At 46.7% G+C, this 287,736-nt stretch overlaps 4 protein-coding genes across 8 annotated transcripts; 2 read left to right on the plus strand and 2 right to left on the minus strand.

Annotated features, from left to right (window-relative positions):
• The first annotated feature begins 8,187 nt into the window (after positions 1-8,187).
• Positions 8,188-21,211, plus strand: CHMP7 (charged multivesicular body protein 7). The gene is made up of 10 exons (XM_047091567.1): positions 8,188-8,520; positions 10,509-10,680; positions 16,434-16,619; positions 16,756-16,889; positions 17,765-17,813; positions 18,072-18,191; positions 18,478-18,576; positions 18,807-18,867; positions 19,355-19,534; positions 19,767-21,211. Exons 1-10 carry the CDS (start codon positions 8,222-8,224, stop codon positions 19,817-19,819), a joined length of 1,353 nt encoding a protein of 450 aa, XP_046947523.1. The 5' UTR covers positions 8,188-8,221; the 3' UTR covers positions 19,820-21,211.
• Positions 21,212-26,663: 5,452 nt separating this feature from the next.
• On the plus strand, positions 26,664-67,801 carry R3HCC1 (R3H domain and coiled-coil containing 1). Its single transcript, XM_047092320.1, has 9 exons — positions 26,664-26,780; positions 26,871-27,089; positions 60,474-60,601; positions 61,021-61,158; positions 61,826-62,420; positions 63,399-63,571; positions 64,992-65,062; positions 66,384-66,479; positions 67,481-67,801. The coding sequence occupies exons 1-9, from the start codon at positions 26,664-26,666 to the stop codon at positions 67,615-67,617; spliced, it is 1,674 nt and encodes a 557-aa protein (XP_046948276.1). The 3' UTR covers positions 67,618-67,801.
• A 1,803-nt stretch (positions 67,802-69,604) lies between these two features.
• LOXL2 (lysyl oxidase like 2) lies at positions 69,605-133,115 on the minus strand. Of its 2 annotated transcripts, none has more exons than XM_047091420.1 (13): positions 132,761-133,115; positions 126,329-126,504; positions 112,082-112,293; positions 105,297-105,519; positions 101,515-101,698; positions 94,885-95,036; positions 87,090-87,257; positions 84,834-84,996; positions 79,927-80,170; positions 73,722-73,837; positions 72,453-72,589; positions 70,496-70,607; positions 69,605-69,744 (listed from the first exon to the last, which is right to left on the minus strand). In XM_047091420.1, the coding sequence occupies exons 1-13, from the start codon at positions 133,113-133,115 to the stop codon at positions 69,665-69,667; spliced, it is 2,322 nt and encodes a 773-aa protein (XP_046947376.1). In that variant the 3' UTR covers positions 69,605-69,664. The 2 variants fall into 2 exon arrangements, with proteins under 2 accessions (XP_046947376.1, XP_046947375.1); XM_047091419.1 differs by having other exon boundaries at positions 101,515-101,716.
• Positions 133,116-195,646: 62,531 nt separating this feature from the next.
• On the minus strand, positions 195,647-232,316 carry ENTPD4 (ectonucleoside triphosphate diphosphohydrolase 4). 4 transcript variants are annotated; one of them, XM_047091396.1, is made up of 15 exons: positions 232,175-232,316; positions 229,073-229,194; positions 224,336-224,434; positions 222,687-222,884; positions 221,971-222,176; positions 219,290-219,440; positions 218,415-218,518; positions 209,608-209,667; positions 209,175-209,329; positions 207,333-207,499; positions 203,850-204,174; positions 201,772-201,857; positions 201,502-201,555; positions 200,737-200,898; positions 195,647-199,542 (listed from the first exon to the last, which is right to left on the minus strand). In XM_047091396.1, exons 3-15 carry the CDS (start codon positions 224,341-224,343, stop codon positions 199,320-199,322), a joined length of 1,899 nt encoding a protein of 632 aa, XP_046947352.1. In that variant the 5' UTR covers positions 224,344-224,434; positions 229,073-229,194; positions 232,175-232,316; the 3' UTR covers positions 195,647-199,319. The 4 variants fall into 4 exon arrangements, with proteins under 4 accessions (XP_046947352.1, XP_046947353.1, XP_046947355.1 ...); XM_047091397.1 differs by lacking the exon at positions 229,073-229,194; XM_047091399.1 differs by lacking the exon at positions 201,502-201,555 and having other exon boundaries at positions 209,199-209,329.
• Between the last annotated feature and the right edge of the window lie 55,420 nt (positions 232,317-287,736).

Consider the following 287,736-nt stretch of genomic DNA (forward strand, 5'->3'; position numbering starts at 1 on the left):
AAAGTGTGGGGATGGAGAAACATCAATCATGCAAATAGATGTCAAAAGAAAGCTGGAAAAACAATACTTATATTGGACAAAACAGACCTTAAAACAAAAAGACAATGGGAATGCAATCTGGTGCAGCCACTCTGGAAAACAGTATGGAGGTTCCTCAAAACTCTGAAAATAGAACTACCCTATGACCCAGCAATTGCACTACTAGGTATTTATCCAAGGGATACAGGTGTGCTGTTTCGAAGGGACACATGCACCCTAATGTGTATAGCAGCACTATCAACAATAGCCAAAGTATGGAAAGAGCCCAAATGTCCATCGGTGAATGAATGGATAAAGAAGATGTGGTGTGTATGTATATGTGTATACACACACACACACACACACACACACACAATGGAGTATTACTCGGCAATCAAAAAGAATGAAATCTTACCATTTGCAACTACGTGCATGGAACTAGAGGGTATTATGCTAAGTGAAATTAGTCAGTCAGAGAAAGACAAAAATCATATGACTTCACTCATATGAGGACTTTAAGAGACAAAACAGATGAGCATAAAGGAAGGGAAACAAAAAGAATATAAAAACAGGGAGGGGGACAAAACATAAGAGATTCATAAATATGGAGACCAAACAGAGGGTTATTGGAGGGAGTGTGGGAGTGGGTATGGGCTAAATGGGTAAAGGGCACTAAGAAATCTACTCCTGAAATCACTGTTGTACTATATGCTAACTAATTTGGATGTAAATTTTTAAAAAATTAAATTAAAAATTAAAATAAATAAATAAAACAAAGAGACAAAAAGGACAATATAATAATATCCAAATAAGCCACTAGTTAGTTTTGCCTCTGAGATATTCCATCCAAATGTCTATGCAGATGATAGTATATGTCTGGATATACTTCAGAACCATTGGAGTCCAACCTATGACATGTCTTCTAGTTTAACATCCATACAGTCGCTATTGGATGAACCCAATCCCAATAGTCCACCAAACAACTAGGCTGCTCACCTGTACCAGGAGAACAAACAGGAATATGAAAAACGTGTTTCTGCATGATTGTTGACCCGGGTGCAGCAAAAGAAGAGGCTGGTCAAAAGAAAAATATATAATAATGTGTTTGTCACCTTCCTATTCTTCAGTGTCATTACATTTACTTTATTAAAAGGAAAATAGTTGTTAAAAAGGGGGGAGGGGCAATCCAACAGGAAAATATAACAATCATAAATATTTTTGCACCCAACATAAAAGCATCCAAATACATAAAACAGTCAGTAACAAACATAAAGGAACTAATCAATAATAATACAACAATATTAGGGGACTTTAACACTCCACTTACATCAATGAACATATCATCTAAACAGAGAATCAACAAGGAAACAATGCCTTTGAATGACCCACTGGATTAGATGGACTTAACAGATATACTGAGAACATTCCATTCCCAAAGAGCAGAATACACATTATTTTCAAGTGCACATGGAACATTCTCAAGAATATATCACATATTAGGCCACAAAACAAGCCTCAACATATTCAAGAAGATAAAGGTCATACCACAATGTATGAAACTGGAAGTCAACCATAAGAAAAAAATATGGAAAGACCATAAATACATGAAAGTTAAATAAATGCTGCTAAACAACGAATGGGTCAACAGGGAAATATAAAAATAAATTAAAAAGTACATGGAAACAACTGAAAGTGAAAACACAATGGTCCAACAAAACATTTGGAATGCAGCAAAGGTGGTTCTAAGAGGGAAGTTTACAGCAATACAGGCCTACCTCGAGAAGCAAGAAAAATCTCAAATAAACAACCTAACCTTACACCTAAAGGAGCTACCAAAAGAACAACCAACAAAACCTAAAACAGCAGAAAGATTAGATCACAAATAAATGGTATAGAAACTAAAAACAAAACAAAACAAAACAAAAAACAAAAACAGAATAGATCAATGAAACCAGAAGCTGGTTCTTCAAAAACAATCAATAAATTTGATAAACTTCTAGCCAGACTTGTCAAGAAAAAAGAGAAAGGACTCAAATAGATAAAGTCACTAATGACAGAGGATAAATACAAAAATATAGAAATACAAATAATTATAAAAGAATATAAGAGAAAAACTATATGCCAACAAATTGAACAACCTGTAAGAAATGTATAAGTTTCTAGAAACATATAACCTACCAAAACGGAAACAGTAAGAAATAAAAAATTTGAACCAGCAAAAAAATTGAATCAGTAATCAAAAAGCTCCTGGGGTGGCCTGGGTGACTCAGTTGGTTAAGCATCCAACTTTGGCTCAGGTCATGATGATCTCATGGTTCATGGGTTTGAGCCCACATCAGGCTCCTGGGAGCTGCTTCAGATTCTGTCTCCCTCTCTCTCTGCCCATGCTCTGCTCATGCTCTGTCTCCTTCTGTCTCTCAAAGATAAATAAATAAATGTTAAAAAACAAACAAACAAACAAACAAACAAAAAAACCTCCTAACAAAAGTCCAGAGCCAGATTGCTTCACAGGTGAATTCTAACAAACATTCAAAGAAAAGTTAATACCTATTCTTCTCAAACTATTCCAAAAAATAAAAAAGGAAGGAAAACTTACAAATTCATTCTATGAGGTCAGCATTACCCTGATACCAAAACCAAATAAAGACACTACAAAAAATAAATAAATAAATAAATAAAAGAACTAAAGGCCAATATCTCTGATGGACACATATAGATGCAAAAATCCTCAACAAAATACTAGCAAAGCAAATCCAACAATACATTAAAAAAATCATTCACCACAATCAAGTGGAATTTATTCCTGGGTTGCAAGGGTGGTTCAATATTCAAAAATCATCAACGTGATACGTCACATCAATAAGAGAAAGGAAAAGAACCATATGATCATTACACAGACATAGAAAAAGCATTTGACAACGTACAACATCCATTCGTGGTAAAAACCTCAATGACTAGGTTTAGAGGTAATATACCTCAACATAATAAAGACTGTATATGAAAAACCCACAGCTAACATCATTCTCAGTGGGGAAAAACGGAGAGCTTTTCCTCTAAGGTCAGGAACAAGATAAGGGTTCCACTCTCACCACTTCTACTCAACAGAGTACTGGAAGTCCTAGCCACAGCAATCAGAAAACAAAAAGAAACAAAAGGCATCCAAATCAGTAACAAAGCAAAACTTCCACTACTTGCAGATGACGTGATACTATATATAGAAACCCCTAAAAAACCCATATATAGAATATAGATACTATATATAGAAACCACCAAAAAACTGCTAGAACTGATGAACAAATTCAGTAGTCACAAGATACAAAAATCAATGTACAGAAATCTTCTGTTGTATTTCTATACACTGAATAATGAAGCAGTGGAAAGAGAAACTAAGAAAACAATCCAATTTACAATTGCGCTAAAAAGAAGATACCTAGGAATAAACCTAATCAAAGAGGTATAAGACCTATACTCTGAGAACTATAAAACACTGAGGAAAGAAATTGAAGATGACACAAAGAAATGGAAAGACTTTCCATACTCATGGATTGGAAGGCTGTTAAAATGTCTATATTACCCAAAGCAATCTACACATTTAATGCAATCCCTATCAAAATACCAACAACATTTTTCACCGAACTAGAGCAAATAATCCTGAAATGTGTATGGAACCACAAAAGACCTCGAGTAGCCAAAGCAATCTTGAAAAAGAAAAGCAAAGCTTGGGGCACCTGGGTGGCTCAGTTGGTAAAGGATCCAACTCTTGATTTTGGCTCATGTCATAATTTCATGGTTCGGTTCATGGGATCGAACCCTGTGTTGCCCTGCACTGTGACTATTGGTGCACAGCCTGCTTGGGATCCTCTCTCTCTCTCTGCCCCTCACCCACTCGTTCTCCCTCTCTCTTTCTCTCTGTCTCTCTCTCTCTCTCAAAAATAAATAAATAAACTTAAAAATTTTTTAATAAATAAATAAATAAAATGGAAGAGTGGAAGAGAAGACAATGAGCTTAAAAAGGGATAAATTATTTGCAGCGAAATTGAACAATTTCACAAATGGTTACTAAGACATTCTAGAAGATTATAGTCATCAACAGGTAGATAGCAACAGTCTCCTGTGATTTGCATGCTTTGAAGAGAGAAGCAGGGGAGTTCCCACAGCTATAATTGCTCTAACCACTCTGTCTGAGCATGTTGGCAATTAAATTTAGAGGCATTTCAGCTCAAACTGGCTAAAAAACAAGTAAATCGTTCAAATAAATAAAAGGTTCAACTACTGTATTAGTACATTATATTTGGATAAATGTTATGATATAAAGGATAGATCTTGATGATATTATTTCTTCAAACTCATGATTTGATTACATTCATTCATTTATTCATTCAACAAACTGAGTCCTTAAGATGTGCACACACTGTGCTAGAAACAAACACAATTAAGAACAGTCCCTGCCAGCAAGGCACTTAACCCAGTTAGAGAGCCAGGCACATAAATGGCAACTTAGGAAAACAATGTGGGACATGGAATGATAGACAGGTACACAGGGTACAGAAAGATAAGAAAAGACACCCAATATAGTATGGAGCAGGAAGGAAGGAAGAGGAAAGAAAGAGACCAGGAAAGGCTTCTAGAACACAGTGGTACCTGAACAGAATATTAACAAGTCTAGCTACTCCTCCTATAAATCTCATAGATTATGAATAATGTATTTTCTATTCCTCTTTTAGCCAAGTTCTAAAGGCTGTGAATTCAAGAGATGAGAACTAGAAATAACTGGATAATGTAGGAAGACAGGCATATTTTCTACAGAAATAATGAGGCCTCCGCAAGCAAGCAGGAGAGGTAACATGTAGCTTTATAGAGGTGTTGCAGGGTTTAAAGCCTCTGCAACGTTTGTGCATTATAGCAGGAGTAAGGCTGCTTAGGCGTCTGATCAAAGACATATTGGGGCACCAGTAAATAAATACCACTGCCATGAGATGATATGGTGATGTTTCGGTGGCATTCTGTTCTTCAGACTTTCCAGGACTAAAGAGCTTCTGCAATCGCTCACATAGCTACAGCGGATATTACATTTAGAATCAGAAAGTGGGCGCTAGAAAAAAAGTCAAGATCAGCATGTAGAACCTTTAATTCACAGAGGAGGAATCTGCAAGGAAACCTGCATGCCTGAGGTCATTAGGCTACTACTGAGATGAGACCAGGATGCAGGTCTAGGTCATTTATTTATTCATTAAAAAAATTAAATGAAATTTAAGTGCCCAGGCTATTTGCTAGGTACAGAGTAAGAAACTTATACTCATCGATACGTCCCTACTCTCTCCCACCCAACCTCCTACCACAAATATCATACAGTTTCACTCAGAAATACTTTCGATGTCTTCAAAATATAAATACTTTTAATAAAACCTACATATCATTCCTTAATTTGCTAAATACCATCAAATATCCAGTTAATATTGGAAGTGCTAGTCATCAAAATGAGTTTTTATGATTATTTATGCAAATTGGATCCAAATTGGATAGAAAACATTGTACAATAAAAGTTTCTTTGTTATCATTATTTGTTGAGGAAATAAAGTCTTTAGCTAGTAGAATTCTCCAGTCTAGATTTTGCTGATTGTGACCTTAGTTTTCATTGAACATGTACCTCTACCTTCCAATTTTTTTTTTTTGTAACTTCCATAAACTAGTACTGAGATCTAGTAGCTTGATCACACTCAGGTTCAATTTTTTGACAAAAATACTTCACAGGTGGCTCTACGTACTTGCTATCATACTACCTCAGGAGGCATGTAATTAATGTCTGGTTGTCTTTCTGTGATGTTACGATTAATCAGCAGGTGTTGCCAGACTGATCCATCCATTCTAAAATTCCAAGGTGCTATGTTAGATAGATTGTTCAGACGAGGCCTTTCTGAGGAAGTGACTTTTAAGGTGTGACTTAAAAGATGAAAAGGAGCCAGTGTGCAGAGCAAAGGAGAGTGTAGCAGCTGGAGGCCCTGAGATGAGAAAGAGCTTGCCATATACCTAGTCACCCCCTCAGGATCGGCAGAGCTTTTCTTTCTATTCTCCATTACTTCCAGTAGCCCCCCAATCTCCAAAAGGTGGAAGCAGAGAACCCTTGGCTTATAGGTGTCAGGAACCCAGTGGCACTTTCAGGTACAGGTGGCCCCAGGTACGTAATGTTGCTCTCCTGAAAATGCTTAGGAGCAGGACTATTTTGACTTAGACTCAGAGACCTAGATGAGAAAACAACCTGGTTTCTCTCATGACACAAACCACCCAGCCATTTTACTGAGCATGATGGCACAGCAGAGATGTGGTTCTTAGGGTACAACTGGGCACTAAAGAGGTAAGGATAGATTTTAATCAGTAATACTATTACAATAGGGAAAGTGTCCAGTGCAAATTTTACTTACCTTCCTTATACAGAGGTGACTAGGCCTTTCAAAGGGAAAATAAGGGAATAGGCAAGAGAATGAGGGGGTCTCAGTAGAGTCAGGGCAGTGATAAGTTACAAAAAGCTAGAAAGGGAGATGATCCCTGTGAAACCCGCCAGGGTTTGCCAACTGACTTGTAGAAATTAGAGTAACCTTCCTCTTTCCACAGAAGCTGGGAGACAGGGTCAGACAGTCAAAATTTTTGACAACCTTGTGTTTTCTGAGGCAGCACTTTGAAGAGGGCTAGGGTTATCCTAGGGATATGGCCTTGAGCTGTTAGAAACTATGTTTGTTGAGGCCTTTGTAGGCCAAGGGTGACAGGCCTAGTCAAGAAGAGGGTTCAGAAGAACCCATCTAGAGTGTGGTCAGGGAGAGACTTCTTGTCAGTTGTTATAAATATCAAATGAGATATTGCCCTGAAAATGTTTGAAGAAATATAACACATCAATATCAGTTGACACCTTAATTCATACAACCAATCCTATCCCTTCCCCTCCTTCAAAATGCTTATTGAAATTCTTCCCTACAACTGTGTTCCAACTACTAAACATCCTGCCATTTGGTGATAACACCTATTCTATGTACTATGTGCTAGGTACTTTACCTACATCATAATATTTCCTTCAAACAGAAAAGTTAGGTACTTGACCAAGGTCACACGGCCAATGAGTGGCAGAGCCAAGAATCATACACAACTCCAGTGATTGTTACCCAGTTCCACTAAACAAGAAACTCCTTACATCTTTCAAACCGTTCAATTAAAAAGAAAATCTATATATTCTTAACACACTGGACATGTTCATTGCTCACAAGATTTTTTTGTAAGAATCTTATCATGCATGTGAGCTCTCATTCATTCCAACAAGATTCTGAGATATTAAACGGCAAGGGTCAAGCTGTGCACCTTCTAGTTTATGAAGTATTTCTTCAGCACCGCTATGTATCGTAGCACCATATTTAAGCCATTGTCCTGAGAGAACTAGGGAACGGGCTACAGAATAGTAAATGCTAACTGTACAGTCCAGGAAAGAGATCAACAACGAGTCAGGACAGTTGGGGAAGGTTTCAGGGAAGATTAGAATTGAGCTCCATCTTGAGGATCAGCAGGATATTGGCCCTGAGAAAGAAAAGAAGGGCACTCCAGGGCAGAAGGTGGGAAGCAAGAGTAATAGAAGCTCATATATATCTTTCAAAATCAGTATATACATCGTCACAGAGCTTGAGTGACCGACAATTGTGCATCCGCTGATATTACCGTAAAAGGAAGCTGTCTTGGAAGTTTAAGTGTCTGAAGTAGAAGCTGGTCGAGGAGCGGCGTACTGTGACTCACCAGCGATCCTGACGCCTCTGGCGCCCCTTAGCGGGACTCTACAGTCCCACTACCTCAAACCACAATTTAGATGCATAAGCATTAGCCTCTCTATAATGTTTCGCCAAACTCTATGATCAGTAGGGGGCGGGACGCGCACCTACCCGCCGCGCACGCGCGAAGCCCTTCTTTCCGCACAAAGACTGTGGGAGAAGGGGTCGGCGCAAGCGCTTTGAGCCTCTCAGAAAATAGGGTCATCATCACGCCTCCTGGCGCAGGGAGGGCAGAGAGACGCAGGCGCTTGAGAAGGCGCGGGACTTATTTCACGCTAGGGGTGGCGATGACGTAATGACAGAGGAGGAGGTAGTCAAGGAACGGAAGCCGGGAGGGAAGTAGGGCGGAAGGGGAACAGGGCCGGGGTTGTGTTCGGAGCCTTGGCGGGGCTGGGGTTCCGATGTGGTCCCCGGAGCGGGAGGCCGAGGCCCCAGCCGGGGGAGACCCGGCGGGCCTACTGCCCCCCGAGTGGGAGGAGGATGAGGAGCGCATGTCCTTTCTGTTCTCCGCCTTCAAAAGGAGTCGCGAGGTGAACAGCACCGACTGGGACAGCAAGATGGGCTTCTGGGCTCCGTTGGTGCTGAGCCACAGCCGCCGCCAGGGGGTGGTGCGCCTGCGTCTGCGGGACTTGCAGGAGGCCTTTCAGCGCAAGGGCAGTGTCCCGCTGGGGCTGGCCACCGTGCTGCAGGACCTACTACGGTGAGGGCGGGCCCGGGCAAGGGGGCGGGGGTGGCTCCCTGAGGGTACCGCGCCCATGCCGGGGTCTGGCCCGCAGAAGCAGGTCTGTGTGTGTTCAGTGGGCGAAGGAGGACGAGAAGGAGGCTGTGTTAGGGGTGTGGAGGGAGAGAGAGACGGGCATCTGGCAAATTGGGGGTCCAGGATAGTGCGATTAGATTAGATCCAGACGGTGGGAGGAGAAACCTACCTGGCAGAAGTGACAATGACTTGTCTGGAGTGGAATCCCGTTGTGTAGTTATTTTGTAGGGGCTTCCAAATTTGAATTACCCTGGACAGAAGGTCTATGAGATAGGATTTACTGAACTAAGGAAGGCAGGACTAAGAAGGCAGTCGTGGGGAAGAGGTCTGTGGGGGATCTTGCCAGCAGCCCCCAGCACAGGTCATGTGTCTGGCCTGTCTTGGCTTGTCCTTGGCACGGGCTGTTTGAAGCAGAGGACATAAAGGAGGTTGAGGGCTTCACCGAGTACCTTGTTGCTCTGAGAAGGGCCTGTAGGTGCTACCTGTGCGACAGGTGCAGGGTTTGGGAGATACCTGAGGCGATAGCATGGATATCTAAGGTACCTCACTTAATAGTATGCAGATACTTTGCATATCATCCCGTTTCATCTGACCTCCTCAGCAGTCCTGCAGGCGAGATGATAGAATTATCCTCAGCAGACAGAACAGGAGACTGAGACTGAGGTCGAGCGATTTACTCAGGTTTATACAGCTAGTTCGATGAAATGCCAGGACTGGACCCTTACTCTCCTGATTCTAAATCATTTGCACATCACATGGTACATATACTGAGAGCAGCCTGGCGAGCGTAGTACCTCCTTCAATGAATGAAGAAGAAAGTCAGTTTTGATGTTGCTTTGAGTTTTTGCACTTCCTGATTTATCTCCCCGGTACCTTTCCATTGGCTGACATTGGCGGGACGAGCCGTTTCTGAAACTTCTTTTTTCTGAGAAAGCGTACTGTGCAAAGTTTGAGTTCCTGCCTGAAGCAGGATACGGAGGAGAACATAGCTTAAGTTGGTGAGGGACAAGAACAGTCTGGACTTCTTTATTGCTGTAGGACCTGTCCCTGCCTCTTCCCATCCAGAGACCTTTAAGACCTTGATATCTTCTCTCCCGGCTACTGGCACTCTGCTGACGTTTCCTGGTGCTTGATGGGGTCTGGCATCCAGAGAATTTTTGAGGAAGATAACTCTCCATGGAAGCAGCATAACATAGTAATTAACAGCTTTGCTTGAGGGCCAAGCGTTCTGGGCTCACACCCTGGCTGTACCACTTGCTAAATTATGTACCCCTCTATTTAAAGCTTCAGTTTGACCAAGTATAAGATGGTGATGATATCTGTGGTTAGGTTTCTTATGAGGATTTGAAATCCTATTCCTTATGTAGCCCGTTAGCATAGTGATTGGCCCATGGTAAGGGCTCAGTAAATGTAGCTGCTTATTACCAGTACCATAGAATGCTTAGGTCGTATCTCCACCCTAGCTCAGGAATAGCAGAAAACCTTTTCTCTGAACATCTTTGTGTATTTCCTCATGTCTTGCATTGACAGTAATCCATTACTGTTACTGTCATTTTATCATATTGAACTTCATTTGTAAACGAAGGTCTCAACATAGGCCTCATAGCCTGCTGTGCCTCTGCAGCCTTAGTGGAGCACTTGCCCTTTGGAGCCAAATTATAGTTCAGAGTTGGCCTCTCTCACCTCGGTCCCTCCATTTTCTCATGAACTAAAATGCCAAGGATGACATCCATCTCACAGAGTCGTCAATGGTGCTGACAGCTGGAGCAGAAACAATGCTGCTCATAATAGCTGGCACGGAGTAGGTACCTGATAATGGTATTTATGATGGTGATGATCAGATTTCTCTCTCGGGGGAAGAGGGTAGGTGGGGACTGGAACGGGACATTGCATCAAGCCTACTACGTGTCCTTTTCTTTCTTTGCCTGCAGCCGGGGGGAGCTGCAGCGGGAGTCAGACTTCATGGCCAGTGTAGACAGCAGCTGGATCTCCTGGGGGGTTGGAGTCTTCCTGCTGAAGCCCCTCAAGTGGACTCTTTCCAACATGCTAGGGGACAATAAGGTTCCTGCTGAAGAGGTGCTCGTGGCTGTGGAGCTGCTGAAGGTGGGTGCTCAGAAGGGAGAGGTGATGACCGGATCCTCCACGTGCCTGTGTCTGTCCTTAGAAAAAGAGCATATCTTTTTTTACATGATGACAGAGTTGATAACTGACCTTTTGTAGCATTATTTAGTTGTTAGTTGGACTTGTGCATTTCAAGGGTGATACTCTGTCTAGGAATTGTCCATAACATACGGTTGATTATTTTCTGTATGCGTAGAAATTAGTGATAAGCTGAAGTGTAGAAAATTCTTTGCCTTCTGTAGTTTACTGGCAAGAGTTTCTCAGGATTCCTGAGGACGTTGTGACTTCAGCTTTGCCTTCCCTTAAATCAGCAAACCAAGTTCAGATTTCCTCTTCTGTGACTACACCCTTTCCCCTTCCAGCTTACCGATGGCCTTAGTGATGATCACTGAAGAGGCCACCAGGCCTGTGGTCCCTTCATGCCCTCTTGGTCGGTCAGCTTCCTCCTGGCCTGTCTTCCCTAGCCAGCCTACAGCACGCACCCAGCTTCTTGCGGCTCCCCCGGTCCACCCCAGAGACACCAGCACTTGCACTGCCTTAGACCAACCCCACAGTCTGCCATCCCTGCCAGACAGAATCACGCTGTCACCAAGACTGGGGTCCCCTTCACAGTCCCCAGCTCCAGGAGGGCCCTCACAGCCACTCTTCAGCCCAGTTTACTAGTCCTTTCCCAGCCCGCACTCACGTGCCTTCCATTCTCCCCTTCTGCGACTCTGCTGACAGTTCATTGAGAAGGTAGGATCTCCTGTCAGGCCTTCAGCTTTCTGTCCTACATCCAGTTTACGGTCTTCTGAGCCTTTCTTTCTCCCTAAGCTCAGAGGATGAAGTGTCCATCCTCTCTTCCACGTGTGCTCTTGAGTCTGTCCCTACCCTGCTGTCCCCTTGTCCCATTAGCTAGCCTCTTGATCTGTACATTCTGTCTCCTATCTCCCTCTTCTTCCCCAGCCTCGAAACCTGCTCAGGTTTTTCCGATCACAGAATGACTCCTGTGTGGGACCCGGCCGCTGCCTAGTTAGTGCTCTGTCTCTCTCCTTCTTGACCAAGCTTTGTTGTCACCACTTCCTCACCTTCCACACGCTCTTTAATGCAGTGCACACCACTCCACCGAAACCGACTGAACACTGGGTAGCAGAAGTATGCTGTAGACAGACAGTACTTACTTTTTTTTTTCTTTAATGTTTATTTATTTTGGGGAGACAGAGTGCAAGCGGGGGAGGGGCAGAGAGAGAGGGAGACACAGAATCCGAAGCCAGGTCCAGGCCCCGAGCTGTCAGCACAGAGCCCGACGCGGGGCATGAACTCAGGAACCGTGAGATCATGATCTCGGCCAAAGTAGGACGCCCAACCAACTGAACCATGCAGGCGCCCCGACAGCACTTACTTTTGAAACTCACAGACCAAGCCCAACCTCGGGACCCTTGCATAGTCCCGGAGGCTTCCACACAGCTGGGGCTAGCTCTCCATCTTCATCCCTTACCCCAAGAGAGGCTCTGATTTCTTGTCACCTTGACAGACTCCCAACCCTCTCTGCCTCAGACTGAGGTGGGGATCTCCAGAATTTGCCACCTCTCCTTGTCTCTCACCATTGGACCGAGCAGCATGCTTCAAAGGAAGGGCTCTTCCTCCTTTCCCACCCACATGGTTATCCTCCCACCTAGCGCCCTGACCTCCAGGACTTAGCCAAGGCCACGCAGAAACCACAGGATGGTTTGCGTGGTTCTGGGCCAAGCTCCATTCCTCTTTGCAGGCTCTTACCTCAAGTGTTTTCCAACTGGAGTAAAGGGAGGTAGACCCATTTACCCCCACAGATGTGGTTTAGGATTCATAGTCTTTTGAGAGCAAAGGCAGAAAAGGGGGCAGGAATGGAATAAATAACCTAGATCTTCCAAGAACCAACAGTACTTTTTAACCACAGTGCCGTTTAATCTTACTTAAGTAGAAAAATAAATCTAACTCCGCACCAACCTGGTTCTGTTAAGTCTATGCCCAGTTTACATCACTAAATAGAGCACTCAACACTTAAGCTCATTCCGTGACATATATGGTAACTTCACTGTCTTTTCCTGGGGTGGAATCTTGTGTTAATGTGTGAAACTGAAGGGTCTTAGTTGGATATTTTTTTTAAAACAAAGTCTACTTCTGAGGTAAATTGATTTTTCCCAAGTCTGGCCACAGAAAGCCAGTAACTTTTTATTTGATTTGATAAAAATAACCAAAAAGTAAAAATTGCCCATAAGTTTTGCTATTTAAAATAATTATGCAAGGAAATGAATGTTTCCTTTCTGTTCATCCCATTTCTGTCTCTTTGGGTACATTCCTTTCTGTTCATGTGGGCACACACATGGGTGTGTTTGTGTGTTCACATATTTTCTTACTGATCCTGTCTCACACTGTTACTTTCTCTCTTTTTAAAAAATTTTTTTAACATTTATGTATTTTTGAGGGAGAGAGAGAGAGACAGAGTGTGAGCAGGGGAGGGGCAGAGAGAGAGGGAGACACAAAATCTGAAGCAGGCTCCAGGATCTGAGCTGTCAGTACAGAGCCCAGTGTGGGGCTTGAACCCATGAATAATGAGATCATGACCTGAGCCAAAGTCGGACACTTAACCTATGGAGCCACCCAGGCGCCCCCACACCATTACTTTCTGTTTTATTTTGTTGTTAGCATTTAATGCTTTCTAAAAATGTTATTTACTTGTTTACTTGTTTATAATCTGTCTCTCCTACCAGATAGGAGATGTTCCATTGGCCCTGGAACTCTGGGAACGGTGCCTGCTACATAGTAGAGAGTCAATAAACATATGTTGAATAAATAAATGAACATGCCCATACGTACAAAAATATGTATGCACATACGCTCCATTTTTTTCCAGAAATAGAATCTTACTTTATTTATTGGTCTGCAGCCTGCCTTTTTTTTTTTCTTTACACTTATTAGTATAAGTATCTTTCCCTATATAATATAGATGTACTTCATTCCTTTGGATGGCTGCATAAAAATCTATAGAAGTGCCACAATTTATGCAATAGTTATGTCCACACAGATGGACATTTAAGTTATTCTAATTTCTCTGTTACAAAAAAAAAATACTTTGACAGCCTTGTGTGTACATCTATGTGCAGTACTTCCATTTTTATTTTTATGGATTAATTTCTAGAAATGCTTATGCACAGAAATTGCCAAATTACTTTTCAAAAGTTTGTGCTAATTCACACTTTGATTCAAGTGTTCAGTGTCCCCACATCCTTGCCAGCACTGGATAACATGAGTCTTTTACATTTTGCTGGTACGACAAATAAAAATGATATTTCCTAGTTCGGATTTGAGCATCGTTTCCCCTATCTGCTGGCCATTTATGTATCTCCTGTGCATTGCCTATTTATATCCTTTGCCTGTTTTTTATTGGATTGTTTGTCTTTTATATTTATAGGAGTTTTTTTATGTATTAGGAGTAGATATAATATAGTTAGCATTAAGGATGTAAACATTGTTTTCCAGTCTCTTGTTTGCTTTTCGTTTTTATTTATGATGTCTTTTACCATATAGAAGTTTCCATATTTCTATAGTCACATCTCTAAAATTTTCCTTTATGGTTGCTGAATTTCTGGTCTTGCTTACAAAGTCATCCTCTACTTCAAGGTTAATTAGATTAAAAAAAATTTTTTAATGTTTATTTATTTTTGAAGAAGAGAGAGACAGAGAGTGAGCAGGGTAGGAGTAGAGAGATAGGGAGACACAGAATCCAAGCAGGCTCCAGGCTCTGAGCTGTCAGCACAGAGCCTGATACGGGACTTGAACTCACAAACCATGAGATCATGACCTGAGCTGAAGTCGGACAGTCAACCAACTGAGCCACCCAGGCACCCCAAGGTTAAACTTCCTCAATTTAAATTTCAGTAATTTGGCATTTGTTTTTGTGTATCTGGTGAGGAAAAACTATTTTCTTCCAAGTGGATAGCCAGTTTTAACCTTTATTAATGTTGTTTACTGTTAATCTGTTGGTTGGATACCACACTGTTCTTACTACATAGCTTTATAGTAAGCATTATTATTTGACAGGGCAGGTAAACCAAATGAAAACTTTAGTTTCTATCTTATTAGACTCTTCTGCTGCCTTTGACACTATGGACTACTCGCTTGTTAAAATTTTCCATTTCTTTGATTTTGTTGTCATTACACTATGGGTTCTTGGTGGTGCTCTGGGTAGCTCTTATGAGTTCCTTCATCTCTTAAACATTGGTCTTCGTTCAGCTTATTACTTTGCTTTCTGAATTTCCTTGGGTAACTCATTTACACTTGGGATTTTAATTACCTTCTATATGCTTGAGGACCTTCAGAGTCCTTTCATATATGTTCTGTTCTGGTGTCTCCCTTGAGCTTCAGATTTGTACCCAATTATCTGCTGTATGTATCTTCTTGAATGTACCTCAAGCATCCAAAAAAACGTGTCCAAAATGGAATGTTTTGTCTTTCCTGTAAAATATGCTTTTCCTTCTGTGTTCTTGCTATTAGTTAGTTAATAGCATCACATCCACCTTGTTACTCATGCCAGAGCCCAGGAGTCATCCCAGACTCGTCTTTCTCCTTCCACCCCATGCCCAGGTACCATGGACTGCTTGTTTTATCTTCTGAATTCTTCTTGAACCCATCCCTTCTCTGTCCCTACTGGCATTGCCCTGTTCAGTCTCTCCTAGTCTCTTGCATAAATGGTCTCTCTGCCTCTAAGCCTACTTCCTATAACCCACCCTGTCCCACTTGTCAGCTAGATCTGTTACTCCAGCCTTGGTATTTCCCTTCCATGACTACCCACCATCTGCAGATAAAGGACAGCAAAGAATCTGCTGCACCTTCTGTAAGAGAGAAGTGCTTCTGCTCTCTCTCCCCTTCCTGTCCCCTCGCATAAACACCTTATTGACTCATACTCTATGCCATTGTTCATGACTGTCCCTCTTCCTAAGATGCTCTTCCCACCTACCTCACCTAGGGACTTACTCACCCTTCAGAATTCTGCTCAACAACCATTTTCTCCCCCAAGCAATCTCTGAACTCCTGGGTATTCCTTCCCTACATTTCATAGCACTTTGTGCCTAATTCAGTAAATATTGTTTGCAGAGGACTGAGAGTAATTTCCATGTAGGAGGAACACGGTGGCATTGTTTCTTGAAACTTCTATTTCTTAGGCTATTCACAAAAACCCTGTCCTACCTGGTTGTCACATACTTCTCTCTTGAGACGCATTATAGACTCAGTAATGCTCTTGTTTGTAGTGTCAGAAGTTGGCATAAAAATGGAAAGACCAGCATTGGAAGGGACTACAGATGCCATCTCATCCACCTTCTTCAGTTTGTGAGAGGGATGCTGAGGACCCGTGAGACTGCAGGGCCAGATAGGCAGGGCCTAAAACCAAGCCTCAGGTCTCGGTCATGGCCGCGCCAGCACACCACACTTCCTCCTCCTTCCCCTGCCTCTCGGGAGACACAGAAACATAAAGTCCCAAATGGATGTGCAAGGACAGAGATATCATGTACCTCGTTTCATCCATATACACCAAATTTCCTCCAGGGTTTAAAAAACACAAATCCTTTTTCCTTTTCCAAAGCTGCTACTTCAGGGAGGGCAGGACCAGCGCTCCCTGCTCTTGTCCTGCACGATCATGGTTTGGAAACATGGGGTCGGGACTCTCTGGGCTCCATGAGGAGTGGCCAGGCCCATAAGCACATTCGCCTTCCCTGCAGGAGAAGGCCGAGGAGGTGTATCGTCTGTATCAGAACTCCCCTCTCTCCTCCCACCCTGTGGTGGCCCTGTCCGAGCTGAGCACCCTGTGTGCAGGCTCCTGCCCGGATGAGAGGACCTTCTACTTGGTGTTGCTGCAGCTGCAGAAAGAGAAGAGAGTCACGGTTCTCGAGCAGAATGGGGAAAAGGTATGGAAGTCCAGTTGTTCATCCAGTGACTCCCCAATGGCTTATTAAGTGTATACTGACATGCCCACCAGCATTCCTGCCTGGGACTTCTCAGCATTCGTGGTAGGGGCCCTAGTAATTTGTCCCTGTCCCTCAGATTGTGAAGTTTGCCCGAGGGCCACATGCCAAGGTCTCTCCTGTCAACGACGTAGATGTTGGGGTATACCAGCTGATGCAGAGTGAACAGCTGCTCTCACGCAAAGTGGAGTCCTTATCCCAGGAAGCAGAGAGGTAACTACCCCTGATCTGAGCACCCTCCGACCCCCACCCCTGGCTGGCCCTCAGAGCCAGCAAAGCATTGGTGTCTGTGGGCTCTTTTTTTTTTTTTTTTTTTTTTTGAGAAAGGTTATTTATTATTTTTTTTACTAATTACAAAGTGCTAACTGCTCAATGCAGCAATTGTGCAAAATAGAATATCATAAAAGAGAAAAAATGAATTTTTATTCTTCCCCCAGAGATTACATCTGTTAGCATTATGTTTATGTACTTCCATGCTGGTATCCACTTAACCAGTGTTCGTTGAGCCAGGCCTTAACTTAGGGACTTGGAAATACAGTAGTGAACAAGACAGGTCTCTGCCTTCCAGGGTCTTTCTGAGGGATTCCTGCTCTTCCCCTTGGATGGCCATACAAGGCATCCCTGCTAAAGGCACATGAACACTTCTCCAAAAAGTAGGCTATATGGACATTGAATTAAAATGCTGTCTCCTTCTTACAGCAGGAGAAACCCAACATTATGGGACAACCAGGGACTGTGTCCAAGGTCATTGTTGGTATTAGGATTTGATTCCTTATCTCCTGGCTTCCGAAATGGGAATCTGTTGTTAAGGTGTCTGGTTGGCACATTCTCTCTCCCCGTGGGCTGAAACAGCCTATCCTTAGTCAGTTTGCCTTTCTTGCACGCATATGTTCAAGTTTATGTCTCAGCTTGCTGCAGGAGTGTGCCAGTGGGCTGTTGGGCATTATTTTTCTAGCCTTTGGGTGGAATGGATTTGATTTTCAGATTTGAAACTACCTTACCTAAGTGGGGCTCTTAGGGACTTTTCAGGACACTACCACCCCCATCCTATGCCATGGTCATCTTGATCTGTCCCCTGTGTTTCATAGGTGTAAAGAAGAAGCCCGCCGGGCATGCCGAGCAGGAAAGAAACAACTGGTGAGTTTTCTCTTTTCCCCTCCAGCTGTGTACCTGTGCCCCGGGCTGGCAGTGGGAGGTGGTGTCCCAGCGGTTCAGAGCGGAGCTTGGGTCTCGGGGGGAGGAGTCTGCAGGTGGTCTGGGTACCACAGCTTGTTTTACAAGTGAGAGAGGAGGAGGCCTGAGATGGTCTTATCATGTGGGAAAGCCTTCCTCTGGCCCTCTGGCCTGCCTAACTGACCCTGACCAAGTCTCCATGCTCCTACCTCCCCCGTCCAGGCACTGAGATCTCTCAAGGCCAAGCAACGGACAGAGAAGCGCATTGAAGCCCTTCATGCCAAGCTAGACACCGTTCAAGGCATCCTGGACCGGATCTATGCCTCCCAAACAGATCAGATGGTAGTCACTGCCCCTCTGCTCCAGTACCTGGGTGGTCTCTCCGGGATACGTTCCTCATTCCCTCCACTGTGGCTTTGATGTTTGGAGGAGGCCTGGGTTTTTTCAAGATATGGTTGGGATTTTGCTTCTCCTGTTGGAAAGTTTTGGCCTCGGTGAACATGGGAGGAATCAAGTGTGGATGTTTAAAACAAACAAACCCCCAAATTATCTTTTGGAGATTCAACACTATTGTATGTATTTTGCCCATTGTTCTTCATTTGCACTGATAACTTTGCTTTCTGTTTAGGTTTTCAATGCCTATCAGGCCGGGGTAGGAGCGCTAAAACTCTCCATGAAGGATGTCACAGTGGAGAAGGCAGAGAGCCTTGTGGATCAGATCCAAGAGGTACAGGAAGGGGCCAGGGAGGAAAATCACAGGAGGAAGTAACTGAGGGCAGGTGTGACTTTGCTATACTTCATCCTTTCCCAAACTTGACTCTTTACCTTGTGAATTTGAGGAAGATTTTTTGATTCTCAGATGGGGCAGCATTACTTGGTAACCCTGAACATTGAGACCAAAAGACAGACCTTCGAGATGCCGCTCAGTGTTCAAGGCCTTACGCTTTTCTCTTACAGCTGTGTGACACCCAGGATGAAGTTTCTCAGACTCTGGCGGGTGGGGTGACCAATGGCTTAGGTGAGTTGACATGACAGTTCTTTTCTTTCTTCCTTCCTAAGAGGCCTTCACTTGTTTGCGCTGTGATAGTTTTGATCACAGATCCACTTTTCCTGGTGCAGGCAGCACTCTCCTCTCTCTGGGGCTCCTTCGTGGCAGTAGTTAGAAGGAACTGTCATCCCCCTTGGTAGGCTATACTGTTGACCCCTCTGGACTGCAGTAATCTTGACTCATTAGACTTTCTGAATGGAAGATCCTTCTTCAAGGGCAAGGGAAAGCAGGGTCAGTTCTGTGGTGTTAGCAAAATATACCCTCTAGGTGACTTAGCTCTGTGTGTGGGAAGAATATTTGCTTGAAGGCACCCTCTTCCTCTTAACTCACAGGCTTTTTTTTGACCTACAAGGAGGCCTGGATGTTTTTGCAAAGCTGAGCTTAGTTTTGCCTTTACTCAATCCTTGACTCATCCTCCCTTGGCTTTATGTGTTCTCATGTCATCTTTTCTTTGCAGATTTTGACAGTGAGGAACTGGAGAAGGAATTGGACATCCTTCTTCAGGATACCACCAAAGAACATTTTGATCTGCCTGAAAACCCCCCTGAGACATTTTATACCAACAGTGTGCCTAACCCTAGGATCTCGGACGCTGAACTTGAAGCCGAACTTGAGAAACTGTCCTTATCAGAGGGAGGTAGGGAACTGTATTCCCAGGATTGCTGGTGGGCACAGGGCCCTCTGGCTGACGGTAGCCAGGCACGGGGTTGGTGAGTCGCAACCCAATTGCTCAATTTGCCAGGGTGCCAAACCCCATAAGGGAGTTGTGGGCTCATTATTTATATTAAGACTCAATCCTTTAAACACTGGGATGCTTTCACCTTAAAGATCCACCTGGCAGAGTATTCAGTCATTTCTTCTCCTTGCAGGTTTGGTCCCAAGCAGTAAATCTCCAAAAAGGCAATTGGAACCGACTCTCTAAAGCCATTCTAGGACCCTCAAGTGAAGGACCCTCATGTAAAAGAGAGACCAGGCTTGTGTGTGTGTACATAGTTATTTAAATGAGAAACTCTCAGAATTTGTTGGGAAGAGGAGGAAGGAAAACTACTCTGATTTATCTGGATGCTACCGCTTACTACAGGACAGATTGTAATTGCTGGAAGCGTGCTCCCAAGGCGTGCTCCCAGCTGGTGTCATGGACCTGCCTTCTCATCTTTATAGTGCCACAATTTATACAGTTCTGTGTTTGACCTGTCGTCTCTCATAGCCTGCAGTTCTTGCCATTGGCTCCGTTAGGTTTGTCTTCACCCACCAGCTTTGTTCCAGCCAATGAAGGTGAAAGAGTTGCAGCCTTGCCAAATCAAAATCAGTCCCTTCTCCCCGCCCCACTGTTTTCTCGAGGACTCTGTAAGGTTGGGTAAACAACGTGTTCCAGTCTCCCTCTGGTTTCCTTGGTATTGAGAAGAATGAGAATCTAATAGCTGCCACTTGGTGGAGAAACATACAGTGTGAAAGGTTGTTGTCCTGTGGGGTCACTGGCCAAATTCTCCAGGTGTTCAGAGAAAGAGGTCACCCCTGAGTGTCAGAATCATGACAGCTGGAGAGGGGGCTTGTGTAGTTGGTGGATGCTGCTGCCTCTTCCATCTTACGCAGAAGATCTGCTGACTGGAGAGTTATTCTTAGTCTTTTGAACTTGAGGGGGAGAAGCCCAGGTGACCGTAGGGCCCCAGGTGTCCAAACTCCATATGTTCTTTTAATGAGGCATAATCTTTGCCTTGCCCCCATCCTGGAGTAACTTCCACATAACTTACATGTGTGTGTCAGAACAAACCACACAACCACACGCCTCCCCTTCTTGAGCCTGGCACACAACCATGGGTTCTTGGTTTGAACTTCAGAAGCATTTCACTTTGTAGCCCACTGCTCAGGGCAGGGGATCTGAGCCAGGATGTGCAATAGAAACAGAAGATTGTGGTCTTCCGCCATGTCTGCTGTGTGCTTCCCCGGTCCTGCGCTATACCTGTCCTGCCTCCTGAAGTCCTGTCTTCCTACTTCCTTTGATGCATTGGGGAGGATGGTGCAGGGGGGCAGACAGGAAGGTCTGAATGTTCTGGCAACGGGGAGGAGAAAGGAGGACAGCCACGCTGCCACTCTGCTGCCACAGTACAAGTATTTCTGCCTGGAGCCCTTTGCCCTGTCCCTCCTCCCTGAGGTGCTGTAGAGCCAAGGGAATTTGCTCCAGGCCAGGGGCATGAATTCCTGTTCAGCATTTTCTCTCCTACTTGACCTTGGTAAACTGAAATGTTGGGGGTGAAGAGAAACAATCACTATTTTTTCTTTTTTATCTGGTAAATAATTAAAAGAAAAAATCCGAGTGCTTGTCCTTGTCTCTTTTTACATCGTATGACGTTTCTTGTGCTGTCACGCCTCCCTGCTCCCACTTCCAGCAGACGCACACGCTGCAGGCTGCAGGAGAATGTGCAGTAGCTGCCGTGTGAGCACCAAGTTGCCATAAGCTGGGCAGGAGGCCCGGCCGCTCTCACACGGATGCCCTTCTGGGGAAGAGGCATTGTTTGAATGGCCTGGGTTCAGGGCCTGTGCCATCATGTTAGCCATTATTTTCCATTGCCTGTTCTCTTCTAATGGCCCGATTCCTCTGCCTGTGTGATCGTACCATACTTTAGCCCTGTACCTGTTACGTGCCTGGTGTTTGCCACGGCCCTGGGGGACACAGGCTTTGAGGCCGAGTGCAGAGCTAGGAACAGGCTAGAAGGTCTACCACAGCACTGGGTTCACAGCTGTGGGTGAGTCAACACACCCAGAGCAGAAACGGCTTGGACAGAGAACACGGTAAAGATAAGGCCAAGTTCTCTGAGGGAGGCATGTCGTAGGGAACCGCCGGTCAAACTGAGTGAGCTGGACTCTGTGCCACTCGTCTTACCTGGTCTCATGTTACTCTTTCCCTCTCATGGGCCTGAGCTGCTGTGCTGGCAGAAATGACAAGATGTTGAGTCTGGGTTGGTTCAGAGTAAAAACAAGGAGCCACGGGCTGGCGGTGGCTGTGTTTCCACACGAGGTCCCTGTGGGGGCCCAAGTCTTGCATCAAGATTCTCTTGGAGGAATGGGCTTGGTTTATTAAGGGAACTGGTGAGTTTTCTTATATGTGGAGCTATGTCCGACCCAGATGAATCAGGCCAGACACCGCCCTGTTGAAAGTGGAGTACCCTTCAGGGTACAGATAAAGGGCTGAGGAAGTTCTCAGAATAAATTCTCCAAGTGGGTGGACTCAGGGACGGCTTCATTGAAGAGGGGACATTCAAGCTTTCATTTCCCTTGGATTTTTCTTGGGCGTTCAAAATCTTGTAAAGCAACCTAGGAGTGCTGAAACATCTACCCGTCATTCCGCTGAGATCAAGTTCAGAGAGAAAATATGAACCAGGTAGTGACTGGTCTGACAGAATTAGGAAACCTGGTTCCGGTTCTTGCCTCAGCCACAAACTAGTTGTATGGCTTTGGACACACGAGCCTCTCATTTCCCATCTGTAGGATAGAGCAGACAGACCAGATGGCTCCTGAAATTCTGATTGTCTCAGTCTCCCTGTGTGTGGTCTGCTTCTCCTTTCTCCTGCACACCTGCTGCCTGGTGACAGGAGTCTGAGCAGTGGGTGCCACAGTGAAGCCAAGCCTGGAGAAGTGACTAGACAGTTCTCAGTCACTGCCAGCTGGGCAACAGGGTTGCAGTGTGCAGAGTGAGAGCAGGTATGAGGAGAGGGGAAGAGTACACATTTGGGGAGGAGGGAGGAAGGGGGCGGGCACGGCCTCAGCCTCTCTTGGGCCTCCCTGAAAGGGGCTCTTAGCCTGCGCCCTGGGACCTGGGGGGGCTCTGAAGTCAGACTCCTACTGTGAGAGGCCTGACTTACCACTGCCTGCCTGAATGGCTGAGAGTCCAAGGTTGAGCAGCTCCTGCCCCCTGCCCTGCTCCCAGGAAGAGGTCACGATATCGTGGTTCCATCTGCTGGAAATGTCATCAAGGCAATCCAAAAAGAGAAAGAACAACAAAGCTGTAAGAAAGATGAGGCAACTGGGAAAGCTGTTGACTCACAAGGAATCCAACCAAAGCATGGCTCTGAGGTTTGTAGGTAAGCTTGGCAACCTTTCCTTTTAAAGTATTTGTTTTCCCCGCCAACGTCTCGTTTTTTATTCAAGTTGCAGCCACTCTTCGAGGAAAGCGTGGGTCCTTTTCTCCTCCTGCACAGATATGATATACAGTCACAGACACCTGGAACAGGAGAGCTGGAGGAGCCTCAACAGCTGTAGGCAAAGCCTCTGTTTTACAGATTAGGACACTGAAGCTTGGGTGACCTGCCCGAGGACACAGGGCTGGCAGGGGAATTTAGGTTGTTGACTTCCAATTCAGAATGCTCCCGGTTAGAACAGGCTACCCTTAAAAGCACACTTTCAAAAACCACATAACTCCAAAAGGACTTGCTGTGTTTGCTGGTTGGTGTGTATTAACACTTTGGGTTGGCAGAGGAGTGTCCTCCAGTTCTCAGTGCTACAATTACACAGACTACTATCGATGGAAAGTTGCCTCTCGAGAGATACTGGCTGGCCAGTTTCCAATTTTTAGGGAAGCCAAGGACAGTCTTCACATTGTTTCTCTGCTGATAGTGACCACAGAGGTAACTCTCCTGACTTATATCTTGTAGTCAGCACATCAAACTGTGCAGAAAACAAATCCCAAGCACTTTCCGAAGGAGCCAGACTTAGAATCCTTGTAAGATAGCCAATGCTGCAATTAGGTGACTGGGTACCCCCAAAAGTACAGTGTGAACTGCAGTGTAGATCTAACCTCAGCTAGTGGATTTTTATCCCTGTGAATGGTATAATGAATGTAGGTTGGCTTACTGGGTTAGCACATAGTGAGGTAGCCTAGGATAATAGAAACTTCTTTAAATTATACATGTTGAAAGAAAACTTAGCTATTCCAAAATATCATGCTGAAGTCCTTAACCCAGGAAAGCTAAAAATTAATCAACAGACTCAAAGGGTGTGTCTATTAGGTGTGAGCTAACAAATTAGTGGAGGGAAGAAGGACGTTTTAGACAGGTTCCATGCCCTCCAGGTAGTTAAAGAAGAGTATCTTAGTATAGGTACAGAGGAAGAGTGTCTTAGTTCAGATAATGCTACAACAACAACAACAACAACAACAAAACACAGGCTAGATGGCTTATAAACAACAGATATTATCACTTGCAGTTCTGGAAGCTGGAAGACCAAGATCAGAGTGCCTGCATGGTCTGGTTCTGGTGAGGGCCCTCGTCTGGTTGCAGATGGCCACCTTCTTTTATCCTCACTTGGTGGAAAGAGGGCAAAGGAACTGCCTGCTGTCTCTCTCACAAAGGCACTAATCCCATCCATGCAGGCTCCACCCTTATGACCTGATTACCTGCCAAAGTCTCCCCCTACTCCCCGACCTCATAGTACCAGTATACTGGGGGTTAGGATTCTGACATATGAGTTTTCAGGAAGACACAAACATTCAGTCCATAACAAAGAGAAATTCCAAGATGTTTGCATAATGAAGGATTAGTACTGCCCTAAGCATTTACAGAGCAGGGCTTGGATGGGTCAGGAACAGAACGCCCAATCTTAGACTCTAGCTCCTATTTTAATGCAACAACAGTAACAAAAAAGCAAAAGCTAACATTTATTGGGTACTTATGGTCTTCTGGATACTATGTATTACAGACTGGGTTCTCCAGAAGCAGACCTGGAAAAAGAGTTTGGGGTATCAAGGATCACCACCCATGAAGGGAAAAGAGAGGAAGAAGATTAAGGAGAGGAAGAAGTTAATCCACAATGCAGGCCCCCCAAAAGCCTTGGCCACTCTGGAAGGGAATTCCAGAATGAGTATTGCCCATTAGTGTCCCATGTCAGGCAGAAATGGCCAGGACTTCATCCATCATCACCCCTCTCCCTCAGTTATCAGATTCCTCTGGAAAGGGGCTGACCTCAGCTAGGGTGGCTCTCTGCAGCTGGGGCAGCCCCTGAAGGAGCTGACAGCTGGCTGGCTGATGGTTGACCACAGCTGGGCAGCAAACCTTGAAGGGAGGCCTGGGCAGTGCATCTCCATGACTACCACATTGTGCTAGGCTCTTTGGTTTGTTTTGTTTTCTAAAGCTCTTTTTTCTTTTCTTTTATTTCTTTTTTTCTTTTTATTTTTTTTGAGACAGAGAAACAGACAGACAGAGCATGAGCGGGGCAGGGGCAGAGAGAGAGGGAGACACAGAATCCAAAGCAGGCTCAAGGTTCTGAGCTGTCAGCACAGAGCCTGATGCGGGGCTCAAACTCACGAACTGTGAGATCATGACCTGAGCTGAAGTCAGACGCTTAACTGACTGAGCCACCCAGGCACCACTGTGCTAGGCTCTTTGAATGGATTTAATCTTCCAATGAGACGGGCAGTTATTTCACAAATGAGTTAATGGAGGCTTAGAAATGGTAAATAAATGGTCCAAAGTTAGCAGTGGATGATTGTAATATTGCGATTTATAAGAAGACATACATAGTTGGTCTTCATCCCTGTTTCTGGTGCAGAGATCCTAAAACCCTAGGAATTTCCTAACTGTTGAGAGCAATAAAGGGGTCTTAACCAACCCCCTTTCAGCCACACCTGAGTTTATGTTAATGAGATGACTTTTGGAAAGCACCTAAGGATGGGGGCTAGGTACCAGAAGGACCAAACTTGTGATTAGAGTGTTGAAACTTTCAGTCCTTACCCTGTCCTTCTACCTCCGGAGAAGGGGAGTGGACCTGATGACTGAATGCGATCACCAATGGCCAATGGTTTAATCAATCATGCCTATGTAATGAAAGCTCCACAAAACCCCAAAAGGATAGGATTTAGAGAGCTTCCAGGTTAGGGAACCAGAATGCTTCCACATGTCACCATGCTGGGCCCTAAACTCCACAAGGCTAGAAGCTACTCCGTTCAGGACCTTGCCCTGACTATGGATTTGTGTCCTTTAATATCCTTTGTAATAAACTGATAGTGTAGCGAGTCAAAGGGTTTCCTGAGTTCTGTGAGCTGCCCTAGCAAATTTATCAAATCCAAGATGGGTATCGTGGAAACTTCTGATTTATAGCCTGCTGGTGAGAAATACAGGTAGTTGAAGTGGGGCGGTGGATGGGGTGGTCACCCTTGCTGGACCGAGCTTTTAACCTGTGGAATCAGATACTACCTCCACCTATGCAGTGTCAGAATTGAGTTGAATTGTACAACACCCAGCTGGTGTCCATGAATTGCTGAATAGTGTGAGGAACCCTCCCCCAAGCCCCCACACAGTGGCATTGGGGGTAGAACCCGTTTTAATGATGGCTAGGTACATCTAATTTCTGCATTTTTCTTTTACCTTTCCTCTTTCTGTTCTTATGCCAGCTAGGGTGAAGGTTGGCTCTCACCCTGATCATTTTACCAATTTATGAAACTCAAACACATACAGTCTCCACTCTTGTAAGTTGACTGCAGCTTTTCAGGTTTCCTATGAATAAGTCCCTTTGATTAGGAGAGCACTGGAAGAGAAACTTCCAGAAACCAGAACTGAATTTGTTTTTGTTTTCTATTTACCATGAGCACTTACTAGAGCTTAGAAACGGGCCGGGGGGTGGCTTTTCAGGATGGATCCAAATCCAAGCTGTCTTTACCAGTTTCCAGGATTGGAAGCGAGGGGCAGGCATCATCCTGGCCATTAATGAGAGGACGACAGGGGCTGAGGTGAGAGTCCTTATAGCATAGTTCTAATTCGCCGCCAAATACTGCAGACATGGCTTTCAGGTGTCAGGCCCCTGCAGATGCCTCCTTCATCTCAGAAACACCACTGCAGCAAGAGTACATTTCTTCTGGTCCTTCCGGAGCCAGCGAGGGGCTGCGGAGGGGAAAAGTGACCCTTGAGAAGGAAAGGTTTCAGAGATACGGTTCGGAGATTTGTTGAGAGTGGGTGCTGCGGACCCCAGTTGCCTCCTTTGCGCAGGAGGCCCGGAGTGGGCGGGGCTCGGCGGGGGCGGGGCTCGGAGGGGCGGGCTCGGAGGGGCGGGGCTCGAGCTTCCTGAGAGCTGCAGTGCGCGCCGCTGGCCCTCGGGGAGATCCGGTTCTGGCTCCTACTAGCGCTTTTTCTGGGACTGTGTCTACGCAGGCTGGGAGAGGAGCTCCGGCCTCTGGGAGCAAAGGTCGGCGCCCCCGGGGGAAGGAGGTGAGAGGGACTACTGCGCTCCGGGAAAGCCGGCGGGTGGACGCCTGGCCGCAGGGCTTTAGAGCCGGGAGCGCGGGGTGCCGGGCGCGGAGAGCCGTCCGGCGATAAAGTCGGGGAAGGACGCCACGTCCGCTGTCTTACGGGATTTCTGCACCTCCTGGCTGGGTTTCTGCCTCTACGCGTCCCAGATAACACTTCTCTCTCCAGCCGGTTTCTTGCGCCCAGATCCTTCGTGTCTTCACCTCCGTCCACAGGCACAGACACTGGGCCCTTCCTTAGTCACTGTTTGTGGCCTGTCTGTCGCCCTTTTCCGACGCTGGGAGGAGCCCGGGAGCCACTGACTGAAACCTCCCCGCTAGCTTCACGGGATAAAGTCTGGGACATCCAATCTTTGCCCTATGCGGAGACCCGTCCCCTCCTCCAGTGGCGGGATCCTGCCCCTGGCACCTCTTCAGCGCCGGGAGAAAGACCCCCACAGGAAGCCAGGGGGCATTTGTCTGGTTTGGAAGGCTGGTGCCTCTATCCTGGCCTCACCACCTGACCCTTGTCCCAATTCAGCTCTGTTCCAGAGTCTCCAGAACTCGCAGCCATTAAGTCTTCAGGGTGGTGCCAGAGGTGACTGAGGTCCCCCTTCAGCAGAGGGTAGGGGCAGGGGTGAAGCAGGGGGGTGAAGAGGCCTCCTATGGCTCCTCATTGCTTTTATTGTGCTGAGAAATGTTCATTGTGTGTGCTGCCACCCTGAACTTTTGCTATCTGCGCTCCAAGGTCACCAATGTCCTTGTTTTCTGCCTGGTCATCTTGGACCTTATGGTGGTTTTGCTGGTGATGCTCTAGTGGCCATTGCTTTAGCCTGGCTGATGTCAATTCTTATCTCCTTCATCTCTATCTGGCTGCACTCTGGCATCAGCAGGTGGGGCAGGTGGCATAAGGTGGAACCTCGCCTATCCGTACAGAGCCCCCTATGTGGATGCAAAGATGCAACCCCAGCCTCAGATACACCTATGCAGTGGCCTCCTCGCTGGCCAGCTTCTATATCTCTGTGCTAGTTATCCAGGTCACCTATAGTCACACTTTCCACCTCACCTGTTGTTCTGTGCTGCAGCTGGTGAGTGCACCTGGCTGTAAGGGGGGGGGGGGCCCATGGGGCCCTTATCAGCACCTGTCCTGTTGCCCCCCCCCCCCCGCCCTGCTTGTTGGGGAGACACCTTCAGCATCTTTGGGTAGTGGGCTGGGCTAACTCAGCCCTCTCCTGTGGCATATGCATTTAACGGGGAGTCTCACTCCTGGGCTGTGGCTGCTGCCCCAGGTTCTCTCAGCTGTGGTGGAGATGGTCATCTTCAGTGATGAGCCGGTGTCCTAGTGCAGGGACATGCCCTACATGAAGGAGAGGGCTGCTGCTCCTCCCGTGGGGGCCCCCATTCTGTAACCAGATCCCCTGGTTCTAGAGGATGAGTTGACAGCGAGCCTGGAGGAGGGTCCTCAGTGAAGAGGGCATTGTTCCTGGAGAAGTTCACCTCCTGCACTCCCATATGCTCTGAGCAAAAGGCCGAAGCAGGATGTTATAAGGCGAGCCATGGAACCAGCATGTGGAGTCTGGGAGACCAAAAGCTGAGGAACCGAGAGGCTTAAGTTATGGTCACCTCTGCAGTGTCAGGGATGCCCTGTGGGTTCTACAGGGCGTTTTGGTATCATGTTTCTGGACTCTGAATCACAAGACTATCTCTGAGTTTTCCCTTTTGTTGCTGTAACCAGTTTTCATTATATGGCATCAAGGCAGTCCTCACTCCAGAGTCTTGCTGGACGAGGCATATAGCCCTTGATCAAAAATATCTTTTCCGATGTCTCCAGTCCTTGAAGGGAGTCAAAGTCTTTTGTGCCACAGCGAACGCATAAGCTTTATATGCAAATATTCTTTGGGGGCGGCAATGTACTGTGTTATATTTACACTACAGTGTAAATGACTAAAGACTGAGAAAGTGGACAGGATGACGTGAAGGAAAGGGTCTGGGCGTGTAAGCAGACAGGGCGGAGAAGCAAGTGAATTGAGACCCTGATAAAAAACTTTATAATTTGGCCGGGAGCTGGTTCTGCCTAACAGCCTCTTTCCTTCATTGCTGCAAACTGGGTTTACCACTGGGGATGGGTGGTAGTGATAGTGATGATAGTATTGGCGGTAATTGGTGGTAGTCGTAGGGGTATTGGTGGTGCCTGGTGGTGACAGTAATGACGGTGATGGTGGTAGTTGTGGTGGTGACAGTGGTGGTGGTGGTGACGGCGATAGGGATGGCGGTGGTGATAACGGTGATGATGTTAGTCGTAGTGGTGGTGGTGGTGGCAGTGGTGGTGATGATGATGGCAACGGTGGCAGGGGAAGGATAACTGGGTGGACCTAGGGGTAAAACCATCAGAGGGTAGGCTCGATAGTCAGAACGTTGTAAGTTAATGAACCTTTCAGGCCAGAGTTCCAAGGTGACGCTCAGAAGGGGAGTCACTTCCCTGTGAGTGAGAGACCCACAACAAACCAGGAACCTGGTGCCATGACTCATAGTCTGTTTGGGGCCATCTGGTCTAAAGGCAGCCCCAGTGTCCCAAGGTCTCTTCCTGGCCCGGGGGCATGGTTCCTTTGCAGCTGCTGGTATCCTCCCCCAACATGCACAGAGCTGCAGAAGTTAGTCTTGAAGCATACTTGGCTAAGCTGTAATTCTTGATTTGCTCAGTAGCATACAGTTTAGTTGGCCAACTAGTCCCTGGGGGTACTTATGGGAATGAGTCAATAAGCAGGTAAGAGAAGAGGACCGTGGAATATGGGGATGCCATAGCAGGAGGCATGCTGGCAGTGCTGGTAGGCTAAGAGGACCTGAAAGGTGGCTGGAGGTCACATTTCTGAGGCAAACGCTGTGTGTGGAGTAACTTTTCCCAGTGCCGGGCGGGGAGCAGGCTGAGGGCCCCCAGAGCCAGGTTCTGGGTGGACAGCTTGGGTCCGTGCTCAGCCAGGACCCATGGTCACTAAGTTAACATTATGACATCCTTCCCCTCCAACATAGGGTAGAGGTAGGGTAGGCAGGATGGAGTGGCCTCTTCTACTTTTGTCCAGAAATTGTTTTGGATGGCATGACCTAGTGACAGCAGCCAGACCTGTGATTTTGTGGCCTTGGACCCTGGGTCCATAGCCAGAGGTGGTCAGAAAAGGCTTTGATCTGGCTCTTTCATTCTGGAGCTCCCAGAATGCTTCACCTGCACATAAGAGGGCTACGTGATGTGGGGGGGGGGGGTCCCCGTCCCGTCTCTACCAGTCTTTATGTGCCACACACTGTGCTAGATGCATTATATGGTCATCTCATTCAGTGTTGGTTACTCAGTGAGTCCAGAAGTAGTATTATCCACATTTCACAGGTACAGAAACTAAAATAGAGGGAGATGGTTAAGCCATTTGCCCAAGCTCACAGTTAACAAGTAGCCACACCAGTATAGTGTGACCCTAACACACGCCCTTGTAACCACTATGGTGGGACAGTGGGATAAAAAGGAGTTTGGGGATGGAATACCTATTTTGTTTTCGGCTATTTAATAAACTACTGGGGACCTGCTTCCTTCTTATGTTTATGTGGGGATTTCCTCTTTCTGTACACAATACAGACATGTGGCCCCAGCCTGGCTCTTCTGTTGTTCCGTGGGCAGAGATGCATGTCTGTTGTCACTGGGGTGGGTGGGTGGGTGTTGGCAGCTACCCTCATTTTCACTCAGGGACAACTGTGCACTGGCTTCCCATGTGTACAGGGATGTGCCAGCATGACCCAGTGAGGTTAGGAGACCAGGCCTCTGAGTTCTGGCTCCATCATTACCTGAAGGTGTGATGTAAGGCAAGGCATGTACCTTTGCAGAATCTTTTTTTTTGTGAAGAAATGACCCAAGGGAATAATTCTCTCTGTTTAGCCTACCTAAAAAGGGAAGCACTGATGACCAGCAAAGAAATGGGAGCTGCGTTAGGGCTTTTTGAAAGTATCAAGTGCTACACAATGAAAGCTATCATGAAGGTAGAGGTCTTCCAACAGGGCTCTCTTCCCCAAGTGGCTGGGCCATTGTTTGGGTCCGTGGGCTGGGCCCTTTAGCGGGTGGGGACAGGTTGACCCAGGGCCTGGTGGAAGGCTGCCAGGAGAAGGGGAAAAGGGAGCTCTTGGGAATATTCCAGCCCCTTGAGGGTCTGGGGCTTCTTGAGCAAAAAGAGCCTGGCTTGGTGTAGCAGCTGTCAGTCCAGGCTGGCGGGCACTGAAGTGATGGGGATAGTGTTGAAAAAGCCTGGGATTTTAACTCTTTCCTGGGGGACGGAGATTGCAAAGAGCTGGCCCCAGACTCCAGGAGGCTTGGTGGCTTTGGGAGGGCCTTCCCTGTATCCCAGGCCATCTGCTTCTCCTCGCAGCGGACACAGTAACCCAGAAACAAACTGAGCGGTGAGGAGGAGTCCAAGTGGAACTGAGGGCTGCTGGGGGCTTTGAGTTCAAGTCCTCCAAGGGCTTGAACTCTGACTCTGGCTGCAACTCTGTGAAGCTAGCTATCCTCACCCAGTCCTCACCCTCCACACCCTGCCCTGATTCCCCTGCTTTCTGTCTCCCTGCTTGGGCTCAGGACCTAGTTTGTTAACTGACTCTGGAAACTATTTAGTGCCTTGTCTTTGCCTGGACAAAAAGGCCCTTGAAGCAGACAACATGCTTTATCCTTCTCTTATCCTCACCTTGATGTTTCTATTCAGAAAGCACCAGAAAGATTGATTAGAAAGCATGGTGGGGGCCAAGCTAGGCACTGGAAACTGGAAAGATGGCTGTAGAGTGGTCAGCACAGAGCCAACAGAGTTCCAGGAGCCACTGAGCTCTCAGAGGAACCCCAAGTATCTTCTGTGCCCACTTTCTTGCCTCCTCTCCTTTCCAGGGAGTTAAACTGGGGCTTCTAGAGGAGGAGACTGTGGGGTTTGAGTGCTGGCTCTGCCATTTATTGGCTGTGTGACCTTGGGCAAATCACATAGCTTCTCTGTATTTTGATGTTTACATCTATAAAATCGTCTTAACATTGTTACGTGAATTAAATGAGTTAAATTATGTGACAGGCATAAAGGGGGCCTGGTAAAAGAGTATGCCATGTCAACATGCCTACGCTCCCAGACCTTTGTTAAATAAAATCTTGTTGCCTCCAGGAGATCCATCCTAGGACCTTGTGTTCCCTTTGTTCATTTGTGGAATTCTCCTTTCTTGCTGGTGGGTGATGGGGGTTGGACGCCCTAACAGGCAAAGCCGATGTTGCATTTTGGTTTGTTTTAAGCAGTGCTTAAAACTGCTTATGGGGATGAACGGTCGCTTGCTCTCCTTTACCTCTTTGTGTCCCTCTGGTTTGTGCTGATAGACTTCAGATTAAAAATAAAGATCTACATAGTCAAATATTGACTCATCAAGAATGTAAAGACGTTTTAAAGAATTATGCAAATCAGAGCCTAGATTTCATGAAAAATTTGTAATTTTCAACTGGTTCTTACACAAACATCTGTAACGTGTTGCAGCTTCCCTTCCAAGGGTGGGCTGGGCTGGGTCACGTGATCATCTTGTGTTTGTATTATACATTCTTCCTGTCTTGTTTTCTTTTGTTTTGCTTCATATCCTCAATAAAGCAAAAGAGGTACAATTTTCCATTTGCCATCCTTTACCAATTTTTCTTCACTTGTGCTTCATGTTGGATGAAGTTTTTATATAATTATTATTTTTTCTGTGATGATTTGGAAGCTATAGATTATATTTCTGCTCTTTCAATGGTTACTCTCAAATTTTTAGCATATTGATTTAGCTATATACCCTTTATTCTAACAAATTCTAAAATTCTTCCTTATCTCTTTCTTTTCCCATTCAAGAATGTTAAAGATGTTCTAGCTACAAAGAGAATACTGCCCTTGGCCATCTTTTTTATTATTTTCAAGAACTTTCATGTGGCTTGAAGAAATCAACTTTTTATTGTGGAACGTTTCAACTATAATATTTGGGAAAACAATGTATCTGTCACCCAGTTTCAATAATGATTAACATTTTAGAGAGAGAGAGAAAGACAGACTGAGCGGGGGAGGGGCAGAGAGAGAAGGAGGCACAGAATCCGAAGCAGGCTCCAGGCTCTGGACTGTCAGCACAGAGTCCGATGGGATCGTGACCTGAGCCGACATCAAGAGTTGGACACTCAACTGACTGAGCCACTCAGGCGCCCCTGTATGTTTTTCTTTTTAACAATTCCTCCCTTTTGATCAGACTCTCAGCTAACAGAGATGTGATAAAAATCGAAGGCATTAGCACCACTCTCAGCTACTGCTTTAAAGTTCTCACAGCTTTTATTGTTCCTTTGTGTGGTAGCCACGGGTCATGTTGCTTTGTTTTATTTCTGTGATATTTACAGGTTGTGACTTTAGGTTTCCATTCCGTTAAGTCAGCCATTGCTTTGTTCCTTTCCTGCCATTCTGTTCTTAGGGAGATCATTTACATGGTGGTTAGTGGCTGTGAACATGCATTTAAAGCTTTTCAGAAAATACAACACACTAGGGAGATTATTGTGATTATTATGAGCAGGATAATTCCCATGTTTGGAGGGCACATTAAAGCCATGGTCCCCAACACCCAGAAGCAATCAAAATCAAATAAGTCAAAGACTCCAAGGAAGGAGTCATCTTTTTAAGCCAAGTGGCTTGTTTTGTGATCTTATGTAATTGAGTTTCAGTTTCTCCAGAAGTGTTAATTCAGGTCCAGCAGGTGGTATTGGCTACCACACAGGTGTCCCTGCTCAGCTAAAAGGTAACCAAGGGCTTATCCTATCATCGAGAATAATTTCGGGGTACCTGGGTGGCTCAGTCGGTAGAGCAACCAATTCTTGATTTCGGCTCAGGTCAGGATCCCAGGGTCATGGGATTGAGCCCCACATCGGACACCAAGCTCCATGCTCCATTCTAAGCATAAAGCCTTCTTCAGATTTTCTCTCTCTCTCTTCTCTCCCTCCCCCTTCCTCTACCTCTCGCCCACTTTCTGTCTTGCCCACACGCTCTCTCTCTCTTAAAAAAAAACAACAAAAAAAACCAAAAAAAAACAACTTAGGGCAGACAATCTAAGGATCTTTGCTAGGCAGCTATTGCTTTAGCAGCAGATTCTACAATAATTTTAAGAATTAAGAAGTTAAGGGCGCCTGGGTGGCCCAGTCGGTTGAGTGTCAGACTTTAGCTCAGATCATGATCTAGCGGTTCAAGGGTTTGAGCTCTGTGTTAGGCTCTGTGCTGACAGCTCAGAGCCTGAAACCTGCTTTGGAGTCTGTGTCTTCCTTTCTCTCTGCCCCTTCCGCTCTCTCTCTGTCTTTCTCAAAAATGAATAAACATTAAAAAAAAAAAAGAAGAAGAAGTTAGCCTCATTTACATTTATCCCTAACCAGGGAAGTAGGACCTGCCAAAAACGAGTGAGTCTTGAATCATGAAAGCCTCCTGCTAGGTCCTTTTTAACTTGACCCTGTAAATTCAGAGGTGTTGACCAATGAGATGCCTTACTTTGCTTGTGAGAAGTTAGAGACATAGTTAGATTTTCTTTAGCCTGAAATAAAAGATTATTTTACATCCCAGAGGTTACCACCCATAGCAGTGGCCTGGGAGCTAGAGATGAAGTTGTTCTCTTTCTAGGCCAATGCCAGAGAAAAGAAAAGGGAAAATGAGGTGAAAGGGCTTCATGTTTAAAGTATGAAGCGTGAGCCATCATCGTGGGTGGAGGCAGTTTTCCTTGACGTCAGCTCCATCAATTTGATTTAGAGGTCTCCCGGCATCTGTGCAGGACTAGGTGTCAGGTGGGACCTTTCTAAGCTGTGTGACGTGTGCCCAAGGCTCAGTACCTGTTAGCTTTCGAGCAGTGATGAGGAGAACAAAGGCGAGAGAAATGGCAACTAAAATTAAATCTGCTTACAACTTGCAGCCCACTGATAAATCCCTGAGACATACAGATTGTAACACCCCTACAGCTCCCTCAAGGACTTCCTTTCATGTTTTACCACTATAGCTCTGCTCTGGTTAGTGTTACTGCCCTCTGATAACCATAAAAAACCCTCCCCAAGGCATATGTTAGCAATCATCTTTCAAGCATACGGCCCACTGACATCTATCTGAAGGGTCTCATGACTAATGTTTTATTCGACAGTAGTAAATGACCTGATCTTAACAGCAGCTAGCCCCTCAAGGTCCTGGAAGCCTTGCTTCCAAATTCCCCAGAGACTTACGCCATCCTTAGCTCCCATTAACTAAAAAGTGTATAATGTGTCACTCCTCACAATCCCAGGGCAGCTCTTTCTGCCTACAGATCCTGACCTGTTACTATAATAAAAGCATCTGTTTGCACCAAAAGCATCTCACGAATTCTTTCTTGACCCTTCACTCTCGGCCCCATATCAGCAGTGTTAGCGGCCAGGAGTACTTGGTAAAGTCCTTTCCAATGGGGCTCAAGGGCAGTTTTCCTATGATGACATTTTCAGAATACTCAGTCATTAGGCTCTAAACTGTGACCAGAAAGATCCTTGGAACTTGATGATGGGCTTGAACATAAGACGTTAGAGGCTTTTAGTAGCAAGTCATATTAGCATGAGTCAACAGGAGATCGGCAGAAGGTTGTATTTTGATAGAATTCCAAGAAGTCTGCAGTTTTTCATTGAGGCTCATACGATTTGTCTAGTAGAGTGGGTGCCTCAGTCACTGGAGATCAAGGAGGTATACCCTAAATGGGGAACACTTTTTAACGTTTTTGCTATTGTGGGGGCATCAGCCTTATTGCAAGGGAACACATGATCTAGAAAACACAGTCATAAGAACATACTGGTGACATAGCTGGGCACAGGGGTGCAAGGGCACCTGAATCTGGGGGCCCAAACAGACCAGGTTCTGCCACTCGCCGCTGACAAAACCCAAGGGCAGAGGAGCGAGCGCTGGTGAAACAAGAAAGGAATTTATTTCAGTGAGGTCAACACTGGGAAGACAGTGGACTAGTGTTTCAAAGAAGGTCTTTGGGGCGCCTGGGTGGCTCAGTCGGTTAAGCGTCCGACTTCAGCCAGGTCACGATCTCGCGGTCCGTGAGTTCGAGCCCCGCGTCGGGCTCTGTGCTGACAGCTCGGAGCCTGGAGCCTGTTTCGGATTCTGTGTCTCCCTCTCTCTGACCCTCCCCCGTTCATGCTCTGTCTCTCTCTGTCTCAAAAATAAATAAACGTTAAAAAAAATTAAAAAAAAAAAAAGAAGGTCTTTAACGTGCTGAAAACACTTCTAGGTTTATGTAAGGAAAATGTGGCACAAGGATCAGTGGGTTCCTGCTGGTGGGCAGTGAGGGTCAGGTGGATTGTTGTCTTGGGGTCAATCATGGGAAAAGTCTTTTTGGCTCAGGGCAGTCCTTATTGCTTGAGGGGGCAATTTTGGTTCCCCTCAGGGGACACTTTGCCCGCAGGGTATTTTGCCTGAGTTAAGAGATAAACTAGAAAGAAGAACTTAGTCAATTAGAAAGTTTGAGGTCAATATGGAGGTATTAGGGCTCCTCTTTCAATAATCTATACCAACTGGAAGTTGAAGTCCAGCTGCAGGTGTTTAAAGGGTCCAGAGGGAGGGCGTTGGAGGCTTTTGGGAATAAGAACAGCTTTTTTTAAGGATTACGGACCTGACAAGTCAGACATTGCTGGTAGACAGTGTTTGCAATTTTATAGAAGTCTCCCCACTCTACTCATCTTAAGTGCCCTATAGTGGGTGAAGGGATGGAAAAACCAATAAATGGAGATTGTCAGGGAGCTGGGAAGAATCAAATGGCCATCTTGGGTTCTCATGGCCCTGACTGTCCACGTAATTTATAGCTGGTGTTTGCCCACCTTAATCTCTCTGATCCAGGAGTAGACTGTTCCCATGGGACAAGGACATCAGGATGGTAAGGCTCTGGCTGTGGGCGGCCATTTTTATGGAAGCAGAATGGGCTTTACTGCACGTGCCACAGTCTTCATCATCCTGCTACTTCCTTTGCATAAAATCCAGTGACATATTGAAATTTCTTTCCGAAGACTCATTTTCCACAAACCTTCTACAACTTTTTTTTTTTTTTTTTTTTTAACATTTAGATTTTGCCCTAAGTTTTCCCTCTTTAAATATCCAGCCTCATTTTGGGACCACATTCCTTTCTTTTCCCTTAACAAGAATATGTTTTTATTTCTTATATTTTCTCTTACCAAAAACATACATCTTACTTTCCTTGCATAGAGTTATTTCTCTTATTATTTCCAGTAGTCTTAACTACACTTACTAGAATTCTTAACTCTTAGAAATCTTAATTTTTTGTGAATATTTAGTAACTAACTGTGAACTGTTACACCAGCGTTTTTTAGATTTGTAAATTTATGAATATATTCTTTTTTTAGCTTATAAGTATATTCTATAATTTCTGGAAGGATATGCCATTTAAAATTTTCCAATATAGCAGTAACACATTCATATATCTTTTAGTTTCTCATAATGAGAAGCCAAAAGTAGATAAACCTCTATTCAGTGTTTAATGCTTTAGTATTTTTTCTCATTTGGAGATGATCTAAATATTTAATGAATTTAACTTAACTCTTAATTTAACCTAACTTAGCAAAACTTTAAGGTTTTATGTTACCAAAAAGATTTGGGAAAACAATTTAAGTAGATTTTAAATATTGCAGAAGAGTTTATTTACAAACTTTCATCTTGTTTACATCTATTTAATTTACTTTTTCTTAATAACTATGTTTAAATACTTTTTTTTAAGTTTATTTATTTTTGAGAGAGAGAAGACAAGCTGGGAAGGGGCAGAGAAAGAGAGAGAGAGTGAGAGACAGAATCCAAAGCAGGTTCCAGGCTTTGAGCTGTCAGTACAGAGCCTGATGCGGGGCCCAAACCCACCAACCATGAGATCATGACCTGAGCTGAAGTCAGACGCTTAACCGACTGAGCCATCCAGGCGCCCTTAATAACTGTGTTTAGATTACCTACACAAACTTCATTAAACATTAGCCACAGTCAGCCATTGTCCGAAGCTATTATTTTTTTGTTCATAGATCTTATAAGAGATAATGTGAGCTTATTTGACTGGTAAACTCAGATAGGATAAAAGTCTCATACTTGATGTTGATAATTCTAAAGACCTGTCTGTTCTAATTAAGCCATCAACCTTAAACTGGGTTTTATATTGAACATTTCCCCAGATGGTGTGAACTTGAAAACCATTTGGCTTAATGTCTATCTTCCTGAGAGTTTAGAATGCCCAATCCTTACAAGTGCTTGCCTTCAAACCAGCTAAACAGGGTTCTTTTACAAATTAATTTTAGCAATACCATCTGGAGGTAGAAAAATGTCTCACATTTACAGCATGTATATATGAACATACACACAAACACACAAAGGCAAAGGACTTCATGGTTACTAATATTTGTGGAGGAGTTTTGTGTGTGTGTGTGTGTGTGTGTGTGTGTTTTAATTAATACAAAATTGGAGGTGGGGCACCTGGGTGGCTCAGTCGGTTGAGCGTCTGACTTCAGCTCAGGTCATGATCTTGTGATTTATGAGTTTGAGCTCCACATCAGACTCTGCTGATAGCTCGAAGACTGGAGCCTGCTTCAGATTCTGTGTCTCCCTCTCTTTCTGCCCCTCCCTGCTTGTGCTGTCTCTATCTCAAAAATATATGAACATTGAAAAAATTTAAAAAATAAAATAAAATATCATCTCCCAGGAGCATCTGGGTGGCTCAGTCAGTTAAGCATCTGACTCTTGATTTTGGCTCAGGTCATGATCTCACGGTTTGTGAGTTCGAGCCCCACATCAGGCTTTGCACTGACAACATGCAGGACCTGCTTGGAATTCTCTCACCACTCTCTCTCTGTCCCTCCTCCCCTCTCACATGTGCATTTTCTCTCTCTCTCTCTCTCTCTCTCTCTCTCTCTTTCAAAATAAATAAGTAAACTTAAAAAAATATATATCATTTCCCAGTGAAAGGAATTGGGGATCCTTGGGTAAATGAGTCTGAGGGCTGGGTCAGAGAAAGTTTAAGGTGAGCCTAGAATATCTTGTTATTCCAGAAAGCAAGTGTTCACAAACCAATGGGAACATGTCAAAAGGACACAGAAGTCAACTTGAAGGAACGCAAGAATAATGTGAGAATCAAAATGAATAGTGAGAGGAATGGTTTTTAACACACTGTATTTGAAAATTGTGAGTTTATTTTGATATTAACTACAATGATGACAGTGACTGAGTCTGGGAGGGGAGTGGCTGGGGTATGGAGAAAGGAAAGCTGTCTTTAGAGAAGAACCAATAAACATCGAAGGAATAATAGAATTGGAACCATTACCATTTTGTAACCATCACACCAAAACTAGTGCAGGCAATAATAGCTAATTTAGACACTACTGAGTGGAAGTTTTTGAGAACCAGGATATTCACACAGTCTGAAAGTATCACCCCTTAGCTTATTAATGGTGAATGAGGGGAAGTGCCTTTTTAATGGATAAACCAGGTAGGTATTAATCAAATAAACAGCGTTACCACAAATGCAGAAAATGGCATCATATTCCTCCCGATATGATGGACTGAGAAGGACACAATATTTACGACGTACAATTCTTGGCAAAAAAAATGTTTACTCTGAAACTAATCATTAGGAAAATAATCAGACAAGTCCACATTCAGAGTTATTCTACAAAACAGCTCCTCTAGACTTTTAAAATGTCAATGTCATGAAAGACAAAAAACAGGTACACTATTCTAGATTGAAAGACACAAAAGAGATAAGACATGTAAATGACATCACACAAAAAAAGACAGTTGTAAAAGACATTATTGGGACAAATAGGGAAATTAGGCTGTATATTAAAGTACTACACTGTTAAATTTTCTGAGTATTGTAATTGTATCATGATTATATAGATGTATGCATAAGTATTTAGAGGTAAAGTGTAATGATGTCCTGACTAATTCTCAAATGCTTACCAAAAATTTAAAAAGTAAATATGTGTGTGTCCAATTTGTTCTGTGTGAAATTTTTCTATGGGTTTGAAATATTTCAAAAGAAAAAGTTGGGGGAAAATAATGCATAACTGAGATCCCAAGAAAGAAGAGAAACCCTTAAGGGCCAAGAACAAAAAGAGAACTTAAAACTAGGTAAGCTGATACTGTGGCCGCCTCCAAATGTGGTGTGTCGAAACATAGGGCACAGCGTTTCACAATCACTCAGAGATAAAGGTGAGTCCAAAAGTCAGTGTAAGCAGGGAGCTGGAAACAAGACTCCCTATTAAAAACTGTGACCCTCAAAGTACAACACCGTCCCCAAAAGGGTGAGGTAGGAAAAAAAAGCTGTCCTCTGGGACAGGGAGATGACAAGGGAGTTTGTCTCTCTCAGCCTGGGCGTAGGTGGGAAAAAAGTACCACCTGAGAAATTAGCCCCACAGGGCTGCTCACACCTGTTTGGGCTTTAATTTTTTCATTTTTTATGTGATGTTGGAACTACCAAGATGAGAAATAAAAAGTGGTCCTGTATGTATATTTTACCCCAAGTAAAATATGGTCCCAGGCTATTGATACCACGAACACCTAGAAGAGGCAAAGGCAAGAAAACTTTTTTGTTTTTAATTTTTTTTAATGTTTATTTTTTAGAGAGAGAGAGACAGAGTGCAAGTTGTGGGGAGGTGAGAGAGAGGGCAACACAGAAACTGAAGCAGGCTCCAGGCTCTGAGCTGCCAGTACAGAGCCTGGTGTAGGGCTCAAACCCGCATACTATGAGATTATGACCTGAGCCAAAGTCAGATGCTTAACCAACTGAGCCACCCAGGCGCCCCAAAACAAGACAACTTTTAAGGCCTTACAGAATCTGCACAGTTAAACTGTTGAAGATAGGCTCATGGCCCCAAATTACAAAATTTACAAGGAAACAATCAACCATGACTGAGAACTAACACAGAAAAAGCAGGATTAGACCCCAGAACTTCAGCTAAAATGACTCACAGCTTACAATTATGAAAATGAAAATGTACTAAATAATTTAAAAGCATAAAAAGGAATTAAAATGAAATAATACATTGTGAAAATGACTAGGCAGATTTTTTAAAAAGGAAATAGAACTTCTAAAAATAAAAGTATATTCATTCATTTATTCATAAAATCTCAATGAATAGATTAAACAGAAAATTTGATACATCTTAGAAAAGAATAACTGAACTGTAAATGGCACTGAGGAAATTACCCAAATGCAAGATATGGGATGAAAAGATGAGAGAAAGACTGGGTGACAGGTGGAGGAAGGAAGAGAGAGACTGCAATGAAAAAGTCTATCATATATCTAACTTGATGTCCAGAAGGAGAGTTTAAAAATGGAAGAGAGACAATATTCAAAGAAAAATCAGTGAGTGTTTTCCAGAACCAATGAGAGATATGAATTCTCAAATTCAGGATCAGATTCCAAACAGGTAAAATGATTCATACCTAGATCTAAATCCTATAGACGTCAAAAAGTTAGTACAAGTACATTATGAACAATATGATGTGTTAAAAGTTGTGGGGTGCCATCACAGCAGTGCTTAGCCTTACCTGCGTACTGGAAATAAAGGAAAGCCGGAAAATCGGAAATCTAAGCTTCCATCTCAAGAATCTAGGAAAAATAGCAAATCAAACCTAAACAACTAGAAGGAGGCAGTAAACATAGCAGATAGTAATGAAATAGAAAACTAATGTACAGCAAAGAAATTTATCAAACCCAAAATCTGGTTCTTTGACAAGATGAATAATGTTGAGAAATCTCTAGCAAGACCGATCAAGAAAAAAGAAAATGAAAGAGAATGTTACTGAGCTCAAGCTCCACCGCCCGTCACTTGAAAGGCCATTACTCAAGAGATGAGTTTTGATTGGAGAGGAATTTGAGCTTTATTCAGGAGGCTGGCAACCCAGAGAGAAGGTAGACTGTTGTCTAAAAGCCCACTCTGAGGTTTCTGTGTGGCCTAGGGGTTTTTAAAGGGGTTTAGGGTAGTTAATCAGAAAGGGAGTGCAGTGGCCTACAATGTTTCTTGGTTTCCTGTAGACTCAATGATGCCAGCTACAAATGTTATTGCAGGATTTCAGGATTGTGCCAGGGGGTCCGGTTCTTTTTTTATGATATGCAGGAGTGTTCTGTTCTTTCTGCAGAGGAGGGCAAGGTCTACAGATGCACAAAGGGAGGTCAATAAATTCATTTGTGTGACCTAAAAAAAAATTTTTTTTTTTTTTGCTAAAAAATTACTGGGCTAATCAGAAAACTGAGGCAGCTTCAGATTTGCTGGCCTCTGTGGCCTGGGAAAGTTTGGTCCTTTGCTCCTCAAAGCTAGTGGTCTGCAGATCTCAAAAGAAAGTAAATTTGTTCTGCTATAGATCAAAGGCCTTAGGTCAGCAAGTAAGGAGTGTGTTAACTTCAATAAAGTCAACCCTTAAGGCCGGTTGAAGTGGTATTATAAGAACATCACTACAGATCATACAGTTATACTACCAGGTGTTAGGAAGGTGTTTATTTTGAGAGAGAGAGAGAGAGAGAGAGAGCAGGAGAAGGGGAGGGACAGAGAGAGAGGGAAAGAGAATCCCAAGCAGGCTCTGCACTGACAGTGGGGGGTTGAACTCACAAACTGTGAGATCATGACTTGAGCCAAAGTTAAACACTTAACCGACTAAGCTACCCAGGTGCCCTTGGAATAACTTTACACTTTTAAAAACACAGCTTACCAAACTGACAGAACAAGAAATAGAAAAGCTGAATAGTTTGACATCTATTGAAGAGATTAAATCTCACAAAGAAAACCCCAGGCCAAAAAGCTTCACTGGTAAATTTTTCCAACCATTTAAAGAAGAAATAACAGTTTCACACAAACTCTTCCTGAGGAATGGAAAAATAGGGAATACTTCCCAACTCATGAGGTCAGCACGAGGTAGTTACAAAAGTCTGACAAGTAGATTACAAATTAAGACTGGAAGCCAAACCAGAAGTAACAGGCAAGTCTTTATTTAGTACAAGTAAGAGTCTACACAAAAAAGGATGCTGCCTCCCTAAAGGTCTATTTTCCCTCCATGAAACAGCAGTGAATAAAGGTTAGCTGAATTAGTGGGGAAGGGAATTGTCTCACTGTCCAGGGAGCCCAGAACAAATCACTCTTGCTTTTTTATGGAGCTGGAAACCAGGGGGGGGGGGTAGTGAGAAGGGCCAGATGCAGAGGCATCTGAGTAGTCTCAGCTGACCCCCAGCCTCCTGCAGTGGAGGATCATAGGCTAGGAATGTAGACATTGCAGGTATATGTAAGAGCATGGCCAGTGGAGGGGGCTAGGGAGCTGAGTCCTTGACTGTAACTCCCTCCACACTGCAATGCACAAGCTGTGCATCCAGTCTGTTGGGAAGGCAGCTTCCCCACTCCCACCCCTACCCCATGAGGGCTGCCCAGCAAAGCCTTTATAGTTGCCTGTAGTCAGGCCTGATCACACATACAATTGGCTTGGAGCCAGACTCCTCATAGGGTGTAACATATATGTGGGCATCTTGCTGAAGGGTTGAATGGGGCTAAAATTCAGGTCAAGATTTCCTGCCAAGCTGTGGGCCCTGGCATGGATTTATGTCCACCTGGAGGAAGGAGCACCTTTTCGTCACACAAAGTTACCATATGGGCTGTTGACAGCCCTGCCCACATTAACAAATTAAAGTACGTCTCACAAAGTCTTCAGTAGATGCAGAGGAGGCATGTGATCAAATTCAACTACCATTTATGATTTAATAAAAGGAATGAACTAGGACCAGAAGGGAATTTTCTTAACCTAGTAAAATGTGTGTCTGTTTCCACATTTCCTCTTCTAAGGACACCAGCATACCGGATTAGGGCCCACCCTACCGAGGCAACCACCCTACTGTGGGGCAACCCACAGATTCCCGAAGGCTTGGGGTAAGGTAGAACGGAAAGGGAGGGATAAAGGATGACTGGCTTGGAACAATAGGGTTGATACTGCTCCATTTACTGAGATGGTGAAACCAGGAGAGGAATAAACTTGAGCTTGAGCCAGTGGAGAGCCCTGAGGCATTCTAACCTTTAGAGATTGACTAGAAGAAATGGAGCCCAGAAGAAAACTGAGTGGCAGCTAGTGGGAAGGAGGAAATAGGAAACCTGTAGTAGCTTGGAAACTGAAAGAGAAGAGCCAGCAAGTTCTGTTGATTCTACCATTTCATGTCTCTCAAACTCTTGCTGATTTCTCCTCTCAACCTGACCTGCACCCTGATTCCACTCTAGTGAGGACCAGCAGAGGGAGCACTCTGTTCCAGGTGCAGGCTTAGGGGGATGCAATTCTACAGATAATATCAAAACAATAAAACCCAGTCTGCTTTTTATTATCACCATGTGCTGGCAATTCTAAACCGTGTGGGTAATAAAATGCTTTTCTGAAAAAATGATTTATTGGTCTAAGTTCAAAATAATGCCTGTGGTTATGTAAGCTTCAAATGGAACATTTTTATTACTGTCTTTTAGCAAACCTGGGAAGCTAATTTAGGGAATTCACAATGATACAGTGGGCTGTCACATTCGTTTTGAAAGTAAGTTCTTTATTTATTTTTTTGTTATTTTTTTTAATGTTTATTTATTTTCGAGAGAGAAAGAGACAGAGAGCAAGCAAGGGAGGGGCAGAGAGAGAGAGGGAGACACAGAACCCAAGAGCAGGCTCCAAGCTCTAAGCTGTTGATCATGACCTGAGCCAAGGTCAGAAGCTTAACAGACTGAGCCACCCAGGTGCCAAAAGTAAGTTCTTAATAGTTTGGATTTAAAGCTCATTTTAGATGCAGTTCGTGTCTTCAACCATTATAATAATACATACTCCTATGTTTAAAAAAATTTTTTTTAATGTTTATTTTTGAGAGAGAGAGACAGAATGCAAGTGGAGGAGGGGCAGAGAGAGAGGGAAACACAGAACCCGAAGCAGGTTCCAGGCTCTGAGCTGTCAGCACAGAAGACGATGTGGGGCTTGAACTCGACAACTGTGATGAGATCATGACCTGAGCCAAAGTCGGACGCTCAATTGACTGAGCCATCCAGGCGCCCCATACTCCTGTGTTTAAACAGTAGATTCAAAATCTACGACGATAGTAGAGCAATTGTAAATACAAAAGGTGGAGCGCCTGGGTGGCTCCGTTTGGTTAAGCGTCCAACTCTTGATTTCAGCTGAGGTCATGATCTTGCAGTTCTTGGGATAGAGCCCTGCATCAAGCTCTTCATTGATAGGGTGGAGCCTGCTTGGGATTCTCTCTTTCCCTCTCTCTCTCTGCCTCTCCCCCCTCAAAATAAATAAACTTTAAAAAATACAAAAGAAACAGCATGAGTTATAGTAATTGTGTCATTTTAATTATGTTTTACTTGTGTTTAAAATTTAAAACAGTGAAAGAATACAAAGCATTTGGTATATTTTTGTTTGGTAAGTTAGCAAATTTTAGTTCATGCATGAAATATTTTGCCGAATTTGAGTATCTTTAAGTTGAAATTTATTTTTTTTAATGTTAATTGTTGCTGGGGCGCCTGGGTGGCGCAGTCGGTTAAGCGTCCGACTTCAGCCAGGTCACGATCTCGCGGTCCGTGAGTTCGAGCCCCGCGTCGGGCTCTGGGCTGATGGCTCAGAGCCTGGAGCCTGTTTCCCATTCTATGTCTCCCTCTCTCTCTGGCCCTCCCCCGTTCATGCTCTGTCTCTCTCTCTGTCCCAAAAATAAATAAACGTTGAAAAAAAAAATGTTAATTGTTGCTAAAGAATGAATCAAGACAATAGTGATTATTACAGATTACTATGTGATTGTTAGCAAAACTAGTTTTGTTGTTTAGAGGAGGAAGATGTTTAAAAATAATCCACTCCCCAGATATCCAATATGCTAGTTACAAGACTAAAATATTTAATATTTCACCTTTGAATATACATATATAAGGACAAAGCTTACTACCTCCTGGGATGCTTTCTATCCTTGCAGTTGGAGAACTGGGTGAAGAAAAATACAATCCTTTTTTTTCTGGCCAGTGTGAAGGGACGATGAGGAAAATATCACATGAAATGTGGCAGTCTTCATATTAAATTAGCTGATGGCTCCATCTGTATTTTCACAGAAATGGTTCAAGTGGATTTTATTTTACTGAGTTTCTTTGAATATTTTTTTTCCTTTCTCAAAGCTGTAAAAAGTAGTGATTTCCCAATTACTCTTCCTTGAGCCTATAAAGGGGTATTAGGGAGTGAATGCAGGGTTGGGTTCCGAGCCTCCCAGGCCCCAACAGGACACATTTACACATTAGAGTCCAGATGTTATGGGCTAAATTGCGTTCACTCAAAATTCATATGTTGAAGGCCTAATCATCAGTACCTCAGAATGTGACTGTATTTGGAGATAGGGCCTTTAAGGAAGTGATTTAAGTGATTTAAGGCTGTTAGGGTGGACCCTAATCCAATATGGCTGATGTCCTTATAAAATGAGAAAATCTGGACATACAAAGAAACACCAGGGGGCCCACATGTACAGAGGGACAACCATGTGAAGAAGCAGGGATCTCAGAGGAAACCCGCCCAGCCAGCACCTTGATCTTGGATTTCCAGCCTCTGGAACTGTGGGGAACAAAAAGTTCTTTGCCGAAGCCACCCAGTCTGAAGTATTTTCTGATGGCAGGCTGAGCAAACTAATATTATCAGGTGGCATTTGTTTGGACTGAGGATTCCACAGAAGGTTAGTCTTGGGAAATTACTAGAATAAGGGACAGATCACAAACTTTGAGACCATTCTTCTGGATTTGAGTCCCGGCTTTGCTGTTCAGTAGCAGATCATTGGTGGACCATTTACTGACTGCTGGGGGCCCAATTTCATGTCTGTAAAGTGGGGGTGGAAACCACTACTCAGGATTTCAATGGAGATGACGTGGGGTAATGTATGGAAAGTGCCAGGCCAACAGCAGGAGCCTAATAAATGAGGATGCTGAGCCAAAGCATTCTCCACTGCCTTAGCTCATATTAATTAGATCCTGTCCAAGGGGACTACACTGGGGACGGCTGGAAGTCTGTGAATTTTGCAACTAAGGGAGGGTGGTTTTAAAAATATATGTTGAGTGAAGTTTTAAAACTTTTGCTAAATTTGCATGTAGTGTTACTTTGAATGATTTGGGAAGATTAAAAAAAATAAGTGTCTCTTCTCTGCTTATAAAAATAGCATATGTTTCTACATATGAAATACACATGTCTATAGATATATTTTAAGAAAATTTGCGTGAAAGATGCAGGAGTCTAAAGAAGAAAACAACTTATAACAAAACCAGTCAGGGACAATCACTGCCCACATTTTAGTATGGTTTCTTTCAATATTTTTTTCTGTTGTCTTTTTTAAAATCAAGAACATCAATTTTGTGTCATGTTTTTTCACTGAACTTTTGAACATGGGCACTTCCTATGCTGTTACGAAGTCTTTTTTTTTTTTCTTAAATGTTTATTTATTTATTTTGAGAGAGCATGAACAGGGTAGGGGCAGAAGGAGAAGGGGAGAAAGAATCCCTAGCAGACTCCACACTATTAGTACAAAGCCCTACATGGGGCTCGAACTCATGAACCATGATATCGTGACCTGAGCCGAAACCAAAATTCAGATGCTCAAACGACTGAGTCCCCCAGGCGCCCCTGTTACAAAGTCATTTTTTTTTAAGTTTATTTATTTACTTATTTTGTGAGCAAGAGTGTGCATACACAGAGGAGGGGAGGGGCAGAGAGAGGGAAAAAGAGAATCCCAAGCAGGCTCCACACTGTCAGCACAGAGCTGGACATGGGTCTCAAACCCACAAACTGCAAGATCATGACCTGAGCTGAAAGCAGGAATCAGCTGCTTAACTGACTGAGCCACCCAGCCACCCACCCTCCACCCCCAGCCTTTACAAAGTCTTAATATTATGTCTCCCTCCTGTCCTCTAGGTCCTGCAGTGCAAAAGGATCTGATGTGAGGTGGCACTTGAACTAGGGAAAACAGATTTGGGTTTGGGTGAGTGTGCAAACACATGCAGTCAAACCCTGGTAAGGAGTCCCTGGCAGGAGCCTAGAGGCTGAGATGAGGCCAGGCCTTAGCCCCACAGCCCACCAGTGAGACCTGCCTCCCACCCCCCATTCCCCATCCGGGTTCCTGTTACTCTGGCCCTTTAAGAAGGGAGCTGGAATTCTGGCAAGCCTGAGGTGGTCTCCTGGGAACTGAGGGACAACAAATAGCTTCAGAGAGATTGGGGCTGGGGTGGGGACCCTGCACACCAGGGATGGCACACATGGAGGCCAATCAGGTAGCACAGGGACTAGGGGTGGATTTCTCATTCCTTTCTTCCTCTGGCCTCTTTTCCCCAGCTTCCCCCCCCCTCCCCCCCCCCCCCCCGCCTTTCGTTGCCCCTCTGCTAGAATTCCCACTGCCTCTGCTCCAGACGGTTTCATTTCTGGGGACAGTTCTCATTTATTAAGAGTTTCTTCATGGATCCTGGATTTTTCGGTAAATAAATACCTATTCTGCAAACAATGATAATTGGATCCCACCAAATTTCCAGCCTTTCCACTTTTCTTTCTTTCTTTCTTTCTTTCCTTGGATTGCTTTTGCTAGTACCTCTGGAAAAAAATGGTCAAAAAAGACACTGGTGAATATCACTATCATGCTCTGAAATGAATGTGGTATCTCTAGTGTTTCCCCATTAAGTTCCATGTGGTATTTTGACTATTTCACCGAAGTCCCTGAGTGAATTTGTATAGAGTTGTCCTTGGTGTGAGTTTGGTAAAGCGTATAGAATGATATTTTGCTCTTTGAATTAGTTTCAATGTTTATAATATAATTGAATCTATCCCATTTGTGGTTTTGCTACAAAAGCTTTGTTTCATGTTATTTCCATCACCTCTTTCTTTCTCTATTTTTATTTTTTTTTTTTTCAACGTTTATTTATTTTTGGGACAGAGAGAGACAGAGCATGAACGGGCGAGGGGCAGAGAGAGAGGGAGACACAGAATCGGAAACAGGCTCCAGGCTCTGAGCCATCAGCCCAGAGCCTGACGCGGGGCTCAAACTCACGGACCGCGAGATTGTGACCTGGCTGAAGTCGGACGCTCAACCGACTGCGCCACCCAGGCGCCCCTCTTTCTCTATTTTTAAAGTCCCCCCCCCCTTGTATTATATTTTGCTATACAGAGTTTTCTTTATTAACTAATGTCCCCAGACTCTGCCAGTTACTTGGAAAAAATTGTACTTACTGACTTTGTCAGTTATACACCCTTCCTCCTTCCTCCACACTTTAAAATGCATTTTGGGATTCCTGTCTTAATCTGTGGTGATTAAAATTGCTTTTTTTTTTTTTTTTACATTCTGTAGCCCTCCTTTCAAGAATTATAATATTTGCATACCATTTTCTTGCTGTGATTATTTCATTCAATTGAGTGTTTAAGCAAATTAAATGTTCAATCATGAAGCCTTTTCTCTCATGACATCGCAGTTCGTGAGTCACTTATTTTTGTTCATCTCTTGGTTGTCTGGATTACGTCTTTTAGTAGCTTCCCAGGAAGGGAAAAGCAGAACTTAGAACCATCTAGTAAGTTGTAAGTTGTAAAACTAGCTCACAAGTACACCATGGACAGTAATGAGATTCTTATCAGTGAACAAAGACAAAAAAGAAAAAGAAAGAAAGAAAAGACAACAACAAAAAGGATTTATATAAGAAAAAGGGAAGAGGGGAAGGGGGAAAAAGGGTGCTAGTCTAGAAAGAATTTTGTTTTTCTAATTAAGGTGATTAGCTGGCAGCTATCCAAGAGACCAGTAGGGCAATCTATTCTGGAATAAATTGACTAGGTCTTCAGAGAAAACAATTTTAGTTATTTGTGGATTTTCCAAAAGTCTTGAGACTTAATCTCTACAGGACACATGACAGACTGTCTATGAACACTGTCTGCCTATGTCTCCTCCTTAGACAGGCCAGGACCACTCCATTTCCCTCAGCAGAATTTCTGGGAGAGATAGACCTACAAAGTCATTGCAAGTTTGAAAACATCTCAGGTTGCCATCATGGTTTTTAGAATTTTCTGGTCTTAACATTTGCCCTTTAAACTTTCACAGATATTATTCCATTTTCTTCTGGCATATGAGTTGCTAGGGAGATCTGCAGCTACCTGATTTTTTTCCTTTGTGTTCTACCTAAATCATGATATTTGTCTTTTTTTTATGTCCAGAGAAAATGATTTTATCATGATCTGTATTAGCCATTTGTCTGTCTTCCTATCTGTCTGTCTATCTATCTATCTATCTATCTACCTATCTATCACCTATTTATTTCTGGAACACAGTAAGTCACTTTAATCTACAGTTTCATGTTTTCCTTTGTTTAAACAAAATATTGTTGCAATTTAAATTTTTGTTCCAATAATTTTGTTTTCTTCCTCAGGTGTCCTAATTATCTATATGTTGGATCTACATACAATGTATGTAAGCCTCTGTATTCATATTTTCCCTAACTGCTTTAATCTTTTCTGTTTTTGCTTTGAATTTCATGTAGTTTTATGTAGTTTTTCTTGAGAGTGGCTTTTTATTCACAAAATATTTATTATAGCTATTTAGCTTTTAAGTTATATTAGTTTATAAAAGTAACACATGTAAATACCTAGTTTTTATTGTTTTAAATTTCAATTTATAAATATTATAATTTTATTTATATATGTACTATATTTTACAGAAAATGAGAGCAACTTTGGTAAACTTGAAATGACTGACAAATTTCCCTTAAACATTTGGTCCTGGTTTTACTCATATTTATGAAGTTATTATATTTAATCAGCATGTATAAATTTGATATATATGGCTTTTCTTTTTTATTAATTGCAAATTTTTATTGTGCAAGTGGTAGAGTTTCATGCATTTGTAAGACATAATAAAAAGAAATCTCGTGTACTCTTTACCCAGTTTCCCGCAGTGGTAACATCTTGCAAGCTATAGCACAATATCAAAACCAGAAGTAGACATTCATACAATCCTCCAATCTTACTCAGATTTTCTCAGTTCTGCTTATACTCATTTGCATTTGTGTGCATGTCTATTTCATTCTACATAACCTTATTACACGTGTAGGTTCCTGTATCCACCACCACAGTCAAGATACAGAACACAAGGATTCTTCCTGTAGCTTTTTTGGTTATACCCACTTCCTCTCCCCTCCATCAATCTCCCCCCACCATACCTCCTGTTTCTAACCCTTTCAACCACTAATCTATTCTCCATCTAAAAAAATTTGTCTTTCCAAAATGGTTATATAAATAGAATACACTGAAAGACTTTTTAGGATTGGGTTTTTTCACTAAATTGTTACATGTATGTGTGTAAAGTTGTTTGTTATATTTCTTTATACTTTTGATGTCTATAGGGTCTGTAGTGATATTTCCTGTTTCATTCCTGATGTTGGTAAATTGTGTGTTCTGTTTTTCATGTCATTTTACTGACCTTTTCAAAGAACCAGCTCTTTGGGTTATTGATTTTCTCTGTTGTTTTCCTGTTTTCAATTTCATTAATTTCCACTCTTGTTTTATATTTTCTTCCTTTCTACTTTTTCTTTTTTTAAGATTTTCTTCTTTTATTTTCTACTTTACTTTTTTTTTTTTTTTACATGTTTGTTTATTTTTCAGAGAGAGAGAGAGTGCAAGTGGGGAGGAGCAGAGAGAGAGGGAGACAGAGGATCCAAAGCAGGAGTGAACTCAATGTGGGGCTCAAACTCACGAACTGTGAGATCATGACCTGGGCCGAAGTTGGATGCTCAAATGACAGAGCCACCCTGGTGCCCCTAAGATTTTATTTTTAAGTAATCTCTACACCCAGCATGGGCTCGAATTTACAACCCTGAGACCAAGAGTAACATGCTCTACCAATTGAGCCAGCCAGGTGCCCCACTTTTCTACTTTCTTTGGGTTTATTTTGCTCTTCTTTATCTTTTAACTCGAGAGTATTCCTTTTTTCTTAAGGTATGCATGTAGCACTATCAATTTCCTTCATAGTACTGCTTACCTGTGTTCTACAAATTTTGATATATTCTTTTCATTTTTATTCCATCCAGTGTATTTTTAAATTCCCCTAGGATTTCCTTTTTGACCCTTGGATTATTTAGAAGCATGTTGTTTAGTTTCCAAATAGTTTGAGATTTTCCTGCTATGTTTTTGTTATTTATTTCTACTTTGATTTCATTGTGGTCAGAGAACATATGATGTAAATTATTTTAAATAATTTAAGGTTTGTTGTTGAGGTTTGTTTTATGGTCTAGGATATGGTCTATTTTGGACAATTTTCTATGGATACTTAAAACAGAGGTGTACTCTGCTGTTGTCGGGTAGAGTGTTCTACACATGTTGATTAGATCATGTTTTATTTGTTTTCTTTTCTTTCATTTATTTATTTTTTTAAGTAGGCTCTGTGCCTAACATGGGGTTTGAACTCACAACCCTGGAATCAAGAGTCACATGATCTACCAACTGAGCCAGACAGGCACCCCACGTGTTGATTAGATCATGTTGATTAATGGTATTGTTGAGTTATTCTACATTTTTGCTGTTTTTCTGTCTAGTTATTCTATCAATTGTTGAAAGAGAGATGTCAGAATCTCTAATTGTGGGCTTTGCCATTTCTCCTTTCAGTTCTATGAGTTTTTGCTTTACATATTTTGCAGATTTTTTGTTTTGAACTTACACATACAAGATTGCCATGTCTTCTTGGCAAATTGACCCTTTTATCATTATATAATGTCCCTCTCTGTCTCAAGTAATTTTCTTTGCTCTGAAATCTATCTTATCTGAAATTAATATAGCCACAGCTGCTTTTCTTTGATTAATGTTTGCATTATAGATCTTTTTCCATCCTTTTACTTTCAACCTGCCTATATTTTTATATTTGAAGTAAGCTTCTTGCAGATGGCATATAATTGAATCATGGTTTTATTTTTATTATTTTAAAAAAAAAATTTTTTTTTCAACGTTTATTTATTTTTGGGACAGAGAGAGACAGAGCATGAACGGAGGAGGGGCAGAGAGAGAGGGAGACACAGAATCGGAAACAGGCTCCAGGCTCTGAGCAGTCAGCACAGAGCCTGACGCGGGGCTCGAACTCACGGACCGCGAGATCGTGACCTGAGCTGAAGTCGGACGCTTAACCGACTGCGCCACCCAGGCGCCCCTGAATCATGGTTTTAAATTGACTTTGACAATCTGTCTTTTAATCAGTGTATTTAGAACATTTATATTTAGTATAATTAGTGATATTTTAGGGTCTAAGTCTGCTATTTTATTGTTTGTTTTCTGTTTGTTTTCTTTGTTTTATACTTCTGTTTTCTTTTTCCTGTATTTCTGTCGGTTACTTGAACATTTTTTAGAATTCCATTTTGATTTATCTATAGTATGTTTTTAACCTATAGTATTTTAAAATGTCTCTCTATAGCTTTTTTAATGGTTACTTTGGGTATCACATAACTTACTATAGTCTTCTGGTGTTCTCAGTTTACCAATTTGAGTAAAGTATAGACACCTTACCTCCGTTTTTCTTCTTTTAACCTCCTCCATTTATAATAAATTGTTTTAAATATTTCCTCTATGTACATTTAGATCCACTAGTTGGTTATAATTTTTGTTTTAACCGTCAAGCACAATTTAGAAGATTCAAGAAGAGAAGGCAAGTCTGTTGTATTACTTTTATTTTTGCTTACTCTATTCTTTTTTCCTTCTAATGTTCTAAGATTCTTTCTTTTATTGTTTCCTTCTGTTTAGAGAACTTTTTTTTTAGCTATTCTTTTAGGCTAGGTCTCCTGGCAACAAGTTATCTTACTCTTCCTTTATCTGAGATTCTTCAAATTTGCTGTATCTTCTTGGTAAATTGACCCTTTCCAAATTTCCCAGTGGATTTCTTCCCAAGTTTCAGAAGTTTTCAGCCATTGTTTTAACCACTTTTCCCACCTCACCTTATTTCTCTTCTCTTTCTAGGACTCTAATAAAATGAACATAAAATTGTTTTGTTAAAGTCTCACAGATCACTTTGTCTCTGTTCATTTTTGTTTTCAGTCTGTTTTCTCTCTATTGTTCACATTGGGTAGTTTCTAGTTTTATTTTCTAGTTCATAGGTTCTTTCCTTTTCTTATTCCATTCTGCTACTGAGCATGTTATTTTGGTTATTGCATTTTTCAATTCTAAAATTCCCTTTTGGTTCTTCTTTACATGTTCTGTGCCTTAGCTGAGACTATTTTTTTTCCCCATTTATTTCAAGTGTGTTCATAATTGCTTGTTGAAGCATTTCTATCATGGCTACTTTAAAATCTTTGTCAGATAATGTAACATTTCTGGCATCTCAGTGTTTGTATCAATTGACTGCCTTTTCTCATTGAGTATGAGATCTTCCTAGTATTTGGTATAAGTATTTCTGATTGAATTCTGGACATCTTGGATGTTATGTTGTAAGATTCTGGGTCTTAATTATATCTCTGTTTTAGCTGTCTTTTTCTGACACCACTCCAAGCAGGGGGATGGGGGGCACTGCCCTCTTACTGCCAGGTGGGGGTTAAAATCCAGGTTCCCCATTCACCCTCCTTCACACCTGAGGTGGGGGCCCCTCATTATTGCTGGGTGGGGGGTGGGAGTTCTGGATTCCCAGGAAGACTCCAGGGATACTTTCCTGGCTGGGAGAGGTAGAAGTGATGAAGTTTTGAGGTGATTGGGTATTCACAGGTTCCAGAGCCAATGGCCAAGAAAGAATTCTTGAAGACGTCTTTGGTGCAAAAAGGTGATTTTATTAAAGCATGGGGACAGGATCCTCAGGTAGCAAGAGCTGCACTGGGGTTGTGAAGAGTGACTGGTTATATACTATGAAGTTGAGGAGGTAAAGGCAAAAGAAAGGCCTCCAGAGTGACTTTGATATGCTAAAGACTCCAAAGATAACTGAGGCCTTGCTATTGTCAAGCTAAGGTTGTTTTCCCCTCTAATAAGGCATTAACATTAAGATAGTGGGGAGTTCCTGGAGAAATTTTTCACTCTGCCTGCCTCAAGTGTCTGTCAATGGTCTGCAGGTTATAAGGAGAGTTGCTTTTACCTGCCATTTCCTTCTTGTCTTTTTTCCCCATATCACTATGGAAGGGTGATGCTGGGGCTCCAGGGAACTAAGTCTATAGGTTTCTGGAGATTAGGCTATTGATAGGATTGCCTTTTTCTTGTAATTTACTAAGATATTTATAAACTGATGGAGACCCATGTCCTATATGACTGTGATCTCTATCAGTAGGCCATTTGTTTTCCTACTTTTCCTTTGTCCTTGGGCAGCCAGGAGTGCCTGAGGAATATCACACATATCCAACCTGTGGGGGTTTGTGCTAGCTTGTATTTTGCCCTCAGTCTGCCTCAAGCTCCCTCATCAGAAGTGCCTTGCTGCTCCCTACATGGCTTCCACTGACACAGTTGGGGGGGGTGGGGGGGAGTGGCCTCTTGATTTCTGTATCCTGATGAAAGTCCTACTGTCCGCGAGGCCTCCTATGATAGCAGGCCAGTGGGGAGGGTGAGGAGGAAGGTGACTTTTTACTGCTGGGTAGGGGTGGAAGTTAGGCTCTCTAGTGGTCTCTACTGATATGGCAGGAAGCTGTCAGGGCTCATCACCACCTGAAAGGCACCAAAGTCCCAATTCTCTACTGAGCCTTCTCTGACATTATCTTGGTGGGAAGGTTGTGGCACTTTATTACAAGACAGTGAAAGTGACAATTTAAGTTACTATTTGGCTTTTGCTGGTTTGAGTGAGGAGAGTGTTTGGCTGGGGTAGAACAGTTATTGTCTCAAAGTATTCTTTCTTGCTAGCTTGCCCCTTTAAGTAGATAGGAAAAAAAAGGCTTTTGTCCGGTTTTTGTTTTGTATTGTTTTGTTTGTGTCTTTTGATGTTCCTGGGTTGCTGGCTTCTTTAAGCTCCGGGTCTGGGAATGTGAGGCATAAAATAAAACAAAAACAAAAACCAGGAAATTTACCACTTTGTTTTTCCTTGAATCCTGAAGTCCCTCGCTGGTCTGCTTTCTTCTCTCTACCTTTTAGTCTCCTTATACTTGTTTTATATATAGTGTTCAGGGTTTTTAGTTGTATTTAGTGGAAGGAATAGTGAAAAGTATGTTTATATTCCATAATTCCTAACTTAAAAAAAAAAGTTTATTTGTTTTGAGAGAGAGAGAGAGAGAAAGTGGGGGAGGGACAGAGAGAGAAGGAGAGAGAGAATCCTAAGCAGGCTCTAGGCTGTCAGCACAGAGCCCCACAGGGGCTCTAACTCATAAACCATGAGATCATGATCTGAGCCAAAATCAAAAGTCAGATGCTTAACCAACTGAGTCACCTAGATGCCCCTCCATAAGTCCCAACTTTTTTTTAAGCATATCAAATGAATGACCTTGTGGGGTATAAAGCAAAATGTTTCTCTGTGTTGTAAACAACTCTTGATCTTAAAGTATTGCAAATCCAGCTGTCTTTAATATTATGATACTGTTTACCAACGTAGTCAAATACTCTTACTGATGTGATGTGGGCCAGGAGGGAACTGTCAAGAAAGAATTCTTGAGACGTTTTCAGTGTAAAAAGATGTTTTTATTAAAGCACGGCGTCAGGACCTGTGGGCAGGAAGAGCTGTCCTGGGATTGTAAGGAGCTATTCATTATAAATTTTTAAGTTGGTGGTAGTGGGGATAAAGACAAAGGAAGTTTCCAAAAGGATTTTCACATGCCAAAGAAGTCTTACAGGATCCTGGAGGCCCAGCTATTGTCCAGCTAAAGTTGCTTTTTGCGTCTAGCAAAGCATTAACATTAAGGCAGTTGTGAATTCTTTGAGGAAGTCCTCTCTGCCAGTCTCAAGTATTTGTCAATGGGCTGCATGTTTTAGGGAAGTTTAATTTTATCTACATTTCTTTTGCCTTTGTTCTTCTCATCTTTACATCTACCCATTTAAAATTGTAAGTCTGACCGACACCATATGTTTTCACTCATATGTGGATCTTGAGAAACTTAACAGAAGACCATAGGGGAGGGGAAGGGGAAAAAATTTTTCAGAGAGGGAGGGAGGTAAACCATGAGACTCTGAAGGACTGAGAACAAACTAAGGATAGATGGTGGGGGGAGAGGGGAAAGCAGGTGATGGGCAGGGAGGAGGGCACTTGTTGTGATGAGCACTTGGTGTTGTATGGAAACCAATTTGACAATAAATTATATTTAAAAAATAAAATTGTAAGTCTGAGATCCATTTCACTTTTTAAATTGGAATCACCACCTAATGTGTTAGATTCTCTAATATGCCAAACGATGCAAACATTACAAGGACTTTTGATAACAATAATAAACTTGATATTCTTTTTTAAAGTTTATTTATTTATTTTGAGAGAGAGAGAGAGAGAGAGAGAGAGAGTAAGCAGGGGAGGGGCAGAGAGAGAGGGAGAATCTCAAGCAGGCTCCATTCTTCCAGCAAAGAGCCTGATGTGGGGCTCAAACCCACAAACCATGAGATCATGGCCTGTGTCGAAACCAAGAGTCGATGCTTAACCGACTAAGCTGCCCAGGTGCCCCATAAACTTGATATTCTTACATTTAAACTTAAGCACAAAGAGAACACTATGGCAGCAAGGGACTCCAGGTCCATCTTTTCAGAGGGGACTGTTTGTAACCCCGTGTCCCCCTGCATTCAATTCTTTCATAATCTGTCAGTCATACCTCTTGTTTGGGTAAAATTCTATAGCACGTATTAGCATGTTTCTCCAACTGATCAGATTCATGTAATTTATTTACTTCCTGATTTTTGCATCTGGCCACTGGCCATCGGGACAATTTTAATGACATTCTAGAGATGGAGAATCTTAATCCTGTGGTGTTTAGGAGCATGCGTGTGGCAGTCAGGCTAGATCTAGGTTTGAGTGAGTTCCAACTCTGCAGTTAGTTGGGTGTCCTTGGCTAAACCTCGGCTTATTTTTCTACAATAGGGTAACAATCTCCATCTGAAAGGGCTGCTGTAAGGATTTAACGAGCGCAGTTTTTATGCACTCGTTAAACAGTAAATAGTAATCTTCTTTTCCACAAGCATTTACTCAACATCACTGCTTAGTTGGCTCTAGTTTTTGCCGCTCCTGTAATGAACATGATTGCCTCTTTCACATCTTTCCGTGGCTCTGACAGTTCTCTTTCATCTCAGCCTGTTGGTTTATCCATTGTGACAGGGAAATCAGGCTTTCTTTGATTTCCTTGGGAATGTGAAGCAGTTATTAACTGCAATTTTATTCTCTTTTCTCAAGATGATCTTCCAATGTACTCTTACCCTCCACGCTCTTTTTCCTACTATGTTCTTTTCTTTTTTTTTTTTTCCTGTAGAAATTCTGTGTATCTTTTGTGCTGCTTTTTGTTCTGTTTACTCCCTTCTGAGTAATAGAGAACCATTTTATCCTCATCTGATATTGTCCCAAAATAGCGTCGGTGGATGCATTTTGATTCTCTTCCACATTTATCTGGGCATCCCTTCAAAACCTCCACCCATGGTGGAGGCCCGCATGCTGACACCTTTTTTTCTGTTCACCCTCTGAGCTGTCCGAAGAAGGTATGGTAGAAAGGGTTCAGGGACAGTCCTTCTACAAGCTTTGTTTTTACGGTCTCTGAATGTGTTGAACATCTGTACTGTGGACCCTCTAAAGAGGTGGAGGCATGGCTTGTTTCCTGGGTTTTGATTTGTCCCTCTATTTGGGGGGAGAGACAGCCACTTTGTTGAGAAAGTTGGGTCTTTGTTTTCTGAGTCCCCAGGAATATTTCTCCCAGGTCAGATCTGGTCTGCGGCTGTGGCTGAGTGGGCTTGCCTTCCAGCCTTCCAAGGGCCAAAGAAGCCTGGTCGGAGAAACAGTGCCATCTTGTGGCCACTCAGCATTCTCTGCAGGCCTGCTCCCACTTCATTTAAGCCTGTGTGGGGTGTGGGTGGGGCCTGTAGGGTCAGAAACCAAATGGATGTCTCTTGTTCTTCCTGCCACCCTCCTATCCTCTGCTTCCTCAGAGGCTGGACGTCCCTTCAGGATGGAGGTAGGCGACGTGCCTGGCCTTCAGAGGCTCCTCGCTACCATGCCCAGAAAGGGGACTCAAGACTTGGCTCCCTTGAGTTCTCCCTGTACTGGGTTTTGTCTTTATCCTAGGTCCTTTTTATTCTTCAAACTATTTAGAAAGATAGTTTTTGTAAATGTGATATAATAGCACCATCTTTTAAAGCAATACTCTGAGAAAAGTGAGAAAGCAAAATGCATCTTAATTTCCCCCCATTTTTCGGTTCCCAGGCCCCTTCTCCAAGCCCATCTTATTTAAAAAAAATTTTTTTTTAAACAACCAGCCCACCTTTTGAGGTATACTGTCCCCATGACCTTGCCCATATCCTACCGCAGGGTACATTCAGACTGTCCCTTCTCTGTATTAAAACTGGGTCTTACGTGTTGTTAGCTCAGGGCTCTGCTTTGCTCTGAGCTTCTGGATTCAGGATGATCAGGGGCTTCCATTTCAGCACCTTTCAGGAAACAGGAGGATTTTGATTCTGTTCTCTTAGATTATAGACCCAGGAGCAGTCTGATGGCAAGAATTTCAAGCCCCAATTAAGGTTACTAATTGGAGTTATTCCTTGTTAGGTCCCTAGGGAGGGGAGCAAGGAGCCGGACAATCTAGCTCATAGGAACCTGGCACATAGGAACCACTCAAAAGTCTTTGCTGAACTTAATTAATCCTAGGAGACAGTGTGCTCTCATGGGCAAAAAAAAAAAAAAAACCTCCACGACACGCCCCTCTGCCATTTCTGCGATGCCTCCCCCGGGCCGCGCGGTGGCACTGTGACTCCTCGGAGGCCCGGTGGTGCTTGGGCGCTCCGGGGGCTCGGGCTTCCGGGGGCCCTCAGAGCGGCGGCGACCCGCGGGGCGGTGAGCGCGGTTTGCGGGCTTGGGGGCGGGCAGTCACCCCGGGCTGGCACCGCGCCTTTAGGGCCTCTCGCTCGTGGCCTGGGGAGGGCCGGCCGCGCCCGCCGAGCAGGCCCGAGCGGCGCCGCGCATGTCAGCCGGGCGTGAGAGCGGCGGGCCCGCCCCAGGGAGAGGGAGCGCGGCGTGGGGCTCCTTGTGCAGGGGTGCGCGTCCCCGCAGGGCCAGGAGACTCCTCCCTGGGCACGTCCTTCCCCGCCTCGGAGCCTGGCTCCTCCTCACTTGGAAGAGAGACCTTGGCCGCGGTGGCCTCTACGACCTTTTCGGCGGCAGCGACGCTGCGGGGTTGTGGGTGGGCCCGGGATCTGTGATCTGATCCTGCCGCGTCCGTCTGCCTCCCCAGGCTCTCCCACCTGTCACCCTGGCCCTTCTTTGCTTGGACGGCGTCTTCCTCTCCTCCGCCGAGAATGACTTTGTGCACCGCATCCAGGAGGAGCTGGACCGCTTTCTGCTGCAGAAGCAGCTGTCAAAGTAAGCCGGAGTGGGGGGGGGGGGGTGCGGGCTGCCAGTGCAGGGAGGGCAGGTTCGTCCAGAGCCACCTGGGCCCCCTTCCCAGGTAGCTGGTTCCTACCTGCCTCTGATCTTCGCCTTTGGGTTTAATAACCTGCTCGCTAGCTTCTCCCAGCCACATTTTTCCTGTGTAATTCTGAGCATCACCCAGAGATTTGAAGGGCTCCAGCACAGGAATGGAATAGGACCACTAAGTTCCCGTGATAACCTCTATGCCCATGTCCTTTGCAGGCGGCCAGGGACGCAAGGGGGCAGAGGGAGCCGAGGGTCTAGCCTACCGTAAACTGGGCATGGACCTGGGCTGGGGAGTGGGGGTCAGGCCTTAGGGGGAGGCCAGCACCCAGAGCCTCTGCTCAGCACTCATTCCCTTCCCTTCCCAGGGTACTTCTTTTCCCCCCACTCTCCAGTCGCCTCCGGTACCTGATCCACAGGACAGCAGAGAATTTTGATCTTCTGAGCAGCTTCTCTGTTGGCGAGGGCTGGAGGAGAAGGACAGTCATCTGTCACTTGGATATCAGGTGTGTATCATAGCGCTGTGGAGGGCCCTCAGAGTTCCTTGTGGGTGGGTGGGTGAGGTGGACAGGAGCCAGAGCCAGCAGGCCCCCAGGCTGCTGCCTCTGGCCCCACCTCAGCTGCTTAAAGACAGTGCTGCCTTTTGCCTCAGCAGTGCACTAAGTGTGCATTGTTTGTGGAATTCATTTGGCCAAATCAGCTATCCACTTGGGCCGAAAGAGAGAAAAATAGAGCAGTTTAAGCGGTGAGAGTGTTTGCCTCGAGAGGCCGTGGCACGAGGGAAGCACATTCGAGCCTCACACGTCTCTGTTACCATGTGGTCTCTCAGGGTCTTATCACAGTGACTGTGATCCTGGTGTTTAAAGTTACATATTTTTCTAGTGACAAAGTTCCTAAATGCAAGTACTTATTTCATCTAGTGTATAACCGAAGATTCAGCTATCTCTAATAGTTTATGATACTAGAGGGAGAGCTGGTTGCTTTGGGCTTCTTCAAAGTTGGCATTCAGCCTCCACTACATTGCCTTCCTATGGCATTTTCAGGGGTCATTTTGGCTTGGGTTTTGGCCTAATGCTGACCTGAGAGCCTCATGCCTCAATGGTAGGTAGCTGCAGTAAACCATTTTCCTTGGGGCCTAACCGCGGTTCTGATCCCCTCCTGCTCCTGCTCCAGGTTACCCAGTTCAGATGGACTCTCTGGCCCCTGCCACCCTCCTGCCTCCCAGCCTAGCAAGCACCGAGGACCTCAGCCCACCTCAAACCAAGGAGCACCTGCTGGTCCTCGGGGGGCGCGGGCTGGCCGGTGGCATCGTGGACGCAAACCAGACCAGGCTTTGTATGTGCCCCGAGTACTGCGCAGGCAAGAAGAATGGGTACCACCCTCTACCCAAGGGCTCAAGGGAGATGCTACAGCTGGTGGGCTCCTGGAAGAGCCTGGAAATGTTGGTGCTGAGGACCTCAACTCTGATCAGGACCTCCCTGTGTTGACAACTCAGGCACCTGAGGACCTAGAGGGCCGAGACCAACGCTGTGACAGTGAACAGCTACTGGACCTAGTTGGCATTGAGTCCCCACAGCCCGAGAGCCACTCAGGGACAGGACATGGGTTGGAGATGGCCACACAACTTGGGTCCAGTCTGAGGCTGGACTCAGAAGAGGCGAATGGGAGTGAGGTGGAGAAGAGCCTGGCAGAGGAGGAAGAAGCAGAGTTGGAAGAGTTGGGGCTTGGCAGCTGCTCCGAGGATGATTACAGTGAGCTGCTACAGGAGGTGATGAGACTCTTAAACCTGGAAAAGGGAGGGCAGAAGTGAGGTGGGTGTGGTCGAGGGTGGATGGGCACCAAGGGTCCTGGTGAGGAGAGGGTGGGGTTTGTGCTGCCTGAGCAGGGCTGGGTGCTGGGTTTTAGGTGTCCCTTAGGAGACGTAGGGGGGAGCACTGGGCCTTGCACGAAGGAGTCGGGACTGACACGGTGGGAGGATCAAGGCTCAGGATATGGGGTCGGGTACGTAACCACGTAGGAGCTGTTTGACAAGCTCTTCTACCAGCAAGTCATTTTGTTTTTCTAAATCTCAGTGCCCTCATCTGAGAAACGAATAATGATACATGTTTCACAAGGTAGCAGATAGGATATGTGTGGAATTGCTTCCTAAAGGACTACAGACCTTGGTCATAAGAATGATCTTTCACCTAAAGCTTTGTTTTACAAATCTCATTTCCTTGGAACTGTGTGTCTGCCCTGAGACTGGCTATTGTGTTCAGTTGGGAGGGTAGCCATCTTTTATTACTATATTATAGATGAAGGGTAGAGACCAGAAAGACTTGCTTAATATCACATTGTTAAGGGGAGGAAAGATCCTGAACTTGCCCAGTTCTGTCTCTTCCTGACTGTATATCTTTGGGTGGAATTGCTTAACTCTTTGATTTATAGCACTTCCATCTATAAAGAGGGTATATATAAGATACAGTTTTCAGGGTTCTATGAAACGTATTGTGTGTAAATGCCAGTTACCCAATGGAGACTCCATAAAAGTTACCTTCCCTAAAACTCCCGCCTCTCCACCTTCTAGCCCATTCTGCCATCATGCTGCCTTTCCCAGACTTGCTGGGTATGGCTTCTGTGGGAGACCACTTTTGGTGCTCACCTCCCTGCCGGCCCAGGAGCCTGCAGGACTGTGTGTGGTTTTGAAAGCAGGTGTTTGGAGCCCTGTGTGTCAGAGCTCCCCTTGCTAAAGGGTGCGATCTCCCAGATAACAGACAACCTGACTGAAAAGGAGATTCAGGTAGAGAAGATCCATGTGGACACGTCCTCCTTCATGGAGGAGCTGCCTGGAGAAAAGGATTTTGCCCACGTGGTGGAGATCTACGACTTTGAGCCGACACTCAAGACTGAGGACCTGCTGGCAGCATTTTCCGAGTTCCAGTGAGTGCTCCCGAAGCTTCAGGGAGGCAGGGGAGGTGGGTGCTGGCCTGTGGAGAGGAGCTAGACCATCGCTTTGTTGTTGGGGGCACTTGCCTGCCCTTCCCCAGTGTCTAGCTATCTGGAAAGAAAGGCAGAAAGTGGGTGTGGTTGCCCTAGGCTTCATATTCCTTCTGGCCTATGACTGTACAGAAGAGGAGAGCTGATTTTCTGGTGAGGGACACATTCAGTGGCCCTAGATCTGGTCCTGCTGGTCCGTGGCAGCAGACCTCCATCCTGCCCCCCTGCACCCCCACGTGTCTGCTGGGAGCCAGCCCCTCTTCAGGATGCATGACACAGGCATGACACAGGCAGCCCACTGCCTCCTCTGCTCCACGTCCCAGCCACCCACTCAGTCAGTGGGCCGAGGGCCATTTCTGTGTAAGAACTGTTTGTGGGGTGAGCTGGGCTTGAATGTGCTCGGGCAGAGTCAGGGTGGAGACGGGCACCAAGAGGATATATTGCAAGGAAAGACTTCTGTTTTCCCAAATTTCTTGGATCCAACTCCAGTCTTTTCGCTTTTTCTCTATCTCTCTTTCCTCCAGTCTCCCTTCTCTTTTCCTGCTTAGTCCTTTTTTTAAAATTTTTGTAAAAGAGTTTATTTTTCAGTAATCTCTACACCCAACACAGGGTTCGAACTCACAACCCCGATACCGAGTTGCATCTCCACTGACTGAGCTGGTCAGGTGCCTTCCTGCTTAGTCTTTTAAAAATCCCTTTCTTCATGGCCCCCTTTTCTGACTGCTTCCGAAACTGCCCTCCCTTGCCTCCCTGAGCCTGAGGAAGGCTGAGGGGGCAGCTTCATGGGGCAAAGGGGCACATCTGCTCTTGTTCCCTAAAAGCGTGGCCAAACCAGGGCCACCTATGACTTCCTCAGCCCACGTGGGCAGTGCCCACAGAGAAACTGGGGGCCTGAACTGCTTTTGGCCTCTCATCAGCCCCATAGTCTGTGGCTTTCTTGGGCAGTAGGAAGAAAGTTGATTAGGGGCAGTAACACTGACTGCTTATTTTAGGTCCTGTCCTGTGTTCCTAGGACATAAACCCTTTTGTCTCCAGCCTTGGACCCTATGCCCTAGGCCTTGCTGTGATGGTGCCTGTGTGGAGCCATCTTTACCGTTGGCGCTAGGCTCTTCGAGTCCTGGCTTTCTGCAGTCTAGGAATCTGGGACGTATCTGATCAACACGGGTGATACTTATCTTTCTCAAGCCAACCATATGGTCTTCAGAGAAAGTTTGCTGCGAAGGGTGGTCTCCTTCCCAGGGGAGATCGGAACTTGTGTTGAGCTCATAGTGTTGGAGGATTGGAGGCGGGAGGGGACTCCTTTCTCAGAAAGGGTTTTGCCCCTTGCTTTTGTACTCACTCTGTCTCCTCTTCCCTGGCACAGAGAGAAGGGGCTCAAGATTCAGTGGGTAGATGACACGCACGCGCTCGGTGTCTTTCCCTGCCTGGCCTCAGGTAATGTGGCTTCACGGTGGGCTTGGCTCTTCTCTGACTGCCATTGACAAGGGTCCAGGGTGCAGGCTAACCTGAGTGAGTGGACTGCCAGGGCCTACTCCCAGCCTGCCTCATCCAGAAGTTCAGAGGCAGCAGAGTGGGCTCCGGGCCAGGCTGCTCACACCCTCCCCTGTTCACAGTGGTGCCTGTTTCAGATTCTGGTGACATTTACTGAGTACATGTCTCAGGCCAAGCTCATGGGGCTTCCACATATTAAATCATAAGAAAGTGCTCTTTTCATAGGTAAAAAGCATTTAAATACTGATAATTTCGTCTGGTTCAGACAGATGCATTTTTACTTGGTTTTCATTGCAACCTCAAGATGTAGGTCAGATTACTTCTATTTTACAGATGGGGAGACTGAGGTGCCCAGAATGCCAGTGGTCTGGGATGTCAAATCTGGGGGTGTCAGCCAACCTCCTGGCTGTAACTCTGGGCTCCTGCTCCCTCTCGGCCACTTTCTGAAGCTGCCGCTGCCACACCACTGCTCACTATGGGTGTATTTATCAAGACCCTTGACCTCCTTGGCTGGGCTTTTCATAACCACGAGCTTCTGAACACCAGAGCTGGGAGAGGCCATAGCTGGTGTGGGCCCAGTTCTCAGGAGAGCCTGAGGTGTTTAGACAGCAGAAGGACTGGGGCAGCCCCACAGAAGGACCTGACTGAAGGGGAGGAGGGAGGATGGCCACAGGGTGTGGTGCAAAGAATGGGCGCTGGGTGAGGCTCAGCCACGGCTGCCTTCTGGGCTCTGCCAAGCTGTGTGCGATGAGTACGTCACGTCCTGGCCTCAGTTTCCTCATGCATAAAAGGGTGGCTTGGACCCGAAGCCCCTGCAAGCTCTGACATGCTGAGTCTGACATGCTCAAATACTCCGTGACCCCGCAGAACTCGGGGTAGTGAGGGCATGCGCCCGGGAGAGTCGTGAGTGGGGGAAAGGGTAGAGTTTATTTGAGGCTCCTGGGCTTTAGAAGGTGGGAGCCTGCCTTCCCTGATGTCACAATTGCAGCCTTGCTGGTTGGTGTGGCTCCTGACCACCCCACGGTAGCGTGTGGAAGCTGGCCCTGCACGGGTGCCCTGTGTAGGCCTGCGGGGCGCTGGGCGTGAGGTGAACAGATGGTGGTCGTCTCTTGCCCAGAGTGGTGTCAGGGCAGCCCTGTCCCCGAGCCTTAAATGGGTGCACAAAGCAGCTCCATCAGTTTGGGGTGATACATGCATCCCTTGTCCCTGAGGGGGCCTCACCAGGAAGAAGAGCAGTGGCTTCAGATCTGTTTTCTTTTCATAGCCGCTGAAGCCCTGACCAAGGATTTCTCTGTGCTCAAGATCCGGCCCCTTACGCAGGGAACCAAGCAGTCAAAGCTGAAAGCCTTGCAGAGGCCAAGTAAGGAAGCCAGTTGTGTCCCGATCGAAAGGCTGTATGAGTGTTTGGTTGGGCAGGGTGGGGCCTTCCCTCCAGATTCATTCCTTGGTCTTCAGCTGTCTGCCCTAGGACCCCTGGGCTACAGTGGCCAAAGGGGTGCTCCTTCCCCACCCTGGGGGCTGGAGTGCCTAGGGAAGAAGGGCCCCAGGAGGGAGAGCTGTTTGCCAGCTTCTCTGTGCTGGGCTTGCCCTCCTATGCTTACCTCTTCTGGGTGCTGTTCAGGGAAAAGCTTGGTTTTTCCTGTAGGGTCATGGGAGCCATATTTTACAGTGGGGTTGAAAGAGCTTGGATTCTGGGGTCAGCCGTGGGTATGATCCCGCTTCTGTCACCTATTTAAGTTGACCTTGAGCAAGCCACCTAATGTCTGTGAGATGGTCCCTGTCTCTGTAAAATAAGCAGATTGTACTGGGTGTATTGGAGGAGTGAGCAAAAGAGCCTGGCAGACCTGTCTAGAGCAGTGGGGGGCACACAGAAGATGCCAAGTAAATGATACCTCCTCTTTTTTCCTCTTCTCCTTCCAGAAAGCACGATGGGGGCTTTTAGAGGCCAGTTTTCTGTGGCTGCAAAGCAGTGACTGGCAAAAGTGGCCCAGAAGAGGCCGGCCGAGGCTATCCAATGCTCTTGTGGCCTCTGTAGCCTTTGCCCCAGACTTGGGGACAGTAAATATCCTGTCAGTCCCAGAGCTCCAGGTGTCCCACCTGACTTGACTTCCCTCTCAGTTGGCTCTGCAGTTCAGAGAGGTATATAAGATTAGCCCACCCTCCTTCCCCTCACTTCCCCCAGACGGAGAGACAGGGAAGGTGCAGAAGCAGCAGGATTAGGTGAGGACCCCATGGGCATCATGTTGTGGGCACAGCTGGGCCTTAGAGGTTGGCTCAGATGGCCTCTAGTCTGCTGTCATTGGGAGGAGTGGTGGCCACAGCCTTGAATTCAAGTCCCCGTCCCATGGGGTTTCCTTTTAGAGCTCCTGCGTCTGGCGAAGGCAAGACCACAGACAAATACAGCGGTGGCCAGGAGGCTGGTGGCCCGGGCCCTGGGGCTCCAACACAAGAAGAAAGAGCGGCCTGCGGTCGAGTCTTCTACCTCCCTGAGGCCCTGAGAGGCCCAGCAAGCCTGGATCGGTGGCCCCAGGACGAAGCTGGTGCGCCAACACCACAAGCCTTTATAGACACCGGAACAGCCCTGCACTATTTGTCAGGGTGTCCTTGTTGGGTGTGGTGGGCTTTAGTTTGGTCTAGTTCCAGAAGTTGAGAAAAAATAAAAACCTGACAGTTGTTTCCAAATGCGATGGTCTGCCAGGCAACACCAGGGGGTGCTGTCTGTCTCCTAGTTTAGACTGGGGCTGCCGAACAAAAGGGGCCCCCAGATTGGCCTGGAGGATCCCAGCTGGGCCTCAGGCATTTGGCCCAGCGCCTGCCCAGTTCATGGGGGGAGGAGGTTGCACCTGTTGTGTGACACCTGCCCAGTCTCCTAACAAGTCGGGCATCCTAACCTGCCGTAGGCTGCAGGGCAGCAGTGGGCTAATGGCAGTGCTGAGGGCACCAACGCTGTGAACTTGTCCTCGTGTTAACCTGCCGGCGTGGGTTACAGAGGGGCTTCTTGGAGAATTCTGTAACTGTGAGCAAAGCCAAGAGGTAAAATCTGAAATGGCCCATGAGTTTGAGCCCCCCTCACAGGACAAGAGCATCTATGGGGACAAGGTCTCCAGTCACTCATTTTTCTGGTGTGGGTGGATTTGGTGCCAAGGCGGCCCTATCTGGTGCTCTGGGGTCATTGTGGACCCTTCTGACCCGCTGGGCCGCAGCACGCTCTCGATACGGGTGAGAGTCCCCGTGTCTGGGGGAGAGTGGCTAGCCTCGACCACCCACCCTGCCAGTGCTGGGCAGAGCTCAGCCACTGCTCTGTGGGCGCACATGCTCCGCATCACCGCCCCTCCCTTGGAGCCTGGCCAAGGCGCTGCCCTTGCAGGAAGAAACTCCCCCCTCTGCCCCCCAGTCCCATGAGATGGTTTAAATCTAAACGTCCCATCCGGTCCTAACACAGCCGCCGTGCCCCCTGAAAGACACTACAGAACAAGTTCAAGAAAGGTCATGACTTGTGTTTTTGTGATCCAGAAGGCAGGAGTTGGTCTTTTGTGGTGGGAACTGAGGGAGACCCCCTGCAGCCACTCTGGAAGGTCTCTGCAGCCGTGAACCTGTAAGTGCATGCCGGGCTCCCTCCCGCCTACTGTACGGAGCAGCTCTGCGGCTCAGGGCCAGGTACAGAGGCCCAAATGAAACACAGATGCGTACCATAAACTTTTTATTCAAAGTTTCAAGTATGTGTAAGTGTCTGTGATGACACATGGCGCTCGGTGGGTGTCCTCATCACCCAGGACCCTGGCTATAGCACCGTTGAATCAGTTAACCCACAGAATTGGAACAACAGAAGGATGAGCCACTTACACAGGTGGGTTGGGTTTTTCTTTTGACCTATACTTTCCAAGGCCCAGATGCCCATTAAATGCCACTAAGTTGCTTTGTATTTGAAAGTTTGTGAAAATATAATAATGGTATCTTGAAAAATAAGAGGATTTGGGAGGGGGACCGGGGGAAGCACCAACTCTGAGCTCACCTAATTAGAAAAACACATGGCAGCATTATCTGTGTATGTGAATATGATAGAGGCAGTCTGTTTAATTGGAAGAGAGGTCTAGATATTCAAGTTGGCTGGACATGAGCTAAGAGAAGGACAAATGGAATTCAGCCCGACCTGACCACCTTGGGTTGATAGTTCATACCACCAACATGGCCCCGTAGTATCTGTCGTGAGTTGAGGGGGGGTGCTCTCCTACTTGAGGTGGACCGTGCTTTGGGTGGGATGCTCTGCTGCTAACCGTGCTTCTGGGGTTCCAGACAAGATGGCTCTTGGCACCCACGGCCCTGTAGCCAAGCCCCACCCTGGAGGTCGTCCCCAGGCTCCAAAGGTCAGGCAGCAGCCCCCAGCAAATGACAGGCACACCCCTTTCTCCTGGGCCTTGGGCATGGCTGCAGGGGGTCGAGATGGGGCAGGGGCGGGGCTGGCGAGGAGGGAGTGTGGCCATCAGTCAGACTGCTGTTGTTGGGGACGATGCGCTGTGGCCTCAAGACAGGAGGTGACCTGGTGCTTTACCGTGTGGAGAGCTGGTTATTTATGAGTCCACTGAAGTGTTCAAACTTTTTTTCCGTCTCTTCACTGAAGGAGCCACCTGAGGGGTAGGCATCGGGGAGACAGAGTTTGGCAAACCGCATGCTCAGCCTTCTCCTCCATTGGAACTGCCGGCCTCAGGGGCCCTGGAGCCACCGCCCTCCACCAAATGGCCTGCTGGGGCCACCTCTGTGTGACGCCACCAGGGCAGCAACTAGGTGCTGGTCATCCCCGGGGCCAGGCCCACATCAGGTGTTCAGGCAACACGAGAGAAGGAGCAACTAGACATAGCGAGTTTAGTTTTTGCCATCCCAAGAGTGGGGGGCGTCTCTCTTCCTGCCGAAGAGGAAGCTCTGCTCCCTGTCTTGTTCCCCAGTGTGTGTAGTGCGAGGGTAAGTTTCTTCGTTGGCCACCAGATGCCACAGTGCTTGACTAGCCTCTGGTTCTCAACAGAGGAAAATGATACACAGAACCCGCAAATTGCTGACGCCCACATGTTTGAGGTCACATGCGTAATGAGATGGCCTCAGCTCCAAGCCCGGTGCCGTGCCTCCCTCCTTCCCCGGCCAGAGCTGGCTGCAAAAACCCAGCCTCTGTCCAGGCCTTATGTGTCTACAGCTTCCTTCCTGTGCGTGGAAATGGGAGGCTGGCTCCATTCCCCACGCTCGTTACCCGAATAAGGAAGCTGCTCTGATTCCTCGACAAAGGGCAGCTCTCGCCTGTCTCCTGGAGGGGGGGGCTGCGGGGGGCTGGCGGGCCTGGGGGCAGCTCTGGGTGTGCCGCGCTCCCCTACCAGTGCCCAGGGACCTTACCTATGTGGCAGTTGTACATCCAGATGCGGTGGCCGTCGTAGCGGGTCCTGCACTTCATGATGTTGTTGGTGTAGTCAGACTCCGCAACCTCGTAGTTGGGGTTAATGACAACCTGGGGGCGAGTCAGGTCAGAGGGCGCTGCTGAGTCCTGCCCTGGTCATCCTCCACCCCGGGCCCAGGCGCTACTGAGACCAGCCCTGCCTCCAGAGTCGGGGAGACCTCCTGCTCCAAGAGCAGCCCCGGGGCAGGACTAGCCAGAGATGAGGGGTCAAGGCTGCGAGGAGTGAGAATGTGCACCTCCGTCTGCCTCTCTGTGATTCACACACAGATACCCTTGCATAAGTCGGCCTTCAAAAAGGGGTTACCCTCTCCTGGGTGCCCTGGGAGGTTTGAGATTAGTAGAGACAGGGATGGGGGCCCAGGGAGGCCACAGAACAGGCTGTTGATAGGAACTAGAAGGGAGCTGGGGAGCAGGATGTGCTGAGATGGGATGGGACAAGGACCAGGCCGTGTGCTCCTGGAGGTGTGACTTCACACACGTCCCTGCCTCTGAGCCTTTCCTGCAGGCCCTTCTGCCTGGAAGGCACGTCCTCCTTCCCTGGCTCTCTCCGGCCTTTGGCAGCATTACTGAGGTCTGCTCTTAGGTCCATGTGGGAATGGAGAGGGCCAGTGAATCCCAGGCCAGGGCTATCACACATCCAAAGTTCCATGTCTGTCCCAAGGGAAATATTCTTTTCCGTTAATCAGAGGCACAAACGCTCCCAGTAAGTTAACTTGCTAATTGTGTCGTCAGGGGTCAGGAACATGGATACAGAGTTGATGTGACCTAGGTTTGCCTGGGCTGTAAAATGAGGGTGGTAGTAAAGGCCTTCATTGGGGGAATTACATTCATTCACAGGGTTTAGGCACGGCCAGGCCTGGCATCAATCTTCAACGAGCTCTAGTTATTAAATAGGTGGCATTTGTCAGGACACGAGAATACACGTTCACCCAGCAAAGTGGTAGCAAACCTCAAACACAAAACCCTGGGCACAGTGTACGTGCACAGAGACATGGATATTCATTTTTTAAAATAAAGAGCACTCTGCTCTTTGGCTGGGCCTCTCCAAGTCTGCGGTTTGGGGTTTGGGGGTGGAAAAGTGCTTGGCTGTCTGATTTCCAGCCTCTGAAATTGCACAGGAAAACTTTCAAAGCCCCTCTGTGGTCATTTCTGTGCAGGTGTTGGTTCTTCCCAGGGCCGTCTCCAGGGTGGGGACCACGGGCCGGGCTCTGGGCTGGCTGAATGCCCCTTGGGAAAGTTTTCAAGGCAGAATGACACATTTCTGGTCACCCACTTTGCCACCCAGCAGGGTGAGCTCGAGACCTAGACGGGTGGCGGTGTAGGAACGTGCCAGGGCGCCAGGGAGTTCTGCGGGCCGGAGCGCACCTGTGCTCCAGAGAGGGCGATGCCGGGAATGTGGTGCCCCTGCCCCCATGCCAGGGGCATGGCTGGAGCATGCCGCTGTGTCTGCAGGAAGGCAGCAGCATTGTCCCCTCTGCAGACCCTTTCGGGAGGTCATCTTTTCTGGGAGAGGCAAGTCACAGACGCTTGCGAGTGAATGGCTCCTCCTGAGCTTACTTCCAGCCTCGACAGCACAGACAGGGGAGGGTGAGGGCACGGGAGGGGTGGGGGGGAGGTGACAGTCTGTGTCAGAGGACACCACGGATGTGGGTTGCCTTAGGGTCTGTGGAACAAATTCTCAGCCTGAAGACCAAACCTGGCTACGTGCACGCGCTTTGATTCGCAAGTGTTAACGCGACGTCTCAGGGGCCTGGCAGCTCCCCAAGGGCTTTGTGTGCCTCCCTGCACGTGTTCTGTGTTTGGACACCGCCACCAAGGGGGCTGCCTCCCCCGTCACTGGGGAGAAGGCCGCTCCTCCCCTCAGCAGGGGCTGAAACCCCCTCCTGTGCCCCTCACCTGGAACAGGTAGTCTCCAGGGGGTACGTCAGTGATGTCGACCCACTGGCAGTCGATGTCATGGCGATACATGTCCCAGCAGCCCATGGTGATGCCCTGCTCGCCGAAGTTGGCACACTCATAATTCTTCTGGATGTCTGCAGGCGGGGGCAGAGGGAAGCCCGGTCACCATGCACCCTGGCCCCACTGCCTGAACTACTTGCCCTCCCAGCTGCCCTTCCCCCAAAGAGCCCCAAGAAGGCCTGCTGGGTGGGTGACGTTCCCAGAGCCCACACTCAGCAAATCTCTCCTGTCCCCCAAGTCCTCAGAACTCTGCTGCTTCTGGGCTTGGCATCCCATCTCCCCACTGTGCGGGCTTCTCATCCGTTCTCATTTCATTGGAATCCTTGCCTTGATTCCCACATGCCACCTGCCCCTTTAGGCCCAGCCTGGCGCCTCCTGTTCCACGAAGCCTCCCCTGGCCACTCTGGCATTTCCACTAGCCTGGGAATGGAGTGAATGCTTATCTGGGATCGTTCTGGTGCTGATTATTTAGCTTAATGTGGCGGTCATCTTGCCACCCTCTGGACAATCAGCACTTGGATGTGGGCCCAGGTCTGGTTTGTCAATCCGACCCTTAGTGGGTCAGCTGGTTGCCGGGCACGTAGTAGGTGCTCAAAAACCCATCTGTGTGTGTGATTTCCTGGCATGTCATGTCCCTGACACATTTATTGAGAGGCTACCATGTCTGGGCACTACTCGGAGCACTGGGTATATGGAGAGGAATCACTGTGTCTCCCTTGAGGCCCAGTCAGGTCCGGACGGCAGGTGCACAGGTGATCACAGTGCAACCGTAATGGCCTGCTAGGGGTGTGGGCAGAGAGCTGCCTCTGTCTGGGGGAGTCGAGAGAGTCCAGGAACCTCAGAGGTGGGTCTTTTGGGCTTGGACTCGGAGAGCATGAGCCTGTGGGGCAGGGGTACCCGGTGCTGGGACACAGAGAGAAAGGCTGCGGCAGCCAGAGGGAGAGGGGACCACGTGCCAGGTTTGGGCCTTACCCAGGGGACCGTGTGGACCCACCCGTGCCCATCAGCATAACTCTGGGGGCTCCTTCATAGCCAGGCCTTGCCCACAGAGCTGGGGCCATGGAAGGCCCTGGCTAGAGAAGGGTCACGGGGAGAGTCAGCAGTGGCCAGCGGGACAGAGTCCAGCATCAGGCCTGGGATTCAGGACAGGTGGGGGCATCTGAGCCCCTCTGAATTCCCCCCCACCCCCCCCACACACAAAGATACCTCCTTCGCATTCTGTGTCCTCCAGGCAGAAGCTGGCTTTGTGGCCCTCTGCCACCTTGGTACCATTGAGGTTCAAGAGGTCATAGTGGGTGAACACTTCCATGCTGTGGTAGTGCCTGAAGCGAGAGAGAGGGCCCGCGGGTCAGTGTCTGGAGGAGCTGCCGCCTGCAGCTGGAGCCAGCAGCGTGGTCCGAGCGGGGACAGGGCCTGAGGGCGGGGAGGGCAGAAGCAGAGGCCGCTAACCGCTAACCATGGGGCTCCAGCGGCCACGCTCTGGCCCAGCCCCGGCTGTCACCAGCTGAAGGGGAATAACAGTAGGGAATGCAGGAGGTACTGTGGGGTTAGCGAGGTAAAGGGGTGAGCACCGCGCCTGGGATACCATACGCTCAATAAACTAAGCTATCTAGAGGCTCTTGGGGGGCTCAGTGGGTTAAGCGTCCGACTCTTGATTTCGGCTCAGGTCGTGATCGCACGGTTCTGAGTTTGAGCCCCACATTGGGCTCTGCGCCGACAGTGAACCCTGCTTGGGATTCTCTCTCTCTCTCTCTCTCTCTCTCTCCTCTCTGCCCCTCCCCTGCTTGTGCACGCACACTCTCTCTCCCTCAAAATAAACTTTAAAAATTAAGATATCTTTAAAAAAAATTTTTTTTTTCAACGTTTATTTATTTTTGGGACAGAGAGAGACAGAGCATGAACGGGGGAGGGGCAGAGAGAGAGGGAGACACAGCATCGGAAACAGGCTCCAGGCTCTGAGCCATCAGCCCAGAGCCCGACGCGGGGCTCGAACTCCCGGACCGCGAGATCGTGACCTGGCTGAAGTCGGACGCTTAACCGACTGCGCCACCCAGGCGCCCCTAATTAAGATATCTTTAATAGGTGTTTTTCATAATCCTCCGGGGCATGAACGTGGCTCTCCCAGCCCATTCCTATTGGGTATGCTTACCGCAGACTGATAAAAGTGATGTCTTTTGAAAACTTTTTTTTTAATGTTTTGTTTTTTTTTTTTACATTTATTTATTTGAGAGAGACAGAGCGTGAGCAGGGGAGGAGCAGAGAGAGGTAGACACAGAACCCAAAGCAGGCTCCAGGCTCTGAGCTGGCAGCACAGAGCCTGACACAGGGCTCGAACCCACGAACCGCGGGATCATGACCTGAACCGAAGTCGGACGCTTAACCGACTGAGCCACCCAGGTGCCCCTGAAAACTTTTTTAAGTGGGAATTCGGTGGGGAGGGAAAGAACAGAAAGGGGAAGGCACGTGGAGGAAGGGGGAGAGGCGGGAAGAACAGCGGGGTATCTGGACCAGCCCCTCACACAGCCCAGTGTCAGGCAGGAGGTGGGACTAGGACGCAGCGAGGCCTCAGCCTCCCTGGCACCAGCTAGGGAGTGAGCAACAGGACTCTGTGCTCCTGGCACAAAAAGGGGGAGAGAGGGCTTCTCAGGCCCTTGGGAAGGAGCAGAGCATGGCAGCCGCGTCCTCGTGGGCCCCGGAAGAGAGGCCGGAGAGCTTGTGTGATCCAGCTGCTCTAGCCCCGCGCACCGTTTACATAACAGTGTCCCATCTCTTGGCCTGGGAGGGATTGAGAACAGATGCAGATTCTTGGAAGGTGGTGCATTTGGGTCAGACCAAACAAGGGGAACAAGTCTGCCCCTTGCGGGCGGGGGCCTCCCTGAGGCGCTCTGCTGGCCAGGACCATCCTAAGCCGCCATGCGAGCATCACAGGCGTCTGCAACTGCTTGAACACACTCGTCGCTGCCATTGCAGGGACACGGGGCAAACGGGGAGACAGAAGTTCAAGGCACCCAAGGCACGGGGAGCAGAATGTCTGGTTGTGTTTAGGCACGACCTGAGCCTCTTCCTCAGGAAAGTGGGAATGATAACAGGACCCACTCTCAGGGCTCCTGGAAGGACTGAATCAGAGAAACTGCAGAAAAACCTCACGCGGGGCTTGTAACAGAGCGGCACTCGGCACCTGTCGGCTCTCTCTTGTTTCTCCGGCCCACAGTAGTGCCAGGAGTAGTAGTTTCGTCACCACCACCACTATTCCCACTACCATTCCCAGGCTTCCTCACCCCCCAGGTCTCACGGGGCCGGCCTCAGGCTCCCTCCGCCGGAGGACTGCAGTCAGGACAGAGGCAAGAGAGGAATGAAAAGGATCGGTTTTCTGAGAGGAAATTAAAGGCTCTTTCCCCCTTCCTCCTGTGTTTGCTTGTGCTAAAAATGTCAGGAGTTCCTAAGCTGGGCTTTTCCCAGGTCGCTGATGTTTCTGGGTAAAGCGATGCTGGGACAGGGGCCCCCCGAGAACATTCACAAGGACGCATTTTGTGGCAAGTGGAAGTGATGACTTTGAACGAGTCTATTTTGGCTGCTTGCAGGAGCAGGATGAGACATGAGGTCTGACTCATTGCCTAAAACATGTCTGCATCTTTCAGAGAGGGGTTTATGTTGCCATGTTTACCGGCTGGAAAGACTGAAGAGAAATAGGTTTATGTTCCGTTGTCTAAACAAAATTCAGACGGAGGCCACAGATGGACTGTTGTAAGGCTGACCTTCTCCCACTCCCCCTGCTTCCTGCACGCTTGATTTAAGTCTTCCCTAGCTCTTCAGTTTTTCCCCTGTGAACACTAGGAGGGAACAGCTGGTTCGGAGCCTCTTGATCCCAGCTAGCTGCAGTCCTGGAGCTCCAGTGCTTTATCTCCGGGACAGGTGTGGACATGATCCCGGGGCCAGGTCCTCCTCCCCGCCGGCTGGCTGTGGAGGCCAGGGGTACCCCCCAACTACGCACCCCAGGAGATCTAGATGGGGCTACCAGGACGACGGACGGACATGTCCTAGTGATGAGGGTATACTTCCTCTTTCTAGGCTGAGGTGTCCTGACTTTTGCAAGCCTTAAGAGGATGCCTGATCCATGGGGTAGACCTAGGGAAACTCTAACGTGGAAAGAAATTCCAGAACCTAAGAAGAGAGAGCATAACCTGACACTTGGTGGAAGTCATTGTAATCTGGATAAAAGGAAGGATGGCCTTCTAGCACAAGACTCCAGAGCTCGGTATCCTAAGACATGGTACCAGGGGAAGAAGGAGCTGATGAGTACGTGGGCGACCCACAAGGCTGGTCCAGAGGAAGATGGCGGGTTTGGGTATATCCCTTGTCATCCTAGGTTGTTGGGGGCCCAAATAAAACTCTGCGTCAGATCCGTGCGCACTGTAGAGGAGATGCTGTCACTCTTCATCCTGTCCCATACCAGCCACATGTCATAGAATGGACAGTCCTGGCTGGTGCTCAGCTGCGGCTGGGACAGTGCTCTGTCCCCACTGCAGAGAAAACGGGGTGTGCTCCAGTCTCAGGAGGTGCTATCATGAAGGGCGGGGGCCTTCCACCCTTCTACCCTGCTTCCCCATGTGTGAGGAGGAGCCCTCTGGCCAGGCCAAAGCCCTACGGATGCGACGAGGGCCTAACATGGGCTCACAGGGGCCACATCGCACCTGTGGGGCTTTGATCCAACATGGGGGCCTGCTCTGCATGCAGCAGAAGCAGGGCAGAGCGAATGAAAGTCTCTCCTTGTAGCAGGGCTGTCCCTGACTCGCTGGGCTGGCACCCATGCTGGACATCCACCTCCCCACCGGCCAGCTCCTGGCGCCTCTCCAGGGGCTTCCTGAGCTGTGAAGGCCTCAGAGGAGAGCTGCTCTGTGCTCACCTTCGTCCGGACCCCGTGGAACCTGTGATGTGATGTGTCAGTTAAAGAGGTGTGGCTCCACCCCCTGGGGTGCAAGTGGCAGGAGGGCAGGATCATCAACCAAGGGCATGATGCATAGGAGAGAGAACAACTCAGGGCATTTTTTTCCTATGTCTGATTGGCAAGGCAAGTGCTAAGGGGGTCAGTCTTCACGTTTCATTTTAAGGCTTTCAAGGAACACAGTTCTGTTCCTCATTGTACCATCAATTAAATTGGGAGTGATAGTTTTCCCCATTCATACTAATTTGAGCCAGGGTTCTCAACTTTGGCTCTGAGGTCTGTAAATCTGCTGAGATAGGGTATTAAGTCTTCCAGAAATAATTTGTTTTGAGTGGAGGGAGGGCCTGCTGTCATCAGACTCTCAAAGGGACCCAACAGAGGTATGGGGCCAGGAGTCCTATTGACAGGTCCTCCTACAGAGACTGGAGAAGCCCCCTGGAGCTCTGGAGGCCAGGGTGCAGGGGTGTCCTCTTATGTTCCCTGAGATCTTATGGTCATAGGCTCTCAGTTACGGACCAGGAAGGGGTGGCTGGGAGGGACATATGCTTGGCCAGCATGTTTTTTCTACCCATCCCTCCCAAATCGTTGATGGGAACATCTGTAAGCAAAGAAATGAAATAGACTACAGGAAAATCAGGGGGTGGGGTGGCATAGAGATCGGAATGCCTGGGGCTCCAGATCAGAAGAAACACTTCCATGGTGTCGCCATGTGTATTCTTAGAGGACAGACCATTGCTCGGAGAGCAAGCATATGTCCCACGGAGACTTCTGCCATGTAATGTCTGGGTGGACCGCCATGTGTGGGACAGAGATGCAATTATGTTCCACTTATAATAAGCAACATCAGCCCCGGCAGACCCAGGGCTCCCACCACGTAGTCTCCAAAGGAAATCAGGCACCAATATGGTCATGACTTTAATTTTACTCTTTGACTTCCACCCTGCAGAAGGCTGGCATGTTTCTATATAAAGACCAAAAATTCTTTGGCTAGTCGGGACATTCAAAACATAATTTATAATAATTATAAAGGAAAATCAACACCCTAAGTTCTATCATAGTCTTTTCTTTTGAAACAGATGGAACAGCTCTATCCCAAGACTTATTGGAATGTGACCGGACCATCAGTTGTGACAGGAAAAAGCAGGAAAAGGATAGCTTTCTGATGAAGATTCAGCAGAGGTAACGGAAAGATTTGCCCACTCCCTGGGGTCAGACAGCCGGGAGTGGAGGGTCCCTGCCGGGCGACTTCTTGTGTTACCCTGGGCAAGTCATGTAGACACTGAGCCTCTGTCTCCTTACCCTTGAAAATGAGGGTTCCATGTGCCTGGCAGTTAGAAGGGGGTCAATAAACATCAGTTCTTGTGCCCCTCACAGTGCCTGCTTCCTTTTCGAGCTGGAAGGACACCTAGCGATTGATCAGCTGGGCTGGGGCTTCTCAGGCTCTGATGTGAGACGCGCACATCAGCGGGTGACGCTGACAAAATGCAGATTCTGATGGGAAGGTCTGCGGTGGTCAGGCTCTGCCCAAGCCCATGGGCCTCACCGTGAGACGCAGGGACCGAGGACGAGAGCTGTGCTGCCGAGAGAGCACTGATGCACAGGAGGGCGCTCGCCGTGGACCCCTGAGGGGCACTGCTGCCCTGTGCACAGCAGGGGCCTCCGCCCCTTCAGTTTCAAAAGTGTGCTCACTTCTGTTCCCTCTACCTGCCCAACTCAGGCCTCAGCAGGAAAATGCAAACAAGCTGGGGCAGTGGGTCCTGGATTAGAGTAAGAATCAAGGCAAAGTGAAAAAAAAAAAAAGAGAAAAGGCAAGGAGATGAATGGGGTGGCTTCTGTTGGCTCCAGCTAGGGCTGGCTCTAGGATTTCACTCTGTTCTTGTGCAGGACTTACAACACTGGGACCAAGTCCACAGACTGAGGGCTGGCAGGGACACTGGAGGTCCCCGGTGATGTAGCCCAGATGGCCTGACATCGCGCAGCTGGTTACAGCTGGGTTGAGAGACCAGGTCTCACGACTACTGGGCCTAGAACTCTTGTCTCCACACCCACCGTCTTTCTCGAGATGTTTAAAATACATTGATGAATGAATTCAGTCTAAAAACTGCAGAGCCCCCAAGCACCCCACAGATCGTGAACTTGCCATAGATGCATTTGAAAACCATTGACCAAAGGGTCAATGGAGAGGCAATCGGGTCCTCAAGAAAAAAGTTTGTTTCCTAACAGTAGAGGCATTGGAGGCAAGAAAGAGACTGGGCTTAGGGAAGGGGAGGTGGGCCGGGGCAGCTGAGAGTGGAGAATGGCTGAATAAATGTAGAAGGCCATTGTAATGACCCCTCCAGTGTAGGAAGACTCTGCCTCCTGGATGTGTGGCCTGTCAGCTGTCTCCAGGGCTCCCTGTGACTCTGAATCCCATCCAGTGCAGCGTGGGGGGCCAGAGTAACATGCTAACGATGAACAAGGAGGGCTCACCTGTGGCAGTCATGCCAGATCCACGCATGGCGGCCATTCTTGGGTCGGAAGTCAGACTGCCCATTGTTGTGGATCTGGGAGGAGAAGCGCAGAAGCCGGCGGTAGCCTGTGGTGGGGTCGGTCTGCGCAGCCGAGGCTGACAGGCAGTTCTCCTCCATGGCGCATTGGAGCATGAACATGGGACGGTCCTCCAGGTAGGTGCTCTGCTGGACAATCTCCGCATTGAGGACCAGGTCAGGGGCAGCTAGGGAGGGCAGACACGATGTTCAAACAAGACAAGACACCCCTCCCCGCCCCCAGCACCATCTGGGACTGGCTCATGGCCTCCCAAGGTCACTTTCCTTGAGGAACGCCACCCCCAATTCCTCTTCCCCTTCTCTGAGAGTCCTCTTGGACGCCTCTGTGGTTATTGGTGCAAAATGGTGGGCAAAATGCTGGCAACTGTTCAGTCTGGGTGATGGTACATGAGGGTTCATTATATTGTTCTCTTTACTTTTGGGTGGCCGGAGATTTTCCATAATAAACAACAAACAACAGCAATGATCGTGTGCCTCCCTGAGGGAGAGCACCATCCATACCTTGGTCTGATTCTTCTGGGATCGATAAATACAGTCTACAACATGTGTGACATTGTATGTAGACTTACAGTCTGCTCATACTGTTTCCCTTAAAATATATCTTGAGGTATTTCCTTGTTAATAAATATCCATTACAACATGCATTTCATGGCTCTATAATACTTAATTCATAGCCCTATTAACTCATATTTTTAGATGCATTGGTTCCTTGACATTTTTGCACAGTTAAACATCCTGTAGTAAATCTGTATTTAACTTCAGTTTTTTCTTTAGAATATATTTCTATAATTGAAACTGCTGGGAGGAAGGGCTATATGTTTTCAAGGCTCTGATGCATATTGCCAAATTATCTTTTTTTTTTAAAAAAATGTTTATTTACTTTTTAGAAAGAGCACAATCCAGGGAGAATCTGAGGCAGGCTCTACGTTCTGAGCTGTCAGCACAGAGCCCGACGTGGGGCTTGAACCCACGAATTGCAAGATCATGACCTAAGCCAAAGTCAGATGCTTAACTGACCAAGCCACCTAGGTGCCCCTGCCAAATCACCTTCTTAATGGCTTCTTTCAATTTCCACTCACACTGTTGCTCTACATGAGGGTTTCCCCCAGGTACTTCTTTTATTTTTTTTAAATTCATATAAAAAAATTTTTTTAATGTTTATTTTTGAGAGAACAAGCGAGCAAGTGCAAGCAGGGGAAGGGCAGAGAGAGAGGGAGACACAGAATCTGAAGCAGGCTCTAGGCTCTGAGCTGTCAGCACAGAGCCCGATGCAGGAATTGAATTCACGAACTGCAAGATCATGACCTGAGCCGAAGGTGGAAGCTTAACTGACTGAGTCACCCAGGTGCCCCCAGGTATTTCTTGTAAAACAAAGCTCGATTTACTCAGCACACAGCACACAGCAGGTGTTAAAAAAAAATTACCGATGGATACAGCCCATGTTTGCTCACTAAGCAATTCTATTAGAAGGTTTAGCTTCTTTACAAAAGGGTTAACTGTAAGTTTCCCTTTAAAAGTCGGATTCCATTGACTATTTCTAGTACATTTCAAGTCACAAAATTATTGTATCTGATGTACAACCAGACCCATCCTATGTTTTCCATCAAGTTGCTTGTAAATGTCTAAAGTGGGTGTGCACCTGTGAGCTTTGCTTCCCTCAAGTCTGCCAGAGTCTGGAGCATTCCCCACGGCCTCCCGGCTGCACGTGGAACACGGCAGCTTCTCAGGACACAATTTCCGGCACGGGGCGGCACCCTCTGGAGAACAAATCCATCTGCAGGGCTTGGATGTGGAACTGAAGGGTACGAAGGGGGAGCACTGATGGGATGTGGTTTGGGGAGTGGAAGACACACATCGGGAGGCCCTCGTTCGCTGAGAAATAGTTCCTCTTGGAGGGCACACACCAGGATGCCCGGTACCGGGTGTTCTGGGCATGCTTTTATTAGAGGGTGTTATAAGTCTCTTATTCACTGTCTGCACCCTACTCGGTACTCAACCCACGGCCCCTTCCTTTGCTTACCTCTGAGCTGAGCAAATGGGTCTCCATTGCTCTCTCCTCTTTCTGGGAGGAGGCCAGCCCTAACCCCAGCTCAGATGTCTTAACATGATCTGCAGTTTGCTGGCAGCCTGGGAACCGTGCTCTCAGCACCTGCCATAGAAGGGGGCCTTCACCTCCCTAACATCTGAAATGTCCACCGGAAGCTCATCTGAAGCATGAATTCATCTGCCCATCCACCAAGTACTATAGCGAACACTGCACTGTCTCTGGACAGTGCTGAACAGGGCAGACTGTGGCAGGAAAGACAGAAGCACATACTAATTACTTAATTACAGTTGTGTCCAGAGATAGAAGGAGAAACATGGGTGTGTTGGGAATTATGACAGGGGGACCCAGTCTGGGGGAGGAGGTCAGGAAGAATTTCCTCGGAGGCAGTTATTTTTCGTTGCTCCCTGGAGGATGAGTGGGGACTATAGGAAGTATCTCTACAATGTCAAGTTGCATGTGCCAGGCCCCTGGGGCATGAAGGAGGACCAAAGCCTGGGCGGTTGGGACACTGAGGAGGGGTGGGGGAATGGAGGGTGGCCCACAACGAAGCCGGGCAACACCTGCCTTGTGCAAGTCCCTGCACTCACCTAAGTGCTGTGGGAAAGCTCGGACGGGTCTGGACAGGACAGAGGCATGAGTGGGAGGCCAATATTGATTCCGGCTTCTGGGAGGGGGAGCAGTCGGAGGGGCACATGTCACTGTGGGGATCCCGCTGAGGGGCCTCTGCAGTATGGAAGAATGTCATCTGGACACAGGCTGAGACAGTCGGGTGGAAGGAGGTAGAGGGAGTCGAGAGAACATGGAGAGGTAAAAATGAAATGGACTGTATGTGGGGGGTGGGTGAGGAGGAGAAGGCTTGCAGATACAGGTGTAACAGGTTGGATGAGAAAAAGTAATTACAAAGGGTTGCCTGGAGAATATACTTTCTCTCTCTGAATAACATTCATTAAGCCAGATCAGCCAAGAGCTGTGTTCCCGGCCCAAACGGCACTGCCTCCCTGTAGTCACTCTGAGTGATGCCTTTAGCCTAATTTGAGGGGTTCTCAGGACCCCATGAAACTTCTCATCTGCCATGAGGATGTCAAGAGTACTGTTGATCTCATAACTGTCCCTTTTCATGAGAAATTCCCTTCCATCTTGGAAACTAGAACAGTGAGTTGCTCCTATCTCATGGGTTTGTTTCTATTTCATGGATACTGGTATTAATGACCAGGTTTCCTTCCTTTTTTGGCTGTTAGGAAGCTCATGGTGAATTTTATGACCTCCCAAGAGTAAATGTATAGGACTCCACACTATAATTTTTTATTAACCTCTCTCTTGGTTCCATTTTGAGCCACTACCTTTTTGCCAACCCCTACTTTCTTGCTGTTTTTTAAAATGTTTGTTTGTATTTATTTTTAGAGAGAAGAAGATGGTGGGAAGAGCAGAGAGAGAGGGAGAGAGAGAATCACAAGCAAGCTCTGTGCTGTCAGCATGGAGCCTGACATGAGGCTCGATCTCATGACCCTGAGATCATGAAATCAAGAGTCGGACGCTTAACCAACTGAGCCACCCGAGGCACTCCTTTTGTATCTGCTTTTATCTCATGCTACCTTTTACTGAGGTTCATATTGTCTTAATTTCCTTTTGGCAATAATGGTATATTACAACATAAAATAAATTAAGAAGCAAAGGAAAGGCCCCTGACTGCTTTCTCTCTGCTAGGATGTTCTTCCTGGGGCGGGGGTGGGGGCGGCTGGCAAGGGTGATGATCTCCTCAGACAGGACGCGATAACTTGTGCTATCTGCCCAGAGAAGCTCATGCCGGGTGGACAGTCCCACCTTACAAGGCTTGGGTCAGTGAGTCTAACGGGGTCGATGGGCGGGCGAAGCTCACTGAATTCAGGTTTACTCTTCCCCAGGTTCTCCATGATGGTAAAAGACGTGCATCATTGTTTATTGTGCACGTGTACGTATTCATTGTCACATTTAATTTCCAGTGTCTCAGAAAAAAACAACTGTAAATCATAGTGGTTAACTAACTTTGCCAAAGTCACCTAATAAATGGCGGGTGGGGTCTGATCTCAAGTTCTCTGGCCAGATCCTGGGCCTCTGCCACCTGCCAGGTTCTCGAGGGAGAAGGCTAAGTGTGGTTTTATAAGGCCGGGGTGGGGAGGGCAGAGTCTGGGCATCAGGACAGCAGTGTGCCCGCAAAGCTGCACGGCGAGGCCTCTCTCTCTCTCTCAGCACAGAAGGGAGCCTTCATGAGCTGGGCCATTCTGAGTGTGGGCGGGGTTTCTCCTTCTGTGTATTTAGGCTCTCTGGGATTCCCAGGGAGTCACTGGGAAGTTGCCTCCACGGTGTGAAACGGGAGATGCCCTTTGGCGCAAGGTGAAAGGAAGGAAGCCAACAGGCACAGAGCACCTCCTATATGCTTCGTCTGCTTTACTGCCCTCAGAGATATCCTCCAAGGAAGGTGCGCTCTTCCTCGTCAACTGGTAAGAACGCGTAGTTCTCAGTCACTTCGTCTACACTGGCCTGCCATTTGAACCCAAGACTCCCAGACTCTCCAAGTCCCTCCCTCCTGCTTGTCTTTCCACTGTCAGCAGGCAAGTTGTGGGGCTGTGGGTAGGGGGTAGTTCCTCCCCCCTCCCCCCACCCCGACTCTTTTCACTTAAAATTAATCTCTGCTTTCCTCTTTGGCACCTCTCAGGGCAGACGCCCCAGAAACTTGCAAGGAATAACCAGCGGGACTCTTTGGAGCCTGGCGGGGAGGGTGGGGTAGGACCCCCAGGGACTCTCACTTTCTGAGCAGGCGACTCCAGCCCCGTACTGCACCGCACCCTGGGGGCAGGTCACATCCTCATCGTGACGGCAGTGCGCCAGGGACAGCTCCGTTCCCGAGCACTTCACTCCACTCATGACCACTTTGTTGGCGAAGATATTTCCGTGCCAATACCAGGTCTCCTGGATGAAACAAAAGAAACGGGAAGTGGGTCACCTTGGATTGTCACTGTCTCATATTCTGTCAACTTTCGGCCTCACAAAAATCCCCAAGCTAAAGCTAAATGAGCCCCATTTTTTCAGATGGAGACAGCAGAGGCACAAACAGTCACTCACCCAGGTCATGCACTTTGTTGGTGGCAGAGTGAGGGAGACCCTCACACTCTGGTTCTGCCACTGCTCCCCGCGGGGAAGGCATAGCTAAGACTCTGGTCAAACAGCAGTTGAATACTGTGCATCAGGAATGGCAGGCACCTGCAACTCCCAGCTCGCTCCCCAGCCCCACGCCCGGGGCAGACATGACTAGTCAATCACAGCACTCTCTCCTCTAAACCCAGTGTGCTCTCAGGATCCTCAACACAGTGCTCCTGGGAGACACTGCCAGTTGGTCAGAATTGGCAGGAGAGAAGCGATCTATTCACACATGATAGTTCAATATTCATACATCCAATTGGTTCTGTTTACTGAGAGAACGCCCCTCATCCTCTAGAGAGAACACCGGGGCCTAGAGAGGGGACAGGGTGTGTAATCAGTGGCAGATCCTGGCCCACTGCATGACCCTGCAGACACACAGGTGTCTTAAGAATGAGCTGACCAGGGGCGCCTGGGTGGCTCAGTCGGTTGAGTGGCTGACTTCAGCTCGGGTCACGATCTCGCGGTCCGTGAGTTCGAGCCCTGCGTCGGGCTCTGGGCTGACAGCTTGGAGCCTGGAGCCTGTTTTGGATTCTGTGTCTCCCTCTCTCTGACCCTCCCCCGTTCATGCTCTGTCTCTCTCTGTCTCAAAAATAAATAAACGTTAAAAAAAAAAAAAAAAAAAAGAATGAGCTGACCAGGAACAAAAGTAGCTGGAGAACACTGTTCTTCCGCCCCCTTTGGGGCCCCAGAGAGTGCCTCGGCTGGTCAAAGCAGTATTAGCAGAGGCACTATGGGAAGCCAGGGCCCCAGAGGGCGTGGGCAGTGGCATCAGAGGCCTGTCCCTTCTGAATGCTGGGAGAGGAGCCACAGGGCAGTCTCTGCTCAGGACTCAGCTCCTGCCCTGGACCCGGCCAGCCTGCAAGCAGGCAGTCAGGCTCAGCAAGGCTGCGGAGTTGTCCCGAGTCCTTCCCTAGGTGATCCCGTTCTGGGGGACAGGGCCACTTGGGCACAGGAGCTGGAGTCAGGGTTGGCCAAGCAAGCCGGGGGGGGCTCTAGCCATTTTCCTCTTCTGTGAGAAAGTGTTTGGAGCCAGGATACTGAGGACCTGAGCCTAGTCATTCCATGTCACAGGGAGACAAACTGAGGCACAGAAGAGTGGCTGCTTTGTCCTAGATCATTATACAGCAGGCTGGTGGGGATACAGTCGGGAATAGACCTTGAGCCTCCTATCTCTGGCTCCTCCTCCTCCCGGCCTCCTTCTGACAACGTTCCCTCACACTATAGGGAACAGAAGTCAATGATTTTTTAAGCCAAAGAGCTTCCTGCCTTTCCTCTGCTGCCGTCCAATAGGGGCAGGGGCTTAGCTACCTTCATCTGAGTCTCTGTCTTTAAGGAAGGGACCGGAGGGAAGAGGGCACAGATGCAGGACAAGGCTTGGAGGTTTACCTGCCAATCACGGGGAGAACGCACGACACCACTTGGGAAACATGGTCTGGCCAGAGGGGCCTCCAAGGGAGTGAGCTAAGGCATCTGGGGCCTTGGGCTGGGTGGTTGCCACTGCCCCGTAGGACCGAGTTGTTTCCTGCTGCATAGGCACATCAGGACACCCCAGAATCAGTCCACAGCCCAGGGTGATTCCCAGCACTCAGAGCTGAGTGGACCCTGGAAACCAGAGTCCAGCCCCTCACTCTGTAGTGGGAAAACAGTCCAGAAGGGAGCATGACTCGCCCAAGGACTCAGGGCGGTGAGGGGCAGAGCTGAGGCCAGGATGAGGTTCCTACCCACCTCCCCTTCCCCCGCATAGTCCAGGGCACTTTGCTCTCTACTTTCTGGGTAGCTGGGGAAGGTTCGTGGAAAATAGGGGCTGACTGAGAGGGGCAGGGCCGGATTGGATGGAAGGGTCCGAGGCTGGGGCTTCTCACCTGGAAGGCGTTGCTGGCAAAGCCCAGTCCCAGCTGCCGGCAGACCACCATGGCCTCCACAATGCCCCAGTTCTCACCACACACGGTCCCCCATACGAGGGACCCGTTCCTCTCCACCAGTACCTCCACCCGGCCCTCGTAGGGGTTCCGGCCCCCGTTCAGGCGCAGCTGCGGACAGAGAGAAAGGCATGGTCAGCAGCTGGAGACAGAGGGGAGGTGCCCACCATATTGCCACCAGTCTCAATTTCCCCAAGCCAGGGGGTCCTGCCTGGGACACAGTTGGATTCGACAGCATCACTGAGAGCCTACTGTGTGCCCTTATCGTGCCCAGCATGGTCTTACGTATTAGGTCCCCGCTCACAGGCATCCTGGAACCTTAGAAGCCTGTGTGGCCAGAGGAGAGGCACTTACCCCCACTGAGCACCACAGCAGCACCTGTTTCTACTCCCTGCTGCCCTCCGTGAGACTACCTGTAGGGGCTGCCCTTAGAATCAGACACTAGTGAGGGTGCAAGAGGCCTTAAAATATTAGAATTCTGCAAGACTCCTTCCTGGGCCCTTTGTCATCATCACACCCTCTGCTCACCTGGTTCCAGCTCCCGATCTCATTGGCCTCCACCCCCACTCTCCTCTCCACCAGACCCCCCTTCCGAGACACTGTAGCCAACTGCCTATTTGACAGTTCCGCCTGGCACCTTGCAAAGGCCCAAATCTGACCCTGGCATCTTTTCTGACCCCACCTAAGCCTGTGCTCTAGCTCTCCCTCGCTCCCCATTTCAGTAAAAGGCACTACCATCTACTCCAGGGGCAGCAACCTTTCTATAAAGGGCCAGGTGGCATCTTAGGCTTTGTGGGCCGTATGCTCTGTGTCGTAACCGCTCAGCTCTGCCGCGTAGCTCAAGAGCAGCCAAGGCAGATGTGTAAATGGCTGGGTATGGCTGTGTTCCAGAACAACCGTAATTACAAAAGCAGGCAGAGGGATAGGTTTGGCCTGCAAGCTGTAGTTTGCTGATTCCGAATCTGCTCTGTTATACACGCCAGAAATCTCGGAACCATCCTCGACCCCACCCTCTCTTTCTTCCCCCACATCCCGTCAAAAATCTTCCTCCGTGGATTTCATCTCCAAAGTCTCCTTCCAATCCATCGCTTCCCTCCAGCTCCGTGCAGACCCCCTTGTCCCTGGCGCCATCACCTCCTGCCCCTGCCAGACCTCCGCCCCCCCTCCCTGCCCCGCTCTGGACTTCATCGCCCTATTGTCTAGTCAGAAGCCAGAGTCGTCTTTGAAGACCACCCAATCGTGTCACTTTCCTGCTCAGAACACGTCAGCGGCTTCCCATGCTCCACTGCTCACTCTCTCATCCTGTTCTCCGACCGCCAGGCATGTGGGCCTTCTCTCAGCTTCTGTGGCTCCCTAACTCTCCTGACCGAGTCCCATAGTAAGTCACACCTCTCACACTGAAGCCCACTGCATACAGATGCCCTTCTGCCTTGCTGATCCTTGTCCGTCTTTCCGATTCCATACCCAACGACACTCCTCTCTCGCCTGCAGGGTCAGGGCCCACAGACACATTCCATTGCTCCCCACACGTTTCCTTCTTGGCATTTATGACAGTTAGAACTAAGCTAACTCACAATTTGTTTAATGCCTGTCTCCTCTGCCAGAACATAAGCTCCGAAGGGCAGAGTTGTACTTGTGTGGTTTGCTGTGTGAGCAGTAACGAAGCGAGCATCTCACAAGTGTTAGGTTCTCCAACGCTACTTCTGGAATGAATGAATAAGTGACCAGTCTTATAGACGGAAAGCACGGACCAATTTACATGAGGGCAGGCAGAGAGATCTGGAGGTTGGGGAAGCGTCCTGAAAATGCAACCCCTAATCCAAACACCTTACCTTCCTTCCCTCTATACATCTAGCAATTCATTCCTTTGGGACAAGGCATGACACCTCCAGGAACCCTCAGTGCATTGGGCTGTTGGCTCACCAGTTCTAAGCAAGCATAACTTCTAGGGCATGAAGTATGTTCTTAAGTTCTTATTATGGGCTTAGGGGTTGCAAAAGTCAATGAGGTCAGCTGGCAAACAGACAAGTCAAGGGCAGCCATGATGCTAAGTCTCTGTCCTACGCTCGTCGAATGAAAGAATGAGATAATTCAGGGGCGCCTGGGTGGTTCAGTCGGTTAGGTGTCTGATCCTGATTTTGGCTCAGGTCATGATCTCATGGTTCATGGGTTCGAGCCCCATGTTGGGCTCTGTACTGATGGCGTAGAGCCTGTTTGGGATTCTCTCTCTCTCTCTCTCTGCTCCTCCCCTGCTCACGCATGCTTGCTCACACTCTGTCTGTCTCTCAAAATAAATGAATACAAAAAATGCGATAGTTTGTGTAAAGTGTTTAGATAGGGCCTGGCACAAAGTAGGTGCTCAAGAAATATGAGCCATCATCAAAGTGATGATCTTTATTAGGGTGGGAGTCCCATCAGAAATCAAAACTCTCTTCAGAAGAAATCGAAGGGTTTGGAGCACACGAGAAGGGGGCTGGCCTTCGGGAGGCCAATGTTTGTCTTGCTGAGTATCTCTGGGCTGAGGACCAGGGTGAAGGTGGGCACTGGACACTGTCTGAGATACGGATTGTACTTTACCCATGACTAATGCATCTTTAGGGCTATGTAAAAACACAAACAAATAAGATGAGCAGAGCCATTGAGAAAATTCCAGAATGGCAGGAGGCAGGCGACTCAGTTCCAACATCCCAAGGAAGGGCCAGTGCCTTGGGCAGGCGTGTGTTAAAAGCCAACAGGGACGCCTCTAGGTAACCCCAGGCCAGCCCCTCTGCTTACCTGAGACCTAACAAAGGCCTCTATTTCACCATATACTTCCTTTACGTGCTTACTGAACTCTGCCTTAGGTAATGCCAGCCCCTCCCCAGGGATGAAATCAGTTGTGCAGATTTCACCAGATCCATTCATCCAGCTGATGCTCATTGAGCATTTGCGCTGTGACAGGCACTGCGCTCGGCGTGGGGAAGCTTACAGACAGACTTCGGAGCACGTATGGTGTCCGTGGGCCCGTGCAAGTCTCTTGTGGACATGAGTTCATTCTGCTGTCACGACTACCCTGTTAGGTCATCCCCATTCTACAGATGAGAAAACAGAGTCTCAGATGAGGGAAGCGCCTCTTAACTTCCATACCAGACTACCTCCAAACCATAGGCACCAGGCCTCCTTCTCCAGGCAGGGCTGCTTTCGTTTCAAAGCAGGGACCACTGACCCAGAACTGAGGACCGCGTTGGGCCTTTGCAGTCAGGTGGCGGAGGGAGCACGCCGGCTGGGAGATCTGGGCCCTGGGGCCTGGGCTTTAGGGTTCTGAGGTATTGACTGTCCGCTGAGGTCACACTGACCCTGAGGCTTAAATGCTCACAAAGAAACCTAATTTGGGGTCTTGTGAAACCCATCTCGGGTCGCCTCTCAGCGACTGCTGCCTTGACAAGGAGCAATCTGCCAGCCCCTCATGCACATCCCGTCTCCCTCCTCCCCTGGTCCCGAGTCTCCAGCCCCCTGGCCTGGCCGTGGGCCTTTGGACACTGTGTGTGACGACAGACAGACCCCGCGGACAGCAATAGAGCCTGCACTGCAGGCCCTGCATCTAGGCCTCGGGACAAGCCCTCCCACAACGTGGGCTCTGATTTCGGGAGCCGGAGGTAAGCTTCCCTTCTCTCTGGGACGTCCAGATCCCTTCCCTCCCCCCGTGTGGTGCCCAGCTCCCACCACCAAGCCCAGGGAGGTGAAGGCCCGCAGGGGGTGCACCGTTCCGCTGGACCAGCTTAGCACTGAGTCTCAGGATGTCGGCGGGCAGTGAAGTTAAAGAGCAGAATGACTTTCAATCGGGTTTACTACTGGTTTTGGATTCCGTGTGGACTGTGCCCTGCCTTACTGACTGCAGTGGGGACACGTGGCACCTCCGGCTGCCCCCTTCACAGGCCACTGCCTCCTGAAGACGGACTTCATTCTGTCATCTGGAGAGCAGTGAAGGGTGAGGGCGGAGGAGCTGGAAGGACCCCTGTTCACACTTTGTCCTGCTCCCGGGGAGCAATGGGGCTCCCCAGTGCAAAGGGCCTGTGTCCAGGGCTCCCTTTAGTTCTAGAGGATGCTCTCCCTGGTCCATCTCTGTCTGTGAAGCCCTCCCAAAGGTGGCTGGCCGTGTGCCAGCATCCCTGTCCTGCATTTGAAAGCCAAGGGAAGTCTCGGAGGCTCTGGCTGAGGACCGTGGCTGCAGGTTGACTCATGTGGTCACCAGTGGTGAGCGGGGGCCTCTCCTTGAAGCCCTTCTCCAAGCTGCTGCTGTGATTCCCCAGGGCTAATGAGGCCTGGAGCAGCCTCGGTGATAGGGACCAGGTTTCCACTACTCAGGAGAGAATCTAAGCACTTCAAGATGCATTGGGGGCCTTTTCTCATTTTCCAGAGAAGACCAGAGGGAGCAAGAGGCGAGCCATGAAGCTCTAACATGGCCCAGGGCATTGCTCTCCATTCCCAGGGCCCCACTCCTAGGCACCAGCATTCTGGAAACGGCCTGGCCCGCTAGCTAGAGGTGCTCTGACATCACCAGGACCGGTGGAACCCCAAGAGGCCTCGGGTCAGCCAGGGGCCTCTGGCCCTCATCCTTCCACCTCGTCACCCAGTGAGGATACCAGGGAAGGTCAATCCTCCTCAGAGTTTCTGAAAGTAACCCAGGCATTTCCCTTTTCCTATTCCCTTGGCTCTTGATGGCAGCAGTATGGGGTTTGAGAGAAGGGAGCCGCATCTCCCTGAGCATGAATAGGGAAAACAAAACACTTCCAGCCAGTGGAGTAGGGCAGGGCTGCATCATGTTTTGATAAGGTTGTGGTGAACCAGTCCCACACCTCATTTGGGGAGGTGAGGGGGTAGGAGGCGAGGTAACCCGGCCCAGATGTTAGCATGAAAGGCAGCGCGGGCACTTTCCAACTCACATTCCATACACGGGTTTGGTCCTGCCACCAGGCTAGGCCAGCCAAACCCCCCTTCCAGCACCCCCCTCCCCCCCCCCCCCCCCCCCCCCGCACCCCAGGGTGGTCAGAGGTGAATTGGAGGTCAGCAAGGGTGGTCGCCTGGTGACCTCACTGCCACTCCCACAGCCTCCTCAGCTTGGCTCCTCCCTCCCGGCAGGGAGGGGAATGAGGCTTTGCGGTGGTTGGATGACCAAAGCTACCGGGCTCCAAGTTTGTGGCTTTTTATTAGCCATTCAATAGACAAGTCAATTTCCTCATGCACTGGGTTGGAAGGGAAGCTAGGGAAATCCTCTCTCTCACCCCCTTATTTTCAGAGGAGAAAACTCAAGCGTCAAAGAAATTAAATAAGGGATCAGCCAGGGAGTGAGTGTTGTGAACTGTGTCCCCCCGTAAAACTCATGTGCTAAAGCCCTAACCCCTAATATGGCTGCATCTGGAGAGAGTGTGTTTCAAGAGGTAATGAAGAATAAATGAGGTCATCAGGGTGGGCCCTCGTCCAATATGACTGGTGTCCTTATAAGAAGAGGAAGAGGCACCGGGGATGCAAACGCAGAGGCCACACAAGGACACAAAGAGAAGGCGGCCATCCGCAAGCCAAGGAGAGAGGCCTCGGGAGCAACCGACTCTGCCAGCACTTTGATCTTGGATTTCTAGCCCCTAGGACTGGGAGAACACAAATTTTTACTGTCTAAGCCACCCAGTCTGTGGTATTTTGTCATGGCAGCCCCAGAGAACTAACGCAGCGATAAAACATGGGAATCCTGATTGCTCTGCCCGGCGTTGTTGCTGGCGGCCGTGGGAGCCCCACGCCACGCCACGTGGAAGGCTGGCCCCCTGCTGCGCCGAGACAACCGGCACAGCCCATACGACTTTCTTTCACAGGTGACCGTCCCCATCTCCTTTCTGGGGGATCGCAACCAGGTGTAAAACTCCCCCACGCTGCATGCTTGAGCTCAAGGAGCACCGGGTGGAGCCTGGAGGGTCTGTGCAAGACTAAGGCCGGGAATGCAAGACTGGTGCCGGGAATGTGGTGCCTCCTTTGGCATCAGCGAGCACACGGCCTGGCTCAGCCATACCAACCATAAAATGCATCTGGAAAACATCACTTTCTCTGGCCCAGGTCTTCCATTTGTGTTGGAAACCCCACTCCACCCAACTCCAATCAGCCCAAAGTGAATGGTGCCACAGCATACCGTGACATGTGGCATGTTACCTCTCATAGCCCTGTCGTGGCTATCTTGGAATGCCGCTAGACAATTAGCGGTGGTGAGCCTTCCCCGTGGCTGTGGGCTTGTGGCCCATGCTCCTGCTCGCCCACAGGCAAATGCATGGCTTCGCTGAGCGCTGTTGGGTTCACGGTTTTGGCCCCATTGGGCAGTGAATTGCACAACACATGCCGCGGCTGACCAGTTTAGTAGTGTCTTTGGCATGCTGGTGCCAAGGTCAAGAATCACTGTCAAAGCAAGAACCCAACTGGGGAACCATCCTGCACCCTGATATGTCTGCATTTGCTCACTTTTACTTATTTTTATTTTTTGTAATGTTTACTTATTTTTAGAGAGAGAGAGCATGAGCAGGGGAGGGGCAGAAAAAGAGGGAGAGAGAGAGAGAGAGAGAGAAAGAATCCTAAGCAGGCTCTGTGCTGCTAGCACAGAGCCTACTGCAGGGCCTGAACCCATGAACCATGAGATCATGACCTGAGCCAAGATCAAAAATCGGAGGCTTAACCCACTGAGCCACCCAGGCATCCCCGCATTTGCTCGTTTTCAAAATAAGTGCTTAAGGAGCACCTGGGTAGCTCTGGTTGAGCATCTGACTCCTGATTTTGGCTCAGGTTATGATCCCAGGGTCATGGGATTGAGCCCCCTATCAAGCTCCACCCTAAGCACTGAGTCTGCTTGAGATTCTGTCTCAAAGATAAAAAATAAATAAAAAATAAAAAAGTTTCTTTCTCGCTCTCTCTCCCTCTGCTCCCCACCCCCCCCCCCCTCCGCTCAGGCTCACATGCTCTCTCTCTCTCTCTCTCTGAAAAAATAAAAAAATACAAAAATAAAATAAAATAAGCACTAAAGAAACCCTTCCAACACGCCGGCCCTATAGCAGATAATGCACAGGACCCAGACAAGTTCATGGCGTAGTGAAGAGCAGTAAACAGGATGTACTGGGCCTTTCTGTAGGATTGGATAGCCCGAGAGGAATTCATCTTGTTGGCTACCCCTGTGGAAAGATCACCCACGCTAGCCACACGACGTAGGTTTTTAGCGACTCCATCTCAGGAAAGGACGGGTGCGTCTCTGGTATAATGCTGTTAAGTTTCCCCTTTATATCCCTCTGGTTACCAAAATACAGTCTTCTGTCCCCAAATACCGTCTATATTGTGCTTACATTTGTGTAATTTGTAGGCCTGCTGTCGATGTAGTTCCTCTGGGTACTTGGCTACGGACCATGCCAAGGGTGTCCCAGGGGCTTTGTCCTTTACAGAAGGGACTGCGCTGAGATCACACCACACGTCTAGTCCCAGCACAGGGAGAGGCACACAGTGGACGCCCGACATGGGCCACTAAGGACAGCGGTGTTTATACATACGTTTTCTCACTTGGCCCATTTAACGAATGCTAGGTGACAATGTCCTTAATGGTGACAGCAGTGGAGCCTAAGCCCTTTCTGAGTTCATCATCAGAGCACTCTAACACCTCATGTTAGAAACCTTCAGAATGAGGCTACCTGACTCATACTCTCTGGGGCTTGGTCACCAAAACAGAACATAATCCCCTCACCTTTTTCTGGAAGCCCATGGCAGGGATGTTACATCTCACACCAGCATCTTCCTCGTGGTTGCAGCCCTGAGACTCAGCGTTGAATTTGCAATCTATAATGGACTTCTCATTCCCGGTGCACTCGATCTCATTGAGGTGGATGGGTCCTATCCCTGGGGGAGGAAATAAACACGTGCTGTTGACAGCTTCCGGAGGAAAGTTTCTGGAATGGGCAAGAAAGTCTTAGCCAGTAAGAACGTGTTTCTCCATCCTCAAAACTTCCAACTACATCCCATAATCAGCTCAAGGATCCAGGCCTCCTCTCCCTGGAGAGACCTGCTTCTTGTCTTAGGATTCACTTCTCCCATAAAAGCAAATCAAATGTGCTTACTAACTTCCTGTGTGACCTTGACCAACCCACTCAGCCTCTCTGAATAGGTTTTCTTCCTTAAATAAAGAAACTGGAAGAGACGACATCTAAGTTCCCTCTTCAACTTTAATACCTTGTGCATTTATGAACCTCACAGGGGTGACTATCCCTATAGATTCAGAGTCCCCTCAGGAAAGTGATGGCACCCTCAAACTGGATGATTTGAACAGAGTTGGAAAAGGGGGTTTTGAAAACAAAGGTATGGACAGAGTGTGGGGAAATCACAAAATCACAGCAGACAGTCCAATACTCAGAAGCCTCTGAAGCCTCCCCCTCATAGTGGGACACAGATAAGGTCTTGAGGCCAGCAGGAGTGAAGGAAAGATTGTAGTATTGACCCAGGAGAGCAAAGAAGCCGCGTGGAGAGGCCACCTGCTAAGAGCTGTTACCCTTCGTTGAGGAGGGACACAGTGGCCCGCAGGGAGCCTGTAGGGAGTCCCTGTCCTCTCTCCTCTCCCCAGCCCATCTACTGCCAGTGCTCCCTGGGCACTGGCCATGTCAGTGTCCCCAAGGCAGAGAGGGGCCATCCAGTAAATGACCTATGGTGAACATGCAGAGAAGCTTCTCTCACAGGCACCCAGATAACCAAGGGGAGGCCCCTACTGGTTGGGGAGAGAGAAGAGAGAGAATTCCCAAACTGACCAGTCTGGCTCAACTCAGCTCACAGGGCTACCTCCCCTCTGTCTAGCCCTAGCCCATCAACATGGATCAAAGTCAGTTCTTTTTTTTTAAATATTTTTATTTATTTTGAGAGAGAGAGAGAGAGAGCAAGCAGAGGAGGGGCAGAGAGCGAGTGAGAGAGAATCCTAAGCAGGCTCCATGCTGTCAGCACAGAGCCTGACTCGGGGCTTGAACTCATGAACCGTGAGATCATGACCTGAGCCGAGATTGAGTCAGATGCTTAACCAACTGAGCCACCAAGGCGCTCCCCTAAGTCTAGTTCTTTCTGGGAGTTCTGGGCTGCATGGACTCCCACACTGGTCCCTGCCCACCTGTGATCACCTCTCTCTCCTGCCCCCATTCACCATCCTCCTCTCGCTGGGGTCCTGCCCCTCAGCGCTCACTCAAACTTCCCATCTTACAACCACCCTCCCCTGAGCCCACCCTCTGGCCTGTCAGTTTCATCTGCATCAGGGTGAACTTCTTGGAAGAGCTGTCTGTTTTGTCCCCTTTACTTCCATGTCCAGTAGAAGGACCTACTCCTGTCTGTTTCTCCACCAGCCCTCTCCATCTCGAAGTGGTATTCATCCGGCCTGGTGTTCTCACCAAAACCCAGAGGTCACCTCTGGTACCGCCTCCTCCTCTGTGGTTGCCAAGGAATCCATCACCACACTCTACTCACTTCCCTAACTCTGGGTGCTTTTCATTTCTGCCGGCGCAACACTCGTTCTGCTCTGTCATCGTCCATTTGGACAAAGGCAACAGCCTCCAGGCTCCCTCCTGCTTGCTCGTTGCCAAATATTTGCCACAAGACAACCCAAGAGGGTTGTTAATGCATACTGAATCGTGTCACTCCCCATTGTAAGTCCCCAGAATGGCTTCTCACTGCATCGAAGGGTGAAATCCACAGTCTCCGAGCACCCTGTTCATCCTACGCAGTCTGGCTTCACCTGCTCCTCCCACCTCTGCCACACCGCCACCTCCTTTGGCTGCTTGATTGAGCTGACCTCTTCCCCTGCCCGGACCCTCTGCCTGGCCCATCCTCCTCCCTCCTCACCAGCTTGCTCATCCTTCAGGGCTCAGCTTTGGCCACTTCCTTAGAGAAGCCTCTCTGATCTCTGTCTAAGCTGGGCCCCCCTCTCATCGAGCACTCAGGTGGCTCTCTGTTCCCTGTCTGCCTTCCCGCTAGGCTGGTGGGCCCCCGACCACAGGCCGTGCCTGTGTCCCATTTCCGTTGAGGAGGTTTCTGGAGACACTCGGTATCTAGGCCAAGATGAACTTCTGGGACAACCCATATTAGTAAGTGAGAGCCAAGTTTCCCTTTCCTTGGAAATTCATAAACAATAAAGCTTTCAATTCCTTGGAATGTTATACAGTTGATAAAAACACATTGCTGACTATGGCTGGAAGCATCCAAGGACTCGGAGTGGAGAGGCTGGGACGCACCACAGGTGCCAAACAGGGCCCCTGAAGCAGGCAGGGGCCACAGCTCAGGGAGTGAGATGGACACAGAAAGATGCAGCCACCTCGGACCTGAGTATCAGTCAGATGCCGGGCTTGCCTGAGGACCGTCAGGAGGAGGGTGGCGACAATGGCAATGATGACACCACATGTTCACTGAGCGCTTACTAGGGTTCTGTCCTACACACGTGGCATATATGAACGCACTCAATCATCATGGCAACTCGGTAAAATGAGGAAACCGGGGACCTGATGGAGGAGCCAGCACTCACATCAGGCAGCCTGACCCCACCGCAGGATCTCGCTCTGTTTCCGAGGCACGTGAGGAGAGAGAACCCCATGTGCTGGACGGGAGAGGAGGGCTGCTGGGGAAAGAGCGGAGAGGTTAGAAGCACCTGGTTCTTCACGTGGGGATGCTCCCTCTGCCTCCTGGAAGCCCTGCTCCTCTTAAAGAGCTGACCTAGGTAGAGGCCTGCCTCCAAGGAACACTTCAGATCCTTCCTCCTCCCGGGCTCAGCTGGATACAACCTCACCCCTGCCCGCGGCATTTTCTTTTACATCTCGCTGGTGAGGTGATGGGCCAGCAGTCGGGCTGCGTCTCCTCCTCGGGAAGTGACGGGAGCTTTCTGAGTCTCGCCTCCCTCATCATAAAAGGCAATAATAGGGGCGCCTGGGTGGCGCAGTCGGTTAAGCGTCCGACTTCAGCCAGGTCACGATCTCGCGGTCCGTGAGTTCGAGCCCCGCGTCGGGCTCTGGGCTGATGGCTCAGAGCCTGGAGCCTGTTTCCGATTCTGTGTCTCCCTCTCTCTCTGCCCCTCCCCCGTTCATGCTCTGTCTCTCTCTGTCCCAAAAATAAATAAACGTTGGAAAAAAAAAATTAAAAAAAAAAAAGGCAATAATAAAATCTATCTGGCGGGGTGGGCCAGGGGCTCAGGAAATGGTAAATGTTCTCAGTATTTCCCTTACATCTCATCACCTCTCTATTAGTACAGGTTTACCTTTGATTGAGGTTATTTCTAATTTCCCCCACTTGACGGGAGCTCCTGGGGAGCAGAAGCCATTACCATAAATGTTTGTGGAATTAACGAATTCTCCATTCCAGGGCCCAGCCCAAACAACGAATGCTTATGAATCACTGACCTACTGGACTGGCCAGGAGAGGAGAGGTTTATGCAAGAGCCTACCATGCTTTAGACTCCGACTAACAACTGGTTGTGTCCTTCCAGCCGAACTTAGATACACCCTCGCCCAGTGTACAGCTGAGCATGCCCAGTGCTGCCTGTGGGCTCTTGGCTCGTTTTGTGGACCTGGGCTTTACTTGCATCCTGACTCCCAGCACTCACCTACTCCTGGTTCTGGACTGACCCCTGAATTGTTCCTCCTCACGATGGCTTCTCCACGTCCACCTTAGCCCTGCTCTTCCCCCACGTATAAATGCTGTCCCAGGTGGCCACAGGCCGGGGGCAGAAGCAGGGTACTAGGGAGAAGTCCAACGTCTTGGAGCGACGTCACGGACTCTAGACCCAGAATCAACTTTGCTGGTGACAATCACACTTCTAAGAGCATGGTAGAATACAACAGGACATAGCGTAGTATTTTGCATGTTAGAGAGGTAAGCATCATTTCTGGAAACTTCTGTTTCGGCTTTATATGCATGGCATTTCTGCTCGGGGATTTCAGGCAAAAGGGTTTTAAAGCCACTGCTCTAGGGCTGCCACTGGCCACACTGAGTGCTTGGAATGTGGCCAGTCCAGACTGGAATGTGCTCCATGTATAAAACACACCCTAGATTTCAAAGACTTGGTACACAAAACGTACACTATCTCATTAACAGCATTCATTCTGATTATATGTTGAAATCATAATTTGGGGGATAGATTCGATTAAGGAAAATATATTATCGAAATTAATTTCACCTGTTTCTTTTTATTTGTTTTTACAAGGCTACTAGAAAATTCAGAATTACTTATGTGGCTCACGTTGTATTTGTATTGGACAGCTAAGGTCTAGAGTGTTAAAACTGCTTCACCAGGTGTTCATTCAGCTGACCCTACTTATGCAACTGGAACTCATTCATTCATTCATGGATTCATTCATTGATTCATTCATTCTTCATAAAATGAATATCCCAGGGTACTATAAGCTGGCAAGACTTAGCACGAAGAACACAGGCCCTCCTTCCTCTCTTGCAGCACTTGGTCATGGAGGGAGGTGATTGTGGAAACAGACAGCTGGAGCCCAGATATGTGCAGGGGGTCACAGAACACACAGCACAGTGCCTGACTCTGACCTAACATCCATCCTGGTGAGAAGAGCAGGTCTCAGGGAACCCACAGGAGGCAGGAGCCAGATAAACCCTCGAATGTGAATCCAGTGAAGAATCTGAGGACCTGGAGTTTACTCAAGGTCACGGAGAAAGTAGGTAGCAGGCCCAGGACGAGGACTGAGATCGCCTGCCTCCCCGTCCTTGCCTCTCACACCCTCACTCTGGGTGTGGTCACTTGGCCCACCAGCCAGAGCCAGAACGGAACTGAGCCTGTCTGCTCTGTGACTTGACACTGAATGTGGACTTTCCCCCTTCTGCCTAGCAGAGTTGATCTGCCCAGAGTGGCAGGAGATAATAAATCATCCAGTGGTTCTTTCCAGGACAGCACCGAAAATGCCAACTGTCTCTCTCTCCAGAGTTCTGCAGGTCCTTGGAAACCATTGGCTGCTCTGGGCAGGGAAATAACTAGGTCAACAGCCCACGCCCATGATAAATGGAATGCTTATGTCATCCAGTGCTTATTTATTCCTCAGGGTGAGTGGTCTTTGTACAGTAGGCCTTGGGGAAACACACACCGACACATCAGCCAATCAGTAAAATGGACTGTGGGAATATTCGAGATCCAAAGGAACTCCAAACAGCTCATCATGACCAGGGAAGGAGGAGGACTGTCGTGTGGTATAACTGAGGCTTCCAGATGGCACGATGCAAGGTTAGAGTCCAGCCTAGATCCCTAACCTTCAGGGCACGCCCAGGAAACTGCAGGGGATTGCAGAATGGGGGTAGAGAGGTGTTCTGAACATGAGCAGGACTGGGCCAAGGTGGGCACACAGGGAGAAGCCCAAATATGAGCGAGCTAAAGACTTGGGTTTTAGATTTTCTCCACCACTGACTATGGGGATGACTGCAAGCTTGTGCTCCAGCACCCGAGGCCTCGTCTGTTGGACCAGATGCCCTGAGGTCCCCTTCAGCAGTGCCATCTATGATTCCGGGACTCTCTCTCCAGTCCACTGGGCTATTACTTCCTCCAATGTGACCGATGACCTCACCACATTCCTTTCTGTGGGGTGATGGCCTTACGTCCGGCAGTATGGAAACATCCTCTCCCCACAGGACGGGACGCCCCACCCTCCTTGCCAGAAAAGGAAGCTATCTGTCACGTTCTCATGCCATGTTTGCCTCGGTGCTCTCAACGGAACGACCAGTTTGAAAGCTTCTTACACTTTTGGTCTCTGCTTAAATGAAAGATCTGTTCAGGACACTTAATGAAAACCAGGCTCCTTCTCATTAGCGTCGCATGTCATCCGGAGACGGGCATCCTGTTCCCAGTCTCTGGTGGCGGGGAGAGAATGTTTGTGGGGCCGCACCAGAGTGGGAAAGAAAGATGACTTTTGGGACTCTTTTGTGTCTGGGGTGGTCCACAGCCTGAGGAATTCCGAGGTCCTGTCCTGGAGGAAGGCCTTGAGAATTCCAGCATTCTCGGTGGGACAGTGGGGAGCACCGGGTTAGGAGCCGGGAGACCCCCGTTAGAGTATTCATTGGCTGCTAATTTGTTGTCTCATCTTGGTTATTCACTCCCTTCTCTGGGCCTCAGCTTCCAAATTCATACAGTGGGGGACTCAGTGTTCCCTAAGGCCGTTCCAGCTCTGACTGCTGGGGGAGCGGCCAGGGATTCTCTAACAGAGCGGCAGCGGCGAGTGGGAGGGAGCACGGCAAGAAGACCCCGAAAGGCCCAAGGCCAGCGCCCCTGGGTTGGGCTCCCCGCGCCATTCTCTCAGTGAAGAGAGGCCACAGAACGTCCCCCCCCCCCACCGCCCCCTGCCCCATTCCTTACCTTGCCCCAGCTGGGAGCCAGCGATGGCCTCTTTGGCACTCCCAAAGCCCAGCTCTCTGCAGACCACGCTGGCCGACACCAGGTCCCACTTGTCGTCACAGACGGTTCCCCATTCTCCGTTCTTGAGCACCTCCACTCGGCCCTCTCCGATGTTGGCACCACCTCTCAACCGCACCAGGGGTTGCTGAAGGGACACACGGTCCTGCTGAGTGCAAAAGCTGATGCCCACTCGGCGGGCCGTCACTGCCCGCTCCCCTCCCTCCCCAGCCGCCCCACCCCAAACACAGGTGCCTCGGCCAGGAGCTGAAACGGGGCTGGATTTGTGCACGTGCATGTGCACGGGGCGGGAGGCGTGCACATGCCCCCTCTGCACGTTGGCTGTGCTGCAAACTTGCTTTGCGGTCCTCCCCTGGAGCTTTTGTCCTGGACTGTCGAGGAGCCCACTGGGACCCTCATCAGTTAGTCACCCCAACCCATGCTTGGCTCAGGGACCTTACCACCAGTACCTCCCTGCACCCCCTCCCTCCAGAACCTCAAGCTTTAGAGCTACGGAGAGGAGCTCCTGCCCCAGACTTGGCAGATTCCAGATGGATCATAATTCCACCCTGCTTCTGATAGAGCGCTACGGTCTAGCCCTGTGGGGGACTTCAGGGCACTGAACAGGTTACACTCCAACAATCCCGCTCTGCAGGTAGATGAGAAGCAGGAGGGGGGAGACAGGGAGCTATAGCATGGGCCTAACCAAGAAGGCCATGACTTAGAGGACAGACATTGTGCTGGCTAAGGCTGCCACGTGTCCAGGGGTTACGTTAGTGCCCAGTCACTGCTCCTGCTTCCCCGCCCCCGCGATTCTACTCCAATTCCAAATCAGCCCAACTCTTCAGAAGATGCGGCCCCACCAGGTACTCAGAGACGATGAGTGGCTATGGTTTAAATGCCCCCAAGTGCTCAGGGACAGCCTGGAAGCCCAATCACCTTACAGGGTTTATTTCATTGCACAAGAGTAAGACCCACCCTGCACCAGCGTTTTGATCCCACTGGATCACATTTTACCAGATGGGAGCTGGAGCACCTGACTCCATCTGCCCACACACGCTGGTCTGCATCAACTTCTGTGCCCATGTGTGGATGTGTGTGCATGTGCGTGCATGCCTGTGTGTGTGTGTGTGTGTGCACGCCTGAGCATGTGAGTGCTGGCATGGGGGCTCAGAGGCTTCGAGGCTCTGAGTTCTCGCCGATGCTGATTTGATTCAACACAGAGGGGGTGGGGTGCCCTGCAGCTGTTCTATGTATGGTGAATCAGACCAGAGTCACTGCTCCCCTCCAGCCTACGTGGTCCTCAGACCACAACTTTTACCCACCCACCAAGGGCCCGGCCTGGCTGGAAGTGCTGTTTGTCAGCATTCACGTACCCCGGCCACCTTGAGGGCCGAGGCATCAGATGGGAACCTGTGTCACCATTCTCCAGCCGAGGTTCCCACTCGGCCACACTGCTCTCCCCCACTGACTGCGCCTCGTGGCTGCCACGGCAGGACAGCGTGCAGTGACAGCACTCGGATTTACAGGACGGCTCTGACCCTGCCACTAGGGGGAGAAGAAAAGAGGGACAGGGGTGCGTGCAAAACACCCACTGGCTTCAGGAACCTTTGTTCTAGCCTTAGAAAACAAACTCAAAACAACTGCTGGCAGCAGCCCGTTTGCTTTGCGGTCGAGTCGCGGCCTCTCCCCTCCCCCACCCCGTGCCCAAGCTGTCCAGCACAGGAAGCTGTGATTTCCACGTTCTGGAGATGGCTCAGAGGGGCTGGTGGGTGGGAATAGAACATGCGAAGAGGAGAGGGAGGGGTAGGAAAGGTGGCTGATCATTTATTAGGGAGCAGACCATCCAAGACCAAGCTTAACGGAGGCAGAGGGCCAAATAACCCCGTGCCAGGCTGGCAGTGGCCACACAGTCAGCTGGCCCTGGAGGAAAGCAAGCAACCAAGGGAAAATGTGATGTAAGGCTCATTTGCTCTCTTTTTTTTTTTTTTAATTCATTTGGTATGAATTTGATTCCTTTGCTTTAAACCACACAGCGAGAGGAATTCCAAAACAGTAGGGTCTGGTATTCTGGATGACACATAAGGAAAGCGCCGTGGGCCAGGCTGAGGCTGTAGGAAGGATGTGGCGATCAAATCACGTGGCGGTGGGCTGGAAGGGGGGCAAGGGAGGGTGTGTGGGGGCTGCAGGGGGGCCGGCACCGTCCAGGTGCACCTCTGTCACCTGGCTGCACGTATGCGCCCTGCAGTAGGTCTGTCCCCTTTGGAGGCCCCTGTGGGGACCAAGGGGGCAGGGACGGCCGTCTGCTGGAAGAGTCAGGAAGGTACTCCAAATAGTTCCCATGCCCTTGGCTGGGCTCACAGCGTTCATTTCAGTCCTTTCTTTGAAGGCTTTTTCTTTTGTCCAAACACACCACCCCCAGCCTGGGAGGGGGCACCCAACGTGGTTTATTTCACTCCTGCCCGGGGTTCCCTTTTCCTTAGGATGAGCGCCATCACCCCCTTTCCAAGCAGGTCTTTAGATGTTGATGGGGAGGAGAGACTACAGAGGGCAGACGGGAAAGGCGGGAGAGACAGGGAGAGGGAAGGAGAGACAGGGAGAGGGAAGGAGACACAGCATGAGGCCGTCCCTCCCGCACCACCACCTGGTGCCCACACCATCTGCCCCCATCATGGCCTCTCTCCCTCCTCTTCCCCCTGACGTGGTCAGAGCTGACTTGGAACTCACCTCTGCCCAGGTGAGTGTCGAGGTTTTGTCTGGCTCAGGGAACCATTCCCTGATAAACGATCAGCCACCATTCCTACCCCTCCCTCTTCTCCTCCCTGTGCTATTCCCATCCACCAGCCCCATGTGAGCAGTTTCCAGAACATGCACATCACAGAGACCCTTGGATATAGGAAAAAGGAAGGGTAGGAAAAAGAAAAACGCATCTCCTCTTAATGATTTTCAGGGAAGAGAGAATAACGCACTTTCTCTTTTTCAGAGGCTGCGTCAAACCCGCCATGGTTGGGTCGGTTCACTTGTCCTAAGAAATCACACAGTGGGAACGGGGGTGCTATTTATGTGAGCAGACGTGCATCAACATGTCCGGAGCGCGCTCACGTGCACGTGCACACAGAGGTGCTGCTGACTTACAAACATAGAACATGACCGATGGGTACAGGTGACACAGACATGGGAATGACAGGTTTTCATTTTCTGTCTTGGTGAAGGCTTTTAAAAAATTTTGTCCTTTCTCTTGCAGAACAAACCAAAATACGTTTGGAAACATTTGTGGCTGATTCCATGTGCTTTTGAGAATCATATTGACTTTCCAACAACTCTAGAACACTGTTCTCCTCTGGGAACGGAGCAGGACCCCCCCACCCCCGCCTTTTGTGTGGGGCCAGCAGACAGCACACAGAGCCTGTGACCGTGGGTAATGAGGTGCTCTCTCCTCCTTGGTGTGTGGCCTCCACAGACGGGACTGTGATCTCAGAGTGAAGTAGCAATGGTGAAAGGCCAGATGTGGGTGCTGATGACTGGGGGCTGGGGCCCAGCTGCTTGTCACCCTCTAGAGGTGGCATCTGTTGGTGTGGCCAGTCCTGACAGATGTCCCACTACATTCCTGCCCTGTAGGGGAGTGGTCTGAATCAGGGCTGGCTCTCCTCATTCCCTCCTGAGGGCCCCTGCTTGCTCCCTCAAATGCCACCCTCCACCCCATCCATGTGTCAAGTGGCCAGACCCCCCGCTGCACGCATCCTCACCTCTGGCTTGTAGGCTTTCCGGAATCTCGAGGGCCCGTCGGGGTTGAAGACCTGGCCAGGCACACAACTCACCACAGCTGGCAGCCCATTCTCACAGGTGACATTCTTCACAGGGTCTAGCAACACCTGAGGACCCAGCTTGCAGCTGGAGATGTGGGCCTCCGTGCCGGTGCAGTCCATGGAGAATGGCCAGTAGCGTTGCTTCTTCCGGGCGGCAAACATTCTGCAGAGGGTGAGAGGGGGCAGGTGACCAGGGCACCATGGCCACCACCCCTCATTCCTTCTATGATTGGGTGTCAGGCACCGGGCCGACCACGGTGCTAGCTTCTTGGAGTCTAGTAGTGGAACGGAATGTGCATGGTCCCTGCATCTAGAGCTCAGCCCCACTGAGTTGGCATCCACCCAATGAGCACCTCGGCCATGTGGGGCGCCATGCTGGGCACTGGGGAGCAGGACCTGGAAGGACAGACATTGCTTCCTTCCCCCAGGCAGCTTATATTCTAGGAGAGAAGGGACTTAGCAGTGAGACAGCATTAAAGCCTATAAAAGGAAATGCAAAAAGGGATCTAAAATAGATAAGACCCCTGGTCCCAGGAAACCCACAGTCTCAGGCAAACCAGATGGTTGCTCACCCAAACCCTTCAGATAATTTCAACATGATTCATTGTTGCTCCTTGCCTGTGTCAATAGCAGAACAAGTTGAATGTTAAACTCTCTCCCAACGATCCGCAAGATTAAAGGGGTAAATCCAAATCCAATGAGAAGCAACGAGAACAGTCTTAAAGCAGCCCGTGGGCTGAATTGAAGTAAAATTTGCTTGGGAATTATAATGGTCATGAAACTCGGCCACAGACCTTACCAAATGTTCACCCAGGAGTCAGTGAGGCTGAGGCTATCTCCATAGCATAGCCTGTATTCCAGGGAACTCTTAACCTGTATTACATGTAAAGGATTCCTTTTTATGTATTTCTGGAAGGCAGCATAAGGATCGAGGCGAGTCACAGTGTTTTCTAAAACAATAACCAACCAATAGGTAATGAATGGGTTAGCAGAAAGGTTACCGTGCCTCAGTTTCCCCATCTCCAAATCAGAAGTAGCAACGGGATTTACTTTATATGATTGTTAGGAAAGGTAAATGAGCGAATACTGGTGAGGCAATTAAAACAGTGCACAGGAAGGGCTTCATATGCGTTTGTAAAATAAATAACAACTATATTAAAGGAGAAACAGAAAGGAGGGTTCCCTGTGGTTGCAATGATGACACACAATTTCAATGAGGAGCAGGGTTTGAGCGAGGTTTTGAATAAGGGTGGGATTTACGGAGGAGGAGGGCAGGGAGGACCGTCCTCTCACGCCGGCCCAGCTCTCTGGGGTCTGTGTGCTTGTCCTTGCTTGGCAGAACCTGCGAGATGCCAGAGAGAGCCAGACCGCATCGTTGCCAGTTGCCCAATGCAAGGGCCTCCCAGGGCAGGCTGGCCCAGGATGGGGCAGAAATGGGGCCCTGTTTCTGCTGGGTTAGCAGGCCTGGAAGTTTCTGTCTCAGAGTGAATGGGATGTGAACATAGAGAAAGGTAAAACCCTACAGACACCACCAATATTTTCTTGCTTTAAAAAAAAATTTTTTTTTAAGTTTATTTATTTTTGAGAGAGAGACAGAGCACGATCTGGGGAGGGGCAGAGAGAGAGAGGGAGACACAGAAACTGAAGCAGGCTCCAGGCTCTGAGCTGTCACCCAAGCACCCCAAACCAGAATCTTTTCCTAACTAAAAATTTCACTGGTAACAACTCTGGTGTCCCTGTGGGCACCATGACACAGAATCTTTGAAAAAAGGACTATCCTGGAAAATTCAGGAGGTGTGCTCAACATCGCTGCATAGCCTAGAGTGGAGAACTACACAGGAGGACTGTTAGTAATTCCGAGAAAAACTGCCCCTCCCCACTTCCTGGATACAAGGCCCTGCACTCGGAAACAACCTCCAGCTTGTTCCCCCCACCACCACCTCGGACTGGAGAACACATTTGGGGGGCGGTGGACAGCTTGTTCCTCATGACCCACCCCCCAACATTGGGCGACAGAACACACTCGGGGGCTATCAGCTGCACAAGGGCTGGCCAGACCCCACTGGCTTGGAACCTCCTTCTGCTTCCAGCTTTCAGTGAACACTGCCCTCGCCCACGAACAGATGTACTGAGTTCTTAATATAGACTGAAGCACCATAGCAAACACATAACTGCTCCTGCCTTTCCCAGACAGCCCTGCTTCCCTCTTACATCAGCTCACGGGAATGCACCGTGGCCCTCCACAGGCCTCCACGATGCCGACAGCGTCCCCCCACCATGATTCACCAGGGCCAGGCCCAGGGGGTGCAGATATGAGGCGCTGGTGGATGATGGGTGGACAGCCTGCTCCAGGCCCGGTGACTGGAGGGCGACTGAAATGAGATGCAGCTTTGGGCCAAGGAAGAAGCCTGCTTGAGAAAGAGGTGTCTAGCCTACGGCAGGGTAGTGGGACGAATGCTCAGCTGGGCCGATGCAGTTACAAATGAAAAGTCCTGAAAAGGCTCAGGTCTGGGAATGGGTTGAGGGGCATGACTCTCTGTTTATATGATTAGATTTTTGTTCTCTTGACCTAGATTTTCTATTCATAAAGAATTTGGGGGGCGCCTGGGTGGCTCAGTTGGTTGAGCATCCAACTTCAGCTCAGGTCGTGATCTCACGGTTCATGAGTTCGAGCCCCGCATCGGGTGCTGTGCTGTCAGTGCGGAGCCTGCCTTGGATCCTCTGTCCCCCTCTCCATACCTCCCCTGCTCGTGCTCTCTCTCAAAAGTAAATAAAACATTAAAAATGAAAAGTTCTACTGGCTCTTCCCCAGCCAAGGGAGAAGCCAGATTTTATTGGGCTTCTGCCAGCTACTGTGTATGTCTATTCCAATGATGAATTCCAGAATTAGGGAAACAACCACAGGATGGGTTCAGGGACCCACTGGGCCCACCGTGAGATGGGCCCAGGCTAAAACCCCATTGATCACCTGACCCACTTAAGGCCCTCCTCTGACTGGAGGGCCATGGTGATCTTTGAGTCTCCCAGAATCAGTGTCATTTCAGAGCCTGTGTCCAGTCGTGCCCAAAAGTTCTGATTATTTCATCTTCCCCAGTGCACAGCTATCTTGGTGAAAGGCCATCAGTCCCTTTGGGGAAGCCTGGGAGATTGATTAATGGTGTAAATTTTTGGCAGTGTACTGGGTGGGGTCCTTCCTCAAGGGGACCCAGCCTGCCCTTTACTCAAAGGGTTCTGGTTCTGTAAGCTGGCTCAAGTCTGGGAATTGATCGAGGGGCATGACCCTCTGTTTATATGATTAGATTTTTGTTCTCTTGACCTAGATTTTCTGTCCATAAAGAATTTGGGGGGCGCCTGGGTGGCTCAGTCGGTTAAGCGTCCAGCTCTTGATTGTGGCTCAGGTCATGATCTCACAGATGGTGAGGTTGAGCCATGCGTCAGGCTCTGCGCTAACAGAGTCTGCTGCCTGCTTGGGATTCTCTCTACCCGCCCGCCCCCCCCGCCCCGCCCCTCTCTTGCTCTCTCTCTCTCTCCCTCTTTCTCTCTCAAAATAAATAAACTTAAAAAAAAAAAAAGAATGAGTAAGAACTTAGTAGACCTCCTATCCATTTTGCTTCTGGGAACATCATGATCAACCAGGCCATGCCCTGGCTGTGCAGGAGTCAAACTGTTCCGATTACTGCTCTGATTCTGCTTGTCTTTCGGGAACCACGCCCACCTGGCCTTGGGAGGCTTGAGTGCTGTTGCCCTGGGATCCAGTCACCACCTCCTGCTTTTGGGATGAGGGATGGCTTACAGAGAAGAGCTACCGGGGAGCTCTTAAGAACGCCAGGGTTTCCCTCATAAATTTATTCCTCGTTCACGGGGAAAGTGCGTCTTCCAGACCCTCCCAGGCTGGGTGAGGTCTCAGATGACAAATCCACTCCAACATCCAGTCTTCAGCCTTGGAATCCCGTCCTCTACATGAAGCCAAGGAGATCGGGCATTTGCATGTCACTCCCGGTGGGGCCACATTTTGGTCCCCGTGTCAGCCAACCAACCAAATCACGATAGCTCTTCCTAACGCCTGAGATGCGACATTAGACGCAGAATCTCTGCTTAGTTAGCTCACATCAATAAACCGGTGTCAACCTCGGGATCCTGCTTGAAGAAAAAAAATGACCACAATATGCCCCTGGCCCCAAGGAAGGGGCCCTGAAGCTTCGGCATCATTAGCATCAAGGAGCATCCATGGCTCCCCAGGGCACAGCAGAATGTAGCTCACGGAAAAGCAGCCCCTGGTGGGGAAGCTGACTCCACTCACGGCGACCCTGTGGGGGTGAGGCCTCCGAGTAGCCACCGGATATGCCGGTTAGCAGAGTTAAGCGTGGAGAGGCCTCGGGCATTGCCCTGGTGAACGTCTAAGGCTGCAGGGCCCCTTTGGACCTGGTGGATACCAGGAGATACCCACCCTAGACAGAATCACTTTGAAAATACTTCCTTCTTAAGGGTGAAAGCCCTCCCTGGGAGGCAGTGGGGAGGGGGGCGGCTGTCAGCAACAGCAGCGACAGGCTGTGGGAAGGGCGAAGGGAGTTGGGGAAAGATGCTACTGGAAGTCACAGATTCGGGGACACTCGGTCCCCAGGCCCCTGCTGTCCGTAGCCTCTGAGCACGGCTCCCAGACACCCTGGCCCCAGGCCAGCCCTGCGTCACCTCCCAGACTCAACAGCCAGCCCGTGGCGGGGGCCTGTGCCCCGTAGCCAGGCGGAGCAGAGCTGGGGCTGAGGTAGCAGCAGTGTGGAGGACACAACTGGACTCCCCCGCAGGCTCCGCAGGTGGGTTCTGTGACCTCCGAGTCCCCCGCCCTTCAGGCCTGTGTCTCTTTCCATGCAGACTAAGGGCTTGGACCGAGTAAGGGCTGAAGCCATGCCCTGAGAGTCCCAGCTCATCACTTCCTCCAGCCGGCTGCCATCACAGCCCCTAACAGCACCACTGAGGCAGAAACTTCCCAGTGTGCCCTTCTCTTTTGGGGCCTGTCAGCTGAGTCTAACATAAAACAACCCTAGGTTGTTTTAGCACCCATCCTCCCGCTCCCCCATAGCATCTCCAGCTAGAGGTCAGGAGTCGGAGCTGGTTTTCAGCAGCGTCGGTTAATTATCTCCCAACTTGGCCAAGAACACCATCCACCACCAACACCTTGGATGCCTCCCAGCCCTCGGAGCCTTTTCCTGTCCCCGTTTGAAAAGAAAGCACAGCCACAGACATGGGAGTGGGAGGAGCAAGGAGAGGGTTTCCAACCCAGCCCATGAGAGGATCACCCGGGGTGCAGCTGCCAAAACAGATCCGAGACCCCTCCTCGAAAGCAGGAAGAGGACGCAGGACTGCCCGCAGTTGGGGAGATGGCTTTCAAATGCCATCTGAACAAGGCACGTTCTGCCTGGTCTTGAGCTGGTGGCAGCCTTCCCCTTCTTAGGACTGGGCTCAGACCTGCCACTAGGCTGGGGGCTCTGTTGGGGCCAGCCAGGGGAGGGGTTTGCTTTTCTTGGCTCACTTGGGTCGGAAAAGCTGAGAAGGTGTCCCCAGGGAAGGAGCCGGCCAGCTGGCGGGAGTTGTCCAAAGACTCCGAGGGCTGAGACCACAGCACCTCCCAGCTGCCGTGTGCAACCAGGAAGGTCTGGGCCATGTCTGGGACGGCTGGGGGAGGGAATGGCCACTAAGATCACCCCCAGGGGTGTTGTGAGCCTGCCCTGACGCCAGCACTCACCCCTGTGGTGGACTGGGGGCTCTAACCAAAGGCGGCCACGCCAAACCCAAGGAGGGATGCAGCCTGAACTGACCCAAGGATCTGGAGGACGAGCTAGGCTTGGAGCCCGGTCTCCTGACTCCGAAGTTCCCTGTCCCTGGTTTGAAAGGAAAGACGTGGTGTTGTGAGCCTACACTCTCTCCAGGAGTGTAGACCCTGGAGCTGGAGGCCTGTGTTTGGATCCTGGTTCTACAATTTCTCTCTGACTTCTTTGCCTCAACTCTGAAGCAGACTCCTACTTCCTAGTGCTGTGAGAACTCGATGACAAGGGGCAGAGCCTGGCACGGGGTAGGCACTCAGAAACAGACTGTCATTATCATTAATAAGAGGAGATAAGAAGATCCCGCTACCAACCGAGGTCTCCCAGCGGCCAGCTTGTCACAGGGCCCAACCCCTTCACTGGATTCCCCTCGGATCCCCCATCTACCCCCTGGCCCCCTGGGACGAGCCAACTTTGGAAACCATAACAGGTGAGGTTTAACTGGGATTGGTGTAACTGAATCGAATCCAACCGTTTTTCAATTTCCTGACAGTTGCGGAAAGTTCCAGATTTCTCAGAATAATCTTTCGCTGAGGAAAAGTAACCATTTCTTAAGTTGGCACTGCCCTTGCCCCGTCCGGCCGGGGTATTATTGTCCTTGCTCAGGCCCTGGGGTCACTGAGCTGGCTGTCTGCACTGAGAGGTGGGATTTTTGTGGGCTGCAGCATCTTGCCCTTTGCCTCTGCCCTAACCCTTCCCTCGCCCTACTTTCATCATTCATTTGGGGGTCTGTCTCCCACAGGAGAGGGAGTTCCTCAAGGGCAGGCTTGCTGGAGGGACACTGGTGGCCCCCGCCATGACATAGGGCGGGAGGACTTTTCCTATGCTGGGGGTGCTTGGTAAGAGCTGACTCTTAACCCGGCAGGGCAAGGGCCCGGGAAGCCCAGGCTGGAGCAGTCCCCTTACTTGTACACTTTGGTGTTGTACGTCTTCTCCCCAGGGAAGCCAAACATGCCGCAGACCACGCGGGAATTCTTGGCTGTCCAGTGCTTGTCACATATCTGCTTCCACGTCTTGCCGTCCTTCACCTCCACGTAGCCCTCTGTCACGGGGGTGCGCCTGCGGTAGGTGCCCAGGATGGCTCGGATCCGGATGTCCTCCACCTGGATGTTCAGGTTCTGGGAAGAAGGAGGCACAGACGGAGGGGGGTTACCTGCCGGGTCTGCCCCAGAGAGGTGACTGTACCAGCCTGCCTCTGCCCTCAGGCCCTGCACATCGGGGGGCGGAGGGGTGCTCGGGAGCAGGTGGAGAGGAGCCCCAGGACCCCGACGGCTTCTCCTACGTGCTACAAAGAGCCCAGAGAGCATTGCGCCCCAGCTCTCTCCTGGGGGTTCTCAGAATAAGTGAAGAGAAAATGTGTTTTTTGAATTTTCCGGTTCTATATTAAAAATAATTTGGATTTTGTATTTTACTCCAAAGCATGTCTGTGCGCACATGCGTGTCGGTTTTGTGTGTGTGTGTATCTCCCCATTAATCTTTCAGTAAAACTGAAGCGTGTCAGGCAGATGAGCCTCAGCCGTCCTGAGGCTGGTGGTGCCATCTTGCACGCTACCTCGTCCCCTGGGGGTCGGCCTTCCTCAGTGAGAAAATCCCAGGAGAGAAGGGGGATGGCGTGGAGAGAAGAGGGGAAGGAGAAGCTAAGTGCAGGGCCCCAGGCTTGCCCAACAGGGAGGTAGGGATGGACACAACCACCGGGCTATGGAAGGAAAGATTCCAAATGAGTTGAGGCCCTCCGAAAGCCCACTCCTTGCCTCCATTTCCACCCCCACCCCCATCCATCTTTCTGTGGAAGTGATGAAAGAGGCAGGACCCCAACAGGAGGAAGTGGAAAAGGCTGGGCATGGGGGGCTCCTGCCTCACTGCACTGCGGGCTCTCCTCCCCACACCCTAACACTGAGTGGCAATGACCCTGCCCCAAGCCTACCCCAGAGGTCCAGGAATTTGGTAGAAGGACAGAGGGCCTCGAGAGGCCAAACTGGATGAGAGAAATGGGGGGCTACCTGGAGTTAGTGATACCTGTGCTCACCCAATCTTCCCCCAAACTCTAGGGGAGCTCCCTCCCTAAATCTCTCAGTTCCATCCCCTCCTCTCTCTGCCCCTGCCCAATGGCACCACCACTGGCTCTTGCAAGGCTCCCTGAGTCCCTGTCTCCTTCTCCCTCTTCTATCTGCCACAGGGCAGCCACCAGGGCTCCTTCTAACACACAGCGATCTTGTCCCTTAACTATATAGTAATGCCTGATTAACTTAGTGAGGTGCCCACGGCCGGTCACGACTGATTCCACCTATGCCTCCAGCCTCCTCCAGCCCCAAATCCATACTCAGATATGACGAACTGCAACATAACAGTGTGTGTGAGCCCCACAAGGAGCGTTTTAGGTACATTCTCTTACTTAATCCTCAAACAATAGAATGAAGTGCTCTACAACTCTCACTATCTTGTTTATCTGATAAGAAAACTGTTTGAGTCCACTGATCTCCCAAGAACCACCTAGGGGCAGGGAGTGCAGTGTGGGGAGCTCCCTGAGCTGGGCCAGCGGGGGAGAGGGGTGGGGCTGGGCAGGGGTGCTGGGAGGGAGGATCCTGGCAACCTGAGTGCCCGAGCCCCTGTCCAGCCAGGATGCAAATGAACCATGAGGTTGAACAGAACCATTATTTGGGTGCCCGGGGATTCGTGTCTCCTCGCCCTGGCTGCAGAGTGCACAGCCAGGCCCTGTCTCTGCAGTCTGGCAAGGCAGTGGAAAGTATGTGGGCCGGGAGCGATGGCATTTGGCCCTAGTTCCTTTCCATGCAGAGAGGAAGGAAAGCGCCAGGGGCAGGATTATGTTTGCCAGCTTGGATCCTGGATTCTTTACAGCCTCCATTCAGGCCACAGGACCTGTGCCACCAAGACACGTGGACAGGGGCAAGCCAAGAAAGGGCCTGAGCTCTGGACCAGCCTGTGGGTCAGCCCCCTCCTGCCCCTTTCCCCTTCTGGAGGCAGGGCTGAATTCCAGTGTGTAATGCGTAATGCCCAGAAGGAAAGTTACCACTGTGGCACCGGCCCTGTGATGCTATGGGGCGGCAGGCTGGGCCTGACTTCACTAAATTCACAGATCCTTCCCTCCCCACTCCCCCCTTGCCATGGGGCAGCAATGCAAGCTCACTAAGGGGAGAAGTCCAATGTGACCCTAGGCATCCAAGCTCCAACGGTGGGAGAGGGGACGCAGCAGAACCACATGCCCTCGTCTTGATGCAGGCTGGCATGTCTTCTGCAGAAGTATGACAGCTGTGGGAGGGAGGGGGCAGGTGGACTCAGGATGTGGGAAATGAGGCTTGGAGAAGAGAAAGTGCTAGAGCGAGGTGTCCTGGTCCTTGTCTTTGTCCTTATTCTTCCACCAACTCAGTGTGTGTGTGTGTGTACATGTGTGTGTGTGTGTGCATGTGTGCACGCACGTGTGGAGTGTGCGTGCACGCGCGTGTGTGTGTGTGTGGAGTGTGCATCTGTTTGTGCACCTATGCGGTGCAGGAAAGGTCCAGAGGGACTTGTTCCCTCCAGCGCTAAAAAAGTGGTCAGGGTCAGGGCTGTTAATTTCAAAATGGAATGTCTTCTTTTCTCCCTCATTTCATCAGGCGCAAATTCGCTTCATTCATTCATTCAAAAAAATATAGTGTCTGCCCTCCATGGACCTTGCCAGGCTTCCTCCCAATGCCCCAAACGCAGGGCCCTGTCTCTTCTCTGAATAATGAAAACTGCGAGGGCCCTCAATTTCCAAATAGCAACGAATTCATTATGCGTTCAGGCTCTGTGCCCACTCAACCCCCATGACACCCTCGGAGAAGGCTGATGGCACACCCCCGTTCCAGGTGAAAAAATGAGAAAACTCAGCAAGGTTTTGCAACTTCTGCCAGTTCACACAGCCAATAAGCAGGTAAACGAGGGTGAACATTTGAGTTCTGACTCCAAGCCTGTGCTCTGGACTGGTGGCCTCTCTGCCCTCCCAGCCACACCCTGTCCATTGCCTGGTATCGAGTTGACACCCCCAGTCCCACCCCGGGGCAAGGCCAGGGGCTCAGCTCCTCTGGGGCCTGCACATTCGAAATCCTTCCTCCGCCCAGGCTCTGCGGGAGGAACTGGGAGTCAGACCCGAGCGTGTACGTGAGCCGTGAGCGGAGAGCTGCCTCCCAGCTGCTTGTGGACTCCAGCCAGGGGGCGGCAGGGAAGCCCTTCGTGGCGTCCATTCAGGGCTCATTGCTAGCTAACGAGCTCACATAAGCTGCTCAGAGACCTCTGTGTCGGAAAACACACACATACACACATAACTTCCCTCCTTACCTCACTGCTGTGGAATCTCTTCCATAACCACAAGCGTTAGGATATTTTTCCCCCCAGTTCAACTCGAAAAGAGAAGATTGGAAACACTAAAACATATACACGTTTTTCTTCTCTAACAAAGAGCTCTCTAGACTTGCTGGTTATACATTAAGCCCAATAGCCCAGAAGCTGGTAAGACAGCCGGCACACTTTAAACTTCGAGTCTGAATGCTGTCTCTCTCGCCAGAGACAACAGTTCACCCAGATCTCCGAAAAGGCCTTCCTCCAAGGAATGCACAGAACCTTCTAGACTTGTCCTACCCAGAACTCCTCTCCTCCCCAGCGCCCACCTCCAAAAGGGAAAATCAAGGTGCAGGGAGGTCAGGACCCTGCCCTGCTTCAGTCAGTGGGCTGCTGGGGAGAAAGCTAGGGAAGGAGTACCAAGGCAGCACTCCCAGCATTGTGCCTGCACGACATTTGCATTTGCAGCATCTGTGAATGCAAATTCCACAATGTGACAGTCTGGGGCTATGGCCAATGAGGAAAAATCACCAATTCTGAAAGTCTAGTGGAAGATTGCATCAGATAAAGATAACGGGGTGGAGGGGGGGGAGGCCAGGCAAGCAAGCAAGCCTTACAAGGACGCACTTCACAATCGGAAAGCTTGGCACCAGGGGCAAAGCCCCCCTCCCTAGGCGTGCTTGTAAGGGCCCCATCTGCGCCCAACTATCCTCCTTCTCCCTGTTCTAGAAGTTGTCACTGAATATCAGCCCAGGCCTTCCCAGCTGAGAAGGCAACCAGGGGGTGGTGTCGAGGAGGGAGGACCTCGGCGGCAAGATACATGAGCACACCGTCAGCCCAACGAGGACGCACGGCTGGTTGATGGCACACAACCTCGGCTCGCTTAGCGAGACCCGTCCCTCCACTGCTGGTGGGTTCCTACATCTTGCTCTCTAAGCCCCCGGCTGGCTTTCTTCACCTGTTTCAAAAACTGGCCTTCTAGGGGCGCCCGGATGGCTCAGTCGGTTAAGCACCTGACTTTGGCTCAGGTCTTGGTCTGGCAGTTCGTGAGTTCGAGTCCCACATCCGGTGAGCACGAACCCCATTCTGGGTGAGCACAGCCCTGCTTTGGGCTCCACATACTCTCTCTCTCTCTCTTTCTGTGCCCCTCGTGAGATTCTCTCTCTGCCCCTTGCTAACTTGTGCTCTCTCTCTCTCAAAAATAGATAACAACAACAACAATAATAATAAATCTTAAAAAAAAACCCAACAAGATACAGATCCATTTTCCCAACCACCAGCCTGGCACCTTCCTCAGCACCTCACACCCAACACATCCAAGATACCCTCAACCTTTCCTCTGCACCCCCCCGCCCGCATCCCCCCCCCCCCACTCAGGCTCCTGCCCTTGCAGCTTGCAAGGCACAAGCTTCACCTGTCTTCCGCACCTTCTGCACCTTCCCCTCCTCACACCTCTAGCCACCCAGCGATGCCTTCTGGCCATCCATCACCACCCCATTCCCACCTCCATCTGCCAGTCAGGTGGCACCAAGAGCCATGGAAGTGAAAGAAAGGCACTGTAATTCTGCCATTTCACATAGGCCATGAGGGGGAATCGCTGCCCCCGGCCACCTCACACACGCCACCAGCACACTCATCCACCTTGCACACTGCGTGTCCACGTCTTGCTCCAAACCTTCCCGTGGCTCCCCAGGCCATCGGCTCCCGGATTTGATCCATACCACCCTCCCCCTTCCCTTTTCTCAGCCAGTGACCTTCTCGCACTGCCAGGGATATCACTCCTTAAAGCCCGGCGCTGAACCTCCCTGCAATTCTCTCTTCCTTCTCTCTCCTGTCAGAGTCCTACTGACCTCAGGGACAGTCTCATCCACGCATCTGAAAACTGACTGTTGAGTGCTGCTACCCCCCCCCCCCCAGGCACCATGTGAGGCCCTGGGACACACAGGCCAACCGGACAGGCGAGTCTCTTGCTGTCACTCACGACAGAGGAGGAAAGAGGCACCACCATCTCCCCCACGAAGCCCCCTTCCCCAAATATCTGGTCCATAGAGATTTGACGTCCTGTTCATTCCCCTGGCATTTGCTTTCTGAGCCAGTCAGTCAGTCCTTGACTTACGCTAACTGTCTTATACTATTAGTATTTATCTTTGCATCTATTTTGCCACCTCCTTGAATTGTGAGTCCCTCAATGGGAGAATTGTGCCTTACTCATTTTTGTATTACCCATGGCTCCTAGTGCCAGACACGACACATAGGGGGTCCTCAAACATTTTTGGAATGAACCAATTATGATTTTTAAAAATCCAAATGCTAGGAGTTCAACTTAGCTGAAGACTGAGCTCCCAAGCCAAAAATTTAATAAAGACCACCTTTATTCTTTGTTTAATGCAAAATAAACAATTAGGCAGTACTTGCTTCTCTTTCTACCTGTGTGACTTACAGATGGACAAACAGAACGTCTACGCTTTATCCATGCACTCCCTTGTCATCTGGGCTATTAACACCTTCCCTGTCCTTTCAAAATCCGATGCTAAGGGAGCTACTGAGCTGAATGAAAAGCTGATCTGACCCTCAGCACGCGTCTGGATGTTTTCATCTGTAAACAGTAAGAAAGTAGTAGTAAAGTCTGGCTACACTGTACCTCCCTTCGATCAAATCAGGAATTCATTGAGTAAGGAGCCATATAAGAAGTAGCATTCTCTATCCGGCGACTTCCAACCGGGTCAGGTGGATGAAAGGGAAGAGAGAAAGCGTTGCAGTGACTTCTGCTCCTCAGCTCTATGGGATGGACACCAGTCGGGGTGGGTGGTGTGGACAGTTGAGGTCATTCTGAGCCACCAGAGGAAAAAACCTGCAGTCTGTCTGGGCCCTCCTTCTATAAATCAAGAGCCTCGCAAGGCTGCTGGAAAATCGAATCCTCTGTGTTTCATTTTCCAACCTGAAAGCACCGGGGTAGGTCACAGAGACTGCTTCTTTGGAGAAAGCAAGCCCTGCTGTCTGCAGGAAGCTGGCAGGACACCTGTTCCAGCAACCGGCCCCTCCCACCCAGCAGGGGGACTGAGGCCGCAGACCAGCCAAGTCCTGGGCCTGACTCCCAGCTGGGGTGCCTACTGCTCCTCAGAGTAATCATCACCATGGTAACAAAGTAACGATTTGTGAAATTGTCTTTCTCCACTACTCCACCGTAATCTCCAGGAAGTCAAAGCTGTCCACTTCTTCAATCTCTTTATTCCCAGTGGCTGGTGCTCAATTAAAATGTATCAAATGAATGCATGGCCAGATAACGCATCCAACTGTCTTAACCGCCTCCTGGGAACGGAGTGGGGGGATTCCTTGGCACTGACCCCTCCGACATGGTTGAAGTCTCATCTGAACGGTTCCCGTCCATTGCAGAAGCGGGCTGGACCCCAGCAGCCCCACTCTAGTCACATCAATGGACTCCCCGTACAGAATAGATCCCCCAACCAGGGCAAAGAGAGTCGTGATCCTGCCCACTACTCCCATATAGTATCCCTTCCATATTCTCTCCCTTTCCAAACTGCCACACATTTTCCACCCAATTTACACTGTTCAAAGTTTGAGTACATGCTGTCCATTCATTTATTTCACCTAAGATAAATTATAATGCTACTTATTTATTTCATCGAACAGATAAGTGTAATGCGGCTTATTCACGTATGTCACCTGGCAAAGGATTATAAAGGTATTTATACTTTTCAAAGAGTTGTGTGAACACCACCCTGGCCAAGCATCCCGTTCCCAGTTTGTCAGGATGTGCACAAAATTTCACATATTTTGTTCTGTTATCTGCATAAATGCCCTTTTGCTTTCCAGATGCTATGACCTACTTTTCGTTGGGAAAATAGGTCACCCTGGAATGACTTCTTGTGTGCTCCTTGTGGTCGCTGGTAAGCCCTGACCGCATAGAGACTCAATAAACCGAATCACGGAATGTTAACCCCGGACAGGACCTTATACATCCATCCTCTGCCTAACCTCCCTGTGAGCTATGAGACAAACCCAGGACAGCAATAGCTGATGCTCAGCTCAACAGCACAGCGAGGCTAGGGATTCAGAGGCTGTGGACTTCCACCATGGCTCTTTACTCCCTCGCTGGACAGTCTGGCCACCATCTCTCCTCCTGCCACAGAAGGAGGCCACCCAGCTCTCCTGTGGCCATCAGGGAAGCAGGACTAGATTTAGGCTTGGAGATTTAGGCTTTAGGTCAAGACCAGCCTTGACACTGCACAGAGATGGGAACAGACCCCCTTTCTTTCCTCAGTCACCTGTTGTACCCTCTCTCTGGTGGAGGGGGAGGTAGGGCGAAAACTTTCGGCTGGAAAGTTCTCGGACCTTCCTAGAGGCCCCAGATGCGGCTGAGATAAGGCTGCGGCTGAGAGGAAAACCTTGAAGCATTCTGGCAGCTGAGTGTGACTAATAAAAACCTGGACTCCTGGAATTTTAAGAATTCACAGCAGCCTCAGCTCCTGTGGTTAAGAGAAGAAAGAGCTTTTTCAGGTCTCAGTGCCCTTCCAGAAGGATGTGGGAGCGTGGAGGGTAAGGGTACCAGATTCTCTCAGCCCCGTCCTCTTCGTCCCTCTGTTGGCCTCTCCAGACCTCGGGGCTGCCTGCTGTCACAAGGAGAAACTGAGGCTTGGAGGCCAGGCCACACCTAAATCTCACAGCCTGGGGGTTCCCAATCAGTTCTGGTAACCTAACTGCCTTGGCAAAAGAGCCTTTAAAAAATGGGTAGGTAAGAAGGTGGTGTGGGGAGGCGAAGAAAAGGAAACGAGCTGCGTGTTCCCTGATCTCACAACACACGGCCTCAGCCTTGAGCCCTTCTATGAGCACATGACTTAGCAATGTGCAAAACAGCCAGTGTAGAGAGCTTTCCTCAGGAGGGCATCTGGATTTGTAATCTCTTCTTATCTAATGCTTTTTCCAACTTGCCCACTGCCACAGACAGGAAACGAAGCCTCTCAATTTAAGAGCCTCTGAAATCCTGGGAGGTTTAGCTGGGGCTCTGTTTTCTAGGTTGAAAAAAGATCCATTTGCTTGGAACCAACAGTATTTTGCATTTCACAATTTGCTCCTGCTTGCCTCTTTCTGAGAAGGTTTTGGGGACTGTCCGTAGACTCGGGCCGTAGACTCCCTTGCCCTGTGAGAATGCTGTTTTACAGCGAGGTGTCCAGAGACCCAGGAAGGGTCAGTCACTCTGGACACACAGCTGCAGTTCTCAGGCTCCGCCAGACCAGAACTCAAGGGTCCTGACTTGAACTCCGGGGTCTAAAACAGGCTACACAGCAAGATGTGACAGTATAGTCTGTGTCAGCAAACCGGAGAACCGAGACCCCAGACCCCGCCTGGTGAACTTTCTGGATGCAATGAACCAAGGCTGGTGAACCAGTGGTGGGGCTAAGCTCCTGTAGCACTTCATAGTCTGCCAAGTATTTTTGCGGAAATCATCTGATTTTTCTTTCCCCTACATAGTATTTAAAACTACCCTGTAAATGGTGAGTGCATGTGGTGTCATTTTGATGGAGAAACCATCACCACTCTGGGTCACAGACTGTCATAGCTGGAAGGGACTGATTTCAACCAGCTCATCGTAATAAAGAGAATGGACTTGCCCAGGGTTCTGGCTGCTGGCCAATAGGTAGCTCAGGGTCCAAACCTGTGAACTCTCTCTTGGTGGGGTCAGTCATATAAAGGAGGTGTGCTTTCTCCCCTTCTTTAGAAGGGAAATCATGAAGCATCAAAGAGCCCCTGAGGATGCCCCTAGCAGATGTAGGAGTCCACTGGAAACACAGTTAGCTCATTGAGTGAAACTCATCAGCCAGGTCCCTGGGCTTAGTGACTCATGCCTCTGGCATCCCAAAGTGGGATGAACTTGGTCTAGACTGAGGCGCAGTTTTCTTCCACTCTCTGCTTGGGGAATTCCAGTATACTCCAGAGATGGCACGAGCCTGTGAGGGTCATCTCTAATGGTCTGTGATCTGGTCCCAACCTCCAGGAGCCAATGAGGATGCATGTTGTAGAGCCCAACCACACCCTTCACAGCAGGGTGGGAAGAGATGAGGTGGGAAGGGGAGGCAGGTGTCCTCATCAGGTTCATTAGGTCAGTCATTTACCCCAGGGGTCACAAGACACAGACAGAGTGTTAACAGACATTTCACTTTGACCACACTCTACTCTTGGCCACTTTTGAATTTATGGACTCCAAACTGGGGAAGTCAAGGGAGAGCCTTAGGCTCTCACACTTTGATAGGGAAGAGTGAGAGCAGAAAGTCTGCTCTTGCTTTCAAGGTCAAGCTTGTGGGGGACCAGAGAAGAGGCAGGGAGAGAGCCAGAGCACCCAGCACATATACCAGCCGGCATCCCTTGTGTGTGTGTGTGTGTGTGTGTGTGTGTGTGTGTGAGAGAGAGAGAGAGAGAGAGAGCAAGAGAGAGAGAGAGAGAGAGACACCAGTGCACACAATGGTGTGCATTGCCAGCAGCCAGCTGTGGGCACCCCCATCATGGGCTGGGTGTATTTTCATAAAGGCAGAGTTAACAAGGGATCTTAGAACTTGGCAATCACCTCATCCTGCTTCCTTCCCAGTGTAGGAATCTGGCTGCAACATTCCTGGCAGGAGGTCATCCCGTTCCTGCTGAATTACTCTAGTGACCAGGAGCTTGCTACTAACAGGGTAGCCCCATCCACTGTGGGTGGGGTAGTCTTAAGTGTTACAGAGTTTTCACCCTGAGCTGAAATCTACATCCCATCCATTACCTTCTTATCCATCTTGGTTCTGGGCTAGAAGAAAGCACCATCTTCTCCATGGTAACATTTCAAATATTTAAAGAGAGCCCACATGTCCCCCCTCCTCTCTTTTCTTGACACAGTATCTTCACTTCGTCATATGACATGGTTTCCAGATCCTGCTGGCCTGTCCCCTGGGTGACCTAGCTAAGAGATGCCCCCAGAACTGAACCCTGTACTTGGTTCTTGATCCAAAACAACAGAGTTTAAGGGAAGAATTCCATCAGCGCATCAGTGTACGTTTACTTTTTTTTTTTTTTCTTTTTTACCAGCCATATCATAGCCTTGGCTTGTACTAAGCTTCAGTCAGCCAGTCCCCTTCAGGGATTTTAAAGATATAGTCAAGGCTTTCTAGTCACTCTCCCTGGCTTTCACTCTGTGGCTGATTTTTTCCCATGAACCTTGCTATAGGATCTTAAATTCATCCCGAATATATTACAGTTTGGGCCTTTTATCTCAACTTACTGAGGTTTTACTGAATCTCATTCAATCATGTCATATTCCAGCAACTCCCCCCCCCCCCCCAGTTTTGGGTCCCCTATAACTTTTATCAGTGCACATTTTACTCTCCATGTAAATTTCCGCTGTAGGAGAGGCAGGAGCAAGGCCCCAGAAAATACCGCTGTGTTCACGCTGATTAGCCCACAGTTCTCCCAGGCACCATTAGTCATCACATTGTGACCCCACCTAACTGCACATTCACCAGCCTACACTTCTTCCTCTCATCCACAAATGTTTAATAGGGGACATTTCTTTAGCCAAGAGGAATGATTCCATGACTTCAGCTACTGACACAGGCTATTACACGAGGTACTTCAGAGAAACTTCTCAGCATCCCACAAATACCCCCTGTAAGGTGGGCCGGGCAGCTCCCTACCCATCAGGCCAGCTCTGACAGTAAACATGAGCTTTAGCTACAAAGTCTTAGATGCAGTGGTAACTCTCAAAGATTCTCCTCAGACATCTTGAGATGTGGGCCCTTTCACGACCTACGTTCAGCCGGTATCAGAAGGAAGAGGTTACAGGGGGCTGCTCATCAGTTGAAAGTTTCCTCAGTGTCTGTGGCTGGACAAGAAAGCTCCCAGTCTGGCTCGTGGTAACCAGCCTGATTGTACGACAGCAAGAGGGAGGACTTCTAGGAAGATGGAAAGTGTGGAACGCTTCAAACCAGTCATTCCCCAGGTAGTCCTCTCTAGGTTACTATAAACTTATTTAGGGTCTAGGTTCCCTGCCTCGGAATGATCCTTGGGGCTTTTTAAAGGCATGCATCTCGTCTTCTCAGGCTGTAAGGGCAGGAGGACAAGGGCCATGTTTTCTTTCCCTAAGGGTATGTATGGCAGACCATGCTGTGTGTGCACCAGGCACCCAACGAATGTCCAGAATAAAGGTAGGTACTGAGCTTTTGTGATGGACTCTTAGTGCTTCCAAAATAAAAAAGTACTCCTTAATATATTTTGGGGGTTCACTTCTCTGCCTATTCTACCCAGTCAAGTTTCTGCTTTCTCTGCGAGCCAGTTTCAACAGACACTTCTCTGTTGGAGTGCCACTCGTAGAGATCTTTTCCCGAATCGTTTTTTTCTAGTGGCAGATGAGTCTTTTCATTCCCCAACCCCAAACCCACTGACATTTTGGCTCACCTTCTTTTTATTCAAGCTATCAATGACTTTCTTATGCCCAGAAGCCCGGATCTTCATTTGGCAATCCAAATGTATTATCCTGAGGTTCTTGGCTAAACAGAAGCCCATGAAAGATGTTATAGGGGCCCCTGGGTGGCTCGGTTGGTTAAGCATCCAACTTCAGCTCAGGTCATGATCTCACGGCTCGTGAGTTCAAGCCCTGCGTCAGGCTCTGTGCTGACAGCTCAGAGCCCGGAGCCTGCTTCGGATTCTGTGTCTCCCTCTCTCTCTCTGCCCCTCCCCTGCTCACGCTCTGTCTCTGTCTCTCAAAAGTGAATAAATGTTAAAAAAGATAAAACTAACATAAAGATGTTATCAATAAAATAAAGATGTTATAAATAAGCTCATATATCTATTAAGCATCTATTAAGATGCTATGAAGGAATGATTTGCTTCTATGTGCTGCTTATCACTGTTTCCTTTGATGTTTTATCCTGGGAGATTCTTCACTTTGGGGGATCACAATCTTTGGTATGCATTCCTAGGAAGAAGAAAATTGGGGGGTTGGAGACACTGTCCCCATCAGGTTCCTGGCACTATTTCTACTGGATACAACGGTGAATTAGCTATATCCCTTCCCCCCAGGACACATTAGAAAGATGAGCTAGATGTAAGTGGGTGCCAACGATTCCGTATGAGGTAACAAGGAGTGGAGAGGGAAGTGTGAAACTAGGCTGGATGAGCCCATCCTCCAAATCAGAGACTTCACAGCAAAGCGAAGTTGCCATTGGTAACTGGGACACTAAAGCACGTCTACTCCTCAACAATCGCTTCTGCTTCTCCCGGATAAAACAGCGGCATGTGAAGAGGGTCACATCCTCCTCTGGTCTGATCCTGCCAGCTGAGAGAAAGCTGGAAATCCTTTTGCTATACCGCAGGCTTGGACGAGTTCCCAGTGGACTCAGTGTGTTCTAGGAACATATGAGAAAAGAGCAGGACGGGATGACTCATGAGAGGAAAATGTAAAGACCACAGTCTGGGTAGAACTTCCTCCGGAGCCCAAATAGGGCAATTTCAAGTTGCCTTTCTTCAGCGTGGGTCCTGGGGTCAGCTAGAGGCTAAAGCACAGGGAAGGATCCTTGGCCTGGATTCATGGCAGATCCCAGAGTGCCCTGCGGGTGACGTCCACCACGTCCCTGAGGAGGCTGCCCACTCCTCCCGCCCTCAGCCCCACACACCTTGCACATAAGGACAGTGCCATAAACGTTTACTGATTTTGTTGTTTGGGTGGAGAACTTGTTGAAAAGCTAACTTTGAAATTTAGCCATAAGTGTAGGAGGGTCACAAGTCCTTTGCCATTTCCAAAGGCTGACTTGGGTCAGGCTGGCAACATCAGAATCATCTGAGAGAGCTTTAAAAACTAGTCTCCTCCCCTAGTGGGAGATTCTGATTCAGGAGGTCTGGGGTGAGGCCCCAGTATCTGCATTTTAAAAGTGATTCTGACCCCCAGCTAGATTTGGAAACAATGGCCCTTTGGTAGCCAGCCTCCGAGATGGCCCCCATAGTCTCCACCTTCTGTACTCACACTCTTGCGTAATCTTCTCCCACACTGTGTACATTGATCTGTGTGACCAACAGGATATAGCAGAAATGATGGTATATTGCTCCCAAGATTAGGTTATGAAAGGTTGTAGCTTCCATGTTTTCTCCCTTTCTCTCTTTCCATTTTGAATCAATCACTCGCTCTGGAGAAGGGCAACCTCCACGTCTTAAGGATACTTAGGCAGCCTATAGAGAGGTTGTGTGCAGAGGATCAGAGGGTTCCAGCTGACAGCCAGAAAGAAACGAAAGCTGGCCAACAGCTGCCTGAGTCAGCTTGGGAGAGGTCACTCCAGCCCCTGGTGACCTCATGAGAGAATCTGATCAGAGTCAACCAGCTAAGCTGCTCATGGATTCCCGACCCTCAGAAACTAAGTGAGCTAACAGAGTCTGTTGTTTGAATCTGCAAAATTTGGAGGGGGGGGGGTGTAATTTGTTACACGGCAACTGATAACTAGTACATTTTCTCAGTGCAAAGGGCAAGCTCCTGGGAAGAGCACAGAAGGGCTTTCATGTGCACCCTTTGTAGCTTCATTTCCCACTACTGTTGGGCAGTACTGAGCTATTTATCCCCAGTTGACGCCTCAGCCCCTCTGTGCCCTTTCCCAAGCCATTCTGGAATGTGTCTGGAATGTCCTTTCCCCACTGACGGTATCCCCTTCCCCAGAAACCCTCTCCTCAACTACCCTGCACCAAACCAGGCTGGCTTGGGTCCCCTCTTTCGTGCTCACACACTCCTCTTGGAATCAGTAGGCAAGAACGGAGTTTCATGGAAGAAGGAAAGTATTCACGTGAGGGGGTCATCAAGAGCACGAGACTTGCCTCTATGTGGTTGACCAACGAATTGTCAAACTTGAAGCCAGGAATCCTTTTGTCACTGCACACCACACCCACGTCTTCTGTGTGCTTGCAGTCGGTGACACCCCAGCCATTGGAGGAGCAAGCTGCGAGGGTGGCCTCTTTGCCAGTGCAGTAGATATTGTCCAACCAGATGGGCCCTGAAGGAAGCAGAGAAGAGAGAGACCAAGCACTGCGTCAAAGGAGGTTTGAGTCTTTGGGGGCACCAACGCCATACACAGGAAGAGAATTTTTCTCTCATTTTGGCAGTTATTGTGGTCATCCATCGATCTTTAGTATGTTTCATATATTGGGTATAGTTCTAGACCATCTGGATTCCCGTTCCAGAGTGGACAGCTGATGTGATCTGGGGATGTGGTAGACTGAATGTGATATGAACAGAAACCAAATTTGAGCCCAGAAGTCACGTGGCGTGGTAGAAAGAGCAGAGATGTTGGATACTAAGCTGGGTTTAATGCTGGCAGAGCCACTTAGCTATATGGCCTTGGTCAAAGCCCCTCTCGTCAGACACCTCAACCGCAGGGCTGTGTATACAGATTAGAGATAATACATGGTGCATGCTTAGTTTATCATTGGCCCGTAGTTACTCAAGCATGGTAACAATAATGACGATGGTGATTTTAGTGATGCTGACTATGGCACAAGCCAGACTCACCTTCCATCCGCAGCGGAGGCTGAACTCTGACCCCTTGGGGAAAATGTAAGCTATCCTGCAACTGAAGGTTTGGGGTTTTTCCAGCATTTTCATACGTATCACCTCCCCTGACTCTTGGGTGCCTCAAGGCATTAGTATTCCCACTGAACCCAGTGAGGTTCACCCCCTGAACCCAGAACCTGGTCCAGCAAGTGCTCTTCTCACTTCCTGATGTTTCCTAGCCAATGAATCCAAGATGGCCCAGCTAGATCAACCCACAGAGCTGCCTCCTCATGTTCCAGAAGTCAGGCGAACAATCTGCCTGGGGGGCCCTATGGAATTCTGCTCACCTCCGTGTCTCTACCTGATCTGCACTAAGTAGAGAATTCAGCATGCAAAGTACTAGAGGGTTGGTCACAATGAGACATCACCTCATACCCACTGGAATGGCTACTACCAAAAGGACAGAAAATAGCAAGTGTCAGCAAAGTGGTGGAGAAGCTGGAACCCTCATGCACTAGTGGTTGGCAAAAATGTAAAATGGTGTGGCCACTATGGAAAACAGTATGGCGGCTCCTCAAGAAATTAAAAATGGGAGGTACTGTCTTCCAGTTATAGAATGAGTAAGTCGTGGGGATGAAAGGCACAGCAGGGAATATAGTCAATGGTATTGTAATAGCACTACACGGTGACAGGTGGTAGCAGCTACATTCCTGGTGAGCATAGTGTAACGCAGAGACTTTTCCAGTCCCTATGTTGTACACCCCAAAACTAATGGAACATTGTGTGTCGGCTACACTTCAATAAATAAATAAATATTTTAAAAATAAAAATGGGATTGCCATGCGATCCAGCAATCCCCACTTCTGGGTATACACCCAAAAGAGCTGAAGGCAGGGTGTCAAAGAGATAGTTGCACACCCACGTGCAATACAGCATTATTCACAATCGTCAAAAGCTGGAAGCAACTCAAGGGTCCATTGACAAATTGTGGTCTATATCCACACTGGGCTATTACTCAGCCCTAAAAAGGAAGGACATTCTAAGACAGGCTGCAACATGGATGGACCTTCAGGACATTACGCTACGTGAAATAAGCCAGTCACAAAATGACAGAAGCTAGATGATTCCACTTAGATGAGGTCCTTAGAGGAGTCAAGTTCATAAAGACAGACAGTAGAATGGAGGTTGCCAGGGGCTGGGAGAGGGGAGAAGGAGGAGCGGTTGTTGAGTAAGGACTGAGTTTCAGTTCTGCAAGTTAAAAAAGCGTTCAGGAGATTGGTCGTACAACAATATGAAGGTACTAACACTACTGAATTGTACACTGAATTGTGATGAAGACGGCATATTTTTATGTGTATTTTATCACAATTAAAAATAATTTTTTAAAGTGCTAGAGGGTTTTCAAATAGTGATTTTCATAAGTACCCTTACAAAATGAAAGGAAACAAAGTCAAATGTCTCCTTTTCCTCATGGCTTCAGGCAGGGCTCTATACTATAAAGGAGCCAGATAACCTGGGCTCAAACTCTCTCTGCCTCGGGCTTGGGCACCACATAACGTGGCCATCTACTTAACCAAACCTGTTTCCCATTTCTAAAGTGGAAACAAGAATCCCCAACAAACAGGTCACCATGGAGATTTGATGAGATAATGTATGTGCCCAGTACGTGCCCAGCCCCCCTTGCCTTCCTCCTTCCAGTAAATCAGAAAAACAGGGAATCCCGCTGTTTCCACGAGGAAAGGAAAACACAGATAAAAACACTCCCATTATAGAGACAAGAATATTGAGGAGAATCTGAGGTTCTTCAAGGTCAGAGAGGATGCGGGGCCAGTCCCTGACTCCGGGGACCTTCTGAAATGTGTTCGCTGTGACGGATGGCTGGTCAGGGCCTGAACCAGAGCACCTCAGACACATTGTGGGGAACAACAAGCTTATTGAAAACATCTGGGCTGAGGTTTTCCAACTGGTTTCTCAATTTGGCCTTGCTTCCCAGCCGTCGAACTCCACGGAAACATATGCTCCCTAATCAGTTGCTGCTTCAGCAACAAACCAATGTTTGTCTTGCTAAGTATTAGCAACGGAAAAGACCGTCCGCGTTTGAAGTGGGGCCTCTTCTTTGGAAATTCGGTGGCAAAGCTGCTGAAGGGACAGAGATGGTGAAAGGGAGCAGGGCCCTTATTCCATCTGTGATAAGAGAAACCACCCCGGCTAAGGGGATGGGAAGCAGGACAGCGCAAAGCTAAAAGAACCATTGGGAACTGCAGAACAGGTGCTCTAGGACCTGCTTTACTTTTTGATAAGGAACATTTGAAATTAGCTCCCTGGGGTGCTAAGGGAACTAACTTCCCTCAAAGAGCTGACCCCAAGAGCTGTTTTCTTTTCTTTTCATTTTTGAGAGAGAGAGAAAGAGAGAGAGAGAGAGAGAATGAGCAGGGGAGGGGCAGAGAAAAGGGGACAGAGGATCTGAAGCGGGCTCTGTGCTGACAGCAGCGAGCCCGATGTAGGGCTCGAACTCACAAACTGTGAGATCATGACCTGAGCTGAGAGTCAGACGCTCAACTAACTGAGCCACCCAGGCATCCCAAAGAGCTACCCTTCACTGTCAATAATCCTACGCTTCACATGTTCTCACCAGTTATTTTTCCGTAGATTGTAGAAGTGTAAATTTCTACGTAGCCTAAGATAGTGTCACCAGGCACGATATCCTAATTTGGCCCGATTCGATAACAGTATGTTTTCTTAACAGTACTTAACAGTATGCTTAATTCCTATCAACTAGACCGTCCTGATCCCCAAGCAGCTAGCCCTGGTTCTGCCTGCCGGGATGAAGGGTGGTTCTGGGCCCAGTTCGAAGCTGCTAGAAAGAGGCCCTTGGATCACAGATGGGGCTCTAACTTTGGGCACAAAAGGCCAGCTGCTCCGGAAGCAAAACTTCATTTTACTCTGTCCATTCATTCACTCTAGCACATGCTCCTCCTGATGAAAGGAGAGGAGATGTAGAAACCAATTAACAGACCATTTGGAAGATAGAGATCACAAATGAAACTCTTTGAATGCCAGAGTATTCCCTGCTGCTTTCAGGGCAATTGCTCAAGTTAGAACCTCTGCTCCCCACCCCCCTCCCCGCTGTGGTCATCTGCTGGCTTTGTCACTCGGATTTGAACAACGGGGTGGGGGCGGGGGCAGTGGAGCGATCAGATCTGATCTCAGGTTTGGAGACTGAAGCAAAGGTCATTGTGACACCCAACCGGAGGGTGGGAAATAGAGCAGCTGTCCCCTCTAGAACCCTCTGAAAGGGTCCATGAGTTCCCTGAGCTCAAAGACACTGTAGGGGAAAAGACCTGTTGACAGTCCAGGCTGGAAAACCTGGGAGGGCCTGGATGCTCTCCTGGGGCTTTGTTACTACTGCCTGCACATCAGGAGCAGGTGACAGGGACGGCCTCGTAAGTGCTCAGCCATGGGTTCCCAATTCACCGACAGAGCTGACTTGCAGGCTAAACTCCTTCCATGGGAGCACACCCCTGGGCGCTGGTCACATCCTCTGATCTCTATGCCAATGACTGCTTGTCAGCTCTTTTTAGTATTCTTCTAAATCAAAATGAATCAATCAGCTAATATTTACCGAGTGCCTACCATGTACCCAGTGCTGAGAATCCAAAATTGATGCTGAAGATATTCAAAGATCTTCATATTCAGGGGTGCCTGGGTGGCTCAGTCGGTTAAGCGTCTAACTTCGGCTCAGGTCATGATCTCACGGTTTGTGAGTTCGAGCCCCATGTCGGGCTCTGTGCTGACAGCTCGGAGCCTGGAGCCTGATTTGGATTCTGTGTCTCCCTCTCTTTCTGCCTCTCCCCAGCTTGTGTTCTCTCTCTCTCTCTCTCTCTCTCTCTCTCATGATGTAAAAATCAAGTGCCACTTTACGCAGACAACATAATCCCCAAGGCTGGGAGACATGACAGATCACAATTTTTTTTTTTTTAACATTTGTTTCTCCCTTTCTTTTTGATATTTCTCCTTTCCTGAGCCCTGCTGGTTTCAATATCCACACAGATGACCCTTCCAGGACTCTTTGGCATCTTGTGACTAAAGCTTCTCTCCCCACTGCCTTTCCTCCGCCCTACATCAGCCACTCTCCCATGGTTGCAGTCTAGACCTTGTCATCACCAACAATGGCACCCCTCCCCAATGTCCATTTCAACCCTTCTGCTGTGCTTCCGCATCTCTACCCATCCCCAAAGATGTTTCTAGCACCCTCCTTCTTGTATTGCAGTCTCTACCCTGACCCATTACAGCCTTCCACACAAGTCCCCCAAGTAGTACCGTTCTATTCACCCAGCCCGGATTCCAGGCACCATGGTTTTAACTGCTCCTTCACACATTCCCTCTGCTCTCTTTAACTCTTTTCCCTTCGTCCCCCTTGGGTGGCGAAGTCTGAGCCAGGTTAACCCACCTCCTGGCAACCCCATGCCTACTTCTGGTCAGGTGAACTTGGGATGGGAAAAAAAACCACATCCATCTAATCTGATGACAGGTAAACCTTAAGTCTGGGTAGAAATAAAATAAAGTTGTCACTGAAAAAACCCCACAGCCCTGAAAAGTATTTGTTATAAAAGACCTAGGCTTAAGAGCCTGGGATTGAAAACACAAACCTGACGTTACCTCTGGATTACTCGGCCAGCAGAATACATGGCAATGTACAAGTATGGAGACATGTCCAAAGGTTTGAAAAGAGGACAGCATTTGCCAACTCGTCTTTGCTACTTTAATCTCGGCACCGCTAGGGAACCCGGAGGTAGCTTCAAGAACAGTTTACTCTAAGTGTGGTCTCTTGGTCTGGTTATTTCCACAGAACATACTCAATTTCATGGAGGTAAGATACATATGAGATGGGTTTCCTTTTTCCTGTCATTGCTAGAGTAACAGAAAGCAAGGGTTGAAAGGGATCATCACAATGATCTATTTCCATGACTACCAAACATGGATATATATACAACCACTTGGGAGGCTTCCAAAAGTTAGAGTCCTAGACTCTAGCCCCGACCTTAACTGAGAATATTATGGGTTAGCTCCCCAGCTCCGTGGACCCAGCTCAGGGTTCTGGACTCCAACACCTGCTCTCCCTCAAAGCTTTTACCAAAACATCTTTTTTTCCCCAAAAAATATTTTGATTTGATCTTGACAAGGGAAGAAAGGGTAGGCCAACCAAAGCGAAAAACCCAAAGCAACTCTGTTCCTATCACGGACAAGCCCAGAACAGCGTATTAGTGTTAACAACGGGAATGCTATGTGAGCCGCATGGTGGGGAGAGGCAGGGAACGCGAGCCTATAGGTGGCCTTTGTGAGAAAAAGCAAAAGGCACCCCTGCAAGGGGGCGACTGGGAGAAAGGCACCACCTCCCCTGGCGGATGCGGCCCCCAGGCAGGGCACACAGAGCCCTGGGTACAGCCTGATATCAGCCCTCACCTAGGGTCACCAACTGGTCTGCTTTGGCCAAGGGGAGGCATTTCCTGGATGGCAGGCTTCATGTGCTAAAACCAGGAAAGTCCAAAGCAGGCTGGTTGGTCACTGTGCCCTTTCCCAGCACCTGTCTGCTCCCACCTTCCCGTGCAGACGTAGGAGGCTATCCAGCCGAAGTATCACCAGGAATTCACACTTGACAGCAATTGCAGCCTCCTTTACCAGGTTAACTGTGCAAAAGGGGACCGTTCCTGGGCTTTCCAGGGACACCAGCACTCAGTTCCAAAGCATAGAGCCTTTACCTTCCCCTTTGCCGTAGGAGGAGCTGGCGGTCCAGGACTTGGCCTCCACATATCCCAACTCCCGGCAGACGACATGGGCCGCGTGGATGGAGAAGTCGTCGTCACACACGGTGCCCCACTGGCCATTGTAGTACACCTCCACCCGCCCCTCGCTGTGCTTCCTCTTCTGGCCTGCCAGGCGTAGCTGGATCTTGGCGACGTCCGAGGGCACCTGAGGCCGGTGGTACTCGGGGGCCGGCTGCTGGAAGTACTCAGGGTAGTGCGGCCAGTTCTCGTATTGCGCCAGGCTCAGGGACAGGAGCAGCGAGAGCACGGCCAGACAGCTGGCAAGGCGCCAGACTCCGCGCCTCTCCATCCCTGTCCTCTGGCTGGAGGACCTGACCGAGGGGGTGCTGGGTGGTGAGGGGCGGCAGGCAGGAGTGTCCTGGAAGACAGGGAGGAATGCAGGTTATAGGGATCTACAGAACGTCCGGCGAGTTCCTTACTCCTTTGCTTAGTATTTGAAGCTCTTGACATTCTGGACCCCGACCCCTGTCTTCTCCCACCTTACACTTCAGCCGACAGGTCTGTGAATTCTCACCTGTTCTGCTCATCTACCATTCCATATCTTTGAAATGTGTGTGTGTGAGTGTGTGTGTGTGCGTGTGTGTGTGTGTGTGTGTGTTTTCAGTACGGTTCCTGGCAGGAACCAGAGCACATTCAAACTTAATTTGAGCAGAGTTTTAAAAAAAGACCATCTCAGACACGAGCTTTGAGCAGAGCTCAGAGGAACAAACAAAAGATAACATAGTGCTCTGGGCTGGCAATAGAGGCAAGACCCTTCCGGCTCCAGCTTGAGGGGTTGGGGAGGGAGTGACAGGACCAGAGAGCATGGCCAAGCTGAGCGGGTCGCCTGTTTGGAGCTGTGGCTTCAGTGCAGGGTCTTAGAGCCAAACCACAGCAACAGGAGCAGGAAGAATAAAAATGCCTGACCTCACTCTCTTCTGTCTTCTGCTCTCTTTCCAGTGTCTCCTATTGGGCAAGCTCACCCTGCAGGATGAGGCCAAGCCCCGGGGAGGGGGGGACGGGGGGTGCAGTCTGTATGGGTTGATCTCCTGGGGCAGAGGGGATGGTGGGGAGAGAGGGCAGCAGTAGACAGGGCAATCAGAGGGCATCCAGCACACTCTTCCTCTTTCTCCCCACCTCTGTACAGCTCGTTCCCCAGGGCCCAGACCAGTTCCCGCCTCCTTTATGCAACATCCCTACTGAAGCGGCCTCTGTGGCTCTCTCCTTCCAAGGTGGGCTCATTATCTAGACATTCTTCTCAACCTTTCCAGACACTTCCATGTCCCCAGGTAGGTTACAAACTTCTCGAGGGCAGGAATTGTAGCTCGTTCTTCTTTGGTTCCTCCAGAGTAAACATTACAGGTTCATGGACACGTTTATTGCATGAGAGGGTGATCTGGTTCCAGGGACTGAGCCACTGGTGAGGCATGGCGCTTAAGCGCACTGCATGGGGGGGGGGGCCCTGGGTGTGTTTTCCGGGTGTTCCCGTGTGCGATGTCCTCCCTCCTTCGGGACGTTAGCTCAGCTGGACGGAAATGGCCTCTTCCAGGTACAGAGAACACCAGGAGAAACACCAGCATAACATGGGCTGTTCTCTCTGCACACCCATCTGAGCCTTCCTATGGCTCTGCTCTCAGGCTCCGGGCCTTCAGACACACCGGCACGCTGCCCACCCACACCTCAGATCTCATTACAGCTCATACTCTGGACTGCAGTCCGGCGAGGCTGCTCAGCGAGGAGGTCAGGAGCAAAGTCTCCTTAAACAGCCTTCACGCAGGGCCTGTCCTTAGCTGAGCTATGGTTTCTGCAAGCAGAAGCCTCAGGCAGCAGTCCTGACGCCAGTGACGTCCTGGTGACAGGTCCGTCCTTTTGCATGGTTTCTCTCCCTGAGGGGTGCTGGGGGGCCGAGTCTAGTCTGCTCTTAGCACAGAGGGGAGGCAGACAGGAGAGGGCTGAGCGGCCCGTGATCAGGTGAGGGAAGACTGGACAGCAGAGGAGCGGGGAGCACGGACTCTAGAGCCAGATGATTTGCATTTGAATCCTCACTCTGACACCTACCAGCTGTGCAGCCTTGGGCAAATACTTAACTTCTCCGTGCCTCTCTGTGCTTCCTACCTATAAAATGGGGATAATACTATGTAGCTCACAGAAATGTTACGGAGATTGAATGAGTGGCACATATTGTAAGTGCGGCAGGAGCATTTGCTAAATAAAAAATGTAAATTCTCACAATTGTGGTCACCGTAGCCCAGTGGAGCCTACCTCTAAGAATCCTACAGGGAGGGCTATAGCAAGAGATAACCACGTAGATCATGTGTCTCAGTGTTTCCATAATTCAGAGACAGGAACCACTAGCTTAAAAGGACTGCAGGTATGTTTCACAGGAGAGGAAGTAGTCTTGGAATATGGGGCCCCAGAAGGAAAACCAGGACTAGTACGTGGAAGCCAGAAGTATAATACTTTCTATTTTAATCAGGTACAGAGGGTTAGGCTAATTGTGTTCAGTTCATGGCACGTCACCATCAAGGAAGGACCAGATAACTGCCCAGAGCTGCCCAGGGGGGATGATCTAACTTGGAGAGGCTGCCGGGATGGCCAGGCAGTGCCCAGTGCCCCGTAGCGGGTGCGGGGCCACTGTTAGGGAGACAAGCCAGTTCGGGTTACACTGGAGATCCATTTGCCATCATCCTGTGAGTCACAAACAAGGTTGGAAAGTCGCAGGGGTTCCTGCAATGGCCCCCTTCAGACCACTGCCAGCAACGTGGCTCTGAAGGGAAGCATCCTCGCCTCCTGTGCCCCGGCCACGCTTCGTTCCCGTTGTTGCACAATTGCATCCACAAGCTCCACTGAACCTCGCTACAACCGTGGGGCGTGGTGAGGGAGGCAGAGATTATGATTCTATTACGAGGGAGAAAAATCAAGAACCAGGGAGGACTGAGGACTTTATCGGAGTTGCCCCTTAGGGCAGGCAAAGCCAGAAATAGCCACTCCCAAGCTACCAAGACATCAACGATCCACCAGCACATGTAAGAAATGCCCAAATTCTGCCTGCCCCGTAGAAGCCGCACATAGCAGCTACAATCGGCACATAGCTACACTCTTGGCTTCAGTTCCAATTACCCCTCTCTCCCTGCCCTCGCTCCAGACTTTCACATGTCACCTGTCCGATCACAGCAGCCTATACTTGGTTTAAGTTTTACACATCACTGTGTCCCCATCCTCTCTCGCTCCCCTTCCCTCCAAAGAGTATGTGTCACAGCCCCTTCCATTCTTCAAGGGAACCTTCCCAGATGCCCCTGTGGGGGCCAAGGGCAGGCCACTCCAAGATGGGCCACCTTAGCATGAAGATTATTTTTGAGTTCAAAGCAATCAAAACCTAGCAGATTCAGGAAAAGCTCTTCCCCTCCCCTTTAACTGCCTAAAAAATATTTAGATGGAGAACCTGCTCCAGGAAGAGAGCTGTCACCATAGAAAACTACATTATGATGTGAACCAGGTGTGGTAGACAGGGAGGAACCTAGCAAGGCCTGTTTGATCAAAGTCCTGTGTGTCCCATTGTTTCTGAGTTGGCCTGAGTGCTCCCCCCACCCCTGCCCCCTCCGCCCCGCCCCTGCAAACATTGTTTATCAAACATTTACTCTTTATCATCTTCCCGTGAACTGCATTCTTCCCTTTGAAGTCCCAGACCCCTACCCCCTTCCTTTACTTCATGAAGACAAATGTAACTCCTTTTGCCTGTCCTTGGAATTTCCATGTCTGTGTAGATTCCCCATATGTATGAAATTAAATTTGATTTTCTCCCGTTAATCTGTCAGGTGCCAATGTGTCAGGTGCCCAGCTAGAAGGGCCCTAAAGGGCGCAGGAAATTCTTCCTCTAATCAGAATGAATGTGTCTTCTGATTTCCTTTCAAATAGTATTTTGCTTGTGCTTTACACAATTAACCTTCCCAGGGCTAGTTAATTCCTTACAGGTGCACTTTTCCCAGGCAAACCAACCAATCCAGAGCCACGCCCCCCCCCAACTACCTCCTTACCCAAATCTCATACGATCTTAGGATCCCCTCTGGGGCATTATCCCCCTGCCCTAATCACCCCAGTGCCAGGTACCAGACAACTAGAGACAGCTCCTAATGCCCCAAAGTGAGCCGATATTATTCAATTGGCTGGTCCTCAAGTTACTTAGCCTGCTTCTTTAGCCTCATCCATTCCTTCCTGGGGCAGTCATAGCCCTCAGTTTCCCCTCACTCCCTCTGCCTTTGACCGACCCTGGTGCTTCTGCATGTGGTCCCCCGTGGTGTGCCTTGTTTCCTGTTTCTAGGAATCAATGAGTATAAACTTCTTCCTTCAAACCACCTGTGTGTCCTAACATACCTGATTCAAATGGGGTAAACCCCATGATTATCCTCAGGAGGAAAATGATGCACAGAGAAGTTTGGCAAGTCACCCAAGGTTGCACTGATGGTACGATGTGCAAGCCAGGCTCTGAATATGGGCAACAGACTGACACAGGCTATGCCCTCCCCCCACCAGGCTTTACTACCTCTAGCAGCCCACCCCAGTCCAGGATTTGCCTGTCTCCCCTACCCCCCACCACCAGGCTCCCCCTCACGGGAGAGCTTCAGGTGCCCCTAGATCATCTATTCATGTCTCAGAAAGAAATGAAAAGAATATGTGGCCCTGAAATTTTTAAAAAGAAATCTTACTCTCTGGATGTGTATATCTATAAACTGTTCCACCCAGCTTCTTGGATTCTCCAATCTGTGGGAATGGCCAGCGTTCAACTCCTAAATCTTTCCTAGAAAAGTGCTCCTGAATTTTTTTGCTTCTTCTGTGGGGCCTTCTGCTTCTTACTCTGGGGGATTATAAAGAATTAGACCCAGATGCTTCTCTCTTCTTTTAGAAATAACTTTTATGCTTTTTTTCTTCCTTATTATAAATGTTATACAAGCTAATGATAAAAATCTGGGTAACGCAAACAAGTAAAAGGAAGAAAATAATTCACAATATCACTGTCAGAGGTAAATATTATCAACATGGGGGTATATATCCCTCCAGCCTTTTTTTCTGTACATACATATATCCTTTCAAAACACGGGGATAATTTTCTACATACTTATCTGCAAACTGCTTTTCACATTTAACAGTATGTTGCGAATATTATGCCACCTTGACTATTCTTTTACAAGATTGTTTTTATTAATACATGATAAAATTGGATAATCTTATCACAGAATTTTTTACTGCTATAAATATTATTGACATGAATATCCTTGGAGCTAAAACTTTGCACAATCTTGGGATCAATTCCAAAAAGTAAAACCGCTGGGTCAAAGAGCTGGTAAAAAGTCAATACTTTTGCAAAACTAGAAGACCGTCCGGCAAGACTGTCAATTTATACATCGGCCAGTAGTATGTAGATTTCCCCACAAATTCAAAATTCTAGCTAAGGCCATGTTTTCAAACTTTTCTGTATCTGAGAAGCTGGAAAGGGTATTTTGTTTTAACTAGCATTTTTGTTACTAGTGAGGTTGAGCCCCCCACTCCTTGCTATTGGCCACCTGCATTCCTTCGTTCCTTCCTTCCTTCGTTCGTTCCTTCCTTCCTCCTTCCCTCCCTTCTTCCTTCCTTCCTTCCTCCCTCCCTCCCTTCTTCCTTCCTTCCTTCCTTCCTTCCTTCCTTCCTTCCTTCCTTCCTTCCTTCCTTCCTTCCCCTTCCTTCCTTCCTCCCTCCCTCCCTCCCTTCCTCCCTCCCTCCTTTCTGAAATTATCTCTTCATGCTTTCTCTCCTGAATGTTCCTTTCCATGATTGCTTTGTAAAATCCATTTTTCTCCCTGGCATCCAAACAACCCTCAGGAGGGAAAAACTACCAGGTGGAAACCAACGTCCAAAGCAAAGCTTGGGTGGGTGGAGAGCAAAATGCCCTGTGGTCGCTCCTCACCGCTGCTTCACTGCCACCCAGTTCAGGCCTCGCCTGCTCTACCCAACAGCCCTGCACTTGAGCTTGGGTTCAGCCCCTCCTCGGCCTGAGGCCCCGGCTGCCTGGAGCAAGGTGGCCTGCAGGGAATCTGTCCAGGGTGGTCCCACGGTTTCTGAAAGGCTGCGCTGTACAGAGACGCTGATGACCCAGGGAGACCCGAGCCCCGCCCTGCAGGGCCAGAAAGGGGGAGGTTCCAGACCCAGCTGCGGGGCGGGGCCCGGGGCGGTGGTGCTCATTGCCCCAGCGCCGGGGCGGGCGGTCCTCCCGGCCCATCAGGGACCCGGGGCGCTGAAGTCCTTGGGTAAGCCCCAGGGGGCTCGGGTCACGCGGGCGTTCGGGGGACCAGCGTCCCCGAGGCGGGGGAGGGGGGGGGGCGGGCGCTGACCCGGCGGCCTGGACTTCCGGGCCCCGTTGCCTCCCTCGGGCCTTTTCAGGAACCAGGCCGGGTGAGGACGGATTGGGCAGGGCAGTGCCAGGCTCCGTGGGAGCGGGTGTCCCCTTTCTGCTCGCGCCCGCGTGGGTGATCTGGCACTCGACCGGCCCCCAGGCTTAGCGCGGTCCCTGGCATACGTTAGTCCCTTATTTTAAAAGATTTGGATAAGGACAGGGTACAGCTGGCTCAGGGTAGACCCATCCTCATTCCTGGAAGGTGGGGTGGGGGTGGGGGGCGGTGCAGAAGAGGCCAGGCAAACCGCAGGCCTCGCAGATGGTGGGTAAGTGTCGCAGTTTTACTTGTAAACAACAGACCTGCCATGGGGCAGACGTTCTGAGGTTATAGCTGGGTTGGCACAGTGGGAGTGCTCTATTACCCCTAGCAAACCATTTCCCCTTCTTCAGTGTTTCTCTCTGTAAAATATATACATCGTTCAGACCTGTGAGAAAATATATTCAGCCAATGAAAACAGGGGCAAAGCAGAGGAAAACTGGATTAGGTCATCCTCACTTTTCCCTGGGAGGTGGGAGCCCCATCGTGGCCCAAGCTGCCTTCCCCAGTCCTGGCTTTCTCATACAAAGCGACTGCTCTCATCTGCTGTAGGTGCCTTGTGTGAATTTTCTGCTGTGAGAATAGAGGGGAGGGGTGACCGACAGCGGCCAAACCTCAAACAAGAAAGACTCCCTCAACTTTCTGCCATTACCGTAAATAATGACTTGTATTGCATACATGCTCCTTCCAGAAAGGATCATTAGAGCAGGGGAAAATGTCATTTTTTTTAACTGAACAATTGCAGGGTTTGGGACTGAACTTTGGTACAGTAAAGCTCCCTCTGTGGATTTATCCTCTCAGAGGAGGTGACGATAAATTAGAGTGCAGAAAAACACCCCGTCCCTTCTGTTCTTGCAAGAATGGAGGGACAGTCTGTATGACCTCCTAGTTCCTGTGCCCTACCTCCTTATTCGGCTCCTTTCAGTTCATAGAATCTGTATAAATGAAAAGTACTATCATACTTACTGAGTATTTAACTGAGCACCTATTTATTTTTTTAAATATAATTTATTGTCAAGTTGGCTAATATACAGTGTATACAGTGTGCTCTTGGTTTGGGGGGTAGATTCCCGTGATCCATAGCTTGCATATAACACCCAGTGTTGAGCACCCATTTTGTTTTTTATTTATTTATTTATTTATTTATTTAAAAAAAATTTTTTTTCAATGTTTATTTATTTTTTTGGGGACAGACAGAGACAGAGCATGAACGGGGGAGGGGCAGAGAGAGAGGGAGACACAGAATCGGAAACAGGCTCCAGGCTCTGAGCCATCAGCCCAGAGCCTGACGCGGGGCTCGAACTCACGGACCACGAGATCGTGACCTGGCTGAAGTCGGACGCTTAACCGACTGCGCCACCCAGGCGCCCCTGAGCACCCATTTTGTACCCAGTATGGAGCTAGCTGCTGTGGGAGAGACCGAAGAAACGGAAGGTGCTCACATTCTTGTGGGATTGGTCCTATCTCCCCATCTAGAATGTAAATTCTGTTCTCATTTTTCTCCCATTGTCTCTTGGGCTGGTCCCATCTCTCTGGAATGGGAGAATTATAAGAAGAGAATGTACTCAAGTTTTAAATAGTTGGGCCCAGACTATGGGAGCATTAAGACTTATGGGTTTAGGGGTGGGACCTGGGTGGCTCAGTTGGTTAAGCATCCGACTTTCAGCTGAGTTCATGATCTCACAGTTCATGGGTTGGAGCCCTGCGCTGGGCCCTGTGCTGATAGCTCTGAACCCAGAGCCTGCTTCGGATTTTGTGTCTCCTTCTCTCTCTACCCCTCATGCTCTTTCTCTCTCTCAAAAATAAACATTAAAAAAAGAGTTATGGATGTATGGATACAAGAGGTCTGTGTGAGTTCGAACAAAATCAGAGAAGGGTTTTGCCAGAAAGGACCATGCAGGGCCATTTGAAAGGGGAAGGCCATGTCGGGGGTCACCTGGCTAAGGGAGCAAGCGCAGCGGATAATTTATATCTCCTGGTTCCCAAATCCAGGACTCCTCCCACTTCAGTACAAAGGTCAGGAGAGGCTAGGGGAGGAGGAAGGCCTTGAGCAGGGCTGGGAAGAAGAATTAGGAAAAGAAAACGTGGAGTAGTCTGGACTAGAGCATATGATGTGACTAGAGCAATAGGTGTGGAAATAAGCAATCTGTGCAGGGACAGAAAGAGGTGGCTTCCGAACACAGTTTTTAGAAGGGGCTGGAAAAGGATGGATGGGCAGATCTTCAGAGCAGGAGGGGAATTCAGAGTCAGCAAGTATGGTTATTTCCATAATCAAAAGTGGAAATTCAGTCTCTAAAAGTAAAGCGTCCCCAAATCAATAGCGCTCGGAGGTGGTGAAGGCAGGGTTTGGACCTTTGTGTTCTGATTCCAAGATACTCAACCGGACCTTCTGGGGAACCAGTGGTGCCAATAGATACGAGAGGAGGGGCCGCCGGGAGGCAAGAGGACCTACACAGTGGAAGATGAGGGAGTCAAAGGTCCCCTCCCAGCCACTTTACTTGAATAGCGTTTTGACCTATGATCCTAGCATAGAGGTTGTTTTTAAATCACCGCGGAGAGGCACGTCAAGCATCAGATGGCCATCCGATCAGATCAGCGGATGTGGCTGGAGCAGCGGTGGAACGGAGTAGATGCGCACACGGAGGGGTCGTGGAACACGTGTTTGGGGTGGGCTCAGTAGCAGAGCATCAGTTGGTGATAGTGAGAGATCCAGGGAGGAAGCACCACTTCAGCAGCAGAATCAGGATCCGGGTTCAGAGAGGGAGGGATTAGCCCCCAAAAAGACTGACCAGAGCAAGGTAAGGGACACAGTTCAACCCATACCAACTGTCTTCTCGCCTAGGCCATTTGGGACCTCAGTGGATTCATAAAATCTTAGAACCAGAAAGTTCTTAAGATTATTCATCCAGTGCCCAGGATGGCAAACGCCCAGCGGGCACGCCGCCCTTCTCCCGCCCCGCCCTGTGGCAGTCATCACAAACCCGTGCCAGCACTCTTGCCTCTTACGTCGTGCTCCCAGACACCCTAGATAGCCACCATTAGCTGGTTGAATCTGACATGCAAATCGACATCTGCTTGCCTTCCCTGTCCCAGCCCACCCTCTTCATGGCACAGATGAGGGACTGGAGGCTAGGGGTGGCAGGGACTCAGGTTACAGAAGAGACTGAGAACCTGAGGTCTTGTCATGGTCCCTGGCTGCATCCTGGGGTCCAGCAGGATGCTTCCAGATCCTCTGCAAGCTGACCTCAGCCAAGAACTTAGAGCCTGACTGAAAAACCAAGAACTTAGAGCCTGACTAAGAACCAAGTTCTTAGAGCCAAAATTTAGAGCCTAGGACAGACAAAGGCATCTCAGATAGATAGAATTGGACACCAAGGCACCCAATGGGCCAAGACACCCAAGGTCAAGAAAAGGCTCTGCCAACTACTAACCATGGACCATGGGCCAATCCATAAAACTCTTGGTCTTCATTTCTTTTATCTACAAAGTGCAATGAGATGTGTGTGTGAGTGTGTGTCTGTGTGTGTAGATTAAATGAAATCATGTAAAAATTCCTAGCATACAGCATAGACTCATGCACATTAGTTTTCTTCTTGCCTTCCTGCCAGCTCAGTACCCCTTGATTTGAGTACCTACAGTACTCAGCAAATAGTTATTGAGTGAATAAATATAAATTCCTCCTCACATCTTCACCCCTACCCAAACTGCCTTTTTCTTCTGATCTAGGTGCATTGAAAAGCAAGGGATAAATTCATTCCTCATGAAATGATCGTATTTAGGAATTTAACACATTGAAGAATAAATTAATTATTGCTCTAAGGACTTTTACGTTGTAACAAAGAACTCCTAGATACGAATTCCAGTAGTCGAATTTTACATATTGCACCGTGTTAGAAGTAAGGGCAACGGGTTTTTCATGAGTAGGTGGACCTTCCTGTGCCTTTCAGATCAGCTGACGTAGGTGCCTGCTTACCTCTGAAGGTGGGGAAGGTGGTAGGCAGACGGGGTGATTTATGGGGGATGAAGACGCCTTGGGATAATAAAATCTCGCCCCAACAGATAATCAATGCTTAGTATCTAGACGAAAGTCTTGGGCTGTAAGATGGGCTCTAAGAGACGCAGAGTAAGGCATAGTGCCAACCCATCACATCTGATTTCCTGGGAAATGTGCCAACCCCCTGTACACACCTGTTTGCCCTCAAAGGATGAGCCCCTACCCACATGCTGGACTCGACACACTCAGGGCCTGTGAATGTCTGAGGCAGTGAGCAATGCTGACATCCAGAGGGGAGAACGGTTGTGTCCGCGGGGCCCACATGGCAGACCCATGGGGAATGGCAGCTCCTCAAGACCCACATCCTCTGAGGGGCGCCTGGGTGGCTCAGTTGGTTGAGCATCCTACTTCGGCTTAGGTCATGATCTCACAGTCCGTGGGTTCGAGCCCTGCGTCGGGCTCTGTGCTGACAGCTCAGAGCCTGGAGCCTGCTTCGGATTCTGAGTCTCCCTCTCTCTCTGCCCCTCCCCTGCTCATGCTCGGTCTCTCCTGTCTCAAAAATAAATAAAAACATTAAAAAAAAAAAAAGACCCACCTCCTCTGAGAAGCCTGCTCCAGCGACTTCTGCCTTCTCGGCTTACCTCCTACAACACCATTAGCTATGCTCAGGAAGCTGGAGGGGGCTGGGCATCATCTCTTGCTTTGAGTGTGCCATGGAAGCCACGCACATTCCATTCCCTCTCTGAGGCCATTTCCAAATAGATGCCAGCTTCAGGAAGGAAGGCAGAGTGAAGGCTTATGGGACAGCTCCAGAGCCTTCCCCTTGAACGTAACGTTATAGTGGAAGGTGCCGAGAGGCAGATGTGCTCTACCTTCGGGGTCGGGTCATTTTGTTGTGCAAAGATGATGGTAAGCAATTCCCCACTAGTTCCCCCACCCGGGGACATATACGCTTTCTTGCTCTCTGCCTGTTTTATGTATTCATTTGCACCCCCCCCCCTTCTTCCAAAAGTATGACTTCTGCTTTTATTCAGCAACCTGGACACTACACGGGCTGGCATTTTTAAGGTAAGACTCTGTTAAAGAGAAAGCTGGATTAAAAAAAAAGAACCCTGTATTTATTTACTTCTTGTACTCATTCTGTATCTATTACTGTATAAAAAGTGCTTTACAGGTATGAACCAACTTAATTCTCTAGACTAGAGCTTCCCAATAGAAACACAATGCGAGCCACATATGGGATTTAAATTTTTCTAGTAGCCACATTAAAAAAGTAAAATGAAATGGATGAAATTAATGTTAATGATATTATATCTTATGTCCCAAATATTATTGTTCCAGTATGTAATCAATATACAATTATTAGGGGTGCCTGGGTGGCTCAGCCGGTTAAGCATCTGACTTCAGCTCAGGTCATGATGTCACAGTCATGAGTTCAAGCCCCATGTTGGGCTCTGTGCTGACACCTCAGAGCCTGGAGCCTGCTTTGCATTCTGTGTCTCCCTCTCTCTCTGCCCCTCCCCTGCTCGTGCTCTCTCTCTCAAAAATAAATAAACATTTAAAAAATATATATGTATACAACTATTAATGAGATACTTTACATCCCTTTCTTCTACTAAGTCTTTGAGATCTGGTGGGTACTTTACATGCACAGCACATCTCAACGCGGACAAGTACATTTCAGGTGCTTGGTGGCCCCACTTGATGGTGGCCGCCATATTGGACGGCACAGCTCCAGGCAGCCCTCTGAGAGTATTATAAGCATCCCTATCTCCCTGAGGAAAAACTGAGGGACAAAAGGCTACGTGATTTTCCTAAGGTCACATAGCTAAAAGGTGATCGAGCTGGGATTTGCATCCAGGCATCCAGATACCAGAACTGAGACGTTTATTCATGAGTCATTCTTATCCCTGTGACTGAGAAAAGCACACTCTGGTATACCCAGCCTTGCCCAGTGACCAATTTGCTTAAGAAGACTGCTTTGGGCTAAAGGATTTGAGCTTCCCTAAGAAAGGTACTAGGCTCTGGGCATCTGGGTGGCTCAGTCGGTTAAGTGTCCAACTTCAGCTCAGGTCATGATCTCGAGTTTGAGCCCCACATCATGCTCTGTGCTGACAGCTCAGAGCCTGGAGCCTGCTTCAGATTCTGTGTCTCCCTCTTTCTCTGCTCCCCCCTCCACTTATGCTCTGTCTCTCTCTCTCAAAAATAAAATAAACATTAAAAAAATTTAAAAAAAAGATGTATTAGGCTCCCAATGGTGAAAAATAAAAGCAAAGCTTGAATTTTAATTTGAATAAAACAAACAGCAGAGCACTATGTCTCTTACCTTCTCTGGCACCTAATCATAAACAAATATGGTCAATTCTCCCTTTACCTTTCTGGACATTTGATGACATTTGGATTGATGAAAGACACATTCCTCCTCTTCACACCTGCTCTCTCAGCCCTTAGCCAGAGATTTTTATTCTACTAAAGACATCAGAAAAATGGTGGAGACCTCTGGCCAAATGTAGTATCTGATCCCACAGCTGGGGGAGTTTTTAGACAACAGGAAGATCTATTCAGCATTCACCTTTGAAGAACTCCCAGGTCATCCACGGCCATGTTTAATTCCAGGGACACCTTCTACCCTGAACACAAGCCAACTGGGTCAGCAGAACCTATCTGCAGCTCGTTCACACATACCAAAAAGCAAGCTCAAGAGGGTGTCAGCGACCCTCTCCAGGCATGCTGAGGAAAGTTCACAAGGGGAAAGCTCACCTTGCAGAGTATTGTTAAAACCTCATCTGACTGAAGTCTGGGAACTACTGCAGCAGATGGTCTTAATTATTCACACAGTTTAGCTCGGGAGTGGGCCATCGTCAGAGGGTTCAAGGCAAGATGCCCATGGACTGCAGTGTTTGATTAACATGAATGAGAGGCAGTGCGTGCCAGAAGAAAGCTGGCTGTGACTGTGGCTTATCAGAACGTGCTAAATGATCGCTCGCAATATGTTCTCACTGGGCTCCTGGCTAAGCAGTTGAGGACATTCTCACATTCAATTCAGTCCCCTGGAGGATACAACTTTCACTCCGTCGATACTAGGGTAAGCTACGCCAAGAAGAGGTATTATACTCCAGGGAGTATCTGGGAGAGCTATGGGAAGAATTCCTTCACATCACTGGGATTGAAGGTCCCAGGCATTCCTGACAAACATCAGGCAGCATCAGCTCACCTTCTTCAAGGGCCGTGAGCACCCTCTATAAGCAGTGAGCCATTCAGACAGCCGCACACTCCTCCCCCATGAAGAACAGGCTGGACCCGCTGCCACCTCTCTACTGTCAGGAAGCGGTTTAGAGGCACACGGACCTGGGTTCAAATCTCATTTCCACTACTCGCTCTGTGACCTCAGGCACACTTAGATTGTCTAAGTCTCTGTAGTTCATCTGTCAAATGGAAACGGTATCTACTTAAAAGCAACTTTTTAAAGGGAAAGCAAGAAACACCTGCTTTTCAGGATTGTTACAAAAATCAAAGGTCGGGGGCGCCTGGGTGGCTCAGTCGGTTAGGCGTCCGACTTCGGCTCAGGTCATGACCTCACAGTCTGTGGGTTCGAGCCCCGCGTCGGGCTCTGTGCTGACAGCTCAGAGCCTGGAGCCTGTTTCAGATTCTGTGTCTCCCTCTTTCTCTGACCCTCCCCTGTTCGTGCTCTTTCTCTGTCTCAAAAATAAATAAATGTTGAAAAAAACATTAAAAAAAATCAAAGGTCGTACTTCTTATGTTCCTGATCCACAGTAGGTGGTCAAAAATGTCAGGTAAAATATTTTGGTTCAAATAGGTGGAGCCTGCTAGACTTGGGTCGGGCAATTCAAGTGCCAACCACAAGATGCTAAGCCGTATTATGCAAGTGGTTGTGCTTAATTTTGATCTTCAGCTTTCCCCAAGTGTTATCTGGGGAACTGGGAACTCCCAAGGATGAGCTTAGGTAGTTCCTCCTGGATCCAGCTCTTGGAACAACTTATTTGAAAACTAGAAATACACATTTGCTCCAGAGAGTATATGATTTGGAGAAAAGCTTAGTTACCTCAATCAATAGGTGTCTTCACATATGCTGGATAAGCTAGGTGGGGTGCTAAATCGTGCGAAGTTCAATGGAAGGGTGGGCTCCAGGGAGTCTGTCTGTAGTGTCTGCAAATAAGACTTTTATTTTATTTATTTTTTTTTATTTTATTTTTTTTTAATTTTTTTTTTCAACGTTTTTTATTTATTTTTGGGACAGAGAGAGACAAAGCATGAACGGGGGAGGGGCAGAGAGAGAGGGAGACACAGAATCGGAAACAGGCTCCAGGCTCCGAGCCATCAGCCCAGAGCCTGACGCGGGGCTCGAACCCACGGACCGCGAGATCGTGACCTGGCTGAAGTCGGACGCTTAACCGACTGCGCCACCCAGGCGCCCCCAAATAAGACTTTTAAATGGGGTTTATGTCATCCAATGCTATGACTTTAACAGTGGCATTGTTCTCATCATGGATGAATATTTGAAAATCCTTTACCTAACTTGAACCCAACAGGGCTCCAAAAGGCAAAAGAGGAAATGTAAAAGTGGAATTTCCAGGGTCCTTTTCTTAGGCTACTATTCGACAGCTGAATCATTTTGCCTAGCAAAGAGTATGAAAGGCTGACTCTAAAAAGAAACCCTGAGTCTCAAGATTTCCTTGGGGCTTTCAAACGTTTTCCTTCCCCCAGAAGTGGTCCCATCTGAATCACTCCATCACCTCCCTTGAAAGGGGCATTCTGTGCTAGAGAACCTGCCTGCCTAAAAACATTTTCTGAAGAGTGGCTATTGACTGGCCTAGGGTAGCCTTAAACAATATGACAGACCACGGCCCCTTACCACCGATACCTCACTCTGTGGCACCCCACGTGACCCAAAAAATGCCCCACGTGACCCAGCTGATTCCTAGTCAGTAACAAAGGCATGCACAGACGAGGGGGGGAAACACACTGTAAACACCATTCGCTGTTTGCACGGCGTGCGTTTAGCAAAAAGCACTGCTCTTCTACAAGCTGATCCTCTTAACCGTTTCCCTTCTTCCCACCCACCAACACGACTGTCTGAGGCCCTCCTCAAGCAGGCCTCCCTTGGGTTCCAGCTTTCCATGACTGGCCCTGCCATTTCTAGGCCCTTCCGAGGTAGGGAAATGATTCGTTCCTCGCAGCCCTTGCTCCACATCTTGTGCTCCGGAGCTCCCAGTAGCGGGCCTTCCTGCTTCGTCGCATAAACAATGGCACCACTCCCCAGCCATGAGCAGTGGCCCACGATGCAAAGGGCACTTGCTCAGCGTTCGCTGAACAGGGGAGCACAGCACCCAGTGGGATTCTTTCACCCAGACAGAACGCTCCACTCAATGTCTCTGCCAGATGTCGGCATTCAGATACGGGGTCAAGGGGTGGGGTGGGGGCTGTCTCCTTCATCAGACCCTCACTGCTAGGGATTCCTGCTGGATCAGCAGGACTGATGAATGGTTCTCATTCATGGCCCAGAGCACACCGCGGGGAGGCTACCCCAGCTGTGGTCCGGGTGCTGCTTCTGGCCCCACATGGAACACATTCCTTTGTGGAAGAAGGCTGCCTTTGGTGAGGGGGGTGTGCTCAGAGAATGAGGGCAGCGGTGGGGGATGATGGGGCCTTTCTGAACCACCTCAGACAAGAATGCAGACTTTGACACCAGGCTTGGCCGGGGCTGGTCCATTTGGCCCCTGGCCAAAGATTCCACCTCAGCCCTGTCTATTTCTGGCCACAGAGCAGGAATGTTCAGGGCACCGGGAAATGGTGAGAAGGTAAGCATATAAAGCTGATTTTTTTTTTCAGCCTTCAGAAAGAGGCCTTTGTCGGGCATAATTTGTTGTGATCAACTAGGGTTCCCCACAGTCCATCTCTGGCTCTGGACGGAATCTCATTTTAACCAGGCTGCTTCTTGGGGAGGCTGAAGGTACAATTTCAGACTCTTAAAAGTGTGCCTAATGGAGACTGTCAGACTGGATCAGGAAGGGAAAGCCAAATACATACAGCATCTATAAGAGACACATTTTATCTCTATAGCACATAGTCCATAAAGAAAGGCAGAGAAAACCCAAAAATCAGTGCTGCTGTTTGAAGGCAATACCATTGTAATGGCGGTGGGAACAGAGTGACGCAAAGATGCCCATTGGATTCAAATTAACCAATCCGTGGCCCTAAAGAAATGAAGGCCTAGTCTGACTCCAGGATAACCTACAATAATTGAAAGAACACAGTGTTGGCATCTGAGAGTGGTCAAGATTCAGATCTGGCTTCTGCAACTAGAGAAGGGTCTTACCATCTTAGTGAGTCACATAAGAAGTATCAAGGGCCCAGGGCGCCTGGGTGGCTCAGTTGGTTAAGCGTTGGACTTTTGGACTTCGGCTCAGGTCATGATCTCACAGCTTGTGGGTTCAAGCCCCACGTTGGGCTCTTGCTGACAGCTCAGAGCCTGGAAACTGTTTCGGATTCTGTGTCTGCCTCTCTCTTTGCCTTTCCCCCACTCATGCTCTGTCTCTCTCTCTCAAAAGTAAAAAAAAAAAAAATAAAAAAAAAAAAGAAGTATCAAGGGCCCAGTAGAGTGACTGGCTCATAGCAATGCTCAATGAGTGGTAACTATTATAATTATAAAATCAGCAAGAACTTGGAAAAATCCAAGGAGGGGCTTCACTTCACCCACTGACCACTCTTAACACACCACTTAGGTAACAGGTTTTAACCATCCCCCCCCCTCCCCCCCTCTGTACACACCCCCCAAACACACTGTTTCCCAGAGCTACAATCAGTAGCCAAACTCGTCTGAGTTTCTGCACCACTTTAGGGGGAGGAAAACAGAAGCCAGAGCCAGAAGGGTGTGCAATCCAATCACTGCCAACAAGTCGTGTTTTTAGGGCAGGAAGTGTAGTTAGGGATGAGACCCACTGCATGCAAATCCACGGAGCATTGGTCCAGGCAGAGACAGGTGGGGAGGGGCTTGGCCATGCTCATAAGAGGAGTATACTGGGTGGGAAGTGGAGGGAATTCTGGGCTAGAGGGAGTACACAAACCAGTTTTTCAAAGAGATGCCTCCTCAAGAGTGGCCACGGAGGTACTGGTTAGCTTTCCTTGTGCCTCAGGTAGGGCTAGTCTTAGCAGGACTCACTTTTGGCTTTCTACACTTTCTGTGTCCCCACTAGTTTCCAGGCCAAGCCCTCATCCAAGTGATGCAACCTCAGTCAACAGTCAGTTCTTCAGGCCTGAGCCCCTCAGACGAGAACTAGACCCAGGGGGCCCAGCAAAGGAGGGAGCAGCCACATCTCTGCCTTGTCTGGAAATGTCTCGCTACACAGAGGAGGGGGTAGGAGTGCCGTTCTCAACTTTGTTAAGAGCCTGTGATCTGGGATTCTGCTGTCCATTAGAAGCAGTGGCTTCCTTCCAGAAGCCCGGTGAGTAATAGCAGGCACTGACCGCCACATCACCAAAGCTGGCGGGGCTCAGCTGCACAATGCCAGCTGGTGCTGTGTCACTGATGATCATTCCTGGAGATAATGGCATCTGCAGAGTAGTGGCATATACACACGGACCTACAAGTTCTTGCTCTTCCTGGGGGAGGCAGACTTTCTCAGCTACCTTTGGACCTGATCAGTGTCAGTGGTGATGATCACAAGTCTTTTCGGGGCCTCCTAAGAATGATTCTAATATTCTCACTGCATTTCCAGCCACGGCACGGCTCCCACTGGTGGCTACAGGATGCCTCCACTTTCTTTAGCATGACACATACTAGCTTCAACCCACAACCGTAGGTTTAGCCACACTGACCTGAGTGCATGTGGTCCCCAGAAGATACCTGCTTCCACACTTCCCTGACTTTGGTCTTGCTGTTCTTTGTTCTAGGATACCACATATATACCTCCTGAACACCTGTTACTCTATGTTTAGGAATCTACCCACATGTATATATGGAAAGTCTTCAGGAATCTACTAAAAGACTATTAGAACTGGTAAGAGTTCAGCAAGGTTATAGGATACAAGGTCAATATACAAAAGTTAACTGTTTCCACTCACTTTCAAAGAACAATCCAAAAAGGAAATGACAAAACGAATTCCATTACAATGGCATCAGAAAGAATAAAATATTTAGGGGCCCCTGGGTGGCTTAGTCGGTTAAGCACCTGACTTTGGCTCAGGTCATGATTGCATGGTTCATGGGTTCAAGGCCTGCATTGGGCTCAATGCTAACAGCTCAGAGCCTGAAGCCTGCTTCGGATTCTGTGTCTCCTTCTCTCTCTGCCCCTCCCCTGCTCATTCTCTCTCTCTTTCTCACTCTTTCTGTCTCTCAAAAATAAATAAATGTTGAAAAAAATTTTAATATAATTTTAGAAACAAATTTAACAAACGACATGCAGAATTTATCCTCAGAAAGCTACACATTTTTCAAAGATATTAAAGATCTACATACATGGAAAAACATCCCATGTTCATGGATTGGAAGACTTAATGTCATTAAGATGAGAATACACATTAATCTATGAAGTCATCAAAATCTCTATTAGAATCCCAACTGACTTTTTCATGGAAATTGAAAAATTGATTCTCAAATTTATGTGGAATTGTAAGGGATCCAGAATAGCCAAGACAATTCTGAGAAAGGAGAACCCAGTGGGAAGACTCACACTTTCCAATTTCAAAAGGGCAAAAGGTTAACACAAAGCAACAGTTATTAAGACAGTGTGGTACTGGCACAGGACAGACACACAGATCAGTGGAATATAACTGAGAGTCTAGTAATAAACTCATATATTTATCAGTAATTGATTTGGACACGAGTATCCAGACAATTCAATGGGGAAAGGCCAGTCTTTGTAAAAAGAATGGTGCTGGCATAACTGGGTAGCCACACATAAGAGAAAGACGCTGGACTCCTCCTCCACACTATTTACAAAAATTAATCCAAAATGGATCAAACATCTGCATATAAAAGCTAAACTACAAAACTCATAGAAGAAAACGTAGGGGTAAATCTTCCTGACTTTGGATTTGGCAATGGTTTCTCAAATATCGGGGCGCCTGGGTGGCTCAGTCGGTTAAGCGTCCTACTTCAGCTCAGGTCACGATCTCGCGGTCCGTGAGTTCGAGCCCTGCGTCGGGCTCTGGGCTGATGGCTCAGAGCCTGGAGCCTGCTTCCGATTCTGTGTCTCCCTCTCTTTCTGCCCCTTCCCCATTCATGCTCTGTCTCTCTCTGTCTCAAAAATAAATAAACGTTAAAAAATATATATATATAAAAAATATGACACCAAAAGCACAGGCAACAAATTAAAAATATGTATTTTGGACTTCATCAAAATTTAAAGTGCATCAAAAGGCACTATCGGATGTTTCATGAACCAGGGCAGCAGTAGTATGGGTAGGAAAAAAGGCATAGTGATCAAGTATTTATTGTATTATTTACATGTCTATCTCCCTTTCAAGCCTGTGAATCCCCTTGAGGGCACATAATCTCTGTATCCCCTGAATCCATTATAGTATAAATGCTGAGTACATATGATGTCAACTGAGAAACAAGGAGACACTATCAAGAAGGTGAAAAGACAATTCACAGAATGGGAGAAAATATCTGTAAATCATAGATCTGAAAAGTGTCTAATATCCGGAACATATAAAAACTTCTACAATTTGGGGTGCCTGGGTGGCTCAGTTAGTTAAGTGTCTGACTCTTGATTTTGGCTCAGGTCATGATCTCATGGTTTGGAAATCAAGCCCTGCATCAGGCTCTGTGCTGACAGTGAGGAGTCTGCTTGGGACTCTCTCTCTCTCTTTATCTCTATCTCTCTGTCCCCCTCCCCTGCGCGCGCACACACACACACACACACACACACACACACACTTTCTCTGTCTGAAAATAAATAACATTTAAAAAAACTCCTACAATTCAATAAGAATAAGCCACCTAATTTAAAAATGGGCACCGGACTTGAACAGATATTTCCCCAAAGAAGATATGCAAATGCCCAATGAACACCTGAAAAGATGCTCAACATCATTAGTCACCAGGAAAAAAGCAAATCACAACCTCAATGAAATACCACTTTGCATACACTAGGAGGGCTATACAATGTTTGAAAAAAAATTTTTTTAATGTTTATTTACTTTTGAGAGAGAGAGAGACAGAGTGCGAGTAGAGGGGAGGGTCAGAGAGAGAAGGAGACGCAGAATCTGAAGCCGGCTCCAGGCTCTGAGTTGTCAGCACAGAGCCGGACGCAGGGCTTGAACTCATAGACCGAGAGGTCAGGACCTAAGCTGAAGTCAGATGCTTAGCCGACTGAGCCACCCAGGCGCCCCTATACATTTCTTTTAAGGGGGAAAAGGTAGGTGTTAGTGAAGATGCAGAGAAATTGGAACCTCCATACATTGCTGGTGGTAATGTAAAATGGTACAGCCATTGTGAAAAACAGTTTGGCAATTCCTCAAAAAGATAAACATAGAATTACCATACAACCCAGCACTTCCACTCCTATTTATATACCTAAGAATTAAAAACAGATGTTCAAACAAAAGTTCGTATACAAATGTTTATGGCAGCACTATTCGTAATAGCTAAAAGATGGAAACAATCCAAATGTCCCCCAACAATGAACAGATAGGGGCGCCTGGGTGGCTCAGTCATTTGAGCCTCTGACTCTGGGTTTTGGCTCAAGTCATGATCTCGCTGTTTGTGGGTTTGAGCCCCACACTGGGCTGTGCAGCTGGCAGTGCAGAGCTTGCTTGGGATGCTCTCTCTCCCTCTCTGTCCTTCCCCCACTCACGCTGTCTCTGTCTCTCTCAAAATAAATAAACTTAAAAAAAAAAAGCAATGAACGCATAAACAAAATGTGGCATATCCATACAGTGGTATATTATTTGGCCATAATAAGGTATGGAGTATGCTTACGTGCCACAACATAAATAAGGCTTGGAAACATGTAAAGTGAAAGAAGCCTTATGTTTGATTCCATTTATATGGAATTTTTATCCAGAATTGGGCACATCTAGGCAGGAATCAGATTAGCAGGAGTGGGCGTGGGGAGTGAGGGTAGGGTGGGGGAGGAGAAGGAGGTGACAGGTAAGGCACACAAGTTTCTCTTTCTGGTAGTGAAATGCTCTAAAATGGACTGTGGTGACGGTTGTACATATCTGTGGATATACTAATATCCATTGACTCGAACACTTTAAATGGGTGAATTATATAGTATGTAAATTACATCTCAACTAAGCTGTTAAAAAATGGACTTAAATGACACTTGTGTTACGAGTATATATTTATGAAGTAGCCGCTACATGATAAACACTGTATTAGGCACTGGGAATTCAAAGATGACTCTGACGTGGGTTCTGCCCTCAAGGAGTGCACACAATACTTACAGAAGCAGGAACAGTACAGAACGAGATACAGGAGTGAAAGGAGGAGGCGGTGATCACACCTGAGGATGAGGAACAGGAAAAGACTTAGACATTGACACTGAGCAGGTTGTGGAGGCAAGTTTGAGTTTGACAGGTTGGGGGTGGGGAGATCATCCCAGGCAGCAGGTAGGGTTGGTCTGAAATAACAAAGGGTCTTTTGGAAGCCGTGTGTGGTGCAGATAGCAAGATGAAAAGCAGAAGCACTGTGGGGTGGGGATGATGAGAGGTGGGAGAGATGACAAGCAGAGGGCCGGCAGAGAGGGAACTTGAACGTCATGCTAAGAAATGCTGAGTTTTCCTTTTGGGGATAAGGAGCCAATGGACAGTAAAGCAGGGGCGGGGCGGGGTGGGGGGGCGGTGATGGGGGCAGATTTGTGATCTAGAGCAGGAGTCAGCAAACTGCAGCCCACGGGCCAAATCTATAAATACTATTTCTGGAAATGAAACTTTATTGGAACACGGCCATAATGAGTTCTTTACTTGCTATCTGTGGCTGCTTTCCCACTAAAACAGAGTGTGGACCAATAACAACACAGAGCATATGGACTGTGACGTCCAAAATGTTTGCTATCCGTCCTTAGAGGAAAAGTTTACCACCCCTGCTCTGGAAAGATCACTAGTGGCTATTGCATAAAGGAGGGCTTCGTGGGGGTTAAGACCAAGGGAAAGGAGGCCAATTAGGAGACAAGCAACTCTCTCGCTGCTGGGTAATGTCACGATGTTGATGTAACTGGCATGGTTGTGGGGTGGAGAGATGGGCCTGGCTTTGTGAGCTGTGGGGAAGGAAAAACAACTGGGGAATATCAAGTCAAGAAAATCAAGAGTGCTTGGTTTTCTGGAAAGGATGAGAGACCCCACAGGGTTTCACTGATGTGTAAATTTTACTGTTTTTGTCCTCATCATTAAAATGTTTCTAAACATCATTTTTAGAAGAAGGCTCTCAAACAGAGCACCTGAATTCAAGGCAGCTTAAAGTTTTTTATTTTACTTTATTTCATTTTATTTTAAGTAATCTCTACACCCAACAAGGGGCTCAAACTCAAGAGTCAGTGTTCTACTGACTCGGCCAGCCAGGTACCCGTAGCTGAAAAGTGTTTTAAAGAAATTATTCTTACCACTTGGTTATGGGCATGCTAGAGCAATTCTAGGCAACCCGGTGGATAATCTTCCTCTCTTCACGTGTTGCAACAAGCCCGAGGTCCACAAATTCTTTGGCTATGCTCTAAGGCTGCCATTGGCACTAGGTGGGCACTAAGGGGTTGGCGGCCGGCCATCAGAATAGTATTCTTGACCGACGATTTTATTTTATAAATTTTTTTAACGTTTATTTATTTTTGAGACAGAGAGACAGCATGAACAGGGGAGGGTCAGAGAAAGAGGGAGACACAGAATCTGAAACAGGCTCCAGGCTGTGAGATCATGACCTGAGCCGAAGTCGGACGCTCAACCGACTGAGCCACCCAGGCGCCCCTACCGACGATTTTATTTTAAATACATGTGTCAAATACCATGTCTTACTCATTTTTGTGTCTCCTGCAATGACTGGCAGAGTGTCTGGCACATAGAAGGCCACTAATAAGTCATTTTAGTTAAGAAGGAAGAGAGAGGACTAGGTGGGAAGAGAAGGAAAGGAAGAAGGAAGGAAGGAAAATAAGACAGGAAGGCAGTACATGGCCACGAAAATTTCCCCCAAGGCTGAAAACTCATGCTGCAGCAGAAGCTGATAAAAGGGCCGTTCTTCAGGTGGATGTGAGTCCCCTTCTTCCAGGGAGAGCCTGGAGGGACCATACTTAGTGGTCATGTGTTAATACAGCTGCAAACGCCAAATATGCTGTACTATCTTCCCCAGGTATTTTAAGGAAATAAGTGGCTTAAATCTCACAACGAATCTCGATGTTTGTGTCTTTCAAACATCTCTTGCAAACTGCCTCGCGAAGAGAAAATGAGCGTCCAATCCCAAGACCCCGAGGTGTAGCTAAAGCAGCCGCATGCAGGCATGAGATGTAACTGAAACCTCTTGCTTTACCGTGTGCTCCAGGTAATGTTCTAGTCTTGGTCTAGGTGGTAGTTACGCGGGCATGTTCATTTTGTAAAAATACATCCAGAACAGGTAGCTGTACACCCATGCTCACAGCAGCACTATTCCCAACAATCAGAAGGCGGAAGCAACTCAAGTGACCACTGATGAACGAACGGGTAAACAAAATGTGGTACGTCCATACAAAGGAATACTATTCCCTTAAAAAGGAAGGAAACTGACATGCTGCAACATGGATGAAACTTGACGACATAGATGTTAAGTGAAATAAGCCAGTCACCAAAAGACCAAGTACCATATGATTCCACTTACATGAGGAACCCAGAGTTGTCAAATTCATAGAGACAGAAAGTAGAATGATGGTTTCCAGGAGGCTGGGAGGTGGGGGCGGGGCGGGGGGCGGGGAATAGGGGGTTAGTATTTAATAGGGATAGAGTTTCAGTTTGGGAAGACGGAAAAGTTCCAGAGGTGGATGGTGGTGACGTCACACAACAATGTGAATGTGCCTAAAGCCACTGAGCCCCACAGTTAAAAAATGGTTACAATGGTGAGTTTCAAGTTGTGGATATTTTATCACAATAAAAACAAAACCAAAAGTGTATACATGTGTATGCTTAGAATTGGTGCCATTTCACCTACATGTGCTATTCTTGGTGGGGGGTGGGGGAGGAAGTTGACTTTAAAAATGCACTCAATTTTATATTTGTATTTGATTTAGGAAGATAGGAAAAGATCTTTCTTACTAGATCTTAGGGTCACGCTGTCACTCTGGAAAGCTGTGTTATGTTTATCCCGCTACTCTTTGGTGCTCCGGGACAAGGCTGGGGGTGGGGGAGTTCATGGATTCAAGTTCAAAGGCAGTGACAAGACACGGAGCAGAGTAAGCTGTTCACAAGTCATCCACATAATGTTCTCATTAGGCGTATGCTTTTCAGGCAAGCAGCATCATTTTCCCAGAAGATACTCTAAGCATTGTGTTGGGGACGCATCAAGGAGGGCATATGGCAGCTTGCACAAAACCTCCACGGGTCTGCTTGTCTAACAGATTCTGACAATGAAACAACTTGAAAAATGTCTCATCATTCGCATGCGATATTACAGTATGAAGTTGGAGGTATTCCACACGAAGGCGTCAAAAGCCTTGGGTAAGAAGAAATGATTAACTGTGGTCCTAATTACATCCTCATTATCTGTTGAGTCTGTTCTCACTGTACCCCCAGACTTGCCACATATCACTTACCTGGGTATGTCGTTTTTGCCAAGAGAAGTGCCAAAGATTTTTTTTTGAACTCCGGACAGAAATCTTATCTAAATTGTCACCATCACGCTCTTATCACCCTGGAATAAGTGGCTATTCTGAAGGGATGGTTCTGTGCCAAAAGAATTCTCAGACACATGTGGCGGGCAGGAGCGGCCAGCACACCTGGCTAGGTTGGGTTCCCTGCCAAGCATGCGCCATGCGCAACAGCAGGAGCACAGCTGGAATTACTAAGATAAGAAGGTCTGACGACTCACTTCGAAACTAGACATGGCTGGAGAGCAGAAGATAAGCAGTGCATGGCTGCAGGTGCATGTCTGTGCAATCTGCTTGGCCCTCCCAGTCCTGGCCCACGGTTGACAGTTCTGCTGGTTCCGGGGGGGTCTGGGGCGGGGCAGCCTGCGGCCACTTATCTGAGGCCTCGTGGCCCATTCAGGGTCCACGGTGCAGCTGGGTTTATGTGACACAGCCACGGGGACAGATCACTAAGACCATTTTCCAGAGGGGAATGAACAATAATCACAAGCTGTTCTGAATCCAAGCAGCTCCAGGAGTGGGGGACTCTACTCCCTAATGCTCCCAAAGCTATAAGGAAAGAAGCAACTGTCACAGCTGATGTGGCATCACCTAGAAATTCTGCTCCCACGGAGACAGCCTATTAGCTAAGGGGGAAGAGAATTTATGGCTGCCGGAAGACAAGGTGATTCAAGGTTAATGGTTTGCCCCTTTGAGTTTCTACAGTTTGAATAATGGGATTGAGTAACCAGTTTCTCTGTCCCTGACTGCCTGTTTTATGGAAGGTGTGTTCATTCAATGTCTATTTCAGGGCAATGAATATAAGAGCAGAAAATCTAGGAGTCAAGAAATAAGAGATTCCATTTTCCCACACGGCCAGCCAAGGAAGAATTCCAATTCATGAGTCTTACTAATAAGATGTAGAAATGATTTATCACCCCACTTCCAAGCAAATAAGCACAAGTAATGAAAACGCTAAAAGTAAAAAATTCTGGTGTTCTATATCCTCATCAGACCAAGGCAGAATAAACAAAGCTGTCCATAACTGAAGGACTTCAGAGGGAAGTCTCTTCCCTGTCATGAAATTTAGGAATCTCCGACTATAGACACTAGCTGCCAAACTACTCAGGCAATGATCAATGATGGGTAATTGTTCTCAGTGAGATTTCCTTCTGGTGCCTTGGTCTTGTCCAAGAATTTCAGCGACAGCGGATTTGCTCATCCTACTTCCAGACCTAGGAGCCAGAGACTAGGGGGAAATGCTGCTTCCTAGTTCACAGAGGCCCACCCCGAGTCCTCAAGAGGTAAGTCACTTTCATACGGTTCTACAATAAGCTGGGAAATAAACCCAGGCTTCCTGACTTTGCAGCTGATTTACCGCAAGCACCAAATGGCCAGTTACTACATATTTACACACGGATTTCTAATCACAGGTGTACGGGAAGTGATAAGCTCAGGATGCAGCCAGAGCCAAGAGGAACACTTCAGAGAACAGCCGATAGCCCACGAGCAGCACTGAGAAACAGAGCCACTGTGGCCCAGGAATGAGGAGGCTGGGTCAGGTCCTGGCTTCGCCAATCCCTGCCTTGCCATCTGGACAGCTTATCTGTTTGCCAGTGTGCTCAGCTGTAAAATGAATTCAGTACCCATCTTACTCTTCGGTGGAGTGTTATAATAACCAAACGACACAGTGGATAGAAAAGTGGTTTGATAGGAATAACATACAGTATGAACATAGATTTTAAAAACCAGCAGAACTCGGCTCAACTTTACAAAGGCATTTTGGGGGAAAGTGGGAAATTTTTGTCTTTGTTTTGTTTTAATTTTTTTAATGTTTATTTATTTTTGAAAGACAGAGAGAGAAAGAGCATGAGTGGAGGAGAGGCAGAGAGAGAGGGAGACACAGAATCTGAAGCGGGCTCCAGGCTCTGAGCTGTCGGCACACAGCCCGACGTAGGGCTCAAACTCGTGAACTGTGAGATGACGACCTGAGCCAAAGTCAGATGCGTAACCAACTGAGCCACCCAGGTGCCCCAAAAGTGGGAAATTTTTGAATATGGGCTGGGTATTAGATGATAGTAAAGAATTATTGTTAATTTTCTTAGGCATAGCAATGGCATAATGGTTATTTAATATTTTTCAAGATCACACTGAAATACATAGGGATAGAATTATTATCAAATTTGAAATCTGGAATTTGCTTTAGAAAGAAAGAGCAAAAGGATAGATAGGAGCAAATATGGCAAAATATTGATAACTGTTGAAGCTGGGGGAGAAAATATGGAGGCCTTCTCTCTACTATGCATATATGAAATTTTTCAGAATACAAAATAATTTTTTAAATTTATTATTATTTTTTTTATCTTAGCAAGAGAGAGCTTGAGTGGGAGGGGGAGGGGCGGGGGGGGGGGAGAGAGAGAATCTTAAGCAGGCTCCACGCTTGGCATGGAGGTTGATCCTGCGACCCTGGGATCATGACCTGAGCTGAAATCAAGAGTCAGAGGCTCAAACCCCTAAGCAACCTAGGCGCTGCCCCCCCCCACAAATACAAGATAATTTTTAAGTAAACATTGCAGAATTGGGGGGTGGGGGATCACAAAGCTTCACTGAAGTTCATCCCCAGAGCACAGAAGATCTGTTTCCTTCACAAGACCCTTCCACACTGGTCATCCAGAGGTCAGAGAACAAGGACATGGCAAAAGGCCAGGAGAAGGCAGGCCAGGACCCCAGGTGGAAGCGTCTTTCAGAATTTTCTGTCTGCCATGCATCCAAACATCAGCCAGCCTATAAAGTCAAGTGCACACTTTGTCTTCAGACCTAAGTATCCTATTCACCTTAGACCAAGTCACTTGTTAACACAAAGTTACAGGGGGACACACAGATGCTTGCATACCCACACTCCCCACTGAGGCTCAATTCTTTTGGGCCCCAAGAACCCCAGGGCCAAATGGGGGCATGCACTTTGCCATGGGAGTGAATGGTCATTCTGGGGCAGATACTGGGGACCAGTAAGGGGAACAGGACAAGAGGGAGAGGGAGATGAATAATTTAGCTAAGGCAGGGTCCAGTGAGCCAGTCATTCATCTGGGTACTGACTAGGGAAATGAGCATTTCCCTCTTCCTTCTAAGCCCCATCCCTGACCATTTTAAGTACAGAATACGCCATAAATAACTAAAAAGTTCCAGCAAAGGTGACAAATGGGCTTTGGGGGTTCCTGGACAGACAGGCTGGCGGTGGCATAAGGGAGGAGCCGGAGTACAGGAAAGGGGTTCGAGCTCCCACTGACTAGCTCCCTGGCCTTGGGCTTCAGAGCTTTTCCTCCTCTGCAAAAAGAAATGATCGGGCTCATTTTTAGAACCCCGGAGTTCAAAGATTTTAGGGGGCAAAATTAATTTTGGGCATGTTCCGACTTACGTGAACATCGTTCTTCTCACCTGGACCTGAGGTTTCCTAACATTTTGAGCAGTTCAGTGCTTCCCACCCCCACCCCACCAAGGTTCCGCCGCGTCCCCTCACCCCACCCGCGCTGGTTTTTGGTGGTCTTCGCTTGTTTCTTCCAATCATTTCTAGCTCGGCGCTGATTTACAGCGACACCTCCAGCAGGCAGCTACAGTTAGAGGACTCCCAGATTTGGAGTGGGGGGGAGGGTGTGCAGCGCGCAGTGGCCAAAGCGCCTGCGTAAAACTGTAGGCACTGAGTCCTGCGGGATGCGTACAGGGCTAGGATTTGCTCTACCACTGGGGCGACCCTGCATGTACGACCCTCGGGTTAGCTTGTGCTAGTTCTTTCCTACTCCAGGGTCTCTTTGTGATAACGGCGGGAGAGGTTCCCCGGCCCCCGGACAAGCCAGCACGACGTGGGAGGGAACACCTTGGGAGCGGACCGCGCCTGTCCTCCTACAGGACTCAGGGCACTCCTGAGCTCAGCCCAGCCTTTCTAGCAGGCTGGGGAGAAAACCCAATTCCGAGGCAGTGGGAGATAGAGCACCCAGGCGTACCCCTGGTGGCCCCCATCCGCTCTGCCCCAGCCCTGTGCGCTCCGTATCCCCAAAGTCCGGGGACACCCCAGGGCACTCCCCGCTCCCGCGCGCCCCCCATACCCTCAAAAGCCAGAACGCCGGGGAACCCTGGCCCCACGCCGCACCTAGGGCCCACAGAGCCTCGACGGGCTGCGTCCTGCCGGGTCGCAGGAGCCCCCGGCAAGCCAGGAACACAGCGCCCTGATCCCCGGGGCGCGCCAGCTGCAAAGCCTCGCCCGGCTCAGGGAGAGGTGGGGCTGGCCGGTCCGCCCGAGTCGGAAGGGGCACCCGTTAGCCGGCAGGTCCTAGCATCACTCCGAGCAAGCAGCCTTCGCTCCAAGTGCCCGCCACGCAGGTCCGGGGAACCCGCAGCACGGCCGAGAGGGAGCTCCGCAGGGAGCGGACCCCGGGGACCCCGCCGGGACGCTCCCGCTTCCCTGCCTACAGCTGTGCGGAGGGGAGGAGCAGGGAGCGCTCTTACTTGGCAACAGGGGCCCGCGCTGGCTTGGCTGGGGCCAGCTTTCCACGGTGGCCCCTCTCCGCGCGCGTCGCCGCTGCGCCCCTTTCCCGAGCAGAGGGGACGAGCCGACTTCTCAGGCCGCTGAAGGAAGCGGGATCCAAGTTGAGGAAGCCGCGGGCCGGAGTCGCTCCTTTACGCTTTTCCCGGTACTTTTAACGCGAGTCGGAAGGCAAACCCCTCCCCGAACCCACCCCCTTCCCGGGAGGTGGCCACCGCGGCAGGCCCGGCCTCCGGCCCCTTTTGTTGTAATTCGAGAGCGGCCCCTCCCCGGGCCCGAGCGGGCTGTGCGGGGGAGGCCGCGCGCCAGAGGTTGCAGCGCTTCCCAGGCTCTTCGCGCCCAGGTTTCCGGAGACTGAGCAGCTCGAGAGGGGGCCCTTTCCTCGGGGAGATTCCTCTACCCACCCCCACCCTCAGCAGCTCCCGGAATTTAACCCTTCGATGCCCTTGTGCACCAGCTTTAGGGTCCACGGTTTCCAGAGAACTCAGCGCTGCCCGGCACATAATAGACGTTCAATAAAAACTGGTCGGTAAAGGAGTTCCGAAACCCATGCATCTCGCCTGGGTTTCTTCTCTATGGGGAAGCAGATTCTGAACGTGAAAACAAACGGCCCCCCTTTCTTGCTGCAGATCACATCTATGGCCTTTGCAAAGCCTCCCTCTCTGAGGATTGGTTTTCTCCTTTGTAATTAAAGGCTTTGGATTCAGTGACCTCTAAGGTCCTTCCCCGCACGGCAGGGCCAGGATTAACAAGCTCTGCGCTCAGGGAACCCAACAGGACACAGCTAAGGGGTGCATATTTTGCAGAGGGACATTCCATGCCTGGCTCTGAGGCTCACACTGGGGGCAAAGTGAGGGCATCCTACACGTAGGGGGAGCCCTCTGTGCGGTTTCCCAGGGCTCCTTAAGCAAGAGAAAGGCTTGGCCAGACAGGAGGCAGCCAGCTGTAAAACAAGGCATCCGTCCCTGGGCCTCTGGGCAGGCAGTACCCAGAAGGGACAGACTACAGCAGTCTGTCATATGAAGGGTGGCAATCCTCTTGCCTTCCTCCCTCCTTAGCAAACCCACAGCACCAGCAGTGACAGGTGGTGACTCCCAAATTCCCCTCCAGCTCCGACCTCTCTCTTCACTGTGGATTTGTAAATCCACTGGTCTCCAGGACATCCCCTCCTTGGCCCTCTAGACACTTCCCGTGGCCAGGCTAACTTAGCATGCTGGCCCCCAAACTTAGTCCCTAACTCACAGCCCACCCCAACCCCTGTGAGCTCTGCCTGGAAGAAATGGGGTCTCTGCAGGCCCCTCCTCCTAACCCTCCCCCTCCTCCAATCAGTCCCCTGGTCTGTTGGGCTGGAGAGGAGGGAGCAGGAGGGAGATGGGTGTGGTTATCAAAGGGCAGCAGGAGTCCCTGTGGTGCTGGAATTGTTGGGGATCTTGACTGTGGTGGTGGATACAGGAACCTACACAGGTGATAAAATTGCACGGAACTTAATAAGTGCAGGTGCGTGCACGTACAAGTAAAACTGGGAAAATCTGAATAACATTGGGTCAATGTCGATACCCTGGTTGTGATATTGTGCTATGGTTTTGCAAAATGTCACTGTTGGGGGAAACTGGGCAAAGTGTACCAGGCATCTCTCTGTATTCTTCCTTACAACTATACATGAATCAATAACATTTTTTAAATGAAAAAAAAAAAAAAGAGCCCCAGGGCTCTCAGTATGCAGTCTGAACCCCTTGATCCAACTGATAGGAACCCTAGAGGCATTTCCAGCTTGCCCATCTCTCGGCCACATTCTTTCCTCTCCCCCACAGGCCCTGCTTGCTGTTTGACATGCCTGCTCTTTCACACCCCAGGGCCTTTGCACATGCCATTCCCTTGACTTGTCTGCCCTGCAGGGACCAGCTCTTTGAGACCTAACTCAGTTGGCACAGTCAACACTCTACACAGTGCCTGAAACCTAGCAGATGCTCAATGAATGCCGCTGAAAGTGAGCACCTTTTCCTCTGATCCCTCGGTTTCTGCTCCTGCTGTTTGTGCTAAAGCTTTACCCAATACGGTATAAAATGAAAGGAAGCTAACTTTGTAAATAATGTGTTGCTTAATTGTGACAAAAAAAAAGCAAACTCCTTGTTGGAACATTTAGAAAATATGAAAAAGTATAATGAAGACACTTGTCATCCTGGTTTTCTATCACCCATATAGAAGCACCTAACATTTGGGAGTATTTCCTTCAGGATAGGTTTCAGATCAAGTCTACATATGGTTTTTGTACTCAGAATTTTTTTTTTTACTGTATTTTTTAGTGTATTTTTAAATATACTTTTTTAATGGTTTTAGACTCAGGGCACCTGGGTGGCTCAGTCGGTTGGGCATCCGACTTCAGCTCAGGTCATGATCTCGCGGTCTGTGAATTCAAGCCCCACCTTGAGCTCTGTGCTGACAGCTCAGAATCTGGAGCTTGCTTCAGATTCTGTGTCTCCCTCTCTCGCTGCCCCTCCCCTGCTCCCCACCCCCCCTCTCAAAAATAAATAAACATAAATTAAAAAAACTTAATGGTTTTAGACTCTTCCAGTGTCTAAGACTACCAGGTTCAAGGGCGTCATCTCTGTCTTGTTGGACATCAAGTTGTTTACAAGTTTTTACTAGTTGAAATTATGCCATGATGGTTATCCTTGGGAAAGTAATGTTTACTGAGCAGCTACTATGTGGTTCCTGCTAACTGTAACACATGAGAAAGTGGAGGCTCAGAGAGGCTTTGTTATTTCCCCAGACTCACAGAGCTGACAAGTGGTCAAGCTGTGATAACTAAGGTGTACTGTACCCCTCCTGTATGTCCGTCGGTGCCTCATCACGCCCCCACTCCCAAGAGAAAATGATTATTTGAAGCTCGCACAGGGTCGTTCACTGATGCACTTTTGTGAACTGAACCAAAGGCCTGGGAGACCAGGAAGGCAGTTAGACCTCTGTTCTAGATGACACAAAATGCTTTCTGTCCACATGTCATCCGTACAGTTCACATGTGCAACCCCCATGTCCCAGGCCCCGTGTGCCTCAGAGGCAGAGCCTCTGGATGGATTCAGAGCATGCACCTGCAGTCAGAGGGCCTGGGGTCACATTCTGACTTCTAGATGAGTAAAAGGGCTGTATGCCCTTGGGGGTGTAGAGCAGTCCCTGACTCGTGGGGTTGCGCCTAAATTGCTGTTTGGCCTCTGCTCTCGCAGTGCTGCCTGGAGGTGGACTCCTCCCCCCCTCCCCCACCAGCCGGAGCTGCAGACCCCAGCTGCGAAGCTGCCAGAGGGAAGGAAGACCACACCTTCCTGCCACCTGCAGGGGCCACGGAGATTGTGTCCTTAGTACACCTTCCGGGACGCGCTGGCTGAGTCCAAGGGTGCATGGGCTGTTCTCTTTCTTTTTTTCTTCGCTCTTGAGCTCTGTGGTCAAATCACCTTCCTAAGTCTGGGCATGTCCCAGAAAGCACAACCAGGGTCTCGGGAGAGGCCCAGCTATCCTCACCAGTCTTTGCTCTCGTGGAGCCCACGCCCCAGTGTGGGGAGACGGACAAGACACAGACTGACAAACAGAAACAGTGACGCGGGGGAGAAGCCAGTGGCAAGCACGGTGGCCTGGGAAGGCCCTGTCTGACAAGGGGGCAGAGGCTCTGAGGAGTGAAGGGAGGGCCGTGTGGACATTTGGGGTGGCAAGTCTCACCTTCCTCTGGGCTCCACAGCACTTATCTTGTATCACTTTTGAGGCATGTATCACTTACTACCTGAGTTATGGTTGCATATTGGATCCATCTTTCTTATAGCTCCCTGTGCACAGGAGCCATGAATCTAAAGTGGCGTTAGCCTGTGTACCCCCGTGGGGAGCCAGCAGCATGCCTTGCACATATGGGCCTCGGCGTTTTTTATTTATTTTTTAAATGTTTATTTATTTTTGAGAGACAGGGAGAGAGACAGAGGGCAAGTGGGAGAGGGGCAGAGAGAGTGGGAGACACAGAATCTGAAGCAGGCTCCAGGCGCTGAGCTGTCAGCACAAAGCCCGATGGGGGGCTCGAACTCATGGACCACGAGATCAAGACCGGAGCCAAATTCCCACGCTTAACTGACTGGGCCACCCACCCGGGCGCCCCGGAGCGTCGCTGTTTCTTGAAGTGAATCAGACCGAACTGAAAACACTTGAAAGCCTACATAATTAAGACGGAAATAATTGTAGTCAGTGTTATGGATTACCCACAGTAATAAGAATGAGAAAACTAGTACTTTAAATCTATACAGTCAAAGAAGAGGCTCCAGCTTGCTTCCTTGTTAAATTAAAAGCAGAACCAACCGACCAAGCAAACACTGATTCCTTTGGGAAAATGATTTAGAAACAAATGTCACCTCCGGGTAGTGATCTGATCTGGTGCTGGGGGGAGGGGATTGCGGTTAAAGGAGTCAAGTTGGTCAAATATCTCACATATTTCAGTGCCCTATGTTGTTTTGTTTTGTTTTGTTTTCAGTTTCCTATGTTAACCAGATGGATATCTATCAGACCCAACTTGCTGGCTCTCTCAGATTCAGAAATCTGTAGTGTTATCACAACCACTTTTAACGGGTGTGGACGCTTTGTAGGAAGAGCGTGGGGGAAATTCTCGCTTCCTCCTGGCCGGCAGCGCCCCCTAGTGTCCACGTCTCGCACGACATTGAGCGCTGGCGCCCTTCACCGCCAACCTATAAACCAAGGGGATTTAGAGAGGTCCTAGCACCTCGTTTATGGCTGAGCTATTGGAACCCCAGAGACCTGTCGACTGGATCGCAGTGCCTCTGGCAGGCTAACAGCAGCGCGGAAAGATCCAGATCGAAGTCTTCTAACCCCGAGGAGAACCACAAATCTCAGAAAGCACAAGCTGCACGTGTGTGTGTAGGTCAGCAGCACTTAGGATGCCTCTGCCCTTTCTCCAGAGAGCATGTGTTTTTATATCTTTTTTTTTTAAGTTTATTTTTGAGAGGGAGAGCACGAGTGGGGGAAGGGCAAGGAGAGAGGGGGACACAGAATTCAAAACAGGCTCCAGGCTCTGAGCTGTCAGCACGGAGCCCCACGTGGGGGCTCCATTTCAGGAACGGGGAGATCATGACCTGAGCCAAAGTTGGAGGCTTAACCCACTGAGCCCCCCGGGCGCCCCTCTATATCATTCCATTCGTATAATCTATTTTCTAGGATGTATGATCATTCTTTGTCACATACCTGGGGGCTAAGATTCCCCATCTCTCTCCTTTCTCTTTTCTTTATTATTAATCATAACAGCATGTTTGAGGGGGAAAACAACTTTTTTTCTGGGAACTCAAAGCTTTTCAAAGCCTTCTGTGATGAAGAAAAGAGGGCAAGGCAATCCTTTACATTCTTCAAAGAAGAAAATTAAGTCTAGAAGAGGGAAAATCCATTTTCCATGACTTCCTGCCATTGGTGTCCAGAGCTTGAGCGGGCAGCTACTTGGCTCCTTGGATAACTTCTGGTGCTTGCAGCCCCTCTGGGGTGGGTTCAGCCTGATGTGGCCCAGTGCCTCCCCTCCCTTGCAGACTGACCAGGGTAGGTATAGTTTAAGGAGCCTACATAAAAGCATGTGTTCCTCTCCTGGGGGTTGCTGTGTCTGAAGTCCTGCCATTGGAAATCAGTCTCTTATGAATGAAGTATTGATTCATGCAACAGGGTGGTTAAGTCTCAAAAATATCATGCTGAGCACCCCCAGCCCTAAAAAGCCAGCCACAAATGGGTAAAATACCATGTTGTTCCATTCATATGAAGCTCTGGAAAAGTCAACACTAAACTATTGTGATAGAAAGCTGGTCAGGGGTGGCCTGAGGCTGGAGGTAGGTATGGGGTTTGCCTGGGAAGGAGCAGGCGATAACAAACTTTCTGGGGTGATGGAAATGATTTCTCGATCGTGGTGGTATTCACATTGTGTGTGCATTTTTCTGAAATTCATGAAACTGAGCACTTAAACCAATTTTATTGGGCAAATTTTATTTTATATAAACTATTCCAGAATAAGCGTTATTTAAAACTTTAATAAGCCTTTTGGGGCTCCCAGTTCTGGTACCCTCCTTTAAAATGAAAGCAGTTTGGAGAAAGGCAACACAGGGTGACGTGTGCATAGGAGCACAGAAGCTGGAGCCAAGCTGTGTGGGTTTGAATCCTAACTCCACTACTTACCAGTCATGTGAAATGAGCATGTCGTTTAATCTCTCTGGTCCTTAGTTTCTTCTACTTGTAAAATGCCTCAGCATTTTACTGCACAGGATTCTTGTAAGGCTGAAATGAGTTCATTAACGTGAAGGGCCCGGAGTAAATTGTCTAGCACATGGCCAGTGCCAGCTAGTTTTAAACCGATTTATGATGGACGTGTAAATGGCCCTTCAAGATGTCTACTTTTTTCTAGTTACTGTTTTTTCTCTTTTTTTTAGAGTAGTGTTAGGTTTACAGAAAAGCTGAGTCGCAAATATAAAGAGCTCTCACATATCCACCTTCACCCAGTGAATTTCCCCTCTTCTTAACATCTTGCATGAAGGCGGCACATTTGTTACAATGGATGAGCCAATACTGATACATTATTATTAGCCAAGGTCCATATTTACATTAGGGTTCATTCTTTGTGTTGTGCATTCTGTGGATTTTGACAAATGTGTAATGACTTGTATTAACCATTACAGTACCATGCAGAAGAGTTTCACTGCCCTAAAATTCCTCTGTGTTCTGCCTGTTCATCTCTCCCTCCCCTCAACCCCTAGGAACCACTGATCCTTTTACTGTCTCCAAAGTTTTGTCTTCTTCAGAATGTCATATAGTTGGAATTATACAGTACGTAAAATTTTCAGATTGGCTTTTTTCGCATGGTGATGTGCATTTAAGTTTCCCCTATGTCTTTTAAAGGCTTGATAGCTCATTTCTTTTTTTTTTTTTAATGTTTATTTATTTTTGGGACAGAGAGAGACAGAGCATGAACAGGGAAGGGGCAGAGAGAGAGGGAGACACAGAATCGGAAACAGGCTCCAGGCTCCGAGCCATCAGCCCAGAGCCCGACGCGGGGCTCGAACTCACGGACCGCGAGATCGTGACCTGAGCTGAAGTCGGACGCTTAACCGACTGCGCCACCCAGGCGCTCCTCTTTTAAGTGCTGAATACAATTCCATTGTCTGGAAGCATCAGTTTATCCATTTACCTACTGAAGGCCATCTTGGTTGCTTCCAAATTTAGGCAGTTGTGAATACAGCTGTTGTAAACATTCATGGACAGGTTTTTGTGTGGTCCTAAGTTTTCAACTCATTTGGGTGTAAATACCCAGCAGTGCAACTGCTGGATCATACAGTAAGACTATGTTTAGTTTAAATGGTATAGCCCTACAATGGAATATTATACAGCCCTAAAAAGGAAGGAAATCCTGACGCATGCTAAAATGTAGATGAACCTTGGGGACGTTATGCTCACTGAAACAAGCCAGAGACAAAAGGACAAATACTGTGTGATTCCACTTACATGGGTTACTTTGAGAGTAGTCAAAATCATAGAAAAAGAACATAGAGTCGTGGTTGCCAGGGGTTGGGGAGATGGGAAATGGGAAGTTGTTGTTCAACGGATGCAGAGTTTCAGTTTTACAAGGTGAAGGAGAAGGAGTTACAAGATGGTGTAGAGAGTTCTGGAGATGGATGGTGTGGTGGTTGCACAACATTATGAATGTATTTAATACCACTGAACTGTATACATAATGGTTAAGATGGTAAATTTTAAAACTGAGAACAAACTGAGGGTTGATGGGGGGTGGGAGGGAGGTGAGGGTGTGTGATGGCTATTGAGGAGGGCACCTGTTGGGATGAGCACTGGGTGTTGTATGGAAACCAATTTGACAATAAACTTCATATTTTAAAAAAAAAGAAGCCGCGAAAGGACAAAAAAAAAAAAGATGGTAAATTTTATATGTGTTTTACCATACTAAAAGCCATCGGGGGCACCTGGGTGGCTCATCGGTTAAGCATCCGACTTCAGCTCAGGTCATGATCTCGCTGTTCAGGAGTTCGAGCCCCACATCGGGCTCTGTGTTGACAGCTCGGAGCCTGGAGTCTGTTTCAGGATCTGTGTCTCCCTCTCTCTTTGCCCCTCCCCTGCACTCTCTCTCTCACTCTCTCTCAAAAATAAACGTTAAAAAATTGTTTTAAAAAGGCAGAGACATTGTGGAGAACAAAGAGTAGGCTTTGTTTTTCAAGAAACTGTCAAACTGTTTTTCAAAGTGGTTGTCCCATTTTGTGTGTCCACCAGCAATGAAACAGTTCCTGTGGCTCCACATCGGCACCAGCACTGGACTTCGGCCTCTCCAGAAGGTCTGTGGTGGTGTATCACTGTTGTTTTAACTTGCCTTTACCTGATGACATACCATGTGGAGCATCTTCTCATGTGTTTATTTGCTGTCTGCTGGTCTTTTTTTCGTGAGGTGTCTTTTCAGGTATTGTCTCCACTTTTTAATTGGGTTGTTTGTTTCCTTATTGTTGAGTTTTGAGTTCTTTGTATGTTTTGGACACAGTCCTTTATCAAGTACGTGTTTTGCAAAGATTTTCTCTGTCTGTGGCTGGGAGTTTTCACCAGGCACCTGGAGTATCATCATATCTTCCTGTCTCCGTGTGTATATGTGTGTGTGTATGTGTGTGTGTATGTGTGTATGTGTGTATATGTGTATGTGTGTATGTGTATATGTGTGTATGTGCGTTTATGTGCATGTATGTGTGTATATGTATGTGTGTATGTGTGTATACGTGTATGTGTGTGTATGTGTGTAGTTGTGTATATATGTGTATGTGCATATATATGCATGTACGTGTGTATATGTGCGTGTATGTGTGTGTATATGTGTATTTGTGTATATGTGTGTATATGTGTGTGTATGTACATGTATTTGTGTATATGTGTATGTGTGTATGTGTGTGTATGTGCGTATATGTGCGTGTATCTGTGTGTATATGTGTATGTGTATGTGTGTGTGTGTGTATATGTGTATGTGTGTATGTGTGTATATATGTGTATGTGCATATATATGCATGTATGTGTATATGTGCGTGTATGTGTGTGTATGTGTGTATGTGCATATATGTGTATGTGTGTATATGTGCGTATATTTGCATGTATGTGTGTATATGTGTGTGATGTGCGTATATGTGTGTGTGTATGTGTGTGTATGTGCATGTATGTGCATGTATGTGTGTATGTGTGTATTTGTGTATGTGTGTGTATGTGTGTATATGTGAATGTGTGTATGTGTGTATATGTGCGTGTATGTGTGTGTATATGTGTATGTGTATGTGTATGTGTGTGTATGTGCGTATATGTGCGTGTATGTGTGTGTATATGTGTATGTGTGTATATGTGTATGTGTGTATATGTGTATGTGTGTGTATGTATGTTTGTATATATGTATGTGTGTATACGTGTATGTGTGTGTATGTGTGTATTTGTGTGCATGTGTGTATATGTGCATATATGCGCATGTATGTGTGTATATGTGTGTATGTATGTGCGTGTACGTGTGTATTTGTGTGCATGTGTGTATATGTGCATATATGCGCATGTATGTGTGTATATGTGTATGTGTGTGTGAATGTGTGTATATGTATGTGTATGTGCGTATATGTGCGTGTGTGTATATGTGCATGTATGTGTGTATGTGTGTATGTGTGCGAATGTGTGTATATGTATGTGTATGTGCATATATGCGCATGTATGTGTGTATATGTGCGTGTGTGTATGTGTGTATATGTGCGTATATGTGCGTGTATGTGTGTGTATATGTGTATGTGTATGTGTGTGTATGTGTGTATATGTGTATGTGTGTGTATGTATGTTTGTATATACGTGTGTATGTGTGTATACGTGTATGTGTGTGTATGTATTTGTGTGGATGTGTGTATATGTGCATATATGCGCATGTATGTGTGTATATGTGCGTGTATATATGTGTATATGTGCGTATATGTGCATGTATGTGTGTATGTGTGTGTATATGTGTATGTGTGTGTGAATGTGTGTATATGTATGTGTATGTGCGTATATATGCGTGTGTGTGTGTGTGTGTATAGATAGGACTTGGAAGGGGGTAGGTTCTAGGAGTAAACACAACTTGATGCAGTCCTCAAGAGGCTTGAGAGCAAATCACATAGAAATTAAATAATAAGGCAGTATGAGGTCCAGGACACAGTGGCTGGCACCACGCAGTGAATAAAGATCAGAGGGACTGGAGAGTCCAGGGGGCTGTGTGGTGTCTGGGGAGTGTGCCTGGGTGGGGGTGAAAAGGGACAGTTTCTTCCGGGCCAGGCGGGGTGGGAACGTCAGGGGAAAGGCACACCTGGGAAAGCAGGTTAATCCCTGCTCAGGAGGGGCCCCTGGGACATCTGGGAGCAGGTGGGACGTGGCTGGGCATAGAGTGGCCCCTGGAAACTTGGCAAAGGCACAGAATATGGGGTGACAGGTTCTGGAGACAAGCTTCGCCCACATTGTAGTTTTGCTGCTCTCCTCACTTCCTGCTTGACCGCTCCACCGGGGGAGTCTCCAGCTGCGGGAAGAGGGGGACTCTCACCTAGCAGAGTCATTTAGAGGGGGCCTGGGGGACAGTTCCACATCTCATGCCCAGACACCTGGCTTCTGCCAGCTCTGACCACCTTGGCTCAAAGATGCAGCTAAAACAGGGAGGGGGAATGCCAGACAAAAATGGGAGTTTTTCTCCAGAGCGATGGGCTGGCATCTGGCAGGGCCCGCGCTCCGGGCCACAGCCCAGCAAAGCCTTGCCGCCTCCCAGAAAGCATGTGAGCGGCCTGGCCAGGTCACTCAGGGTTGGCTGAGGACACAGACTGACTCTGTTCCATTCCGGCCGGTGGCATTTAGGAAGCTCCTGCATGCCAGACCCAGTTCAGCACTCTAGGGGAGGGAGAGGAGGCGCGAATCCTGCTTGGCCCACCGGCCCCTTGCTCCTGGGGGAGAAGACCCAGGAGGCGGCTGTCTTATATTTTAAATATCTGGATGGGAGGATGGGAGGTTCAGAGGAAGGCATGGTTCCAGGAAAAAGTCCCCAAACCCCAACCGTCTTGTCACCAAAATGGCAGGAGAACTGCTGCAACTGAACTGTGGCCCCCCATATCCACATGCTGAAGCCCTACCCCCCATGCGATGCTATTTGGGAAGTAATGGGGTTAGGTGAGGTCATGGGGGGGGCCTCATGATGGGATTTGTGGCTTCCTGAAGACAGGGAGACAGATCAAAGCTCTCCCTCTCTCTCCTCCCACCAGGTGAGGACACAGCAAAAAAGAGGCTGTCTGCCTGCGGGCAGGGCCAGAAACAGGTTGCCAGGATCTGGAACTGCGGACACTTTGATCTTGGGCTTCTAGCTTCCAGAACGGTGAGAGATAAGTCCCTCTGTTTAAGCTGCTCAGGGTGTGGTATTTTGTTTCAGCAGCCTGAGCTGACTCAGAAAAATGCACAGATGGCGGATGGCGCTTCCTTCCCAGGCCTCCCCACCACAGCTGACCATTGGCAACACTGTGACCCTGGGGCTTTGGCTTCTCTGACCCTTCCCCTTCACATACTCCTCTTCTACGCACAGGGTCTCTCGCTGAGCCCCCATTGTCTACCTCCGACATGGGCAGCATAAATTAAGGTGTCCCAAATGTGTGAACAATGGTCTCTCCAACACCCCCTTCCTTCTGCTACTGCCCTCTCATCCAGGTCACCACCCATCCCCGATGGGTGTCCCCTAATGCTCTAGGCCAACAGTGCTTCTCAAAGTGTGGTGCAGGGACCACTGGGGGCTACCGTGACCTTTGCAAGGAGTCCACGAGGTCAAACTATTTTTATAAAACCAAGATCTTACTTTCCTTTTTATTCTGATTTTCTGGAGCTGACAATTTGCCAGGAGCAGCGAGAGCCACTTCCTCCAGATTGACGAACCGGTGTTCTGGAGCGCTCCGGGAATGTCGGGCAACTTGGATTTCAGTTTCAGTTGTTCTCTTCAGGAAACGAGGGGTTGAATTAGACAATGCAGGCCCCTCCTAGCTATAAAAATAGCGTTCTTCTATTTTCTTTGAATCTTGGTATTCTTTCTTATAGACTGAGATACAATTATATCTTCCCCACTGACCTCGCAGAGCGATTGAGAAGGCGAAAGAGATTAAATGTGCATGTGCTCTAAACAGGGAAAGTAACTCCATAATTATTGGATGTGATTATGAAGAGTGGAACAACCCAAGAAACATCAACGTAGTCAGAGGCCCATCCCCAGCTACCAGCCTCCTTGGTTGCTAGGAGACCATTGCAGGGATGCTCAAGCCAGTGCAGCCTGTGTCTCCAAAAGCTTCTACTTTAGGAATTGGAATCATTTTTCCTTAAAAGATTCCTGGAGCTCTCGAGCTGAAGTAAAACAAACAAACAAACAAACAAACAAAGCCCCCGCTGTCTGTGGCTCAACGTAAATAATTTCTGGCCATTCAATTTCATTCTCCTGGTTTTCCTTTTAGCCCATTATCTGTCTATTTATCATCTCAAAACTTTTAAAATTATGAAAAAGAACCTACATACACAAAAGTGGATAAAATACAAAAATGAGCATAATGAAACATTCATATAATTACTGCCCAGCTCAAGAACTAGAATATTACTGGCATCCCAGAAACATTCCCACAACACACGTGTTCCTTCCCAAAACTGCCTCCCAGCCCTGAAAGTAAACACTCTCCTTTTTTTTTTCTGTAATGACTTTCCTGCTTGTCTCTCCTTGGTCTCTTATTATTGGAGGCTCCAGGGCCCAAAGTGGGTTATCCAGTTCAGGCCCCCATCTTCAACTACTTCTGGATGCTCTCAATTCCCCAGTGTGTACCTCTAGCCTGCTCCTCTCTAAATTCAGACTCCTGTGTCCAACTCTATGCTTCACGCCTCCCCTGGGTATCTAAGTGACACCTCAATTCTGCTATGTCCCAAACTTTACTCCTGATCCTCTCCCCCAAATCTGCCCACATCAGCAAGGGTAAGGCTATCCTTCCTGCTGACTCTTTCACTTTTAAGCCCCCATATTCACTCCAAATCCTTCACTGGATCTCCAGAATCCAACCACTCCTCACCTCCTGTACTCATCATCTCTCCTTTAGATGACTGATACAGCCCAACTGATCACTTGGCTTCTATCTTCACCTCAACAGTTGATTTCAAGCCTATAGACCAAGTAAAGTATCAGTCAAATTCCATCTCTGCTCTGACATTACCTTGTGATAACCTCCCATCACTCTGAGCGTAAAGCCAAAGTTCTTATAACTAACCCATGAACCCCTATAAGCTCTGCCCCCCAAATGCATGACTCTCTGACTTCATCTCCCCTTTGATGTTTCTGCTCTAGTTCCTCTGCCCTGTCCACTGGTCCCCAAGTGCCCCAGGTCTGCTCCTGCCCCAGGGCCTTTGCACAGGTGCCGTCATGCTGGAACTCTCCCAGGATCTCCTTGGGCTTCTTCCCTTGCCTCCTGCAAGATTTTGCTCTAGTGCCATGTTCTCTGGAAGGCCATTCTTGACTGTAATATTTTAACTTCCAACTCCCACCCCTATGGCATTTCCTATTTACCATCTCAGCTTTATATTTTTCTGTTTAGCCTTTAAATCTTCTAGCCTACCATATACATTATTCATTTATTTTCTTCTCCACTGTCATGTAAGCTCCATAGGGTCAGAGCTTGCTTTTTTTCTTTTTCTTTTTCTTAATTTGTTTTCTTTTTTCACTGCTGTTTCCAGTGGAATATTTGTGGAATGAATGGATGGGTTTCTCTGAAGTCAGGGGAGCTGGAGGAGCAGAAGCCAAGCTGGTCATACTGTCCTGCTTGGCACCTCATGCCAGAACTCTCGATCATACTCACCTCCTGAAATCTCTCAGAAAATCACAAGTTCACACCTCTCTAGGTTTCATGATAATTTTACAGACATATTCACTCCCTCTCTACAAAGTCAGAAAAGTCGTGTCCATTTGGCTGAAGGAAAACTGAGGAACAGAGGGAGTAAGCATGCTATTCAGAGCTTGGCTGCTTTGCAGGAGCCACGGACTTCTTCAGAGTGTGGGTGTGTTGGGGGTGGGGGTTGTTGTATAAGAAAGGATTTGTGTGGTCTTCGTCTTTGGTTCTGGAGAGTAAGCCTCTAAAACTTTGGAATTTCCCCAGTGATGGGGGTGTGTTTGTTGTTTACGGTAGGTCCCAGATCACCCCTGAGCATGGTAGGTGAGCCTGGGTGGGGCCTTGGGTAGTGTCAGGATGGGGGCTGGCCCAGCCACAAGGTTAGAGAGCTAGAACTTGGGCTGATGATGTGGGGGGTGAAATTCACACAGGGTACTGTTTTCCGAGATCTCTTTTCTCTTTATCAGCCCTGGTCCCCCTGTGTTGGTTCCATTTCAACAAAGGCAAAAAAAAAAATTCTTTCTGAGTCTCGGGAAGATGGTGAATCTTTATTTCAGTGATTGTAATTTTTAGCTCTAGAATTTTGTTTTTGTTTTTAGTCTTTGTCTTTATTAATATTTCCATATTCTTCAAACATTGTTTTCTTGCCTTTCTCTACATCTTCCTTTAGTCCTTTGAGCACCTAGGACAGCTGTTTTAAAGTCTATGTCTAGTAGGTATGCCATCAGGCCCTTTTCAGGGAAAGTTTCTGTTGATGTATTTTTTTCCGTTCAATGGGCCATGCTTTCATGTTTTTTATGTGCCTTCTGATTTTTTTTTGTTGAAAACTGGACATTTCGATCTAATAATCTCTGGAACTCAGGAAACTCTGGGAACCAGATTTTCACCTTTCCCCAGGGCTTGCTGGGAGTTTTTATTTTGTTTTTGTTTACTGTGTTTTTGTTTTATTTTGTTTTGTTTTGTTTTTTAATCGTTATAGGCTGCCTCTGTGCCAAGGATCCTCCTGCAGTGTAGACCAAAGGTCTTCTCAGGTCTTTTCTAGGCAGGCACATTTCCCTGGGCCCATGTGTGGTAACTTTCCAATTTTCCTCGGGAATATGCTGTCTTTTACTATTTTTCTTTTTTTAAATTGGCAGCTGTCAATGGTGTGCCACTCAAGACACAAACTCACCCAGGTCTTGATGGGAAAGGAGTGAACCTCAGATTTACTCTTGCTTCTTCTTGGGGACATACAGCCAATTAACTCATCTTCCATCAGAGTGTTCTTCTTCATGAGGCCTACTAGATCCTCGCAATAAGCCTGTGAGGTGCCCAGAGCGGGCCTCATTTTTCCCATTTTACAAACAAAGGGTAATGAGATGGAGGAATTTTTATTCACTCAAATTTCAGGTGGAGGGAGGTGTAGTTTGGAAATTCCCAGCTACCCGGTGGGCTCTTCTACATCAGAGAAGCAGTGGGGCAGGGAGATGGGGTCACAGCTCCCCAAGGGCTGCCTGAGGCAGGGAGGGTCACGCTTCAAGTGCAGACTTTGGAGGGTGTGCAGTGTGAGAAGGTGGTCTTGTGCAATGGCACAGAGCTGTAGGCTGTCTCCCGGGGGTATCTCAACATCTTCGGAAGAGGCACTGATCCATGAAAATGCTAGGGGCACTGGATTTCTCGACCAGAATTTTGTTTTGTTTTGTTTTTGTTTTTGTGTTTTCTCTTCCCTCCCCCCACCCCCAACAAGACCTTTGAAGGTCATGGCCTGGCATCTGAATATGGTGTGAAATGGACCGGAGGTTGTACAAAAGACCATAGGAAGGCACTCCAGAAAGGACAGATGTGAGGGACACTCACCACTGTAGTTTTGTTTCCCCCGAAGGGACAGGAGGAGCCCTAATGGACCCCTGTGCTGCATTTTATTGGCACACAGAGCTCATATAACAATTTGAACTTTATGGAGGTAAAGGGATTAATCTTCTTCCCCCCCCCGCCCAAATCCTTCCCTGAAGTAAACAGTGTAAAATGTGTGTATCCTTCCATGTGTGTGTTTTAATTTGGACTCCAGGTGCCCAGAACCACACTCTTCATAAGCCCCGGTTCATGACATACTCTCATCCTTGGTTCCTTGTGCATGGCTGGGTTTATTCTGTTTTACATCATTATTTATTAATAAAAGGAACGCTCATGAGTACAACATCCAGTCAGAGATCTGGAGCACCATCAATGAATTACATTTACCTACACACCCCTCTCATATTGTGATGTTCTATACCTCCACAGAGGCAACCGCTATTCTGAAGTCTATTTGTCAGATTATAATTTGCTTATGCTTATAATTTCCCTCTTTTTAACAAGTTAGAAATGATCCACTTCCTCGCCAAAATCTATCAGGCCTCTTAAATTTTGCCATTTGAATTAGTGTAGGATGATATCTCATTGTGATCTTGATTTGCATTTCCCTGATTGCTAGTGAGGCTGAGTATTTCTTCATATGTTTATTGGCAGATGGGTGTTTCTCTTGTGCCTATTCATTTTTCTCTTGGGGCTGTTGGCCCATGTTTTCCCTGAACTCTTTGTCATTTTTGAGACCTCCAATGTTCATGGATTAAGAAGACAATCTCATAAAGATGCTGATTTTCCCCAAGTTGCTCTGTAAGTTTATTTCAATGTGGGTAAAAATTCTACCAGAAATTTTACAATATGACACGGAAAAGCAACATATCAAGAATAGTGAAGATGCATCTGAAGAAAAAGAATAAAGTGGGAAGAGTCGACTCGCCAGATTTAAAGATGTACTATAATGTAAAGTATATTAATTAAGAAAATGTGGTATTGGCATAGGTGTAGACAAATTGACAATGAAACAAAACAGAGAGACTGCAAACAATCGCACTCATAAATAGATTTTTTATTTGTGACAAGTTTCAGGCAAATTACTGGGGGAAAAGGGACTTTGAATAAATGAAGATGAAAATTTAATTATCTATATGGAAGAAATGGAATCAGATTCCCAGTTGTCACCACACACAAAATCAATCCCAGATTATTAGTAACATGAATGTCAAAGTCAAAAATTGAAAACTTTTAGAAGACAGTAAAGGGGATTACCCTTCTAACTTTGGGGTGAGGAAGAATATCTTAAACTAAAAACCAAAAGCATAAACAAACAAAAAAATTGATACATTTTATTGTGTTGAACTTCTGTACATCAATATACAGCTTTAAGAAAGTGAGAATACAAGCTACAAACTAGAAGATGTTTATAACAAATATAGCCTCCAAATATTAATGTTAATAACTTCATTATTTGATCTACTATACAAATATATAAAAATGGATCACATTTTTTTTGTAATTTAACTTTATTTTTTATTTTTTAAAATTTACATCCAAATTTGTTAGCATATAGTGAAACAATGATTTCAGGAGTAGATTCCTTAGTGCCCCTTACCCATTTAGCCCATCCCCCCTCCCACAACCCCTCCAGAAACCCTCAGTTTGTTCTCCATATTTATGAGTCTCTTCTGTTTTGTCCCCCTCCCTGTTTTTATATTATTTTTGTTTTCCTTCCCTTATGTTCATATGTTTTGTCTCTTAAAGTCCTCATATGAGTGAAGTCATATGATTTTTGTCTTTTTCTGACTAATTTCACTTAGCATAATACCCTCCAGTTCCATCCACGTAGTTGCAAATGGTAAGATTTCATTTTTTTGATTGCCAAGTAATACTCCATTGTGTGTGTGTGTGTGTGTGTATACACACACACACACACACACACATATATATATACATACATATATACACATGATATATATATATATCACATTTTTTTTTATCCATTCATCCATCAGTGGACATTTGGGCTCTTTCCATACTTTGGCTATTGTTGATAGTGCTGCTCTAAACATGGGGGTGCATGTGGATCACATATTTTTTTGAAATGGTTTAATAATATGTGAATTACCAGAAACTTGATCATCTACATAAAAGTATATCAGAGACAGCTTTCCAAGGTCTGTTTTATTTATTTATTTATTTATTTATTTATTTATAATAAAAAGTCCTAATTTTTTGGAAAACTTTGTTTATGTATTTATGTATTTTTAAATTACAGTATAGTTACCACACAGTGTTACATATTAGTTTCAGGTGTACAACATAGTGATTTCATCAATTTGGTACACCATCCAGTGCTCCTCATGACAAGTGCCCTCCTTAATCCCCATCACCTATTTAACCCATCCTCCTCCCCTCCTCCCCTCTGGTAGCCATCAGTTTGTTCCCTATAGTTAAGAGTCTGTGTCTTGGTTTCTCTCTCTCTCTTTTTTCCCCTTAGCTCATTTGTTTTGTTTTTTAAATTCCACATGTGAGTGAAATTATATGAGATTTGTCTTTCTATGACTGACTTTACTTCACTTAACATTATACTCTCTAGCTCCATCCATGTTGTTGCAAATGACCAGATTTCATTCTTTTTTATTGCTGAATAATATTCCATTGTATGTATATATCACACATCTTTTTTTTAAAATTTAAATCCAAGTTAGTTAACATATAGTGTAATAGTGATTTCAAGAATGAAATTTAGTGACTCATCATTTATATCTAACACCCAGTGCCCATCCCAACAAGTGCCCTTTTTAATACCCATCACCCATTTAGCCCACCCGCCCAACCAACACCTTTCCAGCAGCCCTCAGTTTGTTCTCTGTATTTAAGAGTCTCTTATGGTTTGTTTCCCTCTCTGTTTTTATATTCTTTTTGTTTCCCTTCCCCTATGTTCATCTGTTTTGTTTCTTAAATTCCACAGATGAGTGAAATCATATGATTTTGTCTTTCTCTGACTGACTTATTTCGCTTAGCAGAATACCCTCCAGTTCCATCCACGTTGTTGCAAATGCAAGATTTCATCCTTTTTGATTGCCAAGTAATACTCCATTGTATATCTATACCATATCTTCTTTATCTATTCATCAGTTGATGGACATTTGGGCTCTTTCCATACTTTGGCTATTGTCAATAGTGCTGATATAAATATTGGGGTGCATGTGCCCCTTCTAATCAATACTCCTGTATACGTTGGATAAATACCTAGTAGTGCAATTGCTGAGTCATAAGGTAGTTCTATTTTCAATTTTTTGAGGAACCGCCACACTGTTTTCCAGGGTGACTGCACCAGTTTGCATTCTCACCAGCAGTGCAGGAGGGTTCCTCTTTCTCTGCATCCTCGCCAACATCTGTTGTTGCCTGAGTTGTTGTTAATGTTAGCCATTCTGACAGGTGTGAGGTGGTATCTCATTGTGGTTTTGATTTGTATTTCCCTGATGATGGGCGATGTTGAGAATTTTTTCATATGTCTATTAGCCATCTAGATGTCTTCTTTGGAAAATATCTCTTCGTGTCTTCTGCCCATTTCATGTATTTTGGGTGTTGAGTTTGACAAGTTCTTTATAGATTTTGGATACTAACCCTTTATCTGATATGCCATTTGCAAATATCTTCTCCCATTCTGTCAGTTGTCTTTTAGTTTTGCTGATTGTTTCCTTCACCGTGCAGAAGATTTCTATCTTGATGAGGTCCCAATAGTTCATTTTTGCTTTTGTGTCCCTTGCCTCTAGAGACATGTCAAATAAGAAATTGCTATGGCTGAGGTCAAAGAGGTTGTTGCCTGTCTTCTCCTCTAGGATTTTGATAACTTCCTACTTTATATTTAGGTCTTTCATCCATTTTGAGGTTTTTGTGTGTGTGTGTATGGTGTAAGAAAGTGGTCCAGATTCATTCTTCTGCATGTCGGTGTCCAGTTTTCCCAATACTATTTGCTTAAGAGACTGTCTTTTTCCATTGGATATTCTTTCCTTTGTCAAAAATTAGTTGGCCATACATTTGTGGGTCCATTTCTGGGCTCTCTATTCTGCTCAATTTGATCTATGTGTCCGTTTTTGTGCCAGTACCATAATGTCTTGATGATTACAGCTTTGTAATACATTTTGATGTATTACAGAATTGTGATGCCTCCAGCGTTGGTTTTCTTTTTCCATATTACTTTGGCTATTCGGCATCTTTTCTGGTTCTATGCAAATTTTAGAATTATTTGTTCTGGGGGCGCCTGGGTGGCTCAGTTGGTTAAATGTCCAACTTTGGCTCAGGTCATGATCTCATGGTTTGTGGGTTCAGGCCCCATGTCAGACTCTGTGCTGACAGCTCAGAGCCTGGAGCTTGCTTCGGATTCTGTGTCTCCCTCTCTCTCTGCCCCTTCCCTGCTTGTACTCTGTCTCTCTCAAAAATAAACAGAACATTTAAAAAATTAAAAAAAAAAGAATTGTTTATTCTAGCTCTGTGAAGAATGCTGGTGTTATTTTGATAGGGATTTCACTGAATGTGTAGATTGCTTTGGGTACTATTGACATTTTAACAATATTTGTTCTTTCTATCCATGAGCATGGAATGTCTTTCCACTTTTTTGTGTGTCTTCTTCAATTTCTCTCATAAACTTTCTATAGTTTTCAGTGTATGGGTTTTTCACCTCTTTGGTTAGGTTTATTCCTAGGTATTTGATGGGTTTTGATGCAATTGTAAATAGGATCGAATCCTTGATTTCTCTTTCCGCTGCTTCATTATTGGTTTATAGAAATGCAAACTATTTCTGTTAAATGTATTATTTAGAACTCACTTCTTTTAATAACTGTATATTTTGTAGCATGTAGATTTCATAGTTTATTCAACCATTCATTCCACTGTGGATAAGCATTCAGATGATTCCAGTTTTGTGATTACAAGTGGTTCTGTATTTAGGAATGTTTGCCATGGAGACAGATTGCCTAGGTTGGAATCCTAGCTTCACCCTAGCTATGTGCTTTACCAAGCTGCCAGAGTTAAGTTTCATTTCCTTATGTGGAATATGGAGGCAGTAATAACTCTTGCTTTGTGGGATTGTTACAGGGATTAAATGAGTTTATGCACATAAGGAGGAGTGGAGAACCATGCCTGGCTACAGTATGAAAGCTCATGAACGTCAGCTATGTATCCGGCAAAGTGCACACATGTTTTTCTTTCTGTAGTACAGACTTCTAGGAGTGGTCTGATCTAGCCAAAAGGGAGGATTATTTCAAATTTTCAGTTGATGTCATCAGGTTACTCATGCTAAAGATTGCTGCAATTCATATTCCCACAAGGAAGTCGTACATATGAAAGCACCCGCCTATGACGCCATTCCCTCACCAGAACTGGAGGGCACCCAGTTTTGAATGTTTGGCAATCTGAGGAGAAAAAAAAACCCAATCACTTAACCTAATTAATTAAATGTCTTAATTTGTACATCCTGCTGGCTGTGTTCAAATTCAGGCATGTAAACCAGCTGTGCTTCAAGGTCAGCGATCTCCTTAAAGTGACACTGAACCAGCAGACATCCCCACCTGCCAAGTGATCATAGCCATGGGATGAGAAAGCAAAAATGAGCCCTGGATGGAGTACACTATCCCCACTACACTCTCCTAAATGTTAGTAGAATAGAACATGTGGTAACATTAGAATGAAAGTCTTTTTTTTTTTTTTTTTAGAGCATTTTGGCTACTCTCTTTCTTTTCTTTCTTTCTTTCTTTCTTTCTTTCTTTCTTTCTTTCTTTCTTCTTTCTTTTTTCTTTCTTTCTAAATCGCCCCCAGTTGAGAACAACTGCTTTATTTTTTTTAATTTTTTTTTAATGTTTATTTATTTTTGAGACAGAGAGAGACACAGCATGAACGGGGGAGGGGCAGAGAGAGAGGGAGACACAGAATCGGAAGCAGGCTCCAGGCTCTGAGCCATCAGCCCAGAGCCCGACGCGGGGCTCGAACTCGCGGATCGCGAGATCGTGACCTGAGCTGAAGTCGGACGCTTAACTGAGCCACCCAGGCGCCCCTTTCTTTATTTTTATTTGAGAGAGAGAGAGAGAGAGAGAGCGCCCAAGCGGGAGGTGGGGGGTGGGGGCAGAGGAAGAGAGAGAGAATCTTAAGCAGGCTCCATTCTCAGGGTGGGGCTTGATCCCACGACCCTCGGATCATGCCCTGAGCAGAAATCAAGAGTCAGACGCTCAACCGACTGAGCCACCCAGGGCTTGACCATTTGTTCCTCCATATAAATTTTAGAATCAGCGTTTCTATTTAAAACCCTCTTAGAATTTTGGCCGGAATTACATGGAACCCATAGATCAGTTTGGGGAGGATTGATTTCTCATAATCGATATCTCAGCCATCTTTGCCAATGAACATGGCATATTTTTCCACTTTTGATCTTCCTTACAGTTTCTCATTAAATTTGTATAATTTTCTCCATAAAGGTCTTGCTCATCTTTTGTTAGATTTATTCCAAGCACTTCATATTTTTATTGTTATTATGAGGGGCATTTTTCAAAATACTTTTCTAATTCGGTTGCCAATGCATAAAAATGCAATTGTTCTTTTGATATTAAAGCCTTGCTGGCTTTCTTATTCTAATAAATGAAGATTCTTTTATTAGAATCCATGTAGGCAAGCATATTATTTATGAAAAATGATGCTTTTATCTCTTCCTTTCCAGTTCTTATAATTTTGTTTGTTTTCCTCGGCCTCATGCACAGACTTGGTCATTTGGTGAGAGGCTGAATAGAGGTGGTTGTAGTGGGAATCCTAGTTTTGTTTCTGACTGTACAGAGAATGTGTAACTTTTCACCATTACAAATCAGGCTGGCTGCAGGCTATGGTACATAACCTTTATCAGGGTCAGGGAGCCCCCTTCGGTTCCTTATTTGTAGATTTTTATTATCATAGGTATCTTGAATATTGTCACATACATTTCCTGTATCTACTGATGTGATCATATGGTCTTTATCTTTTTTTTTTTTTAATGTTTATTCTTGAAAGAGAGAGATAGAGTGTGAGTGGGGGAGGGGCAGAGAGAGAGACAGACAGACAGACCGACAGACAGAATTTGAAGCAGGCTCCAGGCTCTGAGCTGTCAGCACAGAACCTGACGAGGGGCTCGAACCCATGAACCACGAGATCATGACCTGAGCCGAAGTCGGACTCTTAACCGACTGAGCCACCCAGGTGCCCCGGTCTTTGTCTTTAATTAAGATGTTCAATTACAGAAATACATTTCTTAGTTTTTCCCTTTCCTGCTGTCTTTTTCTAGTTTTAGCATTAGACTAGCCTCACAGGAGTTGGGGAGCGTTCTCTCTAGTTCACATTATCTGGAAGAGTTTGCGTAAGATGGGAATTATCTGTTCTTCAAACACTGGTAGAATTTTCCTATAAAACTACCTGGCCCAAAGAGAAGATTTTAGATTATTAACCCATTCTTTTCTGAATGTAGGACTTCTCAAGTTCCTTATTTCTTCTTGAATAAGCTTTGGAAAAGTTGTAATTGTATGGGATTTGTTTATTTTACTTAACTTTTTAAACTTAGTGGCATTAATGTTCTTATAATTTTCTTTTATCTTTTTAATATCTGCTTTATTTGTAGTTATATCTCTGTTATTTGTAAAATTATTTATTTGTGCCTTCTCTTTTTTTTTCATGAACAATTTTGCTAAAGTTTCATTTTTATCAGTGTTTTTCGTAAAAATTTTTTAAAATGTTTATTTATTTTTGAGAGAGAGCCAGAGTGCAAGTGGGGGAGGGGCAGAGAGAGAGGGGGACACAGAATCTGAAGCAGGCTCCAGGTCTGAGCTGTCAGCACAGAGCCTGACGTGAGGCTTGAACTCACAGACTGCAAGATCTGAGCCGAAGCCAGATGCTTAACTGACTGAGCCACCCAGGCGTCCCCATTTTATCAGTGCTTTCAAGGCAAAAACTTTTGGTTTTGCTGATCCTCTATTTCTATGCTTATTATTTGCCTTATTCTATTTTTTTCATTGCTATCCTTTTTTCTACTTATTTATTAAATTTTGCCATTTATGCTTTTCTAATATGTACATTTTATAGCTATAAATGTTCTTCTTAAGCACATTAGCTGCACCCAGCAAGTTTTCAGATGTAGTATTTCATCAATGGTCAGTTCTAATTATTCTCTAATTCTTAATATGGTTTATTCTTTGGCACACAAGTTGCTTAGAAATGTGTTTTAATTTTGTTAAAAATTTATTTTGAGAGAGTGAGCAAGTGAGAGAGAGTGTGCATGCAGAGGAGGGGCAGAGAGAGAGGGAGAGAGAGAACCCCAAGCTGGGCTCTGCTCTGAGAGCACAGAGCCTGCTTGGGATTCAAACCCACGAACCATGAGATCATGACCTGGGCTGAAATCAGGAGTCAGACGCCCAACAGACTGAGCCACCCAGGCGCCCCTGTGTTTTAATTTTTTAAATACTAAGAGCTTAAAAAATTATCTTTTGCTATTAATTTGATGTAACGATATTGTGGTCAGAAAACACGGTCAGCGTGAAGTGAATTGCTCAAAATTTGTTAGGCTTAAATTAAAAAAACATTTTTAAGTTTATTTACCTATTTTGATAAGAGACAGAATGAGTGGGGGCGGGGCAGAGAGAGAGGAAGACAGAGAATCCAAGCAGGCTCTAAACTGTCAGCATAGAGCCTGATGCAGGGCTTGAACTCACAAACCATGAAATCATCACCTGAGGCGAAACCAAGAGTCAGGTGCTTGACCTACTGAGTCACCCAGGTGTCCCTGTTAGGCTTAAATTTTTTAAATGTTCTACCTGTGCTTAAAAAGTGTGTGCTCTATAAATGTTCAGTTATTAAGTTTGCTTAGTATGTTATTCAAGTGTAGTAAACTGACTTTTGCTGCTTGATCTATTAACTAGGAAAAGTGTGGTAAAATCTACTGTGATAGCAAATTTGCCCATTTCTCACACTGGTTTCCCTACATTTCTGAGGGGTCCAATTACCCATGTCATTTCAAGAACCCTTTCTTTCTAGAAGATGCTTAATAAATAATCTGCTGTTGTGGGTTGAGTTCTGTCCACTGAAAAGATATGAAGTCCTAACACGGGGACATGTGAACATGACTTGTTTGGAAATCAGGTCTTGGTGGATGGGATGGACTAAAATGCGATTGTATTGGGTCCTAAGTCCAATGATAAGTGTCCTTCTAAGGAGAGATCTGAAGACACAGAAGAGACCCAGAGGAGAAGGCCATGTGAAGACAGAGGCAGGGCTGGAGGGATGTCTGCCACAGCCAAGGGCGCCAAGGATTGTGGGCCACCACAGGAAGCCAGGGAGAAGACCCTTCTCCAGAGCCTTGGTGGGGAGTGTGGCCCTGTGAGCACCTTGCACGTCTAGCCTTCAGAACCATGAGAGTAAATTTCTGTTGTTTTAAGCCACCTGAGTTTGTGGTAATTTGTTAGGGCAGCCGCTGGAATCTAACGTGCCTGCTATTCCAAGGGGTTGATCTGAAGTGAATTTCTTGCAGGCCTGACGTTCACACCTCATCACCACGGTTAGAACTCGTTTGTGTGAGAGTGAAGGATGAGTCTGTCGTGCTCAGCTTCCGCTCTCCAGATCTTCTCAGGCGCCTGGGTGGCTCCGTCCGGTGGGCAGCAGACTCTTGATTTCAGCTCAGGTTATGCTACCAGGGTCATGGGATCGAGCCCTGCATCCAGCTCCACACTGAGCGTGGAGCCTGCTTAAGATTCTCTCTCTCTCTCTCTCTCTCTCTCTCTCTCTCTCCCCCTCAACCCTTGTCCCCTCCTCGTGCTCTCTCTTTCTCAAGTAAAAAAAAAAAAAAAGAAAGAAAGAAAGAAAGGGAGGAAGAAAGAAAAAAAAAACAACCCAGCATTATCCCCGGGGAACTGGGGAACTACCTGGTCACATGATCACATCCTTTTGGTTCCCTACTCACAGTGGAGTCAAAGCGAGAGCCTGGAAAACTTCGTATGTATTATCTTTATCACTTTGTACAATTCACACATTTCTGGATTTCCACCGATAAAATGAGTACTTTTAGGTGATTATGCTGCAAAGGATACAAAGCTTCTTCAGTGGGGAAGTTCAGGTTCTCACACAGAGAGCATGGGAGTTAGAGCAGCCACCAGGTGGCGACATGTCTTTCGGCAGCTGCTCAGCGGGCGTCTCTGATCAGGGGATGCCCCCTTCAGGCTCTAGGGGGAAGCTATCCAGATGGGATGACTGAGGCTGCACCTGGAAACTTTTATCCAAGAAAAATGGTGGATCTGATACTTGGTTGTGACTGATTAGATGGAGAGAGAGCATAGGAAGAAATCATGGAGAATGTTTCCAGGTTTCTGGTCCGAGTTACTAAGGTGGTGCATAGAGAGAGGAAGTATGGGGAACGAGGGGTTCATACTCAGACAGGAGTTTCAGGATCCTGGGGACACTTAAGTAACACCTGGTAGGAAGCAGAAATCAGGGGCTGTAACTCTCAAGCAGAGTCTGGAAGGAAACCAAAGGCAGAGAATGGGATCTTGGAGGCAGGATGTGTTTTCTTAATATTAGCCCCAGCACAGCGTAGGGTCTAGAGTAGGAGCTGGAAAATTTCAGCCTATGGGAAGAACTGGCCTACCACTGCCTTTTTGTAAAGAAAAAAAAATTTTTTGGAGCAAATCCACACCTATTTATTTACATATGGTCTGTGACACATTTCCCACTACAAAAGCAGAGTGAAGTAAGTTTTGGACAGAAGTCCTACGGTCTGTGAAGCTCAAGTATTTACTATCTGGCCTTTTGGTGAGAAATTGTGCTGACTCCTGGTCTAGAGCAGCACTCCCAACCTTCAGTGCGCGTTGTCCAATGACCTGGAGACCCTGTCAAATGAAGAATCCGGTTCCAGAGGTCTCGGTCCAGCCCTGAGACTTGGCACGTCTATCAGGCCTCTGAGATACTGGTGCTACTGGTCTAACTGAAGTTTCTAGCGTCCCTATTAAACAGGTAAAAATAGGTGGCATTAATCTTTTATTTAACTCAACATAGCCAAAATATTACCCTGTCTTATGTAACCAATATAAACAAATTGAGACCTTTTACTTAATTTTTTTGTGCTAAGTCTTTGAAATCTGGCGTATATTTTGCACTTACAGCCCCTCTCAATTAGGCCTGGCCACGTTGGCCTATTGGCTAGTGGAACTCTAGAATAGGCTGCCAGATTTCAAATCCCAGCCCCACACTTACGAGCTGTGTAGCCGTGGGCAAGTTATGTAACCTCTCCATGTCTGTTTCTCCACCTATAAAATGAGAATAATAAATGCACCTCCTCATGACGTTGTCTTGAGGATTACGCACACTAATAAAGTGTTCAAACAGCCTGCTGGGCACATCGCAGACCATTATTAGGCTTTTTGGATGATTCTGTACAGGAGGCACATTCTTTCCCTCCAGTAAAGGAAGGAGTCTGAGCCCTGCTGGGGCAGAAGGTGTTCAGCATATTCCTCAGTTCTCAGCCCACAGCTACCCCTTTTTCTTTCGTTCCACAAATGTTTATTGAGCCTTTACTGTGTATCAGACCCGGTGTCAGGCACCAGGGATAGAACACCAAAATGAACACGAAAACCTTCTGTCCCTGTGGATTGCACTCTAGTGAAGAGATTCACAATGCATATAATGAATGTAGAGTATGCTAGAAGGTGGTACCATGGGGGGAAAACGCAAGCAGGGTAAGGAGGCTGGAAAGTGCTGGGGAGGGATGAAGTCAGTTTTAAGTAGGTGGCCAGGTGGCCCTTCACGGGACAGCTGTCATTGAAGGTCCTGAGGAGAGTGGGGTGGGAGCGGAGAGAGTCAGAGAGAGAACTTCACAGTGGTCAGAGAGGTGCGGAGTTGGGGCAAGCATATCAGGCAGCTTATAGGCCATTAGAAAAATTTTGGTTCTTCCCTTGAGTGAAATGGAGAGCCAACTGGTTGGATTCTGTGGAAGTTTTTTTTTTTTTTTAAGGCTGCCATGTTGAAGGACAGCATGGGAGTAGACATCCGTGTTGGCCCTGATCTGAGGCTTTACTGGGACGTGTGGCTCTCAGTGTGAAAACCAGGAACGACCTGGGCAAATAGGTGTGGTTGGTCAGCCTAAAACCATAACCAATTCTTTGTCCTCCTTCCATAACCAATCTGTGTCCTCACAACATGCATGTTAATGTTGCACAGTCACAAGAGGTGTTCCCTCGTGACGGTATTTTGTGCCATAGTTACATAAACGGCATTATACTACACATTTCATGTCTTTGTTAAGTGCTCAACACTATTTCTATGATCCATCCATGTTGCTGTACTTACCTCCAGTTCATTGTTTATTTTTTTAGAGAGCACACAAGCAGGGGAGGGGGAGAGAGAGAGGGAGAGAGAGAATCCCAAGCAGGCTCTGTGCTGAGCATCTGACTCTTGATTCAATGCGGGGCTCGATCCCACAACCCTGAGATCATGACCTGATCCGAAATCAAGAGTCAGAAGTGTTAATAGACTGAGTCACCCAGGTGCCCCTGGTTCATTGATTTTAACAGCTGCCCAGTATTCCACAGTAGGCACCTGCCCCTTTCACTTATCCAAAACCTTGCTTGCCTCCAACAACAGACACTTGAGTAACACTGCTGAAAGCATCCATTTGTACCTCCCTCGTGGCCCCAGGCGGACATTTCCCTGGGGAGCACTGGCACTTGGACATAAGCACCACCAACTGTAAAGCACTTTCTAGAGCGCCTGCAGTGGTTTAATACCTAAGTCACAGTCCCCACATCACTGCCGACACTTAAAGTTTGGCATTTGAGGGGCTCTTTATTTTCATTTGATTTTCTCTGGCTCTTTCGTTGATCTCTTGTTAACCATTTGGGTCTGCCCTTCTGTGAACCATCTACTAAGACCCACAGCCCATTTTCTTCTTCCTTTTTTCTTGATTTGCAAGAAATCTTTTTTTTTTTTTTATGTTTATTCATCTTTGAGAGACAGAGAGAGACAGAGCATGAGCGGGGAAGGGGCAGAGAGGGGGAGACACGGAATCTGAAGCAGGCTCCAGGCTCTGAGCCGTCAGCACAGAGCTCGACGGGGAGCTCGAACTCATGAACTGGGAGATCATGACCTGAGCCGAAGTCGGACACTCAACTGACAGCCACCCAGGCTCCCCGGTTTGCAAGAAATCTTGTAAACATATATTAATCCCTTGTCAATTTGAGTCACTGCAAATGCCTTCTTAGTCTGCCATCTGTTAGCTTTGATTGTGATGGCTGCTGAACAGAAATCTTTACTTCTGATGTTTCTAAATCCATTCTTGCTTACATTGGGTGCTCTGCGGGGGAGGGGAGGGGTAAAAAGGTGACGACTTTTAAGGATAATTTAGAGTAAAAAAAAAATTCTGAAGTTATGCTTAGAACAAGATCAATATACAGAAACTACCTTCCTCTATGCTGGGTTTTGGGAAACATCCATCTAAGTTTGCCCCTATTCATTTCTACCTGATTCTGGGGTTTCTTTTTCCTTTTCTTCAAGGAGTGATTGGGTTGAGAAGAAAGGAAGGCACTTGAAGTAAATTTGGTTTTCCTAAGTTTTGCTAAACATAGCCATAAAATGCAACACTCCCTTAGCAAACTTCATGGTGGGAGGGAGGAAGTGGACAGATTCCAGAGAGGCCTGGGACCCCATTTCACCTGGCACATCACGCTGCATGTGGTGCTGAAACCGAGCAGAGCTCGGCCATCCTGAAAGAAGAAAGCAGACTGAGAATAAAAGCTTTGTAAAAACAGCTGCTTCACAAGCCGTAGACACCCAGAAGTGGTCATGTGACCAAGAAACTAGATTTTGATTAGAACAAATATTGAGGAAGAACTATACGCCACAAAGTATTTCTTCGTTGGAACAGTTCTAAATATGCAAATACATGAAGTAAACGCATCACGATCCATATGCAAGGAGGGTCGTCAGGGTGGAACAGACACACTCACTGATGGACCACAGGGCCACAAAAGGTGGAAGGTAATTTAAACATGTTTATTTGAACAGAATGGAGAAGGGCTGGGAAGTTCCAGAAAATCTTCTTGGGCTGCCATGACCAAAATAAAATAACAAGGCTAAGTAGAACCTATTTAAGTGTCTTGAGGCGCCTGGGTGGCTCAGTAGGTTACGTGTCTGACTCTTGACTTCAGCTCAGGTCATGATCTCCCAGTTCGTGGGATCAAGCCCCCACATCGGGATCTGCAGACAGTGCAAAACCTGCTTGGGATTCTCTCTCTCTCCTTCTCTCTCTGCACCTCCCTCACTCACACTGTCTCTGTCTCAAAATAAATAAACTTAAAAAAAAAAAAAACCATTTAAGTGTCTCAGTCTTAATCTCAAATCTAAGTAGTAGATAAAGCTTGTGCCGGGTGGAAAAGATGGAATTTTAGGAGAAAGTGTGGGGTGTGGTTCCTGGAGTTGAGGCCGTGAAATCACAGGCAGGACGAGTATGATTCATCTTTCCAAAATTGCCCACTTCAGGGGTACCTGGGTGGCTCAGTCAGTTAAGCGTTTGACTTTGGCTCAGGTCATGATCTCATGGTTCGTGAGTTTGAGCCCCGTGTCGGGCTCTTTGCTGACAGCTCAGAGCCTGGAGCCTGCTTCAGACTCTGTGTCTCCCTCTCTCTCTGCCCCTCCCCTGCTTGCACTCTGTTTCTCTCTTTTAAAAATAAGTAAACATTAAAAAGCTTTTAATTAAAAAAACCCCTACCAATCATAAACCTGTGAGAACAGACCTGTGTACTTCCTAGAAATCATAATACAGTGACAGAGTAAGTCCCACATGGGGAATGAGGAGGGCACTCATGACCTGGCCACAGACCAACTCTTCCTTCCCCCTTCTCCTTTGTTCAGGAAGAAAAAAGTGTCTCCTTTTCCCTCCATTTCGTTGAGTTTATGCATTTAGACAAGACGCCTGTCTTTTGTGACTACCCCCATTATGTTCTTTGAGGGGCTTTCAGCATTTTTCTCAGGGCAGAAATCCTTCTGCAGGCTGGGTTTTCTTATTTGGGTCTCTTACACACAACAGGCTGTTGACAGAAACGTTTAAGCGGCCGTGAAGTCTGGAGCCCAGAGCTAATTCACCTGCCAAACAGGATCAAGGGTGAAGGGCAAAGATAGGAGGCCAAAGCCGCTGTCCTGGCTGAGGCAGGGCTTAGTCAACCTTAATGGATATATTGATAGAAAGAGGCAACACTGCTGGGGGAACTAACACCTTCTTAAGAACAAATGGAAATGCCTCAACCGGTCACTTCTTTTTTGTTAAGAAGAGGGGGATGGATGGCAGGCTGAGGCCATCAGGCGCTCCCATCACACCCCTCCCAGGTGGGGCTGGGAGGACACCTCGAGGTGTTGGGTTTCACGCAGATGCTGATGCTCCAGGCAAATCGCAGAATCTGCCACGCGGGCCACTGGGGTGAAGGGGCACTGCTTTGTCCTCTGCTGACCTTTCCATAAGAAGACAGTCTGACTCCGATACATATGACGTTGGAGTCTCTGCTCCCAGACCAGTGTGAGCGCCAGAACCCCTCTGTGCAAACCATTAGCATTTCAGGGTGGAAAAAAAAAAAAAGCCTCCCATGCATTCCACATTCGTGGGGCAAATGGAAACAGATAATAAACAAAAATCCCAAACCACGGCCTTTCAGCCCTGTTGACATGGGCAGCTGTTGGAAACAGGTACTTACTTCTCGTCAGTCAAGTGGAGTAAAATTTAGACATCTTTAGATGCCTTAAATATTTTATTTGCCCTCAGGCCCAAAGACCTATATTTATTGTCCTACCTCAGAAATTATTTAAGCAAGTTCTTTCAACTTCATCATCCCATTCTTTCTGCCTTCCAAGTACCGTGCTTCTGTGCTCACGCTGAACTCCCACTGTGCTCTGCTATTCCCTCACACCCTTCCATACATATGTCTTAGGCTCTTCTTTTTGTTAACAGCTGGCCCCTTCCCACTCCACCTGTCTCCATCATCAGTTTTTGGGTTATGGCTTGGGCTCACCTCCTCCCACCCCAGGGTAAACCTCTATACAGTCTCAAGTAGCTGAAAGAATTGTAGTTTCTAATAGTTGTTAGTAACATAAACACGGAGATTCACATTTCTCTGGAAACGAGCCCATGCTTTTAAGCTTAGATCTAATTGCAGAACCATGTAATGTAGGGTTAGCGTTTGATTTCACTATTTATAAGAAAAAATACATAAAAGTTCATTAATTCTAGTTTTCTGATCTATATTCAGAGTTAATATTTTATTTATTATTTATTTATTTTAAAGTAGGCTTCACACCCAATGTGGGGCTTGAACTCACAACCCGGAGATCAAGACCTGAGCTGAGATCAAGAGTTGGGACACCTAACCAAGGGAGCCACCCAGGCGCCCCTATAGTTAATATCTTAAAATGGTAACCTTATTAATAGTTGGCACCGAATGGCCTTTGCTATTGACACACGGGTTGATATTACACCTTGGTAAATATTTCTCCTTGTGAAATATTTGGCTTGTGAGCTGCTGGACATGCAGACCCCTCCCTCCAGAACACAGACGGAGCGTGCTTCACTGTATGCATGTAAATACAGCAAATGCAGGGTGTGCAGACTCAGACCATTTATTGTACCGAATTGACACTCCAGTTCAACTAAGCATTCTAACAGGTGACAAGATTCAAACACCAGAGGAAAACCTACTTCGGTCATAAGAAAGCAAGCTCACAGAGGGTCTGTGGGCCAGCGGTCGAGCTTTCATTTTACTGGCTCTCCACACCCTTCTGTGTGCGAGTGTGGCAACACGAGGCTGCCAAATATGGAAACTCATCGGAGCCCACAGCACCCCAAAGGCCATTATCCTTATCCTGAATGGAAAGCATCACTGAAATTAAAAAAAAAAAAAAAAAAAAAAACATTTAAAGATCTCCCTTAGTTTTTGTAATTCCTAACTGTAAAATATCACCTCAGTGACAGAACAAAGAATTTTCCTTGGTGGGGCACATCATTCATTACTGAACCGGAAAAGCAGTATCATAAAAAAGAAAACATTCAAGTAGAAGTAAATAGCTAAATAATTTACGTGTCGGTAGTTTTGCTGCATTGCAAAACCCTAAAGCTGATGTTTTGTTTTTAAATTTTTTTTTTTTCAACGTTTATTTATTTTTGGGACAGAGAGAGACAGAGCATGAACGGGGGAGGGGCAGAGAGAGAGGGAGACACAGAATCGGAAACAGGCTCCAGGCTCTGAGCCATCAGCCCAGAGCCTGACGCGGGGCTCGAACTCACGGACCGCGAGATCGTGACCTGGCTGAAGTCGGACGCTTAACCGACTGCGCCACCCAGGCGCCCCTGATGTTTTGTTTTTAAAGCTTAGAAAACACATTTGCCTTTCCAAGCTTCTTGATGCATGCTTCTTCTAAGGAAAACTATCCTATGCAGGCCTGATGTTTAAACTTTAAATATCTGTCCATCTAAGAGGTTGCCAACCTGAGTGCGCAGGTGTGAACAAGTGACCCTCCCAGCCGTCCAGGGGGGCCAGGTGCAGCCACACGCAGCCTCTCCAGCTTACCAACCCCCCCCCCCCCCCCAGGCTGGGGAGCGCCAAGGCCAGCAGTTGAGGGTGAAAATATGCAAGCAGCACTGGTTACAAAGGGGTATGTTTGTACTGTTACTGTGATGTCCTTCAATGGACTGCCAGATCTCTGTGAGCGTCCTCGGAGATCTGGAAAGCAGCAGCGCACAGTGTGACGACAGGAGAGCGTCTCCTGTAGCGGCACTCCCAGCAAGGCTCGACACGGCGTTTTCTTCCACGAGGCTGCCGGAAAAATCTCACGGGCGCCATTTCTTTTGCTTTCTATTCCAAGTATTCTGAGTTTCCTGCCTTCTTGGCCAGCCCTTAATTGCTATGAACTCCTCTCCTGAATTAATAAGCTCCTCCCGTGCTTGCCTCTCAGCCCGGCCCCCCTTGCATCAGAAAGACCCACGTGAGATCCTCTGGAGAATGCAGGCCTCTCAACATAACTCAGCAAGCCCTCCTTCCTGAACAGCACTTTTTCAACGCGTGGGGGGACGCATGCTTGCTGGCTTACTGGAAAACTGATCTTGAAAATAATCTAGAGGGAAAGGTAAGAAGTGGAATTCTGGTACACACACAAATATTTCAGGATTGAAAACTGGTCAGCTCTTGCCCAGCTCTTTTTGTGCCCATACACGGTAACTAGCCTCCTGACCTAAGAGAATGCGGTGCGTATGCTTTCTTGAATGGGGTCGTTCGCGCAGGGGTCAGTGAACATCTTTAAGGGACATCTGTCCATAAAGGAACATTGAGTAAGTATTTTAGGCTCGACAGGTCACATACACTGTCACATATTCTTCTCCCCCTTTTTTTTCTTTTAACAACCTTTTAAATATTGAAAAACCATTCTCAGCTCAAGGGTCTTCTAGATTTTCCCTGTGGCCAATAGCTGGCCAAGCCCTCCTCCTGGGAGTTCTTTGGCAGGGGAACATGGGCACTTAACTATGTAAAGTATAAGGTTGTTTGGGCCTTGGAACCCTGATTTGGGATTTCTTTTGAAGACTGAGGTAGGTCCTTGCGGAGGGATCCCTAGGCTAGGTGCAAAGCAGAACTGGTTGTCTTGATTCTGCCCCCCAAACGGTACCGAGCTGGGCCACACTGGCACCCTTTTTTGTAAAAAGTGGCAATCTATGGTAGGAAGTCTGAACTAAGGCCCATTTAAATCTGGGCCTATGCTGGCTAATCCTTGCCTTGATCTTAAAGGCAAAAATCACATACTCCAGGCATTTGAAAAGTTTCATTCTCAGGTCACTTACTACTCCCAATGGTTGGCAGCAGAAAAGCTAACGCGTAAACACACTCCCTCTTCACCGCTAATGCCACCCACAGTCTACAGAACAAACCCCATCAGAGGATTCAAGGACGAGCACGCCAGCTCACTCTGCTCCTGGGGTATCTAAAACACTGCTCATCGGTGGCTGGGTCTTGATAAGGGACAGCTTTTACCAGGGACTGAGCACTTGAATAGCTGGAGACCCGCGTTTCTGAAGCTGGACCTTTCACAGGGCCATTTACCTCCGTCCTCTCTGAAACAAGACCCCCACACACATCAGAGGCTGTACGAGGACGCCGCTCCTCCAACCTTCCGTAGATCTCAGAGACAAGTATTCTACCAATAACTTTTTCACTGTTAGAATATTCACTGTGAAGAGCAGAGTAAGAGAATTTGCGTTTCTTTTATACATATGTAATCTTTTCAAGTCATCAAGATACAGTATGCCATGTTTTAAATAATAAACAAGATAAAAATCTAACTTAAATAAGGGCTCCAGGATCTGAATCCTTTCTCTAATCAACGAAGTCTGAAAAAGCAGCTGATGGTTCTCAAAATAAACATTTGCTACCAACCAACTGAATTTCACTGTTCTAAGAAACAGCACGCACACACACACACACACACACTCATAAAAAGAACTTCACCTAAAAAAACTAGGTATGAGAATTCCCAAAGCTTCTAAACAAAATGAATAGGTGTAAAACCACCGATCTCACGTACACCAATCCAGCTGTCCTCTTTAGGTCTTTGTTTAAAATGTCGAACTTGTTTTCTCAAAATGTGAGTTTATTTCTTGTTGAAGTCAGACCCTTCTCTTAGTCCGGATTTACAGTGGTATTAACAACCATGGCCTCAATCATGGCCGTAATACAGAGAACCTGTAAGCATGGGGGTCTCCAAAATAAAAGCACTGAGACCATTTTTAATTAAGGAGGGGAACACCAACTCGAAGTTGGAGGAAACTAGAGCACAATTAAGCCCGGAAAAACGTACCACTAAGAAATGCGGACGTGCCTGTCAGTAGGCACGAGCTCCAGTTCTAACGATGTCGAAAGCGGTGAAACTTGAGGGATTTTCCAACTCAAAGACATAATGTTCTAAGGCTGCTGAAAGGTGCGACTGAGAAAGTCATTACCCGTGGTGAGGAAAGACAATGCATGAATGGTAATGGGGATTTTTCTACATAAAAAGAAATGAAACAATAAATTTTGAAGTGTGTGTGCTTTTAAAAGAAAGAGCACTGCATTCTCTCATCTTCTACCCTTAGCATTGTTCTCTCATGCACACACATTCCCTCTCTCTCTCACTCTTCCTCCTACACACACACGCTTCTCATACTTTCTCACACACACATTCCCTCCCACACTTTCTCTCACACACACTTTCTCACACATTCCCTCACATTCTTTCTCACACACACACACACACACATATTCTCTCATACTTTCTCTCACACATGCATTCTCTTTCCACACACACACACACAAAACACTCTCACACACACATGTGCACTGCTCTAGTCGTTATTTCACATCTTCCAGGACTATCAGTTTTAAAAAGTTACCTCCTGGTGCCTGCCTTTCTCCGTCTTGGGTATAAATGGCTTTGAGTTTTTCAGCCCACAAAGAAAACATGTAGTGACAGACCTGAACAGTAAGTGAAAACTACACACCACCCTCTTCAGCTTAGAGCTTTTGAGACGGACAAAAAGAGGACTGCGATTTCCGCCGGGCGGGTTCTGGTTCTGAGAACGCGACACTCGTCAGTGCCACCACCACTGATGGGAAACGGCTTTGCCATTCCCTCCAAAGGCAAAGTGCAGCGGTTTAAAATTTAACATCCCTCAGAGAAAAGCCAAAAATCTTAATCGGTATCCTATGCAGCAAAAACAAAGTCATTTTCCCTTTTTCCTCCACTTAAACCTGTATCCAGAACGGCTAACCGCAACACTTTCTGGACAGGCAGAGCTTCCGACAGCGGAGTTTGTTTTTGTTGCAAGGAACAAAAAAGGGAAAGCAAAAACAAAGCCGAAAGAGAATAAGCAGGAGAAACCCTGAGGCAAAAATGGCTTTTCCTTCAGAAAGTCTTCCTGGGCTCTCGAACTCCCGTCCCTAAGTTCACGCGGCCATCTTCTGGGACGGCAGGCCTTCCTCCAGCCAGAGGGTGGTGGTCGAAGCGCCACGCAGCGTCCGCCTGTGAATGCGCCGCAGCCGCAGCAGGTAGAGGAGGATGGAGAGCAGGACCACCAGGAAGCAGCCCGAGAACAGGTAGTGATTGTAGACAAAGGAGAAGCCCCTCCAGTGAGCGTGACTGGCCCGGAAGGTCTCCTGCTGGATATCCCTGGGCACCGGGACACAGAACAAAGAGGGCGAATCAGGCCAGGAACGCGATGTGACAGCGCACGGGGCACATGCCCTATCGGAGGAACCGGATTTAGGGCTCCGCTCGGAGACAAAAACTGCCATCCCGGTCTCCGGGGCTCAGTTTCTTTACCTCTGTAACGGAGGCCGCCTGGCCTAACAGAGGGTGGCTGTAAATATTAACAGGATACCACGTGAACGTGCATTCAGCTACCATCACTGTAACTTGGGTCAAAAATCAGAGAACTTTAAAAGAACTGCGAGGGTCTCACTACGAGCTGGACGCCAATGTGGAATCAGACCACCTGTCTGGGAGCAGTAACAGCCACGACTCACACTTTTTTGCGGTTAGCCCAGCTAAACGGATTGCTGGGACATGCTCAATTAAGTGAAGGGGATAAAAAAAATCCCCCGAAAACGAACTCCTCATTTGTGAGTGCACCAGGGTTGTTATGTGGGGCCAGCTGACAGCCAGGTCTGCGAACGCGAACGGGGAAAACGTCCATCTTTATTTTCCCGATTCCGACCGGCATTTCCACTAACCACGAGCGCAGACCACAAGCTACGGAGCGTCGGCACTGCTTGTGGCTTTGACCGTGGGGCAGCTCACAGGTCGCTGTCACATGGCGTGGTGGGGGCTGGCAGGTGCCTCCAGACATCGACACACATCACTGACATCACTGTACTGAAATTACAGGAAGCACTAGTTCTGCTCCCGGATTTGTTATTTCACGTTTTAACAAAAAAGAACACGTATCACTATATCGCCAATACGTTTTCTGTAAATATTTGATAAATTTGAGAAATATATTTGATGTCTATATTTCAATACTGTGGTTTCCTCTGTAACCTGTTATTGACTTCATACATTAAAAACAGTATTTTGAGAAGGAGTCCAAAGCCATAAAGGTGAAGAACCCCAGAACTAACCCTTCCGTGCAGGGGTCAGGGAAAGACACTTGGGAAAAATCAAACACTTTTGTGCTGCATCTGACGGGATGGGTGGGGTGGGAAGGATGCACTGCGGGGAAGACCAAAGTCAAAGTTCACTGACCACAGTCCTGCCCACGGCCAGCACTTGCCCCAAACGCCCACAAACCACAGCTGCCGGGCTGATCATAACCACAGAAAAGCATCTTTTGTTTGATTCTCGTCACCAAGTTCAGAGCCGTACCTTAACGGTAAAAACCGGGTCCTGTAAAGGATTGCTCCGAGGGTCCACTGAACCTCCTTATCGTAAACTTGTAAGGCTGTCTTTAAGTTTTTATAGTTGACAGGAAACGAAAAGCCCCTATGGAACACCTCAAACATCCAGGCAGACTTGAAGCACTGATACCTATGAACACCAAGCACAAACGTAAGTGGAATTCATTTGCTTGTCAAAATGAACCGGACGCCGAAACGGCCTTCCCCTGTGACCAACGCGGGTGCAAAGGCTTCCCTAGGCCTGCATCGAGCAGCCGGACCACCCATGTGCGCCTTTCCGGTTGATTTACTTGGTTTGTCCCCTTGTCCACAACCCCAAATAATTCACCTGTCAAAATCAATGAGCTCACGAAACTTGGTCTTGGTAGGATTTAATACATGGCCATGACATATTTTTACCTCAGGCGATCATTTACACTGATAAAGTGCCAACTTCTTTGGACCTCAGTTTATTATAAAACGAGAAGGCACAGGGTCCTTTTCAGCTCTGTTATTTTGTGATTTGAAATCCTTATCAGAGACTTCCTTTTGCAAAGTGCTGGGCTAGGTTAGTAATAAGACAGCCAATGCACTTAAATGACTTATCATGACAGGATTTTTGAAAAGCACCAAGTTACTAAGAAATAAGGCAGAATTTGATAAATGCCACTGGGGAGACATAATGTGCACTCTGGAGACTGAGGTGGGTGGCGTCTGCTTGAAGGGGCAGAGGAAGACGTGAGATAGCGCTGACCTGACTCTGAGGTCTGGGCAGGACTCCAACAAGCAAGGGACGGACAGGGGAACTCTAGGTGGAAGGAACAGCAAAAGTGAATAAAACACCGTAAGACATGTTTGGACACAAGTAGCTGTTGTCCTGTCTGAAAGGAGCCCAGGGTAGGTGAGGGGAAACAGTGACCGATGAGGATGCAAAAGCAGACTGGGGCCTGGGTGTGGCAAGCCAGGGGCCAACACTCGTGCATAGCTTCTTGAAACCGCCTGGGGACGGCCACCCACTGCTTACTTTAGCCTGTGGAGGTCGGCGTGTGAGGCATACAGTCCTCGGTCAAAGCGTTCCCGCAGGATCGACCACTTTGTTGCACAATAATCCTGGAAGAAATTTCACCCCAAATAAATCACCGGTAAGTGAACAGGTTCTTCATTTTAAAAAGGGTTTACCAAATTCATATTCATAACAACCATATCCTTCCAATTTAGGCAACACAAGCTTCACCTCTATGTGTAACGTGAACCCAGCAAATGCTCACTGATCAGCAAAGACCATGGTTGTTCTGTCTTAAAATTCTGCCAAAGTTATTGTTACAGAAAACTTCCCTGCCCACAACCAGCCTCTTCGAAACTGCTTAGTTTCCTCCTCTGTGACTGCCTGCGACTGGCGTAAGCTTCTGGAAGAGTGAAGTGGTACCTGAGCTGGTTCAGAGTGGCCGCCTGTGTCTGAAGCGACACAGTGCAAGGCTTGGGGAACACCAAGCTGATTACAGAAGGCTTTGTCTTTAGGTGAAGGGAGAGAGGTGCCATCTTTTCCTGAAGTTATTTGTAATATTATGTATTTTTAAAGATTTTTGCTTTGAGAGAGAGAGAGAGAGAGCGCGCACACGGGCATGTGGCCACAGGAGGAGCAGAGACAGAGGGAGGGAAAATCCCAGGCAGGCTCTGCACTGTCAGCGAGGGGCCCGACTCAGAGCTCAAACTCACAAACATTGAGATCATGATTTGAGGCGAAACCCAAAGTTGGACATTTAACCAGCTGAGCTGGCCAGGTGCCCCTGTAATAATATTAATAACTAAGATCTACTGAGCACTAAGGGCCTTTTCTGAGTGTAATACTTAAGACCACTCCTTGGCATGGCTATGATTCCAACATCTATTTCAAGGAGGAAGAAACTGAGGCTCTGAGAGATGGTGAAACTGCCCCAGGGAACACAGAACAACACTCAGTCTGGGGTGAGAGGTAAGGACAGACATTTGGGGCACAGGAAACACCGTGAATGAAGACAAGATGGGAAGTAGCTTGGATGCAAGGGCAACGAGTAGCTATGATTGGAGTAGGTCATGAGAGGTCGGGAGAGGAGGCCCCAGGAAGAAGGCACGCTAAGGCATTTGTGATTTATCCTGGTATAAAAGGAAGCCGCTGAAGACAATAAATAGAGAGGAGACTTGTGCTTTAGACAGGTCTGTCTCTGGGAGCGGCGTGACTGATGAATGACAGAGGGAGACCAGACGCAGGAAGGCCAGCGGGGAGGCTCCTGTAGTAGGGCGGGTGACAGACGCAGGCCCCGCTAGGGCGGAGAGAGCAGGACAGAAAGCAGGGAGGGCTTTGAGAAATGAATACAGGTAAAATAACATGCTTGATGACTGATTATGGGGGATGTGCAGCGAAGGAGGAATGAATGGTAGGGAGAAGTCTGGAACTCCTGAGTTCTGAGAGGTGACCAGATGGTCAGGGATGCCATTAACTGAGACAACATCGCAGGATGAAGGGCACGGGGAGAAAATGGTGGGTTTGCTTTGGGTCACAAAATCTAAGAGGCACCGGGCATGGAGGCTGGAGCCTCTTCTTGGTGGGCAGTAGTTGCGAACCATGAGCATGGAAGAGACAAGCTAGGAGCCTGAGGGTCCATACCCTTCCAAGGGTGGAAGTCCAGGATCCCAAGGTTTAGGGGGTATGAAGGTAGGGAACCCTGGAAAGAGCCTAGGAAAGCATCAGAAAGGCAGCGGCCAACAAGAGAACAGGGGTCCTGGCAGCTAAGCGACAGGAAGGCTGCAGGAATATGGCCTGATACCAGTGGCATTACTACAGAGCAATATGCAAGTCTGTCACCCGGAAGCCACTGGCCATCAGAGCAGTGCCCGGAGCGGTGGGCAGCAGGTGGCTCCCCTCGGATCTGTGACTCCTGCTGGGACTACCTCTTTCGCTCAGCTAAGGAACAGGATCCCCAACAGGTTGCACTACAGCCTTCCATCCTCCACCTTCCCCTGCTCTTGGGCTGGGCCTCCAAACGTGAAGGGGGGACACAGGCTGCCAGTGTCTACACCATTTCTCAAAAGCATGCAGGAGAAGAGGGTTTTTTTGAAGGTTACCTTTGCGGCTTTAGTAAAAGTAGCAGCGTTGTAGTCCCCCCCCATTCGTAACACATCCTCAGTGCAGTAGTAGAACTCCGAAAAGCCATAGAATTCGCTGTTCTGGAAGTGAATGGGGGGCTGGTAGACCCCGTTGAGGGAGGTCTGCGTCTCATTTGTTTTATTCATGAAAGGCTGGATGGTCTCTCGGCACAGGTCAAAGTCTCCTGTTCCCCGGAGGTACATGGTCTGCCCATTTTGCTGGATTTCATCCTTAATGTCCAGGGGTAAGCAAGGGTCCAGGTATGGGGTGTCAGGAGCCAGACCAGTCTGCTTCCCCAGGAGCCTACGGGACAAAGAGAAACTTGATTTGAGACTGGCAGAAAACTGTGTTTTCAAGCAGCGGCTGCAAGCCAGCGTTTCTCAAGACATGCTGTGTGGAACGTGAGCCCTGCAGGGTGTCCTGGGGGAACACGAAAGGGTTCCGGGATAACGAGGTCAGGGAAACAGGTTCTCGAGCTCCCTCTTGGAGGAGGTTGGTTCACCACCCATCCATACGTGCATACAGCAGACACTGTAACAGGGTCCAGTGAAACAGCTACCTGGTCAGATTACCAGAGCTTTCTGTACCCTGGCACACGGCCTGCACTCTCGGCCCGTGTGCCTGCGGTTCCGGAGCTCCTCTCGGTCTAAAGTTCACTGCAGCTGAATGCCCACCAACTGTGTTGCTTCCACTGTTCTGCCACTAGAGCTTGCCGGTGTAATCATACAGAAATGAAAAGTGACTACAGACAGAAGTAACTGGCCCCGTGCAAGCCACATTAGATGCCTTAGAAAAACACAATAAAGGCAAGTTGCTCGAAAACTGATGTCAAGTTCAGTATTAGCATGGTTTAAAAACATTGGGAAATGTGGGAAAAATCTAGAACTTTAAAAATCAAATTCTTTTACAAATGTCTGTTAAGCCCCTGGTATCTTTAAAAAAGCCAAAATGACACTGAGATGAGGTGTGGTGCATGCCAGAGAGATGACGGGTGTAGCTTAAGAAAAGACCTTAGTCCAGAGCAAAAGACTGGCAAACGAACACATAAATTAAAATAAGATGCTTGTGGTTTGATTCGATTTTTGATCCTCTGTTTTAACTGATTTTTTTTTTTAAGTTTATTCATTTTTGAGAGAGAGAGAGAGAGCGCGCACATGCTCAGGGGAGGGCCAGAGAGAGAGGGAGACACAGAATCCAAAGCAGGCTCCAGGCTGTCAGCACACAGCCCGATGAGGAGCTTAAACTCACTAACTGCGAGACCATGACCTGAGCCAAAGTCCGATGCTTGACTGACTGAGCCACCCAGGAGCCCAGGTTTTAACTGATTTTTAAAAATCAACTGTTGATCCCAATTGCTGTAGATAAGAGAGTGTCCACTGTACTACAGGCTCTGAGAATTCCCATGGAAAAGAAATCTTAACTGTCTACTGTAATGCGCTGTGCTCATGACTTCCCGGTGAAATTTCCCTGCATCTGTCATCCCATTATGTGTACTCACTGCTCGTCACCATTAAGCAAGCGAGGAGCAGAAAACAGCTTACAACAACTGGACCTGTTAGTGTTTGATGCTGTGATGTCACACGGGCCAAAAAGGCTGTTTACGTCTTCGGAGACTGCCACTCAACTGACAGGTTGGTTATTCCTAAACTCAGGGCAACTCAAGATGGACTTGAATGTAGTAAGTTAAGGTCTTCGCCATTAAATAAAAATGTTTAGTTTTAAAACTCAATTGCTACTAATAGAGAAATAGCGATGCGTTTCAAGGCTCAATTCATATGTAAAAAGTGATGACTAACATTTATAATTATTATCAAAGTCCAAGACTAGTCAAATTACTGTTTTTAGTTGCCCTATATCTAAATTAAGAAGTACCACTGAATTGTCCATTATACAAGTTTCTTGACATTAAAATCAATTAGTAAAAATTAACATCGCAGAAGGTGTTTCTCCAAAGTTCTAATTCATACGGCGCCTGGGTGCCCTCAGTGAAGTGGCCAACTCTTGATTTCCGCTCAGGTCATGATCTCATGGTTCATGAGTTCAAGCCCTGCATTCAGGCTCTGTGTTCACTGCACAGAGCCTGCTTCGGATCCTCTATTTCCCTCTTTCTGGCCTTCTCCGGTCATGCTGTCTCTCTCAAAAATAAATGAACATTAAAAAAAATTCCAAAGTTCTAATTCAAACATCACTTATAAAATATTTCTATTTTAGGTCTATTTATTATAGAAAATAATTATGCCACAATGTACCGTATAATATACCACGCTTAAAAAGAAATTATGCGACTACCTATCTCTCTCTCTTTTTTTTAAAGTTTATTTATTTTTGAGACAGAGACAGTGTGAGTCGGGGAGGGGGCAGAGAGAGAGGGGGAGAGAGAATCCCAAGCAGGCTCTGGGTCATCACAGGGCCCGATGTGGGGCTGGAGCCCACAAAGCCGTGAGATCATGACCTGAGCTGAAACAAAGAGTCAGGCACTTAACTGACTGACCCAGCAGGTGCCCTGGGACTACCCATCTCTTAACTAACACCACTCAATTAATGTCTGGAGCAGAAGAAGAAGTTTTTATTGTTCTTCCTATTCACACATGTGAATTTCTGGAAAGTGTGGTACTGAATGGCTCTGACTTGGTCATTCTTCAAGTTCAGGCCTCCCCAGGCTTATTAAGATTAAACTGATCAAGGAACTATACACTACCATTTATCTGTATGAACTAGGATTTTTTCCCCTCAAAATTGCTCATCAAAACAAAGAAAACAAAACAGTAATTAATAGGATATTTTATATAATCCCAGATTTCAGATATTTTTATTCATCCACACAGCTTTGCTCTTCTTATGAACTGATTTCAAATAAAAAACTGCTATATACTTAAACTGATAAAATGAATTTAAACTGATAAAGCATTGCTTTTGTTTTATATTTCTTCGATACCAGAATTCTTTATAAACTCATTTTTAAAAGTTTCCCTGCTAAAAATGTTTAAAACCACTAACTTAGACTTCTGGATCATTTCTTTCTCTTGAATACCTTCCTGCCCTATGGTTTTATCCACTAAATAACTGCACAGGCTGGTTTTCCAGAACACCACCAGAACAACACATAATTCCCTTCCATCATCAATGACAATTTTATCGTCACGTACCGCTGGCCCCCAGGACATCTGCAGTAGCCCAGGTACTGAGTTTCCCAGGGACTCTGCAATGTGAAATACACTACCCAGGGCTCAAAACTCCTACTATGTTAATAGTGAAATTTCTAATCCAGGGAAGTGTGGATTCGGGACTGAAGGCAGGACCCCGGTGCCCCTTCAATTATTTCTCAGCTAGCAGGGGAGTCGAAAGCTGACGGCGTGGACACACTTCTGCTGCTTGAGGTCTCCCTGCTTTGCCTGGAGAGGTGCTCTACAAGCAGAGACCGAGATCTGAAAGTGAACGCTGAGAAGCAGAAGGTGCTTTACCTGTTCTTTTGAACTGTGTTGGCAAATATTCGGTCTTCGTATCTCTGTCGAGCAGCATTGCCACCAAACCCAAGAAATGTGGCCACGTAGACCCGGTACACATGCTCAGTTTGGTGAACATCACATCCCAAGTTAAATTCAGCCAACAAGTTCTTAGCGACTTCTTCCTGCAGATGCAAGGATAAAAAACTTTAATATTTTAGGCAATACCATAACAATTACCTCCTGTGAAAAAGATCTATAAAGATTCTCATCTAAAAGCAGCAAAAGCTTCTGCTTCTGCGTTTCCCAAGGACCCTTCTAAGCATCCCTCTGAATTCAATATGACAATTCTGACTTAGGAAATTCCAGATGTGCTGCACATCTGTGATACCATTACTTTCTGTAAAGGGATGTGAGTGATGTAGTTCACATCCCCCAATCTAGAAAACCTACTTATGGAAGCCTATGCTTTAGGAATAATTCTAACCGTTGAAAAGTCTCTAGACACAAATATGACTTCAGCGATTCTGTGAGAGAAAAAAACTGGGTGTCATCTAAATCTACAACCTCAAAGGGGTTTCATCAATTATGGTAATATTTTATGGAGGAACATGCATACGCCCTATTCAATAAGCGATGCAAAATTGTATAAACAGTAATATTACAACAACCGTATTTTAAAAAACTATAAAGAGGAAAAAAATGAAAAGAAATACAAAATGGTAACAATGGGTTGTTTTGGGTGATGCATACACAGAAAACTTTTAGCCCTGAGTTTTCAGTATTTTTTCCAAACCTGCTATGTTATTTGTTTTTGTTTTGTTTTTGCTTTATCTTGAGGAGGAAAACATGACTTTTAACAGAGTGCAATAGTTTCTAGAGGCATGCCTGGATGAGAAGTAGGAAACACAAATTGTAATACTTGAATTTACAAAGCATTTTTCTTAAGAGCTTAATAAATATACCAGTAACATTTAGTGAGTGAACACTGGGTGCCTGGCAGTTAGATATACTATCTGCACTAAGCATTTCAGCTTTATAATAAGCCCACGTGAGAGGTACTTGCATTCACATTTACAGATGAAGAACCAAGTTCCAAGAACTTAAGTGACGTGCATCAGGTCACACAACTAGTGAGGCCAGCCTGACGAGGGAGCCTAGACTTGTCCAGCTGCAGCCTTTTTAAACCACTACACTATAGGATGGGAAAGTGCAGGAAACCAGGCTTTGGTGGAAATTTATAGCTGGGTGGAAACAGAATCGCAAAGACATGTAGCAATTCAGGAACACATGTAGAAACCTTTCTGGTGCTCACTATACAAGGCTGCCCAGCCTACTGGGGAATTACAGGCAGTGACTGAGAGCCACGAAGGGCATGGAGAGAAACAGAGGAACCCTGTTCAGAAATGTGCAAGCAGTGCATTCAAACCTCAGTCCTTTCCAGAAAAGTCAAAAGCTGTCTGAGCCTTATAAAAAAAAAAAAAAAGAAAAAAAAAAAGAAAAGCAGCACGTTCCCCAACTATAACTTAAGAAATATGATACCATTACATTAAGTTTTACAATATCTGTTGAGAAAAGAAGTGATTGAAGAGAAAATACAAACAAAAATTCAAGCATGTAACTGACATTTATACCAAACAAAAACTGTGAAGTTCAGAAAACAAACCAGCCGACTTCAATGAACAAACACAAACGGAGGTTTGCTTGGCTTCCTCCTGACTCCTTTCTCCTGGGTCGGGAAGGTGGGACCTCAGCAAGCATAGTAAGGGTGTGTTCAGACTCAGGAAACAAAACAAAAATGGATGGAGACATGTTAAAGGAAAACCAAAGCAAACAGAAGAAAATTTGACAGATAATAACCTGCTGTGAGGAGGCAAAGCTTACAGTTTTGGGAACTTCGTACGCTATCTGGGTCGACACGCCTCCCATGTCGAGAATACCGGCTGTCCTTTTACGGAGAATGGCTTCCCTGCTTTCACTGCCAGGAATGTTAACCTCCACAACTGCCTCCTCATCTGCAAAGAACAAAAACAGCCATCGGAACAGAACAAATCCAGAGCACTGAGACCCCGTGAAGAGTCCCCTTGTTTTCATGGTACTTTCAAGCCTAACTAGGCAAATACAATCCACTCCTCCCACCTGAAGTCAAGGTAATGGTGTGAAACGTTAGCCCCCCTCTCTGCTCCTACACACTCAGTTGTGTCACAAGCCTTCGCTCCTTTTCTATCCTTTGGATTAGATGGAACAGCCATCATTTTCAGTCAGACACATTAGTTGGAAACATGATACTTACCATCTTCAATATGCTCGAATCGTCCAAGGACAAAATTAATGCCAATCCAAGCATACACACCTACAGACATTTCACAGGGTGAAGAGAAGAAGAATAAAGTTTTAAGATACTTGGTACAACTCTTATCGATGCAGTCCGTGCAAACAACTCATTTACTTTACTCCCTGACAACCTGGGAAAACATCATCTGAAATAACGCATGCCTGTTGATGTATTTTATGTTTTCCTGGTGTTTTTCTGATACCTCTCAACTTTAAAATTTACGGTTTCATATTAATTACACAGGTAAAGATATAATTCCCTCAGTGCTAGTTTTCTTTTGAAACTGTTTTGAAATAACGGAGTTTTCACTTTATCAAGTTAAACCTATCAATCGCAAGGTTCTAAAAACAAAGTAACTTTGACTCTTCCTGTTCCTTTGTCTCTCATTTCCACTCAGTTGCCGCACCTGATTTCTCTTTCTACAACATTCCCTATCCAGGCTTTACCCATTTTCATTTCCACCTGGATTTAAGGCGTCACAGAGACCTAGTCATTCCGCCTGCCCTCCTCCTCCACTCCAACCAACTCTATTCTCTGCTACTGGTCTGACCCCCAGAACAAAGGCCGAACTCCACTGCCCCACGGCCTCACAATCCGAGACCCGTCCAGCTTTTTGTTTTTACTGACGAGAAATGACACGTAACATTGTGTAAGTCTGAGGTGTACAGTGTGTTACTTTGATACATTTATACGCTGTCCTATGACTGCCCTTGTAATGATACTTTCACATTACATAGTTATAGTACAGCATTACTGTCTATACTCCTTATACTGTACCTTAGAACTCTATGGCTTATTTACTACTTGTTATAATAAGTTTGCATCCTTAAATACCATCAATCTTATCCCTCCCCTTGCCCTGGTAACCACCATTTTACTGTTTTTTTATGGGCTTTTTAAAAAAGCCTTAAAAAAAGTTTATTTATTTTGAGAGAGACAGGGAGAGAGTGGGGGGGAGGGGCAGAGAGAGAGGGAGAGAGAGAATTGTCAGCAGGCTCCACACTGTCAGCACAGAGCCCAATGCAGGGCTCGAACCCATGAACTGTGAGATCATGACCTGAGCTGAAACCAAGAGGTGGACGCTTAACTGACTGAGCCACCCAGCCCCAGGTTTGACTTTTTCAGATTCCACGAGCAAGTGATATCAACAACTCCTATCTTTCTCTGTCTGACTTATCTCACTTAGCATACTGTGCCCAAGCTCCATCCATCCTGTCACAAATGGCAGGATTTCTTTTCTTACGGCTGAATAATATTCCATTATGTATATGTACTACATCTTTTTTAACCATTCATCTGTTGATGGGCATTTGGGTTGTTTCTGTATCTTGGCTCCTTTAATTAATGCTGCGGTAAACATGGGAGTGCAGACATCCTGTTGAAATCCTGTTTTTGTTTCCTTTGGGTGTATACCCGGAAATGGATTGACTGGATTGTATCAACTAGTTCTAATTTTTTGAGGAACCTCCGTATGGTTTTCCATATTTCTTGGACCAATTTACATTCCTACCTACAAAGTATAAGGGTTACCTTTTCATCACATTCTTGCCAGCACCTGCAGACATCCTAACAGGTATGAGATGAAATTTCTTCGTGGTTTTGATTTGCATTTCCCTGATGATTAGGGATGCTGAGCATCTTTTCATGTGCCGTTTGGCCATTTTAATGTCCTCTCTGGAAAGTGTCTGTTTAGTTTTTTAATCAAAAATTTTTCTTAATTTTTTGGTTAAGTTGTATGAGATCTTTATATATGTTTGGGATATTAACCCCTTGTCCAGTATGTGCACATTTTTTTTTCCCATTCTGTAGGTTGTTTTTCATTTTGTTAATTGTTCCTTTTACTGTGCAGAAGCTTCTGAGTTTGATATAGTCTCATTTGCTGGTTTTTGCTTTTGCCATCATGTCCAAGAAATCACTAACATGACCAATACTGATGAGCTTCTTGCCTACATTTTCTTCTAGGAGTTTATGGTATCAAGTCTTAGGGATTTTCTTTGATTCTTTTTGAATTCATCTTTGTGAGTGGTGTGAGACAGGGGTCCAATTTCATTGTTTGGCACATGTTTCCCCAGTCTTCCCAGCACTGTTTGTTGAAGACACCATCCTTTCCACTACTGGGTGTTGGCTGTATATGCTGGGATTTAATTCTGGGCTCTCTATTCCATTCCATTGGTCAACGTGTCTCTTTTTGTGCCAGTACGAAACTGTTTTCATTAACATTGCTTTGTACAATAGTTTGAAATTGGAAGCACGATACTTCCAGCTTTGTTCTTTTTCTCAGGATTGCCCTCGCTATTAGGGGTCTTTTCTGATACGAAATTTTAGGATTGCTTCGTCTATTTCTGTGAAAAATGCTTTTAGCATTTTGATGGGAATTGCACTAAATCTATAGATTGCTTTGAGTAGTATGTCAATTATAACAAGATTAATTCTTGCGACCCATGAACATGGGTTGTCTTTCAATTTGCCTTCTTCCATTTCTTCCAGCTAAGTCTTGTAGTTTTCATTGTAAAGATCTTCCATTTCCTTGGTTAAATTTATTTCTATTTTATTGTTTTTGATGCCACTGTGAACAGGATAGTTTTCTTTCTTTTTCAGATGCTTCATCATTAGTGTAAAGGAATGCAATTCACTTCTGTATGTTGGTTTTGTATCTTGCCACTTTATTGTAATTGTTGATCAAGTCAATGACATTTCCTGACTCTTTAGGATTTTCAACGTTTATTTATTTTTGGGACAGAGAGAGACAGAGCATGAACGGGGGAGGGGCAGAGAGAGAGGGAGACACAGAATCGGAAACGGGCTCCAGGCTCTGAGCCATCAGCCCAGAGCCTGACGCGGGGCTCGAACTCACGGACCGCAAGATCGTGACCTGGCTGAAGTCGGACGCTTAACCGACTGCGCCACCCAGGCGCCCCTAGGATTTTCTATATATAAGATCATATCATCGGCAGATAGTGACAATTTTAGTTTTTCCTGATCTGGATGCATTTTCTTTCATTGTCTTGCCTAATTGCTCTAGCTAAGACTTCCAGTACTCATTGAATAGGAGTGGTGAGAGTAGGCATCCTTGTGTTGGTGTCAATCTTAAAGGAAATGCTTTCAATTTCTCTCCACAGAGTCTAAGGTTAGCTGTCTGTCATATATGGCGTTTGTTATGTTGAGCTGTATTTCTTCTACACCCAATCTGTTAAGGATTTTCATGAAAGGATGTTATATTTGTCAAGTATTTTTCTGTGATGTTTTGAGATGATGCCATGATTTTTATTTTTCATTTTATTGATGTGATATAATTTATTGATTTGCGCATGCTGAAGCATGCTTCCATCTCAGTGATAAATTCTATTTGGTTATGGCATATAATCCTTTTAATGTGTTTTTGAGTTCAGTTTGCTAGTATTTTGTTGAGAATTTTTACATCTATATTCATCAGGGATATTGGCCTACAGTTTTCTTGTGGCATTTTTATCTGGTTTTGGTATTAACATAATGCTGGCCTCACAGAATGAGTTTAGAAGTTTTCCCTCCTTCTTGATATTTTGGAAAAATTTGATGGGAATTGGTATTAATTCTTTAAATGTTATTCTCCAATGAAGCCATCTGGTCTTGGAGTTTTCTGTGTTGGGAGTTTTTTGATTATGGATTCAATCTCTTTACTCGTTATTGGTCTACTTAGATTTTCTATTTCTTCCTGATTCAGTCTTGGCAGGTTGTATGTTTTAAAAATGCATCCCTTTCTTCTATGTTACATACTTTATTGGTATAGAATTGTTCATAGTACAATTGAGCCTTGAACAGTACATAGTACAGTTGAGCCTTGAACAATGTGTGTGTCAGGGGCACTGACTCCCCAATACTAAAAAATCCTTGTTAACTTTTGATTCCCTAAAAACTTGACTACTAACAGCTTACTGTTGATCAGAAGCATACTGATAAGTGTTGTTAAGAAGATCATAAGGAGAATATATGTATAGTATCGTACTGTATTTATGGAAAAAAGTCCACAAGTGGCCTTGTGCAGCTCAAACCCACGTTGTTCAACGGTCAGCTGCAGTCTCATGATCCTGTGGTGTCAGGTGTAATGTCTTCTCTTTCATTTTTAACTTGTCTTTTGTTTTAGTCTAGCTAAAGGTTTGTTACGTAGAACCAGCCCTTAGTTTCATTGATCCTTTCTACTGATTTTCTGTTTTCTATTTTATTTATTTCCACTCTGATCTTTATTATTTCCTTCCTTCTGCTAGCTGTGGGCCTCATTTGTTTTTTTTTAGTTCCTTGAAGTATAATGTTATATTGTTTGTTTGAGATCTAATTTCTTGATACATGCTTTTATTGCTACAAACTTTCAGAACTGCTTTTGCTATATCCCACAATATTTGCAATGTTCTATTTCCATTTGTTTTGAGATACTTTTTAATTTCCTTCTGAGATACTTCCTTTTGAGATACTTATAATTTCCTACTTTAATAATCTTCTTCTTTGATCCACTGGTTTAGAAGTGTGATGTTTAATTTCCACATATTTGTAGATTTCCTCACCATCCTCTTAATTTCTAGTTTCATACCACTGTGGTCAAAGACAGTTGGCATGACTTCAATCTACTTAAACTTGCTAAGATTTTCTCTGCATCCTGCCATATGATATACCCTGGAGAATGTTCCACGTGCACTTGGAAAGATGTGTATTTTGCTGCTTTAGGATGGAATGTTCTGTACAGGTCTATTAAGTCCATTCATGCTAACATGTGGTTCAATTCCAATGTTTCCTTGTTGATCCTGTCTGGATGATTCATCCATTGCAGATTCTGCAGTCCCATCCATTATTGTTTTGTTCCCTATTTCTCTATTTGTTTAATATATCTTGATGCTTGGGTGTGGGGAGCATATACACTAATGTTGTATCTTCTTAATGTATTGGCCCATTTATCATTACAAAACGACCTTCTTTGTTTCTTGTTACCCTTTGGCCTTCAAGTCTATTTTGTCTGATATAAGTTTGGCTATGCCTGCCTTCTTTCGGTTTCCATTTGCTTGGAATATTGTCTTCTATCCTTTCACTTTGAGCCCATGTGTGTCTTCAAAACTAAAAGTCTCCTGTAGGTGGCATAAAGTTGGGTCTTGTTTCTTTTTTAATCCAGCCATTCTATGACTTTTGATTGGTGAGTTCAATCTGTTTACATTTAGGGTAGCTGTTGATATGTAAAGTTTTACTACTGCCATTTTATGTTTTGCCTTCTGTTCATTTTTTATTTAAAATATTTTTTTAAATGTTTATTTTTGAGAGACAGAGACACAGACAAACAGAGCGTAAGTGGGGAGAGGCAGAGAGAGAGAAGATACAGAATCTGAAGCAGGCTCCAGGCTCTGAGTTGTCAGCACAGAGCCCGATGCAGGGCTCGAACTCACAAACCATGAGATCATGAGCTGAGCTGAAGTGCGACGCTTAACTCACTGAGCCATTCAGGCACCCCTGGTTATTATTATTTTTTATTTTTTTTGAGAAAGAGAGAAAGAGAGCAAGCAGGAGAGGGGCAGAGGGAGAATGAGAGAGAATCTCAAGCAGGCCCCACACTGTCAGTGTGGAGCCTGATGCAGGGCTCAAACTCATGAACTGTGAGATCATGACCTGAGCCAAAATCCAGAGTTGGACCCTTAACTGACTGAGCCACCCAGGCACCCCTTGCCTTCTGGTTATTTTGTCTCTCCCTTTTTTTTCCCCTTCTGTTTATCTTTGTAAATTTGTGGTTTTCCATGGTTTCCATGATTTGCTCAGGCTCCCCCTTTATGTTTTGTGTGTCTCTGCTTTGATGTTTGCTTTGTGGTTACCATGAGGTTTACATAAAGCATCCCACAGACAGAACAGTCTTTTTTCTGATAGCAACTTCTCTTTGTTCACCTAAAAGTTTCCATCCTTTACCCTTCCCCTTTTATAGCTTTGATGTCACACATTTTTTTATGTTGATGTTGTCACCAAGCTGTAGTAGCTATAGTCATTTTTAATGCTCTTCTCCCTTTAAGCTTTATACTTGTTTTATGTACTATGCTAAAAAAGTCAGTTTTCTAATTCTATTTATCACCTTAATTAGGCTCCTGTGCGCTTTCATCTTTTCATTTCAGCTTGAGAAGCTCCTTTCAACATGTCTTAGAAGGTGGTCTGGAGGGGGTGAACTCCTTTAGCTTCTGTTTGTCTGGGAAAGCCTTTGTTTCGCCTTATATATGAAGGATAACTTTGCCAGATACAGTATTCTTGGCTGGCAATTTGTGTTTTTCAATACTTTAAAATGTCATTCCATGCTCTCCTGGGCTACAGAGTTTCTGCTGACAAATCTGCTGATAACCTAATGAGACTTCCTTTGTAGGCTGTCTTTTTCCCCCGGCTTCCTTCAAAATAACTTATCACTGACTCTTGACAGTTTTAATGTGATGTCTCAGAGCGGGTCTTTTTGCACTGCTAGAGAAGCTGGTCTAGTAGCTTCTTAGACTTGCGTATCCAGTTCTTTCTCTGGGCTTGGTAAGTTCTCTAGGACACCTCTTTAAATACGCTCTCTGCTCCCTTCTCCCGCTCTTCTCCTTCTGGGATCCCCTTTAATTTTGTTGGTTCTCCTAATGGGGGTCTGATAGTTCTTATAGGGTTCTTGCTCCTCTTCTACAGGAAACAGTTCTATCTCCCTGTCCTCAAGTTGCTTATTCTCTCCTCCATCTGCTCTACTTCCAATGTTTTTTAGTGCCTTCCTCATCTCATGTGTTGAATTCTTCAGCTCCACATTCTGTTTGGTTCTTTAGAATTTTAATCTCTTTGGTAAAGTACCCCTCCGTTGATTAATTTTATTCCTGAGATCACTGTACTGCTTCAGTTTTCTTGTAGCTCACTGGATTTCTTTAATTGCTATTTAGAATTCTTTACCAGTTAGATTTGAATATTCTGTGCCTTTGGGTTCAGTTACTAGAAAATGGCCACGTTCTTTTGTGATACTGTATTAACGTGACTTTTCAACGTTTGATAAAAAGTGTTCAAGTAGTGAACACCTTTCTTATTTGCATATGGCTTTTTTCACTTTGAGTCTAACAGTTCCACAGGTTGGTAATTTAAAAAAGGATGACTGCAGAGTTGGTGGAGGTGTGTGCTTAGTACTTGGGGCTTTGAATGTGCCCACAGCCTGCTAGCGGATCCTCAAAAGGTTGGGGGTGGGGTGTTCCAGAGATCCATGGGCAATCCTCTTGTCAGAATCCTGGGGCAGACAGCGGCAAACACATTCCTTCCGTTCTCTGAGCCTTCCTTTTCCTTTCCCTCCTCCCAGAAAGAGCAACAGGTCCTGCCGTGTGCTGTTAGGTAACCCCCCACTCACCGCCTTCACCCTCCACCTCCCCTGCTAGAAAATTCGTGTTGGTCCACTGCTGCCCCTGCCGCCACTTGCCTGGCCCCAGGGCTTCCTCTGAGATTCAAGCCACCCACGTTCAGATGGATGGGTCTCTTGGGTGGCCTTTAGCTGCGTTTTCTGGGTTATGGATGTCTGAGTAGTTGTAAATCAAATGGGAGAGAAAAAAGGAACAACTCATGCTGCCATGATGATGGGGCCGCCAAGACCAGTCCCAACTTTTCGAATGACTACCACTTTTCCAAAGGGCCGTAAGCCATTCAAACTAAAATACTTTTCTTTCCCCATCCATCATGCAGCTTTTCTAACCTGTGTTGACTCAAATCATTTCTTCAGCCTGGAATGTGCTTCCTCTCTCAGACCCCCACCCTTACCGTGCTCTGGCATGCTTTTAACCATCCGTTGGGGCACAATTCAGATGTCATTTGCTCCATGAGGTCCCTGGTCACACACACAAAAAAACGCCTCCCTCTTTCTTATACTTCTTCCCCACTCTCCTCATGGCACCTAAGAGTCTACCTCATATGGCGGCCAACTGTGTACCTCACTTGTCTGTAAATAGCTCAGTGGCAGTATCTGAATTTCACCCAGTTTGTATTTTCTACAGTGTCTTTCACAGAGGAGGTATTTGCTGAAATGATAGATGATTTTGAAATAAATGCTTTTGGTCTCCATTTCTAGCAAGCTGTTCCCCAAATAATTTCATTGACTTGTCATTTCATTTTCAAGTTGAAGCATTTCTTTGAAAACAGAACTAATATTTTCTTAGTATATCAAAGTCAAGAATAATTTCCCTTTATAGCAAGTAAATCAATAGAAGGCTCCAGTAACTCAGGAATTATCGTAACTCCATAAAACTGTATAACTTAGGCAAGGAACACAAACCTTTCCTATCAAAATGAGTCCAAAATATGTGTCCTAAATGCAGTGAACACAAACTAAGTTATTCTTTTAATGGCTTACTGTTTGGATAATAAAGACTGACGTATAAGAAACTAATTTTGCCATTTAAAGATACTATTTCCTGGGGCGCCTGGGTGGCTCAGTAGGTTAAGCGGCCGACTTCGGCTCAGGTCACGATCTCGTGGTCTGTGAGTTCGAGCCCCGCGTCGGGCTCTGTGCTGACCGCTCAGAGCCTGGAGCCTGTTTCAGATTCTGTGTCTCCCTCTCTCTCTGACCCTCCCCCGTTCATGCTCTGTCCCTCTCTGTCTCAAAAATAAATAAACGTTAAAAAAAATAAATAAAAAAAAAAATAATAAAGATACTATTTCCAGGCTATGATTTCCCAAATTTTAAGACATTAAAAGTAATTAATAAAGCGTACACTGGGAAACACGGGGAAGATTTAAAGGAGTAACTTCCCAAATTTCAAGTTGAAGACCAAGATACCAACCTTCTTGTTTCCCTGAAATTACTTCTGCATGAGAGTCAGAAAACAGAAAGTCAAAGTGCACGGGGATGTCGGTCAGAAGGTCTTCCAAGATGGCTTTCTGCTGGCTGTAAGACAAGCCCCAAATTTACAGATCAAGATGCATCCTACATTTTTTGTTTAAAAAAAAACAAACCAAACCAAACAAAAACTGTGGCTCTGGTACATCCTATAGGAAAACAGTAAATTTTAAAACCAAAGCAATTCATTAAAAAAACCCGTTTATTTTAGGAAGGAATTTCATGAGCTGTGTGGATTCTGTGATTCCTAGACATAAAAGTACAACCGCAACCCTTACACTTACAACATAGAAAATCTGGTTTTTTAATGACCACCTTATAGTTTACAGTTTATAGAAATACACAAGTACATTAAAAGACTTCTGGGGAGTTCCGGCTAAGGGAATAGTTCTGGTAATATTCCAAATGTGAAAAAGGGATTTTTAATGTTTTCCTTCTGGATAATAATAGTATGTGATGAGGGGCGCCTGGGTGGTTTGGTTGGTTAAGCGTCTGACTTCGGCTCAGGTCATGATCTCACAGTCCGTGAGTTTGAGCCCCGCGTCAGGCTCTGTGCTGACAGCTCAGAGCCTGGAGACTGTTTCAGATTCTGTGTCTCCCTCTCTCTCTGACCCTCCCCCGTTCATGCTCTGTCTCTCTCTGTCTCAAAAATAAATAAACGTTAAAAAAAAAATTAAAAAAAAAATAATAATGGTATGTGATGATACCATGTGATGATAATGGTAGAAGAGGAGAAGGAAAAGAGACAGGAGGGGGGAAGGGGAGAAAAATAAACTACCACCACCACCCACCCGGCCCTGGCCTCACGTGGAGGATCACCTTTCGGGAAGGATTCTCATTCCAGCTGTGCAGAGAATGTAGAGAGGTGTCTCTTTGTGTTTTGCCCGTGGTACATGCTCTGCAGCAAAGTTCAAGAGTGGAGAAATGTAATCACTGACTTTCTCCGGAGAGGTAGCAAATTCTGAAATGCCTACAGAAAAAGGACACTTCCATTACAAGGGAGACGGTTAACTAATAAGTTACATTTCTTCGATGTGGCTAATTTGAGAGAAATACAAGCTACATACCACCCTCTCCTGGTTTTTTCCTATCTTTCTAGCAACAAGCTCTCTTCCTTAAATGATGGTGGTATTAAATTTCAGTCCTACGCTTTCTTCTCAGTCTCCAAAAAACTGAGACCCAGCTGAGCAACTACTGTGTGTCAGACACTGGGATCACCTGCACACAAGCTCATGCCTGCCCTCGAGAACATGTTCCTGCTTTGCTCGGGCAAGTACACTCACTCCCATGGCTGCCACACCATCTATATGTCTCGGATCTCCAAGTGTCACCAGTAGCCACCAGACCTCATTCCCCTTCTCCACATCAGTAGGTGGTAACTGTCTACTGGACACGCCTCAAACTCAACATATACACATAAGACAAACCTGAACTCAACTCCTGCTTTGTAGTTACCTACCCCAGTGACCACCATCATTGGCCATCCAGCGGCCCAAACTGGGATCCTGGATAAAATCCCTCTGCCTCCCCTAATATGCATTCTGGGTCTCACTGATTGCCTCTCCCTGGTTCCTCTCACATTATTTCATTTCTCCTCATCTCTTCTGGCAGCCTGACGCAACACATTCGTACCCTCCAGTCTTGGTGATCCCTCGACCATGCCCTAGGCAAAGGGAGTCTTCCTGGCTTTGAATTTTAGAAGTCCCCAAATTTCTCATTTCACAGATTAGGAAACTGTGGATCCAGAAAGATGTAATGATTTGTAGGAGCAATCAGCAGAAAACAGACCAAAAGCCAGATTTTTTTTTTTTTTTACTCCACATACTCTTCCAACAGACACCAAGCCCTAAACTACCCAGAATCCACTAAGTAAGGAAATATCTAGAGCTTTGCGGAAATGCTATATATGAAAGGCCCTGCTTCAGCACTGAGAACTGCTATAAAAAGGTACTTGAATTTCTACTTCAAACATTTTCTGTAGCATGAGAGAGAACCATGTTAAACCTGATTTTAAGGAGATTCTGGTATACACCCTGGGATGATGTCCCAAAGGACACTCCAAGGCATGAAAGATTTTACCTTATTCCACGTGAGCAGTTTAATCACTGACAGAACTTGGTATGTGAAGCTGGATGAAATGCAATGTGCTTTATAGAGCTTTATATTTCAATCTTCTAGTGAATTTTTTTTTTTTTGATCAGTATCACTTTAACTCTGAAAATGTTTCTAGATTAGGGATGCATAAAAATTTAAGAGACGTGATAACAGAAAACTAAAAATTAAAAGTCATTCACTAAGACTTATAGAAAAAAATGATCTTTGTTCATGGAAATGTACTCTGATATCAAAATAATGCTTATACAAGAGACTCAGATTCAATTCCTTCTCTTTATCCTTGAGGTAGAGATTTTGCATTTTGTGAGCAATATGCTGGTGCCCAGCTGCCCAAACATCAAAGAACAATCAACTTGAAGATTGACTGAAGAAGGAAGTGGGGCCTAAATTATTCAACGAAGAAAGGGAAGGATTCAGAGGGCCAACAGTCTATGTTATTAGGAACTATGTGAGAGGACAGGTATTTTATCGTATTAATACTAAGCCCCCTTTTCATTTACATATTTGAAATAGGAGGTAATAAGCTATGATAATTTTTTTTAATCAGCATTCTCTAATATTTTACAAGATAAATTCCTTGGATTGTTTGGATTTTATATCTTACTATGTAATACACTAGTAAGATGAAATAAAAGTGTTGAATCTCTATTAAGATCTGTGGTCCACTGTTTTAAATCAGTGATTATCAACTATCAAGACATAAAATGCCTATTTCAAGGCACTCCAATGGACACCCTCCATTCCTAAAACTTCTGACAGAACAGCACTGCCCATGGAAATGGTGTACATACACAAAAAGGTTGAGAACCACTGATTTAAATTCTTCAATGGAGACCGCAAATCCCAATTTTTGCGTAACACACTGACTTAGAAACTGTGGTATCATTAAAAATTGGACATAATAACACCAGCTCATCAGTAATAAGTCACTCTAGTTAAATAATCCAGTTAGAAATATACTGGGGCACTTTTTAAAAATGGGGGAAAAAAGAAATATACACCAATGTATTAGGGTACAGATATCCATGAGTTATCTGAAATTACTCTGTCATTAGGGATAGAGTCCAATGGTTACCAAATAGGAAAAACACATCCCTCCATAATTAATGTCAACTAGCGAACATCTCAGGAGACACACGGGTAAGGCACCGTGGTAAACGCTGCAGGAGACCAAAAGAAAGACATGGTTTGGGGTATTTTATTAAAGAGTTAAGTCACCTCGTGCAGGATGGGCAGAAAATGGAAGAAAGGGAAACAGTCAGGTCCTGGGGTGAGTTCTGAATTAGAGCGATGACTCTGGGGAAAGGAAGGGAAGGACATGAAAAACCTCACGGAGAAGAAAGGACAGAAGCAGGTTACCAGTCAGATATCTATCTTTTACATACCGGGTTTTATTTTCATAACCACTGGCTTTCGGTTTTTATCCCTCATTTGGCGGATATCCAGCAGATCGTGAGGATTGCCGTTATGCCTCGGCCAGCAATAGACAAATATCCGAGACCCACTGCTACCACAGTCCACCACGACACCGTAGTTCACGTTGGGGTTATTGGTGTCTGTGGCCTCAATGTCAGTAACTCGTGCCAAGTACCTTGTTTACAAAAATGAACATTCTTAGTGAGGCAAAGATGATCATCTTAAACCTTAACCAAGCAAATGCAATACATAATGTCGAGGCAGCAGATTCTAAGCTGATCCACAATACCATTTTTACAACTGCCAAACAATTGAAGACTCAAAACAAAACAAGCGACAGCGATAAAGATTATCTGAATCAGATACACAGTCATTATTCCTTGTAAGAAGTTCAAACAAGCACTGAGAAGCAAAACTATTCCCAAGCCATGGACCTTAACTGAAAAATCAGCTTAAAAGATGTCACAGAAAAAGCTTATGTTTAAATCCTCGTATGATGTGGGTTTGGTAGTTAATGATTACACCATTTCGAACAGTTTTATTTTTCACGCCATGCTGTATTCAGTACAGATTCTGTTTCCTACAGCCACATGCTTCTTAAATTCCACCCTAATCCCAAAAGTCTCGAAGCTGTAAAATGGACGTATGGCACCCCATCTGGAAAAGAAATGTTTTTTTCTCTTACCTTTGAAACTTCTTGTCTCTGGATAGCCGCCCATACTTATTTCGGATTATGACAACAGAAAAGTATAAAAGTGAAGCAGCAGCAGCCAGAACACTAATAACAATAATCTGGCGTAGATTGGTATTCAGAATTCGAGGACACCCCACTGGAGAGATGCTAAAATGCCAGGAAGCAGGAAAAAGACAGGAGATGCCGATCCTAAAATTCCAAAACACAGATTTTTAAGCAATCTGCTCCAAAGTGGCTTCTCCTCACCTAAACTGATACCAAAGGAAGGAGGCCTCTGGCTTCAGCCACCACTATTTCCTTGCTGGTAGTAAGCCAGTATACTGGTCTGTATGCCAGTATCTTCCATACTGCTACTTTGCTATGTAACTCATTATTATAAAACTACACGAATGAGAATTACGTCCTGATGGTGTTTTTTCCCCCTTGACATTATGTAGATTATTATTTCTATTCTGCTTTGTTCCAAAAAAAGAACTAGAAACAATTTACAAGAATATGTTCAACACGATAAACATACAAATGTATAACAAAGTCAGGTTTAAGGATGATGAAGCCAAAAAACAATCTAGTACAAAGAAATACGTGTAATAAGACAGGCCTGCAAAGGTGGCTCAGCATCGTAGTGGCCAAAACCTTGCCCATTAAATTAGAAACATACAAATAGCTCAGGAGGAGTAAGCTTTTCTTAACACCGAATTCCAAGGCAAATTTCTCCCTGATGATTGCGTGAGAAAATGGCACAAAAATAGCATCTTTAAGGACATGCTCATAACAAAGTAAATGAGTTTTGTATGTCCTGTGTTTTTAGAAATATTTGAGACATTTTTGCAAAACAAAACAAAAAACCCTACTTTTCTTCTTAGTTTATGTCAGGAATGAGAGATTATTATTGGACTTAAAATAAACTTGCTACCTCGGGGAGCCAGGGTGGCTCAGTTGGTTAAGCAGCCAACTTCAGCTCAGGTCATGATCTCACAGTTCGTGGGTTCGAGCCCCACATTGGGCTCTGTGCTGACCGCTCAGAGCCTGGAGCCTGCTTCAGATTCTGTGTCTCCCTCTCTCTTGCCCCCCCCCGCCCCGGCCCAACTCCTGCTCTGTCTTTTGCTCTCTCTCAAAATTAAATGAACATTAAAAAAATTTTTTAAAAACCTTGCAACCTTTAGAATAAATGTTACTGTTCTGTGGTTAATTTCTACACTCTTCTCTTTAAAGAGTGCTTCTTGGACTAAAATATCTCACAGAAGGGGGGATAGCCTGCTAACCCAATGGAGTTTTCCACTTACAGTTTCTAGTCTCCCTGTGAGTCCCTGGGCCACTCCATGGAGTTTGTCATCCCTGCCCACACCTCAAGGCTTACAGTTACCCTGTGCTTAATGCACTCCTCACAGATTCCAACACGCATGCCCTTTACAGTAAGCTACATTAACCCCTAGAAAATCCACCTGGCAAGACCACTTTCTTCCTGTGACAAGCACCCCAACAAGGCCTGGAAGGACAAAGGTGTTAAAACACAAGTGTAGCATAACTTTGAACACTTTGCACTTGGAATTTAGATTTTTTTTTTTTTCCTCTCGAGACCTGTCTCTGTGGCACCAAAATCTCGGGTTTTAGAGTGTCAGTGATTAGACACCATCACTTACCTCCCCATGCTGATGGGTCAGAGACCGGGCAATGTTCTAGGAGTCAGTCCTCACACACCACTACAGAAACGATGGGGTCCTCCTGGAGTTAGAGCATTCCTGTTCCAGAAAGCGAGAAAAATCACAAAGACGGCACAATCCAAGAAGACATGAATGTTGTTTTACCAAGTACGTGTTTGAATCCAACCACACGCGATCTGGTACGTGATCCTTGCACTGAAGCCGTTAGAAGAGCTCACTGAGAGCAATACACTTCTTAGTCAATTTCATGCTGTCAGAGATACAAGCCTAAATCAAAAGAGATGGTAATATGACCCATCTCCCCCACCCCAGCAGCCCTCAGTTTGTTCTATTTAAGAGTCTCTTATGGTTTGCCTCCCTCTCTGTTTTTATCTTATTTTTCCTTCCTTTCTCCTATTTTCATCTGTTGAGTTTCTCAAATTCCACATATGAGTGAAATCATATGAAATCTGTCTTTCTCTGACTGACAGAGAGATGAATCACTGGGTTCTACTCCTGAAGCCAAGACTACACTATATGTTAACTAACTTGAATTTAAATTTAAAAAAAATCGAAAAAGAGATGGTAATAGTCTAGCACTAGTTCGTCGCTCTCTACCTAAAAGCCAATCAGTGACCCAAAATACCAGGTCGCCAAACAGGTACTGAATTAAGGAAGATTAGGGGTGGGGGTTGGAGGTAGGCGATAGGCAAAATGATTAAACTCAACGGGAATCTGAAATACCCATTCACCTGATAAATGACCGTTAGATCCCTCTTATGCACAAAGTACCATGAAAGGTACTATGTTCCTTGTCTCTGGGCCTCTGAACGTGCTACCCACTCTGCTTAGAAATCATCCGTGCAACTCACTTCCTCACTTTTTACTCAATGTCACCTTCTCAAGGAGGCCTTCCCTGGCCACCCAAACCATCATTGCAAGCTGTCCCCTCCACCCATCTCTTTCCTTTGACTTAGTTTTTCTCCTTAGCGTTTACTTATTAGTTATACAGAACTTACTATGTGCTGGGCCCTGCTTATTTACAAATATCAAGTTACTCTTCTTAATGACCCACAGGTAGCCACTATTTGTATACCATTTTACAGCTGAGGCAGAGGGGCTAAGTACCTTGCCTAAGGTCACACTGCCAACAAAAGATGATCATATGCAAAACGGCTGAGGTTCCAGCAGGAGAACCCATGCTCTCATCCTCATCCCCCAACGTACTGTGTGATTGCATTTTTCTCGTGCTCAGGTGTCGAGCTCCACAGGGGGCCAGATTTCTGTCTGCTTGGTTGCCTGCTGCGTTCCCAACATCACAGACCCTAGGAAAGTGTCTGGCAAAAAGTCAAGTTTCTGAGTTCTGGAGGCCAAAGAGGTTGAGAATTGACACACTAGAGTGATCTTTCAAAACAACCAGGAATCTTGACACCTTCCCACCTCCCGACTTTTCTCTCCCACTCAGGAAGAAGTCCTAACTCCTTAGGATGGTAAAGGAGGGCTCTCATGATCTAGCCCCGTGCTGTTCAACATAGTAGCCATTGCCATGTGTGGCTGAAGTAATTAGAATGAAACATGCAGCTTCTCAGTTGCACTGGCCACATTTCAAGTGCTCAACAGCCACACAGAGCTTCTGCATTAGACTGCACTGATCTCGTCCCTGTCTTTCTAGTCTTATCCCGACAGGCTAGACAGATACATACCCTATGCTTTAGCCATGCTAAACACAAACAGCGGGTCACTGAAATGCCCATTCCTCTTTTTAGAATGCCTCTCTCAACAGGTTCATCTGTTGGTATTCCTAAATACTGCTTGCTACACAAGTCGGGCGTTGAGTTCCCTGTGAAAGCTTCCCTAGTCCTCCTCCTATCTCCAGAGCATTTGCTCCTGACAGTAGTGAGCTACAGTATTACACTTGTGGTTGACTTTCTCATTACACGGCAGGCCTCTCATTGGCAGGGACAGCCTCTTATTCTTCTGTTTCCCCAGTGACCAGTGCCTGTCACACAAGTGATGAGCAAGCACTGTCTGCTTCATGGCTGGCTGGGATGGGAGATATGAAGATGAATCAGATATGGACCCAGCCCTGAAAGGATTTATAACACAGTAGAGGGGTTACTGTGTGCATGCACGTGCGTGCGCGTGCACACGCATACACACACACACCCACCCACACACACACAAAGGTATTATAGGGTGATAAGTAGTAATAATGCCTACTTGACAAAGGGGAAGAATCACTTTAACTAGTTCAGGTTTCAATATGGCATCCATATTGTACCATGTACCCCAAGTTTGAGACAAACAATATTTGACTTAACAGTTTACACAAAAAAGAAAAAATATATCAATTACTGACATGTTTAAATGAATTTTGATGCGTTTTTATAAAGTAGCTGCCTTTTAGCATTTAAATATGGTAAGATAACTGCATCACAACATTTAAGAGAATTCCAATGGTTCAAAAATTTAAAGTTTATCTCTCTATTTTGAGAGAGAGAGAGAGCAAGTGAGAAGGGGAAGGGCACAGAGAGAAGGAGGGAGAGGATCCCAAGCAGGATCCCTGCTGCCAGTGTGGAGCCCAACATGGGGCTTGAACTCATGAACCATGAGATCATGAACTGAGCAGAAACTAAGAGCTGGAGGCTCAACCAACTGAGCCACCCAGGCACTCCATCAAAAATTTAAATGTTAAAAATATGCATTAAAATGTTAAGATGGAAATGTACCCAATCTCAGAATGTGTAAGGCTTTTCTACAATTGACATCAATGTCTTAAACCATAAATGTAAGAAAATACATCATATGAGTTTAAGACTTATGAGTGCTTAAAAAAAATCCCTTCCCAAATAGACAAAGCTTGGGAAAATTACTTGTGACATACATGAAAAAGGTAAATATCCCTTATATATAAAAGGTTCTTCTAAATAAGAGAAATAATGCATTAGAAAAAGAAGGATAATTGGAAATTAACCAAATAAGAAATACAAATGGCTGATATAATGTAACTTCGTTAGTATTTAGAGAAACATAAATAAAAACAAGACTTCACAATTATCAGATTAGTGGAGACTAAAGTCTGACAATACTTTGCTGACAAAGGAGAACACTGTTGGGGAGAATCTAAATAGGTCTAACCTTCTGGGGGCATATGGGTAACACATATGAAAATTTTAAACAGACTTACCCTCTGCTCTATCACACTTACAGAAATTCAACCTTAGGAAATTATAGGGTAAATTCACTAAAATATGTGTAAAGAAGTTCATGATAGTATTGGGTGCAACAGCAAAACACTGCTACTAATGTGCATTGCAGTGGGTGGGTTACGTTACACGTGGTCCATTTAGGCAGTGGAACATGATGAGACTATTATAAAAGTGATGATGCAGATCTGTATTTATTGACATGGAAAGATCCCCATGATATATTAAGGGAAAAAAACCACATCACGCATGCCCAGGAAGACGGGGATAGAACAGAAACCAAAATGTTAACAGTGGTTGGTTATTGCTAAGTAGTGAGATAATAGATCATCTATTTCTAGCCTATTCTTCCCTAGGCTTGCCTTTATTTCTTAAAGGGCATATATTAATTGTACCACCAGAAAAGACAACGGAACTATTTCTACCAAGCTACCTTCCACTGATCTCTCCAGTTTTCAGCATCAAATCCTCTTCTGTACATTATCAAGAAAGCCTACCTTAAAAACCGTGACATAGGAATTCCAATCTGGACATTTTTTAAAATCGATAATTATGTGATAGCTGAACTAAGAACAAAAGAAAATAATATTCTAGTTAATAGCTTAAAGTCAAGGTCCTAGGGGGAAGAAAGAGCTTTAATGATTCAATGATGAGAACTAGGAGGGCATACAAAGGGCACAGAGAAGTAACAAACCTGGCTCCAGATTTCGAGGAGTTTGCACACTGGTTACAGAGAAAATTCTAATACCCAGAAAATAATCAAGAGAGTAACAGAAGGCAATGTTAAATTATCCCGACTCTTCCTGTAATAGTTCAGAGAAGAGCACACTGGAGGCTAGGGAACCAGAAAAGATACCTGGAGGTGAGAGGTATACTTCCGATGGGAGATGAGAAAAGAGAACACATTTCAAAGCAGAAGGTGCACTGTTTAGAATGATCATAGCACATCTGGGGCGCCTGGATGGCTCAGTTGGTTAAGCATCCAACTTCGGCTCAGGTCATGATCTCACTGCTTGTGAGTTCGAGCCCCGCGCTGGGCTCTGTGCTGACAGCTCAGAGCATGGAGCCTGCTTCAGATTCTGTCTCCCACTCTCTCTCTCTGTTCCTCCCCCACTTGCACTCTCTCTCTCTCTCTCTCTCAAAAAATAAACATTAAAAAAAATTTAGAATGATTACAGCAAACTTAGTAAACGTTATTTAATCTGATGTTTGCCTTGGAACTTTGTCTTGAGATATGTGAGGATTTTGACAAAAAGGATAAACAGATATTTCTGTAACTGACAAAACTGTGCTTAAAGACAGAAGAAGATAGAACAGCTTATAAACTGCTGAAGTAATTACTTTTATTTAGGACAAAAGTATGGCCAAATATTACCCAGCAGTCAGCAATATGGTAATTTGATCTCAAAATGTAAACTCCAATTGTATTTGTAGCTAAGAATCTTGGCACCTGAGTTTAGCAAGGCAAACTCTAATATTACGTAAAACTGCCCCGTTTTTAAAAGGCCCAAATTGTGTTAGATAGACCTACCACCAGAGAGATCCATTAACTCATGATTTCAGTTAGAGGGGCCCTCCTTAGTTGAACATTCTTTAGCGGAGTGAAGCTCATGGGGTCATGGTTCAATGTCTGTCAGTTTCTCACTGTCAATCCTAAGGAAAACAGTGAAAACAATATTAACTGCAAAGTGAAATGGCTCCCTGGTGAAAAATGCAGCGTGCAACATAACAGACATTAGCAAATTCTCAAATCACAGGCAAACAAAAATCACAGGCAAATGAGATTCTGGAAGAGCTAGGCCTGTGAGTAAGAAAAGGTAAGAAGACATGATGGAAAGAATATATGAATATCACAGGATTACAAGAGGATCTTGAACAATCAAAGGGGCCCACAAACACTTACGCAGAACTTGTAGGAAACAACGGTCTTGGGAGAGTGAGCAGCCAAAGTGAAGCACTCTGTGCCTCACTCATTTGTGGGGAAAAAGACAGCAAAATAACTTAATTCATTTTTTTTTTGTTTTAAGAATGCATAGTTGCATTTATGATCTACATTTTATTCAACATCTATTTAAAAAAAATTTTTTTTTAAAAATTTTTTCAATGTTTGTTTATTTTTGAGAGAGAGGGAGAGAGAGAGAGCGTGAGTAGGGGAGGGGCAGAGAGAGGGAGACACAGAATCTGAAGCAGGTCCCAGGCTCTAAGCTGTCAGCACAGAGCCCAATGCTGGGCTCAAATCCACAAAGTGTGAGATCATGACCTGAGCTGAAGTTGGATGCTTAACCAACTGAGCCACCCAGGGACCCCAAACTATTTGTTTTTAATATTTATCGATTTATTTTGAGAGAGAGAGAAAGAGAGAGAGAGAGAGAGAGAGAGAAGTCGGGGGGAGGAGGAGGTGCAGGGAGAGAAGGAGAGAGAATCCCAAGCACGCTCCTCGATGACAGCAGCTGACCGGGTGGAACTCACACCCAGGAACCATGAGATCGTGACCTGAGCCAAAACCAAGAGTCAGATGCTTAACTGAGCCACCCAGGTGCCCCTGGTCCCTATTTTAAATGACTTTTTTTCTAGTCACACTCTTCCGGCATTACCTCTGCAGTTTCTGAAATCTGCAACTCTGATTTTCCTCAAGTTCCAATTCCACATCCTGAGCTTACTGCCACCCTGCTACTGCAACTCACTCAGTCCAAGGCTGGGGTCACGATCTCTTGGCAGAAACTAATACCACCTTCCAAATTCTCCAGGCCTAAGAGGGGGATCACCGTGACTGGAGCTACCTGGTTCTTAACTCTGAAGCCTACTTATCGGTGGGTCTACCTATTACACCATTTATTGGGGCCTGTCAATTCTTCTTCAAACATCACATTTAGTCCACACATCTAAAATGACCACAGCAGACATTACTACCAAGACAGATTCTAGGCAGGTCCCCTACCTTCGGCTTTACTATGAACACCGCACTTCAGAAACACCTCTGTGCAAAATGCTACATTCAAAACATGATCAGCTCAAGAAACTTCTGGAGCCTACAGGTCAACACCAACTTGCTTGGGTGGCATCTGAAACCGTAACATCCATCGACTAGGCCCATCTTATTTTATCAACTTGTTCTCTCCTCGGCCCCAGAGAACATCTCTCTGTTCTAGAAAGGTGGGTCTCTTATTGCCCCCACACACTCTTCTCATTCTTGCCTCTGGCCTTTACTAATATCCCTTCTTCTAGTATGTCCTGCTTTCAACACTACACTTCTTTCAAAGCACAAGTCCATATTGCTCTTTGCCAAGATCTAACCTGTTTTACTTTCTCACGTTTTCCCACACTCTGAAATCTTTTTATTCAAGCGTAGGCTGTTTTATTTTTATTTATTTTTTAGTAGGCTTCACACCCAACAGAGGGCTTGAACTCACGACCCCAAGATCAAGAGTCACAAGCTCTACCGAATGAGCTAGCCAGGCACCCAAGTGTAGTTTAAGTAAACATGTTGAACAAATATGTACAGAATATACATCCTTAGATCCACTTTTATTCTTGTTTCTTCTCTGTAGACTATAGGCACAAAGGTTGAGATCAGGCATTGACATTGGATGTGGAAGAATGTAGGCCATGGATTCAATATGTAACAAACACAAGTGATTAGTCAATGTTAACATAAACACAGAGAGAAATAATTAAACCACTAATACAAATTAGTACTACGTTCTGTAATTCTGCTACTGTGTCAAACTGAAAAAACCTGGTACAAAGACAAAATAACATCAAATACAAGATAACACAAAAAACAGGATTCTTTGAAGGCCTCTCCAAGGTTGGAAAATGTTCATTACACAAAGAAGGGCACAGTAAACGCTGCAATGTAAAATTAAACCAGGGATTTGAGTCTCTAATTTAGAATTCTTCAGTAACTTCTAGTTTATCTTCTAGCACGGAAGATCCCGAACTGTAACGCATCTCTTCTCTTTCCCAATAGTGATCAATGTTCTCTGAGAGCACCGCTGTTCACCTAACTGGAGTCTGGGTTTCCCTGTGAGTTCTGGGACATATTCTAGAGAATGAGAACTGTCCCTTTAAAAGGCGTCCACGCATTACTCAAGTTTGAGAAACACTGCTCTCACTGTCACTGTATTGCCCGATTAGTTCCATTTTTCCAAGGAGCAATCTAAAGCATAAAAGTAAGAACAGAGCAAGGCAAAACCGAGGCTGAAAAGTACCAATGTTAGGAAAGGCGACAAGCAAGACCCAGTCGTGCAGCATCCCCTCTCCCTGGCCAGGTCCCCCGCCAGTGGGGGCCAGATCCGCCCACACTACGTGTGCGAGAGGGAAAATCCAGCGTGGTCACCGGAGCCGGCGCGACAGCACGGCTGCCAGCTTTCTCTTGCCAGGGGCTGGGGGAGAGCACCTGCCGCCCGGGGTCACGGGGGCTGACGGCCGGGGCGCCCGGATGTGGCCGCGCGGCCAAGGCGGCGGGGGCGGCGCGGACGTGAAGACCGCCAGCAGGCGCGGGGAGGGCTCCCGGGGCACAAGGGCTCGTCCGCGGCCCTCGCCGCTCCGCAGCGTCCCACGCTCCAACCGTCCCAGCCCCGCCGGCCGCTTCCTCGCCCTCCCCTCGTCCGCGCCGGGAAGGCCGCCTCACCTGCTCGCAGCGCCCGACTTGGCGGCCGGGGCCCCTGGCAGCGGGAAGCTGCAAGCGGAACGCATCACGGCCACCGCAGCGCGGCGGCAGCGGCAGCCACACGGACCCGGCTTCCTGGAGGATCCGTTCCTTTCCGGGAGCCGCACCGCCACCCGGCTCTAGCCCGTGCGCGTCACCGCCCGCTCCCGGAGCGCGCACGCCGTGGGGGCGGAGGGGAGAGAAACGCGGCGCGGGGGGTGGGGCTGCGCCAGGGGCGGGGCCTGTGCCCCGATGATTGGCGTGGAGGGCAGAGCTCTTCCCAGGGTAATGACCGGCGGGCAGCTCGCCTCTGAGAGTGCCTAAGGTGACGGCGGTGTCACAGAAGTAAAGGTAAGTCTGGCTTGGCTACCGCCTGTGGGTCGTAGCCAGTCTGGTAGTCAGCAAGCTGCAATGCGCTTGTGATAACCAGGTGATCTTTCCTTGGTGCCCCAAGGATTATGGAAAATAACACTTGAAAATCTGACAAAGTCTAGGCATTTTCGCTCAACTCTTGATATGTTTACAATTCTTTCAGTAGCTATGCCTGTTTTTATTTTTAAGTTTTTATATAAACTCCAGTTGGTTAATATACAGTGTAATATTAGTTTCTGGTGTACCATTTAGTGCTACAACTATTAAAGTCCCAGGAGAGAAGACAGGACCTAACCTCTTTGACATAAGCCATAGCAACTTCTTACTAGATATGTCTCCTGTGGCAAGGGAAATAAAAGCAAAAGTAAACTTTTGGCGCTTTATCAAAATAAAAATTTCTGCACAGCTAAGGACATAATAAACAAAACCAAAAGGCAACCTATAGAATGGGAGAAGATATTTGAAAATGCATATCTGATAAAGGGTTAGTATCCAAAATCTATCAAGAACTTATAAAATTTGATACCCCCCAAATGAATAATCCAATTAAAATGGGCATAAGACATGAATAGACATTTTTCTTTTCTTTTTTTAAATTTTTAATGTTTATTTTTGAGAGAGAGAGAGAGAGAGACAAACAGAGAGAATGAGGAGGGGAGGAGCAGAGAGAGAGAGAGAGAGAGAGAGGGAAACACAGACTCAGAAGCAGGTTTCAGGCTCTGAGCTGTCAGCACAGAGCCCGATGCGGGGTTTGAACTCCCATACCGTGACCTGAGCCGAAGTCGGACGCTTAACCGACTGAGTCACCCAGGTGCCCCAGACATTTTTCTAAAGAAGACATCCAGATGGCCAACAGACACATGAAAAGATGCTCAACATCACTCACCATCAGGGGAATACAAATCAAAACCACCGTGAGAGACCACCTCACCCCTGTCAGAATGGCTAAAATCAACAACACAAGAAACAACAGGTGTTGGTGAGGATGTGGAGGAAAAGGAACCCTTGTGCACTGTTGGTGGGAATGTAAACTGTGCAGCCACTCTGGAAAACAGTGTGGATGTTCCTCAAAAAGTTAAAAATAGAACCACCCTGATCTGACAATTGCACTACTAGGTATTTGCCCAAAGAATACAAAATTCTAATTCAAAGGGATACATGCACCCCAGTGTTTTTAACACTGCTATAGCAGCATTATCGATACTAGCCAAACTCTGGAAACAGCCCAAGTGTCTGTTGACTGATAAATGGATAAGGAGGATGTGGTATATATACAATGGAATATTACTCGGCCACAAAAGAAGAATGAAATCTTGCCACTTGCAACAGAGTGGATGGAGCTAGAGAGTGTGATGCTAAGTGAAATAAGTAGCTATCCCTGTTTTACAGATGGGGAAACTAAGGCTCAAACTCATCCAGTGATTCTCTCAAGGTCCAGGATTTCATCCTTGCCAAAAGTTAGGTGGTAGAGCCTGTTCTCGGGAGATGGACCTCACCCATACACAATGGTTCTGAGAAGAAATAGTAGGGTGAGTTCCTGAGACTGACCCATGGCCTTGCACTTAGCTCAAGGCCACTCTCTCTAGCTCGACAAAAAACTACCTTGAAGTCACAGACCTGGAAGAGTCATTGAGAATCACAGCTTCTGTTCCCCTTTTCCTCTTTTTTTTTTTTTTAAACAGGTAAATACACTGCTATCCAAGGATAGGAAGTGACCAGCCAGCCTAGACACTTTAAAATGTTTTTTTAAAGTGAGAGCCCTGGAAAAATCTACACTATTCCCTTTTCAAGTAAAACAAACTTGGAAAGAACTAGTAGTTACATATTTCAAGCAGAATCCTTCTTGGTCTAGCACCAGCCTGGATCATCTCTCTGGGGTAATGTTTCATCCCTGGATTCTGATACTGTTCATGAAAGAAAGCTAGCAGTGACCAGGGAGCCTTGTGCTTTAGAAGTAAATGCTGTCTTTTTTACTACTGCTCCACATTGGAATCATAAAGCCATAGACTGTTCCAGCCCAAGAGACTGTAGACACTCTTTCAAACTACCTCCTTCTGCTGCTGAGGAACCTGGACCCAGAGAGGTTGAGTGACTCACCCAAGATCTGGACACAAAGGGGGAAGCTGTACCGATGGTTCTGATCCCTACTTCAGTGCCCTTTTATGGCAATCTACTTTTTTATGGCAATCTGTTTCTATTTTAAAAATGACCAGCTTGGCTAGCTTACACGTTAAAAACTTCTGTAACATGTACTTAAGGTTGCTTTTAGAAGCTTAAGTAGTTGGCCACTGACATGCTGTGATTTTATGGCCATTCTCCCTCAAAACTATGTGCCCTTCAAAGCCCTCACCATCAGAGATATTGGTTTGGAGTATGGTAGTCTCCCTTATAGCCCCCACTAAAATGCCGGACTAGTATTACTACACCATTAGCATTTCTTGATAATTTATATGTGATAATTATCTGATAAAAGCTAGGAAAGACAAGTATAAAGAAGGTATGAAAACATGGGACATGGTGTATTCATTTCCTAGAACTGCCCTAACAAATTACCCCAAACTGGGTGCTTCAAATGACAGAAATTTATGGGGTGCCCGGGTGGCTCAGTCAGTTAAGCGTCTAGCTCTTGACTTCAGCTCAGGTCATGTTCTCACAGTTTGTGGGTTTGAGCCCTATGTCGGGCTCTGAACAGGAGGTGTGGGGCCTGCTTGGGATGCTCTTTCTCTCCCTCTCTCTCTGCCCCTCCTCTGGCCGTGTGTGGGCACGTGTGCTCTCTCGTGCACTCTCTCTCAAATAAATAAACTTTAAAAAAATGACAGAAATTTATTTTCTCACAGTTCTAGAGGCTAAAGTTCTGAAATCAAGGTGTTGGGAGAGCCATGCTATCTCCAAAGACTCTAGGGGAGGATCTTTCCTTGCCTCTTTTTAGCTTCTGGTACTTGCCAGCAATCTTTGGCATTTCTCAATTAGTAGATGCATCACTCAGATTTCTGTCTCTGTCATCACATGGTGTTCTCCCACGTGTCTGTGTCCAAATATCCCTCTGCTTTAAAGGACACCAGTCATAATGGATTTAGGGCCCGATGTAACCCAATATGATGTCTTCTTAATGTAATTATATCTGTAGAGACTCTATTTCTGAAGAAGGTCACATTCACAGATTCTGGGTGGACGTGAACTTTTGGGGGACACTGTTTAGCCAGTACATGAGAGGACCATCCCAGTCTAGGTTGTCAAGGAAGGCCTCTTCAAGGAAGTGGCGTCTGAGGTCACACCTGCAAGATGAATTGGTATTAACGAGAAGACAGGTGAAATCCGGGTCTACGTGAAGAGGTCGTACAGTGGAACCAGCAAAGAGGCTCTGAAGGAGGAAGGAACACGACTGTCGGAGTGATCCATCAATTTATTCTCACTTATTAACAAAAGAAACAAAAAACTGAGCTAATTGGAGATAACACTGAGTACTTTATTCTAGGCACGGTTCTAGTTCATTAGAAAACACTTGAAATAGAATGATACTGAAACTACATCAAAATTCATGCAATGCAGCTGAAGTAGCACCCTCTGAGAAATTTATTCCTTGAAATGCTTGTTTTAGTAATGAAAAAACTTGACATCCATTATCTAAGGCTCCATCTTAAGAAGTTACGGTAAGAAGGGGCACCTGGGTGGTTCAGTTGGTCGAGGGTCCGACTTTGGCTCAGATCATGATATCACAGCGTGTGATTTTGAGCCCTGCATTGAGCTCACTGCTGTCAGTGCAGAGCCAGCTTCTGATCTGTCTCCCCTCTCTGTGCCCCTTCCCCACTTGTGCTCTCTGTCTCTCAAAAATAAATCTTAAAAAAGAAAAGGAGTTAGAGCAAGAAAAGCAAATTTTATCAACCTTTTAAGAAAGGAATTATACCAGGGTGCCTCGGTGGCTCAGTCAGTTGAGTGTCTGACTCTTGATCTCAGCTCACGTCTTGATCTCAGGGTCGTGAATTCAGGTCCCACATTGGGCTTTGCACTGGGCCTGGAGTCTACTTAAAAGAAAAAAGAAAGAAAGAAAAAGCAATTATACCAATCTTACATAAAGTCAGAGAAATAGAGGAGGAGGGTCAAAATGATCTTGATGCCAAGAAATAAAAAGGAAAGAAAGTTACACATCAATATCCTTTATGAACACCGATGCAAACACTCTAACAGACCATTGGCAAATTAAATCCAGTAATATCTGGAAACAGTTTAACCAAGTGGAATTTCTTCAAGAAATGCAAGGTTGGTTCAACATTTTAAAGTCAATCAATGCAATCCACTACATAAACAGTGTAAAGGAGACAGTGCATATGATTCACATGATCTTAATCAATGTAGAAAAAATATTTAACAACATTGAACACTCATTCATGATTTAAACCAAAAAGCTCTCATCGTCTGTAAAGGGAATGATCTTTCCTCAGTTTGATAGGGTATCTATAAAAGAACTATAGCTAACATGGCCATGAAAACAAAGTATCTCATTACCTGCTTGGTATTTTAAAAGTATTAAGTGAAAGTTTGGAAAAGAGCGTGACATCTGGACTGCAGAAGCCATCTTGCAACCACGAGGCAACAGTAATGTGGATGAGAAGGCCATACTAAATATGATGAAACAGATAGGAAGAGTTGCTTGGGATTGTCATGGCATCCTGAAACCACTGAACTAACACCAGCCACAGGATCTACCTCCTTATTTCCTGTAAGGAGAGGAAACTAAAGCCCCTATTTGTTTAAATTCGTTCGGGCTGGATACCCCATTACCTGCTGTTAGGTTTTTAAAAAGATTTGTGGACTGGTTGATTGAAAACTAGGAGGGCCCTCAAGAGGTCCTATCTCCCAGCTGCCTTACTTTGTCAGTTTAAAGTCTATTTACATTTTACAGATGAGACAGCTAGGCTCCCAGAGGCAAAGCGGCTCCCGCAAGCTCCTAAGACTGGGAGACAAGAGACTTGAATGTGAAGAATACCAAACTGGGAGGTAGGCACTTGAGCCCTAGTCCCTGCCATGCTGCCAATTGACTGTGTAAGCTCAGAAAAGTTAGTTTACCTCATTGGTCCTCACCATCTGTACGTTTTTTTAAAAAGGTAGATGGGAGGTGTCTAAGGTCCTTTTCAGGTCCCAAATTCATAATTTCTAAGAGGCAAGAGAGAAGACTAGAAACAAGGTCCTCCTCCTCTTCCTCCTCCTTATGGAATCAAACATAAAAGAGCCCTTTCCTTTTCTCATTGAACTCTGGATTGCTTTCCAATTGTGCTTATGGGAACCCTGATGAATGGCTCAGTATTTAACCATCAGTCTTTAAAACCCAAACAGGATTTCTCTTAAATTATCTTCTTGAAAAAATCCTCTCACATGGCAATTGCTTGACGTCCTGCTGGCTTTGCTCTCTAGATGTGTTAACCAAACTGGCTAAACTGTCCCTCCCAGCACTGTGGATGTTCAGAGCAGGTACCTGTGAGGTGCTGTGGATGTCACAGAAACACAGGAATCAAGTGGCCCTTGGACATGGTGGGTCCTATTGTTCTCCCCTGGTGCTGTTTGCCTCCCTAAGTCATTCATGCACAGACTGGTTGTTGAGCAACTTGGCTAATAATCCTATATACTTGTACAGAATTTGTCTTCAAGGAGATCATAACACTTGACAGACATGACCTCATTTATAAGCCCAGCATTCCTAAGGCAGGGAATGGGCTGAGAGAATTCTTATTTTATGGTATTCTTTTATGGAGAGGAAGCGCTTGAGATCCAGAAAGAGCCAGTGACTTGTTTAAAGCAGTATCAGAATTCAGAGTTTGCTTCGACTTTTTCTCATCACAGCAGCATGATCAACTGTACCCGAAACGGATCATGTGGGATATGGGTCATCACACAGACATACACACACGCATGCACACACACAGAAACACACACACGTAGGGAGTGGACATGGTTGCTGCTCAGGACCCATTCTTCTGTTTTTGGTAACAGTATCTCAGATTTCTAAAAGAATATACCTGTCTCACACTCAGTCCATTGAGGTCAGAACATGACCCTGGCCTAGTTCGGCAGAGTAATTTCGTTCCCTGACCACTGTGATTGGCACATGAATCATTCTATTCTGATCAATATAAGCCACATTCTTCAATATCAACTTCATCTGCAGAAAGGATGATATTCTGGTTTCCATACAGATTTTGTTCCATTTCGCAAACCTTTCAGCCTTGGGCAGGGAGCAGTAGGTTATTTATCAGGCCCCTTGAATCTTGCCACTTCTGTGTTCCTCCCTCACTTGAGCTAACATACCATTATCCCAAGCATCCTTCATTGAGTCTTTTTTTTTTTATATGAAATTTATTGACAAATTGGTTTCCATACAACACCCAGTGCTCATCCCAAAAGGTGCCCTCCTCAATACCCATCACCCACCCTCCCCTCCCTCCCACCCCCCATCAACCCTCAGTTTGTTCTCAGTTTTTAACAGTCTCTTATGCTTTCATTGAGTCTTTATCACCTCAAGGTTAGAGTTGAAATTCATAGCGGATCAGCTCTGGGAATCAACAGGTGATTAGATGTTATTGGTAGGTTGGCCTCATGCCCCAAGGTCACGACTGAGGCCCCTCCAGGGTTTTAAGCCCCAAGTCCTAACACTTCACATATCCCCGGGTTCTCACATGCTTAACTGCTGGCTTGTTCCCAGCGCGTTCTTTATTTTCATACCTCTGTGTCTTTACACACATTTCCTATGACCAGAATGATTTCCTCTTTCTTGACCGCCTAGGAAAAAAAAAAAATCTATTCATCCTTCAGTTTGCCCCTCTGAAGCTGTGTTATTGTCAAGTTGTTCCTGACCTCCAGGCAGGAAAGTCTCTCTCCTTTATCCGTCAGCACCATCACTTGCTATAACTGCTGTTGGTCCTTGCTACTAGCTTATTCCTCTGAGTAAACTTAGACTGGAGCGTGTATGAGTTCAATTCAACAAGTACATTTTGGGTGGTCGGGCTGTGCTCCTCCCATGCCCTGCAGAACTAGGGCTCTGGCTACCTTGCCTTCCACACCAGAAATAGATTTCACCCGTCTTCTGCTGCAATGATTCTACTTTGCCTGGTCTCCAAATTTCAAATGCATGCTGTATTTTTTAGAGTAGCTGTAATGTCAAGTAATGTTGACTTGAACGGAATTGGATGTTTCATCTTGTTCAAGTCAGGCTAATAGTTCCATCTGTCAGAATCTTTGGAATTCATATTTTATTAACCAACTTTCTCATTACCCTTCTTAGCTTGAATCATATCTATTTGCATACATGTCTTAGTTCCCATATCCTCTCCTGCTAGACTGTAATCCCTTTGGAGTCGGGTATCGTGTCTTCTAATTCATACCTGCCGGAGTGTTTAGGACAGTGCTAGATACGTAGGAGGTGCTCCAAACATGTTTGCTAGGTGACTAGTGAATGAATGAAGGAAGGAATGATATTACTTTCCTTATAGACAGAGCTCGGCGAGATAAGCCACTTCTCCGCTCACCACCCTTCAAAGTCACTGAAGTGAGGGGACAGAAAAGGGAGAGAAAGCAGTGGGTGATCCAGAGATAAGCTTTATCTTTCTACACTATATTCTGAATGTACCTGCCTTGTGGTGCCTAACAGGAAATTCTTTAGAGTTTTTGTAGTTGGATGGAGAATTTTACACTTCAGCGATGCAGGTCGAACTCTATTTTTACATCATCTCATCGTTTCAGTGGGAAGTGGGGACGAAGAGTCAGTTGTGTATTCTCAGTACAGCATCTTTCTCTGTGATGCCTTCTCTGCCTTCTGTGTGAAATTGCAAGCTGTCGCCCTTCGACAGCACACTCTATGCCCATCCATGCTTTTCTCTTTCTCTGTAGCTCATATCACTGTCTGAAATACCATATATTTTCTTCTTTTGTTAGTTTCCTGTTTGTCTCCCCATATCAGTCAGGCAGCAGAAATCATATGTTTTTTTTCATGTTTATTTATGTTGTGTGAGAGAGAGAGAGAGACAGAGCACGTGCATGCACACACATGAGTGGGGAGGGGCAGAAGGAGAGAAAGAGACTCTCAAGCAGGCTCCTCGCTGTCAACACAGGGCCTGATAGGGGGCTTGATCCCACAAACCGTGAGATCACGACCTGAGCTGAAATCTAGAGTCAGACGATTCACCAGCTGAGCCACCCAGGCATACCAGAAACCACATATGTTATTTCAACAGGAACACTTCAATATAAAGAATTGTTACCTAGTAGGACATGCTTAACTACTAAAAGAAGTTTAAAAAAAGAGAGAGAGAGATTTCCATAAAATTGTCCAGAAGAAGAAAATGCAGCCAAAAGCATCTACTACCTCTAGGCTTGGTGGGAGGAGTGGACAGGAAGGAACTGAGGACTCCGGGAATGTCTCCCCCCGCCCACACACACACACCCTACTGTCCCCATCCTAAGGCTGAGGTTTGGAATTCTCCCAGGAGTGTGGCTACCTAGGACTGGCTGTGTAATATGCAGACTTAATGCAAACTGAAAATGCCGGGCTCTTTGTTCACTCTGTGAACAAACTCTATTCACTCTGGGTATATAATCTTACGCATCTCGGAATATATGCACGTACTCCTACTGCCAGTCCTACAATGTTTGTGTCCATTCTAGAAGGGAGAAAACAGAAGGAATAGCCTCCTGGAAAAAGTGGCATGAGATAGGGTTGAGGACACAAAGGGAACAATTACCGTGGAGAGGAAAGACTTCTTTTTAAAAATTACCGCCGGTAAAATACACACAACATAAAATTGGCCATCTTTTTTTTTTTAATTTTTTTTAACGTTTATTCATTTTTGAGACAGAGAGAGACAGAGCATGAATGGGGAGACACAGAATCCGAAACAGGCTCCAGGCTCTGAGCAGTCAGCACAGAGTCCGAAGCGGGGCTCGAACTCACAGACCGCAAGATCTTGACCCGAGCCGAAATCGGCCGCCCAACCAACTGAGCCACCCAGGTGCCCCTAAAATTGGTCATCTTAACCCCTTTTCAGTAGGGTTAAATATCTTAGCATTGTTGTGTAACCGATCTCCAGGACATTTTTGTCTTGCAAAACTGAAATTCTATACCCCTTCAAAAACAACCCCCTAGTCCCACCTCCCCTCAGCCCTGGAAACCACCATTCTACGTTCTGTTTCTGTGAATTTAACTACACTAGATGCCTCATAGAAGTGGAATTGTACCGTATTTTTCTTTTGTGATCGGTTTATTTCACTTAGCATAATGTCCTCCAAGTTCAGCCTTGTTGTGGCATGTGTCAGAATTTCCTTCCTTGCTTAAGGCTGAATAACATCCCTTGTGGATATATACACAGTTAGTTTCTCCGTTCATCCATTGACAGGACACTTGAGTTGCTTCCACATTTTAGCTATTGTGAATAATGCTTCAGTGAACATGAGGGTACAGATATCTCTTTGAGACTGCTTTCATTCCTTTTGTATATAGTCTCAGAAGCCGGATTGCCAGATCATATGGTAATTCTATCTTTCATTTTTTGAGGAACCTCCGTACTGTTTTCCATAAGGGCTGCACCAATTTGCATTCCCACCAACAGCGCACAAGCGTCCCGGTTTCTCCGCATCCTCACCAACACTTGTTATTTGCTGTTTGTTTCTTTTCCTTTGAGAGTAGCCATCTTGATGGGTATGAGGTGGTATCTCCCTGTGGTTTTAAAGACTCCTTTCGAAACAGAGGGGAGGACGGGAAGGTGAGTGAGAGGCAGAGCTATTTTGAAGTGATTAAGAAAGACACTCCTAGCCAATCTCCATTGTCAGCTGCCTTGATGGCAGAGTCGTAAGCCCAGAGAGGAAGGTATGGAGCGGGGAGGGGCTGGAGGGGACTGGCAGAGGTTCAAACAGGAGCCAGCAGGGAAGTAACAAGTGAATCAATCAGGGGTGATTACAAAAACAACTGAGCAGTGGTGAGGCTCCATCTGAGGTCAGGAGGCTTGAATACCTGATGAACCTGATCCTGGTGTCTCCAGCAGCCAAGGAGTCAGGAAGGAGCAAAAAAGACTCGTGGGGTTATCTAGATTGGTGACTGGAAATCTTTTCCTGTTTGTGACGTCGCCCTGCCTGCCACGAGCAGCTGGGGTGGAAATGATTATCGGAGTTGGGAGAATGGAGAGGGTGTTGCAAGTGCCCATGGGAACCACTCCTTCTCATCTTGTGATTAGGGATCTAGGAAAAAAATACCTGGGTGAAGTGCCTTCCAAGGAAAACCAGGGTTCCTTATATAGGGCACTGGGAAATCTTTGTTTAAGGAGATCAGCAATACAGGAAAGTGTGGCAGGATGCAGGCTCCCCAGAACAGGAGTTCTCAAAGGATGACAGCAGAAGTGAGGGCATCCGGCTCATCTGGAATCCTGGTATTCACTGCCCCAACCCATACCCACTGCATCAGAAACTCTGGGGATGAGGCCCATGAATGGCTATTTTATAACAAGCCCTCTCCGGGTGACTTGGATGCAGGCTCAAGTTTGCATGCTGTACCCCAAGGAACAGTATAAAGGGCCAGCAGACGACTAACATGAAGCAGAGAAGGACTAGAACAGAAATGTATTTGAAATGAGATCCTGACAGAAGGAAACAGGGGTCGGGGATGTCAGCTGGACAGCAATTGGGGCCCAGAGAGACACAAAACACAGGAGGTTGGGCAACTGGTCGGAGGTAGGACAGTGGGGAGGGCAGGGAAGGCTGTCTTATTTACTAGATTTGGAAGAAGGGGTCGAATTAAACAGACAGAGTTCCAGTTGGCGAGGCATGGGTGCGTCTCCTCAAGACTGGTCCAAGCCCCAGAACATTGATTAGTTATGCGACCTTGGGCAAGTTATTTGTTTAAACTCCTATTTTCTCAAAGGTAACATGGAGATCATATTACCACCTATTTGGGTTGCTATGAGGAGTTAATGAAATAATCCAAGGGAAGCACTAAGCACAGTGCCTGGCTGTAGGATGAGTTGATAAAACTCTGCCGTGAATTTTATTTAAAAGCAACTTGGGGCTTGACAGGGGAAGGTAAGTCAGAAGGTGAGATCTCTATAAATACCTTTCCTAACCACACCCTACCTTACACATCCATGTTGTGCAATTAATGTTCATTGCTGACAAGTCTCTTTCCCTTTTGTCGTGAGCTCTGTAGTCGTTCAGTCACCTAAATGCTCTTCGTATCTGTACCGTCATAACAGTGACTTCGGATTATAAGCTAATGGTCAGGGCTGTGCCTACTTAGGGTCCATCTCACTTGCCCTAGAGCCTGGCAGAGCTCCCACAGCCACAGCCTTAGAAAGCACTTTATTTATTTACTTTTATTTATGTATTTTGAGAGGGAGGTGGAGAGAGAGAATGGGAGTGGAGGGAGGGGCAGAGAGAGAGAGAAAGAGAGAGAGAATTGCAAGTAGGTTCCGAGCTGTCAGCAAAGAGCCTGCTGTGGGGCTTGATCTCATGAACCGTGAGATCATGGCCTGAGCCAAAATCAGGAGTCGGACACTTCACTGACTGAGCCACCCAGGCATCCCTAGAAGGCGGTTTGAAATGAACGGAGCACCTGGGTGGCTCCGTTGGTTAGGCGTCTGACTTGGACCCAGGTCATGATCTTGCGGTTGGTGTGTTCGAGCCCCGCGTGGGGCTCCATGCTGATAATTCAGAGCCTGGATCCTGCTTCAGATTCTGTGTCTCCTCCTCTCTCTCTGCCCCTCTCCCGCTCACAACCTGTCTCTCTCTCAAAAATAAATAAACATTAAAAAAAAATTTTTTTTAAAGAAATTAAAAAGCCCTGGCCTTCCTTGTTCACCCTGGGAAACTGAGGTAGGCCCAGTGCATGTGGCTTGCCAGATACAGACATTGGTAATGCAGCATCTGCTTTTACAGTTAACCTCTCGGCTGCCGGGGGGACAGGTAGAGACAGGTGCTGCTGTCCCGCAGGGCCTCCTGGTGCGGCGTAAGTTTCCCAAGTACACAGAACAGACAGGCTCAAATGTAGCCTCCCAGAGCTGACCCATTTGGGAAGCACCTGTGTGTTCATCTGGATTCCTGCTCCCCCTGGTAGGAAGGAGCCTGGCCTCCTGTCCTGCCAGCTTGCTGTTTCTTGTATTTTTTAAAGGGTTGTATTCAGACCCCACTTCCTCAGCAAGGTGCTCTGCATTGGGACTTAGGTCCAGTGGTTTACGTTCCTTCCTGTCCTGTCCTTTAATCGAATGATTATGACGGAAAGATCATTTGAGAATTTAAGTAGAATATTTACCATGCCCTAACATAACACCTTGCTTCATTTTCTGGCACATCTTCTTCCCCGTGTATCGATCATTTTACACATTTGCAATCATGGCATATCTGAGTCGATAAGGGCCACGAGTATTATCTCCTTTGGCCCCACTTAATTGTTCGGCTCTTGGTAGAATCCCTGATATATAGCATGTGGTCAATAAGGGATTATTGAACGACTACTATTTTATATTATGCTGCTTCCATTTAAGGTCATAAGAACATTCCCCTGTTTCTATAGCATGACTAATTGCAACCTTTCACGGTTCCCCAATAGCACCGAACAGCAATTTATTAAAGGTTTCCTTACGTTGGAATTCTGACTGTTTGCTTTGTTGTTGTTGCTTTTACTGTTATAGATAATCTTGTCATAAAATTTTTATGCACATTTTATTGAGCTTTTTTGGAATCTGTTTCAAATACAAAAAATTCCCAAGAATGGAATTACTGTGTAAAGGAGGTTTGGACAGCTTTATGATTCAATAAAGATTTCTTAAGGAGCCAATAGTTCCTGGTGGGGACAGTCCTTTTATGCCTGCGCTCTGCTACGTATTCACATGTCTATTTCTCGAGGGTGTCCAAGTCAATGATGAGGGCCATAGACGCCATCCCCAAGAGCCCCCTAATTCAGAACTCTTTGAAGAGTCTGAAAACATTTATTGGAAGCGTACTACATGGGGCTAAGCAGAGCTTTTGGTTTCTGAATAACAAAATAGATTATTAACAGAAATGATGCCTTTCCCTCAGGTCCTAAAATAAAATCCAAAAACCATGGCCCCCATCAGAGCAAAGTCTCTGAGACTAGCATAGCTTCAGGCAGTTCTGCCTTTGATGCTGAATGAGACTCTGAGATCTCAAATCCCAAGGAGACCTGTGTTAGCTTGTATGGCTCCTCTAACAAGTTGCCACAATTTAGCGGCTAACGACGATGCAAATTATCTGACAGGTCTGCAGAAGTCTGACACGCTCTTGCTGGGCTAAAAGCAAGACATCCACAGGGCTGCATTCCTTTCCAGAGACTCCAGGAAGGATCCGTGTCCTTGTCTGTTCCAGGTTCTAGAGGCTGCCCACAATCTCTGGTTCATACGTGGCCCTCTTTCTCTGTGTTCAAAGCCTGCAATATCAAATCTTTCAGACTCATCTGCAGTTCTCTCTCTCTCTCTCTCTCTCTCTCTTTCTCTCCCTGACCATATCCTGGAAAGGTTTTCTGCTTTTAAAGGGCTAATGTGATTAGATTGGGTCCACCTAGATAATCCAAGATAATCTCCCCATCTCAAGGTCCTTAACCTTAATCGCATATGCAAAGTCTCTTTGGCCATGCGAAGTAATGTATTCATAGGCCCTGGGGATGAAGATGTGAACATTTTTGGAGGGAGGGATTATTTTGCCTACCAAAAGACCTAAAATGGAAATACGTTTTTTAATTAAAATATATGCATTCACAGGAACATATAATATGATTCATTTATATAATGAATGACTAAATTGGGTGAATCAGGTACGAAAGTCAGTATGAGAGTAGAGAATGCTACGTCACCCAGTTGTATTCAGAGAAAATCCTCCAGGATGTCATGTAGATTCTTCAGCACCTCTTATACCAAGGCCAAGCCCACATGTCTGGACCATTGAAACTGCCAGTCTCCCCTCCTGTCCGGGCCCAGGCTCTGCACAACTGTCTCCCTTGTGGAAGGTGGGGCCAGAGCTGAAATGTGGCATATCAGGCAAAGTGAGGGGACAGGAGAGCAGGAGGGAGGCCCTGAAGGTAGCCTGGTACCTCAATAGAGAGCTGCTGTTTGCTAGGTTCTGTTTATGGGCGTTCCTTTTGCAAGAACAGCATTTTCTTCCTTGGTGGTCTTTGTCCCTTGGCCTTCTCGTGCTGCCGTTTTTTTTTCCCCACCTGGATCTTGTGTTTAGGCTCTCTTGGAGAGGCTCTCTGATGAATGACCCTGGGTGTGTGTGTGTGTGTGTGTGTACACGCGCGCACGCACACGTGTGTGTTTGGAGCTGCAAGAGTAGATTAACTGAGTCCTGTTTTTTTTACTTGTGACTAACTTGACTGTAAGTACAAAGGAGAGTATAGAAGGGCATTCGTATTTCTTTCTGGAAAGCCTGGAAGGTGAAGGAATGGGCTGACAGAGGCCACTGAGTTCAGAGATATGGATCTGATGACAACATGGGCATTGATTTCTTTATAAGATTGATTTCTTTGGGGATGCTACGATGGGCTGAGTCTTAGGTCCTTGCCTATCCTGAAAGCATGTTGGAAGCAGAACTTTTCTCCAGCCTTGCAACGAGGCTTTGGACTCACCACTAGATGGCACCTGTGCCGTGGCTCTCTCCCGCAGCGCGGCAAGGCGGCCAGAAACTTGTCCCGGGCTGTGGGACTGACCCCCTCACAGGGCTGGACGGGGTCGCTCCTCGGCCACTCCTGTACCTGGTTGTGTTGACTTCCATTTGGGTATCCACCAGGACTAACTAGGACCAAACAAGGTGGTTTTTGCTTCATTCTCTGCATCTGATCATAGGCTTAAAAAAAAAAAAAAATGATCCTTTTGTTCCTGGGGCTCCTGAAAGAAAATGTGAAAAACCTATGAAAACAGATTTGTTTTGTGATTGTATTTTGCTTACTTGTTCATAGGCAACATGGGGCCGGACAGACTTGGGTTTGAGCTTTGGCTCTCATCTTCCGGACGGTCCTTTCTGCGCCTCAGTTTTCTTCTAAAAACGAATCATCCTTGCCTGATGGCATTGTCAAAGAGGAAGACATAAAAATGATGCAACGTGTCCAGCCCCGTGCCTGGCGCTTGGGAGGTGATCTTCTGTCTCACTTCTTCCCCAGACGGAGCAGGAGCTCTGACCCACTCACCTGTGTACCCTCTCAGCTACCATGGTGCCTGGCATGGGGGTAGTCCTCTGCATGGATTTTGAGCGAATGAACAAACTAGCTCAAGAATAGAGCTTACTCAACTTAATTTTTTTTTTAATTTTTAATGTTTATTTATTTTTGAGAGAGATGGAGACAGAGCATGAGCGGGGAAGGGGCAGAGAGAGAGAGGGAGCTCAGAGCCTGGAGCCTGCTTCGGATTCTATGTGTGTGTCTCTCTCTGCCCGTGCCCCACTCACACTCTGTCCCTCTCTCTCTCAAAAATAAATAAACATTGAAAATTTTTCTAAAAAGTGCTCTGATTTTTTAAAAATGTTTATTTATTTATTTTGTGAGACAGCGAGCATGGGGGAGGGCAGCGAGAGAGAGACAGAGACAGAGAATCCCAAGCAGGCGCTGCGCTGTCAGCAACATGGGGCTCGAACTCACGAACCATGAGATCACGGCCTGAGTTGAAATCAAGAGCCAGACACCTAACCAACTGAGCCACCCAGGCGCCCCAAAAGTGTTCTCGTTTGATCTCATACCAACAACAGGAGCCTTTATATAATATCGCTGACTAGAGGCATTCAAATCACTGCTTAAACACATTTAGGGACAAGGAATTCGCCACCTCAGAAGAAGGTCCCCTTCTTTTTAGACAGTTCTAATTGTAATTATTAGATCGAGACTGTTGCCTCACTTCTACACATTGGTTCTGATTCTACTCTGGAGCCACTTAAGTTTCCTCCCTCTTTCACAGGTCGGTTCTTCAAATTGACAAGAGCTGCTGTCAATCACCTCTTTCTCAACTTTTTCTCCCCCAACCTCTCCGCTACCTTCAGACATTTTCGAAGGACTCCTCGCCTCTCCTAGACCACAAACTATCTGGAGCTGAGCCAGCGAACAATCCATCATCCGGAGACCCTCTTGTGCCCTGGCTTCCTGGCTGTGCCATGACGCACAGCTAGATGGTGCTATGCCCAAGGCCCCATTCTGGAGCTCTAGGACTAATGTAAAGTTTGCCTTCTTCCCCTAAGAAGTTATCGGTGCTGACCCCATCTTGCCTCATATCCGTTTTCCTCAGTGACCACCAGAAGTCCAAATCCCAGCCTCTGCAGTGATTCACTATCACCCTGACACATCGTCCCCATCTTGCTCTTTACGTATCTGATACGGACATCCCACGTTTTGCCTGTCCAGTACCCTGCCCTCCTTCTCTCGATGACTGCATTGCAGTTTTCCTTTGAAGAACCATTCCCTTACTTGCCAACATGCGGTTCTGGTGAGTTCTGTCCACCGTAAGTGGGCAGCGGACCCAGGCCTGGCCAATCAGAGATGCCTCCACACTAGCTACAGTGGACGGTTAGGGTCGGGATTTCACTGGTGTGATAAGGGAAGAGGCGGTGGCTGAAGACTGGTCTACCTGTTGGACAGCCATCCACTGCTCTGTGGGGAGAAGCTGCCTGAGAACAGAGCCAACGCAGAGGAGAGCACCCTGGGGACATGTTTGGGTCCCCGATGCCTCTGAGACGAAAGCCAGCAGTCCCACTGGCCTTCAGGCATGTGAGCAAAATAAATTCTCTTTTCTTTTGCTTAATTAAGTTTCAGCTGGATTTCTGACATTTCAAACTGACAAGTCCTAATATAATTTCTAATCTGACTCACCCTCCCACCCCTCCCCTCCTGGGGGACATTGCATCGCACCTCTTGGATGACACGGTGAGAGCTTGCCCTGTTCCCTCGTATGTTCTCGCCTCTCCCGTGAATGCCCTTCCCACCTCCTTTCATTAAGTGAAATCTGGCGCTCCCTTCAGGACACTGCTTCCCCTGCAGCTCTCTCAGAAGACAGGTTGATTTTTTTCCCCTACACTTCGTGTGCCTCAAGGCCAGGAAGTGGGTAGGAGCCCTTCTTGTTCTCTATCGGCATTTAAAAACCACTTCTCTTCCTTCTACTTCAAATTCTCCAGCTTCTCTCAACCTTGGTGTCCACCTGTCCTTACTGCTCGCTGATGACTTCGGCCCTTGTCTCCTTGACTTTCTTTCCCTCTGGCTCTTCCAGGCTCCATTCTCAGCCACTTCAACAGACTCGTGAATGATTCTTCCAACACACGGGTCTTCATCACCTTGGCCGCCCTTGACCTCCTCATCACCAGCAACTATAACACGTCCAAAGCCTCAAATTCATATCCGACTTCCTATCATCTTTCATCCTTACAGCTCACCTAACTAGCATACCCTTTGACCTTCAGACTGCCAATTTACACAAACCCCGTGTTCTGGACCCTACAGTCCATCGTTACCATCATTCCCCGGAAGAAAACCTAAATCCTGGTCTGTCTTTTCTTCTTTTTTTTTTACTAAAAAATTTTTAAAAAACATTCAGTTTTTGAGAGACAGAGAGAGATAGAGCGTGAGTGGGGGAGGGGCAGAAAGAGGGAGACAGAATCCGAAGCAGGTTCCAGACTCTGAGCTGTTAGCACAGAGCCAAACACGGGGCTCCAACCCACAAACCATGAGATCGTGACCTGAGCCAAAGTCGGCCGCTTAACCGACTAAGCCACCCAAGTGCCCCTGTCTTTTCTTCTGTTAACATTCACCGTGTTTGTTTGTTTGTTTTTAATTTACTCATTTTTGAGAGAGACCATGAAAGCAGGGGAGGGGCAGAGGGACAGGGAGAGGGAGAATCCCAAGCAGGTTCCACACGGTCAGCACAGAGCCCCACATGGGGCTTGAACCCACGATCTCTGAGATCTTGACCTGAGCTGAAATCAAGAGTCAGATGCTCAACCGACTGAGTCACCCCACCATGGTTTTTTTTTTTTAATGTTTATTTATTATTGAGAGAGAGAGACAGAGCATGAGCAGGGGAGGGGTAGAGAGAGGGGGAGACATAGAATCTGAAGTAGGCTCCAGGCTCTGAGCTGTCAGCACAGAGCCCAACGCGGGGTTCAAACTCACAAACTGCGAGATCATGACCTGAGCCAAAGTCGGTCACTTAGCCAACTGAGCCACCCAGGCGCCCCCCATGTTGTATTTTTTTTTAATTGATGACTTATTTACACTGGGATCTGCTTCCCAGAATCCCTTTTGCCGAATGGTTCAAGGTTAGAGTTGGTCAAAAGTGAGGTTGTACAAGATTTGGGAAGCAGAGTGAAATAGCAGCCATTACACGCTGAGGGTTGTACGGGTTGTACTTACTTTTCCCTTTCGGGATCTCTCTTCCCACTTTCTGGCAGTGCTGGCCAACAGTGACACCAGACCCAGCCCAGACACTTGGGTGTGAACTCGCAGATGCAGTAATAGTGGAGAACCAACAACCATCCCTGGACTTCCACACCAGCCCCCTTTGTGGTCCTACTGCAGCAGCTGGATATGGCTAGCTTCCAGAATTCCTACACATGCCTACTCATTCTCCAGTGCCAGGGCTGGATCGTGGCTTTTTTCTGATTCTTCAGCTCCAAATTTGGACTTTTACTTGCCCAGCTCCTCCCACGATTGTGTAAGGTCTAATTACTATAATAAGCTCCTTATTCCAGAAAGCTTACTTAGTTCAATCCCAATGACACACTTTCTTTGAGCTTGCCCCAGAGAAAAGTATTGCTGGAGAAAACACACAATCCTACTAACTACTTATGTTGTTTTTTTTTTTTTTAAGTTTATTTTTTTGAGAGGGAGAGAGAGAGCAAGAGCAAGGGAGGTGCAGAAAGAGAAGGAGAGAGAGAGAATCCCAAACAGGCCCCACACTGTCAGCGCAGAGCCTGATTTGGGGCTGGAACTCACAAATTTTGAGATCATGACCTGAGCCAAAATCAAGAGTCAGAGGCTTAATTGACTGAACCGCCCAGGCACCCCTAACTAGTTATTTTTAATTCATGACTACATAGTGGTCATCTGGTTTTGTCTATCCAGAATCCTTTCCCTCTTCCTTAGGTAATAAGACCACAGTTTTGCTGGATGAAGTATCCCTCCCCCTCCCACTAAGCACAGTCTTGGTGAGATTTACAATAAAATCATCGTTCTTCGCCTCAATCTGGCCATTGCTCTCTCCTTGGACTCTGAATGTGAAGGGATGGAATCCACTCATCCCAACAGCTGCTGTCCATGAGTCCCTGGTCCTTCAGCTTTTCCTATGACCACGTGAACTCTCTCCATTCTTCCAACAGATTTGTTGCTCAAGCTAGCCAGAGTCAATATCTGAGGCTTGCGTGAACCTCAGATGGATGCTCCGTTCCACCCAGCAGTCCTGCTAAGTTTCCCATCAGTATGGACTCTCACTTCCCAAGGCACTCACTTCATAGCTTTCCCTATTTCTCAAACCTGCATTCTGCTCCTCTCAATATCAGGCTCATTTTTCATTCAGAAAATGGAAGTGGTTAACACCTTCCTACCACCAAGCCTACAAGCCTACTGGCAGCTGACCTCATATTTTCCATTTTCTTTCCAGTTACAACGCTTCCTCTGTAGTAAGCATTCTGTGTCCCTGCCTCTATTAAAGGCCGAGTCCTCCACCTATGCGCTGGACCCATCTCCACTTGCCATCTCAAAGGTTATGTGTCTCTCCTCCCTCTCTACTGATCGTCACTTTCCCTTCCTCTACTAGAGCCTTCCCATCTGTACACAATTGTGGGCTAATACCTTCCATCTTTTAAAGTACATCCTTCCTTGACTCTATATCCTTCCTTGACTCTATATCCTCCACTAGCCACACCCCATTCTGTTTTCCTCACTCAGAGCAAAACTTCTAGAAAAGATTGTTTCTACTTCCTCACCTCCCATTCTTTCTTCAACCCACCCAACTGGGCCTCCATTTTCAGTATCCCAGCCAAAGCTGCTCTTGGGTTATGCCACAGACGACTTCCATGTTGCCAAATTCTTTGGGTACTCCTCTGTTCTGCTCTGTGTGCTCCCCGCGGCACTCAACACAATCAGCCTCTCCCTCATTTTCTGAGTTGCCTCTGTGTCTCTGACACCCCAAACTTGATGATATCCCACTCTCTACAATTTTCCTTCCTTTATTTCCCTCATAGTATTTATCATACTGTAATTATCTTGCTTATTTTCATATACCAGCTTATTTTTAGTCTCTCCCTATACTGACAGCAGAACATAAAGTTCTTTGGGCCAGGAATTTAGTTTTGTTGCCTGTACTATTTAACTGGTGCATAGTAGGTATTCAATCAATGTCTTCTGAAAGATAAACATGACATGTTTCTCAGACCTTTTATCATCACCTTTGAACTCTCTTCTCATGAGGCCCTGACTTGGGCTTCTGTGTTCACCTCTGCTTCGTTTTTTAGCAAGAATTCTGCTGGATCAGTTGAGGGAAAACTCTCTACCCTTGATTTCTGGGCAAATTCCTTATCCCCACCCCCCACCCTCACCCCCCACCCCCCAACCACCAGTATCTTACCACTCCAGCTTGCCTTCAGCAATAATCCTGTCAAGTTTGTTTAGCCAGAATCCCCTCTACCCCCCATGTTTCATCTTAGTAACTTTCCATCCACTGCCTCTGCTCCTTGGCTATAAATCTTCACTTGTCCTTGTTGTATTTGGAGTTGAGCCCAAGCTCTCTCCCCTACTACAAAACGCCATTGTAGAAGTCCCTACTGAATAAGTCTGACCTTATAGTCTTTAACAAGTATCATGAAGATTTCTTTAATGACCCAGCAGTTCTATTAAGGCAGCCTAAATTCACTGCAGCTTTTTGGCAACCATATCCAAGGCTGTCTCATTGACGTACATGTAAATGGGGCCCCCTGGATTATGCAACTTGGTGGCTCCCACATTACATTTTTGGCCAGCACTAAGCAGGGGGAGTTAAATATATTTTCAAACATTAAAAAAAATGTTTTTTAAATGTTTATTCATTTTTGAGACACACACACACACACACACACACACACACACACACACACACACAGAGTATGGACAGGGGAAGGGCAAAGAGAGAGGGAGACACAGAATTCCAAACAGGCTCCAGGCTCTGAGCTGACAGCACAGAGCCCAACATGGGGCTCAAACCCACAAACTGTGAGATCATGACCTGAGCCAAAGTTGGACACTTAACTGACTGAGCCACCCGGGAGCCCCCAGGTTCAAATATTTTTAATAGACATGCTATAAGGTCAATTTTCCCCCTTGCTGTATATAGTTTCCTCTCCTCCACCCCAACTCCCCACTTTTTGGAAAGAAAATAAATATTTATACTTCTTTCTAATGGGAAGAGTTTGGGTCCTCCCTTCAGGTCCACTGAGTTTGTATCTTGCTCTTGTCTCTCAGCACCTTAGTGATATGTTACTTGAAATTTGGGTAAGCCTCCTTCATCCATCTTCATTAAAATGCTGAACATCATAAAGTCAAGGACAGAGATATGTGACACACCAATAGAGAGCTTCCCTCAGGCTCCCCCTTAGCACATTGTCACCTATTGCACACCTTGCTCTCAAATTGCTCAAAACACAAAAATGTTTCGGAACAAAAATGACCAAATTGAATCGTGTATGGAAGGAGCATTGGACCCAACACATTAGGTTTCAATTCTCATCTCTGAGACTTACTAGATCTATGAATTTGCACGGGCCACTCCAATGCTCTACAGTGCAGTATACTCCATCTGTGAAACCAGTATCGAAATGGTTTAGAATCTAGTTGCAGAGTGCTGAATGAGTGAATCTCTTGAGATGTATGAGTGCTTGAGGTTATAATTCCATGACTCCCTCCAGATAGGGTCCTCTTCATGAATGCTGTGATCTTTTTCATCTGAGTTAGTGTTGTTTATAATAGGTAGTCATTAGGGTAAAATCCCGTTAACCACCAATAAGATATAAATTATGACATGCACACATAAAGGGCCATTGTGCAGTAATTATGTGGTAGACAGAATCTTAAAGATGTGGAGAAATAAGTGAAAATAATGATTTTGGGGGGAAATGACCCCTGAGCAATGTGGAAGGAAGTATATGAAAGTGTGAAAAGTGGTTATTTTGGGGTGGTAGGATTATTCATCATTTTTTCCATTCATTTTATTTTTTTTTAGTTTATTTATTTATTTATTTGTTTATTTATTTATTTATTTATTTATTTATTTATTTTGAGAGAGAGCGTGTGCAAGTGGGGGAGGGGCAGAGAGAGAGGGAGAAAGAGAATCCCAAGCAGGCTCCGCGCTGTCAGCGACATGGGGTTCCATCTCAGGAACCACAAGATCATGACCTGAGCTGAAATCAAGACTAAACATGCCCGACCAACTGGAACCACCCAGGCACCATCCCATTTTTTCCATTCACTTTATTTATCTTTATGTTTTAACATTTTAATGTTAATATACCATTAAAAAACTGGAAAACATAGGATGCCTGGTTGGTTCTGTTGGTTAAGCATCTGACTTTGGCTCAGGTCATGATCTCATGGTTTGTGAGTTTGAGCCCCTTGTCCAGCTCTGTGCTGACGGCTCGGAGCCTGGAGCCTGCAGCCTGCTTCGGATTCTGTGTCTCTCCCTCTCTCTGCCCCTCCCCCACTCATATTCTGTCTGTCTGTCTGTCTCTCTCTCTCAAAAATAAACATTAAAAAAAAACCTGGAAGACATTTTGAGATGCCTAAAACATTAAAAGCTTTATAAATGTTTATGCCCTTTAACTGTATGAACTCTATTCTGAGGACTTAATCTAAGTAAATAATTCAAGTTACAGAATATGCTGCATCCAAAGATGTTAATGTGATGTTATTTAAAAAGTATAAAATTGGAAACAGTCTAAAAGTGCAGGAATGATTAGATAAAAACACATCATCTATTTAAAACCAAAGGCAGACTTAAAATTTTGTAGGTAAAGTCTGTAATAGCAGAATCTTACAAAGTAATGTTAAGTGAGAAAGTAGAATAGAATTATATTCTGATTATAACTTTACCTTTAAAAAAAAACAAAAAATAAAGCACTAAAAATATCTGGACTACAGAAGAGTGATTGTTTTGGGTGGTGAGGCTCAGGATCATTATAAAATGTTATTTAACTTTTCTACCCTTTGCAAATATAAGCATTTGTGTAAATAGGAAAAAAAATGTGGTTACTTAAAACTCAAAAGTACCTGCTCTCTGGGAAGGAGACTGGTGGGTTGAGCTTATCTCTTTCTGAGGAACCTACTTGTGGGGTTGTGGGGAGACAAGACCGATAAACTGCTGTCCTTCTTCAAAGGCCCCAGAGCCCCACCCCACCCAGAGCCGGGGCTCTGGGGCCCCAGCCACTCACTGTCAGGTGCAGCATACTCCCTCCCAGTCTGATGCAGCCTGGGCCCTGAAGGTCTAGTCCACGATATCGTTTTCTCCCACGGGTGCTTGAAATCCCCAGAGAGATAGGGAGGGGGCCTTCGATCCACTCAGGCCTGCCCTGACCAGGAAAGTCCCCTTGTACACTCATTGTCACCTTATGCTACTCCTTCCCAGTGGGACACTTTTGATAACGATGATGATGCTGACGAATGACAATTCGAATGACGATGATGCTTACTGAATTCCTAGAAGGCGCCACTGATTAATTAGAGAGTATTTCAGTGAATCCCCACAATGATGCCTGTACACCCTTGAGAGATATGCATAGTTATCTTCATTTTATAGGTCAGAAAGCTGAGATTTAAAGGGATTAGGCCATTTCCTCAAGATTGCACAGCTAGTAAGTGGCAGATCTAATTGATTGTCCCTGGTCCGTGCTCTTGACCACTGTCTTGATGCAGATTGAATGTCCAACTCATGCTCTCAGCTATACCATCCCCCCTGCCAACCTCTTCCTTGCAGGTACCACTTCATCACTTAAACTGGCCGGGGCTGCCTTTTCTCACACCATTCTCCAGTCATCCTTCTCCCCCGAACTCCCTGAGATCTGAGGCAGCAATTTCAGGAGGTTTTGTGCACACACACACAGACACACACACGCACCCGGCACCTTCCCATTACATGCCATTTCTGAATGGCATGTACATATGATGAAACTGAAGCCACACAGATACAAGTCACAGGGGTCCAGGGCACCACCAGAATATAAATTCCGAAGCGTTCCACTTATTTGTCATGGTCTGTGACAATGGGGGTCTGCCCCACAACGGGGCAGGATGTGCCTGACTGTTCTCTGTGTCAGCCTCCAGCATCCAGGACAGGGCCTGGCACCTCAAGTGGACTCCATAAAAGTTGTTTGAATAAATGAATGAAGGAAATAACTAATGAACGTTTTAATGGTATCACATGTAGCTTCAGTTTCTTCATCTGTCAATAGGTAGGGTTTCCCCTCTCCTTTGAGTTGAGAGCTGTTGAAGGGCAGGGAACGGACTGTATTCCTTGTGTATGTCTAGCCCTCACTGCATTACCCGTAGACAGGATGTACTGTCAATAAAGGTCATTTGGGTGGAGCTGAATCCCCCCAGGCTCCTAGTAGGGGTCTGAGAATGGGTGAAGCAAGGCCTAATGCACGCCCTGCACACGTCTCAGAGAAGGACATTTTGCTGTGAAATTACTGAAATGGATCGTGCTATCTGCCTCCTCACTGCAGAGTCCGTGTGCAAAGTGCCTTCCTGAATCTGTAGAAGGGGTTCCCGCTTGAGAGTTAGTCGCAGGCCTCTGAGTTGGGCTTCAGGATTCTGAAACTGGCTCCGAGCCAGACTCAGCTTCCCCTGGAGGACTGATGCCTGGCCTTCCATTTCTGTTTGCTGAGCACCTGCGAAGGGTCAGGAATCAGAATGGGCTGCTGCTACTTTTCAGGCAAGAGCTCTTTGAATTGCCTTGTACGTTCATCTTTGGTTGAAGAAACCCAGGAGGGTAAAATGACCTGACAGGAGAGGTTTCCCACACAGACCCTGACAGGATTTCTCTGGGGGAAGGCCCTCCTGCCTGCCCGCTTGCCCAGAGTCTACGGCTCAGAATATTCTATCAAATAACCTCCTTTTTGAGCTCTTTTTCCTCCCTCCCCCCGCCCCCACTCATGTCCCCTCTCTCTCCCCCCATCTTCCTTATCCGCCACAGAACCTATGTACGGTCAACTGCCAAACAGCACTTTTGAATGGAAGACCAAATGAGCCTCATCCCCCTCCTCCCTTCTCTTGCCTGCCCTCTCTCCCCCCACCTGCACACACGCGTGCACGCGCACACACATTTCCCCTTCAGCCACACTCACCGCCATGCCAACACGGCAGCCTCAAGAAGCTAGTAGAGTCATTATCTTATTTTGCTCCCACACTCAGGAAGTCCTGAAGGCTCCGGGCCACCCAGGGGGGAAAGGGTCCGCTCGAAATCTTTGGAATGACTCAGTGGCTCCGTGGCCAGCACGGGACCCAACCATCAGAGGTGTTACTTCCTTGCCTTCCGAAAGGGGCAGTTTTTAGCAGGCTTGCTCTGATTCAATGTCAAGGCTTTATTTCCATCAGGTTGGAAGGTTTCAGGTCTCAAGCAAGCACACAGCTGTTCAGTTCCGAAGGGCTACCCTGGCCCGAGACTGGAGGACGCACCTACTCTCCCAAAGCGACACGGTGGGTGCGGGGCTGTCCCAAGCTCTGTCATCTGAGGTACAGCTGAGAATTCCCTTCCCAACTTTAAAAGTCCTTGAGATGAACTTCGAGAGGGACAGTTAGCAATAACGTCCTACTACAAGAGTATAGCATTTACCGTTAACCAAGTACCTTTACAGATAAATATCTCACTCGGACCTCACCACAACCACAGCAGACGAGAAAGATTATGATTCCCATGTCACAGATGAGAAAACTGAGTTCCGGCAAAGCAGCACAGCTTGTGCAAGGCAGTGGTACAGGTGGAGCTCACACCCAAGTCTTCTGGATTCCAGAGCCACTTTCCTTCATCTTACTGGTTTCCCTCTTTGCTCTGCCCCCATTAAAATGGCAGACCCCGGGGCGCCTGGGTGGCTCAGTTGGTTAAGCGTCTGACTCTTGGTTTCGGCTCAGGTCGTGATCTCGCAGTTCGTGAGTTCGAGCCCCACGTCGGGCTCTGCAAGGACAGTGTGGAGCCTGCTTGGGATTCTCTCTCTTCCTCTTTCTCTGCACCTCCCCTGATCTACCCTATCTCAAAATCAATAAAAACTTAAAACAAAAAATGGCAGATCCCTCCGGTTTGGTCATTATCTCGCTGCTTAATCGTCAGTAACACTTTTGCAGTGATAAGCAGAGGTTCACTGAGAACATGATCACGTTGTGACCGCCCACAGGACTGACCTCTGGGGGAGGGCCTCACTCCAGGGGCTGGAAGAGCCACGCATACATGCCAAACCACACCTGTCAGCCAGGGCCATTCTGCCAGAAATGAGCCCACCCAGGCATTAGTACCTTTGTGTTGCCCCCCGAGGTGAGATTTCCTCAATTTCTTAGAATTGAGAGCCATCTCTCTCTCTGTCACCATTTTCTTCCAGGGTGACAGCGGAATTCTGCCCCCACAGCTGTGTCTGCATCCTGTCCGTTTCCGTGTAGCTGAGTGGCCCGCCCAGCTGGAGCTCCGTGTGCCTGCCATCCTCCCAAGCGCTTTGCTGGAGGAGCCATTTCTAGGAGGAGAAGTCACGTCGAGTGTGGGCCCTGGCCTGGATTATGCCCCTCCGGTCACAGGGGAAGCCAGGTGGACGGCAACTGTCTATAAAGGGTCACCTACCGCTCAGGCCGTGAGTGGAAACACGGAGGGGAGGCCCCACTCATTCTGGTGATGTGGTGGGGCTCCCAGGATCCCTGTGGGTGGATGAGCCGAAGGTCTTCTGTGCACCAGGAATGGGAGTCACTTCGTTTCCCCCCGCCTCACATTCTCCGCCCACCAGAATCAGCGGAATTTCCTGCAGGCCGGCAGTGCTCCCTGACTTCGGGAGCGGTGGCAAGGGACTGGTTTTCTTGTGCTTTCCCAACATCTCTCCATGACATTTTCACTGTTTCCCCACCTCCCATAGTGACCCCGTGCTTGTCCCTACTGTAATCACACAATAATAAGAACCACAGCAAAAATCAACTCCTATCTACTGAGCATATCAGCTTTAGTAAATCTTCAAACCATGCGGAGTAGGTATGGTCACCGCCATCTTATAGTTGAAGATATGGTGACTTAGAGAAGTCAAGAAACTTGACCAAGGTCACCCAGCTGGTAAGTGGCTGTTCAGAACCATGTGGACCTGCTTCACAGTCTGGATCACTCTTGGCAATTTCTCCCCAACTCAATACACCAATCCTGTGTTCCATCAATTAGGTCCACCAACCGATACGTGTCTACAGATTCCAACCGCCCCTACCCCCAACCCACCTATGGGCCTGGGCACCTGGAGGGACTCAAAAAGCAGGAAGCCATAGCCCCTGCCCCTGTGTTCCAGAGGAGCTGGCTAAGGAGACAAGACAAAGACCAGAAATTTACATCCAACCTCTTTGCCACCTTTGCCAAGTCACTTCCTCTCCCCGGGGGCCTCACTTTTCTTCTCTGCAGAATGAACTGGTTGTACTAGGAGATTCCAAGTACAAAATCCTACTTATCTGTGATCAACTAAGCACAGCCCACCTAATGAGAAGGTGGGGATACTGGGGCCCAGGGATTAGGACTAAAATAGCTAGAGCAAAGCCAGAAAAGAAAACCATGAGATTTGATCCTTAGAAGAAAACTGCCTGGTTACTAAGAATAGGACTAACACCCAAGAATGAACCCAGTGGAGGCCCTGTATAGGGAGGAGGCTCACTGCTTCCGGGTGCTTCTGTAGCCGACAAAGACCAGAGAGCTTCATGCTGATGTGGGTTTCCCCTTAGTTCTTGGGCACTGACGGAAAAGTAAGCTGCTTGCTTCTGATCCTTTTGTTTCGACCTGTACTACAGGGTGTCCTGAGAGCAGTCAGCCTCTAGATCTGTCATTTAGAAGCCATTTTCCTTAGAAGGGAGGGGCCCAGTTGGCAGGCTGCCTTCCTTGTGAGGCATCTGGGTATAAATGTCCACGGCTCGAGGTGTGTCCTAGACAAGGAAGTGTTGGCATTGGTTATGGAGGAAGGGGATAAGTGGCTTGTTGACAGAGTTTGTTGCAAAGTTTCTTTCTTAGTTGTGTTGCCTGTTTTTCCCATGCTGACACGGAAGGCACATTTTGAACCTGGGTGACAGTTTTTGCCCCTCCTGACCATATCTTGTAACAATGGGGTATGAGGCCACTTTAGATTTGTGGGCCAAAACGCCATTTATATGACACTGTGCACACATTTTCTCAATCTGTATGTAAATTATTATTGGTATATAATTAGAGCGAGGTGGGATACTCTTCATAATGCTCGCTTTACAGGTGGGGACACTGAAATTCAAGGAACTGGTGTGCTTAAATCATCCAGTGTGATATCCAGGGCAAGGTGGGCCCAAACGGTCTTTTCTATCTTCTCAGAGCCTGCGAACCCACGGTCTCTCATATTTCTTTTTTCTTCTCATTCATCCCTTTGCCCCCTTTATACCCAAAGCTCTTCTATACATGGACTTCACTCACCCCTCCAACTAATGACATGGAAAGCCATTGCTTTCTATGCCCTCACTGGGCTCTCAGTTTAGGAGAGAGACGATCAGAGGGTAGGCTTACCTCGCTTTGTCTATTATAATCATATGAATCTATATTTGCGAGGTGCTTTTAATTTTTAGAAATTAAAAAAAAAAATCACAGGCGTAATTTCATCACTGAGGACATGGTAGGAAGGCCAAACAGGGTTTAAAAGGGAGGGCAGCTATTTCCCAAACACCTCCCCTGCCAGGTACTTCACGTACAGTAACTCATTTCTTTTCCGGGACAGCCCTGCCCGGGAGCTGTGGTTACTCCTCAGATTGGTTAAGCAACTTGCCCAAGGTCACCCGGTTAGTAAGTCAGATCCAGGATTTCAAAGCAGACCCATCTGTTCCCCAGCTACCCTTCTGTGGCCGTGGCAGATCTCCCCACTGCCAATCCAGCACCACCTCTGATTCCAGGACGTGGGGCTCAGATGTCATATGGCTCCACGGTTTGAAGTGTATCCTTGGTCCATCTCACTGTAAATGCCCTGAGAACAAGGCCACCCCAAAAGCTGTCCGTGTCCCAATCTCTGGGACTTTATATGGTAACAGGGACTTGCAAGAGTGATGGATAAAGGGCCCTGAGGTGGGGAGATCAGTCTGACTTATCCAGGTGGACCCTTGTAATCCCAAGGTCCTTCCAGGGGGAGGTGAGAAGGTAGAGGAGGAAGGAGGAGAGGTGAGGGGGGAAGCAAGAGGGTGAAGTGAGGGGAAGGGGCTAGGAGACAAAGGAACACGGGTCACCTGCAGAAGCTAGAAAAGGCAAGGAAACATTCACCCCGAAAGCCTCCAGAAGGACCCCTCCAGGTCGACACCTTGTCCAGTGAAACTGACTTCAGACTTCTGGCCTCCGGAACTCCAGTAAGACACTGTTTGTTCTTTTAAACTTCCATTTTGTGGTCCTTTGTTAGAGCATCCAGAGGAAACTGATACAAGTACTACTTACCCACTTAAGAGAATACCTAAAGCCTTTAAAAAGTGTCCTTTTATATGTAAATGATCTACAGCAATTCATTGTATGCCAAAGCCAAGACTGGCTCTTGGATATTTGAATTAAAAATCATTAAAAAACATTTTTTTTAATGTTTATTTTTGAGAGACAGAAAGAGACACACAGAGCATGAGGGAGTGGGGTGGGGGTGGAGGGGTGGAGGGAGGGGTGGGGGCAGAGCGAGGGAGACACAGAATCTGAAGCAGGCTCCGGGCTCTGAGCGGTCAGCACAGAGCCCGATCCGGGGCTCGAACTCACAAACCGCGAGATCATGACCTGAACTGAAGCCGGATGCTTAACTGACTGAGCCACCCAGGCGCCCCTGAATTAAAAATCATTTTAAGTTAGTAGTAAAAGGCAAAACTGTACTGGACTGGGCTTGACAAGGCCTAATTTAATATTGGCGGTATGGGACTTTTGTTTATGTATTTGAAGGTAAGTTTTAAAAGCTCTGTATCAGACTTCTAATTCAGACTGACCTCCCCTCAATGTTTCTAGGAAGGAAGTATACTAAGGACGCAGGAAACAAAGACTAATACTCTTAGCACGGAGGAAAGACTTAGCAAGTTAACTGCTCTTGCCTATGCGTTAACTTCCATTCTGGTGAAGAATTATTTGTTCAGTTACACATTTCCGTTTGAAACAGAGGTGTCTACATAGAAATATGTAGCTTTTTGGCACATAATGTAATTTATCAATTTCCTATGCATGATATATAATAGCTTATACTTCTAAATCTTAGAACGAGGCAAACATATTAACCATTAGCTTTGGAACCGGTGTGTAAATATAAAGAAAAGTCACAGTTTGCGTCTCCTTCTCCCAGAAGGAGCTAGCATGTGGATTTCAGCCTCACGTTTGTGGATGTGTTTGTGTTCTTGTGTACGTGTTATTCACAGAGATGTTGTTTGTCACACGTATCTTGTGCAGTTACCACTGACTGTACAAATGACTATTTGTAATCATGACTGTTTTCATTGTAACCCTTTGGCTGATGAACATGAACTTGAACAATGTGATTCAAACATCGAATTGGCGTAGGCTACGGTGAGAGTCATGGTTATCATTAGGTGTGACCCGCCTGCTTTCCGAAGCAACTAAGCGGATGTTCACGGGGGCTCACTTACAGTGAGTTAAACAGCAGAACACAGACAAACTCTAGATACTTAGAGCGGTGTCTGCCACTATTTTCCTGGTGACAGCTCCGGGTAGGCCCCACGGGGGGGCTGACAGAAGTGTCATCGGCTACACTCTCCAGAACTGCAACAGGAACATAAATACGAAACACAAAATATTAATCAATCATGAACTAGTTTGACCCGAATGATACCGACTTGGAATTGTAAGAGCAATTGGAGACGTCACCGAGAAGGAGGGGGAGATATGAGGCTCAAACTAGACCTTTAAAAGAGAGAAAGAAGTCTTAAGTCAATCAAAAGGATACACCCAGCAGATCCGGGGTGGACCCGGGGGGTTTATCTGAGACTTGCAGGTGCACCCTGCCAGAAGCAGCTTGCACGCTATTGAAGTGAATTTGGGGTCCCAGTAACTATCTTTTCTCCCTCCGTGTTATCCTCAGGGTAGGACATATACAAACACTGCCAGATACTTTTATTTTGAAACAGCCTAGCTGCTGTTGCTTGGAGATGGACATTAACAAACCTTAATGTCCAGACATGACGCTGAGTGGTCATCCTATAGCTTCTGTATCCTAAGGCACAGGACCACCCCTACAGCAGCTTCATTAACGGCACAAGCTGCTATCCACAGGGGTCCATTTTAGGATTCTGTCTATATGTTTTGTAGGGGGTCGGTGTTAATTCAGAATGAGCGTGCTCATAGACTATATCAACATATTTCAGTTCAGAACCTGTTGTCTGACCTATTCTAGTGAAGACCCTGCCAAGTGGCTTTTGTCACCCCCTCTGGAATGACATCACCGGGATCAAGTCTTCTTCTTTCGTTGTAGCCTCCTCCAACTCATGCCCAGTCCTAGAACCTGAATTAGTCTGCAAAGCCAAACGGATGCCAGTGGGAGGGTTGGGGGGGGGCGGGATTTTAAAGGAAAACTTAGGAAGCTAGGGAGTAAGGAGGAATGATTCTTTCCTACTACTCACATTTTCAACGTTGCTCTCTTTCCATATTTCCTTGCCTTGAAATCACTGCTGGAGTCTCTTCTTGTCCAAAGACAGGTAAGTGACCCAGGGGCATCTTTAGAACGGCCAGAACTGTAAATAACATCTTAATGGCAATAGACCATTGCTACTTTTTTCCCCCCTTCCATTCCACTTGGCTGGGGCAGGGTGGGGAGCCCAAAAGACTACTTTACTCTGAGGCCAACGGACAGGTGTGTGAATGTCCTCCTGGGCAGCGTGGGCCTGCTGGAGGACAGCCATGGGCCACTGAGCCACTTCGAGTCGACTGCCCTGAAGATGGTCCAGACCTGCTGCTCTCTGTGACATAGGGGCCAGGGGCTGCCTGCTAGCCCAGCGGGAGCCTCCCCAGGGTGCCATCGGCTGATTCCTCACCTACGCATCTGGAAGCAGTGAGTCCGGCAATGACAACTAAATCCTAACAGGCATGTGTGGGAAGACCGTGAACCAACCACTCTTCCTCTGGGTATTTGGCCAAACGTGCACTTGGGGCGCCCCTTCCAGGAGCAAGGAACCCTTCTTACCCTTTAGTGACATCTGCCTCTTGCAGAAGAGGCACTCTGCCAGGTAGGGGACATGCCTTGGACCATACAGGTAGGCAGAGGGTGAAAGACACTCTTGGTCAGTGACTTCTAACCCACGCCTTTGCCCTTTGGGCCACACCACCCTCCCTTCTGCCTGTTTCCTGGGTTGTTATCAGATCCAACTGCTTTATCTGAAAAATACTTCTCTCTCATTTTCCCATTTTTTTCTTCTTTCCCCACCTCTATTTGTTTTTATTCCTATTTTGTGTTGGTTTAGACACACTTGTCGGGGAGGTAGATCAGGGAGGCCCCCAAATATTTGGACTGGGTGGGCTGCTATCACATATGCACACATGTGCCTGCAAGGCTTACTCCTCCCTAACAGCTGGCACCTGGAGCGGGGAGATGGCTGCGGCCTCAGAATCTGGAGACACACAGCTGCCATGTGGCCCAGCTAAGGGCTGGCTTCCTGCCCCTACAGATGGCCAGGGTGATGCTTCAGGGGTGCTGAGCCTCCCCACCCTCACCCCAAACACACAGGGCCCTGCAGCCCATTTCTTCTGAGAGGAGAGGCTTAAAGACCATTATTATGTGACAGTCATAGCCTCGACCTTAAGTCACAGGTCAGGAATAGACCCAAAAGGGAGCATCTCCGGGAACGACTGAACACCTGCTCTGGTTTGAAGCCAGAGAGACTTCCTGCCCACCTACTGTGCCTCAGTTTCCCTATATGAACCGTCTACCTAAGAGCAACATCGTGCTCTCAGAATAAAATTTTTGGAAAAAGCTGAAAAATATAAAGAAAAAATTATCCACAATTCTCCCATTAACATTGCTGTTTTCATAGATCTTCTACGTAACTGAACCATGTTGCAGGTACAATTACCCTGTTTTTAAATGGTAACCTTTCCTTATTGTAAATGTAATACATATTCGTTATGTAGCATTCAGAAATTTCAAACACAATCTATTATTATTATTGTTAGATGCCATGAAGAAATGTAAATGCTACCAATATAATAAAAAAGGTTATCTGGTTATTTAAAAAAAGAAATTTCAAACCCAAGAAAAGAGAAATGACTTTTTGTTACTCCACTGAGAAATAACATTTATGTTGATGTATATTTTTCCAGTCTTTTAAACAAGCCTAATATACCTGAAGGGAAAAAAAGCATAGTGGATTCATAGTTTACATGCCTTTTTGTAGCTTTTCTTTTTCACTTTAGGTTTTTCCTTTTTAAAAAAAAAAAGTTTATTTATTTTGAGAGAGGGAGAGAGAGAGAGCGCGAGTGAGCACAGGGGACAGGCAGAGAGAGAAGGAGAGAGAGAATCCCAAGCAGACTCCATTCTGTTAGTGCAAAGCCTGACGCGGGGCTCAATTTCACGAGCTGTGAGATCATGACCTGAGCTGAAAACAAGAGTCAGAAGTCTAACTGACTGAGTCACCCAGGTGCCCCTCCTTTTTCGCTTTACTCGGCACGAATAATTTTTATGTCATTAAATGTTCTTTTTCATGTATGATGATAGACTATAACAAATATGCTTTATTTTTTTTTAATGAGCTTTCTCTTTGTTAGCCCTTTGTTCGGTTCTAATTTCTCCTCATCATGAACAGGGCCAATTGTGGCTGAATCTTTGCCCTCCCCTGTTCTGCAATAACATCTCCGAATTCCCTGAACCGTCCTAGGTTAGGCAGGACAGCACCTGACGAAATGTACAAAAATACCTTGAGAAATAACTACGAAGCGTTATTGCTTTTGTCAGTTAATTCAGGATGTAGGCGGTGTTGGTGGAGATGATGCATGTACTAAGCAAAGGATAATAATAAAAGCAAACACATGGTACTTTCTATGCACCAGGTGCTGTTCTAAGAGCTTCACGTTAGCTTTAGTATATTTCATCCTTACAACTCTACCAAGTATGCACATACTATGAACTGGCTTTGCCTTCAGATGAGGAAATTGAGACACAGAAAGGTTAAGTATTTTGTCAAAGGTCACAGAGCAAGGAAATGGTGGAGCTGGGATTCTAAGCCAGACTTGCTCCCAAATCCATACATGTAAACCTCTTGTAAGAAGCCAGTCCTCCTGACAGCGGATGACTGGGAAAAGAGGAGGAGTGGCAAGGTGGACAGCAATATGTAAGATTTTGGTGCACTCATGATGTCCCATGTGCTAGTAAATAGGGGCTTCACAGGGGCTTATCGGAAGGGGCTCATCAGCCTTTAGGCTCTGCCTCAAAGGTCAGAGCACTTTGATGATAGCACAGAAGTGATTATTTCAAACAAAAGTTATCTTCTAGACATATGCACTGCATAGTTAGGAACAAAATGACATGATGTGTTTTGTTGGTTTGGGGTGTTTTGTTTATCATCCTGGTTGGGGAGGGGGCCTAACCAACAGACCAGACAGGGGATAAGTGATACAAAATCAGCCAAGAGTTGACTTTGTTAAAGCTAAGCGGTAGATACACGGGAACTGTCTCTGCTCTTGCATTGGCTTGAAAGTTGTCATAGGAAAACATTTTTTTTTTAATCTCAAATTAATGGAAACCATCTTGACAATAAATTTCATAAAAAAAAATAAAAATAAAAATAAATCTCAAATCATGGGACTGTTCACGAATGACCTTTGCGGGATATTCCAACCCAGAGTGTAAAGATTCAGAGTCGAACATAAAGATAAACTCACCTCTTGACTGCAGCTTTCTGAAAAACTTCCCCAGTGTTGATCAGTGCATGGAAACATCCCCTAAGGGCCCAGTTCCTCCTTGTGGACCAAGGGAGTGACCATTACGGGTTTTTTCATTCATTCAGGAGGTGTTATTTTTCATCTTGAGCCCAGAGATGAGCCGTGAGGGGTATAGCTGAGTTTCAGAGATGTGATATACAAATAAAAAAGTTGACACAAGGTAACAGTTCAGCAAACGCCCCAAACCTTACAGGAAGCTCAGTGGGTCAGGGAGACGGCCATGTGTGGTACGCCTCCCCCCAGGGCTTAGAGTTCCCAGGTGGGGAGGAAGGGTGCACGGACTGGGGAGCCCAAGAGGGCGTCTCTTTGTCCCCAGTCACTCTCTTCACGTCCAAGGGGCCTGGGGCTCATGGCCGAGCCTGGGGCAGAGGGCGCACGTGGGATGCTGTCAGCTTTTCCACTCCCCTCTATTTTGTAACCACTGGCCCTGGGCTCCACTTTGCAAAGGGAGACGTACTTTCCAGCTGGCTGAACCAACGAGACAGAAAGCACCCGTACATCAACACCTCCGAATAATATAGGGTGAGCCCAGGGCCTCATAGGGTGCCTCATAGGGTGCCTCATCGGGTGGCAAAAGTGAAGACAAACCAGGCTGCTTTGTATTTCCTCGGTGACTTAATTGGCCAGGAAGAATAGTAGTGTAAGACGATATATGCAACCTACTCCCGAATGGATTTGACATGATAAGAGGCAGATTAATAGGAAACAAAGCCCCAAAAAGGTGAGGGAGGCCAGTCCCACCGACAATGAGCGAGTGGAAGAAACTTCTGTGTGCTCAGAAAGAGCCTAGTGCACCTCAGATCACGTGATCCTCCTCTACCAATAGAAGCTCGGTGAGCTGCCACCCTCCCCCACCCTCCTCGTCCTCCACCGCCGCCTCCCTCCCTTGAAAGCTAGTGTTTATTTAGTTCCTGACTTACTCACTATGGTTTATGCCAGGATTTAGGGTAACAGAGAAAACCGAGAGCCGTAGCTCTGTAATTAGACCGCTCCTGGATTTCAGGCAGGGCCCATCTGTGAATATGCCTGATTTTTCCGATCTGGAGGCAACAACAGAGAGCCAATCTGCGCAGCTAGAGCGGCCCCCAGTTCCTTGATCTGCCCCCGCCCCCCCAGATGTGGCATACCCCAGGGTCATAGCTCAATGGTGGAGTCACCGCACCCTCCTGCCCACGCCTGCCAGCCCTCCTGGGGCGCTGATGGCCTTGTCTTCTTGGGGACGGAAAGGCCAGTGGGAGGAGGGGCATCCCTGGAGTTAGGTGCTCCTTGGGTTAGAGAGAAGCTGCTGGGAGGTCTGACTGAAGCCCTCGGTAACTGGGGTCCTGAGTATTAATTTCCATTTTGCATGGTCAGGCCAGCACTCGCACTGCCACGGACAAGATGGAAAGGTAAGCCCGCCCTGCTCCCAACCAATCCTGAGCAGCAGGGAGCAAGACTGAAAAGTGCAAAAGCTCAGTCATGCAGTGCTCCTCTGCCAGCACACAGGCCTGTGCCAGGAACAGGGACTCATCCAGGGGCTTCTTCATGGGCCAGCAGGCACCCACCTTCCCTGGGCACAGAACCCACAATTCTACCACCTGGACTCTTCCGTTTTTCCATGGCAAGGCCTTTCCTTTCCTTACTCTTGGCTCTCCCAAATTTCACCAAAGTCTGTTAGGGGGTCAGCTTCGCCTGTGAGATTTGCTCACTTGCTTATGTGCAAAGGGCCTAAGCTATTTTCATGATGACAAGGCCAAATAGCTCCAGCCTGAGTCTGTGATCTCAGGCCTGAATGTAACTTAGGTGCATTCATTAAAAAAAAAAAAAAAGAAAAGAAAAGAAAAGAAAAAGGTCAAGTCAGGAATGAGCTGCTCCCAATTTGCTGCACAGGCCAGATGGAATCTGGAGAATTATGTTAACTCCTGTGTTTTACCTGTAAAAGAAATGCTGGCTGTTTTACAACATTTCCAGAGGAAAGACCAAGATGTTGAGAGATCTAGAACCATGTCCTAAAAGGACTAGTTTGAGGAATCAGGAATGACAAGGCTGTGAAAGATAAAACTAAAGGAGAAGAGGCACCTTCAAAGCAGCGAGGCCTCTGTTGGCTTGAAAAGGCAGAACCGAGGTGAAGGAAGAGGGAATACCGGGAGACAGGCTTTGAGCTTATAACAGCAAGAGCCTTCAAAGAATTAGGCTTTTTAAACATGGAAAGAGCTCAGTGAGGCAGTGAGTCAGGACCTCGTCAGGCAGTAGCCAAGAGGAGGCTGAACAGCCACTCCTCCTAGAAGTGCTGCAGGGGAATTCCTGCATTGGGCAGATTAACTCAAAGATTCTGTTCTTCTGTAACTGTCCGAAATGCAAGTTCAATACTTCATGAATTAGATATGGAGATAATATGAAAAATTTTCAGTAGCTGCTTAGAAACTTCTAGACTTCTTTTTCCTTTTCCAGAAATGAAAAATGAATGAAGAGGAACAAATGGAAACCATGGATAATGTTTTAGATTACATCCAGCATTTTGATGTCACGTGCCTTTATGTTCCTCTCAATTTCAGGTCCTGTTTTCTTTCTTTTACTTCTACCCATACGTCATTTTATTTTCTCTATGGCTCCCTTTTACTCAGAAGGTTTTCATTTATGCCATAAGTGGCAGGGCTCTGGAACATTCTGGAAGAGTTCGAGGTCTGGTTATTTGTGAAATGATTGGAGCAAAAAATCTATAATGTCTCATCTGGACTGGTAAGTGTCTCTTTAAACTTCCCTCTCTTTTCCAACCACATCTTCTGGTCATAACCTTGACTGAGTTTAAGAAAAAGCATTAATACTCTTAATATTATAAGAAAAGGGAAAAGAAGCAGAACTGCCCTAATTCTGGAGGAAGGCACAGGCAAGTACAACCACACTAATGTTGAAACAAAGAAAAGAAAGAAATGAAGAGTTTCCATAATACTAGAAATGACATATCCAATAATTACAATAATTCACATAAGTGCTGGCAAAAGCATACATATCAATTTTTTAATTTTTTTAATGTTTATTTGTTTTTGAGAGAAAGAGAGAGAGAGACAGAGACAGACCATGAGCGGGGGAGGGGCAGAGAGAGAAGGAGACACAGAATCCCAAGCTGGCTCCAGGCTCTGAGCTGTCAGCACAGAGCCTAATGCGGGGCTCGAACCCACAAACTGTGAGATTATGACCTGAGCCAGAGCCAGACGCTCAACTGACTGAGCCACTCAGGCGCCCCAGAAACATACATATCAATTAAAACAGAAGACAGTCCAGAAACACTCGATTCAGTATATAATTAAAGTCCCATTGAAAATCAGTAAGAAAAAGAGGACTTATTAATGAAATGATTAACTCTTTGCGGGGGAGGGGAAGAGAGTCCCATCTCATCCTTCAGACTAGGTAAAATTCCCCAAATAAAGCTAGGGAAGCACTGGGGGAAAATATAGGTGAACATTTACATAATTTGGGGGGAAAGACTTTCTTACAAAAAAAAACACACAACAAAACTAAAGATAGAATCTGAAGTAGAAAATTAATATATTTAATTAATAATACCCATGTCAGAAAACTTAGAATAAGAAAATATAAAGGCAAATGACGGAACAGAAAAGAGTTAAAAACACACATGAAAAAGAGTCAATATCATAATAAATAAGAAGCTCTCTGTAATCAGTAAGAAAAAGGGGAGTGCCCTAATAGAAGACAGAACAAAGCACACGAGTAGTAAATCAACCCAGAAGAAACAGTGTCTAATGTTCATAAGGCAATTGAGCCTAGTAACTGATGGCGAATTAAAGCTATGAGGTTCCATTTTTTGTCTGTCCAATGAACAACAATTTTTTTTTTTTTTTTTGAGAGAGTGCAAGAGAGGGAAGGGCAGAGAGAGGGAGACAGAAGATCTGGAATGGCCTCTATGCTGACACAGCGAGCCGAGGTGGGGCTTGAACTCACGAACCCAACTGTGAGATCGTGACCTAAGCCAAAGTCTGACACTCAGCCAACTGAGCCACCCAGGTGCCCTGAACAATTTTTTTAAGGTAAATAATTAGCATTGGTTTCAATTTGCCAAGGAAACTCTCCTATCCTGACGTGTGGGTGAACTGATGCAACATTTTTGGAAGTCTAGTTGGCACTATATCTCAAAAGCCTTGAAAATAATCAGACTCTTGGCCAAGGGAGTGTAGTTATGGGAGTTTTTTCTGAAGACATAATTAAGGCTGTACACCAGGGGTGAGCTGTAGGAACATTTGTTCCAACCCTGAGCAGAAACTGGAAGTGATCTAAACATCTAATAATAAGTGATCTAATAATAAGCGACATGTCCTATGTAGCCATGAAAGATGTTGTTGAAGAGTATTTCACCATGTGGAAAGATGTCCAGAGTGTGTATTTCTGTTGCCGTTGTTGAAATAACTGCCGTAAATTTATTTTGTTCTAGTCGGTTTTTAAAAAAAAACTTTTTTTAATGTTTATTTATTTCTGAGACAGGGACAGACAGAGCAGGAGTAGGGGAGGGGCAGAAAGAGAGGGAGACACAGAATCCGAAGCAGGCTCCAGGCTCCGAGCTGTCAGCACAGAGCCCGACGCGGGGCTCGAACTCACCGCGAGATCATGACCCGGGCTGAAATCGGACGCTTAACCGACAGAGCCACCCAGGCGCCCCGGTTTGTTTTTTTAATTGAACAAGAAGCAAGACTTAGTCTGGAAGCTTCAAGCCCTGGCGCAGAATTGCAGCTCGAGGGTGCTTTGGGGTCTCAAATCGTCCTCCGGGACACAGCCTCAAGCACGCAGCCTCTGGCCTGGAGAGCTTCTCTCTGGAAGAAAGGGACCCATCCGTGAGGTGTGGCAGCGGGCAGGACTCCTGGGAACTGTTGGCTGTCAGCTGGCTGCTGCTAGGTGTCTCCAGGCCTGGAGCCCTGCGCAAGGCACTGAACAGCACATCAGATCCCATCCAATTACCACCTGGTTTACAGTAAATACGCCTCCAGGCCCAGGGGCCCCAAAACCAGCCGGTGGTGGCAGAAAGGCAGGCGCCCAGGAGCCAGCAGGCTTTTGGGAGAGACTCTGTTTCCTCCTCCCTCCCCTCCCCTTCCTACCTCCTTCCCCTTCCCTCTCCTACTCCGAGGATAGGCTTGAAGCTAACACGATTTGGGAAAGGCCAGCCTCTTTAAGAAAAAAACAAAAACAAAACACAAAATTATGAAATAAAATTTCACTACGGGACTTCAAAAGGAGTCCATGTAAGTGAGGGGCTTAACCTTCACAAGCTTTGTGGTAGATGCACCTTTAATCTTGATTTCGGTTTCCATCATTTCCATGAATTTCCTGTTTTTGTTACATATGTACTCCTAAACGATATCAAGTGTCCTTTTACACATTTTTGAGCATTCTATAAATGATATGCTCTATGGTATTTGTGTGGAAACCTGTTTTTTACTTGTTTTTTTTTTTTAATTCAACATATTTGGGAAATGTATCCATGTTGATATGTATAGCTTTAGTTTCTATAAATTGCTATATACTATTCCACGGTATGATTATCAGAACTTATCCATTCTCCTGTTGCAATTTTTTTTTGTAAAAAAAGCAGGCTGTACGACAAAAGTAGGTTGTAAAAAAAAAAAAGGCAGGGCGTAAAACAAACATACACGCGGCAGTGCAAGTAAATCAGTATCATTTTTCGGTAAGACTCGAATAGAACTAGGTCAATAAAACATGATTCAGAAAAGAATCTAGGAACAATGCAGCAAGTTGGTGTATGATACAACATTTCAAGTCGGTGGGGAAAAGTAAACTAATGAATGGTATCAAATCAGTATTTATATGTACACAAAATAAATGAAAGCAAGTCTCTACCTTAGATGATACACAAAATTATACTCTAGATGAATTAAAAACCTAAACCCTCGAAACGAAAGTTTTAAAGTAGTAGGGGAAACAAGTAAGGGGAAATATCATTACACTCCAAGGAAAAGGGAGACCTTGAAGAGGCCATGGAAAGCAAAACTCAAACAGTTAAAACGCTAAACAACTTGAGTTCTTGAGTAAATGTTACCTAACTTGTAAATGAGAAAAAGAATTGTGCACTTGGCCCCTAAACAACACAGATTTGAACGGCATGGGTCCCCTCATACATGATGTCTTACAGTACAGCACTATATGTGTATTTTCTTTTTCTTTTTTTTTTATGTTTATTTATTTTGAGAGAGAGAGAGACAGCATGAGCGAGGGGAAGGAGCCGAGAAAAAGAGAGAGAGAGAGAGAGGGAGCCCCAAGCAGGCTTTGTGCTGTCAGCACAGAGCCCAATGCCCTGCTTGATCTCATGAACCGTGAGATCATGATCTGAGCTGAAATCAAGAGTTGGATGCTTTACTGACTGAGCCACCCAGGTGGCCCTGTATTTTCTTATTCTTGTGATTTTTCCTAACATTTTCTCTCTTCTCCGTAGCTTACTTTATTGTAAGAATGTAGTAACAATAAAGCGTAAAATATGTGTTAATCAGCTGTTTACATTATCAGCAAGACTTCTGGTCACCCACAGGCTATGTATCAGTAGTTAAGTTTTGGGGGATTCAGATTATATGCAGATTTTCTACTGGGGACGGAGGAAGTCCTCACTCCTAAGCCCTGAGTTGTTCAAAGCTCCAATATATAACAAAAGATACCCCAAACAATATTAAAGGCAAGCCAGAGGCTGAGAAAATTTGCAATACATGCAACAAAGAATGAGTATAACAGATATATTAAAAAAAAAAAAAAACCCAACCTTTAGAAAGATGAGCAAAGGATATGAATACACAATTCACATAAGAGGAAATATGAATAGCCATAAACCTATAAGAAGACACTCAAACAGTTTTTGTCAGGCAAATACTAATTAAAACAGTGAAGAGAGCGGTTTACACCTACTACAACTGGCCACTTTGACAGGTCTGGAGGGCAAAGGGTCACTGAGACTGCCGGGACACTTCATATGACCCACAGCCACTTTGGAGGCAACGTGGGCATCGTCTCAGATCCAGAATTTCCCCTTGTAGAAATTTAAAATAGAGAGACGTGGGAAAAAATATATAAGACATTTATTGCAACATTGTTTGAGGTAGTGAAAAATTGTTAACAATCCTAAGGGTCCACTAAAAGCAGAGAGGATGATTAAATATGGTATATCCATACAATGGAATACCACTCAGCAGTTGAAAGAAATTAGTTTGGTTCATAAATTAACGCGGTTAGATTTCCAAAACATTGATCAGTTGCAATAGATGATTGCTAAGTTGCACAGTCTGATGCCTCTTATGTAAAAATAATCCACAAAATATGTTATATATAATTATAAAACTCTGGAAGGAAACACACCAAACTCGCGAAAGTGGCTGGTCACTTAGATAGAGAGAAGGGCCTGGGATTATGAGACATGGTCAATGGATGATTTGGTTTAATATATGATATTCTGGTTTTCTTTAAAAGATGCCTGTATTTATGTATCTCTTTAAAAGATGCCTGTATTTGTGTATCTCTTGTTCAATTAAAAATAAAAGATTGGGGGGTGCCTGGGTGGCTCAGTTAAATGACAGACTCCTGATTTCAGCTCAGGTCATGATCTCACAGTTGTGAGATCGAGCCATGCTTCGGGCTCCTAGCTGGGCATGAAGACTTCTTATGATCCCCTCTCTCTCCCTTTCCCTCTGTGCCTCCCCCCTCTCTCTCTCTCTCAAAAAAAAAAAAGATTAAATTAAATTAAATTAAAAGATTGGAAGGATTCGTGTTTGCAGTCCTAACTCTTAGAATGAAACTATAAGTGATTTTTACTTCTTTTTTTTTCTTATCTGTATTTTCTAAAATTTCCACAATGTTGATGTATCACATTTGTGATAAGAATACAGTCATTTTTTATTTTTACAAAAAAAAAAATGTAAGTAATCTCTATATCCAACATGGGGCTCAAACTCACAACCCCAAGGTCAAGAGTCACATGCTCTACCAACTGAGCCAGCCAGGCACCCCAAATACAGTTACTTTTCTCAAAGATTGATGAAAGTTTCAAAAATTCTTAAAAAGTTAGTTTTAGGTTACCTGTATTTTTTTTTTTTTGAATGTTTATTTGTGAAAGAGACAGACAGAGTGTGAGCAGGGGAGGGGCAGAGAGAGAGGGAGACACAGAATCCGAAGCAGGCTCCAGGCTCTGAGCTGTCAGCACAGAGCCCGACGCGGGGCTCGAACTCATGGACTGTGAGATCATGACCTGAGCCGAAGTCGGACGCTTAACTGACTGAGCCACCCAGGCGCCCCAGGTTACCTTTAAATATAAACCTCCTCCCCCGGACTTAGACACACAGCACTGTGTTTGGGAAGGATGGCAGGTTTTATCACAAAATTAGAAAAATCCCAAAGTTTGGAAGTAGAGAAAAAGGTTCTAGGATTCATTCAGCCAAGTCTGGTTCAAGAGATTCTAGGCAAATGGCTCTTGCATTCTACTCACCAATGTTCTGTTACCCAGCACACTGAAAGGACTTGACTTGACTTACAACTTACTGACAATAAATATTTAACTACAGTTAAACATAGCTACTTTCTGGGAGTGAGTTTTCTCAGATGGCTGAGGGCATATCCTTTTAATGTCTTTTACATTTTTTTTTGTATTGTAATGAGTTGGAGTAGAACTGTTTCTAGAATATTTTATCTACTTCTCTGCCTTTTTAAATAGAACACAGAATATCTAGTTATAGATTTCCCAGTGTTGCCATTTCCCAAGACTGCTGTGAGTTACCCCGTCAGTTTTCTGTCTATAGCACCCTCTTTCCTTCTAATCCGCCATGAATTTAGAAGTTAACTTCTTGGAGTTCTTTGTAAAATAATCAGCCTAAGAGGCTCACGCTAATAGGATTCCCTAAAATAAAAGAAGGCACCAACTTTATGCCATCTTTTTAACTGAAATTAATTTTAGTTTTATTTTATTTTATCTTGTTTTGTTTTTTACTTCCTTCTGGTTTTCAGTGGTGTTCTCAAGTGATGGCTTAAGTCTCGAAGGTGGGACAGGTGGAGAGAAAAGAACAGCGTCACTCATTGCCAGGGTGATCTCCATCAAGGGCAAAGGTTTTGCTATTGGCACAGGGTTCTTGCCACAGAAATGAGAGGCCAAAAGATGAAATGTCTAAAAAGCCCTACACTGAGACCGAAACCGGAGTCACACAGCGTCTGCTGTTAAGAGTCTGTGGTTGGTGCAAGAATTTCCCAAGATACAGCAAGTGATCATTAATGACGTCTTTATCAGAAACAACCTGAAGCAGCCGAGAAAACTGGGAGCTGGGAGGTGGTGCGGGGGCAGAACTATAATCTCAGCCCTCCTTTGGGCAAAATCGGCAGGGGGAAGGTGAGAGGACATAAAGCAGGGCCGCCACGCTCAAGTATCACAGATCGAGACCTTTCTTAACGTGTGGGTCTCTGCGCTTTGCTCTTTCTTCTTCATGCGGCTGTGACCCAGAGGGCTGGTGACTCACCTCTAGATCCCGACCCTCTGAGTGCAGGCAGTTATGGCTCATTAGATGTTAACTGCACTGGTGGTGAGCAGATCTAATAAAACCACGTAAGAGAAAGTGCCCGGTGCCTTTCAGGAGTGCTGTCACTCAGAAGAGCGCAGGGCTGTGCACACGTTGCCCCTGCGATGTGTCTGTGCCACGGAAACTCACAGAAATCCTACCACAAGGAGACGGCCTGTTCCCAAGTCGTATCCGGGGGCTGCGATGTTCATCTCTGGCCCTTGCCGTTTGCCAGTGTGGTTGCACTGCGTGTATGCTGAGGATGATGGCCCCGGGGACAAGGCATGGGAGCCTGGGACAGACGGGCCGCCAGGGTCTCCCGGCTTCTTCCTCTCTCTGTGCCTCAATCTTCCTTCAATCAAAGTGGAGCTTCGCCTGTTGCCCTGCCTCAAGTCTAGCTTCCCGAAAGGTGAAAATAAATCACGCCTGTGGACATGCTCAGAATTACGCGAGGAGGAAGGGGATGGTGTTTGGGGGGAGTATTGTGTTCAGGGGAGTATCCTCAAAGGTCTAATCCCGAGTGGGAAGTCGGGACAAAGCTCTGTGGTTTGCTCACCGGTCCTCTTCAGGGTAAAGCTCAGCCTGAGGGTTGCCCATGCTAGCTTTGGAACACCCACAGCCTTGGGAGGCCACGGTGAGCATGCTTAAATTTGTGGAATATTGGCCCTGGAAAGGACCCGAAAGATCAGTTCCCTCATTCTACAGACAGCAGTGGGGGCACAGAGAGGTGAAGGGACTTCTGCAAGGTTACACAGCTACTCCTACATCCAGGCTTTCACTTTATGAGCCCGGTGTCTTTTTCACAGACTTTCTCAAAGTGGAGTCCTCTGAGATTTCTTGTCCAAATCACCCGTGTATAAATGAGGGCACAGGAGAGATGGTGGGTGTAGAGAGGAGAGTTGCTGAGAGATTCCTGGGTCCTACCTGAGACCCACTGAATTCAGAATCTCCGAGAGTGGGACCTGGGAATCTGCATGGTAGCACCAAGCGATTCCTAGGCAGTCCTGCTTTGTTTCAACAACACCTTGAAGTGTTGCTTCTAAATGATCTATGTAGAGTAGTTACCATTTATAAATGGCCTCCGAGAGAACACAAAAAGGACACAGACTGCTAGTGGTCACTGGACAAAGCCGTGCCCTCAATTAGCCACCGTGTGTGACAGTTAGCTTTGTGTCCTTTAAGCCACAATCACGCAGTGGAATGTTCTGAACAATCAAAGCAACTCGGGAAACACACAGACCTCATGTGGCGCGTTTAAGAGCCTTTCTTCTCCCGGGTCCTGGGACGGGTGTGCCCGCCTTGGCAGGTCCCCCCGGCTTATCTTAGCATACCCGCCACCTCTCGGAGACATCTGGCTTCACACACGTGTCTCTGGCCTGACAGCAGATGGTTTCTGATGGGCTGAACCCATCCCTCTCCTAATCAACCAAAAAGGACCTGGCAGGTCCACGGGCGATAAATACAGCTGAGATCTCCCCCGTAGGAGCCCCTTGGGAGGTTGAAAATGGAATGCGAAGAAGTGATGGGCAGGCCAGCAGCTTCCACTGAGGGCCCACCAAGGGCACCGTGTACAACTTCCCTGCTGTTTCTACTCTTCCAGACACAATCACGCAGAAAGGCTGTGGGACCCAGTTGGATCCCTGGGTACTCTGTAATGGCTTGAACCTTAGGGAAGATTTTCCTTGGGTGCCCATACACCTGACTGCTCCTTGTCTGTCTCCCAGCAGGTCTCTCCCCACCCTTCCCCACCCCACCCCCCGACTCCGGACAGCCTTGGCTGCTCTCTCCTGCTTGCCCGTCCAGGTAGCATGCAGCAAAGACAGAGCCAGGTTTCAAGAAGGGGCCCATGAGGGGAAACCACTCATTAAAAGACAAACCTCATGTCAGCAGCACCTAAGGGCGTGGCAGGACAGGACAGGCCTGCAGAAGTTTCCTGCAGTCTGCATTTATATTATATTTTTTGAAAGTTAGCGTTTTGGCTTGAGAAAAGGTAGGAAGGGCTGTTGGTTTTAACTTCTCTGAGAGCTGCAGTAGAAAATATGCCAGCGGCTCCAAGAGCGCAGGGGTCCGGTGTCCCCAACACTCCGTTCATGCCTAGCACTAAGAAGGTGTCCAAAGATGATGTGTCAAATGCATAAGCCACGGCCACTTCCTGCTGGGTGATACTCACTAAGGTGGTGGTGACTGACCGCACAGTCCAGGGTGTGGGCCACAGAATCCCAGGCTCAGAAACCCGCTTTTGTTGGTGCCCCAAGGGTACTCTGACTCCTCAGGTGTTTCTATATTTATCAAACACTCGAGATTAATGTGTGCAATGAGGATGCCAGGTTACCCGTGAATTTACACACTGAGAAATAAATGCGTGGGGGCCTTGCATGTTCCAACTCCGTAGGCAATCCCTGTGGAAACCCAAAGATGACCCGGATGGTGACTCTGCTGAGCACAGAGCCAGAACCAGGGCATTTAGATGAATCAGACATTTTTTGACCTCATAATAGGTTTCAGGCCTTTACAGAACCATCCCACCAAAGGCAGAAATACCGGTGTGCCGTCGTCATTCACGGCCCTGTGGGTCCTGGCATCAGAGAGGCTGGCAAAGGATGGGACACTGAAGGTTGTTCCCTCTTTCTTTTCTTCATCTCTGTCCAGACAAGTGCCGCTGACGTTTCCATCTGTGAGTCTGCTTTTACTTCTAGACTTAAACAACCCTTTCTGATTAACCCATTCCTTTCCCCCTTAGCTTTATTGAGTTATCACTGATACGCGGCCTTGTATAAGTTTAGGGCATACAGCATAGCGACTGGCAAACATATATTATGAAATGTTTACCACAAGAAGTTAACAGCCATCATTTCACATAGTTACAAATAATGTGTGTCTTCCTTTTGGGATTTACTCTACTAGCAACTTTCAAATAGACCACGCAGCGGTCATTATGGCCATCGTGTTGCGTACGACAGCCTGAGTACTTATTTCTCTCGTAACTGCAAGCCTGTACCTTCAGACCATCTTCCTCCAATCTCCCCACCCCCTACCCTGGCCTGTGGGAACCACAAATCGAATCTCTTTTTCTGTGAATTCTGCTTATAAGTGAGATCACACAGGATTTGTCTTCCTGTGTCTGACTCACTTCACTGAGCATAATGGCCTCAAGGTCCATTCCTTTTTCTTTTTTTTTTTTCAAGTTTATTTATTTATTTTTGAGAGAGGGAGAAAGCACGAGCCTGAGTTGGGGAGGGGCAGAGAGACAGAGAAAGAGAGAGAGCGTTTTGGGTGCGGGGGTTGGGGGGGGGATTCCAAGCAGGGTCCACACTCAGCACTGAGCCAAAAATCGAGAGTCTGATGTTTAACCGGCTGAGCCACCCAGGCGCCCCCTTTTTTTCTTTAATTGAAATATTGCTATTTTCAACCAATGATCAGTCAGATTTTATAGACCCGAGCAACCTCTTCTCTCTTTCAAATGACTGCACACCTCCGGCGTATTGTATGTAGATTTTCAAGTTTAGCACTCAGAAGAAAGCGAACTGTCCCTCGTTGCCAAAGCCTTGAGGATCACCAAGCTCCCAGGTACTGACGGCCGCCGTAAATCAGCCTTCTAGATAGATCAGGTTAGGGAGTTTTGTTTTACCTTCTCCCTGACCCTCTCAGTGCTGTGCTGTATAGTACCAAGGGCTTAGGTGGATGTTGGTGAGAACCTCCAATGTCAGCTAAGGAGGCCACTGATGCTGAGGAAATCCCTCTCAGTAGGGGCTCAGAGTGGAAGAGTGTAGTGGGCACAGATTTGACCCACCCTGTTAGTGACCATTCCCCCCCCCCCCCCTTCTCTGCCACTTTCTCTCCCTTTCTCTGGGGACTGTCTGACCAGCCTGAGGAGTCTCTGCTGTCACTTGGGAATGGACATTTTCGGGCTGTGAAATCTACCTCATGGTGACAGACAAAGCAGCACCCAAAAATCACAGGGCACAAAAAACTAGAGTCAGAAGGAAGCTGGGGGCGCCTGGGTGGCTCAGTCAGTTAAGCGTCCGACTTTGGCTCAGGTCATGATCTCACAGTTCGTGAGTTCGAGCCCCATGTGGGGCTCTGTGCTGACAGCCCAGAGCCTGGAGCCTGCTTCGGATTCTGTGTCTCCCTGTCTCTGCCCCTCCCCTGCTTGTGCTTTTTCTCTTAAAAATAAATAAATAAGCATTAAAAAAAAAAAAAGGAAGCAATGATCAGAAAGCACCTAGAACAGTGATCAGTGATCAGTACTTATTGGGTACTTGTTGACTTATTGGATATTTGTTGACTGACTGGCTGAATGAATTCTTGAATAGTCCAACCAGCTCCTTTTAGAAAGGAGGAGACTGAAGGGGGTGGGAAATGCTGATTGGTTCCAAGTGCTACAGCAGAGCCCTGGCACCTGGGGCAGAGTAGGGACTTGAGTCTCAGCTCTGCATTTGTGATATCACAACAGTGGCAACTGGATAAATCAACAGCAGCAGGGGGTGGTGGGAAGGGAATAAGGGTGACACTTAGGGATCATAAAAAGAGTAAAATGATTTTAATGTTCATTTTGAGAGAGACGCAGAGGGAGAGACAGAGAGAGAGAGAGGGAGAGAGAATGCATCCCAAGCAGGCTCCGTGCTCTCAGTGCAGAGCCGAGGCGGGCCTCAATCCCATGAACCGAGATCAAGACCTGAATGGAAATCAAGAGTTGGACGCTTAACCAACTGAGCCACGCAGGGACCCCTAAAACGGTTTTAAGTAATCACAGAAGAACCCAACCAGCAACAACCTCAAAACTTGCCCCTGTCTTCGGGCCTTGATCCCACTGCCCCTTGAGCTCTCTCCTCCATTCCCAGTTTCACGCAGCATTTTCCTGGATGAGGCACCATGATGTTTTGCTTCCACGTTAAGTTTCTTTCTCTCTCCCCCACAGTCAACATACGTGATCACGAATTCTGTAATAAGTAACACTCTCACTAGGTCCAGCTCCCCTTAAAACACGCCTTCTTTCCTCTTCACCATCAAACCCCTTGAAAAGCAGAGCCTAGACCTGTACTGCTCAATGGTCATCACCAGCTCCATGTAGCTGTTAAGCACTTGAAAGGTGCCTAGCCTGAATCGAGATGTGCTTGGAGTATACAACATACAGCGATTTCAAAGACAGTATGAGAAAGAATGTCAAATATCTCATCAATAATGATTTTGGGTAAATTGAGATGAATAAAACATATTATGAACATTAGTTTCACCTGTTTCTTTTTACATTCTCTTTTTAATTTTTTTTTTCAAGATTAGATTTTTTAAATTTTTGCGGGGAAGGCCAGAGTGGAAGAGACTCTTCAGCAGGCTCCGCACCCAGCAGGGCTCGATCTCACAACTGTGAGATCATGACCTGAGCCGAAATCAAAGAGACGCTTAACCGACTGAGCCACCCAGGCGACCCTCTTTTTTAAATTTTTTAAATGTTTATTTGTTTTTTGAGAGACAGTCAGAGTGTGAGCAGGAGAGGGGCAGAGAGAGAAGGAGACACAGTTTCTGAAACAGGCTCCAGGCTCTGAGCTGTCGGCACAGACGCAGCGCTTGAACTCGTGAGCCACCAGATCATGACCGGATCCGAAGTGGGACGCTTAACCGACTGAGCCACCCAGGCGCCCCTCCTCTTTTTACATTCTTAATGTGGCTACCAGAAAATTTGAAATTACATATGCGGCATGCATTGCATTTTTATTGGGCCCTGCTGGTCTAGACACTGCTTCAAAGCATTTAAAGACTGTAGCAAGTATAAAGCACAACGCTCATAAAATTAAAATGGGCTTTGAGTCTACGCAAGAGCTTTTGTTCTGAAACCCTCATTTACAACCAGCTTTCAAGTAAGGGAACGTGGAAGTTGTGGCATGAGAAATTGGGAGGGAAATAAGAAGGTCACTTGCTCATTTCCCAGGAAAACTGACCCTTCAAGGGCAATAATGGTACAGCCAATGCCGGTCCAGGCTTTCTGTCTGTCGTAAGACATCCTGGCCATAGCAACACCCTCAGAATCCGTTCGAGGTTGTGCCTTCCTGCGGGCAGCTTCGTGCCCTCTGTGACTGACTGGGGATGCCCACGTCGGGCATTTGAGGTCCAGGGCAGAGCAGGAAAGAGCGCGAGGCGGCATGGAGTTACTGGAAGAGCCTGAGATAGCATGAGAAGTCATGAAACCCTCTAGGTTTCCTCCTCCGCGTGGTGCAGTCAGTGTGCTGTAGCACGTGTCGGCTCTGGAACTCCTGCCCTTCTTCCTTATGCTTAGCACATGGGAAGCCTTGAGCAAGTGACTGGAGGTCTCTTGGCCTCAGTTTCCTCACTTGTAAGGTGCAGACTACGATAGTCATGCCTTATGGAGTGGTGTAGCATCCATAAGCTAATCCGTGCACAGCAAGTGCCCCATAAATGTTAAAGCAAACAGACAAGAACTGAAGGACCGAGGGATTGTAAGGGCTCTCCAGTCCCACTCCCACCCAAACTCAAGAAAGCCCCTTGGGGTGCCTGGGCGGCTCTGTTGGTTGAGTATCCAGCTTCGGCTCAGGTCATGATCTCATGGTTAATGAGTTCAAGGCCCGCATCGGGCTTCAGTGCAGAGCCTGCTTTGGATCCTCTGTCTCTCTCTCTTTCTGCTCCTCCCCCACGCATGTGCGCTCTCTCTCTCTCTCTCTCTCCCAAAAATAAATCAACATTTAACTGAGAACAAACTGAGGGTTGATGGGGGGTGGGAGGGAGGGGAGGGCAGGTGATGGGCATTGAAGAGGGCATCTTTTGGGATGAGCACTGGGTGTTGTACGGAAACCAAGTTGACAGTAAATTTCAATAGCTAGCCGCTGCTTATTCACTGCCAGTGGTGGAGGCTCAATGTCTCGCTGTCTCCTTGTTTGTTTTTTAATTTAATTGTTTTTGTTGTGGTAAAATTTATAGAACATCAAAGTAACCATTAAGTACACTTAAGTGCACTAAGTATATTCACTGTGTTGTGCAGCCTTCCCACTGTCTGTCTCCAGAATTTCTCATCATCCCAAATGGAAACTCTGTGCTCTTTAGACGATAACTCCTCTGGCTCCTGTCCCCTCGGGCCCTGGTCACCACTGTTCTTCCGGTCTGTGTGGTTTTTGACTACCGGAGATATCTCGAATGAGGGGAATCCTTTTGTCCTTTGTGACTGGCTTATTTCACTTACCGTAATGTCTTCAAGGTTTACCCGTGTTGTGGCCTGTGTCAGAATTCCCTTCCTTTTCAAGGCTGAGTAATATTCCTTTGTATGTGTGGACCACATTTTGTTTATCCGTTCACCTGCTGGTGGGCCCTCACGATTTGAATGTTTCCTACCAATTCCTCCACAGAGCGAGCGAAAACCTGCCTTTCTGTGACTTCCACCCACCCGTCCAGCTCTGCCCTTGGGGCCCACAGCCTGAGAGTGGCCCACAGGAATCCCTGGATTTTTTTTTTTTAACGTTTGTTTATTTTTGAGACAGAGAGAGACAGAGCACGAACGGGGGGAGGGTCAGACAGACAGGGAGGCACAGAATCCGAAACAGGCTCCAGGCTCCGAGCTATCAGCACAGAGCCCGATGCAGGGCTCGAACTCACGGACCACGAGATCACGACCTGAGCCAAAGTCGGATTACTAACTGACTGAGCCATCCAGGCGCCGCAGGAATCCCTGGATTTGAAGAGAGGTCCTGAATCCTCACTGCCAACTCCTCAGAAGCTAAGCAGTCTCTGGCTATTTCATAATTTTCAGATGCTTTGCCATTGTGGTGTGCGTCTTTAGACCCACTTCAATTTAGTGATCTGCTTCCAAAGAGGAATTATCCTCAACTCACCTGAGCTGAACTGTATTCCAGGACTACAACCTCTCTTATCTCGACCCTTTACTAACACAGCCAAGCAGCACATTGCCTTTTTTTTTTTTTTTTTGTCAGCCATATTTCCTTGATTCATTTATTGAACAGGTTTTATTGGGTACCTTGTAAAGGTGAGGCAATTCAGGGCAGTCATCTGGAGCTTGAGCTCCAGAGCCAGACTTCATAGATGCCATCGTTCATGTTTCTTGATTTCTCGGAGCCTCAGTTTCCTTATCTGTGAAATAGTAAAAATCGAACCCACCTCATTGGGTTGTTGTACTCATTGAGTGAATTAGTGCATGTAAAACATTCGAAGTGTGCCTGACACTCCATAAATGTACTATTTCTCTGCACAGGGCACTGTGCCCGGAGCTGGGGGCACAGCAGTCAGCCAGGCAGACCAGCTATGGGCTTTTTGTGGTTTGTAGTCTAGTGAAATGGTCGGACAAGTAAACCATTACATGACAACTAGAATTTATTCATGGGCAAACGTATAATTAAAAGATATGTTTTTTAAGTGGAAATAAATCCCAGTTGCCCCACAGCATATCAAGCCTTATGATGAGAAAATTACAGGGTGATATAGGAGCACAAAAGTGGGGCACCTAACTCACCTTCATTCATTCATTCATTCATTCATTCATTCATTTATTAAAAATAAATACTTATTAGGTTCCTGTCATGTGTTAGGTACTATCGTAGACTTTGAGAATGATCAGTGGACCAAAAAAAAAAAAAGCTTTTCTCTTAAAAAGCATATGTGATATTGGAGGGAGACAGACAAAAGCATAATAATAAAACTATAAGTAACAAAAGTCACATTATGCATTAATAAATGATAAATACAACTATGTTGTCTATTGGGAGGTAGGCTGGCATGATTCTTGATAGACAGGGTTTTCTAGATAAATGACAGGGAGGACTTTGGGATGACTCCTGGGTTTCAGCCTGAGCAACTAGAGGTGAAGGTGTGGGATCAGGATGGCTTCCCAGAGGAGGTGACATCTAAAGGGGGGCTGGAAGGACAAGTGGAGGCTATCCAAATGAAGCGTGCCAGGGAAAACGCCCCAGAAACTGGAGCTTGTGCCAAGTTCACAGACAACTACAGAGTCATGTGAAGATTCAGCAGTTCAGGGGTGCTCTATCCTGTTCAGCATACCCATCCTGTTTAGGATCGAAGTGCAGCATTTTACGTTTTTAGAGATTTTAAAAACAACCTTGACTTTTAGCATTCCGGGAAGCCATTCCCCCGGTATTATGTCTTCTAAGAGGTTGATAAGTCTGTTGTATTCCATGACTTTTTCTAGTAGCTGACTTTAAAAAATAGTTGAATTGAACCCGGTCAAGGTCAGAGTCCTGTGTCACACCTCCCTTCTTGCTGATACAGGCCCCATTTAACCAATCCTTGGGGGACAGCTGCAGATCAACCCGACCGCACGATAATCTTACACGGCCCGTACTTCTCCATCTGACCCCCTAATAACAGCCCTAAGAATCAAATGAGATAAGATGCGTAAAACTGCCGGGAAGTTCTCCAGAGTGACACAAGTTGCCATTGTTTACTATGACTTGGCCACCAACCTCTGGGAATGGAGACACAACAGGGGCTAAGTGAGCATGCTGCTGTCACAGAGCAGATGATGGGAGGGTTTCTACCTTTTCAAATGTGCTGCAGTAAAACATGCCTTGCTTGCACCAAGTTAATGAGTTCCGGGAGACTGCTTTGCTCTTGAAGTCACTTTTGTGGGAAAGCAATGGTGAGAGTTTGAATTGGTCCAGTTTAGTATCACGTTGAAATGAAGCCTATTAAATTTAGCAAGTTGTGTTCATGCCCCAATTTTATTATGCACTTGCATTCATCAAAAAACACTCTGATGAAAATTTTATACACTTGCATTTTAGTGGGGGTGGGGGAAGAAAATACTTAAAAAGCAGCATCAGCTGCTGCCTAAGAGACAGGAGATCTTTGGTAAACATAAGCATTGTATGAAATATGTCCACGGTTACAGTAAGAGACGACAAACTTTTATCAAACATTGAAGGGGAACTGACATTTTTGAATACACACACACACACACACACACGCACACACATACTACTTTATATAACTTCTGTTTTGATCCTATGATGTAGGAATTCCTATGCCCATTTTATAATTGAGAACCTAGACTCAGAGATGCTAAGTAATTTTTCCAAGGACGTACAGCTCGGTAATAAGTGCTAGTCGGGACTTCTGACTTCTAAGTTCACCTTTTCTACTATGCCCTGCTTCCTCTTCAATAGATTGAGCACATGTTTATTGCTCTCCTGTTACGAGCAGGGTGTTTGGAGCCTCCTGTGGGCTAGTTTCTGGGTATATAAAAGAGTATAAGCCAGAAATTCTGCTCTCCAGGGACTTTAGAAGGGGACTAAGGTGTGTACTGAAGCAAAGCACAGTGCAAGGTAGTAAAGGATAAATGTCATGTGGGTGGTGTGGCAAACAAATCCCAGGAAAGTTCAGTGGAGAGAGGTATGTGTGGGCCGTCAGGGTAAGGGAAGGCTTCCTGGAAGAAGTGACATTTTTTTTATTCATTCACATCATTCATATCATGGCTGACTCTGTGCCAGTCATAAGCACTGGGAATGCAACTGTGAAGATGTGACACCCAGTGTCTGTTCTCTTGAAGCTTACAGTGTGTGTGTGTGTGTGT

This window comes from Lynx rufus, unplaced genomic scaffold (genome assembly GCF_022079265.1).
Source record: "Lynx rufus isolate CCGP_SWC_20201006 ecotype Redwood Valley unplaced genomic scaffold, mLynRuf1.p SCAF_3, whole genome shotgun sequence".
Taxonomy (NCBI): Eukaryota; Metazoa; Chordata; class Mammalia; order Carnivora; family Felidae; genus Lynx; species Lynx rufus.

Coding starts and splice junctions, on each gene's coding strand:
- CHMP7 (XM_047091567.1), top strand. CDS start 8,222: ATGTGGTCCCCGGAGCGGGAGGCCGAGGCCCCAGCCGGGGGAGACCCG. Junction 16,620..16,755: donor TCGAGCAGAATGGGGAAAAG/GTATGGAAGTCC, acceptor CCTGTCCCTCAG/ATTGTGAAGTTTGCCCGAGG. Junction 19,535..19,766: donor ACTGTCCTTATCAGAGGGAG/GTAGGGAACTGT, acceptor TTCTCCTTGCAG/GTTTGGTCCCAAGCAGTAAA.
- R3HCC1 (XM_047092320.1), top strand. CDS start 26,664: ATGGCTTTCAGGTGTCAGGCCCCTGCAGATGCCTCCTTCATCTCAGAA. Junction 65,063..66,383: donor CTTTCCCTGCCTGGCCTCAG/GTAATGTGGCTT, acceptor TTCTTTTCATAG/CCGCTGAAGCCCTGACCAAG. Junction 66,480..67,480: donor GAAAGCCTTGCAGAGGCCAA/GTAAGGAAGCCA, acceptor GTTTCCTTTTAG/AGCTCCTGCGTCTGGCGAAG.
- LOXL2 (XM_047091419.1), bottom strand. CDS start 133,115: ATGGAGAGGCGCGGAGTCTGGCGCCTTGCCAGCTGTCTGGCCGTGCTC. Junction 126,505..132,760: donor CTCCTACGGCAAAGGGGAAG/GTAAAGGCTCTA, acceptor TGCTTCCTTCAG/GGCCCATCTGGTTGGACAAT. Junction 112,294..126,328: donor CGTTGGTCAACCACATAGAG/GCAAGTCTCGTG, acceptor CCTTCTTCCCAG/AACCTGAACATCCAGGTGGA.
- ENTPD4 (XM_047091397.1), bottom strand. Junction 219,441..221,970: donor GGTTATGAAAATAAAACCCG/GTATGTAAAAGA, acceptor CTTTTTCTGTAG/GCATTTCAGAATTTGCTACC. Junction 209,668..218,414: donor AATTTCAGGGAAACAAGAAG/GTTGGTATCTTG, acceptor AAATGTCTGTAG/GTGTGTATGCTTGGATTGGC.